The sequence below is a fragment of the Prinia subflava genome (genome assembly GCF_021018805.1).
Source record: "Prinia subflava isolate CZ2003 ecotype Zambia chromosome W unlocalized genomic scaffold, Cam_Psub_1.2 scaffold_33_NEW, whole genome shotgun sequence".
Classification (NCBI taxonomy): Eukaryota; Metazoa; Chordata; class Aves; order Passeriformes; family Cisticolidae; genus Prinia; species Prinia subflava.
Window position 1 is genome coordinate 2,166,073 of NW_026960610.1, and position 241,820 is coordinate 2,407,892.

At 45.5% G+C, this 241,820-nt stretch overlaps 5 protein-coding genes and 2 long non-coding RNA genes across 15 annotated transcripts; 3 read left to right on the top strand and 4 right to left on the bottom strand.

The window, feature by feature from the left end:
- Nucleotides 1-2,313: 2,313 nt before the first annotated feature.
- ALPK2 (alpha kinase 2) lies at nucleotides 2,314-7,568 on the top strand. The gene is made up of 4 exons (XM_063424457.1): nucleotides 2,314-2,375; nucleotides 2,632-2,849; nucleotides 3,693-3,741; nucleotides 7,326-7,568. Exons 1-4 carry the CDS (start codon nucleotides 2,314-2,316, stop codon nucleotides 7,417-7,419), a joined length of 423 nt encoding a protein of 140 aa, XP_063280527.1. The 3' UTR covers nucleotides 7,420-7,568.
- A 25,128-nt stretch (nucleotides 7,569-32,696) lies between these two features.
- On the bottom strand, nucleotides 32,697-136,328 carry NEDD4L (NEDD4 like E3 ubiquitin protein ligase). 5 transcript variants are annotated; one of them, XM_063424559.1, is made up of 32 exons: nucleotides 136,132-136,328; nucleotides 105,348-105,421; nucleotides 95,330-95,411; nucleotides 91,438-91,476; nucleotides 90,060-90,113; nucleotides 63,534-63,584; nucleotides 61,473-61,534; nucleotides 61,254-61,356; nucleotides 60,854-61,020; nucleotides 59,816-59,948; nucleotides 59,126-59,302; nucleotides 57,755-57,829; nucleotides 56,233-56,292; nucleotides 53,417-53,548; nucleotides 52,830-52,949; nucleotides 51,979-52,176; nucleotides 50,846-50,923; nucleotides 49,434-49,488; nucleotides 49,288-49,344; nucleotides 43,698-43,756; nucleotides 40,546-40,611; nucleotides 39,846-40,075; nucleotides 39,087-39,208; nucleotides 38,242-38,312; nucleotides 38,044-38,139; nucleotides 36,913-36,986; nucleotides 35,840-35,900; nucleotides 35,488-35,547; nucleotides 34,906-35,013; nucleotides 34,495-34,591; nucleotides 34,136-34,208; nucleotides 32,697-33,190 (listed from the first exon to the last, which is right to left on the bottom strand). In XM_063424559.1, the coding sequence occupies exons 1-32, from the start codon at nucleotides 136,177-136,179 to the stop codon at nucleotides 33,088-33,090; spliced, it is 2,985 nt and encodes a 994-aa protein (XP_063280629.1). In that variant the 5' UTR covers nucleotides 136,180-136,328; the 3' UTR covers nucleotides 32,697-33,087. The 5 variants fall into 5 exon arrangements, with proteins under 5 accessions (XP_063280629.1, XP_063280628.1, XP_063280631.1 ...); XM_063424558.1 differs by lacking the exon at nucleotides 136,132-136,328 and adding an exon at nucleotides 110,468-110,511; XM_063424561.1 differs by lacking the exons at nucleotides 56,233-56,292; nucleotides 136,132-136,328 and adding an exon at nucleotides 110,468-110,509.
- A 245-nt stretch (nucleotides 136,329-136,573) lies between these two features.
- On the bottom strand, nucleotides 136,574-180,887 carry LOC134565113 (uncharacterized). Its single transcript, XR_010083776.1, has 7 exons — nucleotides 179,216-180,887; nucleotides 173,980-174,144; nucleotides 152,277-152,348; nucleotides 142,671-147,337; nucleotides 142,020-142,111; nucleotides 141,739-141,859; nucleotides 136,574-141,045 (listed from the first exon to the last, which is right to left on the bottom strand). It is a non-coding gene; the product is annotated as an uncharacterized LOC134565113 (long non-coding RNA).
- LOC134565111 (syncytin-A-like) lies at nucleotides 154,719-169,777 on the bottom strand. The gene is made up of 2 exons (XM_063424515.1): nucleotides 165,936-169,777; nucleotides 154,719-159,909 (listed from the first exon to the last, which is right to left on the bottom strand). The coding sequence occupies exon 2, from the start codon at nucleotides 159,601-159,603 to the stop codon at nucleotides 158,593-158,595; it is 1,011 nt and encodes a 336-aa protein (XP_063280585.1). The 5' UTR covers nucleotides 159,604-159,909; nucleotides 165,936-169,777; the 3' UTR covers nucleotides 154,719-158,592.
- A 1,252-nt stretch (nucleotides 180,888-182,139) lies between the features above and the next one.
- Nucleotides 182,140-189,673, top strand: LOC134565112 (uncharacterized). 2 transcript variants are annotated; one of them, XR_010083775.1, is made up of 2 exons: nucleotides 182,140-182,825; nucleotides 183,100-189,673. It is a non-coding gene; the product is annotated as an uncharacterized LOC134565112 (long non-coding RNA). The 2 variants fall into 2 exon arrangements; XR_010083774.1 differs by having other exon boundaries at nucleotides 182,211-182,808.
- A 10,873-nt stretch (nucleotides 189,674-200,546) lies between these two features.
- On the bottom strand, nucleotides 200,547-222,477 carry LOC134565092 (uncharacterized). Of its 3 annotated transcripts, none has more exons than XM_063424476.1 (2): nucleotides 213,206-222,477; nucleotides 200,547-210,691 (listed from the first exon to the last, which is right to left on the bottom strand). In XM_063424476.1, exon 1 carries the CDS (start codon nucleotides 222,475-222,477, stop codon nucleotides 220,363-220,365), a length of 2,115 nt encoding a protein of 704 aa, XP_063280546.1. In that variant the 3' UTR covers nucleotides 200,547-210,691; nucleotides 213,206-220,362. The 3 variants fall into 3 exon arrangements, with proteins under 3 accessions (XP_063280546.1, XP_063280545.1, XP_063280544.1); XM_063424475.1 differs by having other exon boundaries at nucleotides 200,547-210,694; XM_063424474.1 differs by having other exon boundaries at nucleotides 200,547-210,208; nucleotides 210,589-222,477.
- A 3,928-nt stretch (nucleotides 222,478-226,405) lies between these two features.
- Nucleotides 226,406-232,827, top strand: NARS1 (asparaginyl-tRNA synthetase 1). Of its 2 annotated transcripts, none has more exons than XM_063424468.1 (15): nucleotides 226,406-226,462; nucleotides 227,153-227,235; nucleotides 227,420-227,485; nucleotides 227,590-227,682; nucleotides 227,856-227,945; nucleotides 228,073-228,151; nucleotides 228,493-228,563; nucleotides 228,821-228,907; nucleotides 229,781-230,002; nucleotides 230,105-230,304; nucleotides 230,478-230,613; nucleotides 231,183-231,296; nucleotides 231,739-231,870; nucleotides 232,053-232,184; nucleotides 232,330-232,827. In XM_063424468.1, the coding sequence occupies exons 1-15, from the start codon at nucleotides 226,444-226,446 to the stop codon at nucleotides 232,459-232,461; spliced, it is 1,656 nt and encodes a 551-aa protein (XP_063280538.1). In that variant the 5' UTR covers nucleotides 226,406-226,443; the 3' UTR covers nucleotides 232,462-232,827. The 2 variants fall into 2 exon arrangements, with proteins under 2 accessions (XP_063280538.1, XP_063280537.1); XM_063424467.1 differs by having other exon boundaries at nucleotides 226,411-226,486.
- Nucleotides 232,828-241,820: the final 8,993 nt, after the last annotated feature.

The following is a 241,820-nucleotide window of genomic DNA, read 5'->3' on the forward strand; positions in this document are numbered from 1 at the left end:
GCGTGAAGGAAAAAGTTCCTCCATGAAGTAGGAAAAACTCCCTGTAAAAGATACAAGGTTAGTAATGGAACCTCTGTATGGTGGATCCCAGAAGAACCTACCATGTACTGGACCCAGAAAAAAAAGAAAAAAACGGAAATTGTGAAAATAATAATAAAATCAGGCTTTTTCAATGTAATGATACAGAAAAAAATCCTTATGTTGGCATCCCAGAGATTTCTAAATTTTGGGAGAATATGGATGAGCAAAAATTGGACTATTGGAAAGCTCCAGACGGTTTGTTCTGGATATGTGGGAAGAGGGCATATCCAAAACTCCCTCCCAAGTGGAAAGGGAGCTGTACTCTGGGTGTCATACAACCAGGATTTTTTCTTTTGCCCGGACCTGAAGGGGATCACTTAGGGATACCAGTTTATGAGGATCTAAAAAGAAGCAAGAGAGATGTAATTGGAGGATTCAAAAAATGGGGAGATGATGAGTGGCCCCCTGAACGCATACTGGCAACATATGGGCCAGCCACCTGGGCACAAGATGGGAGTTGGGGATATCGAACTCCCATTTATATGTTAAATCATATCATAAGGCTTCAGGCAGTCGTAGAGATAATAACAAACAAAACTGGTAGGGCAATGGAATTAATATCCAGGCAACAAACTCAAATCAGAGCCGCTGTGTACCAAAATAGGTTGGCACTGGATTACCTGTTAGCTGAAGAAGGGGGGCGTTTGTGGAAAATTCAATACATCAGATTGTTGTTTAAAAATAGATGATAATGGAGAAGCTGTCCTGGATATAGTCAATGATATTAGAAAAATCGCCCATGTACCAGTTCAGAAGTGGGAATCCATGTTAAGTACCAGCTGGTGGGATAATGTACTAGGAATAGAATGGTGGAAGAAACTAGGTTTTTTCCTCTTATGTGCCACAGCTGGTTTAATATTCCTCCCTTGTTTGATCCCTTGTTTCATTCGACTCATCACTAGTGTAGTTCAAGGAATGCAATTAGTGACCATGGATCAAAGGATGGATACAACAAAAATGGTGCAAAGGATTATGGTATTAAAGAAACAAGATAGAGTAGAAGATCCCCTCCAGGAAGCTAGACTGATTTATGAAGAAAATGAATATAGAATGGATGCAGAAAAGCAGTAAATACTGCTCGAGCCAAAATTATTATAAAAAGTAAGAGGGGGGATTGTGAAAAAGGCTTGTTGTGTGTGTGGCTCTATGCAGATATTTACTATATACAATAATGCTAGGTAGAAAAGTTATGCTGTATTGACATTTGAATAATATAGTAAATGTAGTTTTTAGCATTAAGTTTTAGTAATAAAAGAATTGTGTGTAAGATATTTTCTTTAGCTCAAGAAGAAAAAAAAAAAAAAAAAAAAAAAAAAAAAAAAGGGAGAGGCCCAGAGGTGTTTCTCAACAGAGATAACAGTTACAACAAGAAGAAGAGAACCCCCCCTTAGGACTTTCAGAAGACAAGATGCATATCTCCCTGCATCCACAGAAGCCATCTGGTCAACCCAGACTGAATCCACACGAACCACCTGGTCAAGCCCAACTCCTGGACGCCCAGGATTAGAAGGGGGACTCTGGGCAAACGGGTCTGTCTTAAGATAAAGATTGCATAATTTTGAAATTTTGGTCTTCAAAAAGAGGACATTCCTCCCGAAGGAGGCCCTTCTCCTTCACAGCCTTTGTCTGAGAGGGAGGGGGGATGGTAGACCCGGGCTACCTTCTTTGCTCTTATTTGCCTCATTATTTGTCCTGTCTCTGAAAACTTTTTAAACTTTTATTATTGTATTAATTTTTTGTAACCAATTTTTATTCTTTATTAAATTTTCATAAATTTCAAGAAGTGAGTTATTGGCATTTATCACAGTGTGGAAGAAATCGAATTCATGCAGCTGATGTTCAGAGAAGATCCCCTCAGCTCCAGCTACTTTGGTGGGACACTGCATGGAGCATTAATGACAGAGGGGCTGCACTTTGGCAAGGGGATGCACCGCAGAGCCTTCCGCATCTGCGTGCTGCAGGGCCTGGCCCCCGCCTTCGCCCCCGGCCACGCCTGCGTGCTGAAGGTGCACAACGCCCTCACCTACGGCACCAAGAGCAGGGACGAGCTGCTGCAGAAGAACTAGAGTCTGGCACTGCAGGTGAGCTGCCCCTGGCCTTTGTAAGCCAGAGTTCTGGGCGAAAGCTGTTCTCATATTCAAACACATGATCTGTTGAATGTTTTGAGCAATATTCCCATAGGCATGTCTGTTGTAATACAGGAATGCCATGTCCAAAATACTGCAAGAGAGTATGCAAAGTTATATGCAGCTGAAGCTGAACCCTTGGAAGGCTTTGGAGAAGTACCAGAGTGAGTACAAATATATGTACAAATATATATTTTATATACATATATGCCCATATATACTGTCCTGTGCCATGGCAGCCCACTGGTTGCTAGGACTAAAGAGGAAAGAGGAAACCTGGGAACAGTGTTACAGCTCTTCAGCTTGGTTTAGAGTTGGTAGCTGTTCATTCACTCTCCAAGATCACTGGCCACTTTTGTCTGTTTCTTACTCCCTTACTGAAAGAATTCTCAGGCTTTTATTAGTTTCTATCCCTTGATTTCAGAATAATTCCAATTTTTCTTATTCATCGCCCTGCTAATAACATCCCCTATGCCACAGTGGAGGAGGAGCTGGTTGAGGAGTTTGTGAAATACTCTGTCAAGGATGGCAAGGAAGTGAATTTCCTGAAAAGAGACTTGGAGGCTGGCCAGAAGTGTTGCACCTTTCAGCACTGGGTGTATGAGAAGACCAATAGGAACTTGCTTGTCACTGACCTGCAAGGTGAGTTGTCTGAGTAGGGGCAATTTTTATCTAATTTATGTTCTTGTAAGAGGACAGTTTGGAAAAGAAAACCAAATCTTACACTCTTAATGGAAGAGTTGTTCTTTCACATGTACCTTAGTGAATCAGGACACTCAGTATGAGCCAAATCTGGCTTTTTGTCTCACCACCTAGAGGTTAATGTAATGGGTGCTCAGTGAAAGACTTCAGGTGTCAATGACACCCTGGTCCTCCCCTTTTTCTTGTATTTATATACTCACCAACAATCACTCAGCAGTGGAATTCTCCACATTTGGGTCCTGGCTAGTTTTGAAGAAATATATTCCTTCAAAAAGAAGAATAGTGAAGAAACACCCTCATGTTTGCTAAATGCTACCTCAGCTCCCCATGGGTGTGACTCCTCTTCAGTTCTGCAATATATTTGGAACAGGGGAAGACAGACCCTTCTTGAAGAAAAACAGAAAAAACTGGAATCTTAGGAAACATTCTATGTTCTTTTACAAGTGAAGGCAGGAAAAATAGCAACAAGGCATCTAAAAAAGATCTCTGAAATAATTTAAAGGGAGGAAAAAGAACATAATCCTAGCATAGGAAACAAGCTGTGCTGTTGATCACCCTGACAGCTGTAAAATAGTGGCATGAGCCTGACTTCTAGAAACTGTTGGTGACACAGAGAACATCCTCTTCCTAACTAGGGTGCTTTAAAATGCTTTGAAAAAAATGTGACAAATAATTAAATTTAAAAAGGTGACTCAATAAATAGCATTTAATGTCTCCATATGTGAAGATTGTCCTAGAAATTCCAGTGTAAGCTAAGCTCTGTGTTTCCTTGCTGCCTCGCAGGTGTGGGGATGAAGTTAACTGATGTTGGCATAGCAACCCTGGCCAAAGGGTGAGTGAACGTGATTTCTCAGCAGCATGGTTGTGCTTTACTCATCTGTCTCTTCACAGTTAAATGTGGATGGGGGAGGGTACACTGGAAATTCATTCTTGATTTAACTTTAGAAGAAAACATTCCTTATCTAAGTCTTTTAATGTCTTCATGTTCATATTTATGGAAACCCACCTGTAAAGGAAACATGTTTATTTTGTTCTGAAAGAATGGGGTTACCCTGTAGACTGAGCTTTGTTTTTCCTGCATGCCTCCCATGAAACGAGCTTGTCCAAAGGGCATTTCACAAGTGACATGAAGGGTTCTGGTGACAGCAGGTAAGGCTCCTGGTGGTCCATCAGCTGGAGGAAGGTAGAGCTGAACACATGGGGCCAGCACTGGCTGCAGCCGGGGGTAAAAGGCAAGCTAGAATCCCTCCTACAGCCAGCAGAAGTGCCAGAACTTTGGGATATGTATTTATGACACAAGTTTTTGTAAAGACTCTTCTCAGTGGGATGCTATGTATTGGCCACTTCCCTGATAAACAAGGACAATTGTGAAGGGATTTGATGGTATCTCTCCCATTTCTCTTTCAAAAACAGCAATTCTGAGCCTTAAAAGATTATTCAGGGCATTTCTAGAGCCTGTTTTCTAGTGGTGTTGCAAAGGCTTCACCTCTTTTGGGGAGACTTAAGCATATGTGTAAAGATGTAGGCCTGTAATATTCTAACTTTAGTCCACTTCTCTTAAGTTAATTAAGGCTTCTAGTTATACCACAGGCCAGCAGAGCTGTGGATAGGAGTAGGCAGTGGCTGCTGGACAGGGAAAGGGGATGGGGGTAAGTGCTTCATATTCTCCTTTGAGAATCTGGCAAGAGAAAGAAGATTTGATCATGCATTCAGCCTTTATTTTAAATTGGACCTTGTCTGTATATCTGGGATACAAGACGAAACCTCACAATATCATCTAAATTATTAAAAATGTGACTAGAATATTCTGAACATTTGCAGGCTGGCATCCATTCAGTTAGATTGATTTACTCTTGCAGCTGTGGATCCAAAGTAAAAGCAGTTGAAATGAATGTACATCATCCTGTTACAAACCAAAAAAGTAATAAATGTTTTATTTAGGCAACACTGTTCCCAGGAATCAGAAGATTTATAAAAGTGCTTTAGTGAATGTTGTCCAGCTCACTGTGGGAAATGATTCTTATAAAAACACACATTGTGTTGGGGAGGAGGAAGTGAGCACACAATGCAAGCTGTAGTAAGGATCACCTCAGGCATATAGAGAGGAAAATAATTTTCATTAAATGAACAACCTCCTGAAAATGTTGAGTATCATTTTGTTTGTTATTTAGCTAATGGTATTCCTGCAAGATGACAGATTTTTCCTGGTCCTATATTTTTTTTTCATGCTCTTTTCCTGGAAAGAAGATCTCTATATTAATGTCTGCGGTTGGATTTTTAATTCTATGAACATGGGTGGGGAAAATCAACTAAGTGCCCAGACCTCCTGTGTGTTGCTGGGTCTTGCTGCTTTGGGCTGTGTTCAGCTGAGCTGCTGAGAGCTAGGCTGGTCCCATGAAGGGAGAACACATGGTCCTACAGAAATGCAGAGTGGGACTGGTGTGGCTTGAACTGTTCTGGCAGAGAAGACACAGAACATATCTCATTTGTACTCCAAAACAGAGTCCGCAATGTGTGGAGGAAGGGATTTTGATCTTTTGTCCTTGCTCTGTGTGTTTTACCAGGGAACTGGAAAGCAGAGGAGCCCAAAGCAGTGGTGTAGTCAATGTGCTGCAGGAGCTGCAGCGCAGTTCTGTCAGGAGGGAGCGAAGTAGACCTAGGAACAGGAACACCTGGGAAGCATTTTTAATGTGGCCACAGGGCGGCACCTGAGCCTTAAAATCAGCTACTCTGTAGCTTCTGTGGTGAATGGAAACAAAAATACCACAGCACCGTGCGTGTCTCTGTGCACGCAGTGAGCAGAGTAGAACTGTGCATGAGAGCCCAGGGATTTATCCAGGAATGGTGCACACAAAGGAGGGAATCAGGAGCACAGTAACCCATGGTTATGGTCATTAACAGGAGTGCTGGTTGCCAAGTCTGGATCTGAAACTCTGCCTGGTTCCAGGGCACTGACAAGTTTAGCTTTACTCCACATGGCAACAAGAGGCATTGGGGAGTTTAAGCCTGAGGGCAAATCCAACATTTCCCCTTCACATTTAAGGAAGATTTGTTTTGGTTTGGTGCTGGATAGAAGAGATTCCCTTTCTGAGGGCAGGTGTGTTTGCCTGTGGAACTCCTGTTCTGTGGGTGTGTCTGGTGCATCCACCAACACAACACATACCTGTGAGCTCTTGAGAGCAGCTCAGTAAAGTCTGAAGTCTCTGATTTCTCCAAGGGAACAAGAGAACCGCTGATGATCCTGCTGGACTCCAGGATATAGTCTTGGAGTAACAATGACACACCTCTTCAACCTGCTTTGGTTAAACAAACACACAGCTTACTTGGAAAGATGGGGAAAATCCCTTCGAGGCTTACCTGCTGTTCAGAGCCAGCTGAGTGGGGTCTCCAGAGCAGGGCCTGTCTGTCAGCAGGAGTCTGACCTTCTTAGAGCAGCAGTATTCTCTTTAGCACTGTGCAGTCAGCCTGAGGAAGGAAGTTCTCTGGATGCTGGGAATGAGCATCCTCTGGTCATTTCAGTACCAAATCTTGTTTGGTTGGTTTTGTGTAGTCACAACTCACAGTTCACCTCTGAGGACACTGGATGTCCAGCAAGCCAAGAGAACAGGGTAGAATGGGCACTGATTAAGGTTAAAAAAGGAGAGGAACACCCTGGCCTTTCTTCTCTCTTCTCCATCCTGAGAACTTAACCAAAATTACTCCTTTGAAGAGCAGGTGCACCTTTTAAAATAAGCTGATGCAGCTTTAAAAGCAGGCCCTGGGAGGACTGTCAGCAACCAGAGGCACGGTGAAAAGAGAGATACACGTGCCCTGTACCTCTCATGATGGGAGGTACAGTGGTGGCTTGGAACTGTGGAGGCTGGATGAGACTGCCTTCTTCAGGAACATTCCTTCCATCCTTCCCTGAGGGGCTTGGCTCCTTAAGATCCTGGAGGCAGCCAGGGAAGGGGAGCAGCATAGCATGGAAATGATGTACCAGTTTAGATGGAAACAGCTCTTACTTCTGAAACACCTTGTGCAACAACCTTGTCTCTTCATGGTGGCCAACAGAACTGTTCATAGAGAATGCTGTAGCATGGATTTAATTTGTGTGTTACTGAGAACGGTAGCCAGAAGACAATTTTATTCCCAACTTAATGCCATGAAAGACAGTGCCAGGACCCAGCCCACAGAGCTTTGCCTCTAATGCTTTTCCCTCTTCTGTCACCACTTGTTACGTGGTTCCCCTCACCTCCCAATGACCCAGTCTGAGTTTCTGTGGCAGTCAATGCTTCTCAAGCCAGCATGGGTAGAAGAGACTTGCTTAATGTTTTCAAGTTGCTTATGAGTCAGCAGTCATACTCTGCCTCCCTGTGCTGAAAATGAATCTTGAACTACCATCTGTTTTTTTTTTTTTTTTTCCCTTTGTTACTACAGATACAAGGGGTTTAAAGGCAACTGCTCCTTTTCCTTCATTGAGAGTTCAGAGCCCTCCACCAGTGCAATGAGTACTGTGAGATGCTGGGGCTGAAATCTCTCCGAACCACTCATCAAAAACAGAGGAAAGCAACATCTACTAAAAGCAAAAATCTGCCAAACTCATCAATGGTAAAGAAAATGGTGCCTAAGAAGGCAAGAAAACCTAGAGACTTCATTTCTTCAGAGCACTGAGTCTCACTATCCCACCTTGTGAAACTACTCTTGAGGACATGGAGCAGTGACACAAACCAGTGACCTGAGGGGATAACTTTAATCTTTTGCCTTTTGACATTGTTTTGGAATCACCCTGATGCTGATGCCAGCAACAAAGGAAGGAGCTGAGCTCTTGGTGCCTGAGATTTAACACTGGGGCAAGGTTTTGAAAACAAACTAAGCCATCTCCTGGATTTTCTTACAGGCTTCTCTGGATTGGTATTGGAGAACATCTCTGTGTCTACATCCATGGCCCTGTGGTTCAGCAGCTATGGAAACATTAATATATTTAAGATGCTAAGTACAAGTTTTGCACAGTATTGCATATGCATATGCATGCTGGGTTAGAATTCAGGAAAGGTGAGGTTTGGAACACACTGATGAATATTAAAGTTACCACTTCCATTGCAAATCAGAGCATAACATCCTTTGAGCCTAAATCTTGGACTACTCAGTGGGATTTAGGCTCCTCAGTGCACTGCTGGTACCTGGCTTTCATTAGGCCTTTAGAAGTTCCTACAGATGATGCCTATTTTTTACAATAGTATTCAGAAGAATTTCTGTGAGGACATTTTGACCGTTCCCTAAACAGGAGGTTTAGAACACAAGGCAAGGGGCTTGAGCATGGTGGAATGGGAGCAAAGCTAAAAGCATTGGATAAATGGTGTTTCAAGTTAGAGGCAATAGATTTTTATCAGAATTTTGGGAAGTGTTCTGTTTGAAAAATGTCATGAGCATCTCAGCCAGTTAATATTCCAAATGTATGTTGTAGTTTGGTCCCAAATTCAGAGATGGAGTTTCACTCTATTGGCTAATTGCCTTCAGTTTTATTGTCCTGGTCAGTTCAATGACCAGCATGAAAATCACAAGCTGACCTCTCAGAGGTAAACACAGCCCTATTAATGCCAAGGAAATCCGCATTCCCAATGATGATGGTATAGTGATGATTCCTTAAGATGTCTGGTGTGCTTTACAATGGGGATCTGGAAGTGCATGTGTCAGAGTATGGATTTCTCACATATTCTGGTGCTTTTGCTTCTAAAAGAAGGAGCAGAGTCATCCTGCTGTGCACGTACCCCAGTTGTTTATTCCTCAGCACAGTGGGAAGATGTACTGCCAGAGGTCCCAAACCTTCCTGACCTGATGCCTTGTCTTCCAGGAACTATTTAGTGTGATAATGGCGTTTGATAGACTGGACACAAACACCATTGTCACACTCCACAGCTCTGGGAGCAGGTCCTTAGCCCATGGAAGGAGTGATGGAGGCACACTGCAGACTTCAGCAGAGGGGGTTTCAAAGACCTGCAAAACAGACACAAGACCAGATTTGTGCATATTTATGTGTGGCACATTGCGGTTCTCACAAGGAGGCGGAACACAAGATCCTGAATTGCTTTAAGGTGAACATTGTGTCTCAGCTAGCCTTGGGAATGTAAAAGCTAAGTGGCTTTGAGTGCCCTTACAGACAAGAGAGATGGACAGCACCTGAGAAAGTAATCTGTACTATTCTAGAGACAAATTCATGAGAGAGATGAGTCATTTCTGCACGGGCCTGTGTCTTCCTCTAATTGGTGGAGACAGCCTAGAATCAGCACCAGACTTTTATAGCTATGTCTGACCTGAGGAATCACAATGCTGGGGACTATATTTGACTTTCATATACTTGTTTTTAGCAGCATTTTTGAGTAGCCCACATACAAGACAGCTGAGTTAGTCTGTACTCGTGGTCCCACTGTGCCTGTGCTACTCCATGCATGTTCTTCTGGGACACATCAGCACTTGTGCATCAGGGAATTAAGCTTTAGGATCCATAGCTGTGGTGCTCATCTCTGCACAGTCTGAGTGTTTCAGTGTTTCTCTGTGTGTTTAGCCTGCTAGCCAAATAACATTTCTGCACACTCTCAGTCAGTAGAAAACATCCCATAAAACATTATGTGGACTAAGGAGTGGATTAAGAGCACACAAACATGCTGGACAGGGATTTGTAACCTGTGGAAATTCAGTTATATGCCATCATTACATCTGAATGCTGCAGAGAGGCAGAAAAAACAGAGAAGGAACACATGGAAGGGAGGAGGTTAGAAATTAGGGCTGGGATGAACAGCAGTAGCCTTTATTTTTTGTAAGTACTGAAAATTGAACTTTCTGGCTCAAAAGAGAACCCTCTGTGGACTGGTTAGAAGCCCCTTGGAAGGGGATGCAGTTGTCTTTTTGTGCCAAGAGGTGAGAATGGAATGTCTTGCTGTAGTGCTTTTCAACTCCCCTCTCATTTATTTTTAAGCTCAGAAATGCATTCCCATTTTACATACTGAGGAGAATTTGCTCCCCATGTGTAGTAAACCCAGACTCTCCAATAATCTTCTGGATCTGGTTCTGCTTTAGCAACAGAGTGTTAAGGAAGTTAAAGCCCTCAAAAAGCTCATCCTCTGAGAACTCCTCCCTGGGTTTAGCCTTCTCATCAATCCCTTTTTGTGTAGGGAGCACAGTGCTCACAGATCAGCTCACTCAATTCTACAGCATCTAATGTCGAAGTGCCCGCACAGAGATGACACCAAGGAACCCAGATGAGCTGCTGCCCACCTGTACTGACACACCTGAACTACCAGCCTGTTCTTCATGGTGTAATAGGGGTCTCCTCACCCTGTGATCTAACTTTATATAATATCTGTATCTTCTTCCCAATTGTAGTTTAGTTCAACCAGTGCTGATAGGTCAGGGCAGTCTTAGTAGGGCTCTGGATTGGTTTAATTCTTGATTTACATCTAATCAATCCTCAGGGAAGGGTTTGTGATAACTCAGTGCCACGAGCTGACAGTAGAAGCTGGGTTCTGAGTGCCCTTTGCTGGTGGACAGAACAGCAGAGAAATGGACCTTCAGTGTCTGGTTACCAGATCAGGCTGTTTCATTTCTCCAATGTGATTATTACAAAAGTAATAATCTGGTATTCCCATCCCTGCCATGAAAGCAAGCCTAGAAATGCTTGAGCATGTGTTGCTGTGAGCCTCGCCAGAAAGACACTGGAGTCTGGAGTTTGGGTATCTCAGAGCAGCAGGGGAGAAAATCCCCCTTTTGTTTATTACTTTTTATTTTATACTTCTTGCAAGGTGACCATGGATTGGAGAGTGGGCATTCCCACCTCTCACCACATTGGTCAAGGAGGCTGTCATTCAACCCCCCCTTCTCTTGGAGAAAGAATTCATAACAATGGCAATATTTACAAAGCACGATCTCCTGTTTACATTAATGAGAGTGAGAAGGTGCACCCTTCTACTTTAGTATGAACGCTCAGCAAACTAGGAAGATCTCATGGTGACAGGCATGGCTGACATCCAAGGGATTTTCATGTCCCACTGGTTCTGTCTGTGTTTTGTGTCTGTAGTGCTGCAGTGGGACACAGCTGAACATTTGAACACACACCCAAAACAGGCAGATGTGCAGATCTACTGGTGAGGCTCCTGTGCAATCCCAGCTATGAAGGAGGCATCTCTGAAAGGAGAGGAGTTGCAGCACACCCTGAGCATCACATGGCACTGAGTCTTTGGAATTAATGATGGCAAAAACTTAGTCATTGCAGAACATTCTGTCAGTAAGGATGCAGCTGTAGCCCTGAGGTCCATGGGGCTGGTTTTGGTAAATGTGCCTACGCTGCAGCTGGTGAGAGTGAGAAATGAATGGCAAAGGGCCAGAGTTGCTGTACCTGGCTTTCTAATTCACCCCAGTGTTGGTGTCTTCCCTTACCTTTCCTCATACACATTTTACTCAGCTTTCTCTCTGCAGCAGAGGGGAAGGATCAGGCAAGATCCTACTAATGAAGCTCCCTGAGGAAAAGCCTGGAAATCCTGTGCAGAGCAGGAAAGCCCAGAAATCCTGGCAGAAGGACTCGACTTCACTGCAGAACATGTAAGGAGAAAGCAAGGCAGCTGATGCCACTGCAAATAGGCAATTTATAGTCCCTCAGCTATGTGGAAGCTTCCAGCAAATCAACAGGAATATTTCCATGACAAAATATAATGAAAGAAAGAGAAATGGCTACTAGTTTTTAGTACTGCAAGGGAAAAAATCCCCAAAATAATGAGAAAGTTACAGGGAGAAAACAAAGAATAATCATCAGAGAAAAATCCCCTTTTTGCTTCTCTTCTGCTGGACATCTGTGTAAAGAACATTATTGGGATGTTCCAATGCAGAGGAGCATTGTGAAGAACAAGAGGGTTTTCAAGAGGATTTTTCGAGATGGGTCACAAAACCTGTCCTTCCCATACAGCCAGACCTGGAAGCATTCCTGGTCTCCCAGGAACTCTGTCAGCTTCCCCACCACCCCATGTTTTAAAAACAATAAACATTCAGGGTGGTTTGCACTGCCCTAATAAAAGCCTAATCTCTTTCCAAGTGCAGGTAGAGATCCCTAGGTGCAAGACATTAAATCCTGTTAAATTACACAGTTGAGCCCTGGCCACGTGTGGATATTTTGGTAGGCTGAAGTGCTTAGTGTTGGAAATCCACCTGCACTATTTTATTTTTGTTAATATATTTTAGCATTTCCTTTTCCTCACATGAATTTTGTGCAGGAAGGCACTTACCATTGGAGGCAACAGCCAAAGGATCCTCTGGTGTGTTGTTAGGGCTTGGCAGAACCGGGATTCTCTCGCAGGACATTTTGCTGACTGTACTCGAATCTTTGGAGTCCTGGTTTCTTTTCTGAGTTTCCAGCAGTGGACAGATGCTGCAAGCTTCTGCTTCCAGTGGACACCTTTCCCTCTCCCTTTATGGGATCCTGAGGTTTTAAAGTAAACAATTCATTCTTGTTCTGATAAGTCATATTAAAATATTGATCTGGGGGAGGGAGATGACCCTCACTGCACTGAGCTGGAATCACCTTTAGTCAGACTAAAGAATGGAAAAAAAGTTCTGAGACCTCAATTTTCTCTGTTCCTTCAGAGAGCACATGCGAGGAGGGGGTTTCAGCTCTTTGTTTTGCTGAACCCTATGATGAAGAGTGTTTACTCTGGCTGCATATTAATTGCTTACTTCTGCCAGTGAGACTGATTTCATCAGTTCCTCAGATCACAGTGCTCATCTCATGTTCACTGCTTAGGCTTGCCAATCTTTTTTCTTTCTTAAATTTTTATGTACTGTCTGCTTTGCTTGGGAATTTTCAGATTTTACTTTCCAGCACGCCTAGGAGGTAGGGGGAAAAGCCTGGCTTTGGTTGAGCCTGTCTGAACACCACTGGCAAACCCAGGAATGGTACACACCTCCCAGGACCTCATCCAACAATGAGACCATTGCATAAACCTCCACATTTAGGGACTGATGAATTCCACATTTTTTGTGAAGGCTTAAATAGGATTTGGACCTGAGATTTTCTCTGAACATGAAATAGTCACATTTGGCGTATGAGAACATTTGCTAGTTAACTAACAGGTGTTTCATCACTTACTTCCACTACCATACTTCTGTTCCATCAGAACATTTTGGAACAGTCTGAAGTAATAGTTTGGGGGGTTAGGAAGCAAAGTTTTCAATATAAATACTTCACAAAAGTGAGGAACCAGGTCACTTTAATGATTTTGGCTGGATGTGTCCATCCAGCAGCAGAAAACCACCATGAAATCAAATGTGGAAAACATGCTGTGTCTTGCCCTCTCCTCCTTACACTTTCTTTGTTACCAGTTGATGACACATCTTTTTTGCTTAACGCTGTCTTGGACTGCAAATCTGTCATGGCAAGAATAATCTACTGTTTCCTAAAATGCTGATTTCTAATTCCCAGTCCCGTTATGTAAATAGTAATCCCTCGTTTGGAACTGGTGCATGCACACAGTGTAAAGATGACAAAAATACTACTACTACTATTTCAGAGTCTGCCCTAGTAGTAGAACAAGTTTTGGGGAAAGTAGGTATCTAAAAATGACCTGTACAATTATATCAGCATCCTGTGTGCAAACTCCTTATACTTCTCTGAAAGTATGGATGTGCATTTGAAGTCTATAGAAAGTACTTGAAAATATGCTTAATCAGAAAAAGAGGACAAAAGACCTCATATTAAAAAGAAAACAACCAACTCAAAACCAAAATGCCACGTCCAAAACTAGCAGAGAAAACATAAAATGTACTACTTTTAATCACAGCAGAAACACCTCTTACTTGGTATTTGTGGGTTGTGTTTCTGGGAAAAAAAAAAAAAAAAAGAACACTTTTGCTCAAAATGGGGCTCTGCAACTGTAGGTGAAGCACTGGCCACTCCACAGGGAGCCTGGGGAAAGTCTGGAACTGCATTGCAACATCCAGTACTGCTGCAGACTGGTTGGGGTCCAGTTCTCTGAAATGAAATGCCAAAGTATTGGGAAATTCCTGGAAAAAGAAAAGGAACTGGTTTGTTTAAATGTTACTAAAGGTGACATAGGGACAGATAATGCAACATATGTTGCACATACACCTGAGGGCCAGATTCTTCCCTTGGAAATATGTAGCTATGACCCCAAGCAAAATCATCTAACTTTGAAGTGCAGTCTAACTGTGAGGCTGGCACTGCTTGGAGCAGAGGACTGAGTCCTGTGATCCCTAAAAGTCCCTTCCAGCCTAAATTATTCTGTGCTTCCGTTTTGTATGCAGAGCTCCTGCTATCACTAGACAAAGGACACAATTTGATCCCTACAAAAGTTCTTTCTTCTCATTTTTCTTATATACAATGTGGAGGATACGTTGAGGGAAATGGAAATCACAGGGATGGTGTCTTTTCTGTGCAGAAACAGTGGAAGAACAGCTTCAAAACTGAAGGAATAACCTCAGGGGCAAAAACCTGAGCTGTATCTTTGTGGCTTTACTCCAGCACATAATCAATACTCTTCAACTGATTTGGGGCTGGCTATTTCATCTGTGGAAAAATCCTGTCACGGTCCCACCAGCTGTGGGCATGGCTCCCTTGGCTTAAACTTCCAGACAAATCTGGGTCAAAGATTTAGGCCAGAATCTTTTATGGAGAAAAAGTTACACATATCTAACAGTGGAACTGAATTTATCCCTTTGCTTTCTTAATGTCAGTGACTGTGCTGACTCACATCACTTTTGGATATGGCCATATAATTTTTGAGAGGACATTGCTACAGGAATTCTTGGGCTCAGAGTAGACAAAGGTGGTGTTTATCAGCTTATTCCAGAGTACTGCAGCATTCAAGGGGCACATTTACCACAAACTCATGGACAGAGGTAAGGGCTACAAGCACTGGGACAGCTTAGACCCCACAGGAGAAATGCTGTGATCCTTGTCAGTCAATGACCACTGGTTAAATATTACTTGTGCTGGTCACTCCGATGGCTGGGTAGAGAAAGATTAACTCAGAGCAGCAGACAGATGAGCAAAGGTCTTTAACCTGGAAGCCATGATCTCTTCTGATTTCTGCTGGGGTTCAGTAAACGAAAATTATTTGTTTCCCAATCATCAAATTCATTACATCAGTTCTGGATTGTTCTGGCATTTCCTGTAACCATTCACCCTCTGACAGAGAGAATCTGGGTTGGGAATTATCTTCAGATTAGGAGAGTAAGGTTTGGCTGACAATGTACTCTCCATAACATTGCTGTTTCCCCAGCAAAATAGTTGTGGGCAGAATTTAAGCAATTTTGCTGTAAGCAGAAGGCTAACACAAAAAACTTGTATTTACCAGCCCCTCAGGGCAACTCCCTTTCCCCCAGGAGACCTGCTGGCTCTGCAGACAGGTGTGCTGGGCATGGGAGGGATGCCCTAGGGTGGGTTTGAGGGAGCACTTCCAGCTCTGTTAGTGTCCCCTGAGCCACACATGAGGATAAGCAACTTCATTTTTTTTTTTTTTGTCTCTGCAAGTAAAAATCCTATTAAATCCACTTCCCAGAACTTGAAGAGACTTTGCTGACCTGAACTCTGTCAGTCCCTAGCACAGTCTGTGCCCGGGGCTGAGGGTGGCTCTGCTGAGAGGCCTTGTGCCCCGCCCCTGTCCCTGCATGAGCCCAGCCCCAGTACCAAGGCCTGGGGGAGGTCTGAGGCAGAGTTTGGGGCAGGGTGGACAGGGCACTTGGTGCCCTTGGCTTGCTGCAGACAGCTGTAATGAACTGTTAGTTGTTTTAATTGCAGTGCTGCAGTACAGCCTAGAGCAGTCCCAGTGTTGCTCCCATGACTCAGCAGATCCCTGTCAGCATCTCACAGAGGTGCTAGTTTTGCTCTTTGAGAAAAGCAAAAAATCAGTTTGGCCCCTTGAAAAATTGCAAAGACGAAGTTTTTACAGTGGTTTTATAACTCCATGCTGATGTTCTACCCTGCCCTGGCCCAGTGGTGACTGAAAGAGCTCCCAACAGCTAGTCTGGCCACCAGTAGGGCTTAAAGTCAGGGCCCAGAAGCCAAGATAAGGCCAGTTAAACCCAGATTGGCATGGGCTGGACTTGGCTTTCTTTTCTATATTCATCTGCTCCTAATCCCCCAGTTACACAGAAAAACAGTGCAGCTGTGATGGCAATGTTTTGGAGACAGTGGTGACAAAGTAACAAAGAATGAGCCATCGAGTGTTTTGTGTGACATTGCAGGCACTTTCCTTCCTAAATGGAAACTTCACATAAATTCCATATTTAGTGTAACTTGATTTATCAACTCATTTACCACCCTATGTAGCGTGAAATTGCATTTCCCATAGCTATTCCAGTCTTGTTTGCCATGGCTCTGCTGAACTGAAGCATTTTTCACAAAATCCTGATTTCAAGACCGCAGAGAAAAAGAAGCTGCTATTTTTTTGCCAGTCTGTCCCTGTGGGTAATCCAAACCAACAGGTTTGAGGGGCAGGCTGTGGCTGCTCAGGTGCAGCTGGTCTGTAATTACTTAGGTTTGTGCAGTTGCTGAGCATCAGGCATCATTAGGTGTTCAAAATTTTGAGTGAAAAGAAGGACTAAAGTGGGGAGGAAAGTGAGGTAGCAGCTTTTGTGAGAGTTGAAGTGCTCTCTTTCCACATGGAAAGTTTTGTAGCATTGGTAACTGGAGAATGCTCCAGAAAGGATTTCCTTCCAGTGGGCAGAGGCTGGTTGTCAGTGGCAGCCTGAGCACTTGTTAACTGGGCAGGGATAACTGGGAAGTTTCTATGTCGAAACTAGGGAATCTCAGAATGGGAGGAGACTGTAAGTATCATCTCATTCCACCCTCATGGTCAGAAATGCCTTCCACTCTTCCAGGTTGCTCCAAGCTCTGTCCAGCCTGGCCTGGGACACTACCAGGGATGGAGCAGCCACAGTTTCTCTGGGCACCCTGTGCCAGGGACTCACCACCCTCACAGCTGAGAATTTCTTCCCAATATCCCATCTAACCCTGCCTTCTGGAAGTGGGAAGCCATTCCCTGTGTCCTGTGAGCCCAGGCCCTTGTCCCAAGTCCCTCCCCATCCCTCCTGTGAGCCCCTTAGGTGCTGCAAGGCTGCTGTGTTGCAGGGAACCTGCACACAGAAACAGCAGGGGGGTGAAATATGGATCTTGAGCTCAAAATAAAGTGAGCATTGGCAATTCCTGACCTAGCACTGGGAATTGCAGCATTATGTATCAAAAGAATGGAAAGAATTCTTAATCTACTGTACAGCTGTAGAAACAGGTGTGGGAGTCACACAGGTGTTCAGGGATGCTGGGAGTTAATTAGTCCTGATTAAGATCAGGTGTGAGGGTGGCTCAGTGACCTTGCAACGGTTTTTTAGTCTAAAGTGATTTTTAATGTGGTGAGGGTTTCAGAATGGGTTTTGCCAATTTGGAGAAGCTTACCTATTGCATTGGATATTAAATTTACTGGATAACAACAGCTCTGGAGTTCCTGAGACTGCTCTTCTAGACTGACTCACCTGGAGAAATTTAAAACTGACAAGTAAGTGGACTTCTAGTTTGTGGTTGGAATGGGTCAACTGAGATTCCTGTACTCGGCAATTAAAATAGGTGGTGTTGTGCCTTGGCATGTATTAGATTTGGTGAACTTTATAGCATGATTATCTGTGGGAAATGTGCTGGATCAGAGAGAAATCACCAGACAACTTTTCGCCTGCCTGCCAGCATCTTTATGCTCTCTGAGGATAGCTTAGAAATAGAAAAACAGAAATAAAAAAGGGTGTGGTTAGTAAATCAGAGGTGGCCTCATGTTTCAGCCTCTGGATGATCAAGGGAGATGGATCCTGTCTGGATCCTGGACACTTCTGCCTGTTTTGTGTTCCAGGACTTTTTCAAGATGAGCTCTTGGAAATCAGTGGGTTTGTACTGTCCTCACTGAGCACCATGGCACAGAATTCCCAAATGTATTTATCTAAAGTGTAATCTCAAATACTGTCTAATGGACTAGGGTAAGGTATTCACATGCCTGCACTTTAGAACCCCTATGTGATGTTTGTACCAACATCTGCAGCTTCAGTGTATGAGAAACAGGACTAGTGTGAACACTGGAGTCCCAGTAACTAGGACAAGAGGTTACCTTCTCCCTGTTTTGCGAGTCCTTGGCTGGAGCTGTCACTGCATGGTTGAAGGGTGGCTGCAGAGTGCCAGCTGTCACCAGACACCCACTCAGGGAGTGCTGTGAAGCTGAGGGAGGGCTTGGAGCCCTTGCAGGCCATGCTGTGTTTCCAGGCAATTTCAGGGTGCTCAGGGGGCTGAGGCAGAGCAGCGCCAGGGCAGGGCCCATAAAGAGCCTTGTGGTGTCACGGGGATTGTGGCACTTGCCTGGTTAATGGGGCCAGGGTGACCTTGCAGGCTGCTGGCTCTGTCCCCTGGGCAGTGAATGCTCCTGCGGGGAAAGGGCTGTCCACGAAGCTTCAGGGCATGCGTTCACTGGCATTAGAGAATAAAGAACAGCTTCTCCTCTCCCTCGCTGTAATAACAGACACAGTCACTAACCTGGTGTTCCGTGTCCGCCTTTGTCCCGCACACTGTGGAGATGTCACTGGGCAAACGGGGCTGGCCAGGTCTGAGCTGGGATTAAAAGGACACAGGTTCTTGTTGGGTGTGGAGAGGAGGAGTGCCCAGCTCTGTAAGGAGACATCTGGCTGTCTTTAACCACTAGGAACTGCATGCACGACCTGCCTGTGTAATCACATACCAGTTCAGCTCACCAGAGTTTGAAATCTATTGCCATAACCTCACAAGGTTTCCCAGTTACACAATGTTGTCCTCAGAACACAGTTAAAGAAAAAGTATTTTGAGAATTCCTTTTTTGTGTTTCATTTCTTACTGTTTCAGAGTGTTAGTAGTATTAGTGTTTGAAAGAGGAACTAGTTTGCTGGCTAAATGAATTTTTTTAAAATTTTTTTTTTAAATGGAGAAATGGATCCAACACTGAAAAGTAACCTTTTTTCTGAAAGAAACACAAACTAAGGGAGAAGGGAGGAAAATTCTGTTTGATTTCCAGCAAATGCCCACTTTAAATATCTATGTATTGATATTCTTATTTGGAGATACTGCTAAGGTGTTTCAGTAATTTTTTTTGGACCAAAGGTACCTGCTCTAGCAATCTGTATCAGTCTCATCAGGGGTTATAAGTCACAGCCACTGTAGAGCCCTCTAATGCTGTATGGGACCAACTCCCCCCCCTTTTGATGAATCATTGGTATCAGCTTTGCTGTGTTTGGGAGTGTTATTTTAAAAGCTAAAATTTTCTCTGGCTCTAAAACAGAACACTTTTTCTGGAATTTTTCTGTTGTATTGGAGAACAATTCAACGCATGCAATTCTTGTTTTAGTGATCTTGGAGAATTAATTTTTATTTTTATTTTTATTAAATAGGAGATAGAATGTGCCCATTTAAAGATCAAGAAACAATTACTTAATTTCATGTCCAAGTGAAGTGAAGACTCTTAAACTATGCAATTTGCAGTCATTTCAACATTATTTGCTTCCAAGACTTATTCAGGGATTCAGAGATTTTTCTCTCCGCTTACCAAGAAAAAACCCCAACTTTTAATTAATGCTTGCAGGATTAATTCTGTATGAACTGAAGTTTAGAACTCACCTGCTGTTCCTAGAATACTCCTGAAAACTTGGTTTTCTTCCTCAGAAGTTTATTATGACTGGAAAAAACAAAACACCACATATACAAACCTGACTCTTTATCCCCAGTGGAAAGTGAGTTATTTCCTCCAGATATCAGCTGATGCTTTTCCAACTTACATGAGCGCTTTCTCCCACTGCCCAGGCTGTGGAGCTGTCTTTGGCATGGAATGGGGTGGCCCTGGTCCCTGCCAGAGCTCCAGCTGCACGTGTGGCTGTGGGGCTGGATGGGCCATGCCTGGAACTGGGCTCTGCAAATGATCCCAGGAGATCACAGCTCTCCAGCACCGTGGGTGGTGTTCCCAGGGCTGGCACCTGGGCTGCTCTGTGCCCTGGGATGGGCAAGGCAATGCCCTGGGATGGACTGCCCGTGGTGGGTGCAGGGCCTGGAACAGGAGGGTCCCGGGGATGCATGGATGAAGATCCTTGGGGCCTGGCTGAGAGAGGCTGTGACTGTGGGGTCTGACCACAGGCCAAGCTGGGCTGTTATCGCTCCAGGGTGGCAGGGACACGGATGTGTGGGTGTGGTGACACATGCCTGCTGGTGGCACAGCTCGTGTGTTCCCAGTGTGCCTGGTGAATTAGGGTACCATCTGCCTGTGTCTAGCATGTTGGAGCTATTTCACATACGTGAGCTGGAGCATGTTAACATTAATCATTCCTCTCAAGCCTCTGTGGGTGTGGGCCAGGGCTGTTTTACCCAGGTCAATGAACAACGCTCTGGGGCCATGTTTGAAGCTAAGTGGTCGTGTGGCAAGATTCCATGTGGTTCACAATTCTTAAATGCTACTAGAACATTCCTGAGTGCTAGTGGAATGTAAAGTCCAGTTTTAATTTAGGATCAGTAACTTAACTAGACATGAGTACCATACTGCTGTGACAAGCAGTCTGGGAAATTCCTGAAGTTTGTTGAGGATAATTTCTCATCAGAAGTGCTCAGCGAGTCAGCTAGGAAAGGTGCTCTGCCATTTGAGGGGGTTGTGAATAGAGGACTCATGGCAGGAGTGATGGTCCTGGTCACAGTGACCACAAAATGGTTTGATTTAATTTTTTGGTGTAGTTGCAAAAAGCAGAGTTGTCACCCTGGATTTCAAGAGAACAAAGTTTAAGCTGCCAGGGAGCAGTTGGCCATGTCCCCTGAGGAGCTGCCTCAGGGGATCCTGAGTGCTGGTCAGGTTTGAATAAAAGATGTGCAGGAGAGGCAACACCATTCAGGCAGAAGCCAGGCAGGTGGGGTAGGTTGCCAGCGTGGCTGAACAGGGCACACTGCTCTTGGCTCTCTGGAAGCCAGGCCAGGTGTCACAGGAAGAGGAGAGCTGTGGTTTGCCAGTGGAGTGCTTGGGTCTCAATCCAAGGGCTCGTACTGTTCAAGGCTGTTGTCCAGGATCTGGGTGCAGGAGTGGAACCCACCAGGAGTGAGTTTGCTGAGGATGCTGAAGTGGGAGGTGCTGTGGGCTCAAGGGACGAGAGGCCTTGCAGAGGGATGTAGATAGGTGGAAAGTTGGGCAATCATCAGTGGCAGGAAATCTAACAGAAACAGCAGCACTGCTGGCAGAATTCCTGGTGGTTTCCACAGGGCCTGGATTTCACCCAGTATGTACTAGTGCATTGTGTGAATTAAAGGATTTTGCTGAAAAGCATAAAGATTAATGACTGTACCTACTGGGAGTATGGGATGGAGTTCTCTCGAAGTCAGGCAATGGCAGCCACAGGTTTGTGAGAACTGGCTGACTCACCCCAAACTGGGAATTTTTCATCAAATGAAGTTTTCCTGCAATGCATAATTTGACAAAATATTTCCACTTGGCTGAAAATTTCAAACTTAAAAAAACTTCTATTTAATTTGTAACCGCATTTTTATTTAACTCCTGAAAGCTGGCATGAGTATAGCAGTATGAATTAACGTCGCTTTTTAAGTGTTATTTAAAGTTATGCTTTTATTTGCATGAAGTCTTGGGGGTTTTGTGGTTGGGTTTTTTTAAAAGTCAGCTTTAGACAGGACAAGAGTTTTGTTTGAGGACAAGAACAGGAGGAAGCTGAGTGAGCGTTACTGTGTACAGCTTATGTATGTTTGCTGATCCAGCATCAAGTGAAGTAATGGGTGCTGGATTAAGTCCTTTTTTTTTTTTTCCCCCATTACTTTCTAAAGGCACCGTGTTATTTTCAGTAACAATCATGATTTTGGTGCTGTGATACATGTCTGAAACTGTACTGACAGAAAAGTTTCCACAGCTATGCTAGTAAACTGAGAACATGTCTTGGCTTCTCTGGGGTGGCCCCCTCTGTGTGCACAGGAGGTGTTGGAAGGTCTTGGGTTGCCTTGTGCCTCTCCCAGGCTGTTTCCCCAGCAGTCCCTTTCCCTGCTGATATGAGCAAACTCCTTCCTGTTTAGCTGAAAGGAGTTCAGAAGTGGATATGGCACTTTCTTGGGGCCTTTCTTCTCTCATGGTGCCAGGGGAAAGCTCAGAAAGGTGATGATGATAAGCAAACTTGGAAGGAATGTTCCATCAGTGTTGTCAGAACCAGGCCCGGCTGTGCACTGCTCCAAGTGGCTGCCTGGGGAGGAAATAGGGTTTTATCATCAGAAAGAAAAATCCCAAACTGGGTGCTTGTGCTGATGCTGATGGAAGACTGTTTACCACATGACAAATGATGACTTGGTAGTAAGAATAAGGTGAATTGAGATAATTTGTATGCTCCACAAACCTATGTTTGTTTACAATAAATGTGTATCACTATATAGTGGGTATGTGTTACCAAACCACACTTGAGGTGAATGCACCATAGGCCAGAGATTCAGGAACTGGCTCTGAGCTGTTTCCTGGCTCCTGCATTCAAGCCCTGAGAGACACTAGACAGAAAAGCACAAAATCCTTAGGAAATGTGGTCTCCTAGGGAAGCAGGGACAGTTTTGTTGTTGTTTTTTTCATCTAAGTGAGAGATTGCCGCGGTGCCTCTAAAAGCCTCTGACTCTCGCCCCGAGCTAGCCCAGGCACCGGGACAAGGCGCAGTCCAGAGTCAGCCCGCGAGCCGCGCAGGCAGAGCGGACTCCGACAGGTTCTACGACCCCGTAGGAGCTTATGAGGGGGTGTTGAAGCGGCGAGGCAGAGGAAGGAAAGAAGGATCCAGCAACAGTGCGGCAGAGAGTTTATTAACTTAACTCTAAGCCGTTTCTGGACCCCGATTTCGAACTTACACAGGGTTTTAAGGGGAGCAGAGAAGGGGGGAGAAGGGGGTGGGGTTGGCCGCCTCCAGCCAATGGTTTACAGTCTCTAGGGAGAACAGAGGGGGAAAAAGGTGCTTCGGACCAATTAAAGAGAACTGAGAGGGGAAAACTAAAGGCGGGAAAAATAACTGACAATTAACCGATGGGCACAGGTGCAGACTAAAAAATACACCTCGTGATGGAGAAGGAGAGGAACAAAGGAATATTAATTAGGGGGGGAAGGTAGGGGTACATAGAACTGAACTTTTACAGATAACCAAATCTTACATAAAACAGTAAATTCAAAAACATGCACTGCCACAAGAGATGAATAAAAACTTGCTTCTATGAATCCACATCGGTGGAGATTCAAATTCTGGTTCAAACTTGTGCTTAGAAGCAGTGATTCTGCCCCTCTCTAGTGTTTGTCTCTGCACTGAAGTCCTGATTAACTCCTCCAGGTTCTAAAAGCTGCCGAAGGAATGACAATGCTGCTGACGGCTCACCATGAGAGGTGTCCTTGCCAAACAGGACATCAGCAGCTCTGTTGCTCTGGTAATTTAGAGTACAAAGCAATCTCAAGGCAGCTGCATTTTCTTACTGGACTGCAGTTCTTGCCAGTGTTTTCCTGCGCCAGGAGGCTGCCAGGCTGGAGTTGTTACTAGGACCCTCGCACTGGACACAAACTGCTGCACTGTGGGTGTTCCTGGCACTGAGCTGCTGTCCACATGTAGGGCAGGAACATCTGTCACATCTGGCTTGTTCCTGAGGATCACTGATTTCTCTCGGGCTGCGTCCTTGGCATGTAACACCACCTGCCTTTGTCTTGGGGATTCATACTCCCAGAATATTGGCTGATATGCAAACTCTTGCGATAGGCTTGGCACTGTTGTTACAAACCAAAGGCAGAAAGGAGCAACAGAAATATGTTTCCTGCCTCAATATCAAATAGCAAAGTCTTTTATAAAAGAGGAAAAAATTTAGAATTGAATGCTCCTATTTTTTCTCTCTCTCTTTTTTTTTTTTTTTTTTTTAAACCTAGAGGAAAAATCAGGGAATGCTGAGTCCAAAATGTGTGTTGTACTGAGCCATTGATAAAACATAGAAGCACAATTTGTACTTAGATTATTATTACATAATTGGAGACAGTGAACCAGCTGCTTGCTTGCTGAGGAAGAGGAATTGTTTCAAACTTGACAATTTTCTTAAAAGCTGCTGTTTACAGAAGTAATGCACTGGGGCAAAGGAAATTACTGGTACGGTAGGGAAAATGTTGTCACTTGTGCAAACAGGTGGCCCTCAGTTCCCTGAGGTCTAGGTGGGCTGCAGAGGAAGGGAATTACTAGACTTTTACACTATGTTACCCCACTTTGAAGCAGCTAGAAGTTATTTAATGGTTGTGTTCTGTAAAGAACCCCTTAAAACTAAAGATCTGTACTGCACCAGCACACTAAAACATGTAGAGGTACAGCAGAGAGGTATCTGCCCATGGCATAGGACTAATATTTGCCAAGTATTGATCTAGTGTGCATCTCATCTTTTAGCTGTAGTCCAAGGTTCAAAGTTTACCTTTTGTTTAAAAACTGATTTCACAGGGAAGTCATGTCCTTTAGCTAATCCAGCAGCAATAGAGGTCTGTAAAATGGAAATTGAGTTTACCACTACTTTGAGGAAAGCCTTGAAGCCCAGATGGAAAGCCCCTATGGCATAGAGGTGTATCCACTAACATGGCAGTATGCAGAGAGCCTTTACAAGTGACAAAGTGAAGGAAACAATTAGTCTGCTTTGGAATGTTGTGGTGTTGCCAGACCCAGCCTCAAACCAGGAGAAAATAAGCCCTGACCATTTGCTCCTGACCCAGGCACACCCACAACCCTTCCCAGGGTACTGGTCACTCCTCCCCACTGTAAGGCTTCTCGGTGATGGCAGAGTCGGCGACAAAGTATCTCTATAAGCCAAGCAACTGTAGTAGCACGTGGTTTATTGTGAGGGCCTTGCTTGTAGCTGCTAAGCACAGCTAAAGCAGGCCAGGAGAGCAGGAAAAAGGGAGTGGGGAAAAGAGGAGGGAAAGAGAAAGAAAGGAAAAGAGAAAAGAGAGGAGGGCAAATGTCGCGGTGCCTTTAAGAGAACTCAGTCTCTCTGCCTGCCTCGGCTAGCTCAGACACCACAGCAGGCTAAAGGGTACAGCTAGGCAAGTCACACAAGCCGGCTGATCCCTGTGAATTCTTGTCCTGAGAGGCTGTGTGAGGTGGTGGAGAACGCTGACAATGACGGAGAGGAAGAAGGGAGGAGCCAGTCCAGTAAAACGACAGATTTATTTGGGGGTCCCACGGGACCTCCTTGCCACCTGCCGGATGCTCAGACTGCCCCCGAGGCTCTTCTGACCTGCCGTTTTATAGAGCAGTGAAATGGGGTGTGGTAAGGAGGTTACAACCAATGGGTTTCAACTAAAGAGGTGGTACGAACATGGGGTGACATAACCAAAACCAATCAGGGACAACAGGGAGGGGTTTACACAGACCATGAGAAAAGACTGACAAATAACTGAATAGCTACATGACTTTGGGGAATTGCAGGATAATACCAACAGGGGAAAAATGGGGTACAAGGAACATACCATTGTACAATCAACCTGCACAAACCTAACAAGCCATGAACTTAATTCCACACCACCACAGGCAAAAGAGAAGAGAGGGAAAAGACGAGGAGGTTCTGAATACCGTACAATAAATATCTTTCCAAGTTGAATAGTCTGTGTTGGACCAACCAATCTAATACAAGATAACATTTACATACAGCAAATAGAACTGTCCCATTACCTAAGGCAAGCAGAAGGGTAGTTTAATCAAGGGAGATGGCCCTCAGCTTGGCACATCGTTGTTCACTAGCTGATGGCCCTGTATCCCACACCCTAAATCTCAAAGCTTGCTTTCATTTCCATCTCACTTGTTGATCTCACACTCCCAGAATCTAAACCACCATATTTACAAGGTCTTTCTACTTCATCCTTCCCAACACCCCACCTTCATATTTTCACTGCAAAGAGTTGGCTGAAATTATTCCCAAATAGCTGAAACCCCAAAGCACACTGGAAAAGGCAGGTTTACCACAAAATAAATGGCCACAGGAAAATAATAATCTAATGTAGCAGAGGGTGTTGGGTTTTACTTCCTGATTTCCTTCATAAAGTTATGTGCATTTGTATGTAACGATCTGTAAACAGGGGTGAGGAAAATCTCTCTCTTTAGAGGCAGAATTAAGTGATTAGGCATCAAGAATTTACTCACAATTTTAAAACTGAAGCAAGCACAGAGCAGTTCCTGTCCACAGCAAGTTTGGTGCATTTCATTTCTATTTAAGTAACACTGGCCACTTTGGCCAGAGCTCTCTCTGTGTCTCAGTCGTTGGGGACTTGGGCTTGACCAGGGCTCAGACAGCCTGAAAACAGAGCAGATCCCTCTGGATCAGCAACACGCTGGGGACAGCTGGTGACAGGAATAAGCAGAAACCATCAGCCTCTGGGGCTGGGACTTAATTTTAATCACACATTTAAGCCATGTGTAGGGATGCAGCTTCTCAGACCCTCTTACCACAAAAGCCAGTTCTGATCTAGTTCTAATGTCCTCCAAAAACAACAGGAATTCGAATTTTGGGCTACTTTTACAAACTGCATTTCAGCTTTGCAAAAGCCAATCCCTGAAAATCCCTGCTTTCCAGAGCATGAGTCCTTCCTTACTGATCGCCAGTTCCCCGGAAAACCTGCCCCAGCCCAAATCTGGGCCAGCAACAGCCAAAGCCTGGCTGAGCACAAGTCTGAAGAGGTCAGAGCCCTCCCCTGGACTGGTGCACTTGGAGTGACATACAGCTACAAATGGAGCTCTGGAAACAGCCTCCAAAATGTTCCAGGATCAGACCTTTAAAATGGCTCCAAAGGGCAACAGTCCTTATCCCAGCCCTGGCTCACTGGCACACACACAGGAAGCCAAGAGTAACACAGGACCTGCTTGCAGAATTCCTGATCCAAACCCCCACTTTTCCTGCCTAGCGCTGAGGGAAATCTGACAGAGGAATAATAAAGAACCTTTTCTGAGAGTTCTCATCACCCCAGGCCTTCAGGCTTGGCAAGATTTTGTAGTGAATGGACCCAAATTCAGTTCCTAAATCTCTGACAAGTCTTGTTAGAAAGATACCAGGCAGTAAATCAGACCACTGAATTAAAATACTGCAGAAGGAATAACAGAAGCTTTTCCATGAATAATAGTTCTTTTCTTCCCTCATCAGTCTGGGACTATAGGACCCAATCTTTGCCACCAAGAGACGAGAGTTGCTATTACCACTTCAACCCCTCACACGTTGTTATTTCTCAGAGAACTGGGCCAGTGCTGAGCTACTCCCATGTGCCTGCAGTGCTTTGGGGAGGGGCAAGATGATGTCCCACTTCTGTCTGGGAAAATTTCAAGATCATAAAAAGTCATTTCCCTTCTCTCTCTGACCCATAGTGCTGCAGGAAATGGTGCTGAGAATGTAGGGTCTGGGTTGGAATCAGGGTCAGGGTCATAGATACCTTTCCACGCCATTTTCCGTCCCTACCCAAAACACATGCCGCCGTTGTAAGGACATGCTCATCTGTGTAGTGGGGCCACCATCTTTGGTGTGGAGTCAGGAACTTCCACCTTTCTCACCATTTTGGGTTCTGACAGAAGCCACTTCTGGCCAGGCCCCCATGTCAGTGTATTGCCAGCTCTCCCAGGGGTGGCAGCTGCTTAAGAGCTGAGTGACAGCCTCTGGTTGGGCTCGGGGCAGGCCCTGGCACAGACACAGGTGAGGTTTGGGAGGAAAATGAGGGATGGTGCTGGGTGGAGCAGTCGACCTGTGCTCGCATTAGTGCCGCCGTGCAGAGCACTGGGATCTGGATAAAACTCCAGCTCTCCTGGTGCTCAGGGATGCAAGGTCTGAGAGGCTGGATTTACCTGTGGCTTTCCAGGACAGCAGGAACAAGAGGTAATCTGGTGCCAGAGCTGTGTTTCCCTCTGAGAACAGAGTCCCTTCTTCTCTGGAGAAGAGAATGAAAAATGGGAAAAATGAGGCAATGAGTAGTAGACAAGTAGGGAAAATTGTGGGAGTAAATCTTGAGAAAAGCTCCATGGTATTAAATAAATATTTTGAAGTAAAAATGAGGGAATCAGTGGAAAATTTTAATTGGTGGGAAATGACAAGAATTTTGGGGGATAAAATTTGAAAAAAATCTAAGAATGAGGATTTTTTGGTCAAAAATAAGGAAAATTTGGGTTGTACAACTGGACATAATCCCTAGAGTAGATGATTAATATTTTCTTGTAAAAATGAGGAAATCAGAAGTGGACAGACAGGGAAAATTTTGGGGAAGAAGTGAAATAATCCCAAGAGATTCAGGAATTAACATCCTGAGGTAAACTGAGGTCATCAGTTGTGGACATGGAGTGAGAATTTTGGGTGTAGAAATGGATGTTTTCTCCAGGATGGAGAGTGAATATTTTGAGGGGAAAATGGGATCACTAGTAGTGGACAGGTAGGGAAATTTTGGGGGTAAAGAATTAATCTACATGGAATAATTAGGGGATGTTTTTGAGGGAAATTGGGGCCAGAGGTGAAGGTCAATCCAAAGACAACCCTGCTTTACCTCTAAATCCCAGGATAAAATCTACAAGCTGCCAGTTGAGGGACTAAAAATTCATAAAAATAGAGCTAAGAGCATTAAGAAGGTTTCTGGGAATCCCATCCCAGTGTTGCCATTGAATTTTTAACAGATCTTGAAGCTTTTGATGACAACAATGCATTTCTCTGTTGGGATTATTGTCATGGACCAAGTGAGCCCTCAGGACTTGTTTTGCTTATTTCTCCTTGGAAAAGGATGTTGCACCTTCCAAGCTATTGGGGAAATGCTGGAAAGGGCAGGAATTCAGGGTTATTGGAGGAGTTCTGTGCTGTCATGTCAGGTGCCAGCCAGTTCTGTCTTAGAGCTGTTCAAGGGGCTGGTGTGTAAAACAGCATTAGCAGAAAAGAAGGAGCAGCCATTCCCATCCCAGCCCTTTCTTGTGATCCCAAAATTTGCTCAGGTACTGAGAATGACAATATTCTGAGTTCAGTCCTGTCATGGGTTGGAGCTGGCCAAATGCCAATGCACCCATGAGTGTGTTTTTCCTAATGAACTACTGTGAGATGTGGTGAAGAACAGAGCAGAGCAGGCCTAAAACTTGAAATAGAAAAAAAACTTTATTAAACTACATAACAACAGAGAATAGAAAAGAAAACCTAAACACCCAGAAACAGAAATGAAAACCTCCCAGAACATTTCTTCTCCTCCTCCAATTTCCATCCCTTACATGCTCGAACGGTTAACACTTGCACATTACCCTCATCCTACTTGCTTAAACCAAAACCCCTGGGTTCCCAAAGTCACCATCACTAAAAAAAACAAACCAATCTTCAATCCATCCAGGGAGAGAGGAGTCTCTCTCGCACCACAGACCCCCCACAGGAAACACAGGTCCACCGTCCCGTGTTCCCATGTCACCCATGGCACCACCCGGAGAAATCTTCCAGGGTGACACCCTCCTTTCCATGTCTAGTGCTCTCACCACCATCCATGGTCCAAAACCGCATATAGGGCTCTTTTAGGATGTTTGGCCAAGTACCCAAAAACCAGCCATCTTCTCATATTGGGACTAGCAGTGCCCCCCACATTTACCCCTGGGGCCGAGGGTTCCAAGAACAGGCCACAAAGTCTTTGGTTTTGAGCCAAATGCATCCACCCAAATACAGTCTTATTTATGTTCAGGAGAGTTCAGGGTCCGTCTATGGCTAACATTACGCAAGAAAAGTCCAGCCCAAAAGCCACTCCTCTTCATCTCTGCCCATCTGGGGGTTCTTTTCATCGTCCTTTATCATCTCGGTCCCAGGCTGTCTCTCTCACTTCTGAAACCACCAGCCATGAGAATCAATGTCTGGGAATAGTTTTCTTCTGCCTCAGAAAGTTAAAAGCTTCTGGCTCCTGGCAGGGCCACAGGCTCAGGCACTCACAGGCTCCGGCAACTCCCACACGCAGTTCGACACCTTCTCCCTGGGGGGGAGGAGATGGGATGGGACGATGGAAGGCACCTCCAAAAGTTCTCCACCCCTCCATCCTGCATGAGGCTGACCCAGCTCCAGTTCTGTTTGCTCTCTTCCCTCTTCCCTGCCCCCCCCTTCCCCCGGGGCCTGGCCTACCTAAGACCGGCTGCATGGTTCCCCCCTCCCCCACCCAACCTTGAAAGCTGGGCAGGGGAGAAGAGGCTCCTCTGCTGAAAGCGGAACCAGAAAGAGGAAGTCCCTCTGGGAGTCCTTGCTTTTAACCCCTTGTGTCCTCAGAGGCGTGTCCAACCCCTCAGTGGCCACTGGAGGTGCCAGCATTTAAACCTGACCACTGATTGGTTTGACCACAACTTCCTGGAGAACTCACTTCCTCTCAAACCAGGACAAATCACTAGATGGGCCAATCACTTCTCATCATTTGACCTGATGATTCTCTGGGGTCTTTCCAACTCAGAATATCCTGTACTCTGGAAATAAAAAGGTAACAGTTTTCTCTGGCATTTTAAACCCAGAGGATTTTCCATTGGAGAGAGTGAGCCACAGAGAAAGTGGGGGAGAGGAAGGAGAGCATCAGGTCTCACCCAGCAGGTGTCGGATGAGTGGCCCAAGCAGGGCCCTGGTCCCAGCCCGGGCGCGGTTGAGAGCGGCAGGGGGGGAGCGGCTCCTTCCGTCTGCGGCGATCCAGCCGCGCTCGTAGCGCCCTCTGGACTTTATTGTCCGGCGCCCCAAGCCCCACGGCAGCGGGGAAAAGAAGGAGAGAGGAGAGAGGAGGATGGGGAGACAAAGAGACATGGCAGGGGATGAGGAGGGGGTCGGGGTGCTGAGGGTTTGGGGAGGGGAAAGGCCGGGTGGAGGCAGAGGGACAGTAGACAGAGGTGGAGGAGAGGGGGAATAGAAAAGAGTAGTGGGCAGGGACAGGAGAGGAAGGAGTGGGGGGGTCGTTGGGTTTGGGGGGGAGAGGGACAGGGTAGAAAGGGGCAGAGAGAAGAGGAAGACCGGGAGAAGGAAGAAGGAGGTTTTAGGGGCAGAGGGAAGGGGGAGAAGGGGGTAGAAAGAAGAGGAATATGGGGAGAAGGAAGGAGGGGTAGAAGGGGGGTAGAGGTGGGGAAGCTGAAGCCCCCACACCTCACCGTGGGAGCCTGGACAAGGAGCTCCTCCTCTCACTGTACTCAGAGTGAGCAAATGGCCGCCAGGCAATTTCCGGGGATTAAATCACCTCGGCCCCGCCCCGTGCAGCCACCCTGGGGCCCCGTGCACCTGAGCCGGGCCCAGGGCCCGCCCCTGCAGCCACGCCTTTGGTGCCACCCGGCCCCGCCCCCAGTACCTCCTGTCCCCGCCCAGGTGTACTGCGTAGACCCACCCCGCTTCTAGCCAGGACCCGCCTCCGGTACCGCCAGGGGCCCTGCCTCCTGGGACACTCTCAATGTACAGGTCAGTGAGATAACCTAGATTTATCTATTCTATCCCCAGAGCCAAGCAATCAGTCCAGCATTCTTGTCTACTTTGATGCCAGCCACTGTCTTGCATTCCAGCTCGCTCCTCGGATGGAAAAGGTCAGGCAGGAATGTCAGGAAGTATATTTAATAGAGAAGGAATCTTGAACTGCATTTAAGTACTACCCTAATCTTCCTCAAGTCTGGGACCATAACTGCTGAATGTTACTGGCAGTAAGGCTTCTTCCCAGCTGGGTGATCCTGTATCCTAGGCTCCGCAATGTGGCTGTACACAGACTGGACACACAGGTAAGGCTAGGGCTCAAAAACTGTTGGCAGTGAGGTGGAAGTTTGTTTTGGTAAATGGTGTCACCTTGCTTGGATGTTGGGGGACAGGCTGGGGCAGAGCTGCAGGTCAATGGAACCAGCCCTGCTCCAGCAGTGCTGTCACCATGTCACTGCACTGGGGTAAGCACAAATCTGTCACCTTTAATCTGCCACAAAACAGATGCAACTCAGACATAATAGATTAGGCATGCAACATGTCATAGGTAACAAAATGCATTATATAGCAGTGTATATTAAATAAATCTTTGTAAGTAAAAAAGAAATCACAGAAACAATTGCTGAGGAACATGTCTGCAGGCTCAGGTCTAGAGCTGGTTGGGTTTTCTCTCATACAGCAGCAGCCAAATTCACCATGGAAAGATCTTGCACCAGAAGGACATGTGCAGTGGGAAGGAGTAAAATCCCATTAATGTTTATGCTCAAGACAGGTCTACCTTCCTGGTGGTACAGAAAGTGCCTTTGGAGTTGGTGCCATTAGAAATGAACAACCCCAGTGTTAATTAAGTTCATTACCAAGTGCACAAAAACAGAAGCCAGAACAGAGCTGTGTTCCAGTGCCAGATTTCATTCGGAATGCCTCCATTGCAAACAGGAATGAGGAAAGGATGGAAAACAAATCACTGTACAGAGAGAATGAAAGGGTTCAGTATGTTCTCCTAAAAAGCTTAATGCCAACCCCAGCCCAGATGCTTTGTAGCACATGTACAGCTTAGCAGCAACGAGGCCTTTTCAGTAGAACAGAGATCTAGACATGCTGTGTCAGGGCTCTGCTGTTGCCTTGACACTCCTCTAGTACTTATACAAAAATGCAACATCCAGCCCATACTGCTGGATACACAACAACAGTGATGTGCTTAATGAAGAGAGCTGCTTTTGAGAGACAGCCTGTAGAGAGAAAGCTTCCAACAGAGCTTTCTCCTGCTCTCCTAATGATTTAGGAACACAAGGCTCAATGTACTTTGAAAAAAAAGTCTGGTATGAAATTAAGAAAAATGCCCATTTTTCAAAGTATATGATATTTAATTGTAATGAAATAAAATCTGAAAATGTCTAAATCAATTAGGAAGTAAACATAAGTTGTAATACTATACCTGTAAAATGATTAATTCCATTCATTCTCATTAGAAATTGTGTAAAATATTTATTAAGGGCTTTGCCTACAGAGGCACAACATAAATAGAGTAAGTCCTGCTGAAATGTGATCAGTTCACAACTGCTGCAGGAACATCAGCAAGGCCACCCCAGGTGACAGTCCCAGCCTTGGGGCTCGGCCCCCACGCTGCCAGGGTTTGCTCCAGAGCCCAGCGCCAGGCAGCTGCTATGTCACAGTCCCTCAGGCAGGTGCCAAAGCCAGCAGAATGTGCTTCGAGAGGGAACGGGTGCTGCAAAGTTAATCCACCCCTTCAAACCCTTGGGCATTCTCCACGGCCACGAGGAGCTTCTCCCGCAGGTCCTCAAAAGATTCATATAGAGGTAAGTCTAGGCGGTTAAAGCTGGAAAGGACATGGAAAGGGTCACAATAATCCATGGAAAAAAAAGTTTTAAAGAACTAGAAAAGATTAAATAATTAGGAGTCTTGATTAAGAATGCAGCTTGTGGTCCACAGAGTTCTCTGCACACCTCACACCTGCCCAAGGTGAGCTCTCCAGTAACTGTGTGCTGCCTTCCCTTGTAAAGCTGGAAGCAAGAATTTGGTAAGAATCACTCAGGAGAGAAAAAAAGCCAACAGAAAGCCCCTCACTCTATTTAGATGATGGAAAACAATCTTTGTCAAAAGACTGATTTCTTGAGGCTCAGCAAAGATATTCTGGATTTAGAGGACAGATCCTTTGCTCTCTGGGAAAAAAAAAGATTAAACATCCAAGAGAAAATCTTCCAAAGGTAAAAGCTAGCAGAGAATTGGAACCCAAAGAGGATGGGTTGATTTTGGAGTGTGTTCAGGGCAGTATTGTTGTTTGTGCTTTTGTTTTCATGTTTGTTTCTTTTATTAAAGCTCATTATTCTATAGAGTGATTAGTTTTATGGAAAGATCCCCAGTCTGTACTAACAGTCTATAAAATAGTTTTCCAATTCAACACAATTTTTCTTTAAAAAGCGACATTCCTGAAATGTAACAGCAAGACAAATTTGTACTTAATGCTTTCAATGTTTGCAAAATCTATAAACCAGGGTTAAATTATCTTATAACTTTATATTTGTTTTGAATTCTCCAATTACTTATGGGCTTTCTATGGCTGTTTGGTGATGTCTGACTTGCTGTAGTTCATTACATCCACTTACTAGGATGTGGGAAGTAAAATAATATCCTTCAGTTGCTCAGTTTGTGAAGGCACTGGGGACCCACAGGATCAAATGCTGTTTGATACAGAGCTGAGCATGGTCAGCAGTGTGGCCCTTATGGCAGAAGCAGCTCTGGAATTTATGCTTTGGTGACTTACCAGGTGTGAGCTCGGGGCAGCTTATCAGGACTTCCCCACTGCTCTATTGTAAACAGCTGAGGACCATTTGAACCTAAGTGAAAATGAAAACCGTATGAAACAGAAACTGCTGGACACTACAGAGACTGCCTAAACATCATTTTTAACATGAAATGTTGGCATCGATTGTGGGCTGGATTTTTCACCCGTAACAAGTACATTAAAGCAACACAAATGTAGTTCTTTCTTTCCAAGCCCAGTGAGTTGGTTTCAGAGCTTGCGTAATGCCAAGAAAGTGAGCCCAGACATCAGCATTTAAAACTTAGTGCTTCGTGGGCTCAGAGGTTGGCTGGATTCCCATCGTGCCACCAGCAGCTCACCATAAAGTTCAGCAAATCCATTCATAGGCACACGTGACGTCCCGGTCACAAACTGCAGGAGCCGGATCCGTTTCTCAGCATCCATCAGCAGAACAGCCTGTTGGCAAATGGACACCATCAGCCTCCTACCCTGGCCTGGATGGGCAGGGCTAAAGAGCAGCCCAAAGCCAGCATCAATCACCTCTTGTACAAGCCAACCCTCAGGACACAATGGATTGTCTCTGCTCCAGGTCCCATCTGTGGGCTGCTCTGGCAGGAGCTACATCTGCTCTCACCTGAGTGAAGTGGAAGCAGGTCCTACCCTCAGCACAATACCCCCCATTCTTAGCAGTTTTCATGAAGAAAAATGATTGCAAAAAAGGGCAGTAACTTCCACTTACAGGACCACTCAGAGGTGGTGCCCAGTCTTACCTTCCAGAACCACTGGATAACAGGATGATTTGGGCAGTAACCATTTTTGTAGATGGTGTGTTGTCTCCAGTCATTGACATCAACATCACCAAGGCCACACATCAGTAACTGCAGGGAAGCAGAAGGGTGAGATGTTAACGTGTGTGTTTCCCTGCACTCACAGGGTAACAAGGTGTCACTGCCCCTCAGGGATCTGACCTTCAGTCATTTATGCACACACAGGGGAGAGTCTGAGTTCTTCCCGGAGTATTCCAGTTACTGGAGAATGGCTGCACACTGCCATAACATGAAAGCAACTTTCATGTATTTGGCTCAAATGTGACTGGCAGAGGCATGATAGCACTGATCCACTAAGCTACTTCCAGGCTTTGAGGCACACCCCCAACCACCTCCCTGAGTAAGTGCAGTTCTTTGCACGTCATGAACAGATCTATTAATTAGGAAGAAACATCTAATTTCCAACTCTGAGGAAGGCAAGCTGTGTCTGCACATTCCCTTAGGGAGAAGGATGGATGACTGAAAAGCCCAGAACGTGGCACATCTGACAGAGAACTGTCAGCTTGGGGCACCAAATTGACTCACCTCCAGTTCATTTTCATCAAAAATTTTAATCAGATCAATAGGAAGCAGTTCTGTGAATCCCTAAAAAGAAGAGCAAAGTTAAAACTCTCATCCCACATAAATCCTAATTAAAAACATCAATGACCAAATTACTTCAAGCTCAAATAATTAAACTTGAAAGACAATGACCTTATTCTCATAAGGGAAAGATGATATATTTACACAAGATAAAACAGTAAAATGAAAACATAAGTATTCTATTTGCATTCTGTGCCAAGCTCCCTGCTCCCTTTACACAGACACCAGTGGGCAAGAAATCTGTGTTAGAAAAAAGTCCCTATTTTTGTGAAATAAAGGAGCTGAAGAGCCTCACCTCCAGAAAGGCATTCATTTGTTTCTGCACTCTGTTTACAAACCGCCACTGGATGACCAGGCTGCAGAAGGAAACAAAACCTCATCAGAAAAACAAACTCATTAGCAGGTCAGCCAAGTGTTCAGAGATTTCAGCAACCCCAAGTGCTTTCAGTTTGTCATTTACAACTTCAGCGAGTGCAGGTAACTAAGCAGCTTTCACCAGTTGTTCCAATTTATTGGCTGGTGACTGATGGAATTTTGAAGAAACAAACCAAAAACCCCAGTGGACTATGACCAAATCACACTGGGAATATTTTCACTCCTGTAGGTACCTATGTGAGCAGACATTTTATTCTTCCAGAGAACTGAGTAATTAAAATTTCCCAGCAAAGTCTGCAAGCTCTGAGGAGAGCTGTCAGGACACAGCACCTCGCCTATAAATAAAGAAACAAACTGCAGCATCAAAGGGATACCTTTCTTTCAGTACCAGCCACCCACAGCACAAACACCTCACAGGTGCAGGCATAAAAAATCAGTTCCAGGCATGGAATTGGGCCAGGTCCAGGTATTGGAAATGAATTCCCAATTTGCATGAATGTAGCAATTTTAATGCCTTTCACCTTGGAAAAGGCCCTGATTTTAAATGCCAGCAGGTATAAGTGAATTTAGCATTTTACATCCTGGTAGGCAGAAAAACGAAGAAAGCTGAAAATTAAACCTAATTTCAGATTTGGCCAATTTTTGGTAGGAATGCTGACACTGGAATCCTGGCTCTGGTCTGTGACTGGCAGAGGAGGACAATGGGATGAGGGCCAGGCTGGAGAGCACCTTCTGGCTCATCTGTACTTGAGCCAGATGTTGGAGAAGCACGTTTCAGTGGGGGGGGGGGGGAATTTCAGGAGAACAAAGCATGTAATTTAATTTACTTTGTTCTTATATCTGACTGGATATAACCAATGTTAACAGTAAGATTTTTTTTTCTAACGATCCCTGCTGCTCTTGTGCAGTACAAACTACAGGAGTGGCAGCAGGGTCAGTTGTAAGTACAACTGCTCTTTCTTATCCCCAGGTATATTCCATAATGATACTTACTCAATGTATTCCCTCTTGTTTTCATTTGTTACCATGATTTCGGACCCATTAGGCTTCAGGTCCACTTGATATGTCTGTATTTCAGAAGACCAAAAAACCTGTTATTTGAGGACATCTTTCTCCCACTGTCCCTGAGCAGCATTTTACAAGCAGTATCAGGAAATCATTTAGTAAATTGATTTACACTTTTGAAAAAACTTGCACTGACAGAAGGGAAAACTGGCAGAGAGAGGCTGGCTATTTACTACTAATTTTATTTACATTATTATTTATAATAATCAAATGATATATTTATGTAAAATATAACCATGAAATATGTACTTTATATATACAAAAATTATAATAGTTATTATTTATAATAAAAGAAGCTAAATCACATATTGAAACTGCCCAAAGCCAACCAGTGTATTATAGAACCTCTCTATTCTGTGGCTTCAATACTCTCCCTAGTTCTCCATGTAATCCATAACCTTATGTTGCTTCAGGAAAAAGGCAGTAAGCACTGGGAAGTGGATCAGAATGTTTTTGACAGGACATTGAGTGCATGGTTTGAAATGTTGAAGTCAGTTTTTATAAAAGGCCCTATAGTCCCCAGGTCTAGTTGTACCTGAAGCCAGGATCTAGGTCTCAGAAGTAAACAAAGGGAAGATGCTAAAAAAGGTCATAAAGGCCTCTAAGCAATAAATTTAATTTAATGTCTACACTATTTTCATTTGTAATGGAGAAAGTTACCCATAGACTGTGACCCTTTTAAACCTGGCAGCTTCCCCCCGTTCTACCAGCTGCCTCTGTGACAGGCACTACAGAGAGGACCTCCCTCCATTCTGCCACTTTCCTCTGAGAACACCTTCAACCTCAGAAACCCAAACAGTCCCTGGGCTCAGACCATGTCCCAGCTGGACTGTGGGACACCTTTATTCCTCCTCCTTGCAATATTTTACTCAGCTTCATATCTGGCTTGTCCCAGAGATGTCGCGGCTCCTTGACATGGATGTGGTGCCCCCAGTCCCAGCTGGGAACACAGCGAGGTGAAGGCTGATCAGTGCATTCACCACCATGAGACTCTGCTCAGTACTGAGTCCTAAAATGACTGATGAGACCAGTCCTAAGATGTAAATAACCTTTACATACCTGTCCAAAGTTTTCCTCATCTATGCAAAACATGAGATCCAGCTCTGTAGGGTCATTTTCCAGGATCCACTTCAGAGAGTTGTAGTATTCGCTATCCTAGGGCAGATCCCAATTAGGCAGTTTGAAAATGGGCAATTAGTGCAGAGTTGAAGAAACCCACGGGCCTCTGAGCTTTGGCATGGGTAAATGGGGTCTTACCACTGATTCCATGTCCTTCAGCGTGATGGGCTTCCCCAGCATCATCTTGTAGAAAGGTCTGATGAAGAAGCCTGCAAGAGAGAGGAGAGTGTTACCTGCCCTGCTCTGCACCTGCACATTCCATAAAGGCACGACTGCTTTAGGGCACCACCCCTGGCATTTCCTGTTACCTCCTGACTGTAACAGTCCTGCAACTGCAACAGCATCATAGCAGCTCACGTTTATTTAGGCACAGAAAGTCCAATTTTTCAGTTTCAACAATTATTCACTACCATACTCCACTGACCACCCTAACATTAATGGCAGAGAGAGCCAAAAGCTGGGAAATTGAGCTCAAGGCAGTCTATCCCATTTAAAATCACTTCTCCTCTCTCTCCAAGGAGTTGCTTGAAAGCCAGGCTGGTGAGCTTCCTCTGCTCAGGACTCCTCTGCTTCCTCTGCTGCACCAGGGCTCAGGAAAATCTGGTCAGTAATGTCTGCCTGGTGTGAGATTTCAAAACGCAGCAGAAATTGTTATTAAATAATTCAGCAATAATTTTACATATCAGAATTTGCATCAGTTAACTCCCCTAGTTTGGCTGCAGGTTTGCATAGAAATAACTGATACAAATTCCATGCTTTTCCTCTAGGGACAGTGCTCATGCTGGTTCTGGAGTTTTGAGTGGAGAAAGGAGCAAACCTTTGTATGAAACCCACTTGTTGAGTAAGACACTGTAATTTTATGAATCACCATTCAAGTCTCAACAGTGCCAGTCCCAGACTGTTCCCAGAACCTGGGGCTCTCAAGGAGGTGCATTTCCTTCCCCAAAGCCCAGGGGCAGCAGCAGAGCAGGAGCAGAACTCACCGTCCAGCAGCTTCCCGTGGTACACGGCCAGGCCAGCCACCCGGCCAATGAACGTGAAGTACGACAGATGGTCTTCGTTACAGAGACCTGAATTAGGATTAATCTGAAGTGTGTAGTTGTCCCTTTTTTGGGGAAAGAAAAAAAATAGCTAAAGGACCAAATCTTTAAATAAGCAGACACTCAGATATGTTAATAAATAACGTGTGCTTAGGGGCATCTCCCTTCAACAGCGTTGTGGGGCTGTGTCCAAGTCCTTTCCAGGCTGTCCCACCACAGAGCCACTGAGGGCTGACACAGCATCAAACCAAACCCAATGTGAGCAAGACATGCCCTCTCTCCTTTGCACTAAGGGATTGCTCCAAGATTTTAAAGGGCAGCCCCCAGTTTAAAGTTCTGGGAGGCCACTGCTGGGGAACTACTGCAGTGTGAACGAGCAGCTGTGTTCCGAGCTCGCTCTACAGCAGCGCCGCAACTCTGGGCAGCAGAGGAAAGAGGCTTTTCTGTGACACTGGTCCCTTCACCACTACTGGTCTCAGAAACAGCAGTTTTGCTGCCCTGGATATTGTCTGAGCAATGGAAATGTTTTCTGGGTTCTCAAGGACAAGTCCAGAGGCTCTCTGAAGGGCAGCAGGAACAGGGCAGTGGGGCTGCCCAGGGCACCCTGGGAAGGAGAAGCTACTTCTGCCCAGAGCAACTGTGCCTCTTATGCAAAATGTAATGTATATCCCTTGAGAATACAAAGATTTAATGGACACTTACGTTGCTGAGTATTCAAAGAGACCATAGTAAGGGTTAAACATCTCCTTGGACAAGAGAAAAAACCATTCTCTGGCCACACCTCCATAGTCAAGTCCTTTTTCTGACTCAAATTCAATCCAGAGCCTGGCTTTTAGTACATCAGGTCTCTTCACGGACATGATTCTTCTGTAGGACTCCTCAAAAATGTTATTTCTGTGTAATTTCATCTCAAATCTGTTGGGTATGTCAGCCTGTGTCAAAGAAGATTAGATTATCCTTGCTAGTCTCAAGAAATAAGTCTTAGGACAAATTACTCATGGGTAACAGCTCAGTGACAGATCAGACACCTGGTGTTCCAGTTCCCCATGTTTTTATTTCCCAGTGCTCTCTCAGTCCACAGGTTGAGAGCATGGGGGGAACTGGGCCAGTTCCAGAACAGTGGTGCAGACTACTATGGTAAATATTTGATGAAAAGGACAAGAAAAGTATCAAACAAACAAACCAAAAAAGGAGAAAGATTGTCTATGCTCTATTTTAAGGGCATTTGCATTTATCTAGAAAAATGTGAGTCTTAAAGACTTAGAAAAGCTTTTTGTTGAGAAACCATCAAATTCAAACTTTGCTTTGTGGTTTTGGTTCCTACTTGAGCCCTTCAGGAGCATCACAATGGAGTAACCTGGCAGCTGTGTCCTGCAGCCTGCCCCGTGCTGGTTGTACTCACAGGTTTCTTTAACTTCTTGCGGAAATAGTCGTATTTCTGCTTGAACTCCCTGGAGTACGGCACTGCCTGTTGGGAGCAGTGGGAGCACACGTCATTCCAGCTACTCAGCAGTTTGATACCCCACTGTACTTAAAAGGAATGTACAGACCTGCTACCCACATGTTGTGCTATGGGCTCCCCTAAACCCACCTATGAGGGACAGCAGCCAGGAGAGATTTAAAAATTCCACAAAATGACATCATTTTACTCTGAAGATATGACATTACTACAGCCATTAAATAATCTCTCTACATGTTTCCTTTATTTAAATACAACCTGAAAGGCAATTTAAGTAATTCTGTTTGTCATGGCACCAGAAATATTATTATTGAAAGCATTCAGATGCATCCTTAGTGCTTCAGTGAAATGGATTAGCTCCTGCTTTCCCTTAAAATCCACCAAACAAATCACTGTCAGTCACTCAAAGGGACCATGATAATTTCATTTCCTCAAACAAACTTTCTCAATAGTCTCTCTCATTTATGCTCAGCATTTCTGGGAAGAAGCCTATTAGCAATTTGCACAGTGCTGTGAGTGAGGCTCTCCAGTTTTAAATGCCTGATAAATTGGTAAATCCCTCCAAAAGCAACTATGGTCAAACAAGTGACTATTATTGATATTATTACTAAGCAATTAGAATTACACCATGCAACAGCCTCATCTGCTGTGTCCTGAAACTCTTAAAGGTCCCAAGGATGTATCCAGAATAAAAAGGTACTCTTGGCACCAGAAAACATCTTGGGATTGAAGTCTGATCACTCAGAATAGCATAAAATGGCATAAACTGGCATAAATCTGCATAAAATCAGCATAAAAAGTAAAAGAATCACTCTTTGATGTTTTTAAAATTTGATACTGAAATAAAATGTTGTGTTTATTTTTTTCTAAGGCTGTGTCCTAGGGTGACTGTATGATGGTTATGGTGGATCATCCCTCAACCACACCAAAACATCTGGGTGACCCTGGCACAGACACTCCAACAAGAAAATATATGCCTGTCTACTGCATCAGCAAAGGACCCTATGTCTACCTGCCTGGTAGGAATTCCCCTGCAAGCAGGAGAGTATTCAACCAGTTTTGACACACATATGCCTAACCTAAGTCCCAAATCACACAACACACAGCCAAACGAAATGCACTGTCGGTGGGCTGTAATGATTTAGAATCCCATAGAAGAGTGGCTACCAAAGTTGCCCAGAGCAGCTCAAGAATTCCAAGAATTAGAGCTGTTGGGTTCCTCTCCAGCACCGTACTGCATTCACTTCATCTTCACTCCACTGTCTAGCACTAAAGCCTTTCACAACACTGCAGTATTGAGAAGAGTTCACTGCCAAAAGGTAGTGGAATATTCTAAGCCATGTTACAGCAGACAACCCATACCATTCACATCCCAAAAGCCTCCCTAAGGGTCTGTTCCTAATTTACGGAGATTGGGCATGGGCAGGAATCCCATCCCAGCTTTTAGGAGGGCCATGTACCTGTTGGCACCCAACTAAACCTTGATTGGCGAATGGACTTGAAAAAACAATTCGGCCAACAAAATTCATAAAAGAAGCGGTGAAAATTTGGACCCAAATTGTGATTCAGAAATTTTTCATTGGGCCAAGTCAAAAAGAATTGCTGTGTCCCTCTTCCTTCCATGGGTCGCAGCAGCCAAAGCTCTAGGTGAATTGGGCCACCTAGAGTGCTGAGTGGTCAAACAGACAAACTTGACATCCACTGCCATCAGCTCCCTCCTAGAAGACAAGGAGGCCAGACAGGCCATGCTCCAGAATCGTGCAGCCATAGATTTCCTCCTGCTGCTGCATGGACACTAGTGCCATAGTGCCAAGAATTTTAAGGACTCTGTTGCCTGAATTTAACATCGAAAGCACCCAATGTCCACACCACCCTCAAAGAACTAAAAAGCTTAGTTGGACAAGTGAAGCAAGAATCCAAAGACTGGTTCACCTAAATGTTCAGAGGCTGGGGACTCTCGGGGTGGTGGACTTCAATAGTTAAAACAATTCTGTTGTTTTTTGTTGTTTTATTCTTAATTGTGTTAGTGTTTGGAGTTCTATGTTGTTTAATTTTAAAAGCCCTCAGCAGTTTAATCCCTACTACCTCAGAAGTCAATCATGCAGAATTTGCAGACCAAAAGCAGCCTGACTTGCCTGCAAACCACAAGTGGTGGACAGATTCCTATCCTGCATCAGAATAGGCCCAACACCTTTCTTTTAACTTTATTTTAACACAAAAAGGGTGATGTTGCAGTGCACTAAGTAGTTAGTTAATTTTTGTTATTATATTGCACTGGGTGGTTTGTTGTATTTGCACACAAAAGTAGTTTTGTTATACTTTGCACATGGTATATTCCATACTCCCCTCTGGGTTTTGATATCCTCTATTCAATTCCTCCCCATGCCCCCTCCCCCTCCCTGGGTCCTTTCCCATTGGTTGTAGTTCCTCTTCCTCTCCCCACCCCCTTTTCCCCGGGCTTAAAACCCCTCGAGCACGTGGCTCGGTCTTTTTTGCTTCTTGGGGAGGTGAGTTCTACAATAAAGCTGTGGGACCGTGGTCCCAAGGAGGAGAAAGAGCGTCTCTGTCTTTTGCCTTCAATCCATTATCGGGGTAACACACTGGGGTCTGGAGCTAGCCAGGATTTGACCCCAGGAGCCTGGGACCTCGATAGGCTGATATTCTGAAACCTCTGTTTACCTGCAGGAAGTTTTATCTCTTAAATTAACTGACCCCTTTTTTTGTCTTTTTTGTCACACTTTGAATCCACATAGTCTCACCTCCCTCCTCCCAAGTGTAAACAGCTTTTTATTGTCCAGAGATCTCAAAATAAATAGAACAATGTGTCAGCTCAGTAAAATCCTACTGTCAGTAATGACCCATTTAATGGGTAAATAGGAACACTTCTCCATAGGCACCCCCAAACCCTGAGCATCTGGGAGGCTGCCCAGAACTTGGTGTGACATTCCCAGCTTCTTCTGACTTAGGATGTGGATCAGCAGAGCTCCTGCTTCCCAGGCTGCCCATCCCTGATCTGGGGAGCAGGCAGGGCCTGTTGCTGTTCCAGCTGTACCCGAGTCAGGGCATTTAATGGAAGATCCCACAGCAGTACTTACTGGGCCTGTGATGGCTGGGTTCTGCAGCCTGGGGTCTTCCCACTGGGTAATTTTATTATCTGCAAATAACAAAAGAAATGATCCCATGGCTACTCTGGTACCACAATGAATTTCTGTTGGTTTTTTCTCCCTAGCACTGCTCAGTTCTGTCAGGGTTAGCAAAGGCTTGTCTGCTCCCACCCTCTCCAGTCCCAACACACTGTTTAGTTGAAAACATTTACTCGAAAACACAGAACTACCCCAGAACCCAGGGAATTTGCACTGCTTTGATGGCAATGTCTGCAGGAGTGAGTGAACATGTTTATTTCAACATGGGCTACGATTGGAGATACACAGCCTGACAAGTAAAGGAACCCAAAACTTTTGGCAGTGACACCACCTTAGGTTACTGTTTGGAAATCTTACATAGATAGCTGAAGTATCATACTTCTAAATTTGGAGGGAATAGCATTTTTCCTAGACTCTGATTTGATGAGAAGGTAAGGGGAGGCAGAACTGTCCTGTTTTGGTGCAAGAGAATCACCCAGTTATGACCAACGGAGATGCTGGCAGTGGCACAACACAGCCCAGTTCTTTCCATCTACAGCTTTGAAGAGCACCAGGAGGATGACAGGAAAAGTTCTACAGGACCATGGTGGGACTCTCCTTCCCTGCCTCCAGACAGCTGCTCCTCCCAAGATTCTGAACACAACAGAATCACAACAAAACAATGGTGTTGCAACAATAAGACAATGCTCCAAACCCTACCCCAGGTGCCACCTGCAATGGCTAGGTGTTGGTCACCCATGGCCTGCCATCCCTCTGTTACAGACACTGCTTTGGGTTAGGAACTGGGTATCAGGAATCAAGATTGCATTTTCCATGTTTCTAGAACTGGAAAAGCCCTGTAAGTTATGAGCATCCCAGGCTGGTTTAAGAGGGACTGGATCTGAAAGGCATCATTCAGCAAATGTTAACTGGAGAAAATTCTAAAGGATTGCAAGCACATTTCAAGATATTTGATATATCAGTTAATTTAATAGTAAAATACTATTTTATTTCCCTTCACACATTAAAGCTGTTTATTACTTATGGGAATGCTGGAGGGCTGCCAGCCTGAGCTCCAGAGACCCCAGAGATGCATGGAGCAGAGCTGCTGCTAAGACAGGACACCTGGCCCAGCTGTTTCCATTTTCAACCCCTACACTGGAATTCCCTTCTACAAAGTTCTCTGGCCACCTTCTTGACACCAACAGCCACAAATCACAGTGCCAGTTTTCTGTGAAATCAGAGGTAACACAACTGGAAATGACTGACAGTGTGTCAGCTCTTTGTTCTCTGGACTTCAGAGTATGCGATGACACCAACAAATCTCAGTCTAAGTTTCTTTTCAGAGTCTTACAGGGACTTCATATTAAAAATGGTGTTCCAGGGCTACAAGGGTCTGGCATGAATCATTCCACCTGGAACTGCAGGTCAGGATTCTTTGTCTTATCCCAAGTGGACATGGATAACAAACTCCTTCTTTTTGAAGAACATTTTCAAAAGTCTCAACATTTTCAAAAATTTCAAAAATTTGAGTCTTCCCACCAATACAATTCTCTGTCATAAACCAGGCTCTCAGGCCTTTGAGGATTCCCTCTTCTCCCTGCCTTTCCAAGGGGCCCACTATTTCCCTGAAGTTTGGGACCTCCTGCCAGATACAGAACTCTCACAGCCAGACATTCCCAGTACTGATGGCATCAGAAGGGTTACTCCAGGTTGGATTAAGGCACTCCTGTAAATTGTACATCGCAGGGTGAGATAATTCATGACCACGTGCTAGTATTTTTTATGCCTTTTTCAACCAAAATTCTACTAATTATTCCCATTCTGAGTAATACTGCCATTTTCCTTACACATTCTCTTCCTGCACACTGCAATGGCCATTTGCCAGAGTCACTCTGACTTCCCATCCCATTCCAGTGAGCCCCTCTCCCCTCTCCTGGACTGCTGCTTCCTGCTGAACTAAGGAGTGCTTCCCCCTAATTCCTTGTGTAAATCACTGATGCATATTGTGAATATCACCACATGATGGTGGACATGGACAGACTTTGTGGAGAATCCATTCAATGTATCCATCCCCCTTGTCCGTGAATCACTAGTAACTGTTCAGAAAATGGTTGCAGAATAGTTGTTTTCCCTTCTGCTCCCTTCCAATAGTATGTGCCTGGGAGGCTCCCAGGAATGGCAGCAGTGTGTGTGTGCTGCAAAAAACAGGGAACAGCAGTGTGTCCATGGAAGGTGAAGTGCCTGGGGCAGATGAGGCCCCAGGGAGCCAGGGTGTTAAAAACTAAAACACAGGGAAAGGGGTTCAGTGTCACACACAGCCTCTGGTACCACTGACACCTGTGTGCTGCATCAGTACTCAGTGTTTCTGGTCCCCGTGTAACAGCAGAGGGGCTGTGCTGGCTGCAGGGACTTTTGCAGTTTCTCCCAAGGATGAGAAAAACATTTCAAAAATTGGACAAACAGCATTGGAGAACTGTTGCCATGAATTTTCCTGGTTTGCTGAGCGTTTATATTAAAGGAGAAATGTGCAGTTCTCACGCTCGTGAATTGTAAACACAGGACCATGTTTTGTAAATATTGACAATGTTATGAATTCCTTCTCCAAGAGAAGGGGAGTTTGAATGACAGCCTCCTGGACCAATGTGGTAGGATAGGTAGAATTCCTTCCTCCAATCCACAGGCCTAATAGAAAAAGTATAAAAGTAGGTTTTTGTAAATAAACCGGGTCTTCTGCCCTGCTGCTCTGTTGCACCCAGATCTGTGTCCCCAGTCTGTTTTCTGGCTAAGCCTCCACGGTGTCATGGGTTGGCACTGGCCAGATGTTAATGCACCTATGAATATATGTTTTTTCCTTAACAGCTACTGTGGGATGTGATCAGGAACAGAGCAGAGCAGGCTTAAATCTTGAAAACAAAAAAAACCCACTAAAACTTTATTACATTACATAAGAACAGGGACAGAAATACTCTTAAACACACACAGAGACAGAAATAAAAACTTCTTAGAACATTTCTTCTCTTAGTTTCTACCTTTCTACACATCACTCTTCACAGACTAACCTTTGGGTTTTAGATCAAACAATCACTACTCAAAAACAAACTAATCTTTAATTCAGCAAGGGAGAGAGGAGTTTCTCTCGCACCACAGACTGTTCTCTAGAAAACACGGGTCCACCCCTTATGTGTTTTTATGTCACCCCTGGCACCGCCCGGAGAAGTCTGCCAGGGTGACACTCTCTTTTTCTTATGTTTAGCGCTCTCACTGCTGTCTATAGTCTAAGGCTGCATACAGGGCTCTTTTAAGGATACTTGCATGCCGAGCTCTCTCTTTTTTACTCAGGGGCCGGGGTTCCAGGAGCAGGTCTCCCCTGAGGGCAGAGGGCACTACTTCACCTTCTCCCTCTCTTCTCTGTTCGCTCTACTCTTCAAGTGCTAGTCACTGTAGCAAAAGTAGGGGTAGCTGTATCTACCTAAAAATGCAGTTTATGTTCAAAAGAGACTCAAGTTCAGTCTATGGCTGACATTATGCAAGAAAAGTCTAGCTCAGAAGGCTACTCCTCTCATTCTTTGCTCATCAGGTTCCTTCTAATCGTGTTTTATCACCTCGGTCTTAGGCCGCTTCTTTCTCTTTTTTTCCGAAATCACCAGTCATGAGAATCAATGTCTAAGAAAAGTTTCTCTCTGCTAAGCAAGAGTTAACAGCTTTTATCTCTCAGCAGGGTGCAGGATCAGGCATTCTCAGGCTCGGCAACCCCCACGTGGCTGGGCACTTTCTCCCGGAGTTTGGGGCTGGAGGGGGGTGAGCACACACAGAAAGCATTTCCACAGTTTTCTACTCTTCTATCTTGGACAGGGCAGCTCAGTTCTAGTCTTGTCTACTCTCTTCTCCCCCCCGGGGCTCCGGCTTACCTGAGCCCGACCACGTGTTTTCCCCTCCCCCACCCAGCCTCGTGGCTGGGCAGGGGAAGGAGGCCTGAGACATCTCTCTGCTGAAACCGGGATCTAAAAAGAGACCGAACCCCCTAGACTCTTGCTTTTAACTCTTTGTGTCCTCAGAGGCGTGTCTAAACCTCTGAGTGACCAATCTAGGTGCCAGCAGAAAAGCTGATTACTAATTGGCCTGCTTACCTCTCCCTGGAAAAATTCACCTCCCCCAGCAACCACGACACACGGTGATAGAGAACTATGCAGCAGAGTTAAAAAAATGTAGCAGGGAAGCAGAACATGGCCAGCAGCTGACTGTCAGACCTGTCCTGCTGGTTTTGTGTCCTGGCAGTGGCACAGCCCCTGGCACTCCAGGCCCCCCAGCCCAGCCACCACAGCAGTGCTTGGGCACCAGGCTGGGACCAAAGGGAAATTTGCTGGAAACAGGCAGCATTACCAAAAGCTTCCCTAAACTTTTGTGAAAAATGCTATATAAGAAGCTAAATCCACTCATATCAAAAGAGACTAGAGGGAGAATTCAGATGCGCATAAATTTTGTTTCTTAACAGTTACAAATTCTTTGAGGAAGTCCAGTTAATGTATGACTTTAACATTCCATTTTAGGGACTAACACATGCTCAAATAGCTTTAGGAGACTGAAAAATTAAAGAGTTTTAAGAGATTGGGAGGCTCAGCAGTTACACAGGTGTTTTAATGGGACAGTTTTATCCTGTGACTCCTTAGTGGCAGCAGTTTAGAATCACTGACCATAGTTACATTTTCAGATCTCTGTTGGGAAAAAAAATTAAAGAAGAGATAAAGGATAATAACTCTGTACTGAAATTTGGAAGAGGTTCATCGGGTGCTTGACAACTGTATTATTTCCAATCTTTAGTTAAAAGCATTCATACAATTTCAAAATCGGTATTACTTTAAAGGCAGTCTTTCAATAATCACTTAATATTGTCATCTCTATGGATGAGCGTGGGAGTCAGTGATACTGAGGGACAAACCTAATTCTGTCAAACTTGGGTAAGTTTAGGTTTTAACTCTCTGTGCACCCTCCTCTGATGGTTATGGGAGTTAGCTATGGCTGTGAAGAAATGTCTCATTATAAGTCTTAAAATCTTGGAAAAAAACAACCAAAAAAAAAAAAGACCCAGCCCAGACTTTGTGAGCTGCTTTGTTTCCAAACACCAACAAAACTCACACAGCAGTTCTGAGATGCTCTAGGAAGACAAATCTACAATGAAGCATCACTTACACTAAAACTCCACTAACAGAACTGGGGAATATTAATGGGCTGGTGCAGTTTCACATGCTCTAAATAGGAAATAAGATCAGAATCAGCACTGCCACAGACCTGAAAGCAGAGGAAAGTACTTCTCAGTGCTAATTGCTCCACTGTCTATATGTGGAGCTGTGGCTATAGGATCTTATTTTCTATTCCTAGTGTATATTTTAATTTATTAAGTGCAAATAAGCCATGGGATCATCAACAACAACAACAACAACAACCCCAAAATATCAACAAGAACAAGAGAAACCACAGAGAGGAAATGTTAATGCTTCACAAGTCAGAGAGGGACAAAGCTTGATGAGCCAATTAAAGCAAGCTTCCAGTGAATATACAGTACCGTAGGAGGGCACTAAGTCTCTGGTATCAATGTCTCCACATATCAACACCTGGCTTCCTAAATGAAGAGTAAAATCACAAAGCTTTCACTTCAATACTTAGTACCTCCCTTTGTCTATTTGCTCTAGTACCTGAGTGCTTACTTACTATGGTCTATATAAAACGTTCTTCCATCCAGATGTATTCTTTCCTCCCAGCCAGGCTGGAAATGGGAAATAAAAACAAAGAAAAGAGAGAGTAAATGAAATAGTACCAGTTTCACAGAGCCTGAAGCAGCGCACTGCCCACACCTACTGGACTTGTCTCAAAGATGCTTATGAGGTAGGAAACCCCAAGTGACCAGATGCATAATGGCAAGGCCAGAAATCCAGGCAGACTCAGACCTAGATCTTATATAGGTGACTGCATCCTGTGCAGGGAATATTTTTTAGAGCTTGGAAGTGGAAATCTCTTGCCTCAGGATTCCCACCCATTTTTTGCTGTGAGCAAACAATCACAGAGAACAGATGGTCCATTGTAGCTTGGTTTGAAAGTTTCTGCTCCTACTTCTGAAAGCCACGTGGGTTATTCACTGTAAATGTGTAACCCAGGCTCCCTGTACAGTGGGACAAGAATGTCCTAACCTAGTCCTCAGTACTTCCCTTTTCTCATGTCCCAAGTGCCTGCAGTGCAGAAAGGAGAGCGGATGGCAGGCTGTAGGGACAGGCAATGCTGGCCAGCCTGGACTGCCAGAAAATACAGAGGAGAAATTATTTCACTTCAATCTTGCTGGAGAAACTCGTGTTAAATTCTGTAGTCATCCCAACCTCACTCCAAACCAGGAGGTTTAACTGAGGTGAAATCTGTTGCTAACAATCTGTTGCTAGTGACAAGTCAGGCTACCCTGGTTTCATTGCATGTTTAACCCCTTGCAGTTAACAGAACAAATTGTAATTGGCCCTTCAGTGCCTCCAAGTTTAACACACACCCTGTGTAACTGGACAACTGCAAAAGCACAGCTGTTTCCTAAAGCCAAAAGAGCATTCCTGCTGCTGTGACCAGGAATGTGTCAGCTTTCACATATTACACTCTGACTTTAAGGTCTGGGAGTATTTTAAAAACAAAGTAAAGCTCTGCATTTAACGTCTGTAAATCCCCATTACAACTTTGATTACAAGTATGGCAAAACTTCTGATGTGAAACTGATGATTTGCTCTGCAAAATATAGAGGTTTAATTGAAAAATCAAAATTTATACTGATTTCTAAATGCTAGACTATGCTGGTGCACTGATAAAGCTTGCTTGGCACAATCTGCTCTGTTTTTTCTAAGCAGTAAATGATTACCTAAAAGCACAGTCAGAGACACAACCCAGGTAAGTGTGTGCAGAGCTCAGCCCTTCAGCAGCACAGAAAAAGGCCATCAGTTAGAGCCTCCTGGGCTGGCTCTGGAGGGCCTGAGCAAGCCCCAGCACACAGCAGGGCTCCAGAGCCTCTAAGGGCTGCAGCAGACTGTGCCCAGAACAGAGCAGAGCCCTGGCACAGCAGGTGTAGGTTAGAACACAGGAACAGCATCACTTACAGGAAGAGGGCCCAAGTCATTTGGGTTCAGAGATGCTTTCGATCTCAAATGCACTGGAAACTTCAGCCGTGGATCCTCCTGGAACACAGGTATGCAACTGTAAATCCAACAGATCAAGGCAGATCTACAAAGTCAAGCACAGACTTATCTAGAAATCCTCCTACGTTACAGTTTTTCTTTTCAGAGAATAAGACAAAACATGCCTTATTAAGATTCCTACAGTGCAATGAATTTTCCAGTGCTGATTGAGTTAGGGTGATATAAGACTGTCCTAGGGTGACTTTATGATGCTTGTATCCCCAATTGTCTGTTCTGTCTGTGCTGTATATTGAGTTCTGTGCCTTTAAGACTGGCTCTGAAAGCAAAGCAAGGAACGAAGAAGCACCGAGTTTGTTTTGAAAACAGCTCTCACTCCTGCACGTTCCTCTCTGCGGACTGGGTTCATCTGAAGCACAGACCGGCGCCTGTGACAGAGATCTTTTTTGCTTTTTAGTTAGTTTAGCTAGCTAGGGCAGAGAAGTTCCCTGGACTGTTTTGTTTTTCTTTTTCTTGGGACTGTTTAAATCTGCTCCGGACTGAAAACCCCAGAGAAGCACTGAGGGCTCGCACCTGTGGCCCACCGGGCCTGGACCTCTGGAGGGACTGGGACCGATAAAAACTGAGTGAGCTGAGCTACCCACAGCAAGGATTTTTTCAAGTTTGCCATCTCTCTTTGGAGCAGCGAGAGGTTTTATGGTTTCATATTATTCATTCTTTATACTTGTGGGTATTTTTTTTGTTAAATAAATAGTTTTTTCCACTTTTCTCTGAGGAAGTTCTTTTCCCGGACTGGCTGGGGGAAGGGGCCTTTTGGGTTTGCTTTCCAGAGGGACCCTATTCAGAGGTTTCCTCCCAAATTTGCCCTAAACCAGGACAAAGACCTGACTCCATTAAAGGTGTGCTATGTCCAGGGATATGCTTCAAAAACCACAGGACTGTCCTTAGGATGCCTGCACTACACAAGGGCTTTTACATTCACATGCACATTTTTGGCTCTTAAAAACACCGAAACAAGTGCCAGGCTGAAATGGGGGCATGCAGACAGGAAGACAGATGGGCCCATGGCCCCAGTGCCTTGGCTGGAGTGCCCTTACCCAGGTGGTGGTCTTGGTGTTGTGGTCGATGAAGAAGGGGCGGCCGTTCGGGGCGATGCGCATCTCCCATCCCGGGGGCAGGAAGCTCTGGGCCCCCTTGTGCTGGTGCTTGGGGGAGTTGTAGGGGGACGGCTGCGGGGATTGAGGGTTGGAGAGGGTGTCCTTCACCGCCCTGCGCACCGGAGAGTCCTTCATGCTCTGTGGAGCAGGAAACAGCACCATTGCTCACACAGCACTGGGGCTGCAAAAGCAATTCAAATTGGCTTCACAGCAAATAGCTTTTCATTCCAGATGCAATTAATACTAGAATTAAACACTGGGACTGATTTATTAGAACTTAATTAGCTCTATCTGTGCCTTCTAACATGCCCAGTCTTTTGCTGTGAAGGACATGGTGTTCTATGCCTTCCTCTGCAATTTACACCTGATTGTACCTTTTCCTGCACCTGCTCTGAATGTGTCCATATTTCATTTTACCAAGGAAAAGACAAAAGCAGTGTTTTGTGCTTCAGAGGCAACATATCTCATTTACAAGAAAGCCTTTCAGTACAAGGCTGTGTGAGCCACAGCTCTTCAAACTCTTAAATGTGAAGAGGAAATCTGAAGAACTGGGTCTCTTCAGCACAGCCATGAGTATCTGAGGCAAGAGTTTGAATCACACTGTCATAAGTCAAACACGCACAGGCTTTGATTGTGTGAGGAGCCACTTCAGCTGTTCTTTAGCCACATCACAGTGAACATCAGTCCACAGCATTTGGAATTACTTCAAAAGAGACTTAAAAGAAATGCAGCCCCTGTCTGAAGGCCAAGGAACGAGGGTGGCTGTGTGGGAGCAGGCGGGAGGGGCTCACCTCGAGCGGTGCTGACAGGGTGACCGTGGGGGAGCTGAGGCTGCGGGGCCGCCGGATCTGCGGCTCGCTCAGGTGGTTGCTGCTGCTTGTGCCCGGCACCACTATCCCGTCCTCAGCGAGCTGTGCCAGAGCAAAGCCAAGTCACAAATGTCACAAACACTGCCCATGTGTAGGACACGTTAAAACTGATGTCGTTATCATCACTACTGTTCTTCTTAATCGTATTTCCTTAAAGGCCAGGTATTTAATGTAATTCCACTGGAAGGGCCAAGAACATATGGTTCTATTAACGGCTTGAACCACCTTTCAAATTCAATCCAAAGAACACATTTGCTTCTTTTTAAGAGCTCTTCTGCACTTCTGGAAATTCCTTCCCTTGTAGCAATCACCTTAACCTGTGCCTTGACACAATTAAAAGAAGTAACCAAAACCATCCCAAATTGTTGCAGCTTTTTATGATTCATCTGTATTGTCATGACAAGGATGACTTAGGATTTTTCCTTTAAATTTCAGACTTCTGGATGCTGCTTCAACTGCAATAACCCTCAGCCAAGTCAAGTGTTTGCTCCCTGGATGCAGCCTGGTACCTGCATGATGGGCCGTGTCCACGTTGTGGTCCGGTTGTTGTGGTTGACGTAGTAGGTCCGACCCTTGGCATCCTTGCGCTCCTCCCAGCCCGAAGGTAAGCCGGGCGTGGTGTGCACGTAAGCCACGGAAGGCTGCTCAGGCAAGAAATCATTGAATTCTTATTTTATAATAGCTAAAAAACATTTCAAAGTCTGTTGTTTCTAAAAAAAGGCATTTTGTTAACTTATACTCCTCTTAATCACAACAACCATATGGAAAAATTCAGTTTCTCATTTAATTTAATTCAAGCTCTGTCATGTGCCTTTGAATCAAATAATTTTTTTCTCCCAAGAGACCTTTTGGGTCAGTTTGACACAGATTCAGCAAACAGACAAGTTTATATGCCCTCAAACATTCTATTTTGTTACACATAATGACAAAAAGGAACTCTATGTTTTAATGAGTTTTCCCTAAAAGGCTGGGGTTTCTTCCTTTTACAGGATGGATAAGTAAGAGTTAAATAACCATGCAGTCAAGATCTCCCAAGTCCTGTTCTCTTCTTTACCTCAGGGTGTCTTGAATCAGTTGCCAAAAACTACTGTGGGTTACGAAAGTTAATTTTAACCATTTTGCTCTGTCACAAATGCTGCAGTCAGGGCTCTGTGTCCTGACAACACGAGATAACCTCAAACTGGAGCCTCAACTTCAGCATGACAAAAACTTTAGTAAAAGCTCCACAAGTCAGACCCTGTTCTAAGAGAAGCATACAGGTAACAGAAGAGTCACGTCCTGTTGCCCACAGGAATTGTGTCCCTGTGTGCAGCTGACATTCTCTTGTGTCCTTCCTGTCCCCAAAATACCCAAGCACAAGTTCATACACATGAGCTAGGAACTGGAACCAAGTGGGATGAAGGAGCTACATAATTCAGAGGCCGACACACTACAAGCTCTGGGGTTTTGCCATGAAACAGTAAAGGCCTGCTAAATTCCAGGATACATTCTCTTCCTACCCTCTATATTCCTTGCTCCAGCAAGAGAATGAACTTAATTCTTGTTCTTGCTTCATCTCCATCAGACCTTTCCCAGAGCAACTGCCAAAGGCAATGCAGGTGCTGTTTAAGAGCAGAGCACAGTTGACACAAGGAACTGGAGAACTGCAGGGATAATCAAGAAAGGAAAGGAAAAAAGACACTGGATGGGTCAGGAAGCTGATATGCTCCAACAGAGAATAGAAAACAGAGGGAAACAGATGAAGAATCCAAGTACAGACTCTCAGACTCATTTCTTTCTCTCCTGAAGAGCCAAAGGCTATTTTCCCTATGTTGGTGCACAGAGCTGGCAGGCAATGAGAACACCTTGCCCAGGCTGTGCCAGTGGTTGCCAATCCATCAGTCAGAGGTCAGGAAAGCTACAGTAAGGGCTGCAAACACTCCACAGTGTCTCAGTTACAACTCAGATGTGGGGAGAAGGACACTGCTTCTGAGCCTGAGCCTATGGGTCCTGCTCCAAGGAGGGGGTTTGTAGGGATTCTGAAGGCAAAAGCCAGGTGACCAGAGACTTCTACTGCTGACAGGTTGTCTGTCTGCAAGCCTCAGGTGCCCAAAGACCCAAGAGAATGCAGCCTTTGAAGATAAAGGATTTAGACCATGAATCCTGTGTAAGTCCCAATTCCTCCACAGATCTGGGACTCTGGGTATAAATGCTGAACAAAGACAAGAAGGGATTAATGACTGCAGCATGGTGAGGTAAAACATCTTGGTGCAGCTACACTAATGATGAGTCACCAACATTTGAACTCAGTTATTTGCAGGAAAATATTAATATTTTGCTCTAAAATGTCTAACCAAGACAAGATGCTCTGCCAAGGGAGTACCACTGCAGGTTCATCTAGCACAATTAACTAACTACTAATGAGTCAGGCATTTTATTCAGACTTTGCTATTTGCAAGTGTGCTCCTCTGGTTCTAAAATTAAAAAACAGTGAATATAGACAGCATTACAGAATGATGCATCAACAGCCAAAGTAAGATTTATTTGTTTCCAAGATGTAAATAGCAATTTATATCAAGTATAAATTAAATTTCTTTCTCTAAAACAAATTCTCTAGGAGGGAATAAATTCATAAAAGCCATTTATGATAGTTACTGTAAATGATTTCCATTAAATAACTCACTTCAGACTGGCAGTTAATTAGGTTAAAGGTTCAATATATATAATTTGGTTAAAGTTCAATATAGATTAAATCCACTTTCCTTGCATTACACTTTCAGCAAGGCACATCAAGAATTTTATAGGATGATCAAACTACAGTCTTGGACTACTAAGGAACTGCTGGAAAATGAAATTGGCATTCAGTAAGACCATTGAGAGCTCTGTGCTATATCACTGTAGCCCCAAGGCTCTCAAATTAAGACCAACTTTAAGAATTAAAATTAGTCTAATGGAGAGTAAGGGAAGACAGATACAAGATGCAAACACAGCTACATGTACAATGATTTGATGTCTCTAATCACTGCTGCTTCCAGTATCCCTTTTTAAAGAATTAGCTGATGTAGCTTTCATTTTTCAGGAGCCCATGGCATTTCCTTAGTGCACAGCTTTGTCATAATTCAATGGCACATCTGTGTCCCTAAACCATGCCAGTATTTGCGTGCAATTGGAATGTTTGGAGAAATTTTGAGAAAAATTGAGACAAAAATATGTAAGTTTTCATTCAATAGCTGTATTTCACTCAACACATGGCTGCTTTGTGGAAAAAAAAAAGTTCCTCATTGTACAAGACCTAAATGTCCCCCCATTTTATTTAGAGATAGTGATTGATAAAGAGTTTTATTACCGTTGGCTCCTCTCCCCCTGTGACAGTTGAAGAATGAGCTCTCCTAGAGGGACCATTCTGCTGTTAAATTATAATTAATGTTACACATATTTACTGAAGAAGGTCACAAGTTACTGTCACATCTTTAGGAGCAAGGCATCAGACACATTTACCAAGAGAGAGCAGTTAGACAGATAATTGCAAATCTGAGAGTCATCAGTCGCTGGTAACCAAGGCAGAATCCCAGAGGAGCACTAGATTTAGGAACATGTACTTAGTTGCCAGAAGAGAAATGATCATTAGCTCAGGAAGGATGAAATGTGCTTAAGATCAGGTAAGATGATGTTTTGGAACAGTGCTCTCAGTGCTGCTGATTTGAACATGTGCTCAGGAAATGAGTGTCCCTCAAGAAGCAAGAGAAAGGCCTCTCCCCAGCCCCAGCTGCAGCTCCAGCAGTGCTAAATACAGCAATAAAGCAGCACAGCAGCCCCTGTTCCCCCTGCAGTCAGGCACAGGGAGCAACAGTGAGGCACGACTGCACTGGGAGCCACCCCACTGCTCACCCCTAGAGCCAGGGACATGCTTCAGCTACACTAAATAACTGCTACATCATGGGAAAAATCCAGCCAAGAGAAAACCTCTGTGGTTTCTGGAAATGTTCACCCAAGAGCAGCAGAGAGAACAAGCAACACAGAGACAGCAGCTTGGGCAACAAACTTCTTGGTATGCACAAGTTTTCTATTTGCAGATTCACATGGGGCATATTTATAACTTTTAAAAAATGAAGAAAAAACTCTTGGAAGAAAAGCATAATCTTTTGAAAGATTCTTTTGCAATCTGACCAGTTTTATTCAAAAGCACACCTTGCACACTCCTATTTTAAGTGGTCTCTGTACCTACTGCTGAGAGGTGGCAGAGAAAACAAACCTGCCACCTCTGCAACCCTTGCACATGGGCTGTAGGAGAGGCACCACTTTCTGTCAGCTGGAGCAGTGTGCATGGTTCTGATAGGAGAGAGAAGTTTTGTTTACAAAACATCTTTGTATCTTTTCCTGTTTGAACCATCTCCTTAAATAAACCTGCAGAAGTTGCTTCCTTTTCACTACAACCAGGCAAAACACCAATCCTTTGGGATTTTAGACAGATTTACATATTGCAAGTAAAATCAACTTATGGGCCACAGAAATATGTCTGCTGTGAGAGTCCTGTGGCTGCTCCAGTTCCAGGTAGAGCTGGTTCTCCTGCCCTCTCCTCCCGCAGCTTTGAACACCCCTTGGAGGAATTTCTCCACTGACTGCACATAGGAGTACAGTAACCTAAATTTCCACGGTAAACAACTGAGGAGAGGGTAACTTGCTCATTCTCAGGAATGTCCTCCTTTTTTAGCTCACATGAATTTGGTCTCCATTACTGTTTGGGACCATCAGATGCCCACCCTGGTCACTGATCCGTGCCTGACTAGAGCTGACCCAAGGCAAGATGTTATTCAGAATCAGAGAATGTCCACACAAAAAGAAAGGACTAGAAGGGAGCTCTGGCTTACCAGGGATAACAGGGACTGTTCAGCGACTGTGTCTGTCACACTGCAGGACCTCAGCCGTGAAGAAGGTTCTCTTTGCTGCAAGAAAAAAAGAAAAGGAAAGATGTCTCCCAGTTAGGGTGTCTTAAAACATGATGTTTATTCTAAAAATTCAGTAATTACAGGTAAAAACCTCTTTGTAGCAAATCTCCTGTAAACAATTACCCACCGCTGTTTTACCACAGAGTGGTATATCTCATTTCTCTACTTCATATATACTACAAAAAAAAGGGCCCATCAATTTTCCTAAAGGAGAAATGTCAACATGAACAAACTCATGAATTATTGAAAAAAAAAAGGCATTAAGAAATATATCCAATATCAAATACTATGGATGAGAGCTCAGTCTTAAAAATTCATTTTCTTAAAAAATTACAGTATTTCTTAAAAAAAAAATCAGTTTCAACTTTCCTCTTTGCTGCTAAATTCTGAATTAGTTGTGTCTTTTCCCAAGACACATCCTTCATGATTGTAAACTAGAAACAAACCCCTCCCCTAAAAAAGCAGACACACATCATGTCTGATTGACACTACAATGTAATTCCTCCCCACTAGTCCAGCTAGGCACTCCAGGGCTGAGCAATGTTTAGGAAAACATAGCACTGACACAGCCGCAGTAAAACCAATGGGCGCCTACTAAAATTGCACTTCTCAACACAAGCCCAAGTGCCTCTGCATGCAGATCCAGCAGAGCATCAGAGCTGTCACTTGCTGACCAACCTCCAGGTGGTATTCCCATCAGTCAGAGAACAACTGCACTGGCTCTTTGGGAAAAATGAACCTAATCAAGATTCTTTTTGATGAGAACAAGAGTATTTCTTATCTCTTGAACTGCAGAGGTACCTTGATAGCATCATATGAAGAATAAAAAATAAATAAGAGCATGATGTTCTGTTTAATATTTACAATTATTTTTGTCATCAGAGACATAAAATATTCCCCCACTTGTACATGTATTGTCCTGATTTTTAATGGTATCTGACTAATGGATAACACTAATACAGAGACCATTTTTTTGTTTTTTCCTTTCCTTTGGGAATTCCTAGCTTGATACCCTCTACTCTCATATATTTTGTTTCACTAAAGGTCTAACAGTAGCAGAGTCTGAAGTTAAACTCACACAGAAGAACTCTTGAAATCTGAACTGAGGAATTCTGTTGTCTGAGGCAGTTTGCTTGATGGTGAAGTTGTGATGCATTTTTTGGAAGGGAATTTTAACTGCATGCTCAGATTTTCCTGAGCCCAGCAATGGCTCCCCATGCATGAAGTGATTCAGGTTATGCCAAACAATTGCACATTTCTGCACTAGAGGTTTACAGATTACACATTACATACAATCAAAGAGCCGAGTTGTTCCCCATTGGAATCAGGAGTGACTTGGAGTCTTCTGCTCAGCTCCTCAGACAGCTCCTGAGGACTGGTCTGGGACACTGGAGATGCAGGAGGAGGTGGCAATGACAAGCTTAAGGAATCCCCACTGGCACTTGCCTCCTCTGAAATGGTTTCCCAAGGCTAATGAAAGAGAAGAAACGAAGTTCAGGTTTTATACAGACCGAGTCTTCTTTCCCTTTGCCTTCTGTGTGATCATCTCACTGTGCCCAACACAAAAACAACAGATTCTCTTCACCCTAAATCAAGGCACTACAGAAAACTGAAGCACAGGGCAGCTCCAGCCAGTCCACTTCCCTTCTTTTTATCATTTATTCCACTCTTGTTCAGAGCAGAATATGAAAGTGTTTCTATCAATGTATATAGGACAAGCAATTTGGAATGATAAATGTTTCTCCCAGCATTGACACAGGACTCAGTGCTGTCCATAGGCCAGCAGGCAGCTGCAGCTGCACAGGACCCTGGCAGTGTGGCTCTGGCTGCATTGTCATAGTGCTGCTGGCATTTTCCCAAGGCAATCTCCACAAGTGACGTGGAAAACCATGACTCTCTGTGCTGTGTGCTAATTAGCTCACACGTGAGAAATACGGCTGCTCAAAGTTTAGTCAGCTCCTAAAGCCCAAGGCTTGGGCATACCTCAGGAATGTCTCCACTCTCCATAGGCTCTGGCTCCAAATCTTCACTGATGTGGCGCCGCGAGCGGAACCGCCTGTGAGCTGCCTCTTGGTTTATCTGTCTGATATTGTTATCCGACTCAGATCCCACATCGCTGCAGAGGGGGAACCCAGCATGGGAAAGAGAAAAGAACAAGAAAATAACCCAGGTTAAACTAAGCCCCCATTTTGTCCATTGCCTTCAAAACCTCGGTAATGCTTTTAATTATAAAAATCATTATTCATGCATGTATCAAGCTTCATAATTAGGAGACTGTTTAATCCCTCAGTTGAAAGAAAATAAAACTGGAAGCACTTCACAAATATCACAGAACACCAGGCTGCGAAGGACCTCATGGGTCATCTGGTTCAACCTCTCCTGGCAGGGAAACCATAGCCTAGACAAAATGGCCCAGCACTTTGTGGAGCCCAACCTTGAATGTGTCCAGTGCTGGGGGATCCAGCACTTCCTTGGACATGGTTTAGTGGTGGCCTTGGCAGTGCTGGGTTAAATACGTGATCTCAGTATAACTCTTAACACTGTTAGTTATTCACATTCTGTAAAATGTAAGCTTGCCAGAGCTTTCTAAATCTAATCTTGAGAAGATATTGCCACAGCTTGCAGACCTCTCTGATAGCACATCCAGGGAATGAAGCCTATTCACAGAATAATAACCATGATCTCCTCAAAGCTAATCTGTTAAACTTCATTAAAACTTAATAGAGTTGACTTTTTTCCTTACCTCTTTAACACTCTATAAACAAAGTAATTTATTCCTGTTACATTACTTACTGAAAAATTCCTTATTATGTCTCCTAATATTCTAAGGTGGGTTGTTAATGCACTGCCTTCCCTGCCATCCCAGACTTCCTGGAATTTTCCAGAACACTGTGTGTCTCTGATCTGCTGGGGGCAAGCAAGTCCCTTTCAGGCATAAACAAAGCTCGTTTTCCTTTCTGACTTGAGCCTCAGCCTGGTTCTCCATCCCACCCACCCAGCTCCTAGCTCATGGCTGCTTACATGAGGCTGGGCCGGTGCCACTGGGTGGTCCTGTTGTTGTGATTCACGTAGTAAGTCCGCCCCAGGTTGTCCACCTTCTCTTCCCACCCAGGAGGCAGCGGAGGAGGTGGCAACTCCTCCTGACGTTGAGATGAGGCATCGCTGGAATCCACCACATCCCAGCCATGCTTAGGAATGAAAGAAAAAGACCTCTGTGGTTACAGTGTGCACCTCATTTCAATGAGAAAAGAGCTAAATCCCCTTGAGTCTATGAAAGAGGGATTTCCAAAGGTGGCTGGGTGTTCTCTTGGTAGCTTGGTGCCAAAGAGAACCAACTGCCAACTCTGTTTCCAGGGCTTTATCCTTCAAGTGCAGCCGACTACAATTTTTCTTGAATCCTTCCATGAGGATTCAGCCTTACCTCAGAGTCATCCCTCTGATCACTGTTTTCTTCCTCTTGGCCGCCATTTTTGGGCATATACGCCATCTTCAGTCTCAAGAAACCCTTTACACGAGATTTGTGGCTACAAGACAAGGAGGTACATTGCATTTAACAACTCCTAAATAATTGTAAATAAAAAAGCCATGAAGTAAGAAATGTTTTAAAGTCCTCAAATGTTTTAAAGGTCCTTCCTCTCACCTTCTTGGTCTGAGGAGGAAATCCTTAAATGTGTATGGCCTCTCCATGGTTGGGTCTTCAGTCTGTAAGCAGTGGAGAAAATGGGAAATTAAAGGGCTTGCCCACAAGTCCAGCCACATAAAGAACATTCATACAACAGGCTGACAGATTACATCTCTGATTTCCACTGAATCCTAAGTTATCTAAAGCCTGGAATCTTGGAAACTTCCTATTCCTTGAGAATTTCAGCTTTCTTACCAAGTACGTCACATCCTTCACATGTGTGAACACACAGCTGCTGTGGGTACAGAACTAGGAATTTCAGATGCCAAGGGAAAAGGATGATGACTCCATACACACACTTCCCCTGCTGATTGTCTGGGGAACTTTATTCTGAATTTCAAGCATGAACTGTGTTATACTTGGCAGCCAAATCCCACGCAGCCTCTCCCTTCAGTGCCTGACCTCTGCCCCTGCCAGTGGCCACTTTCTCTGGGAGAGACACGCTGCCTGTTTTGCTCAGATGCAGATTTTAACAAGCTCACCAGGACACCAAGGCACGCATGATTCAGCACTGCTGTTTAGTGCTCTTCTGGAAGGGAAGTGCTCCCAGAGAGGAGCTGTATGTTTTACCCAAATTCTGTCAATAGTAATTAGCTGGTATTGGAGAAACAAAAACTTACAAATCAGCAGGATGAGAAAGCTGATTATTAATTTGTTAACAAATACATCCCAACGTATCTATCTATCAAGGTAGTGGAAGGATGACTGCAGATGCACAGTGTGCTTCCCTGAGCCAGTGTGCTAACACACCTTCCCACCAGGTAACTCTTTACCTGGAACAGGGAAGTGCCCAAGGAGGTCCCTCAAGGTCACAGCCTCTGAGGGAAGGACTGCTCTGAGACACAGCAGCTTTGCCATGGAAAATGTCTGAGGGGAAAAGGACTCTTCCCACTGTTCCACCAGGGCTATTTAGATCTTGTCTGTGCATAAGGATACATAAATGGAGATATCCACACAAGCCCAGAGCAAGCAATCCTGCACAGCACAGCTGGGATGACAAGAGCTTCCATAAGAAGGGAATGATACATTTGTCACCACAAGGTGTGCCCAATCCTTCCCTTGTAGCTTTCCACTGTTACAGTTTATAACCTAACACACCACTTGCAGACTCCAGATCAACCATTACAGATACATCTAAACAAGCATCACTGTGCAAGTCATTACAAAGCCATTTTTCTCCTACAACATCCATCAATAGCAAGAAGTAAAAATCAGACACAAAAAGCCAGTTATGCTCAACTGACACCTTATTTTGACATAAACACTGCAATAACTTCACCTATTCACACATAAAAAGCCCTGCAAGGTCACAGATCTTAAGATTAACATGCACAACATTTAAAAAATATTAACTACATTCAGCCAATGTTAGTCATCCAAAACAGTATATGATATCAGAAATGTTTGTACCAAGGCTAAAGCAATCACTGTATATACATACACATATATATTTATTCCTAACTATAAATCAGTAAATAGAAATTGCACTTAATTTAGCATCTAATTTTGCAGCCCATGCAGAATCCTGGCTGCTGAGGGGAAACCAGACAGCTGGAACTTTACAGAATTACAGAACCAGCTTTACACTGAATTCCTCCATTAATTAAGAAATAGAAACAAGCATTACCACTCTCAAACCAAACACCTCAAATGTCTGTTGACAATAAAATGATTCAAACCCCGTGTCAATTACTTTTAATTGATTGCTATTGAACTCTTACTGCTGGCAAAGAATTCAATTTCAGCTAAAATAATGAACAGATGACATAGTTCTGGCAGCCTTTTGGTTTTTCATGCATTTGCTGAAGCAATTCTGCTCTCATGAAGCCTTTTTTGCACAGTAAGTGCATCCCTTCCATGTACAGCTGATGCATCTCCCTGTCCCAGTCCAGGTGAGGCCTGATTGTCTATAACAGTTTCCTTTAAGCTCTGCTGGGAGCACTTGCCTTAGGAGAATGTAAGTGGTGTGTGCAGTCAACTGTACATAGCCCCAAGAGTTTTCAGAGCTGTGGTGCTTACCGGAAGGTGACTGAGCGGCACATCCACCTGGCCCAGGAAGTCGTCTCTGGTCTGTCAGACAGAAAGTAAACTTACATCAGAAAGGCAAAAAATAATAAATATCAATCTAGTCACAATGAGGCAAAAATAAAGACGGTTGAGTACCATTATTTTAGGAATCACTGGTTTCTACCCTCTTATTGTTGCCCATTATTTGTTGTTCCAATTAAATTATCTCAGCGCAGTATTTCTCATGACACTGCAAACAGGTTCCTGAGCCCACGGCTCATGTGGTGGTGCTGACACAATTCTGCCTGGGAGGAAACCACCAAAGCCAACCCAGAGCCCCTCAAAGCACTGAGAAGCCCCAGCTGGTTTCCTGTTGACGGGGTGTGCTGGTTTGAAAGCAAAACCAGGGAGAGACTCCAAGTCAGAAATACAATTTATTAGGAGAGGAAAAAAAAAAGTAAAATAAAATAAAATAAAATAAAATAAAATAAAATAAAATAAAATAAAATAAAATAAAATAAAATAAAATAAAATAAATAAAAGCAATAGCACAAAATACCACTGACAGAGTCAGAATACAACCTGACACCCTGTTAGTTAGGGTGGTGGTAGCAGTCCAGATGAAGCTGTCTTGTTGAAGCAGTGATCCTGTAGAAAGGTCTGGTAGCTCTTGTCCTCTGGGAGTCCAGTGGGTAAGGCCTCCTGTGCTGTCCCAAATCCCAGATTATATCCAGGTGGGAATGCTTGGCTCCTCCCCCTGGGTGGAGCATCTCACAATGGGCTGATATCATTCCATGAGTCATGTAGGGGTCCTTGATTGCCCATTAAACAGAGATAGCTCCCAGAGGGAGTTACCTATGAGTCATGGGCAAGGCCTTGATGGCCCATTAACAGAAGATAGTCCAGAGGGAGGGGGCAAGGGAAACACTGCCCCACCTAGTTTCAACAGCTCCTGAAGGTGGTGATAGACTACATACTTTGGACACATCTTACATTATAACCTAGGACACAGGGGACAAATCCAAGCCTTCCTTCCTGGACTGACAGTCCCACACTTACCCATGGTGGGAGCAGCTCACTCAAACAGGGCGAGTTCCAGCATTTGGGTCTAGCCTGGGGATGTCACCCACAAAGGCAAAGCATGGAAACGCTGGCAGCAGGACACCAAAGGACACCAGTGGCAGATGGGTGTTTGCTGCGGGACCTGGACCCTGTGCCCGAGGGACATTTGGGATTCACTCAGACAGGAATTTTCAAGACCGAACCCAACCATCGACCAGGGAACGCAGTTTCTCCCAGATACTGTTTGCGACACCAGATATCAGCCCCAGTGATTCCCAAATAACCTGCTGCCTATTTATAACCACGCTAAGTACAGAATTCCAGGAAGTGCATGCTGCTGCTGCAGAGCCAAGTTTACATATTTCTCATAGCAGAGCATTAAGTTTAGTATTAAAATTCATATTTTATATGATAACATCATAACAACTCTGTTTCTACTACAAAGATAGGATGACGTTTCATGATCCCCACAGAATGGACACATCCTGCTGTGCTGGATGCTACGGAACAACAAAAAAAGCACCAAGGAGACCGTGGTTTTTCCAATTTTAAGTAAAAACAGTGAATAGATTTTTCATTACAGAATTTTGACTATTACTCTTCTTCCTAGCAAATAGTAGAACCTGGTAGCATGCCCTGTTTTAGGGAACTAACATGTTTTCCCCTTAATACTGGCAAATCCCAAGTACTCCCCACCTCCTGCTTCAGTACAGTCACTCCAATAACAACTACTCTGAAGAAAATATACACCTATTGCTACATCTCTTCTTGCAGCTTTTAGCTCAAGAAAAACACAAGTCATGGATACAGAAAATCTTCAGGTAGGTTAGAAGCAGCCTTAAAGAAGCTGAACCAACAAAATGTGTTTGTAGCTTACAGTGGAACTGGAAATCCCTCAGTCCCAGCCAGCTCTGTAAGCAGAATTACTTCCTCATCTAATTCTGCATAGATATGGACACCTTTGCTAGAACTAGCGCTCTTGGAAAATTCAGTCTTTATGTAACTTGACTGTACACATATATCTGTAAGAAAGGGCTGGGAGGCCAGTATATTAATATCAATATTGGTATTAATATTAATATTGGCATTAATATTGATATTGGTATTAATATTGGTATTAATATTAATATTAGTATCAATATTAATATTTAGGTTTTTTTGTTCTGTGAAAAGAATTTTCTCTTGCAAGTCTCCACAGCCCTAAAATTTAGGCTTTCTTACTTTGGGGCTCCCTGCTTCCAGCAAAGGCACCTCATGAGCCACAGGAACCTTTTCCATTGCCTTCTTTTCCCCATTTCTCATTATAATGACGTCATTTGGGTTGTGCTTTTTTTTTTCTTTTATATGTTCTCTGTATTCTTCACATATATATTTGTAACACTGTCAACTATTGTATTAGTAGCTAGTTTTCCCAGTACTTTTCCATGGCCTTTCCCTAGGCAGAAAGACAAAACAAATTCCAGAGCTCCAAGCCCCAGGAGGTACAAGGCTCTGTACTATCTTGGTTCTTCCAGGGAACCAAGGCTGAGAACAACTCTTTGCAATCCATTCTCATGGACAAAGTACAACTAGTGCTGAAGGGGGGCTCCAGACAAGGGGGGAATTGCATTACCACTTGTCCTCCTAATTGGTGCTTTTTATCAATTATGCTAATTTCCTAACACCTATAAAAATGTACTCACCCCTGGGGGGGGGGGGTGGGGGGGGGTGGGTGTGGGTGGGCTTTTGTGGACATCTTTCCATGACTGCCCCCGAAGGCCTTCAAAAAAAGATCCCCTTTTATATTACCTCCTTGCTAAAATTATCCCTAGTTTCATTTCCAGGCTGGGAAAAAGGCAACAGTGAAAATGTCTGTTTGGAGAAACTCTCTGTCACTAAAATCCACAGAGCCACCCAAGATAGCAGCCTGTTCAGCTGAGTATCACAGTATCGCACTGCTAACTCCTGCTCCAGTCTGACCCCCCCGGACAGTGAGTAATCCGTTCTCCACAACAAAGGCACAGGATGCAGATGCTCATCCAGCTGTAGCTTGAATGGGACTTTGCCAACCAGAACGAGTGACCCCTCAAATGTCATTGTTGCCTCAGTATTGCCCCTGTCCCACCTGGAACTCTGTGTGGGCAGCAGGACAAGCACAGGCAGGCAGGGGTGGGGCAGGGCTCAGATGTTTTGTTACAGTCTTACTGCAAAGCCCAAGTATAACAAGAGCTAGCCCAAAATTTCCTAATTACCCTTTAACACTCCCAAGCAATTTTACAAAGTTTCAGCATCCCCTGTTCCACCTGTGGGGTTGGTTTAGCACATTTATTGTGGAAAAGGTGAAAGTCAGACACTGTCCCATTTTCCAAGGAGCTCTCTTGAAATGAAAAGTAATCACTTCAGTGTTTTGGCAGAGACATAAATAACCCCTGTCTGTTCATGAAACCCAAATCTGTCCAACCACCTCACTCATTCATGCATTGATCCTGTGGGAAAGCAGCACCAGGCTCACACACACCAGGCACAGTGAGTGTTCTGTGCACTGAATTTTCCTGAGTGTGTGAGGGACCCCTCACACCTGCACAGACACTGCAATGAAACCTGGTAATCACTGAATCCCAAGAACAGCCAAGATCTCAGCTGTCCAGTGAAAGACAATGGAAAAAAACAAGGAAACACTTCATTAAGTGTAATCAGTGGTCAGTGACTGAAAAAGCTTTAAAAACCAACAGAACTACTTGGAAATTCTAACTTGTGCCAAACACCTCAGAATGTGAAATAACTAACAGTTCATCATAGGAGACTGAGGTGACAAGGTGACACTCCGAAATGCATGTAAAAGTCAGGCTGCAATCTGGTGCCTATCCAAGCTGCAAGCCAGGAGGAAAAGCCTGGGATAAAGTTGCAGCGCCCTAAATGCCCTTAGTCTCTAAAACAGCAGAGAAAGGAAAAGCATCCCTTGACACTTCAGCACAAACCAGAATGGTTAGCTGAGCCTCAGGACTGTACACACACACCTCAGCTTTATTTGGAACCACACAGAAGTATGAATAAACTGTTAGACTTATGTTCAGTTCAAACACCAAAGTTTGTTGTTTTCCAGAAGGGAAAGTGTCAATAGTTAACAGTTCAGCTGTTAAAAACTTGCTCATTTCAGCTCTAGAATAAAAGGCAAATACTACCTCAGATGTGCACCTGTGGAATTGCATTTTATTGAAATGGTATGCTCTGGCTCACCCCTGGAAAGTGTATGGTTTATCCCAAGTCTGTAACCTCCCCTGCAGTATCATGTGTGTCTAATCCGATTGGCCTCTAGATCTGTCCGCGCCCACTTTGAATCTCTCTGTTAAGGGTGCAAATGGAGTGGGCTCGCTCTCTTTGCCCTGGAGGCCTCTGGAGGTTCTGCTCCTCTCCCCTTCCCTCTCCCCTTCCCTCTCCCCTTCCCTTTCTCCCCCTCCTCTCCCCTCTCCCTCAGTGACTATGCTGCCTTCCTGGGGTCAAACTCCAAATAAATCCTCATCTCATCAGCACCTCACCAGCCGTCTAGTCTCCTTGCCTGCCTGCATGCAAATACCAATGAACCTAGAGCCCGGGGGGCTCTCGGGGAACCCTCCCCGGGGACCCCCCTAAATCTAAACTACAACATGCACCCTTTATTTAACCTGACCTCTAAGAGTGGTGAAATGTACTAGTCATCATAAGGTAAAACACATATTACAGTTGGGTAATGGCTGAGCACACGAGCAACACAACAGGCAACTCAACTCCGCTTAGCTTTATTCCAGCCTGAAAAGAAATCAGAAGTTAAGAGAACAGCAGAGGTACAACAGGTTAGTCGGGACTTTGACTAAAGGTCACACAAACAACGTGAAGGATCTGCAGGAGTGGGCAGGTCTCACAGGGATTAAGACATTCAGCTATGTGCAAAATCCTGTTAAGTCCCTCAAATGTGTACACACAAGCTGACACCCCCAGCACATGCAGTTAGTTCTCCCAAGGAAACTGTGCCATGCAGTACCAGGCCAAGCTGCAATCCTGTGCTTATCTGCTGGTTCCTAAGGCAAACATCACCAGGACACAGCTCTCCCAGCAGCCCTGATCCTGGACTTTTCCTGCCTGTTTCCTAACCTGGACCAATACACCACGCTGTTACAACAGATCACCCATAGTGCAGGACAAACTCCTGAAAGTGCCTGAAAATTTCATAAGGTTGGGAATGATCCCAAAGGGGTTCCCATGGAATGCCCCTGTGTGAAAACGTGATCACCTTGGCCTGGGAACCAGCAACACCCACAAACCATAGAGCCATGGCTCATCCAAACTGAGGCACTGGACAGAGACAGTGATAAGATGTAAAAAGAACAGGCTAAAAGGTCCCCCAGAACCTGGATTGCTGCCAGCTGCCAGCCGGGGATGTGGAGCTGAGTCCAGAGCACAGTGGGAACAGAGCTCTCAGAGGTGCTTTGGTTCCCTTGCCAGACACCAGGCTGGGTAATAGCATTCTAACTATCTACAGTTCCCTTGGCGTTTTGAGATGATCAGGAAGTTCCCAGCTTCCTGACTTGAACATTGTTGTGTACTATTTCTAGGCACTGTTTAAAGAGATGCCGCATTCCAACCCAGATATTGCTTAATTTCAGAGCAGGCAGACATGATCTTTATCCTTCCCAGGGCTTCTCAAGATCAGTCCGATCCTGGCTGCCTTAGGTATTCCTGGATAGAGGGTACCGCTAAGTACCTGTTGTCCAAGTACCTCAGGCGAAGCTCCCAGGCACAGGCAGTACTTAGCAGCTCAGCTATCAAGGATTTCAGATCTTTGCAGTGTCAGCTCTAGTGATTTTCAGCTCATGAGCTTGCTAAGTGCCTTGGCAGATGCAGGGAGAGAGAAGAGAAGCGCTGTATGAAGTTCCACAGATGAATCTTTATTGGCATCCTCCGAGAAGACCCATCTCGCCAGCACTGGACCCTTTTTTCTACCGGATCATCTCTACTTCATAGAACAACATCTGTTACTCCAGGAAGACTTATTTGGACTGCTTCCAACACCCTGACAAGAGGGTGTCAGGTCATATCTCTGACTCTGTCAGGGTTTTCTAGGTCTTTTGTTTGTTTGCTTGTTTGGGGTTTTTTGTACTACTGCATTTGTATTTTTTTTAATATTCCTAGTAAACAACTGTTACTCCTATTCCCATATTTTTGCCTGAAAGCTCCTAATTGCAAAATTATAATAATTTGGAGGGAGGGGGTTTTTACAGTCTCCATTCCAAGGGAAACTCCAGTTTTCCCTGATAGATACCTGTCTTTCAAGACCAAGATAGAGTTGATGCCTGAGATAAAACAGGCCTGAGCTGTGAGAGGATATGGAAAATAAGAACAGAATCAATGTACAAAAGTGAAAGAACAAGCAGAAAGTGTAGAACAACGTAAATGTATTGGGACAGCTTCTGCCCCGTGTTCTGTAAGAAATGAAGGAGTTATTGAAAAAAACTTCTCAGAATAAAAATTATAATCTTATTAAGTTTCATTGTAACTCCCCAGGAAAGAACAGTGAGGCACAATGGAAGGGCTCAAGTTCCCAGTGCAACAGGCAGTAAGCACCAATAAGTTCTAAACATTCTGCACAATAATCTGTTCTATGGAGTAACAGAAAAAATCTGCCCTCTGCAATCCACATAATTGCAGCCTGAGATACCCAAACAGCACTCCCACAGCAGTCCCAGAGCTGCGGCATGGGCAGGAGCACAGACCTCAGACCCCGCTGATGTGGCCAGAGCAGTTCACATCTCTAAACCCATCCGTGAACAGGTGGCACCTCAGCAGTTCATGCACAGAGCTCTGCCCAGCAGAAGCCACTGCTTCTTCCCCTGCCCACTCCACATGCATTGTGTCATGGCAGGAGAAGGGCACTGCACCAAGAACAGTTTTCCACAGAACTCTGGCTGAAACTCTTTGCTCAGAGCCTTCAAGCCACCTTCCTTGCCTGAGTTACAGAGCCAGGAAATAATGGAAGAAAGTCTCATACCAAGTTTGGGAAATGTTGCTCTTCAATAGAGCAAAGACACGTGTCTTATGAAGCAGCAGCAAAGTACATCGAGTACGTGCAGAGCTGTGGCACATGGTGTGTAGCACAAACACCTGCATATCTTTGATAGCTGAGGAGTCAAAAGGTACAGAATTTCAAAAACAATGGCATTTCAAGTTGAGAAACTGTAGATGTGAGGCCAGCTTGGTAGAGCCAGCAAGCAAAATGAAGGCAGGTTTACAGCAGGAGGATTGTTCCAAGGAAGGGGGACTGGTGGCTCTCCAAAGCACAAACAGCTGCATTTTATTACTTGGAACTTGCACAGAGGCCCCCCAAATTCTTTATTTCCTCAGCCTCGTCCTTGGCCCTGCTCCCACCTGGGGAAGGTGCCCAGAGCACATTGCAGCACTCCCTGCTCCTGCAGAGCCCCCCAGCGCCCCTGAAAGCCAGGGATCTCAGCACAAGCATTCCCAGAGGGAGGGGCACCTGAAGCTGGGACTGCTCCTGCAGATCCTGGCAAGCAGGTGAGGGAGGCTGGGGCAGCTCTGCTGTGCTGTACAGCACTGAGCAGAACAAAAAGAGAGTAATTAGCTGGTGAATTGTTCATTAATGTCTTGCTGCAGACACCAGGAACCATTCAAACAGACCTCATTGTCTCCACCACCATTTCTTCTCATCTCCTCTCCTCTGCAGTAATCTACTTATCCACTTATCCTACCTTTTCCTTCTAGTCAAAGAAATGCCCTACTTTATCTGTTTCTTTTTCTCATCGACAGCAGTTCAGATTTTTGGATATATTCAGACTTTTGGATTCCACTATATATCGGTCATGACCAATTTTTCTGTATAAGTGCTTTCTTGGCAGAAAGCAGTTAAGAAATACAGCCCTCAGAAAAGCCAAGTACTGTAAGAGTAGAAATACTCTCCTGTGCTAGGGGGATTTTTATTCCCCCAAAAGCTATTCCAGTGCTTCTAATATAGCCTGGAGAACCGCAGCAACTGAGATCTGAAGGACGTGAGATGCCAAATGTATGCAGCTCTTGCAAGCATGGTGGAAGATGAGCAGCAGGATAGTTGGTTCTAACAGGAAGGTTAAAAAGGTCATCACCTTTTAAAATACTTTCACCTCCTCCTGCAACTTGAAGAAGGCAGCTGAGAAAGAAGAAAAATGCTGACTGTGACTTCTGTGGGAATTGAACAGAGACAAAACAGAAGAAATCCATAGATTCTCTCAAAATTAGTCAAAAATGGAACTGCTATTTTAATAAATAGGTTGAAAAATAGAGGGATTAGGAGTGCATGACTTCCAGAGGCATAATGTGTATATATTCTGCACAGACATGCTGAGTAAGCAAAACTGTGCACTTAGGAATTTTTCTAACTAATGATTCTTCTCCCTGCATCTCTTCCATGATTCTGGTCAAATTTACTGGCATTCTTCATACAAATTAGAATAATTCTCAATTCAAGCACTCTGCAGCAAAGAACTGCTCTTTGAACAATGAAATTTTAGTCATCCATCGCACCCATCACACTGACCTAACAACCTTCATTACTGAACACTATTCCTGAATTTGCTCTCCTTGATATACACACTGCTCATTGCAAAGCAGCTCTAAAACAATAGAAAATGACTCATGGCGAAGTAAAAGTCCCCAGTTTTCCATTCAGCAGAGACACTCATTTCTGCTATTCCACCCTCTCCTTATCCACCCCATGCACTGGGGCATCAGCCACTCCCAACAGTTCAGAGCAGCTTCAAACACCCGCAGTAATCCCCACTGTATCTGAGCATGACAACCCAAGCTCACGGGACCAGGGACAGTTTGGAACCAAATGTTTATCTGACCCCTCACAAAGCCCCAATAAACCTTTGTGGGCACACACATTTATCCAAGCTGTGATTCCCATGCCAGTGTGGTGGTTGTGTCTAGCTCACAGTTACAGGTCCCTGTATGACAAGCTGAACTCCCTCTCTCTGGGGAAGCTGAGGGTGCACATCTTTATTAGCAACAGTCCATAAAAGTGCAGTTTAAGTTTGTAATAAGTCAGTAATAATGCAGGATCAGGCCTTTGTTTAAAAATGACATCCTAAGACCAGCAGTGCTGGGAAAACTCTGCTCTCCCCCACAGCGTGTGAGTGCCCTATAAATTACCAGGGATGACCGGGAGCAGCAGCCCCAGACAGCACCTTTGCCAAGAGTTCAGCTCTGTTACATCAGGAGCATCACCAGACTTTTCTGGATCATGATGCAGTCCTTTAGGTATATGGGCTGAGGTTAAACAACTGAGAAGTGGTGGCAGGGAAATCAAAGTCGTGAAAGGCTCTGCAGGCAGGGAAATGAGATTGCTGGAATGAAATCAGAGAAGGTATGCTGACATTTATTCAGCCTGAATTTTCCAAAGGTACTAAGTACATTCTTTCAACTGGCTGATCCCAGCAGCACTTACACTCAAGAAGGCATTAGGCTTGGCAACAGATGACATTGTTATGAACAAGTTTCCCGGTTGGGAGGGGTTGGGCTGCCCCTGCCCTGGCCCCATGGCGGGACGGTCGCCCTGTCCCCCCTCGGGGGAAAGCACAGAGCATGCATTGGCGTGTTAAAAGAGCTCTGGGAGTGCAGCCCCCCTCCTCCCAGTTTGTGCCATCGCCCAGCCTTTTGGAGGAATGGGGGGTTTTCCTGTTTAACCCCCACACCCCAGCCAGTTTGAGTAGGGAGGGAAGCTGCCCTGAAGAAAAGTTGCCTGGCAACACTTTCCTACCTCATTAAAAAGTGAAAAGGAGCTGCTCTGGCCTTGATTGCCCGGTTATTGTTCTCTGTAACTACCTCCTTCAGCAGGAATACCTCTGCTGCGACCAAGACCAATGCATATGCATTTGTATATGCAAATAAAACCGCCCCGGTGGATCTTGGGAGGGTTTTTTAGGGAAACTGCACCCCAAGACAAGAAGCTAGATTCGTCAGAGGAGAATTAGATAGTGCCCTAGCCGAGCAAGGAGTAGATGCACCCCCTAGCTTAGTTTGAAGACTCACCATGACCTATGAGGAGTCTGAATGGAATGGGAACCAGCCAGCTTAAGCGACACAGACAGACAACGGGAAACTCTCAAAGGTTTTCCCTGAGGGTAAAGAGCTGACTCTGCACTCCAGTGGCAGACCCCCCCACACTGCTCTGCCTTCTGATGGTTGACCAGAGAGAACTCCCAGCTGTTCCTATGGGAACAAGGACTTGGCATCTACTGTTTCCAGTGGAATGATAAACTGGGACAGCACCTGCTCCTTTGGATGGCTGCACCAGCGTGGAAAACTCCGATTGGACTCTGCAATCCTACTGATGACTTTAAAATGAGCTGATCACTTTAATAAAGAGCTGAATATTAATAAAGGCATATGCCCTGTTCTTTTCAACATCATATTTTTGCTTTAATGTTTTCCTAACATTATGGAAAAAAAGCAAGATCCACTATAAGAGTTCTAAAGGCCACTTTTCTTGTGACACGAGACTGTGTTCTAATAATCAGAATCCTGAGGGGAAACATGGCTGTGCACTGACCAGAGGGAACAGTGAGGTACTTCATGCTTAGGCCATTGACATGCTAATTAGTGGACATTAACTACTCCTAACTTCTGTAAATTAATCATCATTTACACCTACACATGTTCAAGCAGTTTTTCCTTGCTGGGACCAAGAACCTTCACACCTGCTCAATTTTCAAGGTTAGAAACAATACATTTGTTTGTAACAGAAAGGAGAGCCAAGATTATATTGACTAGTTCATGGGGATCAGTCACTAATATTTACTACCAGATTTTTTATTGTGGATAATTTTAATTGCAGTCAGTTGAAAATCCAGTGGGTAACTGGTAATATGAACTCTCAGGGTGAAAAATCAAGAACACAGGAAAAAGCTGGAAGTTTGTTACACGCATTTTTTTTTTTTAATTAATTTCGTTTGTATTCTGGAATTCTGCACAATGATTTGATTAGAGCAAAAACCAGAAAAGCCAGAACTCCAGCATTATTGGCTGCAAACGTCTGGTCAGAACTGCCAGTGCCCATTACATTTAGGAGCAGAACAAAAGGCAAGAAAGAGTTCTGGCCAGCTCCAAGCTCCGAGAAACCCTCTGCAGAAGCCTGACTATGGTGGGAAGGGGACACACGGCACCAACTCCCACATCGGCTCCATGGAGAATGGAGCTGGCGCTGCCAACAAGGGCTTCTCATTCTTTCCTCCCTCCTCTTCCCGCATCTGTTTTGGCTGCACCTTGCACAAGGAACCCAAGTGATGTCACCTGCCTGATCAGGCCCTCTGGAACTCACTGCTGGAGCCACAGACACTGCCCAGCACAGCCAGCTCAGCACCAGGGGGCACGAGGAACCGTCCCACCCACTCCGGCTGCCACCCCCTCCCAGCCTTCCGGAGCAGTGCCAGGCAACACGACTGAGACATTTCAGAGAGATCAGGTCCTACAGGGGGACAGAGATGCATCTATTCCATGGGAAAGTATTTCACATGCTTACTTACAGGCTGGTGAAAGTTGGGCAGTTGGTTAATTACACTGAATTCACAGGATTTACAAGCTTAGACAGCCAAGCAACCAAAGCCCTTACAGAAACTCTTCTCTCCCTCCTCTTTTTAATTGAACCTTAGTTAAGGAATAACAAAATACCGAAACCCCAGCAAAATGCAATGCTAATTCCCTAAGGAGAAAACACTGCGAGGCTTACTGGGGGGATGGCAAGAGCAAGAGTAAATTGATTTCAGTTCTCTCACTAAATATAAAGCAGGTAAGGTTTGCTTTCTTTTAAGACATTTGCATTGGGGCACTGCTGCAAGGCCAAAAAGATATTAAAAAATGGTGACATCAGACCAAAACAAATCTCTTAAGACCAGTTCCCACAGTGCAATGGTTCCTGGAAGGTTTTCCCTACTCAGCCAGCGTGCCATTCCCCACGTTTGCAAACAGCAACAAAAAAATTGTATTTCACTTGCTCAGTTAAGATCAGGTATTTTTACACAGTAAATTAAAAACATTTAATAGACTTCAAATAACGTCACCACAAATTAACTGATTACTGAATATCTGTTTTTCATACTTCATGTGTAACTAAACCCTTTCAGAAATTGCTTGTATCCAACGTCACATCAGAGCCAAGGCAACCGCTCGAAAATGGAAATGTAATTTATTTCATTATGCAATTTTTATGCACAGAGTTGGCTCACAAAAGCATATTTAGGCTCTGGATAACATCCAAGCTAATAATTAATTATATTTTCAACTACTTGCAGTGTAATTCCTAATATTTCCCATTTTACCTGCTCTTTTTTTAATGCTGTATGTGTGACTGCACATGACTGACTGGTGAAGCAAAAGGGGCAGAAACAACGAGAGACACTGACTATTCGACAGACACATGGTATGAGACAGGAATAATCACAGAGTTGGCATCAGATTTGTTTTCTAAAATTAATGATCAGAAGATTAGTTGTAAAATAAAACAACTTTGAGGTGCTTGCTGAATGATAATCCCACAGTACTGTTCATCCTGGAATCAAGAGAAAATCCTCAGCATACTTCCAAATGCAATTCAATAGAGTAAGCAGATATTCAGTACATAACCCTCTCACTGCCAGAGAACCAGCAAAGCCTGCCTGTGCTAAGGGGTACAAGCCCCAGGAACAGCAGGAAAACACAGATGGATCTGCAGGTTTTCCTTCCCCAATGGCTGCCACGCAAATAGAAGCAACCTTTTGGGAGCACAGACTGTCTTTCCAGATGCACAACCGTCCTGAGCACATCCCCTTCCCTTGGCAGCACTCCCGCACAACTCTCCCACACAGGCACGGTCAGACAGAGCTCAGTGTACAGCTCAGAGGGGTTTGGGTCTTCCCATTTCCACAGGGATGAATGACAGCACTTGAGACAAAGCTGACAATCATGTCAGGCCATGGACATTCAGAGCTGAATCTCTCTCTCACTGAAAATAAAACTCCCACCTTACAACAAAGTTGTAAACATTATTTTCTAGAATCCATAAAATACAGCCTAGAAGTTGTTATTTCCAACCCAGGCTGAAACGGAAGCTGCAGCTTTCCACCAAAGCACTGACAGCTCTGGACTCACACCACAACACACAGTGCAACTTTTATTTTATTTGAACAACTCATCTCATTCCTTTGCCTTTAGCTCTAGAAACTTCCCCCACACACTTTTTAAATTTTTTTCATTCCTTTTTTTTGGGGGTTAGATTTGCTTCTTTTTCACTTATATAATTTTTTCCCATAAGTTGCTAAAAAACCTTAATGACAGCGCTTAACCAAAACAAAGAAAGTGGCCAAAGGAGATGGCAACACAAGGCTACACCTATTGTTCTGGGTCTGCGGGAGTTTCCCTTGGGGGGGGGGGGGAGATAATGTGAGCTTTGGGAAAGGTAAAAGACAGAGCTGGGGGGCAGTTGCTCTCTCTTGCTCTCAGCATCGGGGAGGACAGTTAAGCTGCCACTCGCTGCAAGAAGAGTTCACGGCCATCACTTAGTCTGGGCCTGGGAAATCTTCCGTCATCTGCTCGTGTACCCAGGAATTCTGAGCTCACTTTCTCCGGCCCTCCCCCCACCGCCCCTGTTTCTTCGGAGCTTTGAGGCTTTCCTGCTACTCTGTAGCCCTGCACTGCCCAGCCCTGCCAGGACACCCCTGCTGCTCCAGCTACCAGCGCAGTGCATCTGATCTCATCCACCAGCCCGGGACTTTCCACCCTTCCAGCTTGGCCTCTCGGAGTCCTGCAGGGGCACCGAGATCAAACTGCCCCGGGCTTTTGTGAAGGAAAGCCCTCAAGGTTCCTGGTTCTGTTTATCATTAATGCTGTAGTTGTTGTTTGTTTGTTTTGTCATATATACTAGTAAAGAACTGTTATTCCTATCCCCATACCTCTGCCTGAAAGCCCCTTTAATTTTCTAAATTAGAATAATTTGGAGGGAGAGGATTTGAATTCTCCATCTCTAGGGAGGTCCTGCCCCCTTCCTAGCACCAACCTGTCTTTCAAACTAGGACACTTTTGGAGACAAAAATCCGGCTCGTCATCGTGCTGATTTATTTTTCTGTACATAACTGCTGAGTTTTGGAAGCTCCTAATGCCATCCTGGTAGATGAAAAGATGAAAAGATAAGAGCATGGGACTATGGGAATACACAAGACAGAGTCAAACAAACTTGATTAGCATAGCTAGTTTGATAACCAAGATACCATGGCAGGAACAAACAGAACTGTGAAAATTACAGGAGATGGGATTAAACCTGCTTACGGGAAGAGAGAAGATTCAATCAACTTCTGCAAGCAAAGAATTGTTGTAAAATGCATGAGTTTTCTGTGTGATTGTCTTGGTTTGAAAGACAGGTACTGCTAGGGAGGGGCAGGACCTCCCTAGAGATGGAGAATTCAAATCTCCTCCCTCCAAATTATTCTAATTTAAAAAATTAAAGGGGCTTTCAGGCAGAGGTATGGGGATAGGAATAACAGTTCTTTACTAGTATATATGACAAAACAACAAACAAACAACAACTACAGCATTAGTAATAAACAGAACCAAGAACCTTGAGGGCTTTCTTTCACAAAAAGCCTGGGGCAGTTTGATCTCAGTGGCCCTGCAGGACTCTGAGAGGCTGAGCTGGAATGGGGGAAAGTCCCGGGCTGGTGGATGAGATGAGGAGCTCTGCGCTGGTAGCTGGAATGGCAGGGGGTGTCCCGGCAGGGCTGGGCAGTGCAGGGCTACAGAGTAGCAGGAGAGCCTCAAAACTCCGAAGAAGCATCGGTGGTGGGGGGAGGGCTGGAAAAAATGAGGTCAGGATTCCCGGGTACACAAGCCGATGACAGTAGATTTCCCAGGACGAGGCAGAGGCAGAGTGATTGCCGTGAACTCTTCCTGCAGCAAGGGGCAGCTTGACTGTCTCCCTCGATGCTGAGAGCAAGAGTGCCCCTCCTCCCCCAGCTCTGTCTTTTTACTTTTCCCAAATCTGGTGTTATCTCTCCCCTCTGAGGGACACTCCCAGAGACTTAAAAACAATAGGTGTAGCCTTGTGCTGCCATATCCTTCAACTAGTCTCTTTGTTCTGGCTAAGTACGGTCATTAGGGTTTCTTAGAAACTTATGGGAAAAAATTCTGTAAGTGAAAAAAGAGGCAAATCTAACCCCCAACAGTGATTTTTAACCTGATTATTGTAGTAGAAATTATTAATCTGTTTGAAATAGTATATAAGCTTTTGGGAAACCTGAGTAAAATCGAATTCTGATCACTGAATCAGTCTTTCCATCTCTCAATCATTGCCAATATGGGACTTCAGATGAAGAGATGCAGTAATATATTTTACAATGAGATTTAATCTGGAAACTAACTAAACAAGGTAGATTTGGCTTTGGAATAGCTGCTGAACTAAAAACTTCAGTTCATGTGCCGAACTTCTGTTCTGTTTATGTGTACAAAACATGCACATTCTGAAACTCATCATTACTTGACAGCTTTTCTCAAATAGAAAAGCAGCAGAACAGCACAAAAAGTAATCAACACTCTGGTTTCTTATTTGTAATTTTCTATGGCTAGATCTGCACCAAGGCAGCTCTGGCTGGCACCTGCAGCATTAAACCTGTCACCATTTTCATTATAAATTCTCCACTTCAGAGATTGCTGTGTACCCAAACTCACAGATTTTCCATGCAGGAACTAAGAGTTTATTATGTCTATTTTAAAAAGTGATACTATTTCCATCTCTGCTGCTCCAAGTTTTATTCTGATTTCTTCACTGAGAAATACCAATAGATACAGTTTTCAGGGAGAAAAAGAAAAATGCCTGACACAAAATTCAGAATCCCAGGGAGCTCTGGGAATGTGGAGGGATGAGGTAAAAAGACAGCACTGCCAACTCTTGACTCTGAAAACTTGACTAAAAATTGCAGATGGGTTTCTTAATTCTGCAAGCTAATTTACACTACTGGCCATAAATTATTTGTCCTTCACCCACAGGGGGGAAGAAAAAAAGCAAAATTTATTCAGGTCCTGGGTACTTCCTGCCTTGAAAACTAGCTCCTGCTCTGCCCAGGTTTGAGCATGCCCACCTGCCCTTCCCCAACAGCCAGAGTGCTTCAGAACAGGCCTGCAAGCTGATGGGCACTGCAGTTAAGAAGGGGGGCAGGTGATTTCTTATTGAGAAGAACTGATTTTGTCCTTAACAGAAAAGCTAAAGAGACCCAAGGAATGGAATTCATCATCCTCTACCTGCAGCTGTCAAAAAAGTCCATATCTGCAGACAGCAGAGGCTTTCCAGATGGCCATCTGTACTCCTTGCAGAACAAGTGGAGAGCCAGGAAATTCACAGCACTATTCATTTGAACCATTTAAACCTCCAGCTAAGGCCACATGAATTATTTTCTAGAAATGCCTGTTAGAGTCCAGGTAGCAACCCCTGAAGTAGGATGGCAAACTCAGACATGTGTAATGCAGAAGGAAAAGCCCTTGAGCTGCATCAGCCCTGTGCAGCTCTGAGGAGAAAGCAGCCTCTGGAAGGTGCCCAGCACCTGCCACACACCTGCCTCCCAAGAATGCCAGAGTGCAGGGAGCTGTACCAATCCAGCTGGCCTGAAAGGGACACACTGACCTGTCCAGAAGGAAGACCTGGAATACTGCATCCAGGTTAGGGTTCTCAGCCAAAGAAAGATGTGCACCTGTTGGAGTGGGTCCAGAGGCCACGGAGCTGCTCCCAGGACTGGAGCCCTTCTGTTCTGCAGTCAGGCTGGGAGGGCTGGGGTTGTTCACCTGGAAAGGAGAAGGCTCCAGGGAGACCTCAGAGCCCCTTCCAGTGCCCAAAGAGGGCCTACAGAAAGCTGGCAAAGCAACTTTTTGCAGAGGCACACAGTGATAGGGGCAAGGGGAGATGGTTTTAAACTAAAAGGGGAGAGATCTAGATCAGATATTAGGAAGAAATTCTCTACTCAGAGCGTGGTGAGACTGGCACAGGGTGCCCAGAGAAGCTGTGGCTGCCCCACCCCTGGAAGCATCCAAGGCCAGGTTGGACAGGGCTTGGGCCTACCTGGATAGTGGAAGGTGTCCCTGCCCATGGCAGGATGAACTTTAAAGTCCCTTCCAACCCAAATTATCCCGATTCTCTGCAAGTCTCCAATGTCCAGATTGCTTTCATTCCGCATGTCAGATCCTAATGGAGTAACTGCTGCTTCCACTATTATCCACATGGAAACAGGCCAGGCACGTAAGCAGTTATATACAAGCTCCTTAGGAACAGGATTTTTCCCATTTTTGTCTATTTATTCCTTGGACTTAGCAGACATTTAGACTTGAGGTTCAGGAACTATATGGAAACCCATACCAACTCAACTCCTAAAAATGTACCAGTGTGGGGCCAGTGTCTTTGGACATCAGGAGATGAATGATTTAAATGAAGAGCTGAACACTGTTGGTGACTGAGCACGAGAGTGGCACAGGCAAGAAGGGCAATGCTAGAGGAGAAAACCAAGATCCCTCCCTGAACTGCATTAACTACCTAATAACAGTCATGTCTGGTCATGGTGATTTTAAGGGGCAAAAATCCCTTTTTGTTTTATTGAATCAATGAAGATTCCCATCAGTTTTCCTTGTGCTGATCAGCAACACACAAAGCATTTGGTGCCCTGCAAAAACTCAGGAAAGAGCCAGAGCTTACTCTGAAACATCAATGCTTATTTATCTTTAATCACACTGTTCACTTTATGGACTAAAGTAGAAAAACAGACTATTAACCTGGAACTGAATTTCATACCAACCAAAATGTATCTCCTATTTTGCAAACGACACTGGTGGAAAAACTTGAACAATGTTGTTCCTCCACTGCCCTTTCAATTGTCCTTAGAGGCAGCACTTAAAAAATTATGCTGAGCACAGGGCCAGCACAGCCATGTGCTGCCTCATCACTCCAGTTGGACGAGCCATGGGCTGGAACTGCTTGTTAAGGAATTCTTCTTTTCCAACCCACTGGATCTGAGACAGACAAGAAGTTGGAAACACATGGATAAGGACAGAGAATGCTATCCCCAAGGCTTCAATATCATAGACTATGAATATCTTGGAGCATAGCATGTCAGAAGCCTTTGATCCAAATCAGGCTAACAGTAAACACCAACATATGAATGAGTTATTAGGCATGTTTTCCCTTTTATTTGCTGATATTGTCATGATCACATCTGTTTCCTGACTACATAGCTGATGGGTCAGCTAGTTGCCTTTTCTGCCGGAAAAAAAAATCTGTAGGCATTCCTGAATAGAACTTCCTGTAGAGCTGATGTCAATCACAGTCCAACCAAGGCAGAAATCCTGCAGGAGGCTTTCCCTATGCAAGAAAGGTCTACAGAAGCGCTGAGTTCTTTAGACAGACATTTCTAATCCCGGATAGAACAGAAACACGCATCTTTTATGTAGATGACAACATTAGCTATATTGTGTGAGTAACATAGTATACTGGATACCATAAAACTGGCCCCAGCAGTTCCTCTAAAGTCCATCAGCAAACCCACTGACCTACTTTCTCTTAGGTCAAACTCACAAATAAACAAACCCCAATATTCTGATAATAAACTGATTCCACTCACAAGTCTCACAATGAGATAGAAAAGAGGATGGTTCCAGGTTTAAAACTTGCCTTGTAGCAGTGATTTTCTGCATGGATTGCTATCTATTCTTTCCAAAGTTTTGCCCTGGTAGAAATCTTTTCCAAACCACAGGATGTCACAAGGGAACAAAGGGGTTACCAGCAACCTTTTTGTGCTGAAGGGGTGTCACTGAAACCAAGAAAAATGGGGAATGGAATGAAAGGACTAAGGAACAATCCATCCCCTCTAGAAAAATAAACTGTCAAAATCCACTGTGCATTAGAATACATTATGATATGACTGAAAAAGAGTAAATGTTTTTCCTCTTCTCCATTGCAGTCCTGTAATTGTCAGTGGCTCATTACCAATTTTAGAGGACTCCAACAAACACAGCCTTTCCCCTGCACAGCTTTGTTAACAGCAGTTGGCTCTGCTATGGGTGATAAAAATGACCCATGACCATCACTGACACATCTCAAGTCAAGCAAGGCATGTCTGGCGATGCCACAGCCCTTGGGAGTGGAAGAGCCTGGGAGCAGCACTTACAGTACCTTAATTCCACTGAGTGCTACATTACTCAGGTGAATTTTTTAACCACTTCTATGGAGTCTGCATGAAAGCCATCATGTGCATTGCACATGTTCACCCAACTCTGCTCCCACTTGGATAGAAAGGAAGTGTTGCCAGAGCAGTGTTTTAGCCAGAGTTCAGTCACTCAGTCCCTGGTTTGCCATGTGGCAGCTAGGATGAGGCAGCCGCCTTTGGTGCCCCCATGCCGGTCTGCTAGGCACCCTGCAATGCAGCACTCTGGCCTTTGTGACTGATGAACTGCCTTTAGCATAGGATCCCAGGATGGAGTGTGTTGCAAGGGATTATCTTGTTTCAACCCTCTGCCATGGGCAGGGATACCTTCCACAAAAGGAAGATTCCCTTCCCCTTATCTGAGCTTGCTCTTTTTAGTTTATGCATCCCAATCCCAGCTGGTATCTCCGGAGCATAAATAGATTCTCTGTACTTTCGTAACAATATTTATTCTAAAATGACTTCTAAGAAAGGAGAGGAAGAGCTGAGCTGTGAGAAATGCAGGCTTGCAGAATCCAGAGGTGCCGCTTCTGTTTCTTTACTAAATATAATTAAGTCCTACTCCTGCAACACTTTGTTAGGGCACTTTGTATTTTGCTCACAAAGATGCCTTTATCAGCTCTCCCCAACAGTTGTCCAGTACATTTTTGAAGTGTTTCCTACAAATCCAGCTCTGCACTCACAGCCCCCAACGATAAACAACAGCAGTATGTGGGATATGCACAGTGCCCAGACATTCTATTGCATGGCATATAAAATATCAGAGCAGGCAAAAGAATTTGCAACAAGGCGTCCAAATAAAATTTTTCACAGTTTGACATGAGCTCAGCCTTTAATTAATATTTTACTCTGTCTGGTAATGAAAGACATCCTGCCTGCCCCAAAGCACTTGTCTAAAAGAGCAGATATTTGAAAGGTCACAATCACTCGGAGCAGCAGGACTGCAGACGCCTGCTCGGATGTTTGCTCTGAGATAAATCAGGCTGCAGCAGCTGCTGCTCCCAGCCCCAGCCCTATATCAATCACATACACATAAACTTCTTGCACTGGGACACACCACAATTATTTTTTTTTCACACTATCAACTATAGTCCATGGCAACTTCTCCCCTCAGCTTAAGAGATGAGATATTTCAGGCACTCCCTTTACTCACATCACAGATCTTTCAAACAAACTTCTGTGGGACAGATTAAAAATGGCACCTTAACAAGGAGCATTCTGTGGTCAAAAAATGCAACAAAACTTGCACCAAAATGCTTCCATTCCCCACACTTCCCATGGCATCCTACCCAGTCTGTCATCTCTACCCACAGTATTTCCAGATTTACTACAATGATGAGAAACACCACAGAAAAGGTTCAATTAGTTCTTTTCCTTTGAGAGTTTCTGCCCTGCAGGATGCAGTGCCATGTGGGCTGAGCACCTCTGTGCCTGCCATGCTGCACAGCTGCCTCAATCTGTTCCTCATGGTCACTCAAACCAAGAGCACAGAGGAACAAATTTCCTCATTCTCCTCTGGGAACACTGAAGCATGTCTTTGGGATGGAAATTGTTACTACAGGGGGGATGAAAGCAGGGACTTTGAGGGGGAGATCTGTTAGGAAAATGAGAACTGCTGCACAGACCCCAGGGCACATCTCTGCAAACCTCTGCTACCTCTGTGCTAGGTCTGACATCCCACAGCTACTTATAGAACTGGCTATGGTGGGTCTCCCTGAACAGCTGATCTTGGAAAGGACCAAGGGATAATAAAGAGGAAAGGGAAAATCAGACACTCTTTTCTGCTCCCTTACGTGTCCTGGAACCAAACCTGTACCAGCAAGAGATTTCCTTTTATTTTACTCTTTGAAGAGCTCCAAAGTAGGTTGCAAAAACAGAGCCCATAAACTTTTCCACGGGAAAGCTGCAGAGTCACCCCTGGCCTTGCTGTAGGGAGCAGCTGTCTCTGTGCTGCATTTCAGTGCCTGACAGCACAGGAGCCATGGAGCCTGAAATCTCAGCGACCATGCCACAGCTGGAGCCACAGCTCACTATGCTAAATACAGCATCCCTGAGCTGGAAACTCAAGTGGGCCATGTTGGATTGCATAGCAAAGCAATTTAAGCAAATGACTGATCTAAACTCTTCAGTTTCGTTCCTACTTTGGGCTTTGAAAAAGTGGCTGAAAAACATCAACCATCAGTCCTCATCCACTGTAACAAAGTAAACCCAGAAGATTCATTTTGCCATCAAGGCAAATCCAAACAACAAGACTTAACTGAGCTGTGCCGAGCCACTTGAACTTGGACTTGGATCAGGACTTGTGGCATACAAAAAGCATGACATGTTTTTCACTTCCATAAGGAGGAAAGAAAAATTACTATATCAAAGATTATTTTTTCCCCAGACTTCTTGGTACCTTAACTAAGTCAGTATTTTGATTGAAATGACCCTAAGATTCCCACAGTCTTAACAATTATTTCATTACAATACACATTTTTAATGTGTGTAGAAGTACACGTGTGTCCATTACACTTAGAAAGTGCCAAAGTATTTGTTTTTAAAACCAGAGTGCATGAAGAGTTCTTCATGCAGCAAGGTCTCAGCCAACTAAACTAACAGGAACATTTAATTTGCTATTTGAATGCTGTGATTTTAAAAAATCTTTCCAGCTGACGTAACAGTGAATTAAGAAACATGTGACAGTAAGATCTGAAAACATTACACTGGATGTAATCATAACTGAGAGCGAAGATACATTAGATCAGAAATAAAGATGATTTGTGGCTTGCTGCACAGAAAGGCAGAACATTTCAGCACTACCAATGGCAGTGCTGCAGTTGGCTCCAGTCTGGCAGCCTTTGTCAGGCAGTCTGTGTTTTACCAGCACACATACTTTACCAGCACAGCACACTCAGCATCATACTTACTGTAGTGCCGGCTGCCGTAGAACCAGGGGTACCAGGACCCTCCTTACCAACAGCCTGACTTTGTTCTTCAGGCTCACGCGTGACAAGAATCCTGAAGTGCTGCAGCCTCATGTTTTGATCTGGTCTGATTTTAAACAAGCATTCCTGCCCTTGAGGCATCTGCTCTACTGAATTGTTTCTAGGTATTTCTGCCCTGTTCCTGCTGTTTCCAGGCAGTTCCAAATTCAGCCCATCACCTGTGGGGCTAATTCCTTCTGCTGGTGGCTGGATAGGGTAGGAAGTACTCCTTTCCAGCCGTATCCGAGGGTACCTGACCAATCTGTCTCCTTTTGTTCCAGTAAAGCCAAAGTTACCTCCACCTCCTGCACCTGCACCGTTTGTCTGTGGCTGCTGTAACTGGAAAACAAAGAACTTTTTCCCTGAATTTGCTGACAGATCCGGCACATGCTGCAAGGACCAGCGCCGGGGTTCAGGGGTGGGAGCATTATTTGGAGCCTCGGGACCAAAGGGGAGTAGAGTAACTTGAGGCACATCTGCACTTGAGGCCCGATGCTGTATCCTCACACCACTTGTGTTTAAACCTGAAGCCGCTTCACTTGCTTCTTCTCGGTGGGCAGTCAGCAGAGCCTCCTCACTCTGGTTATTAGCAGGAATACTACAAAATATTCTACGGTTATAGCAAATAGTTCCATCTGTCTGCTGCCTTGACTCTTCTGTCAGCCTGGGTGAAGAACATTCAGGAGTCACCTGTGGAGTGCTCGCAGAAGAGTGGTTTTCAACAGGGGATGCATAATGCTCCCTGGAGTCTGAGAATTGACAGGGAAGTATCTCCTCTAGAGACTCCAGGGCCGTGCACTCATTGGCAGCTTTGTGCTGGAGAGAGATCTGCATGGAGGAGCTCCTGGTGGGGCGCGTGTCAATACCATTCAGCAGCTGCGGGATAAACATGGATGTGCTCCTTTTCAAGGAGCCCACTTCGTGCAAATCTCCATCGCCGCCATAATCTGCTCCGTGCCGCAAGAATGCATGAGGGCTGCTTCTCCTTGGCAAGGTGTGGAATGCCATGAAAAAGTCATCTTCTCTCTCCTGGGCAAGGATCTCTGTTTTGGGGGCCGTGTTGCTTCTCCCAGAGCCAAAATGAAACCACAGCCGATGGGCCATGGTTTTACAGAGAGGAGAAAAGGAGAGGGAGAACAGCAACAATTCGGGCACTGCCAGAAGTTAAAAACCAAAGACATAAACTCTGAGAAAAAGTGTCTCATCTGCCAAACGGTTAACACTGCAGCCTGGGAGCAACAGATAGCAGAAATAGCCCAAGCAGCAAGCAGCATTCCAGGCATGATTGGGCAGCAGTCAGCACTCCTACACACATGGTGACAGGGTAGGATGGTGGGAGTCACGTGGCCTGGTTCCCCCTCTCCAATGTAAGCATGTGAGGAGTTTTTCGTTTTTTTTTTTTTATGCCAGCAAGAGCCTGAAACAGGACCTTCCCAGCTGCTCCTTTTCCATCAGGGAGGAGTGGCCCCAGTGGGACAGCTTTCGCAGCTGAGGCAGCGAATACACTCAGCACTGATATAAATCTAAACCACATCAGATTCACAGGGTACACTTGGAGAAAGCACTTGCAGAAAAATGTAACTACAACAAAAACACTTACATTTTGTGTTAAAAGTTGAAGTCAACACCACATGCAAATGAGGAAAATTCTTTCAAGCATAACATTTTGGTGTGTTATAGCTCTGGGCTGCCATGGCAGAACAGGAATAAATACAACGCGGTTATGCTTTCAATTTTAACCATGCTCATAACACAATTAAGCAACAAACTTTTGCCTTTAAAAAGGCAACATATATATATGTTGCAGCAATATAACAACAATATAACCTGCACTCCCCTCTGAGTAACTACAAATTAAAAACAAAGCAATTGTACATATGGCAAAGATCTCTCACACAGTCAAACCAGCAGAAATGTGCAGGACAGCAAGACACAAAGCTCCTTTTGCAGATTTACCAGGCAGTACAGGAGAGGGAAGAGCAGAGCTGGGTGTTGCATGTCCATTTGTACTGGTTTCTCTCAGACCCTGCACAGAACTGCCTGCTCCTGGCTGGCCTCCAGCGAGGGAGTCAGCAGTGCCAGCACGTGTGGCACTGCCAGTACGGAGTACAGTTATACCCTCTGAGAGCAAAAAGAGCTCAGGAGAAGGACAGGCAGACAGGATACACCCGAATGTGAACCAACCACCCTAAATCAGCTCTGCTATAACAAAGATACTCAGTGCCCTGAGGGCACTCACACGTGAGGGATGTGCACACTTCTCAGCACATACCAGAAAAGAAACTCTGGTTAACCAGAAGCGCAGCTCCATCTCAGGGCCTGGACAGCTGTTCCTTGGGAGAACTGGAAAGCCTAACTCTTGTCAACAGCTCTGAAAACCTGTATGTGGCGAGTCAGTCCTCTGCCTAGACATCTGAACTCTGCTTGCAAGCAGCTTGCTTTCAAAAGCCAGAAAATTACCAATCCCAAGAGCAATGGCAGCTCCAACTGATCAAACTGCCAGCAGCTAGCACAATCTCACATTGTTTTACATGGATTATGAGACACAACAGAAAAGTGAATAGCTTCCACACAGCAATGGTCCTGGAGATTGCCTTGTAGAAGCACAGGTGTTGGTATTATTTTATCTTATTTTTCAGCTAAAACATAGTACTCAAGAACTCTGCACCCAAAATGAAGCAGCATCACATTCACTCTGTTGAGATTGGGGAACAGAAAGGCAAGGACACCTGCAGAGACAGAGTGTGCTTTGGTAATTTGGGAACAAGAAGAAGGAACAAAGTCCTCCCAAGGAAAGCCATTTAAGTATTGACAATAAGTATGTGAGAGTAAAGCTAAAATAATCAGTTCAGTGTCTCATTCTATAAACACAATCTGATGAAAACCTGCTACTCCAAACCCCTCAAAGTAGTCACCTTGCCACAGACCTCCTGCAAGGAAAGCCATGGCTCCTAACCCCAGGTGCTGCCATGGCCAGGAGGTTCCAAGCCCAAGGACAGACTGACTTTGGAGGTAGGACCACAAGGAGAATACACACAAATCAGGTCAACAATAAAAAGTGCTGAAATTGCCAGGGTAAGGCCAGTACTGCACACACAAACGTGAAAATCCAAAGTAATATGTCTGAAATGAGTATCCCAAACCTGTCATTTCCCAGCTGTCACTGCATATGAGTTTTTTCTCTAACCCACCTCCCTGTTCCTGCAGTACCTTTGCATTCCAAAGACACACGGCAGTTTGAATAGTGAAAGTGGTCATTATGATCATTATATACAAATAAATATGCTCCTGGTCAGCCCACTGCAGAGGCACAGTGCCATTGGTTCACCAATTTACTTCCTCCTGAGGAAAGATCCAGTCATTCGGCTGCCAAGTCCTTTCTCCCCAGACTACAGTTTGTGCGGTTTCCTTTGCTCTTTATTTATTAGGAAGAAAGAAAGAACCTATTTGTTGAAGACAGATGCTTCTACACCATCTTTTTAAAATGAAAATATCTTTGCAACTCTGATCCTAGTTTTCAGAACGTAAACAAGTTCAGTGAAGGTTAAATTGCCCCCAGCCCAGAAAAGGTTAATTCCTGATCTCATGAACAGAGGGATAGTGTTATGATGTTCAAAAGGCAAACCCCCAAGAGCCATCCACCAGGGTGCCAGCACACTGGCACGTTTAACCCTGGATGTACAGAGGGACACTGTCACTTTTCCCATGGATCGTAACTATAACAGAAGCTAGCAGCAATCAGATGGTGAAAGCCTCCTCCAGAAGAGCTACTGCATCAGCCAAATGCAGGCAAAGACTAAATACACTAACAACATGTGAGCAGTGTGAGGCAGAGAACTGAAAGCCAACATCATTCTGAGCATCATTCTGCTACGACCTCAAACCTTCACACATGCATTGTGCGCACAAGGTGCAGCTCTGGTAAGCACCTCTCAACGCAAGATGCAGAAGCACTAAAGGACTGGAAAGGGACGCTAAAACGATCAGACTGAAGCAGCTGCTTTATCAGCAACTAAAAAGGTCAGGACTTTATTGGTTTGAAGTGGAGAGGCCTACAGAAGGACAGAGTGAGGGTTTCGCTGCTCTGTAACAGGGCTGGGTCCGACCCAGAAGGGCACTACTTTAGTGCCCTTTTAGTCCTAAACTCAAATGGTTTTTACACATCTATTTGTGTTTCTTGGCACACTCACTGAAACAACAGACCAAAGATACCTTTAAGCTGTGTTGTATTTCCATATTTCCATCAGCTGTGGCACACAGAGCTTTGTGATTAGTTTAACACAACCAAGACAAGCACTCACCAGTCTGTTTTCATCAAACACCTCGAACAGGAGCCGATGGTTGGTTGGGTTTACCTGTGAGAAAATCCAAATATCACTGGAAATTCAGTAGCTGGACAATAACCATATCTGGGTACTAGCTCAGGCAGCAATCAAACCAGGTAAAGAGGACAGGACTAATAGGTCTGATGTAAATCTACTTGAACTGGAGCACCAGAACCTTACTGCAACTGGGAAGAGCGTGGCAGCTGACATGAAAGCTTTTATTTGCTGTGCTCAGTTACTGCATTTCCCTGGCAGAGGACCCCAGTCTCAGGCTGGACAGCCTATCAGGACTCCCTGACTGACTGACTGATTGATTGATTTACGAGGAGCAAGTGCTTTGCTGCGTTTCCTTCAGAATTTCACATTCAGGTGTTTCTGACTGTCCATTGTTCACCATCTCTAGCCCATTTAGCATGCATACCCTTGGAACACCCAACAGAAGTCTCCCCCAACACCTGAAAACAGCAAATATACCTCCAGAAAATTATTTACTTAAATTGAAGCAGAAAGACTGACAACATTTAAAAGGACAAAAAGAAATATAAAAAGAAGTCTGTCAGGAAGACAAAACAGCTGCTATTAAATGACAACAAGTTTTATAGTGTTTGATCCAGTTGATATATTTTTTTCAGAAAAGCTTTGCAAGCCAGGTTACTATGATCAGCACATTTATTAAGAAAATTTAGAAATAATTTACCACAATGCACTGATAATTCTGTGGGCTGGAGATGGACTTCCCAGTTTTGAGAAAATCACAGAACTGGGACACACAAAATAGGGTCTAAATTACTTTACAGGTCCCATTATTGCTGAGGTCTTTCAAGATGTTTAAACAGAGCATCTATGAAGTGTACCAGAGGTTTTACAGCAGTGTCGTGCATTTCCTTTTCCTGAGATTTTAGATCTGTATTACTCAGCTGCAAACCCCAGAAAAGCTGTTTGATGCACTGAACATTCCATTGGTGGCTCTCCCAGAGCTCCCATCCCAGAGGAACAATCTGCCATATCTGCCCTCAGGCACTGCTTGAAATTAATGTTTGAAATCCCCTGAAATTCTGCCTGACCTGCTTTTGTGAAAGCTTTGGCTACACTAAAAGTCAACAGTTGTTCTTTGGAAAAATATTGTCTGCAACTGAACAGCAAAGTTACTGCCCTTCACATTTCTATAATGGCAGGTTGGAAAACAGTTTCTAAGCAACCCGGAGCCAATTCCTGCTGAAACACATCCCTGCAGAAACACAACAGCAAATGTATCAGGGCAAGCAGGTCCTCAAAGTAAACATATAAACAACAAATAAAAAATAAGATTAGCTGTGCATGTTCTAATAATGATCACAAATAAAGAGAAACTTACTCTAAAGTAAAACTCTTCATTCCATTTAGGGTTCAGTGTCTGTAAAAGGAATAACAATATTTACATACTAATGTTTCTTTAAGTTTTCTGGTGTGCAATTATAAAAACATATATGCAAGTGAGTTTTCTAGGGAAATAAAAAGAAAAGTATGTAATAAAAGAAATTGAATAACACATTGCCATCTAGAAATTCTCTATTGAGTACACCAAATATGGGAGAATATTTGAGTCAGATGATCCTAAAATAGACGTTAAATATAAATAGAATTTGATGATTAAAAGACAAATCATTGAGAACCTATAGAAATAAAACCCAAAGATATTTCATTCTCAAGATACATTTAAACCCAGATGAAAAAAGAGCATTTTTTAAACACAAAGGTAATTTTAGGGATACAAAAATATGCTCAGATTTATACTGTGAAATAAACAGAGAAATAAAAAATAAATTAAATTTAAAAAATAATTTAAAAAACAAACAAAACCAAAAGAAAAGGTTATTCATTGGAATAGGTAAGATATTCTTCCAATCTCCTCCCAGCCCAAGGATTTTAATTTTAACAACCTGACTAAAACGCACAGAATAAACATGCATATAGATTGCAAGCTGAAGTGAGCTCAAGCATGACATAACAAATTGATAAGAAAGAGATGAGAACTACAAACAGTAATCTGGAGAATTCAAGCTTGGGTAAGTACAAAAACAATTGGACAATAAGTCCAATGTTTTTGTGCTCACGCCAAATCATTCCCTCATGCTCTCACACAGCAGAGATTTATGGGCAGAGATGACAGGAAAAATTGGCTTTACACCCACGACAATTCTGTTCTAGTGGAGAAGGGGAATCTTGTCTGCTTATATTCCTCCTTGCTATAGATCCAATAGATTGCTCACATGCAGGACATGGGGGCTGACTATACTGCATCTCTCTACAAATTGGGAATACAGGACCTCATGGTAGAGCAGGAAATACTTCCTCAAAGAAAAGAGCACTGTGTAAAGGCCAGGTGAATCAATGAGGGGAAGGGTAGGGATGGGCTTGTGGGCACAGAGAAACTTTCAGCTTCTTTCCCTGAAGGAGCACAATGTATTCAGTAAAAAATAAATTAAAATGAAGCAGTAAGGAAAATAATGTTACATTTTAAACACTTGTATTCATCAAATGCTACTGCTGTTGGCAAGAGAGGGTACATACAATTTACCAAAGCACTGGCTTAACATTGGTTTTGAGGGCACTACTGCCCATTGATAATCCATTAATTCCAAATGCTGTTTAACCACAGAGTTCAGAGAAATCTGATGGAGGAGGCATCAGAGTCTTCGGCAAATGCCTGGTAACTCACAGAAATTTCTTCCACCTTTACAGGCCCCACCCTTAGTGGGCCGAGTCAGAAAGGGCAAACATCTGAGTGGCAGCAAAGGAGAAGGAAGTGCAGCAATAGCTCCATACATGAGCAGGGCAACAATAACAAAAACTCAACCTCACGAAGAGCTACATCCTAAAAAGGGCAAGTACTGCACACATAAAGGACTGCCAGGAGTCAAGCTGAGCTAGACTTTCCTCGGATATTCAACCCTACACAGAAAAGGAGGACATGGAGAGAAATGATGCTCCTGAATGCTGGAGCTCAGTGGGGAGACTGGGCCTTCTCAGAGACTGAAAACTATTTTTAATATTCCATATGGGAAAGGTAGAAGTCTTTGGGGCTCAGTGCAGTCAAGGTGAAGAAATTGAAGAAACTGGATAATTTTCATCTGAACTTTGAAATTCCAGCAGGAATTTAAAGAACACACTGACCACATTACAGGATCGGAAGCCAGCAAACAGCAAATCCAGCTTTCCCTACTTCAGAGAGAGCCTTTTCAGCAGGGCGTTCCAAACACAGCTCCAGAACAAAGTACAAAGCATTAGTCAAACCTTACAGATGGATTAACTATGGAGGGAGATAAATTGAAACAAAAAGCGTCAGAAACTCAACCCAGGTAGGTCATGTCACATGAAGCTGACATTCTTCTGGTAACTTTATTTTTTCAGAGTAAGAAAACAATGTGCATTTAACCCCTTTGGCTGTAATGAAGCACTTCCAGAGGCACAGTCCAGCCATGCAGTAGGCTACAGATCAGACAACGGCACAGGTCATGGAAAAGGAGAACAAAAAGGGGACACTGCAGCTCTTTCTGCTTTCCCAAAAGCACTCCTGCAAGGCAGTGCTGCACAGAGTTACCCATTCAACTGAGGAACACAAAAATGAGGAGAAAAATGGGAAACTTGTGAAGGGTTAGACACAGTTACAGAGCTGAAGGAGGAAACTGCCAGTCAGTCATTCCTCAGATTGACTGTACTTGGTATTTTTTTATTAATGATTTTAACTCAAAATTGATATATGCTAATGATGTTTACTATTTACAAAATAGGGAAAGGACTGCAACTTGCACAGGGAGAACTCTGCCTTGAGATAAAATTTAACAATTCAAAGCAGAAATTACCAACTAGAACTTTCCAACATATGAGTTAATACCACTATTACAGAAATTACTGAGAATGTCTGGGCTTTAATTGACAGTGAGAAGGAACAGTGAAAAAAGGCAGATGCAGTCCTGGGAATGAAACAAGCACCAACGGTTAACCAGGAAGTCTTTGAAAAATTCCTTTTCCACATCAAACATGCCCTGGTTCTGGGACAAGTTCTGCTTGGATCTTCCATGTTGCTGGAGATCAGCCAGAGTCAAGACAGCACTCAATATGAGTTAGAAATCTTGCTCATTTATTCAGCTATTTGGCTTACATTTATACTGTGCTAAGCATATCATGCACCTAACTCTGAACATCATTGGTTAAACCATAGTGTTCACGCATCCTTGCAGTATACATAATTGGCTTAGAAGCTCTGTCCACGCGTCTGGATGCTGTGAGCCTTCTCCAACTTATGGTCAACGCATCCTGTCTAGCATCCTGTTACAGCTATTGCTCCAAACTTTACTTCCTCCTTATCCCATCTAAAGAGCAGTTCAAGGATGTTTCAGCTTCTGCTCATCCTTTAGGCTAAAAGCAGGATTGTGCACGTCTCTGCTTTTCCAGCCATGCATCTACACCTCCACACCTCCAGGATTCCACATTGGCTTTCTCATGACACTCAATGTCCTGATTTTAGAACTGCATCATTCCAGTTTGTGTTTTCAATAACAAAATGATTTTAACTGAACCCCTGTTGATTCTAAATACCTCCATAAAAAATGACAACTCATTATTTTCCCTTACTTTTCATATAGCTGATGACTACTTTCCTCTGTGCCACCAATTCCAGCAAAATAAAAAAAAAAAATCCTTACAAAAATCTTAGGGTCCTGATAATGACAAATATCCCCTGGTGGAATTTTGTTTGTGTGAACTAAAATTGAGAAATGAAATAAAACCCAATTTTGGTTCTAATTAAAAATCTAAGAAATCCCAGGCTTTTCTTACAGCATATCTTCTGTCATCTGATTGTTTTAAATTCCCACATTAGGAAAATATTTTGAAAATGGAAATTTTGAACAGAATGATCATTTTTGCTAAAAGTCAGATAAATTATAATTAAAGCAGAATTTCTTAATCCTTTATTTCAGCCATGTCTTTCAACGAAATATGAATTTGAAAAAAGAACCTGTGAATGGTGCAGTGGCATTTGATAAGCCAAGCTTTAGGGAACAATATGCAACATGTTAGGTGCTGTCTCCAGGCCAGACACACTGAGGTGCAAGCACTTGTTCTCTGATTTTGGTTTGGAGAAAACCACATTATCCAGCTGCTATACATGTATATTTTAATTAGTTCTGCATTATGTTATACAATTATGCTCCAGTGTTCTTAATCCTTCCAAAGCCATGGAATTCAAAAGAGTATATACGTACCTTTTTGATAGTTTTTGTCTGTACAAGAGCAAGTTCTCTGTTCTCATCTGCTACATACAAGGAAAGTTTCACATACGGGTCACTGCAAAAGAAGACATCAGATTTAATGGCCTACAATTGTACAGCCAAAGAGCATTGCAGAAGGAATTTGTCATTTAACTGGGTAACAACAGCACCTCCAAACACTTCTAGTGGAATTGCCTTCAGTGAAAGCTCAGAACTCTAGTAAGCTACTGACACATTGAAAATGAGTGTTTGAATGTGCTCAGTTAAACCCTGCCCATAACAGCAGAGATCATTCCCTGCAGCTCTGTCCCTGTTAGGGGCAAGAATCGCCTGCTCCCACACAGCTCCTGCCCACAAGCATGCCCGTGGAACTCCATTAAAACCAGTCAGGGAAAAATGGGAGCTGTGGGGTTTGGAAGAGATTGCCTACAACTAACCCCTGGAGGCTGACAGGAAGTGCAACAGGAAGCATTTTGAAGCAGTGGTTATAATTGTTTCGAACCATAAAACTGAGCTGCACAGTATCAGCAGTGATTCAGACAGACAGGGCAGAGAGCAACCTGCTCTAGTGGAAGCTGTTCCTGCTCACAGCAGAGGGTGGAACTGGATGGTCTTTAAGGCCCCTTCCAATGCAAACCATTCCATGGTTCCATGCTCTCAACTGGGAGAAAGAGCATCCTGCAGGAACAGATGGACTTCATGCAGGTACAATGCCAGAAAGTGGAACTGGAGCAGAGCCTCTGCCTGAAGGGAGGAAATGGGTGCCTGAGTCAAATCAGGACCCTGACCTGCTCTGGTGCTTCCTTCTCAAGGCTGCAGCACACTCAGCTGGATGATGATCCAAGGTTTTTTGAAAGCATCAACAAGAGACACTCAATACCACCAGACACTCAGATTTTCCAACCAAGTCATTCAAATGCTGATACCTTCTGAATTTAAGGAACTATTTTGTGACATTATCACAACAGAACAATCAGCGTTTGCATGTTCATTATACTGGATGCTCCATGTATCAAATATAAAATGCCACAAAGGTGGAAACAAGAATAAACAAGACATCTTGTTGGATTGATTATTCCTATCAGTAGATGCACATAAACGCATCTACTTAAACTGCAATTGAGTTCAGCATTAAGCACCAAGGTTTAGAAGAAAGCAAAGCATCATTATGATTATAAAGAAATGCTGATGCTGCTTTGAATTGCTTGATGTACCGTGCTAATATTTACAGGTATCCTCCCAGATTTAGGTTATCAATCCATACTTGGGCAATGTTGTTTTGAGGAACCCTTAAAAATACTACAATTTTTTAGTGCTAAAATACCCTGGATGAATCTTCTGCCTACAGAAAATGAAAACTGTGAAAGTGGCACAGATTATTTTTAAAATCTATTTCTATTTGAAAAAACTAGAGAATAATTAAGTTTATTACAAATTTCAGTAAGGAAATTCTGCCTTTACTGAATGGACTACTGACATCTCTGCCTTCTCTAAAAGCAGGGACAGTGAGTCAGACTGAGCTGTGCGGCCGAGCTCTTGGTCCTGAAGGTGAAGCTGGAGTTTACCCAAATGACTGGATATTTGAGACTGTTTACTTACATGCATTTGTTTACTTAAAACAAACGGAGACTGGAGACCAAGGAAAGCTGACACTGCCCGGAGTAGAGCTGTCTCACACAGCCCTGCACTGTAGCCACTTGCTCTGCCCCATGGGTTGCCCACCCCCAGGGGCAGAACAGCTGTTCTGGCAGAACAGAAGGGGTTCCAGCTGAAGGCAATGAGCCATGAGGAATACAGAGGTCCCTTCCCAGCCCCAACAGGCCATGGGGAACACAGAGGTCATCCATGTAGTCAAACAGTTCTTCATACTGCAGTTATAGGAGCTCTTAGTGACTAGAATGCACTTGATTAATATTAAAATTCTTATGTTTGGAAGTCAATAAATAAAAAGCATTTTAAAGCTTTTAAAAAATTTATTACTTAGAATCAGGCTTAGATTCCAACAACCAAATAAGCAGTCTGTCACCATGAGATTTTACTAGTTGCTGAGCGTTCATATTAAAGTAGAAGGTTTGCATCTTCTCACGCTCCTTTCATGTAAACACCAGCTATGTTCTATAAACATAGCCATTGTTTTCACATTCCATGCTGGGACAAACAAGACTGTGTGACAGTCCCCTTGACCAATGTGGTGAGAGGTGGGAATGCCCACTCTCCAATCCACGGTCACCTTGCTAGAAGTATATAATAGGAAGTAATAAACAAAGCAGGGGGATTCTCCCTGCTGCTGTCTGATCTCCCCAAACTCCAGGCTCCGTGTGTCTTTCTGGCGAGGCTCACAGCGACAGCAGTCTAATTTGCAAGTGCCACAAACTGAGCAGCTCCAAGTGAAATCCAGGGGTCTGCACAGCTCCAGCCGCTTGGATCCTGCTCTGCTGTCTACCCCACAGGTAACACAACCGGTGCTCCTGGGATCCATACAGATATCGGGAAAATGAAACAAGCTACAGGGGAAAATAACACACACCAGAGAGAGACTTCCTGGGGAACAAACTGGTGAAGGAATCAGAGAATGGGCAAAGAATGGAAGAAGGCAGAACCCCAATTAAGAACATAACTACAGCAGTAAAACAAAATAACTGGGATCCCAGAGAACAGACACTACATGTCAAAGCAGCAGTAGAAACACTGAGGGAACTTTATAGTGGTTAATTGCACTCTGAAAACCCAGCTAACAGCAAGTGTTCCAGATAAAAGTGGCATCTTTGCAAGGGAAAATCAGTACCAACATGGAAGATCTATTAAACAACAACATGAAAATCAGTAAAATTGAGGAAAACTTGCAAAATAATGAAATATCGCACCTGGTCTGTTAAAAGTCACTGGAAAACACTGGAAATACACAAAATGGAATGAAATAGATGTGAAGACAAGCAGTAAAATATCAGATTCCTGTCTCACTGCAGGTCTTATTTGAGGTCTTAAGAAATCCTTTTCCTGACCTCTGGAATCCCTCAGACATCCAGAGTTAGCTATTTGCCATGGTTTTGCCAGCTTGCAGTATTTGTCATTTTTTTAAAGCTCAAGCAACTGTAGATATATAATTATCATCTTTCATTTGAAACTCAGCATAAGAAGGCAAGCTTCCAGCTCTTCTTCTGGAGGACAACAAAAGCACTGATGACTTAAAAACTCCAGTGAAAAATCTCAAGGAAGATCAGCCTCCTTTAAAAACCACATTACTTTGGAGCAGTGTGAAACTGGGGCCCATGAACAGCATTCCATTTGTTTACTTGAGTCTGGAATCCCATTTGCTCTATACTTTGAAACAGTTTTGAAAGCATGTGTCAAACTAGCCAGTGACATGATGTATTATTTACTTATTTTAAGCTCCAAAAGAAGGGGGTGGAGAGCACAGGCACATGTGAAAGAACAATGGAACTACTAAGGCCTTCATGGCTCTATTTTTATTTTAAAAGCTGAAACCGCCTCCCCACATATAAAATTTAGTAACACTTGTTATGCAAGTGCATGAATGCCAGGCTGGTCACATGCAGGCAAACTTTGCATTTCAAAATAGCCCGACTGGTTTCCTTTGGAACAGTCTTGCACAAGACAATTTTGCTTCTGTAAGAAACACAGAACCATTCCCTTTGTGCTGCCCCTTTTCTGCCTCACATATGTGAAAGAACTGATCAACAGCTCCTGTAATTTTGGCTACAGAAATACTGGCACACTCCAACATGAAGGCAGAGAAGCCTCTTGCTCAAAGCCACATCCCAATCTGATTCTTTCCCTGGTCTTGAGGGGACCACTATTTGGCTGTTGGTTAATCTTCATCCATCCTCTTTTCCCACCCCCTCACTCCATCCAACCTACCTGCACTCTCCTCAGTGCAGGTATACATAGAACCACCTCCTTATTGAGCCCTTAAGGCATGTGCCTCCCTCTACTCCTGAGTTAGAGAAGTTGAATGTTTCAACAACCCCCAAAATGACCACCTTCAGATTTTTGTCAAGAGCAGCAGAAGACCTCAGGCCACCTCTGGGGATCTGAGGATCCCTCCACCTGTGGGCAGGTACAGAGGCAGACGTGCCCAGGTACTCAGTGCTGCAGGAACCGACCTGCTCCGCAAAGACACTCTGGTAAATCTGCAGACTGTACTAGTGGAAACATGCTTTTACAGACAACATGCCTTCAAGACCACCACTTACAAATTCAGATCAGTAACATACACCATCTTCAAAAACATTCATCTCAAGGAGTCTCCATAAAATTATGGGAGCCCCTTGGAGAGCAGTTAACATCAGGACTCAAAAACAGGTTGTGCTTAGCAAGAGGAAATTCCGTGAACCTCAAAATTTTTTTCAGAATCATTTAAACACACTTAGAGAAACTCTGTCTGTGCATGCACTTAGTGGAACTTAAAAAGTTCCAAGAATTTTTAAAAATTCCAATGTTTTGCTTAGTCACTTTTAGATTCAAAGAGATGAGGGAAACAAACCCCCAGAATATGCATCATTAAAGAAGATTAGAATTATAATAAGATACTTCTAGCCAAGTTTTATGGAGAGCAGTAAAAACAATGTTCTAAGGCAGAACCTCTTGCAGTCACTATCATTTTATCCCAATAACCATTCCCTTGGTGACTTTCCCCATCCCTGCACAGTAAGAAGGGAGAAGTACAATAAGAATACACAGCAACTAACTACAAGGAATGCTCCAGAACACACTGGTTGTGTTTGCTCCCTGGTTTTATTTTAGCACAAGCTCCCGGGTTTCATCTTTCTGCCTATACTGAGTAACATCCATTAAGAGTTTTCCTCAAAGAGAAGGAAGATTTTGACCTCACTGTCATGCAAGTCTCGTGTCCTGTGACTAAAGCAAAGCACAAAATGTCCAATCACACAAAGATAAAGGAATATGAGCTTCCAAAAAGAAAAAAAAATCTTACCTTGCTCTTCACCACAAAGCCAAACTTGCAATCCATTGTGCCTAAGCATTCCAAAATTTTACTCCTCCATACCAAATCCCAGAGTCATTTTACAGACCTCCCATTTCCCTTCTAGTGCTTTATTTTGCAAAGAAAGGCTCACACTTCTGACTCTACAAGAAATGTAGCAAGGCTTTACCAAAGAGCTGCTAGAGATAATGACTCACATCATAGACAGCTGAGAAGACGTGCCTGTGGGTGAAAAAATTAGTTAAAAATTATACCTCAAACCCCACCTCCAGTGTCTCCACCTTCCTTTACCATGTTATGTTCTAATAAAGGGTAATGAGATGGATTCCTTTTGTATTCTTGCTCTCCTGGAAGTCTCCCAGAGATTAAAGACTATTTTAATCTTCCAAAACAGAGGGAAGTGTAAATATGGGCTTTTTTTCGTCCCTGAGGCCATTTCTTTTGCAAAGGTTAAATGAATGCTCTAACAGAATATGTGTACATCAGCCCCTGGAGCTGAGGGCCTGATGTATGCATAGATCTTCCTATGCCATTTCACACTCCCAAAATATCTTAACAAGTTCCAAAATCCAGTGGGGGTGGGGAAGGAGAGAGAACTCCATGACACCTGGCTTTTGGAAAAGCTCAGCACAGTAGTTCTGCCTTAAATATTTAAGACCAAAAGGTTTTCCTTAGATGATTTTATTGACATGCCCCCTTTTTCTTTTAAAGATACCAGATTCAGGTAAACTCACAGATCACAGTAGATAGTAGGCAGGTGGGAAAGCTGAGGAGCTCAACACAGAAACTTCCTTTCTTCAAGTAACAAGAAACATTTTACGTTTCTGTATTTGTACAAAGAAATTTTTCCACTGAGCAATTATCTGATGAGAATTATTTTTTACTATGACATTATAACCATCAGCAATTATTACCAAGTCCTCTTGTTAAGTAGCAAGACCACATCCTCGAAAAAGTAACATTTCTTCATTTATAGCTCCTGAAATATATGTCCAGTGCATCCTAAAGAACATAACATGTAGAAATGGGTAAAAACCTGCTAATTTTGGTGAAAAACCTGAAAGCCTAATGTGCTTGGAAGCCATCAGGTACCAGTTCGCAGTGGAAGCTGTGGAAACTCTCTGGTGCCCTCTGCTGCCAAGCACAGCCCCGGGCGAGATCAAACACGTGCACCAACATAACGGACACATTGATACCCTTATACCCACACCTGGCAGCCCAATTTCTATTTCACACACCTGTATGAACATCAACACTGAGGTTTCACAAATAAAACTATCGATTATCCAAGCATATTTCTGCTGAGCAGTGTGGGCCTGACATTGGTCTGAACTTAGGCTTCAGGCTATGCCAGTGTCTGTGTGAAAGGCAGACGAGCAACTTTCTCATGTTAGCCTGAGAAATCTAAAGGAGGAATTCAAACAAACCTTGGGAAGTGAGAAACCATCTGCAGGTGGTGTTTTCCCAACATGTTTACTGGAAAGAAATGTTTACTAAAGGGTGTAGACACTGAATAACCAATCATGTTCTTTGTACCGAAATACTCTATAAAAGTAGAATTTAGAAGAATAAAGTTTGCTCTCATCTTTACCATCATGGAGAGTCATGTTGTTATTTCTGTGCCGTCCGAAAACCTTAACAACAGAGCAGCCTTTCATGTCTTCCTATCCCAGAACCCTCTCCTATACTGGCCACACACTTCACACAAGTCCTTGTCTCGCTGTCCCATCAACAGCTTCTTTCAAGTGAGCCCAGAGCATTTTCCACGGGGGAAGCTGACAGCTCTGCCTCATGCCATTCCTGGGGTTGCACTGCCACCGCAAACAGCCGCTTTTGGAAAAGCACCAGCTCTGCCTGTGTGGGGGCCATTGCCCTCCTTCCCAGGTAGGCACACACACCTGGCTCTGCAGCCAGCAGTGACTGCGCTCATCTCAACATCTGCCCACGGCTGTGCCCTGCACCCCACAGCTTTTATGGGAGCACACTTCATTCCACAGGGAAAGCACGAGCCATGTGTGCTTGCTGAGCAGTGCACATGCTGCTTTTGCAATCCTAAGTCCAGCTAGGGGTGGATCAGAGGAAGCTCTCAGCTGGTTTTTTTCCCTTCCCACACTGTTAATAACATTTCATTTCCACTACACTGGAAAAACTTCCATTGCAAATCAGTCAGAAAAAGGAAAAAGCAAGAACCAAGTATGAACTCTCTCCTACTTGAGCAACTGCCCTCCAGTCAGGTGGCTCTGGGAATTTGGTCGAAGCTCTGTCCCACCTCCGGGGCCTCCCTCAGCCAGGATGCACACAGCACTCTCCCTCTGGCACACATGCAAGTGCTGAAGAGGTCACTTGAAGAGGCATTCAGAAGCCAGATTCTTTTTTTGAAATGGTTTGATTAATTCATGAAAGCAACTCCCTTCAATGGATTTGTCTCTGCTCATCAGGGGAGCCAATCCAGTTCCAAGGCAGTACACGTGCTGGAGGAGGTAGCTCCAGGGGTACAGCTAGCACCACAGTTTTTCCAGTAGTTAAAACCAGATAGATCGTAACTCAAAGTGGACTACAAACAGTGATAGCAGACTTAAAAGAATAGGCACAAGGTAAACATCTGCCATCTTTGTCACTTGCAAAGCCACAGCCACATGTGCTCTCCTCCCATCACAAACTACAGTGACAGGACACACATGAATTAAAGAATTCAGCCACATTTCAAGCAGCCTTGCTCACAACAGGAGTATACAGCATGACTCACAATCCTACCAGCAGCCTGGAGCCTGCCTTCCCCAGCTCCATTATGGATCCTGGACACATGAAATCAAACCAGAAAGAGGGCTTTTCAGAAAAAAGCAGGTAAAAGCAATAAACCCAGAGGCAACCCATAATAAACTCTTATGCCATTAGAAGCACAGCTCCCTGACAATGAAAAACATCTGCAATTTTAACTGAAAAGCACTTCACATTTTCAACTTCCAGACAGCCACAATTTTCACTTACTTCATGATTTAGAAGGCAAAATACAGTAGCTAAGGCACCCCGTCAGCTGTACCTTTATGGGATACACACAGTCTGAGTCCAGCCAGTACTTGGATTCGTGTACGAAATTTATCAAGACACTTCAATTAAGAAGTTGGAAGGAAATTAAAAGAAAATAAACATCAAACATTCCCACACGCAAGCTGATACTAAATTCACAAAATCCCAGTCTGCAGTATCTGTTCACCATCAGTATGTATCACAGACTTGTAACTTTACGGGGTAAAATATAAAGCAGGTTACAGACCCCCACTTACATCTACACTAACCAGCCTCTTATGCCCACCTCCACTGTACCTCTGTGGATGAAATGTCCCACCTCAAGGTGCTCACAGTTACTAATCCACTCCACATTCTAGTTACTTTGTGTCATTGCAACCCTAATTCCATACATTTCTGAACTATTAGGAGAATCATAGGAAGCTATGGGGTTGGAAAAATCCTCTAAGATCACTGAGTCCAGCACAAATCCATGTCCCCAAGTGCTACATCTAAATGGCTTTTAAATCCCTCCAGAGATGGGGACTCCACTGCTGCCCTGGGCAGCTGTGCCAGGGCTGGGCAGCCCTTTTGGGAGAGACATTTTCCCTAATACCCAACTGAAACCTCCCCTGGCCCAACCTAAGGCCCATTCCTCTTGTCCTGCCCCTTGTTCCCTGGAAGCAGAGCCTGACCCCCACCTGGCAGCACTTTTCTGTCAGGGTGTTCTGGAGAGCAAGGTGGTTTCCCCTGAGTGTCCTAAGATATCCTTACTTGCTATTAAAATTATTTCCTAAGTCAAAAAGAACTCCAAAAAAGCAAACTCAAAAGCATTGAGATTTCTTTACTGTTAAAATCTTCAGAAGAAAAGTACAAGTTTCTCCAGTGCTCTACAAGGGTAAGAGACTTTCCTCAGATTTAATCAAGACGGAAATGGCTTTCAGACTCTGCAAGCCCACAGGCAGTGTTTTATAATGGCAAAGTTGAATAAAAATGGTCAGGACAACTCACTGAGATGCAAAACACAATGTATGCCTTGTAGCTAATCTTTCACAGTTAGGCAGGAACACGGTAACTGTTTCAAGCCCTGCACAGCTCCACCACACAGAGGCACAGGAGCTGCTGGGGCCGCAGCTCTGCAATACCAAAGTATTTTCAAATGACTGTACATTAACTCATATTAAAGATTAAAACAAATTTAAAAACACATGTAGGGAATATGTTTTTAACCCTCCACTTTTAAAGAAATCCTACTGACTTGAGACCAATTTCCTTAAAATATTTTAAGGGCCACATCAATAGGATTCAGTACAAATTACACCTACATTAAGCTTCATGCATTTTGAAAGATAAGTTACGTTGCTTATTATGGTCAGCATCAAAAACTGTTCTTCAAAACAACACATTTGGAGAAAGAAAATAAAAAAGCTTTGGCACACCATATTCTGCACACAGCTACCAAAGGAATGCTTGCTGCAATTTTCACCCAAAAATACTAAAGTTGATTAAACTTTTAATTGCTGCTTTCATGTAGTTTTAAGCTAGATACACAAGTTAACAAACAATTTGCAAGCATCATTAAAGAAATACAGGAAAACCCACAGGGAGGCTCATTTATACATTAAGAAATTAGTCATTTCAATAAAAGCTAAAATTGGATACCACTAATTTCAAACTGATAAAACCCTTCTAAGTAGATTGGAACACTTGTAGTAGAGCATTTTGTCATGCTTAGGCTTAAGAGAGCAGGAATGTCAAGCCTGAATTAACCTTCAGAAAAAGAAAATTACTGGGTTTGGGTTCATTTTAGCTTCAGAACCAGCTTCTCCCACAGCTATTACCTGGTTGGGCTCTGCAAGCCTGGGCTTTGAGCTGCTTCCTGTGCTGGCAGAGCAGAGGGAAGGAGAGGGCAGGAGCAGCCAGAGCTGCATTAACAGCTGTACCAACACACACCCAGCACCTGCAGGGACTGCAGCCCTCGCACAGCCCTTGCCCTGCAAGCTGATGGTGTTCCAAGGATCACAGGCACTGCACAACACCCACCTGGCTCCAAAGATGTCTTTCTTTGCCAGATCAGTGCCGGAAACCACCTTCACCCTGAGGATGCGAGACTCCTCCTGCACCAAAAAAGAAAGTGGGTTTAATGTTTATTCTGTAGGTCATTTTGAAGATCAGCAAGAGGTTAGAAGATAGCAAGAATCTCTCCTAGGGAGGATTTGGAAAAGAACCGCCTCTTGGAACGCTTATCTGAATCCAACCAGGAGGAGTATTCGACTCCAGTCAGAGCTGTTAAGAGTTCAATAAAGGCAGAGTAAGAGTAGATAACAGTAATAACATCATAGCAATAATACTGTAACAATAATAGCAATAAAAGTAGAAGAGTATTTGCTGAACAGGGCCATTTCACATCCTAAGTGATCCATATGCCACAAATTCATTCTGCATTGACACTAAAGCTCTTCAAACACAAGGGAAATTATTCATAACATTTTAGTAATGAGAGATGTCTGTGATGTAAAAATTGAGGATGCACAGTTAAAATAAATCCTTAAAATGAAAATTTTTAAGCCTGTCTCACCACCTTGGTGAACATGGAGAGCTCAAAATCAGCATTCACTGACAGATGGCAAGTCCTGCAGATGCACATTACTGGAGCATCAGCCTAATGTTCAGTTTGTCACTTCATTACGTGAAGCGCCTGAGGAACATCAGTAAAAATGTCCTTTCTTTACCTTTTTTTTTTTTTTTTTTTTTCACTCTGAGGAACACAAAGAGGCCACCAAAATGAAACCTGGAAAGTCTTCTACAGAAACAGGTTCTGCAGTTCCCCATATCAGTGATACCTTCTCTCCTCTGATAAGCCTCCCAGAGCTGCAAGATAGTGGATTCAATTACAGTAACTTGAGACTCTGTTCCTTGAAACCTGTTCAGAAAACAATTACACTTTCCCACATGTTTCTCCTGGTCTGTTTGCTTTAGGCAGCTGAAAGCCAGACACAGCTTTGTCAGCTGTCTTGACACAGTTTTACAACTGTGAGGAAGGTCAGGACGAGCCTCAAAGTAAAGCCATACCTGGGCAGCCCAACTCACCCATCTGACTGGAAGGAGGCACGGACAGGGGATCGCAAAACAACAGTCCCATTGAACCTGTCTGCAGGGCAAGTTCCACCCTGGCACATCCTGCCCAAGGAACTGGGCTGCACTAAAACAACACTGAGACACAAATCCTTCCTGTAAACCTGGCGTTTGGTGTTCTCCCTAGCAGCACTTAACACTGCAAGGTAGTTTCTAATTAGGACACAGGATTTTTTTTCCCCAAAAGAGCCCAAAGCATACCTGAGAGGTGAACAAAAACAGCATGTGAAAAAGAACAATTCAATGGACTCACATTAGTGGATACTGAAGTTTTTCCTACATACCATGTGCCTGGTTTTCTAGAGCAGTTTTAATATACAAAAGGCAATGAACTTTCAAATCACGATCAAGAGAATTCCTTCAATAAGAGAAGACAGCATAGAAAAACCCAATCAGAAACTCAGACTGTTCAGCCCTCACTGAAGTAGAACTAGACGAGAACTTGCAAAGCTGTTTCTATATTAACAGTGGTACACAGATACCCTCTAGCAAAGTCTAACATCAACTTTGGTAGAGCAGCATCTTCTTCCTGCACTGAGGGCACCTCTGCATATTAACTGATTCAAAAGAAATCAAATAAAAACAAACAAAAAATCCCCCTATCATCTTTAAAAGAGGAAAAAAGGCAAGAGGAGGTCCCACTACTGGAGCATCCCTAATTCCATTTTGCAAGATACAAAAGATGATGCTCCAGATGATCTAAATAGATTCTCAAAAACATACCTGAAGGGTCATATCCACTTTAAGTATCCCAGAAGCTATGACCATCTTCCCTCCTGCGAGGAGGCTCTCAACCTCTCCTCAATATTCCAATTTAACAAGCAGAACAAGTGCTTTTGCAAATGTTTGTTCCAATTTTCATATGCATTAAATATGTATACATACATATGTAATGTTTTAAAAAATAATTAAGCACCTCCTCAATTAGTCATGAGGTCTACTACATGCACCATATGTATTAACTTTTGCTGACTCCTTTTATTGCAATTTCTTCCTTTATCTCCAAGTGTGCTGTGTCTAGGTAAAAAGGGAGTTAAATTATTACAGCAACAGCAAGGTGATCTCACCTCATTGTCTACCAAAAAATCAGATAAAGGACTGCTTGGCTGGGCACAGTCTGAAACTCACAGAGTACAAATTACCTGATGCAGGTTTCCACCCAGCCCTCTCTGAAAAGACTGTACAAGAAAATTAGGATTTTGGTTGGTTTTTGTTGTAAACCCAGGGCACAGTGACAAAGATCACTAACCACAGAAAAATTCTGTGTGAGAAGACCCAGGATCCGAAGCCCAAATTATTAAGTGATCCCAAGCACAAGCAGAGAATGGGATAAGGAGACAGACTGTGAGGATTAAGGAGAAACAGGGATCCCACATGGCAGACTTCAGTGAAGCTGAAGGATAACAAACATACAGCTGGAGTCCTAATTTGCAAGTAAACAAACAAGAGCAAGCAAGGCAGGGTAACAAGGCTGATCAGAGACACAGCACAGCTCTGCAGGCCTCAGTCAGGGAACCAGGTACGCACACTGCAGGAGCAAGGCTCCCTGGGGAGCAGCCACACCAAGGGAAACCAGGGCTCCTCCAGCACTGTGGCTGAACCACCATGGACACCCTTCCCCAAGCATCAGATGCAAAGTAGAAGTGGATGAGGGATAGGTCCCTGGCTGGAATAAGATGGTTCTTCTGCTGGACTCTAAAAAAGCACTTGCTTAATTAGCCTGGCCGTATCTTAAAATGGAAAGAGATGCCAGAAGCAATGGTGTAACCCTGAGTTCTCTCAGCTGAACAGCTTTAGGTCTCACATGAACCGAAACTGTTGAGCACACACTCAGACTCAAACTGTCCAGACCACGACCTGATCCACACAAAAGCTTCAGAGCACAATTTACTGGCAGTTAAGTATCCTGACTGAAAGACTTCCATCAGTGATCAATCATCTAACATATTCTTAAAGAGCAATTTCCCAACACAAACTCCCATTTTCTGGCAAGAGTATCCAATATCCCTGAGTCAGCAAGCAGTGGAGGCAACTGCACACTACAGGACACAATCTTGGGATACTCCTTCACTCCTGCACCCAAGAGTCCAGCACCCACCCTCATCTGTTTATCATCCCACCCCATCCGTCCATGAGCAGCCAAATTTTCCTCCTTGCAACACCACAGAGATCAGGAGGCAGGAAATGGCAAGCTGAGAACAGTTAAGGGGAGACAAGGCTTCAGAGGTGACTTGCCACTTGAGTTGCTATTTGCCAAGGAAGAATCTTTGGTTCTGCTCAGAGCTGAAATTGCATAGCAGAAAAAAACGCTTGGCTGGTAATGAGATTAAACTGTATTTACCTTCTGTGCAGGGAGTGAACACCTGACTGCAATTTTTGTATTCCACTGAATTCCGTGGTTTGTAAAGCACATATCCTAAGCTGCTTTTTGAAGCAGAGTTTGAAAGCTCATTCCACAGACATTTTTCTATCCTATTTCAACCTTGCCTGGAGCATACTGAGCCTGGAAAGGGCTCCAGATGCTGCCACTCCCTACCCCAGGTGGCTCCTGCTTCCAGAGGCCAGGCTGTGCTCTGCGCAGCCCCAGAGCTGATGCTGCAGTTCCATTCCTGCCCTGCTTGGGTTTGGCACCTACAGTGCAGAACACAACCAGGAATTCCAAGCAGTGCTGTCCTGAGCACTGTGATTCAGTCCACTGTCGAGGCTGCTGGGAATGCAAGGTTGTGGGTGCAGGCGGGGATGGCTGTGGGGCTGTGGACATTCCGCAGCTGTCCCTGCCCATGCTCCAGTCCTGGCCCCAAACACAGCCTCCCCAGCTGCTGCAGCAGCCTGCCCTGAGGGGCCTGGTTACCTATTAGTGCTGAGCTCCACTGCATCTCACATCAACACCGACTTCTGCTCCGTCCAATCATTAACATGAAGTTTACATATTCCTGCCTTCCCAAAACATGTCAAAGGTTACAGAGTTCTCCTCTTTGCTGAGGGGTAACTTTTACACAGGTTGTGTTCTCTTAGCTGCAGTTCACAGTGCCATTTCAGAGGACTTGGATTATTTAGGTGGAACCAAGCTGTGGAACTGGAAGCCTATTATAGATCAAAACCCAGACTTCATCAACAGTGAACAAACAGTTCACCTCAGAAAAGATGAAGGAAAGCAGATGTATTTCCAGATTTAGGAGACTTTTGTATGTATATTTATCTGTATGATTCACATTTTGTTAATTTTTTGTTAAACACACACCACATTCACTTTCTCCGGTTGCTCTGGAAAGCCAAGTAATTTCTAAGACCCATTAAAGCACTCACATAAAGAAAACTTATTAAGTCCTGCCCTTGGATTAGTAAAATACCCTGGAGCTGGGGAGTTTAGAGAAGAATTGTTACAGCAGAAGAGAAGGAACGCAGGTCATTCTTCACAGTGTCCCAAGCTGCCTTCTCCCCCACAGGCAGGGCGAAATGCTGCCCATTCAAAGGGTGATCCAGGAGATGCAGCTTAGCCAGCACCAGCTACACCCATATACAAGTGCCATAAAATCAACCTGAACAAGTTTTGGAATACACATCTGTATGTTCTGAATGCACACTGAAAGAAAGCCACAGCAATCTAGTCTGGTGTAAGAAGGAAAGCTGCAGATGTCAACTTCCAACAGGACAGACAATCCCATGACACATGTAATGTACACATTAAGAGAACAGTCTGAAATAACAATCGATGGGGGTATAAAATTAGAAGGTTGACTCATTTAAATGAACAGACAAGTGTGAAAGGCACAACAGCTGGATCAATGCAAACCAATATTTGAACAGCTGCCACGCAGACCAAGATTAAACATTTAACATGTTTTTCCAAAGGTACATAAAACCATTTCCGAGTCAAACACCCCAAGATGGGCAGGTTTACTGTCCTGTTTTCTGAGTCGCACGCAGTTGCAGCCATCCCATGCGGGATACCAGGTTGTCACCTGGCAGCCAGAGCACACCCCGCTGTCACACCACGGCCTTCGCACCAGCACGAGAGCTGCACTTACCGCAGGACCCCCACGCCAAGAGCTCCACCAGGCACTGCTGCTTGCCCGCCACCTCCACCCACACATGCGGAAATTCAGACACGGAGGCAATAAATGACCATCACCAAGGCAACCAGGGGAAAGGCCAGCGAGCTTGGGTTTCACCTGGAGAGAGCTTCACCTGAGCCACGGTGGGGGAGTGTTGGTTGGGTTCGTTTTGGCTCTTTTTTTCCCTTCACTTTGTATAGAGACATTATTGATTCCAACCCATGATAGGTGCCAGCGAGGTAAATTTCCACTAACTGCCTGGAGAGAAACCAAATCCCACTGGAATGTTACCTGCATGCAGAGACTGTGAATCCGGTTTCATCCACTGAGCACCTCATCTCTAGATTTATTAAATACGAAAGTCTGCAAAACATAACATACTAAAAAAGATAACAGCTCTTTCACTCAGTGTTTTGGTGGCAAAACAAATCCAAATGGAAAAGACAACAAACCTTTAATTCAATGTTTTAACTGTGGCACTTCTGGTTTCCTGAATGAAAACTCACACACAGAGCCCAGTGTGCTACACACAGTCACCCAAACACACACTGCTCTTAATTCTCCCCATTTGCAGGTAGAAAATTAACCAGGATCTGCAGTTCCAAAGCAAAATCAAGTATGTTTCATCTACTTAAGGGCCAGTGTTTGCCATAGCAAGCCTATTAACCATGTTAGGCTTCTCCTAAATCTCCCAGCAACTGACACCAAGTTCAATGGCAGAAGAGTTGAGCCAATTCTTACTTTCATTTGGTGGATTAAACCAATCCACATATGCCTGAGTGAAAAAAAAAGTGCTTTAGGAAGCTATTCCACATCACCCTCCTGCAGAGAGTATTCCCAAATTGGCTTATCCTGTTCTGACTGGCACCTCCCTAACATCAAACAATGCTGGACAGCCCAAGAGGGAGAATTCAAGTGAGGTACCCTGTTGGCGGGCTGTCACCATCACCCCCAGGGAAGGCAGCTGAGCGCACCCCATGGAAACAGCATCTCTGAGGACATCACAGTGACTTTCTGAAGGCCATAGCAACAGAATGTGGTAAGTCTCACTATAATTCTTGCAATATCTTACTAATCTTGAAATTGTCAGTGGAAATTTTGCCAAGTGTTTGATAAAATCTCAGTTGTGCAATGCAAACAAAACCATGCACCAGGGCTATGACCCAAATCTTCACTCTCCTCTGCAAGTTCAGCACAGAAAACAAACTTAAAAGGTCACTTGGTTAACAACTCATGTGGCTCAAGCAAGAACATTAAAATCTCCTTTCAGCTTCACCACAAGCAGCCTAGGAACCCAGCTCAGAACTTTATCCTTCCATGTGTTCATCACACTCCTCCTCACCAAATTCAAGAGTAAATTAAACTGTGCCTTTTCTTACCCACAGAGTTCTCAACCCTCGCTGCAGGATGCAATGTATTTGTAAAAACTCCATTATTTTCTCCACAGATCGCAAAATTACAGCAACTAAACCTAAAAGCTTTTGGAGAAAAGAAAGCTATGCAGTTTGGATCATAAAGACCATCCTGGCTACAATGCATTGGTCAGTCCATGGTGCATATCTGGTCCTCTAGAGCACTCCTGGCCGAGCAAGGATTCTCACACAGCAGGAATCATAAGATGAAGAATAACATCAGTAAGCATTAAAAGAACTGCAGAGTTTGGACAACTATGGTATTCATAATCTCATACAACGGAGAAATATTACATGTTTTAAAATAGTGATTTAGGTCCTGTTTCAGACCTCTGAAGAAGAGGGACTATATTCATGTTTTCCTTGGCTGGAATGACACACTCAGCAGAAAAAAACACCAGGCAGAATTTCATCAAGGCACAAGTTTGTCTTAGAAGGACCCTATAATGATGCCGCTCCTCCATGGGGTCAAACCAGCAGAAAAGAGCACACAAAACTGGAATGAGCAAGTGAGAACAGCCATCAGGAGTAGTGCAGGGGGATCAAAGGTACCCACACATCAGTGACAGTGCATGGGACCAGGAGTCCAAACACCCAACCCAATGCTGAAAGCACACCATTAACAAACAGGCTCAAACCACAGTGCTGCCCTCCTGAAAATCTGCTTACAAGGTATTTTTACTATGTTTTATAAAACGAAGTGTTCCAAGTGAATTGTGATCTATTTTTATAGAAACTCACTGAACTCCATGCAGTTAGATATACTTGAGCAATTTTAGCAAGTGTGTTGAACTACGCCACCTGTGAGCTTTGGAAATACCTAAGAGGACGCAAATGAACTTCCATTTAATGGATCTGTTGTACTGCACAAGAATTTTTTCTCATTATTTAACTTTCAGACCTATTTATATCTTATAAAATAATTCTTATTAAATAATTCATGTAAGCAAAACATTGTTTTCTGCACAACCGCATTGACTGAGCTCTCCAGTGTCTCATGCAGCAATCACAGAATCATTACAGCTATGTGAGACCTCCAAGATCACCAAGTCCAACCTTCAACCCGATACCACAATGCCCACTAACATCCTAAGGGCAGGAGGGTATATTTGCTGAATCATCTGTACATGCCATGCATTTACAGTCTAGGAAATTCTCTTTCTAAAGGAAACCTTGATCTACTTTTCTCTGGACAAGAGAAGTGTTTTATCTTTGGTGGGAGCAGAGAAAAAGAACAGCATCTGGTACACATTGCTATTAAAAACCTGAACAAAGCTTTGACTGGGAGTAACTGGTGCATTTGCAGGAATCTGTGACCTGACAGTGACTCTCCTTTGGGACTTAGCTTTAAAAATGAAAAAAAAAAAATCACCCCAAAAACCACACCCAATCTTGATATTGCATGACAGACCAGCACCAAGATCACCTGCATCCAAACTGAACATTTACTGCAAATTTCAACAGAAAGTTCCTAAAGAAAAGTCTGACAGAACTTCTTTTCCTTCCCTCTGGGGACACAGAAAGCAAATGGATTAATTAAAACATCAAGGTTTTATTTAAACAAGTACCCCACTTTCTGACATGCACAAATTACCATAAAACAAAGGAATGATGATTCTCTGTGTAGGATTTTGCCAGCATCAGGGCACTGGCCCTGACGCTGGCAAAAGAACAAGGCAGGTTGGTTTCATTTCAAATCCTCATTATCCTCAGGTCAGAGCCCACACGGATCCATTACTTTCCAGCAGTACTTCAAAACTTACTAGGCAAAAAAGAAACACTAAAAATCCATGTCCCCAGTGGATGTCTGACAACCCTGGCCAGTAACAAGAAAGGGTCTGAATTCCCAATTAGCAGTCCGCAGTAAGGACTCACAGAAGGACCTGACAGGAGGACTTGCTTTCAAAGCAGCCACTCTAGCACAACATAAAGGTTTTTATCTTTCACTAAATCAACCTCTGATACACTTATATTTTAATTATTAAAAAAAACCCCATTAAACATCTTGAACTGCTGTCTTTTGATCTCATGAAATGCACTAGGCCCTTAACATTCAAACTTTTTAAAAGTGAAAAATTATGCCTTATGCCTAATACAATCACCTTCATTTTTCCTATGTGAAAAATGTGAAATGGCACACAAATCTAGTGCAATGCTGTATTTTAGACTGTCAGTTCCCACAAAAATCCACCGATTTATCCAAAAGCCTCCATCAGTACGCAGTATACACACCCACTCCCTGCCCAAATTCAGCAGCGATATTAATCTGGTTAATGATATTCCCAACTCAGGGCCAGGCTGGGCCTTGGAGCAATTTGGTCTAGTGGAAGGTGTTGCAGAGCAAGCAAAGATCCTGTATCAAACAGGGGAGGTTGAGCTGCATTCACTCCAGAAGCCCAGCTAGTTGCCAACAGATCACACAAACATGTTTATGTAACCACAATCTATATTCTTGTTAGATATTTAATGATTCCAGACCATAAACCATCAGTGGCTGCACTGTTTAACGACAAAACACACATTCAATAAAACCGCAATCCAACAATAAACTGTGATTGGAGGCTCATTTCTAACCCAGATAACTCCAGGGATCAATTCCATGGCACACACCCACAGCCCAGAGCTGCACCACTGGCTGTTTCACCTGGAGGAAGATGGGACAGGGAGCTGCTTAAACAGGCTTTGCTAGAAAAACCTTGAGAGCAGGAAAACTACACCAACTGACAAGAAAATGCCAGTGCGACTCTTAAAACCTGAAATACCTCTGAACTTTTTCAGTCTCAGAAAGACACAAGGCTCAGGTACCCTGCATGATGGACACTGACGTGCCAGGCTGGGAGAAGTGTTCACCAGAGGGAAGAGCTGGAGGCTGACTAGATTTGGGCAACTGAGCAGGAGCGAACACAGCCCCTCCTGGCTGGAAGGACAAATCCCACAGTGGAAGTCTTCTTCACTTCTCCAGTGCATCCACTGACATACAGGGATATGTTATGAACAGCCGAAGATGAGAACAGAATTTAAGGTGGTGTGAAAAATAACTGGAATAAAAAAAATATTAACAAGAATATGCCCAATGCAGGAGACTGAGTAATTCAGCTGCAGAAGTTCTCTCCTATGCATACATGCACTGAAGGTGCTTTTGAAGAGGAAGAAAAGTAGGTATTACCTTAATTTAAAGGTATTTTTTTTCTTTTAATGGAATATGCTTGTCTTTTACACACTGCAAAAGAACAGACTCAAAAGAAAAACAAATACAGTGATAGTGCTACTGAGCACTTTTTTGGTTTGCATCAGTAATTTCTGCATATATATTGATGGTGGAAGAGTTGGAAGGGTTTTAGGGGGGGTGGAGTTTTGCTTGCATTGGTTGTTAGATTTGGGGTGGCTGTTTGTTTTGGGTTTTAGTTGTATTGTTTATGGGGAATTCATTCAAAATTTGTGACATTCTATCAATAAACAGATTGTTGCCAGACCAAGCCCAGAGGTTAGCAATCCTGCCACAGTTAGCTCAGTCACTTGTTCCCAAAATGGTACTTGACATTGACTAGAATAAGAAACACTCATTAAAATATTCACCACTCATTATCTAAAACAAAGGCAGCACTTTGTGTCCTGCCAGGCATTCTGGATGCAAAATGGGGCTCAATGCCCCAAACCAAAGGCACATTCAGAATCCATGTTTTGCAGAAGTGCTGCAATAGGGTCAGTCATTCAGCATCCCAGAGCAGGAGCTTGTCCTGGGGAAGCACAGATGCATGTTCCTCAAAGAGGCAGAAAGGGAAGCGAGCAGAGGGCACAGCAATGCTAAATTCCCCAGGCAAGTTACAGGTAGAGGATCAGCTTCCACAGCAACCAGTTGTGTAAAGAAATTATTGCTTCTACCTGCTTATTCTTGACCCTGTATCCCATTGCTACCTGCAGAGATGATGAGGTACACAAAGGGCTGGTTGCTCCTGACACCACAAGGACTTTTAAAGAGCTCAGTCAACAACCTCTGGAGTAAAGAACAGGATTTTTCTTCCAAGAACACAAATGCATATTACAGTGACTGAAGTACAGCAGTGAAAACCTCTTGGGATCACACAAATTACCACAATTCTGAAGAACAAACTCGGTTTCCTCCAGGCAAGTTTAAATGAAGTCACATCCCCTTCTAGAAATAACAAGATGATCTACACAAAGTCCAATTTTGCTGCTAAATGGTTGTCTTGGGTCGAAAAATGTAACCAAAAATGTGTATTCTATTTACATCTGATGAAACCAGTTGGGAGATATTGTTCTTTATCTCTTGTAACTCTAGGGGGGTGTAAAAAACATGGAATGTTAATTCATGTTCTTATGGGTTATGGTATGTTAAAAATCATAAGTAACCACTGTAAATATGTTATATGAAAAGGTAACCTTAGTTCCAGCCCACCTTGGAATTTACTGATCCCAAGGCAGGCACCACCCTAGAATTACCATTTAGGAAAAGATAAAGAATTGTCGGGAAATGTCGTTGGCATCAGAAAGGAGGACACATTAAGATAAGCAATCAGTCCTTCCTCCTGTGGACAGCAGAGCCATCAGAGCACCATCATCGCCTGGATCTCTGGAGAAGAACGCCTTTCCATTCACAAACCTCAGTTTCCATTCACCCACAGGAAGCCTGAAATTGGCACCTCTCTCTATCAGAGTGTCTTGGTTTGAAAGACAGATATCTGCTAGGAAGGGGCAGGACCTCCCTAGAGATGGAGAATTCAAATCCCCTCCCTCCAAATTATTCCGATTAAAAAAAATTAAAGGAGCTTTCAGACAGAGGTATGGGGGTAGGAATAACAGTTCTTTACTAGTATATATGACAAAACGACAAACAAACAACAACTACAGCATCAATAATAAACAGAACCAAGAACCTTGAGGGCTTTCTTTTACAAAAGCCCAGAGCAGTTTGATCTCGGCGCCCCTGCAGGACTCTGAGAGGCCAAACTGGAAGGGAGGAAAGTCCTGGGCCGGTGGATGAGATCAGGAGCTCTGTGCTGGTAGCTGGAGCAGCAGGGGTGTCCCGGCAGGGCTGGGCAGTGCAGGACTACAGAGTAGCAGGGGAACCTCAAAGCTCCGAAGAAGCAGTGGCGGTGGGGGGAGGCTGGAGAAAGCGAGCTCAGGATTCCTGGGTACACAGATGACGATAGATTTCCCAGGACGAGACAGAGGCAGAGGGCAGCCTGACCGTCCTCCTCGTCGCTGAGAGCAAGAGTGCCCTCCCCTCCCCCAGATCTGTCTTTTTACCTTTCCCAAAGCTCATCATCTCTCCCCTCTGAGGGACACTCCCAGGGACTCAAAAACAATAGGTGTAGCCTCGTGCTGCCATATCCCTCAAGTACTCCTTTTGTTCTGACTAAGTAGTCATCAAGGCTTCTTGGAAACTTACGGGAAAAAATTCTGTGAGAAGAAAAAAAAAAACCAAATCTAACCCCCAACACAGAGGAAAATCTTTTCAACAGACCAACCACGACTATGAATTCGAATAACCAGTTCCGGGGAAAAAAAGAGACTGTGGGGAAATCTTGTGCCGGGGCAAAATAAAGTCTATAAAACCTGAGCCCCAAATGAGGCAAATTCACAAACTTTTGGGGGTGCTGCAGTGTGCTAGATACTGCGTCCCAGTTCACCCTTTGACGATCTCCCGGGTCATCGTCAACGTAACTCCTCTGGGGTTTTTTACCGAAATTCTGTAATTTGATCTTTTCAATAAACCAAATGATATTTTCAATTGGACTTTTGGATTGGCATTTATAACAGGGGGGAAGAGGGCGGATGCCTTCTGTTAATGGGACAACTGATAACACCAGATAAGGCAGTGCCTTCTTATCTCTTCCTCCACCCATCCTCCTCCGAGGGATATTACCTGTGAATGGGCCATTTAAGGCCTCTCACATGACTGACAACATTACTTCATTCCATTGTGAGATGCTCCACTCAGTGGGAGGAGCCAAAGCCTTTCCACAGGCATAAAACCAGCCATCCCAAACACTAAGGCAGCTGGTTTTCCACCGAATCCTTGGAGGAAGACTGGACCCATCTCGCCAGCACTGGACCCTTATTTTCTACAGGATCATCTCTATTTCACAGAACAACATATGTTACTCCAGGAAGACTCATTTGGACTGCTTCCAACACCCTGACAAGAGGGTGTCAGGTCATATCTCCGACTCTGTCAGGGTTTTCTAGGTCTTTTGTTTGTTTGCTTGTTTGGGGTTTTTTGTACTACTGCATTTGTAATTTTTTTAATATTCCTAGTAAACAACTGTTATTCCTATTCCCATATTTTTGCCTGAAAGCTCCTAATTGCAAAATTGTAATAATTTGGAGGAAGGGGGTTTTTACATTCTCCATTCCAAGGGAAACTCCAGTTTTCACTGATAGACACCTGTCTTTCCAAACCAAGACAATGGTAACCCTGCTGTACCAAAGCAAAGGGAGAAAACCAGGTTGGAGCTGCAGAGCCCAAACTGCAATGGCACAGAATTGCCTCCTTTAACAGGCTTGTGGTATCCCCTGAAAAATGGTTTATTCCCCCAAACCCCATCCATGGTTCAGCCCCCATGTCTGTCAAACCCAACTGTTATCTCATCCCACACCCACCCCATGTCCATCATCCCAGACCTACTTCCCAGTTCTGGAATGTTCTCACCAACTCTGTTCCCCATTTGGCAATATGTTCAAACCACACCTTTGTGTTTTCCCTGATTGGTTCTCCCTCTATGGGGTGATCCCATACCCCACCCCTGAAAGTTACTGATTGGTTCCTGATTTTTGTACCACCCCTCTTTAAAAGGGCTCGCATTTCTTTGTTCTCGGTCTTCTGTCGCCGGCCCCCTTCGGACAATAAAGGTGCTCCGGAACTGCCAACGCTTAAAACCCCGCGTGGTCCTTTATCAGCCCTCTGTTGCCACCCCACTTCTTTTGGACCTTATCACAATCCACTCCACCGAGCTTGCCGGGGTTTAGGAGTCCGGGATTGTGATAAGGCTCCCATTGAGAATGGGCTGGGGCTCCACAACAACATACAACCTAACACATTCCATGTGTTGGTATTTGTCCTGTATGCAAGCCCATACTGCAGCTGCTTATACTGAACACAGTAAAATCTGCTCCAAAGACCAGGTAACAGCTCCAGAAAACACAAATGCTGGTAAGCAACTTGGGACACTAAGGAAAGGGCTAAAGTGGTCAGCAAAAAAAAAACCCAAGTTGCCAAGTACAGGAATGCCCTGAGGGCAACTAAATCAAACCAAACCACCACACCGGGGGTCAGCAGTTTGGTTTGTGAAGACTTAGTCTGTGTTAAAGCACAAGACTCAAAATATGAATAAGGGTGGCTGTGTTGAGATTTATTCAGCAAGCAGAAAGTTTGGTGCAAAAAAGGAAAAAAACCCCAAACCTCCTGGAATTGCTGTGGCATCCAGGTAACTTCACACAATTGCTATAGCATGCAGGTAACTTCCCATTTCCTGCTGAATGTCACCCAGACAACAAAAAGCAGCGTTCTCCCAGTTCAGAGGGTGTGTCGAGAGGGAGAACCAGCCCCGCACACACAGACAGCACCACTGAGGCAAAGTCTGTTTGCCAAGTGTGCTAAGCTCCCCTCTCATCCCAAGCTCTGCAAGGAACATGAGTGAGCACTGAGTACGCCCTTGCAGAGCCTTGGCAGTGCCTCCTAACCCAGGGAATCAGCCTGGCACACAGGACTAGCTAATACCTGCTGAATCCCACCTGGCTTTCCAGCACAGGCCACAGAGACAACAGGAGCAGCTCTAGCCCTGGGCAAGGAAAAGGCAACAACTTGTGTGGCACAAATCACAGCCTGCTTTGTCAGAAGGAAGCCTGAAAGTCACTGGCCTTGAGAAACAGCCTGCCAAGGAACAATTCTATGGAGCAGGTGTCCTGCAGAGGGATTTATTCTCTCTTCTCAAGCATTTTCATAACAAGGGAAAAAAAAATCAGTACAAAACTCCAATATCCAAACAAAGGAACTCAGAGGGATGCTAGAGGAAAAGTACCAGTTCCTCCCATGTAACCAATTGTTACATCCCCCTGGGGAAATGGTTTCTTCTCCCTCAGGGACCCCTGGAACTCCTGTCATGTAGTCTGACCCTTCCTTCCCCTTCTGACCCCATTGGCTGTGTGCCAGCTTGCCCCTCCCTCAGAAACCCTGAGAAAAGACCCCTGTCCCCCGGGATCACCCTCTCTCCTGGGACACCAACCTGGAATAAAGATCTGCAGCAGAAAAGGGTGAGAGCCTCTTTTGAATCCTTTTCCTGTCTCTCTTGATATAATCCTCCTAGGCCTGAGAAGGACTGAGCTAGCTTAGACCCTTGAGGGGAATAAGGAGGGTTATTTATCAACCAATAACCACTGAGAGATGGGAACACATCTAAACCAGAAAGAGGTCCCAGCACATGTAAGCTGCCAAAGATGCAGGGCAGCAGTGAGAAAGAAATTAATATTGTTTACTTGTTGTAATTTTGATTTTAGGGGGGACCCCAGGGAGGGTTCCTCGGGAGCCCCCCGGGCTCTGGGGTCGTGGGTGTTCGCATGCAGGCAGGCAATGAGACTCTAGACGGCTGGTGAGGTGCTGATGAGATGAGGGTTTATTTGGAGTTCAACCCCGGGAAGGCAGCATGGTCACTGAGGGAGAGGGGGAAGGGAAGGGGAGAGAGGGAAGGGGAGAGAGGGAAGGGGAGAGAGGGAAGGGGAGAGAGGGAAGGGGAGAGAGGGAAGGGGAGAGAGGGAAGGGGAGAGAGGGAAGGGGAGAGAGGGAAGGGGAGAGAGGGAAGGGGAGAGAGGGAAGGGGAGAGAGGGAAGGGGAGAGAGGGAAGGGGAGAGAGGGAAGGGGAGAGAGGGAAGGGGAGAGAGGGAAGGGGAGAGAGGGAAGGGGAGAGAGGGAAGGGGAGAGAGGGAAGGGGAGAGAGGGAAGGGGAGAGAGGGAAGGGGAGAGAGGGAAGGGGAGAGAGGGAAGGGGAGAGAGGGAAGGGGAGAGAGGGAAGGGGAGAGAGGGAAGGGGAGAGAGGGAAGGGGAGAGAGGGAAGGGGAGAGAGGGAAGGGGAGAGAGGGAAGGGGAGAGAGGGAAGGGGAGAGAGGGAAGGGGAGAGAGGGAAGGGGAGAGAGGGAAGGGGAGAGAGGGAAGGGGAGAGAGGGAAGGGGAGAGAGGGAAGGGGAGAGAGGGAAGGGGAGAGAGGGAAGGGGAGAGAGGGAAGGGGAGAGAGGGAAGGGGAGAGAGGGAAGGGGAGAGAGGGAAGGGGAGAGAGGGAAGGGGAGAGAGGGAAGGGGAGAGAGGGAAGGGGAGAGAGGGAAGGGGAGAGAGGGAAGGGGAGAGAGGGAAGGGGAGAGAGGGAAGGGGAGAGAGGGAAGGGGAGAGAGGGAAGGGGAGAGGAGCGAAGCCTCCGGAGACCTCCTGGGCAAAGAGGGCGAGCCTACTTCCCCCTGCATTCTTAACAGGGAGTTTCAAAGTAGGCGCGGTAAGATTCTTCAGCCAATAGAGTTACAGATACACGATACTGCAGGGAGGTTACAAACTTGGGATAAACCATACACTTTCCAGGGGTGAGCCAGAGCATACCATTTCCATAAAATGCAATTCTACATTTACTGTCCCTTCAACTCTTTGCAACAACTTTATCCTGTTTAGCTTTGACCATCTCAGAGGCAGCATTTCAGCTTAGTCACTTTCCACAGTAGCCAGGCCAGAGCTACCACTAAACTGGAGTTAGCTGGAATAATGAAAGATTCTCCCAATTATTCTTTCCCAAGTCATTGCTTGAATGCAAAAGGGTAATTTTTATTTAATAATGAGAGTGCTGTCCAGCCCAGCAGACACCCTTCACTGGCACACAAAGCTTACTATGTAATTTGGTACTATCTTCTGACAGGAATATCCAATATTTCTGCATCCAGAGCAGCAAAGTGCTCTCTCCCAACACTCCCAGCTCTCAAACAGTGATCTTGACATCTTTCCTTGTCCAGCCTTCCCTAAAAACCGCAAGTGAGGTCAGAAAACTGTAAAAAACACTAAATCAATGTACTCCCTGTCCTATACTGTCAGGTACCTCCTGCCTCTAAGGCACCTTCCAAACACTGAAAGCATTGATGGAATATTAGGAAGGAGAAGGGGGAGTTTCTCCATGAAAAAGCTTTTCAGAGGTGATCACAGTGCAGCTTGTCCTCTGTCTCAATTACCCACAGTCCTGTCTTTCCATCTGACTGGAAGACTCAAGATTTCTCAGAAAGAAAAATCTCCTTAGTGTCATTGAAACAGCAAGGATGTTCCAGTCTGAGCAGCATCACTCCAAGGACTGACACAACATTAATGGCCACTTTGACAGTGGAGAAGGGCTTAAACCTCTCCCGAAAAGTGCAGGGAGTACCACCTCTACCCAAGAAGACAGAAAGAGCACAGACTGCAACCAGAGATCAGAGATGAAGTCCAAAGGTCAAGAATTGTCCCTCATTGCTGGACACAAGCCCCTCACAGCAAAGACCACCACGCTGGCCCTTCAGCCTCTGCTCGCTCTTGAGTTTAACACTGAGCCCCAGGGACACAAGTGAGAAGACAATGGGCAGCAGAACCAAGACCACCAATGTGAAAAAGGCATATTGTATGTGTGGCTCTACGCAGATATTTACTATATGTAATCTGATAGAAAAGTTATACTATATTAACATTAGAATAATGTAAGTGAATGTAGTTTTGTAATTAACAATGTCATAGTACTATAGAAGCTGTGTATGTGTGTTATATTTTTTTGCTCAAGAAGAGAAATTCCTCAGCACAGAGATAACATTCACAGAGGCCCCTAAACCTTACAGAGGCCCCTAAACCTTCTAGTGAAGAAGAATTTATGGCCTCTTATCCACAGAACCTAACTTTCTCAAGGACGTATGCTCTCATGCGTTCTTTTAATTAACAGAAAACTTTTGTGACAAGAAACAGCTGAAAATTACTCGTTTTACGTAAGATATGAATAGTCATAAACTGAAGGCTTAAAAAAGAAGACTTCTCTTTGTTCGGGGCCCTTCTCCTTCACAGCCTTTGTCTGAGAGGGAGGGGGGACGGTAGACCCGGGCTACCTTCTTTGCTCTTATTGTCTCATTATTTGTCCTGTCTCTGAAAACTTTTTTTAAACTGTTATTATTGTATTAATATTTTTGTAACCAATTTTTATTCTTTATTAAATATTCATAAATTTCAAAAAAAACGAGTGATTGGCGTTTATCACAACCAACCATATCCACAGGAAACATGAGACCCAGGTGAATGCCAGAGCAAGAGGAATTCAGGAAGCCCTGATAAGAGCTGTGAACAGCTTTTATCACACAGCGGTCATGGATTTTTGGACATAGCACACTCACAGGGAGCACAAACACACACAACGTGTTCCTTCTGACCAGCTGTCTTCCTCATACAACCTGTCCGGACTAAAGGCTAGCTGTGGGAGGCAGGGAGTTCCTGCCAACTCTGGCCTCCAAGACAGGGACAGCGTCCCAGCCCTTGGGGTCAGCCTATCCCCATGGCAGCCCCAAGCACCCAACACCCCAGAGACAAGCAAGCAGGAGATGCCTTGGGGAGCCATGCCAACTCCAGGACACAGGTAGAGTCTGTTTGACCTCCTGGTGGCAGCTACCCCAGGTCACACATCCAGCAACACCTGCGTAACAATCCTGGTGTCCACCAGTCCTGGCATGCGATTCCAGGCTGGGGGATCAGCTACAGCACTGCCTCACCTTCCCAATAAATATCAGGAGATGCCAAGTGCTAAACCACCAAAACCAGCCAGTTTCCACAGCAACAGTTAGCAATGATACTCAGAGCTTCTGTAGCACATTCCAGCCTTATCAAAGGCTATCTATCAGCATGTGTGCTCCAGTGATGCCTTAGGTTTGGGTTTTTCTGTTTTTACTTTGGTGGGTAGCTTTCACTTTCATATTAAGTGGTGCTGGGATCTTTTCACAGGATGATGGGGGCAGGGCAGTTTTTGTCCCAGCAGGGGACTCAAGGACACTCTCTTCAAACTCCAGGCCCAGAGCATAAACAACATGGAAAGGAGGCAAGCCAGGAGGATGAAGCTTTGTGATTTAGAATTATTGATTGGACAGTTGACTGCTATATGCAAATGGACTGGAACTTATAAAAGTAGGAGACCTCGTGACGAGGCCCTCCTTTTGCTTCCATCTTGGAGCCATCTGGGCAAAGTCACTACTGTGGCTCTGGTGTTGCCAGGGTATGGCCTTGAAGGCACTTAAATACTCACTTTATTCCTTTAACTCTGCCTAGCCTCTGTTTCAGCTTCTTAAGGCATCACCAGCCTGCAGTGACAGTGGGCTGGGGACCCCAACTTCACTTCCCAAATGCCACAGTTCTGGTGTCTGACACACAGAGGTGACCAAAAGTGCTGAGTGCTTAGTGATTTCCCTCACCAGGTACAGGCTGCAGCAGCCATTTTGTCACTCACCTCTGACCTCTCACACAGGATCTACTTCCTGTCCAAGTTTTGGGAATTTGAGACAACAACCTCACCCTCTGTAGGGCACAGACACTCAAGAGCTGCTGGGAACTGTGCGGCATGCATTGGCCCAGGGTACAAGTACCTGCACCGAATTACAGCTGATCATCTCTCACTGGAGTGAAATGAAGAAACACAAATGCAGGTACAAGTAGCTCAGAACTGAACTGACCAGACCCAAAATAAAATGACAGCAGCACAAGGGATTAAAGATGAACTCCCATGATGTCAGCAGGCTGAAGAAACCACTCAGGGTTTTGCTAAATCAATTCAAGCAGTGTTAAGAGGCATTTCTTTAATAACAATGTCAATCAAAACTGAGTAAAGCTGTGACTAAAATGTTTTAAAATATGCACTAGTTCCAAGCCAAATTTTGGACACATTCTAAGGAAAAAAGTGACACAGGTAGGCACATGATACGAGAAGGTCACCATAAGACTTGAAAACACATTAACTACAAACTCCAGCATCTTAACTGTGCAGACTTTGAGGCCAGTCAGTAACAGTTGTGAAGGGCCCATGGTTTCAACAGCTTCCAAAGGGGCTCTGTCAGGATCTTGCATTAGGACCATGCAGGAACATGGTGACAAATGACCTGGCAAGCAATCCACACCCAGCCTGTAACCACTTAGCACAGTCTGGTTTACAATGTTTGACTTTCAAACTACAACAGAAACTAGTTAAGACAAAACCAAAACCTGACTGTGAGACTTGATTTGGCACAACCTCTAGTACAGCTGCAGGATATCCCTGGAAAAAAACAACTCTGACCTTGCTCCCAGCCTAGCCAGACCTGCCCAGCACAGCACCTGCAGGACAGGGGAGTCTGCTGGCCTTTGCTGCACCCACCTCCCCCATTCTGGGGTTCCAGAGTGGCACAGCCACCACTTTTGGGATGCAGCTGGCCCCCAAACAGGGATAAGTGAAACCTCAGCTTCAACACGGGGGAGGAAAATCCAGCATGTTCTTTATCATGTTAATTAAACAAAGAACAAGAAGGTAGCTTCTGGATAAGAGAGGCAACAGAAGCATCAGGATAATCCACTTTGTACAAAAAAGAGAATTTGGGAAAAAATATCTACAGTGCTACCTTAAAAAGAGAACAATCCATTCAGGTTCACTGCCCGTTATCTCTCCTAAAGTCCCACATCCAGCTCTGGTTTCCAGACCTTCATCCCACATCCCTGGTGGCCAGGGGAAGCCTGTCCCTCTTCCTGCCCAGCTCTCGGGTTGTTGTGCCTCCAGTGAGCATCCAGCAGTACTGGTGGAGTCCTGATGTCATGGCCACAGCCAGAGAGCTGCTTATGAGGGAGGAAAACACCCCTCCAGTACTCTCAGGCTACCAATAACCTGGGAATAGCTCGTTTTTAATGAGAATGCTCTCACTTGTCTCCTACAAGCCTCTTAACAAGCATGACTGGTAGGAGAGGATCAGCCCCAGAACTGTGGGTGAGAAGCAGCACCGGAGCCAGCTGAGGCGAGAATGGCACAGGAGAAGCCAGCCCTCCTGCTGGGGTGTAGAGGCCAGGAGGCAGTGCCGACAGAGAAGGCATGAAGCAAGATTCATCCACTCACTGCACTCCCAACACACCCCTGCTCTGACAGCGGGGACAGAGAGTCATCAGCATGGACACTGTCATGACCCAGGTGTGTCACAGTGTTGTTGGGACCAGCCTACCCTGCCAGGGAAAACCACACAGCAAGGCTCCCTCCCACAGGGAACAGAAAGAAGTGCCTCCTAGGGCCATGGTAGCAGGAGTGGTTATTCACACACAGTCCAGGCCAGACATGCACAGAAATTTACCTGACCCTGAGGACTGAATATTTTTCTATGGACACTGGACATAAAAAATAAAATAGTAAATGACCAGACTTGAGCAGATGGGACTGAAACAAACCAAACAGCCAGCAAGGATAACTCTAGAGGTCTTTCTGGCACCCACCCAAACATGTGCCTCCACCACTTATCTGAAACAAGCGCAAGCTGTGCAAGGAACATGCCCCTCACTGTGACACACAGCACCTAAGCTGCCCAACTCACCACTCCCTGGATCAGGCAGTTCTCCACCTAAAGTGTCCACCCGTTCACTTGGATGGGGGTAAACTTCAGCACTAAGACTGCATTTTAACAAAGAGGGGGAGAAAAAGCACATATGAAGTGAGGCAGGGAGGTGATCCTGCAACCTTGACCTCAAAACAGTGACACCATTCCCACAGCTATAAAATTGAGTTGCATATACACCACTGCCATATGCTCTCACTCAGTTCACTAAAGCAACACCTGTCCAAGACAGCATTTTCAAGTTCTTTCAGCTCAACTGTTACAAACAATGGCCAAGCCAATATTTTATGATAGATTGAACATCACTGTACCAAGAGCAGAGGTTAAAGAAGCAAGTCCATTGCTCATCACTGAACAGCAAAGCTATTGCTTTGTTAATGAGGCTGAATCAGCACAAGCACAAAGCCTAGACTCAGTTTTGTCCACACACCACTTCTCCCTATCACCACTCCCTTCACCACAAACAGCAGGAACAGTCAACTCAAGAAATCTTTAAAGAAAGGTTAAAAACTCCACTTGTTTGTAAGAGAATTCATCCATTTCACATTCCCATATGACTACAGATGAGGTGCTTTTAGACAAACCTGCCACAGATTTCATCAGAGTCAGGATTCTAGCTAAAGCTCTGGATTCAGGAAACCCACACAGCCAACTTCACAGCTCATGGCCACCAAAGAGCAGGTGCCCTACCCTCCCTTCACACACACTCCCCACCACCACCCCAGCAGCTCTTGCCACATACCTCTGACTTCCATCACCTTTCGAGAAGTTACTGCAATTCAACAGCCCCACAAAGACATGGTGTTAGAAATAAGATGTTTGACACGGCCAATATATCAAGCAGCAATTCAATTTAATAATTGATTAATTAGCATGGTAAAGTATGGGCAAAGGCAGCGCTGGGTACAGTGGAAGGATTTTCCCTTCCATCTGCACACCGATTGCTGGACTTGTTGGTATTTTATTGGCTATATTCATACATATTCATAAGCTTTTCTCAGCAGTTTCTATTTCAAATTTTTAACATCACTATTCAATACCTAGAAATCGTAAATCTATGATGGTGATGTTTAGTTCCTATTCAATTTCTATAGTCTACTGTGATCTATTTTAGATTTCAATATTCCAGGATGTACATCCAGGATATGTATCCCAGGTGGTGGGGTCCAGCTTCTATTTTCCAGGTCTATCAGTCTTTGATAGTGATGTTCAGTTTCCCTTTTTCAGGAACCATAAATGAGCAAGCTGAAATCTTTCTTCCATATCCAGGATGGTTTTTTACCAGTCTGTGAGAAAGCCTTTTTACATTCTAAAACTACAGTTAAAAATACTTTAATACAAAGCAAGCTTCTAAAGTTATAATTAAAAGACACTTATTACAGAATAGCTTGAGATTTATAATAGGTAATTGAAAGCAAAGTTTGTTCAAAAACCTCCTTCCATGCTTTCCCCGGTTGTTTATTAGAACTCATCTTCATAACTGTCCCATGGCTGTGTTCTACAATTACAATTACACAGATCCTTTTTATTTCCCTGACACGAAACACAACTTTGTATTTCACAATGGGACGCTGTCTGCAGATTTGTACTGGGCCACAGGTAGTCCCAGGGCGTACAAGAGAAAGCGGCATTTCTCTTTCAGCAGCGCAAGTCCACTGGATTTGTGTGGGCTGCTCCAGAAGCCATCAGCCTCAACTCACTCTGCTCAAGTAGAGGGTAGAGGTGCAAGTAAACTGTCCTGGGATCAATCACTAAGACCAGCACCAGCCAAAGGTCCTCAGCACATCACACACACCCAGCTCCGCCACAAGGGCCCAGTGCTAAGGAGACAGTCACAACAGGCAGCCCTGTAGTACACCAAACCCAAAAATCCACATTTGGTTCAGTTGAATAAATCAGGCTAAAGCAGCTCTGATGGGAGCAGCCAGTAAAAGCCTCATTTCCAGGCACCTGGGCCGTCTCCCATCACCCATGGTCTCAGCTTGGCCTCCTCTTTCCCACCCCAAAACCTAACACTTCTGTGGTGACTTCATTTTTGTCCACATGGCTTCCAGAGCAGCACACTACAAACCTTACATCCAGTGCCATCAGGAAGAGGCCAAAAGCAGATTTTCCCCACCACAATAATTTCCAAACAGACCATCCATGAGGGAGTCATCCCAGGACACCTTTTCCTGCACACTACTCATCACTCCCATCTCTACAAAATCTCACCATGAATTTGGTGTGATCATCTACATAACATAAAGATGCTTAAAGAGAGTCAGACTTTGAACTGCTTTCAATTAAAATCAACACAGATTACAAGAACATACTTCCACCCTCAAGCCAGGATTATTCAGCACTAAGATCTGCCAAAGGAGAGCGGACAGCATGGTTGTGCTCCCCGTTCCAAATTGTTTTGCTCCTCACCAGCAGATAAACTACACGGAAACAGGAAAACCTGACCTGAGCTGGCAGGACACTAATACAGCCACACTGATCCATGCAGTGAGGCACAAAAATAAGGTGCTATGGCTTAATGGCAAAGCCCAACTCATCCATGGAGTGATTCCTCAGAATAGTCAGTGTTCTCACAACTGGAGATATTTATTTTGATTACAGGCAAGGTTCCTAAATCCTAGAAATCAGGATTCTGACAAATACCTACAGCCTGCCAGTGCACAGGAATTATGGCAAAATGGAGGGAGGAAAAAAATGAGCAATTACAAATATACACACCAGGTCTGTTGCCCAGTCAAGACATCACCTGGCAGACATAATACATCTTAATACCTTCCATAACCCATCTCAGAAATCAAGTTTCTAGACTTGTTTTGTTGGGGCTTTGAGTTGTTTTTATAGGTTGGTTTATTTTTAACTATTTTAACTGCAATTAGCTCCCAGGCCTGTGCAATTTAGCCACATCTCTTACTTTAAAATTAATTACTAGTTCTCTATAGAAAACAATCCCTTTCCCAAGGATTTCGTTTTCTTCCTTCTTTCTGGCAGGGGAGAGGAAAAGACAGTGGGAGCAGGGGAAGGAAACACTCCAGTACTAGAAACTGGGCAGCTTAAGAACCCCATGCTGGAAAAAGTTGGCATGACAGTGTGTAAATACTTCTGAAAGCCACAGTTCCAGTCCCAGGTAAACCCTGTCAGGTGTTAGCACTGACCTGGCAACAGCTCCAGTCCTGAGCTGAGCACGCCAGCAGTAAAACCACATTCCTTCCTCCCAGTGCTTGAGGTAGGAGTCACCCAACCCACGCCACATTCCTACCCAACTTACCCAAAATAACAGTGTATACACAAGATTACACTGCACTTCTTCCCACAAGGGGACAGAGGTGCCCAGCAGCACTTCTACTGCTACAGTAAAACCCTCCTCTTCAACACAATGAAACATTTAAGAAGTGGCAGAGAAAGCAAAAGATGGAGAAATTTATGGAAGTTAATGAGATTTCTCTGTTCACCAACACCAAAATTTAATTGTAATTGTAATTAAATCAAGCTTCTTCTGCACATTGTTATCACATCTGTGACTTTATGTTGACTGAAGCTGTTGGATAATCCAGCCCTCACTGCTATTACAAGGCCTGGAAGTTTCCAGCTTGCCCAGAAAGCCCCAGTTTATAGTGCACAGAGTTTAATTAAGCAAAGGTCTTGGCCCCATCCCATCATGTGGGACTGAGAGGTTGTCAATTTGGCCCAATCCAGCAGAAATCACTGAGCTGCCAACAGGCTGCACCCATAGCACCAGATCCAATGTGGCCTCTGGATCCTACAGTACCTCTGCAGGCAGCCCACCTCACACCAGGGGCTGTGTTTGGTCCAGAAAGGATAAGTATTATATCTCACAGAACCTTTCACTGGCTGGAAACACAACTCCAGCCTAGAAGCTGCAGGGGTGAATTCCTCCCACAACATCCTAAGATGTAACACGGATTCCCTTCTGACAGATAAGCTCCTTTGACTCATACCATGCCTGGTGATATTTTCAAAACAAAACACAAAAATCCCGTCACAGATCTGTTAACCGTAACTCCCAGCACAAGCTGTGCCCCGAGGGTGAGGTGCCTGCTCAGGAACAGGTGTGGGGCTCACAGTCCATGTTTGCTTCCCAGGAAAATGGCTTCTGTGCAGAAGAGGAAAACCTCGAGTTCCCATTTCCCATTACACAGTGCCCTCCAAAGGCCAGCCCTTCACACAGAACCCAAGGACTGCTTTATCCCCCCTTCCCAAAGGCAGCAACGGAACAACCATGGGTTGCACTACCTGCATACCTCAGAGGACAGGACAACAGCCAGGGGAGACAGCCATCTCTGAATAGGGATATAGCTAAAACTAACATTCCTTGTGTCCCTCAGACCCTCATGTTAATACAAGCCTCCTTAAATGTCTTTACATTCATTTTAAAATAAAACTAGAATTTACCTAGTTTCAGCACTAGTGACCAAAACATGCCAATAACTCATCAAAAGCTCGTTTAAAATGCAGGTCGTTATAAAAATCTATTGACCTCCTGAGAACCACAGCCTATTTTGATATTCTGCCATACAAGTAGATACGCAAGCCCTGTCATTTATCATATGCTTCCTTACCTGCACTTTTTAATCATCATTTAAGGTTTACATGCTATGCCTGAAGCCAGTGCACTTAAGAGTCTATAAAAACAATTCAGGGTCAGTAAAAAAGTCACTATTCTGACTTGTTTATTGCTAAGACACTCTCAGTGCTGTGACCAAGGGAGGCCCCTCTCAGACTCGGCAGAGAGAGGCTTTTATGTAACTGGAATATTCAGAAACAACAGAGCTCTCATTTAAAGGGTCTGCATTCAGTGGTGGTGACAAAGGGTGCATCTTCTCAAGGAACTCAAGGGTTTTTGCACATAAAGCCTCCAGGTTTAGGTAGCAGTGGGCTGGGCTAGAGCTCATGGGGCCAGGGGTGCATCCCTGGGCAGACTAGCCCCCCCACACTGCCCCTTTCCACCTCACAGCTGAGGAGCCACAGCTGCCCACAAGCTGCTTCTCCAGCACACCAGTGCCCTTCATCCAGCCCTCTTCCAATGCCACAGTGCCCAGTGCTCCAGTGCTGCTCCAGGAGCTGAGCTGGGAATGCGCGATGAAGGGGCACGGCTCTGGAACCCCTCCCCAGCACCAGTCCTGGCAGGGGCTCCATGGGGACAGCCTGGGCTAGGGAAACATCTCTGGCTGTGCCAGCACAGCACAGAAGCCAGGTGAGCAGCAAGGTACAGCCTCACCACTGAGGCCACACAACAGGAAACGTCACCTGAAATCTAATTGCAACCATCTACAACACTGACACTGCCCCAACAACTCAGCATTGCCATTACTTCCTAAGTTTATGGTTTGCTTCAAATGCAAAGTAGAGAAATCCAGCCCTGAACTCCCACATGTCACTACTGTCATCAAGTCCAGGGAGGGAGGGAAAGTTGCAGCCCTTTTCTTCCCCAATAAATCCTGCTGATCATGAGCATCTTCTTCTTGAGGCCTTTGCAGCCCCATCTCATGGCTCCGTTAACATGCCACTTGAGTACCGGGAAGGAGACACCCTCAAGGGAGATCATTGCAGAGCAACAAATCCATCAGGAACATGTAAATACTAAGCACGAAAGTCAACCTCCCATATGCCTCAGTCTGAAACAGTTTGCACAGACAGACACTTTAGCCATCACAGCATGAGCTGCACTTCACCATAGCACCACTGTGGCAAATCTTGGCTTATTCCTTACCCTGATATCAGATCCCATACAGGTGAGCCTGGGCTTTACAGGAATTCATCCTGTCCATAGGAACCATTTCCATCATACTCAGAACTGGGTTTGTTTCCCTTTCCCCAAAGTGTCGCAGTCAAGCGAAGCGCCACACAGGCTCCTGAGGTACTGAAATCCTTCAGGTTTCATTCCTCAGGCACAAGGCTTTGCCCAGCACAGCACACAAGAACTAAGATGAAAGGTTAGGCTGCAGTGACTACATGCAGAATTATTTATCTTGAGGCATATGGGATTGTATCTCACACATCGAGATATTTTCAGGAACATAAGATCCTTTTGACAATTTCTAAGGCACGACAAAATGTCATCTCAGTAGGAAGCTTCTAATTCCAATTGACTCAATCACAAGTCACAGAAGTTGAATAGAACTTGAAAAGAATGCTGTAACTGCAGAGAGCAGTTTCACACGTGAACCTCTTTTTCCCCTAATATTTTAAAGTATAAAAAGACATTCTTCAAGGATCTTTTTTCTGAAGTTCCATTTTTTATTCAAGCAAACAAGATCCAAGGAGCTACAAGTTTTGCTTCCATCCAAGGACATTGAGAAAGCAAAATATTTGTGGATTTGTGTGGGCAATGTTTGACTCTCAAGAAACCCAAACTGAAGCAAACAACAGGTGCACTTCATTCACAAATATTTTCCATTACAAAAGGCTCTAAAATTTCATATACACTGATATTTAGAGTCTGCATGAAAGCATCTAACCTTCCAAGAGCCTGTATAAATATTATTTCACAGAATCGCAAAGGGGCTGAGGCTGGCACAAGCCTCTGGAGGTCACCTGGCCCACCCCCTGCTTAAGCCAGAGCTGGCTGCCCAGGCCTGTGTCCCGATGGTCCTGAACAACCCCCAGGATGGAGCTCCAACACCTTCTGGGCAGCCTGACCCAGTGCTGAGGTCACCCCGACAGTGAAAATTGGCAGGATATGAATCTGATTTACAACTAATTTTAACTAATTAATATAAAACACTTTACACTTCAGGTTTACAAGGAGGCTGATCTATGAACACAACATGGTCTGCCATAACAGACTGCAATGGTTGGCTCATCCTCTGACTCAGTGATCCCCAAATCCCCAAACTGCCTAGTGTTCCAACACCTATCAGAGTCCTTGGGCAAAACTGAACAATGTCTCCATGGAAGGCAGCCCTGTGAAGCACAGCTACCCACAGGGATGAGTGCAGGCCCATACCCTGCAGACACGCCGCCATACACACAGCCCAGGCTGCTCCACGCCTACCACACACATCAGCTGTGCAAGCAGGAGGGAAGCCTGTGCCTCTGGTCTGGAGGAGAGATTGCTGGTTCTCTCTCTGGAAAGCCACTCAGCAAGTCCAGCCTGCATGTAAATCACTGCATTTTCCAATCAGCAAATGTGCCAGGAGTGGAAGCACTGCATAAGGCCAACTCAAAGCCCTCCAAAACGCATCTACAACAGATCTGCAAACTGCATTTCAAACCCAGGCAGGAACAAAGGAAATGAATAGGCTGAATATGTCCACAAAGCAACTCAGCCTCTCACAGCTCTCTCACAGCCAATAGAGCTCTGCTTTCCAAAAAATTATGAGCCAAGTCCAAGCCAATGCTAGCAGGAAGTCATAACCCACACAAGCCAGCACGCATAGAACTGTCAGCACACCTTCCTCAGCCCTCTTGAGATTTACCTTTACTAGAGCTTTCTTATAGCCTCTTTCCTGAGAGAGACCATCCCTCCTCCATGCTCTCCTCTGCCCATTACTAGAGACTCAACAGCAGGTCAGGCTCTCAGGGTCATGAAACTACAGCCCAACAGGCTGTATCACCCACACCCTTCTCCATGCCACCCCCCCTCAGTCCCTTCTCCCTCTTTCTTCCATCCTATTTCCATTTGTGGACTCCCACTGTAGTTTAAGATGGTCACTGCTCTTCCTGATAAGTGTCCAGCAGCAGCAGATGCATAGCAAAGCAGGAAACAAACCCCAGTCTCCTGTCCCTCAGGCAGTGTAGCTATGGTCATCACTGCAGCTGTGGCTGCTGAGAGACCAGAGCCTTTCTTTTCCCAGCAGCTCCTTTTCCAATAGCTTGGTTTTACCTCAGGAGATGATTGACAAACACATCTCCTTGCCCACTGCTCCATAGGCCAGGTCCCCAGCACCAGCTGGGGCTGAGCATCATGGCAGGAACAGCCCCTGCTCTCCCAAGATCCCTCCACCTCCAAGCCAAGGTGAGAGCAGCCAGCAGATTTCTCCCTGTATCTGTTTCTCTTTAGCATTCAGTGCAAGTACCAGCATATGTCAAGGCAGGAGGCAAGGACAAGGCACAGCAAGCGCATGCACAACAGAAAAGGCAGCAGCCAAGCTCTAGCGTGCTGTTCTCAGGCACCTCCCCGGGACCTGGCAGGGTGGCTCCAGGTTTCCCTTTTCCTCACAGATCACACTTGCTAATATAAGCACAAAAGCATCTCCAATCAAATGCTTTGGGATGCCCAAGATTGGGACAGCAAACCCCACTGCCTTTAGCTGTTCCCTAAGCTTGTGCAAACACCCCAGCAGCCCAGGAGCAGCCAAGATCACCACAGCCCCTCTGGCAGTCCAGGACCGCGCAGGACTACCGCAGGCCCTCCAGCAGCCCCGGAGCAAGCAGGGCCCTGCAGATGGCTCGGCAGTGGGCCCAGCTACCTGCAGGGTCAGGCAAGGCACCGGAGCTGGCCCAAAGCTGCTTGGGGACTGGTGCCAGCCACCACTGTGCTCACACAAAGGCTTATGGAAACAGCCCAGAGAGGAGAAGGTTCTCCTCTGCTGTTGTGCTTGCTATCTACATCACCCAAAGCTCCTGCAACGCCCTCTTCTCCCCTACCTTCACATACATGCAGAGCATTCACAATCACTCTGCTCTCAGCTTTATAATTTAACAACAGAATGACACACCCCCCCCCCCCTTACCAAAACACCCACTCCTGTCCAGGAACCTCCTTCCCAATGAGAATTAAATGTTACAGTCATCCAGACTCGGTGCCGCTGAAATACACCAGGTAAGAAACATTGTCAGCTTCTCAAGGCAGAAGATGTTCTTAATGTTGGTTTCTTCTACACCACAGACTGACACATCACCCGTTGTGTTCAGCCCCACAAAACCGGAAGCAATGTTGTAATTACTATTCACTCCTGTAAAAATAAAAGCAACGCGTGCGCTCCTAACAGTCGATACCCTGAAACCACAGCCCAGTAATGCAGCCTTGCCCATTGCTGATGCTCTATGACACTGGCTCCTAAGAAAAGGAGCATCTGACCAAGGCAGTGAAACAAAAAGGGCATTAAATAAGATTTTTAACATTCACCTAAAGTAAACTGGACTGTTCTCCTCATGCCTGTATGATTTGTATGATTCTGCAGAAGACATCGGCTCACAGTGATTAGTTATCGCGGGTCCTACCCCGCTTATCAGCTCCATCTGCATTGGGGTCAGGCTGTGTCTGACACAGTACCCAGCGCACCGGCCCAGCGGCTGCTCCGCTCCGGTCCCGCGGCCGCTCCCTGAGGACACCGGCAGCGCTGCGGGGAGGCGGAGAGGGGCGGCCGCCCCCGCCCGCAGCACCGCCGGCCGTGGCTTTTCGTTCGCCGCCGGCCCGGCCGAGGCACCCGCGGCCTCTGGGCGGCCGCACCTGCCTGGGGTGCGGGCAGCGTTCCCCGGGCCGGGCCACCCCCGGGCAAGGGGCCGCTGCGGGAGGGGCACGGAGCCCTGCGGGGCGGGCAACGCTTGCCCTCCCGGACCGACCGTCGACCTTCGCCCAGCTCCCGAACCTCAGCCACGGCTCCCGCTGACGCGGCCCCGGCACAGCCCGAACCCAGCCCGTCCGCGCACACCCACCTCGTCCTCCGAGAGGCCGTACACCGGTTCCGCCGCCGCGGTCGCCATGGAGCCGCTCCCGGGCCCACCGAGCCGCCCGCCGCCGCCGCCTCCTCCTCTGGCTGCCGCTGCTGCCGATGGCCCGCGGGCGGCGGAAAGCGCCGGGAGCCGAGCTCGGTGGAAAGGGGCGGGGGGCGGGGCCGCTCGCGCTGCCGACGCGGGCCGGGGCTGAGCGCGGCCGCAGAGACGGGGAGCGCCGGCGGGGCGGGGAGAGCGCCGGGCCGGCCCAACGGCGACGGGCGGGGCGCGGCACAAAGAACGGGAGGGGCCTCGCTCCGCGTCCGCACCGCCCTGAGGACGGGCGTGAGGAGGCGTGAGGAGCGATCGCACGGGGGGCGTGAGGGACGCACGCGTTCAGGGCGGGCGGGTGGGGGCGCGAAGAGCGGGCGCGCGGTGGCAGCGGGCGCGTGGGGCAGGCGCCCTCCAGTGGGCGGGAGCGGCGCCGCCGGGACTGGACTGCGAGAGCGCTCCGCGCTCGGGACCGGGCCGTGTCCTGGTGCGGGCCCGGGGTGGGCAGGAGCGAAGCCCCCTCTGCCTGCGACTCTCCGGAGCAGTTGAGGGTGGTCGCTCACCGTGGCATTTCTTCCCCCGCCATCACAAGTTTTAGGGAAACAGAACACTGTGGGCACTCTGAGCGAGGGCACTTCTGGGCAAAATCAAGTCCCGCTTTAGCTCTAAATGAGCTTTTGATTTGTTTTCTGCCCCTGAGCTGGCTCTGCCCCCAGCCGTGCCCGTCCCTGTGCTAATCTCCTGTTTATGATCTCTCGGTATCTCCTGGCAGCACGGTGGTGCTTAAGTAGAGGCTGTTGAGGGAGTTGGACTGTTATAAATGCCAATCAGATATTCCAATTTAAATAATAATTTGGTTTATTAATAACAAACCAAATCACAGAATTTCGATAACCCACCACCAGCGGAAAAAACTTGACAGAGTTTTCCCGGGAAATGCCAAGGGTGAACCGTGAGATACAGGGCCTGGCAGCCTGCTATCTCCCCCAACGGTTCACGAATTAGCCCGGTTCGGGGCTTGGTTTTTATACACTTTATTCCGCCCTCGGCAATATTTCCCCATATTCCCCATTGTTTCCCCACCAACTATACAAATTCGGGAGTCTCCCCGACCAAGCAGAAAAGAGTTCTTTTCTCAGTTCAAATGTTAATGTCCAATTTCAATAGGTCCTTATAGTTGATGAGTGGTCGGGATATCGAAGATGTGGCTTGATGGTCCGTGAAGCTGGCACCCAAGGTGTGAGTTGCTGGTGCCAGCTTATCTCCGGGGTCCCCTCCCTGGTGCTTGGGCAGCTGCGGGCTTTCCCGGAAAATCCCTTTGTTCTTTTCTGAATGGGGCGCCGGCTGTCTCAGGGTGGTCAGTTTCGCCGTCTGCTGCAGAATCTCTTAAAACATAAACTTTTACCTGATATCACTTTATACAATTTTATAAATTTCTAATTTATCATAAGAACATGAATTAACCATTCTACGTTTATAACAGGACCAATTGGCCCTTTTCAGGGTCCCCTTTTTATACAGTTTATTTTGCCGGCGGCAGAGTATTTCCCCAAAGATCTTTGTCTTTGGGTCGGTTTCTTCATATTCATTTCTGCTGTCCGGTCTGCTGAATGGGGTTCCCCGAAGAAAGATGAATGTTAAGTCTGTTCCTCCGTGTATGAATGGGAGGTGAAATCCTGAATGGAAGGCATTCTCCCGATGGTATCTCCCATGATGGCTGGGAACTTCACAGTTCCACGGCCCCGGAGGACTGATTCCAATCTTGATTTACCCTTTATTCTGGTGTTAATAGTGTGCTTCCCAATTTACCGGCAGGGGTATTGTCTTTCCCGGATTCGTAGCCTCTGGGTATTGCCCTGTGGATGCATGGCTGGAAAAGCAGGGACATGTGCACAATCCTGCTTTTAGCCTAAAGGATGAGTAGAAGCTGAAACGTCCTTGAACTGTTCTTTAGATGGGATAAGGAGGAAGTAAAGTTTGGAGCAATAGCTGTAACAGGATGCTAGACAGGGTGTGTTGACCATAAGTTGGAGAAGGCTCACAGCATCCAGCCGCAGAGCTTCTAAACCAATTATGTATACTGCAAGGATGCGTGAACACTATGGTTTAACCAATGATGTTCAGAGTTAGGTGCATGATATGCTTAGCACAGTATAAATGTATGTCAAGTAGCTGAATAAACGAGCAAGATTTCTAACTCATATTGAGTGCTGTCTTGACTCTGGCTGATCTCCGGCAACATTGCCCATCCTAAAATTAGTCGGTTTCATGCCCGACCTGCTTGTGCATTTCATTTTACAAAACATATTTACATTTTATATACACCAAAACATGAATTATTCAACAGTATTTATTACATGGGCACTTCAGACAGATGCCACTGGATCCAGCTTCAGCAGCCCACCTCTGTGTGTTCAGGTGCTTTGTACCTATTTCTGTTCCACAGAGCTGAGCAGAAAGGGAAAAAGGAGATACCTTTTTCTGGAGAGATTCCACAGCAGTCTGTAGGCCAGAGAGTGTTTTTCCAGCCTTTCCAAAGCCCTTTCTGGGGCAGGAAGGATGTGACCTCTGCCCAGACAGCAGTGCCTCAGAGCTGAGCACGAACTGTTAAAGTCCAGCCTGCGGAGACATAAGCCTTTGTACTGCCACGGGTCCCTGCTGGCCATAAACTACACGTGGTGCAGGCAGTGCTGGGCAGGGCCAGGCACAGCCAAACTGCTGGCCTGGCCAAGGCCAAGCCTCAGATGGTCAAGTCCACAGGAGCACCTGGCACCAGGCTCATTCCACAGGCCTCTTGCCAAGATAGATTCCATTTTATTCGTCTTTGTTCTGAGCTCAGCAGATCGTTCCCAACTCTGGATGTAGCTTTGCCCCCCTGCTTTTCACTCACCTACTTGGTTGCCTTAACAGAAACATCTCTACCATTTCCCATCTAACAGATACCACAGAAAAGCAGGATTTCAGGAGTCCTTTCATTCAGTACATAAACACATCTCAGTTTTTTGCCTCTCATATCTTTCTGTGCTGACACCAAGAATTGGAAACCATCAGGAACCTGGCATGTTTCCATTCAACAATGTTTCTATTTCTGAAGTGCAGAATGAAAAAGAAAGAGTTGGTGTAATTCAACAGCTGTAAGTGGACTGTACTCCCAGCACAGTTAAGATGGTGATACATGGAAATCTCAGAATCCAGATCTTTTCTGCAGCACATGCTCTTGTCCCTCTGGAATCACATCCATGGCTTTTTCCTTGCACCTCACAGGACCTGGGCTGCTGGTGGTGTACAGTCAGCCAGCATTCCCACCAACAGGTGCTCCCCAGGGAAAAATCCACCTGTACAGGAGCAGAGTAAAAGCATCTCTAAAGCCAAAGCAGAAAATTAGTGCCACTAACAACTCAGTTGGATTGCAAAGCTTTCGTATCAAATCCAGGCTGAAAATTACTTGTTTGCCTGTGCATGTTACATGAATAATTCCTCTTTGGAATTGTGTTTACAGTAATAGATGGCCCTGGAGAGATGTAATTCATGTCATAATGCTGACATCAGAAATCTCCAGGTGCAGCTTGGATGATTTATAACTGGCCTCTTTATAGAACCAAGCCCCATGAATTATTTACAATTTTCTGAGAAAAATAGATTTAATATGTCTTATGGCTGGCAATTCTCCACAAGAGCTGATGCTCCATCCACTTGTGCAGGATGGGAAGCAGTGGGGAGTGGGAGGATGCAGCGCCCCCTGCGAGTGGGGCATGGAGGAGCAGCAGCTGCCCCACACACAGCATGGGGCTGGATGGCACCCGGGCATGGGGCATGAGGACAACATGAAGTAATGGCTTACTAGGCCAGATCTCCAGTTACCTCTTCACTGCCTCCCTAGAAATTCCAGGCACCCTGATACAAAAATGTTACCTGTGTGTTTCACAAGGAATCTTCAGAAACTGCCAGTAAAACACCAGGTGAAACACTGAAAGTTCAGCTATCCCCACTCTTTGCAGCCATTCTACACTGCCAAAGTTCAGCCATTTCCAGGTTTTGTGGCTGTTCTTTGTTTCCCTGCTGGACTCACCTGTACCAGCTGTTACCCAAATATTGAAAGAGATACTGCTTAGAAGTTCACTGTAACATGTCGGTTGAGAGACTTTACACTGTAAATCCCTCATACTTTTAATCATCTACTGACAGCAGACACAAAGAGAATCCAAATAAACCATGATCTTCCCAAATACAGATGGTTTGGATTTTAGAGAATTGGCTTGAACAGATTAATAGAGCCCAAACCTAAGCAGAAAATGCTCTTTAGGAAATGAACTAGGTGCTTCCAGCTCACCAAACAGCATTATAAGAGCAAACAGCTGCCAGAGGTTGCCCAGAATGACTTGTTTTTTGCTGTTCAATTTATTATTTATTTATTCTTAACAGCTCTGGTGAAATACAAAATTAGAGTGCAGAGGTGAAAATCACCCAGGCAAGGCTCCCTTTGGTTTGAGGTGGCACCAGCTGCACATGCAGTTTGGTAATTCCCGTGTCTTTTAAATGATTATTGTACTTCAGTGACTGCCAAGGGGTATTTAAAATATTCTGTTCATGCTGTATTATTCATTCCAGTGAACTTAACAAATCATAAAAGTAGTAGTGGCAAGGTACAGATTTTATCCGATTGTCTCTTCCATCGTGGTTTAAAACAGGACTTCATGATTTCTGCAGAGGAGGAAATAAAATCTGCATCACACTGGGCTGAAATGAGGCTGTGCACAGACACACCTCAGCATCGTTCAATATTTAATGGTGTTACTTAATCCTTTGCCGAAAAAAGGCTTTTCCCACTGCAAAGCTTCTTGCTGGTGATGATTTTTCTCCTTCCTTCTGGAAAAATTTCATAAGAAATATTAATATTTTATCAGGTTGCTGTTGGACTAACATAATTGTCTCTGTGTTCTCAGTATATACCTTCCTTGAACCATTATTGAAATGGCTGGGGGATGAGCATGGTTCAGAACACAGAAAACTAGTAAAAGATTAACTATTTAAAAACATGTCAGTATTTTATAATGTATTATTGAGACCGTCATAGAAAACTCATCAAAGCTATAAGCCAAGTTGAATCAAGCTCCCACAAAACATAAATTGTTAATTGTTGCTCAGTTCCCAGTGACAATATGACAGAGCAGGCATGAGCAAGAAAAGAAAGATTAACCCTGGAGAAGTCAAGAGAAGCCCTGTGTTTCTGTCAGTTATCAGTAATTTACAGGAAAGGAAAAACCCATCATTTTGGGGCTATTTAAAGAGTATTAATAGAATTGAACGAGGTGTAGTGCCACAGTGCTTTGGACAGAGGCTGCTAATTGTTCTGGAAGGCTTTTGATATAGTCAGTGGCCTGTTTTCCAGACAATTCCTTCCAGCTCACTGTCTCACAGCAGGAAAGTGTTCTGGGTAGTGTGGGAGTGGAGGGGCCAGGTCTCCAGGGAGCAGTGCCACTGGCAGAGGCCAGCTGGGCAGTGCTGTCACAGGGCAGGGGCTTTTCTTCCAGTTCAGTACTTAACCTGAGGATGTTTTACCTTGCATAGCCCATGAGCAAGCCAAATACCATGAGATTTGTTCTGCAGACTGTTTCCTTCACTTGGATTTCACATTCTGTCTGTGTTAATACACCTTGGGTTTGTTGGGATGCGTGTGGTACTGAAAATCACAGGCAGACATCCCCGGGGAGGACAGCAAAAGAGAGAAAGAGAACAAATAAAATGAAATCTGCAGCATTTATGGAAGTAAAGTTGCTCAGATTTACACTGTGTCAGGCTCACTGAGCAGTGTGTGACTCCCAGCTGCATGTGACACTCACCTGTCTGGGCGGGTGGCAGGGAGGGAGAGCATCCAACAGACCCGGGGTTGAGAGCTGGGGATAGAGTCAGCCACAGGAGCTTTCCACAGCTTCTATGGGAAAACGAGTGTTCAGGTGAGTCACATGGGCCTGAGTCAGGCCCAGAGCCTCTAATCTCTGGGGCATCTCCCAAGCAATGCTGTCCCTCCTGTTCCACCACACCACAGGCCACTGCAGTGACAGGAGCTCTCCCTAGTGCTCCCTGGGCTTCTCACCCCTTGGGGGAGGAAAAAATCCCCAGACCCAAAAGACTGGTGTAATTAACATTCAGGCTCATCTTGCTTGGTCTCTTGTCTCTGGAACTGGCCATAGTGGAAGATTACCTCCTTCTGTTGGCCTCTCTATAATTCTATGTAATTTGATTTCTCCTGGTTTTTTTTTTTTATTATGGTGCATAGGTGTCCTAGTTTGAAAGACAGGTTGGTGCTAGGAAGGAGGCAGGATCTCCCTAGAGATGGAGAATTCAAATCCCCTCCCTCCAAATTATTCTAATTTAGAAAATTAAAGGGGCTTTCAGGCAGAGGTATGGGGATAGGAATAACAGTTCTTTACTAGTATATATGACAAAACAAACAAACAACTACAGCATTAATAATAAACAGAACCAGGAACCTTGAGGGCTTTCTTTCACAAAAGCCTGGGGCAGTTTGATCTCAGTGCCCCTGCAGGACTCCGAGAGGCCAAGCTGGAAGGGTGGAAAGTCCCAGGCTGGTGGATGAGACGAGGAGCTCTGCGCTGGTAGCTGGAATGGCAGGGGGTGTCCCGGCAGAGCTGGGCAGTGCAGGGCTACAGAGTAGCAGGAAAGCCTCAAAGCTCCGAAGAAACAGCAAACTCAGGATTCCTGGGTACACGAGCAGATGACGGTAGATTTCCCAGGACAAGACGGAGTGATGGCCGTGGACTCTTCTTGCAGCGAGGGGCAGCTTGACTGTCCTCCTCGATGCTGAGAGCAAGAGTGAGCAACTGCCCCCCCAGTTCTGTCTCTTACCTTTACCAAAGTTCGCATTATCTCTCCCCTCTGAGGGGAGCTCCTGGAGACTGAAAAACAATAGGTGTAGCCTTGTGCTGCCATGTCCTTCAATTACTCCCTTTGTTCTGGTTAAGTACTGTCGTTAAGGTTTCTTAGCAACTTATGGGAAAAAATTCTCTAAGTGAAAAAGAGGCAAATCTAACCCCCAACAATAGGGAATAATTATCAGCTGTCCATCTTCTCCAGGCCCATAACCCTCTTCTTCAGTCACTTTCCTGCTGTGAATCTGTAGCACACCCAGCCCCTCCAAGATCCCCAGCTTTTCTTAACCCGTGAGACCTTTCAAACAACTCATTTCAGTTCTAAGCAGTGCCTTTGCAATCCTCACCCTCTTTTTTTCCCCTCCCAGCCCATTACAGAGTGGCTCTTAGGGAGTAAGAGCCATGACAAACACCACCCTGAGACAACAGACCTGCACCTTCCTGTAAAGCACTTTTTGGCTACACATTTGGTACCTGCAGCATTGGACTACCCCACCAAACATGGCTTTTCTTAGCTCACGTCCTGCTAAAGCTGGTGTGCCACCTGAGGAGCTGTCACCACACTGCCCCAACACACGGCCATGGTGGCATACTCTGTATGACTTTGAAATGTGTTTGCTGAGGGCACAATTCCTCCTGCAAGCCTACTTTGGCTGGCATAGCCCCAGTGAAAATCCTGCACCAACGCTTTCTGGAAGGAAAGGGGAAGTAAAGGAGAGGTCAGCTCAAGCTCTGGAGCCCTGCCCCTGGGAAGAGGGACACAGGAATTTGGGTCTCATGGACGTTTCCAGATTGTTGCCTGTATTGCTCATTCTGTGAAGGATTATCAATAGGGAATTTGCACTAAAATCCCTCTCTGCAGACCTTTAAGGAGACATTGCCGTGTTCAAGCTGGAGAGCTCTGGGAAGGAGCCCAGCTCTTGTAAATCCTCCATCATTCCTGCTCCAAACTGTAATCAGCACACCCACCTCACCCATCCCATTGGAATTCCAAATCAAGCATACATATCTCCTTTCAGGGTGGAGATTTCTCCTGCACTTTGGGTTTCATAACCTCAGTGTGTGGGTTGCAGCTGACAATCATTTCTCCTGTGTCTGCAGGGCATGGAATGGCTTCTCCCATTCCAAATGCCAAGTGCAGCACAGGAGCTTTGTGGAGGTTTATCCAAGTTAGGACAAGTCCTCCTCCTCCAGGGAGATTTTGGAAGCACGAAAACAGATTTCACACAATGAGCTATCCCTACGTTTAACATCATCTTTCTAAAGGTGAATTCATTCACTTACCTCAAATCCAGACAGCCTCAGGATTTTGCTTCTTGTAGAATTGAAAGGAGGTCAAAGTCACAGTCCCACCTGACCGTGTCTGAAGGAGAAACAGGAGTGATCCCTAAGACATGTGTCGCTGTGAGCCTCGCCAGAAAATGCCGTGGTGTGCGTTTCCCAGGACGCGCATGGCAGCATTGGGTTGCGGCACATTCCCCCCGGGGAGACTCTTCCTCCCTGCTCAGGAACTCCGATGGTCTCAGCGAGTGCTTTTGGGGCGCAGAGATGAAGCAGAGGCGAGACAGGTCTTGGGGTAAACTAGGGAGATTTATTAAAGGTACAACTGAAGAATAAAACCTAAAACTGAACACCAAGAACGGGGAACACACTTCTCGCCGTGGGTTTTATAGACAAGGCAATACAAAGCAAACAACCAATGAGAATGCACTCAGGGAGGAGTCTAAGGTGGGAATACAGAACTAAATCCAATGGGAATAGCAAAAGCAGTGTAATGATACAAAATAGCAAATGATATATTGAGCTAAGGAAGACTGGCAAAGAAGATTCTAGCAACAGAGGCAGGGATACAGAAAACTGACATAGCGGTATGCATAATTTTAGCCATAACACACAAATGAAATAGAAATCTGGCCTGAAAACTCAAAGCAGAAAACCCACACCACAACAAGAAAAGACACAGGGAGTCTGGAGTTTTGGGGAGATCAGAGCAGCAGGGAGGATCTCCTGCTTTGTTTATTACTTCCTATTATATACTTTTAACAAGGTGCCCATGGATTGGAGAGTGGCATTCCCACCTTCCAGCCACATTGGTCAAAGGGGCTGTCACACAATCATTCCTTCTCTTGGAGAAGGAATTCAAAACAATTACAATATTTACAAAACACGATCTCCTTGTTTACATGAATGAGCGTGAGAAGGTGCACACTTCTACTTTAGTATGAACGCTCAGCAAACTAGGAAAATCTCATGGTGACAGACATGACCTTTAGACCTCTTAAAGTGTGACAAGCATACAATTGATAACAGACAAACTACTTCAGTGGGGTTTGGCAAGATATCTCAGCCCCTCATCTTTGTTCCTGTACAAAAGAGAGATGTTTGGTATCCCTTTCTGTCTTGAGTTGCAAAATGTAACCAAAAATGTGTATTCTATTTTCATCTCATGAAACCTGTTGGGAGATATTGTTCTTTATCTCTTGTAACTCTAGGAGGGGAAGAGGGTGGATGCCTTCTGTTAATGGACACCTGATAACACCAGATAAGGCAGTGCCTTCTTATCTCTTCCTCCACCCATCCTCCTCCGAGGGATATTACCTGTGAATGGGCCATTTAAGGCCTCTCACATGACTGACAACATTACTTCATTCCATTGTGAGATGCTCCACTCAGTGGGAGGAGCCAAAGCCTTTCCACAGGCATAAAACCTGCAATCCCAAACACTAAGGCAGCTGGTTTTCCACTGAATCCTTGAAGGAAGACTGGATCCTTTCTTGAGGATCATCTCTACTCCAACGGAGCCACAACTGTCACTCCAGGAGGACTTACTTCAGACTGCTTCAAACACCCTGACCAACAGGGTGTCAGGTTTGCATTCTGACTCTGTCAGTGGTCTTTTGTACTATTACATTTATCTTATTTTATTTTATTTTTACCTTTTTTGTTGTTTGTTTGTTCTCTCTATATTAAATTGTATTTCTGACTTGGGGTCTCACTGGTTTTGCTTTCAAACCAGTATACCAGCATCCCCTGGCTGGACAGGCTGAGCACCACAGAGGAGGGAAGAAGAGGGAACAAACAAAACAGAGCATATGGAAACAAGAGGAATTAGAGGAGAACTGGGAGAAGAGTAGTGAGCAAAAGGGTGAGTAGGAGGAAAATCAATCTGAGCTGTAGGCAGCTAAGAGGTACATAAAGCCATGAAGATGGTACCAGATTAGAGTCGTGAGTCAAATGCTGAAGCATGAAACAAGTCTACAAAGGGTATCCCAGATTCTTCTAATTCACACAAAAACTTGGGGAAATAACCCCTCTGCCAGAGATCTGTTACACAAACCAAATATTCATCATGTGCAATAAGTAATGCTCAAAGGTGAGTCATGGAGCTGATGCATATATGTGGGCTCAAGTGTTCAGGTTCCAAATGTGCCCAAAATACAAGGGAATAATAGAATGGGATTAAGAATTGTGCAAAAATGTAAAAACTGAGATTACTTTGAAAAGTCTTACCCTGAAAAAGGAGGAATTTGTATGGTTTATACTTACAGAGCCAGCTTAGGCTCTGAAGAGGAATCAGTTCAATCCACCCAGCCTCTGAATTACACTCATGGACATTTTTCCTCAATCAACCACACAGAGAGTAGAGACATCCTGGCAAATGAAAAATGGCCAGTGCCAGATTATACGAAACCTGTGATGTCTTCTCTTGCTGTAAAACCTTATAGTACCCTCTAAACTTCTAGTGGCCATGGGTGAAATTCAGTCTTGAACTGGCTGAACATCATGTGGAAATTGTTCTCCTGGTGCTTCCATGTTCATCTCCATCTGGTATGCTGGGAAGAAGAGCTAGAAGGATGCAGTGAGTGACACCTCCTCTGACCAGAAGAGCTTCCATGTAGCAGCTCATGCCAATGGCAGAACATGCTCTCCAGGGATGGGATCACATATCTCATGTACTCAAACCACCCTCAAAAGAGCAAACTCCTTCTCTGACACAGAAAGATCCAGAGATAAATCTTCATCAGCAAGGAAGATGTACAGATCTGTCAAAAACACCATCTGAGGCTACCTGAGGTTCAGAAGGTTGGCATTTCTGTACCAGACAAATATATTTTGCATTTCTGTTCATAAATTCTGAGCACAGTAATTTCTGCTGACACTCACGGGGATGGCAACATATGGCAGAGGAAGCTGGGGACAGCACAGCTCCATCCACTCAAGTGAGGCTCCTCGGAGCTTCTCTGGCAAGATGACAATTTGCAGGAATTCTGAGTGCAAGAATAGGAAATAGTAATCAACAAGAACCTAAATGTGCTGTTTATCTGAGGGTACAGGCTGAACACTGCAAGGAACCCAATTCCCAGCCTCCCTCCCAGCACGTGTAACTCTGTGGTTGGCGGCACATCCTCATGGAGTCCCCACAGATTGTGGCGGAACTCTGCCTCTTCTTATCAGCCAGAGCTGGATGCATCCTCCTATGGGCACACACCTATTACAGGAATATATTAGGGATTTGTTTTGGTCCGAATAGCAGCATTTTTGAAGAAGCTGCACAAATTTAATGCAGATGTGCCTACATCAAGATTGCTGACATTTTTATAGACCAACACACACAAAGCATAAGTCACATTTACCAACAATCCAGTGCTTAGGCATTTCCACTCTGCTTACTTTGGGAGTTTAATCAAATGAATGGTATCACCATCTAACATCATTGATCAGCCATTTTAAGTAGTAATGGGGGCTTAAAGCAGGATGAGTGAGTGAATTTCTAGTTAGCTCATGCTTCTCTGCATATTCATTTTAAGTCTTGAATAGAATCATAAAATATCCTGAGTTGGAAAGGACCCACAGGGATCAGCAAAGTCCAACTCCCAGCTGGCCAGTACAACCTCTCCTTGTTCTCATTCTGTTTCAAATCAATCTTTGCCACAGCTCCACATGAGCTCTGCTCAGTGATTCCTTTTCTGGAATACTTTCCCCTAAATTTCAGGCTTCAAGCCACGTCTAGAGGGAACAGCATTTCAACTTCCATAATGCACCTTCCTCGGTGCAAAGACCAAAAGAATTTCCTGTGTGTATGAAGCCTGCAAAAGAACTATGGGAGCTATAAGCCAGGAAAAGAAGAAAAGGATGCTGTGACAAGTTATATATATATATGTATATATGGCCACTTTATTGTAATGCCTCTATTTTATATATATATACATCCATGGCTCTTGGTACAGGCCCACTCATGAACATGTTACGTAAAATGACATTGTGAGGTGGCTAAAAGCAGCAACTTCCCTCAAAAACAAACAAACAGTCACTTTCACATGTCTCTGGTAAAACAGAGGAATGCTGCTGCATGATGGATAAATGTGGAGTCCCTTGTGCCCTTAAAAGTATTCCCAACTGCCTTGCCCTGGAAAAGTGAAGAATAAAGATACCCCTTCCACATGTAACAAAAGCTTTTCCCCCATGGTTCTTTGCAAACAATGTGCAATCTGCTCCCTGGGTGTTCCAATGTCCATCACTCTCCCATAGTGTCCCCTTTCCCTGGTCCCCCATTGGCTCTGGGGCCTGGTGTCCAGTTTCTGTCTTCCCTATGGCCACTTGCCCCCTGCCCTGCACTTTGTACCACCCACGAACCTGAGACACTATATAACCGAGAAAACCACATGGTTCGCCCCTTTTTGGCTCCTGATTTCTTCGGCACATGGAATAAACCTTGCTGGAACTAATCTGTGGCTGAGGGCCTTCTACCTCTCTTTGCTTGAGCTAGCTGGTAACATGTGTGGATGTGTGGCTTCATTGCTTTGCCTGAATTCTTCTCAAGCTGTTTCTCCACTGGAGAGTCTGACTGAGATTTAATTAGGCTGTAGCTACACTCTGAAAAAGACACACTGTTACAAATGGCGTCCAACATGGGGTTCAAACTCACGACCCTGGGATTAAGAGTCCCATGCTCTACAGACTGAGCTAGATGAATTAGTCTTGATTCTGACCTTCACCCCTGCCCCAACCCCATCTACCCTGTACTATCATACAGATAGAGATCACTGTGACTGTGATGTGTATAGACCCCCCCTGGCATTTGACTGAGAGCACACCTATTGCCCAAGCCTTTCTCGTACCCTCCTGGACTGATGCCTTGCTAGAAAATCCCACATTTTTTGGGCAGAGATGCTAGGCGAGGACAGACCTATAATAGAGTGTAGCTTGTCTAACCAAGGTATCAAAGTTTCTCTTCCAGGGGTGGCAGACACAGGCTTGGACATGACAATTGTAGCTCAATCCAAGTGGCCACAAGGCTGGGAGATAGTGTCAGTCAATGGAGTCATCTCTGGGATTGGAGGAGCAGCCACCTCTATGCAGAGCAAAAGGTCAATTGTTATTGAAGGTCCGGACGGTCAAATTGCTACAGTAAGACCCTTCGTGATAAAAGCACCTGTCATTTTGTGGGGCAGAGACGTGTTGTCGCAGTGGGGAGCTAGGTTAGAAATACCTTCGCAACCATGGGATTTTTATCTGGGGCCACTGTTGAAAGCCTGACCCCATCTCTCCTATGGAAATAGGACAAGCCCATTTATGTAGCACAGTGGCCCATAACAGAAGTCAAATTAAAGGCACTTGAATCCCTAGTAGAGGAGCAATTAGCTAAAGGCCACATAGTCCCATCCACTAGCCCTTGGAACACCCCTGTCTTTGTCATTCTCAAACCAGGCAAAGACAAATGGAGACTCCTACAAGACCTCAGGAAAGTAAACATAGGCTCCCTTCAGCCTGGTCTGCCCTCACCTTCAATGCTCCCGCGAGATTGGAAATTGGCAGTCATTGATATTAAAGATTGTTTTTTTAACATCCCACTCCATCCTAGAGATGCTCCAAGACTTGCATTTACAGTGCCCTCAATTAATCGACAAGCCCCTGTAAAAAGATATCAATGGCGAGTCCTTCCCCAAGGTCTAAAATGCTCTCCCACCATTTGCCAAATGTATGTTGCTCGCGTTCTCTCACCTATTCAAGAAAAGTTCCCAGATTCTATAATTTTTCACTATATGGACGATATACTAATTTGCACTGAGACTGACTGTTATCTAGAGACTGTTCTCAAAAAGACTATCCAAGCCATCAAGGAAGCAGGATTGGAAATTGCTACAGAGAAGATCCAGCATACCTGTCCGTGGACCTACCTTGAACTCCAAATCGGCAGACGATCGCACCCCAGCAGATTACCATCAAAGACAACTCAAGGACCCTGAAAGATCTCCAGCAACTCTGTGGCAGCATAAACTGGGTGCATACCCTGATAGGAATCATGACTGAGGACCTCGCACCCCTTTTCAACCTCCTGAGAGGCCCTGCTGACCTCAACTGCCCACAGACCATCACACCGGAGGCCCAGGAAGTGATCCGAAAGGTATCAGAGGCACCGTCCACAAGACAAGCTCACCGTGTTGATCCTGCTCTGCCTTTCCAACTCATCATTTTGGGTAAGACACCCAGGTTTCACAGGCTCATTTTTCAGTGGGACCCTACTCTGAAAGATCAGATCTTAATAATAGAGTGGGGTTTCAGATCACACAAACCAAACAAGACCATCACAACACCTCAAGAGCTCATGGCTCAGCTTATCATATAAGGGCCAGAGCTCGCCTCAAGACCTTAGCAGGGTGTGAATTCACATGGATATATCTCCCAACTACATTAATCAATCTAGAACATGTGCTCCAAACCAATGAACACCTCCAGTTCACCCTTGACAGCTACCCAGGTCAAATCTCCATCCACCCACCAAAACATGAACTATTCAAAACCTGCTTTAATTTAGTCCCAAACTCATTGAAAAGCAGGACTCCTCTTAAGGCACTGACTGTGTTTACAGATGGTTCAGGGAAATCTCACAAGTCGGTTATGACTTGGAAAAATCCTGACACTCAGGAGTGGGAATCTGATGTCCAGATATTCCAAGGATCCCCGCAAATTGCAGAATTGGCAGCTGTTGTCAGAGCCTTTGAGAAGTTCAAGCAACCTCTAAATTTAGTCACTGATTTGGACTATGTGGCTGGCATAGTTGAAAGGGCAGAACACTCCTTATTAAAAGAGGTGCCAAACCCAGAATTATACAGACTGCTCTCCAAGTTAGTATTCCTCCTCTCCCACCAAGAGCATCCATATCACATCATGCACATAAGATCACACACTGACCTCCCCAGACCCCTCACAGAAGGCAACAGGAGAGCTGACATTTTAGCCATGGCAGTGCAAACTACCTTACCAGACATCTTTAATCAGGCTAAACTGAGCCATCAGTTTTTTCATCAAAATGTACCAGCCCTAATCGGTATATTTAAAATCACGAGAAAACAGGCAAGGGCAATTGTGAGTTCCTGTCCCAATTGCCAGGATTTTGCCTTACCCTCTATGGGGGCTGGAGTTAACCCCCAAGGGCTCAAAAGCTTACAATTATGGCAAATAGATGTCGCACATTATGCACCTTTTGGGAAGCAAAAATACATTCATGTCTCTATAGATACATTTTCTTGTGCTGTCTTTGCATCAGCCCATTCAGGAGAAAAAGGAAAGTATGCCATCAGGCACCTCCTCCTTGCGTTTTCCACCCTAGGTGTCCCCCAAGCCATCAAAACAGACAATGGTCCTGCTTATGGCTCCAAAAATCTCAGACAGTTTCTAGATCAGTAGGGGGTGAAACGCAACACTGGCATACCCCACTCCCCAACAGGGCAAGCCATTGTAGAAAGAGCTCACTGCACCCTCATGAGAGTCCTTGATCAACAGCATGGGAGTATTGAAACACTATCAAACGTAGAAAGATTATGCATGGCTCTTTATGTGATCAATTTTGTTAATAATTCATTGGAACAGCCTAACCCCCCCATTGTCAGGCACTTCTCTAACACGAGCAGAGCTCAGCTCTCAGAAAAACCCCCTGTGCTGATCAAGGACCCTGAATCCAAGCAAATAATGGGCCCATTCAAATTAATAACATGGGGGAGAGGCTATGCTTGCGTGTCCACAGATTCTGGCCCTAGATGGGTTCCAGGCAGGAACGTGAAGCCTTACATCAAATGTAGCTACACTCCGGAAAAGACACACTGTTACAGATAAACCCTGTGGATCCTGGGGACTGCTGCCTCTCCAGTCCCAGCAGAACTGTGTGGTCCCAAGGCAGGACCTGGCTGTTCACAAGTGGCTCCTTACCTGTTCCTGTGTGCAGGGAGCCATTGCTGGAAATCTGTGCACAGAGCTGAGTGTCCTCTGTGCAAACTGCTTCTGCAATAGACAAAAAATAACAATCCACATAACCTATTGTTCCTTTTATGTCTCAAACCTCTGTTTCCCTGCCCAGACAGGCTGCCTGTGTGGCAAGAGAGCAATTATAGGGCAGAATAATCCATTAAGAGCATGTGGATGCATACCCTGCAGCCACAATTTTTGTCCTTGGTGTTCTTACTTTCCTCTCCTTTATTGTATTCCCTGCCTGCCGGTGTGTGAGCAGCATTTCAGTCTCTGGAATCACTTCACTAGGACATATCTCTTGGAGTTGCTTCAGAGATCATTTAATCTTTGTACAATGCTTTGAATTTGTAAGTAATATTATTGCTATGTACCTTGCTCTCACCTGGAGGATTCCCCTACTGTTGCAAATTTTCATGGAATTATGGCTAGAATTGCCTGGCAGACTGGTTTCTCCCATCTTTTTTTGCATGCCAGCCAGTCAGGAGAACAGCAATGTGTACTATCTGGGATAACATCCCAAAGTAAACACCTGCACAAAGGGCTCTGTGTAATGTTGTAGTAATTCCTGATCACAGAAGTGCCTCTAGGGAAACAGGAGATGGATTCCCTTTTTAAACCACATAAAATAATAGCAGGGTTTTGTTGCTGCTTTAGTCAAGCCAACATAATTCCCTTCCTTCAGAAAGTATGAAAGCAGCAAATTACCCCAAATGGGCCTGGTTTTGTGCAGAAAACAATGCAAGTCATAAAATCAATAATATCCCAAAACAATTGCCCAGAGCTGAACAATGGGATACACTGGGTGAAAGCTAAGCAGGAATAATGCTCCCTTAAGGAAAGACTCATCACAAATCACAGAAGACAGGATGCAGCAAGGAAGAGTGACAGCCAGAAAAGTCTGAATTTTGATTTGTGGCAACACGGACTCATAGGAAGAAAAAAAAAAGAAAAAAAAACCAAAAACTTTCTACTGAAAAAAACTCAAACAAAACCCTTAACAACAAACAACAACAACAAAAACCAACCCTAAACCCAAACAAAAAAATCCCAAACAAACAGAAAAACAACCAAACAAGAACAAACAAGAAAAAGAAGCCTTCCCAAGTGCACTCTGATGGGAACATTTCCATGTTCAAAAGGGTCCAGAGACCAATCTGTGAGGAAAACTCACCCTCCCACTGAAATTCCAAGTGGCAACCTGAGAAGAAATGAAGTGATTGAAAACTGCACAGCTCCAGGACTAAATCAGTTCAGCTCCTCTGGGGAAAGGAAATTCAGAAAGGAAATAGAGTGGAAACAGGCACAGAATCCAGGGCAGTGATTTTTAGTTCCCCAGTCTTATCCTTCATTTTCAAATACCCCTGCAAGACCGTGTGTATATTCTACTACTGTGAATGTATCACTGTACTGGCAGCATTTGTCATTTCCCAGATCCCAGGAACTCCATTCCCTCCTGCTTCCTAAACTAATCCTGAGTGACGGCATGTAGATCTAATGCTTTCAAAGCATTATTTTAAAGCCAAATATGCTCCATCAGGAAGCTCAGCAGAGCTGGAAGCAGCAGGTCAGTCCATGTTGTTCCACAGAGCTCACGCCGGGAATTCAGCAGTGTGGTTCCCCATCTGTTGGCAGAAGCAAGGAGTAACACCAGAACTCCTCAGGAAAACAGATTTGTATTCTGATGGACTCAAGGGCCCCATTCTGTGTTCCACAGGAACGTCAGCCCCTGATTTCACAACTTGGGGAAAACAGCTGTTCTCCACATGGGAAACGTCCCTGCCATGCTTGGTGGAGAGGTTTTACAGAAACATAGTGTCTTGGGTTATGTAACCAAAACAGAAAAAGTGTATTCTACATCATCTGTTGCAACCAGTTGAGGAGATGTTTTTTTTCCTTTATCTCTTGTAACTCCAGGGGGGAGGGGGGGGTGGATGCCTTCTGTTAATGGGCCAGCTGTTAAAACCAGGAGGATCAATGTTCCTTATCTCTTCCACGACCCATCCTCCTTCCAGGGGGATATCTGCTGTTAATGAGCAATTAAGGCTCACCACATGACTGATAAAATTAAATCATTCCATTGTGTAGCAATGCATCTGTATAACAGGCCATTTTGATGCACCAGCCAAACTGTTCCTGAGAAATCTTATCAAGCCACCTGCAGTCTTGTTTTCAGGGTTCTCAGGGATTCATCAAGGTTACTGGGAAAATAATAGGATTAAAATAAGAACAGAGAGCCTGAGAAACTGTCCACAAGGAATGTAAACCCTAGATACAGAAGATGCAACATGATGATGGACATTTGACCAAGTGGATGTCCTAAAGGAGATTAATGAAACCAGGGGTCTCTATTAACTATATGGAAGCTGGAACAGAGCAAAGCACGATACAACCAATATGGTCAGATCATACGTTCTCCTCTTTATTCTCGAAATGGCTGGTTTTATACAGTGTGAAATAATTTACAATTGCAGGTGCACTCTAATTGGCATTCAGTGTGAACAAAAATGTAAACAATCTCAGTTTAAGGCAGCTACCGTGATTCTACTCTAACTGTCCCATCTAGTCCATACACACACATTAACCTAATTTCTAACTGCGCCACAAGCTTATCTACTTCTACACGGGCCCAAATCTGAGGCCTAGCAGGCCCAAATCTGAGGCCCAGTTTGGGATAGCTCAAATCTCATTCCACAACACATCATGCCCATGATCTCTAAGAAATCCAGTTACAGTTCCCTCTTTTTCTTTTTGAGCTATCCAAATTGACTCTAAGGCACGGCTGACTAATTTTTGCATACATAGTAACAAGCAAGGCACAATAATTAAGATGACTATGATAACAATGAGAATCACTATACCAAAACGGATCAAATCCTTGATCCACCCAGTAAAACCCCATGATCTGAACCATTTGTCAAATGGAGTGTCTACAACTACAAGTTTTCTCATATTATCTTTCAGCTGTGACAGCTGCTTGTAAATTGATTGCGAATGGCCTGATAGATTCATGCAGCACATGCCCTCAAATTCTTCACATCCATGTCCTTGTGCTAAAAAGAGGAAGTCAATTGCTGCTCTGTTTTGGAGAACTGCATGACGAATGTCATTAACATCTTTGGCAAGCTCACTTAGTAGATGTTATATTAATTTGTTTTCCTGTCTCACAGGCTAAGTTTTGAACTGCATGAAGGCTTGTGCTGAAGCAACTCCTGGGGCAAAGAATGATGCTAAGATTACAGCTGCAGGTTGCCATAACTCAACTCGATCTTTACAGTTGGGGCTTAGTTGAGACATACTGCGTTTGACTCATCGGGTCTTTCGAGACAACCCTAAAACCTGATGAATGCTAGGAGCAAACAATGTTAATTTACCAAAATAACATGGAGCTCCGATAGCTTCTTGAGGCACTGCAGACCAGGCTCTATCTCCACAAATGAGAAAGATCCCTGGCGGTAATTTTCTTGCAACACCTTTCAATGGCGTCACAGACTCAGTCCAATCATTGCAGTACTTGATATAATTATAATACAATGGGGACTGGGGAGACAACCAAGTGTTGCCATTTTTCAGTTGTTGTTTGTCTACAATTAGCAAGCTTGAATTTATGATAAAATTCCCAAAGATCAAACAGTGATTCCCAGGCACAGAACCCAAGAGATTGAGTTCTTGGGGCTCAGTACTAACAACTTTAAGATTCTGCGCAATGGCAACAGCTTGCGTTCCTAAAACACTCTTTGGATTAATTTTGATTTGAGACCAGGTTCTGAAATCTGTCATGGAGTGAAGGAGTATCTCCGTGACGGTAGAACCGGCGACAAAGTATCTCTATAAGCAATGAGCAGGGGTAACACGTGGTTTATTGTGAAGGCCTTGCTTGCAGCTGCTAGGCACAGCTAAAGCAGGCCAGGAGAGCAGGAACAGCGAACCGAGCCGAGAGAGAGCGAGCCACGAATCCCGTACATTAAATATCTTTCTAAGTTGAAGAGTATGAGTTGGACCAACCAATCTAATACAAGATGACAACATATACAGCCAATAGAAATGTCCCACCACCCAAGGCAAGCAGAAGGGGATTGTTTAATCAAACGATCTGGCCCTCAGCTTAGCAGAAGTATATTGTTTAATCAAGGGGGCTGGCCCTCAGCTTAGCAGGTCATTGTTCACAAGCTGATGGCCCTGCACCCCACACCCTAAATCTCAAAGCATGCTTTCATTTCTATCTCGCTTGTTGAACTCAGACTCCCAGAATCTAAACCACCATATTTGCAAGGTCTTTCTACTTCATCCTTCCCAACAATGGAGTCTACTGGGACTCCAATCAAGCAAGTCCCAAAAGGATTTGATGGTGTAGCTAAAGACAAGCAAAATGAATCTTGTTTACTCCGATTGGCCCAAGTGACCCACATATTTTGTCTTGGGTCAATTACAAGCATTCCTGATCCTCTTTCTATTAAGGCACTATTACCTAATCTTAAATCCTAAAAATGACTTATCGCTAAACTTAGTCTTATAACTGTAACTGTATAATATCACCGTGGAGGCCTAACCAGAAAACAGACTGGAGACACAGATCTGGGTGCATCAGAGCATGCAGGGCAGGAGGCCTGCCCCTCAGTTTATTTGCCATTATATACCTCTGGCAAGGTGACCATGGATTGGAGAAGGGTATCGCCACCTCTCCATCACATTGGCCCAGGAGGCTGTCATTCAACCTCCCCTTCTCTTGGAGAAAGAATTCATAACATTGCCAATATTTACAAAACATGGTCCTGTGTTTACAATTCACCAGCGTGAGAAACTGCACATTTCTCCTTTAATATGAACGCTCAGCAAACCAGGAAAATTCATGGCAACAGTATAACTGTTTTGTTGGGTTTTTTTCTAATTCAAAAGTCAATTTTCAGCAGTCTCAGGGTCTTCACAAGGTGCTCCAGGTAAGTCACTGCTGTCACTGTGGTTATCACTGTTAGCTGGTATCTCTGACTGTGGACATGCACGGGTAAATCGGCTCGGCACCCAAACAGGTCCTGCTTCTCCTGTGGAAACACACATATAACCACGACCATTGAACAACACAGGACTCGGTCCCTGCCATTTGCCCGTTTGCATGTTTTTGTGATACATATAAAGTCCTGGAATCGCTTGTGGTCTTCCTTCTTTCACTGCATGGTGATGAATGACAACTGCAGGCTCTTCCTTCTGCTAGGCACAAATAGTTTAAAGTGAACAGTACCTTGGATCATCGACTAGTTACGTCAGTTTCATCACTCTGTTTTTGCTTTGCTAGATATTCTTTCAGCATCTGATTAGCCCTTTCTACGATGGCTTGACCAGTGGGGGAGTGAGGGATTCCGGTGGTATGCTTGACTCCACACTTCTGCATAAATTTAGCGATTCACTGACTGACATAGGCTGGACCACTGTCGGTCTTAATTTCTACAGACACTCCCATCACTGCAAAACAGTCAGGTGTCTTTCAACATGCAAAGCTCTCTCACCTGACTGCACTGTGGCCCAGATAAATTTAGAATAAGTATCAACAGTGACATGGACATATTTCAATCTCCCAAATTCTGGAACATGAGTTACATCCATCTGCCACAATTCTAAAGCTTTCATCCCCCTTGGGTTCATGCCCAGGCCAAGGCCTGGCCCATGATGACTACATTGAGGCCAGGCACGCACAGTCCCCTGTGCATCATTCAGGGAAATCTGGAATTGTCGGAGCAGAGCCCTAGCATTGTGATGGAAATTCTCATGGCTGTCGCGAGCCCTCACAAATTTGTTTTCTGGAGGTTTAGTTTTTCTCCCGGTAACTTTGGTCGGTCTCGGCTGCCTTGGTTGTTCTTGGCTAGGGGTGCACCTACGTACCCCCCTGCCCAAGCAACTCCCGCAAAGCTCCCAGGCACAGGCAACACTTAGCAAGCTTAGTTATAGTGATATTCAGCTCTTAGCAGTGATCAGCTCTTTTGCAGTGATTCTCAGCTCATAAGCTTGCTAAGGTGCCTTGGCAGACACAGGGAGAGAGAGGAGAAGCGCCGTATGGAGTTCCACAGATGAATCTATTAGCTTCTTCCGTGAAGGGTTCCAGGGACAGCACTTCTACTGAGCTGGGGGGAAAGTGGGGTTTTTATAGGGTACCGAGGTTTTGAAAAGGTGTCCAGTGGTATGAGTCGGGGTAGAAAGTGACCTATTGCCTTACAGGGAGATAACAGAGGGTCCAAGCGCGGGAGAAGGGTTATTTTGGCCTAGTCACCATGACTAGGCATTTCTGCCCTTAGGCAACTGACCGCCAGAGAGGCCTACCAGGCCTCACGGCTGCAACAATTACACTTTCTGTATTTAATAAAAAAGCGTTCCCTATAGTTCTTTTAAAGCAATAGACAAGGCATGAGAACATAACTAATACAATGACAATTACAATGAAAATCCACAGAATTCCCTTAACAAGAGATGCAACCCATCCTGTTAATCCCCATTGACCAAAAAGGTCATTGACCCAGTCTGGGTTCTTTTCTATTTTTAAGTCCTTCACAAGTTCTCTCAGTTTTTGGATGTTTGCATGGATGGATTCTGAGCGTGACGAGAGATTGAAGCAGCACATCCCTTCGAAGTCTTGGCATCCGTGTCCGTGGGCGAGCAGCAAGAAGTCAATCGCAGCGCGGTTCTGGAGAGATGCATGTCTTGTGGTTTCCTCATCTTTTAAAAGATCACTCAGGGCAGCAGATGTAGCGTTGGCTTGCTTACTAAGCCAGCAGCCTAGGTGATTTATTTCACTAAGGGCCTTAGCTGCAGCTACCCATGGTAAGAATAGGGAGACAGCAATTCTTTTTGGTTCATTCCAATTGTATAATTTGGGATCACAGCTTTCGTCAAATTCCGTATAGGATCTTTTGTGGCGATTTGCTTCTCTTTCTTTTTTCCAATTATGTAACAAGGTAATATTTGGTGTGAAGGTAGAAAGTCTCCCAAGGCTATAGGGACCTCCCTGGAGGTGTGAGGGGATCCCAGCCCATACTCGGTCACCACAGATGAGAAACATCCCTTTGGGTAGTACTTTGGGATGGAGACAGGATACAGATATCACGCGAGTGGTGTAATTGCACCAATCCGGATAGTTATAGGCTTTGTTAATGGGTGATATGTCTTTTCTGTATGTGTTTTTTAACTGGTTAATTTCTGGCCCATTATTCCTTGGGCGTCTATAGTAAAATCTGACACAGTATGTTGCTTTGGTGGACCCCAGCAAGTCCAATTCTTGGGGATCCTCTAGGGCATTAGGTAACATTTTTGTCCAATCATCCCAAGTATCTACTGCATTGGGTCTCTTACCTGTGGTGCGGAGGAGCTCAGAGTTATAGACGGGTCAGTCATCTGCTACGAAAGGAATCCCTACTAGACATGTGGAAAGTGGGTTATCAACGCTGCCCATGGATAACCACATGCTATCCTGTTTCAATGTTTTTGCCAAGGTTACCCAAACATTATGGCTAGGCTGTGGGCTAATCCAGCCGCAGGCATAAGGTACGGTGAAGAGCATCCAAACAGAAGTGAGGAGAGCACCAGTTTTCATCTCTGGACAGGGATAAGGCTTCTGATAGGGAATATAAACAAAAGTTGTTATCTTTCATGATGGGAGGAGAGGGTTAGGGTTTTTTCCCTCATTCCATTTCTCTGTTCCTTCCCCCCTCCCCCTCTCCCCCCCTTTTTTTTTTTTTTTTTTTTTTTTAATATAAGCAAGGGATGGGTAAGTGGGTGTGAGGTTAGGGGTTTTTGGTAAGAGTTGGGAAAGGGAATAATAGGGGTTTTTAGGGTAAAAATGTTTCTAAAAAAAGATAATAACGTAATTCAGAGGACAAGTTTGTGTTCAAGCTATGTCTGGCTTATAGCTTGACTGATGCAGCAGAATGTTGTTTATCTTTTCTGTTTCTTCTGCTGTCGTGTGATGGGTCGGTTTTTTCTTTGGTACATGGATATTTGGTGACGCCTTCGTCTCCAGGCAGAACTTGTCTGGTTTTGAGGCGGTCTTGTATTCAACTCAAAGGAACTCTTGTCAGTGTCTGACTGAGTAGTGTTTGTGGTGCCTAGGTATGGTTTTATGTGTTTTCCTGGGTACCATCTTGGGCCAGATGGTAGTGAAACACACGCATATCCTCTACCCCAAGTAATTCACTGGAAAGGCCCAGAAATTTGATGAGTCTCTGGGTCCTTCACTAGCACAGGTGGTTTCTCAGCAAGCTTTGCGTGGGTGGTATTTGCGAAGTGGCGAAGTACTGGAGGGTCGGGCTCTGATGTGCCATTTAGGAAGTTGATGACATAGAGAGCCTTGCAGAGTCTTTCAACTGGAGATATGATTTTTGTTTCACTTCGCTGCTGATTGAGGACTCTTTTGAGGGTTTGATGTGTTCTCTCTATGATGGATTGTCCTGTGGGGTTTGCAGGTATGCCTTTCTTGTGTTCTATTCCCCAGTCACTGAAGAATTCTTTTAATTTACGAGAGGCATAGGCAGGTCCACTATCTGTTTTGATCTGTTTTGGTACTCCCAGGGTAGCAAAGGCAAGGAGGAAGTGCTTTATGGCGTGCTGCGTAGTTTCTCCTGGATGAGATGATGCAAACACTGCTCCAGAAAACGTGTCAACAGATACGTGCACATACTTTGACCTTCCAAACAGTGGGAAGTGAGTGACATCTGTCTGCCACAGCTGGCAGCTGTTAAGTCCTCGGGGATTGACTCCTGTCCCCACAGATGGTATCTGGTAGCTTTGGCAATTCGGGCACGTGGCAACAATAGCTTTTGCTTGATCTTTTGAGAGCTTGAACATTCTAATAAGGGCAGCTGCATTTTGGTGATAAAATGCATGTGACAACTTTGGGCAAAGATATCAGGGATGTTAGCAGTCTCTAGTGCCATGGCCAAAGCATCTGCTCTCCTGTTCCCTTCTGCAATGATACCTGGGAGGTCAGTGTGTGACCTCACATGCATTACATGGTAAGGTTGTTTTCTGTGGGAGATTAAGCGTATTAATGCAGAAATCAATTGGTGTAACCTTGGATTGGAAAAGTCTTTTAGAAGGGCTTGTTCTGCCCTCATAGCTATACCTGCAACATATGAAGAGTCTGTAACGAGATTAAAAGGTTCATCTTTGAATTTCTCAAAGGCTCTGACAACAGCTGCTAACTCTGCAATCTGTGGAGATCCCTCCACAATTTGGACATCAGATTCCCATTTTTGGGTCTTAGGGTCTTTCCATGTCATTACAGACTTGTGGGATGACCCCGAGCCGTCTGTAAAGACTGTTAGAGCTTTGAGAGGTGTTCTACTCTGTACTAATTTTGGGGTCAGATTAAAGGTTATATTAAAAAGTTTATGTTTTGGGATATGGATGGAAATTTGGCCTGTATAGCTATCTAGGGCGTACTGGAGATTTTCATTGTTCTGAAGCAAATGCTCCAGGTCTCTGCTGGTTACTGGCAAGTATATGCATGTGAATTCACACCCTGCAAGAGAACGGAGGCGAGTTCTGGCCTTTTTTATTAGATGTGCCATGATTTCTTGGAAGGTGGTAATTGTCTTTGTAGGTTGGTTGTTTGTAAAGATCCATTCAATTATCAATAAAGGGTCTCGAAGCTGAGTATCCCATTGGAAAATCAGTCCATGGAACCGGGGTGCTTTTCCCAGGATGACAAACTGGAAAGGCAGGCTAGGCTCGAAGCGATGGGCTTGGTGTGAAGATAGGGCTTCTTGGACTTTGGTGATGGCATCTCGGGCTTCTGTTGTGAGAGTGCGTGGAGAGTCCAGGTCTCCGTTGCCACGGAGAAGGTTGAACAGGGGAGCGAGGTCCTCCGTTGTAATTCCTAGCAGAGGACGTACCCAATTGATGGATCCACACAGACTATGTAAGTCTCTCAGAGTTTTTGGGTCATCTCGGATGACGAGCTGCTGGGGTACGATGGTCCTTTCCCGGATCTGGAATCCAAGATAAGTCCATGGGTTGGTGTATTGTATTTTGTCTTCACGGATCTCGAACCCTGCTTTTTCTATGGTTTCAATAGTCTTTGTAACCGCTTTGTCTAGGTAGGCTTTGTCTGATGCACAGATCAGGATGTCATCCATATAGTGGTAGATGATTGCATCTGGAAATAGGCTCCGAATGGGAGACAAAACACGAGCAACATACCATTGGCATATGGTAGGTGAGACCTTGAGACCTTGGGGGAGAAAAAGCCAATGATATCTTTTGAGTGGAGCCTCTCTGTTAAGAGAGGGGACAGAAAAAGCAAACCTTGGAGCGTTCTGGGGGTGCAGCGGGATGCTGAAGAAGCAGTCTTTAATATCTATGATGGCAAGTGTCCAGTCTCGAGGCAGCATCGATGGTGAAGGGAGTCCAGGCTGAAGGGGGCCCATGTCCTCAATTACCTCATTGATTTTACGCAGGTCCTGGAGGAGCCTCCACCTGTCCATTCCAGGCTTTTGCAGTACAAAGACCAGAGAGTTCCAAGGGCTGGTGGTCTCGACGATGTGACCTTTGGCAAGCTGTTCTTCTACAAGGGCTTGTAGTGTGCGCAGTTTTACTTTAGGGAGGGGCCACTGTTTGATCCAGATTGGGGTTTGGCATTTCCAGGTGAGCTGAGAGGTATCTGGTAGTGCGTGCTCCTCAGTGGCCCCAATTAGAAATCCCGACTGGGAATTTGTAAGGAAGCTCCCCATTGGGATAGAACATCCCTTCCCCAAAGGGTGATGGGGGCCCTTACCACAAATGGGCGGATAGTTGCCAACTTGCCTTCAGGCCCTTTGACGAGCACGTTGTGCTTGCTTCGCATGGACATTGTGGCTCCACCGATCCCTGAGATCATACCTGGTACCGGTTCTAGTTCCCAGTTTGCAGGCCATTCTGAGCATGCAACAAGGCTTGCGTCCACGCCGGAGTCCAGAAGTCCCAGTCGGTGGATCTTCTCACCTTTGCAGGATAGGCCACACTCGATGGTAGGCCTATTAGATCCCAAAACTTGTGCCCACATTGCTATAGGGTTGAGAGGAAGCTGTTCCTTGTGATTTTTTGGGAGTAGAAAGGCTTGTGCAATTGGAGTTCCCTTTAAAAGAAAAAATGGTAAGTCTGTGCAGCACAGCTGGACCAAGATTTCTTGACCTGGGTGCACTGTTTGTACTGCTGGAAAAACAAAAATTTCATCCTGCCCATTAACGGTATCACCTATAATTAAAATGTCAAAAGGACCTCCTTTTGGCCCATACTTGCCAGTAGGGACACGATAAACATCCCTCTTTTTTAAGTCAACGGATAAAGCAATTACCAGCTGACGCCGGGTTCCCGTCTGTATTGCTCTGTATGTTGGATCCCCTTCATGTGACGTGGCATCTCCTGGAATGATGCATGGTTGGGTCTGCATGGCTTTTGATTTGTTGTCTTGGCGTGGAGCCTGACCACGCTCTGCTGGTAGTTTCCCGAACGCTGCTGGAAGCGCTGCCGATTTTGGGGTCTGTGGTAGGTGTTACAGGGAATTTGGATAGGTGACCTATCTGGACAGTCCTTTATAAAATGTCCAAAGTTTCCACAGTGAAAGCAGCGGGTCTGGTCTTTGGAAGTCACTACTGCAAATGCACCAGAAACTCCTTCTGCAATACCCTTAGCAACTGCTTGGGCTACTGTGTTTTCAGTGGAGAGGCGACGTGTACAGCTTTCCACCATTTGTTCTATGGTAGGTTCTGTATCCAAGGGTAAGGCTCTCAGAATAGTTTTACATTGTTCATTAGCATTGCTCATGGCAAGTTTGCATAACAGTTCTTTTCTTGCCTCTATGCTCTCTATCTGTTTATCCAGAGCATCTTTAATTCTGTCCACAAATTTGATAAAGCTTTCATCTACTCCTTGTTTAATATTAGAGAAGTGTAGGGTAGGGATAGAGTCATCTGGGGTAAGAAGTAAGGAAGTCTTAGCTGCAATAGCCAAGTCCTGTATTGCTGCCTCAGACAAAGTTTTAGCTTGATCTGAGGGTTTCTGCAAATTGCCTTCTCCAGCCAGCTGTTCAACTGAAAAATGTTGCCTATTAGGATCTTTAGCATATGTGTCTGATAATGTTTTTAATTGTTTTTTCCAATGCCTTTCCCATAGCATATATTCTGCCGGGGATAGGAGGCAGTGAGCAATATTCTTAACATCATGGGGTATTAAAACATGTGCCGAGAAGATAGCTTCTAGGAAATTTTTAAAAATATGTCAACTTCTACTGTGTTCTTTGGCTACTTTTCGAAGTTCTATGAGCTCTTTGTTTGTATTAGGTTCCCACATAATTTTAGTGGAGGCACCACCTCTTTTTCCCTTTATATGTTACAGGGAAGGCAGAAATTTTCTGAGCCAACTCCCAGTCACCTGCGTGAGTGGCTTCCATTTTAATTAAAGCCCATGGATCAATGTCATCTGCATCAGAGCTGAGCTCACTATCACTACTGTCCTCAGATGAGGAGTGCTTTTTCTGGCGTTTTGGAGTGGGATTTTGCAGGGGTGCGGGGTGCTGTAGACAGGGTTGCAAGACCTGGCTACGGGAGGCGCAGCTGGGACAGTGTTGCGAGGCCTGTAAAAGCGTTATGCTACCATGGGGTGTCTCAGAAGTACCATGAGGGTTTTTTGGCTGCAGGGTTTGGGGATAAGATAGCGGCGGGAGGGTGGGATTGCATGGGGCCACATTCGCTGCAGAGGGAGTGGGGGGGTTGGGGTGGGGTGGGCAGAGTCTATAGGAGCAGGCACAGTTGCATTCGAAGATACCGCGGGGGAAGGGTGATGGCCACACATGAGATAAGCAGGTCCTGCAGGCTTTGCAGGCACACAGGAAGGGTTTGGGATCAGCGCGAGGGAGGGGGAAGGTGGGTGCGGCGTGGAGAGGGGAGGTGGGGACAGCACGGAGTTCGTGTCCTCCGTCCCCGGGGGGGTGGCTGAAGGTGGAGGAGGGGGGGCCGAGGGGTCGGGTGGGGGCCTTGGGGAGAGGGCGTGGGGGTGCCGGGGGCCGCGGTGGTCCCGGGGGCGCAGGGCAGGAGCGGGGCAGGAGCGGCGCATCCGGGCCCTACCCCCCTGTGGCCGGCATCTGGAGAGAGGGTGGGGAGATTAGCATCTGAAAGGACACAGTCTGGCGGGAGAGATAAGGATGGAATGCTCTCTCCGGGGGGACTTGGAGACTTCTTAACATTGGCTTGTTCTACTACTTTGGTAATATTATGAAAAATGGGCAGAAATCGTGTAACAGAGAAATCTCCATTAATTTGGGAAGTGTATATTTTTATCCCCACCGAGTCCCAAAAAGAATCTAAAGTGATAGAGTATGTATTAGTATCAGGAAACTGGGAAATGATCCATTTTATAAACTTTTTCAAGTTAGTTTTTAAGATTTTACTTTTAGAGAAAGAAGGGTTGTTAAGGGATAGAATTTCTAAGATTTCTAAATATAAGTCTCTCTCGTTCTGGGATCGTTTAAATTTACTATTTTTTGATCCCATAATAATGTGGTCCCGTTCCCCTCCCAGCAGAAAAAAGAGAAAAAAAAAATAAAAAGAAAAAGAAAAAGACCCAAGTAAAGAATTTTGCACGCAAAAAAGGCTGGAATCTACTTACTCCTCAGCCGAATGTTGGTCAAAAGCTGCTGGTAGGGTGGTCTGCCCACATCTGACTCCTCAGGGCTGGACTGGGAGGGTCGTCAGACGCCTTCTGCAGAGAAATTCTTCTGTAACGGAGAAGTTATCTTCAGAAGGACTCTTAGCGAACCAAGGCAGTAAGTCTTCGTGGTGAAGGCTGCTCTCCAGGGGTTTTTCACCCACGTTGGTTCGCCAGGTTTTGTTTTTCCCCGGTAGCTTCAGTCGGTGTCTCGGCTGCCTTGGTTGGTCCTGGTTAGGGGTGCACCTACATAGCCCCCTGTCCAAGCAACTCCGGCAAAGCTCCCAGGCACAGGCAACACTTAGCAAGCTTAGTTATAGTGATATTCAGCTCTTAGCAGTGATCAGCTCTTTTGCAGTGATTCTCAGCTCATAAGCTTGCTAAGGTGTCTTGGCAGACACAAGGGAGAGAGAGGAGAAGCGCTGTATGGAGTTCCACAGATGAATCTTTATTAGCTTCTTCCGTGAAGGGTTCCAGGGACAGCAGTTCCTACTGAGCTGGGGGAAAGTGGGGTTTTTATAGGGTACCGAGGTTTTGAAAAGGTGTCCAGTGGTATGAGTCGGGGTAGAAAGTGACCTATTGTCTTACAGGGAGATAACAGAGGGTCCAAGCGCGGGAGAAGGGTTATTTTGGCCTAGTCACCATGACTAGGCATTTCTGCCCTTAGGCGACTGACCGCCAGAGAGGCCTACCAAGCCTCACGGCTGCAACATGGAGGGACATGGGCAACGCAACTGACTGCAGCATCTGCTTGTGCATTGCCTTCTCCTAAACCACTGTTGCAAAGATGGCTGCAAATGTGCATGACACAAAAGGCATTCTGATGCTGTTTCAGTGCACTTCTTAATTGCAAAAGCAGTTCTTGAAGGCGCTGATTTTGGGTGGTCTTGATGAGTGTGTCCTCAATTCTTTGCACGACTCCAACCACATATAAAGAGTCCAAAACAACATTGAGTGGTTCGTTGTTCCAGGTTTGCAAAGCTCAACACACTTCCCTCAGTTCAAGGGTTTGCAGACTGTCTCCTGCTTCACTCTTAAGTAAACGTTGCATCCATTCTCCTTGCTGTTGCCACACACACACAGCCCATCTTGTTTTTCGACCGGCATCAGTAAACACTGTTCTTCCTTTAACTGGTGTCAAGGAGCACAAAGGTCTCTCTAGCCACTGGTAGCGCGTGACCAGAGTCCACATTGGGCCTTTTGGCTGCTGGTTGTGAACCACACCTGTAAAACCCAACAATGCTTCTTGCATTGCAACAGAATGTCTCAGCTTCCACTCTAAATCTTCACTTCTCACAGGAACACTGATATCTGCTGGTTCCTTTCCATCTATCTCCACAATCCTATCTCTGCCCTTTTTTATCAATGCAGCAAGGGCATCTGTTCCGGTCATGACACAGCTCTTTGGTTGCACAGGTAAAAACACCCATTCCAACACATTTGCTGTTGAACCAAACCTAGACTGGCCTTCCCCCTTTTTCTTTTGCCATTGAAAAACAATGACAAATGGACAGGCATCAGCGTTGGAAAGGAAAAGTGACAGTGGAAGATGCTCTACGCGGCGAGCACTCCAACCACATTGTAACTTTTCTGATACCTGAACCAAAGCTCTTTGCCCTTCGGGGGTGCACTTTCGGGGGCTGCTGGCATCACCACCATGAAGCCAAGATAAAAATGGTTGTAAATCATCATTGGTGATTCCTACAATGGTACGAACCCACTGTAGGTCTCCAAAAAGTCTCTGGGCATCATGCGAGGTGGAAATGCTGGTGTGTAAAGTGATCTTCTGTGGGTGAATTTGTGCATTTGTGATCAGCTAGCCTAAATATTTCCAAGGAGCAGACCACTGTATTTTTTCTGGGGCTACAGTCAGTCCACGATGTTTCAATTGTACAATCAACCAGTTTAAATCCATTTCTGCCAATGGTTGTTTGGTGGCAATAGGAATGTCATCAACATAATGATAAATCATTGCACTGGAAAAATGCTGGCGAATTGGTTACAAGGCCCAATCAACAAACAACTGCCACATGGTCGGTGAGTTTCTCCCCCCCTGGGACAATACAGTCCATCCATGTCACTGTGCTGGGGCTGCTCTGTTGACAGATGGCACGGTGAAGGCAAAGCGTTGAGTGTCCTGTGGATGAAGTGGGATGGTGAAGAAGCAGTCTTTTAAATCGATGATTACGATGTTCCACCCTTGAGGTATCATAGATGGTGCTGGCAAGCCTGGCTGTAAAGAACCCATTGCCTGCATTTGCTCATTGACTTTGTGGAGATCATGTAATAACCTCCATTTTCCTGATTTTTTAGGGATAACAAAAATTGGTGTGTTCCATGGACTCACTGAGGGCTGAATGTGTCCAGCTTCAAGTTGCTGTTGTACCACTTGTTTAGTAATTTGCAGCCTTTCTTCTATCATTGGCCACTGCTCGACCCATACAGGAGTTTCAGTCAACCAGGTGATTTTCAGAATGGGTGGCTTCTCTGCAGTGGCCATCAAAGAAAATGCTGGTCAGTGGTTAGAACCTTGCCCAGCTGAGATAGCACATCTCTGCCTAGCAATACTGGAAGTTCTTCGGGCAAAAGCATAATGTAGGGTTGAGTCATGATGACTTGATTGTCCTTAAAGATGATACTGATAGGGTCTGCCCTCATTGAGGGAACACTCATTCTGCCCACTCCTACAACATGGGTGTAGGGAGACTGCAAAGGCCAATCAGATGGCCCGGATATTTGATTGATGATGGAAATGTCTTCGCCCGTGTTGAGAAGTGGTGATAGAGTGATGATCTGGTTACCACATTGTAATTTCACTGTGATGCGCAGGTGATCTTTCAGGCTTATAGTAAAAAGGACATAGTGGGCAGTTGATCCGAAGCTTCCATCTCCTCTCTCTTTTTCAGCTGGTTCTCTTGGCTGCTGACGATGTGGCAAAATGTTTTCAAATGGGATAATTTGAGCAATTTTGCTCCCTTTTGGAATGGTCACAGGTGGTTGCAAAGCATAAGCCATTATTTTCACTTGTCCGGTATAATCTGCATCGGAATCACAATCACACCTTGTTTGCCTGTGGAGGATCTTCCAAGCAATAAACCTCCAACTAAAGAGATTGTGCTGTACATTGGTCCATATACATTGGTGGAAATCAGGGTTACCTCTTTGTCTTGTAAGGTGACTTCTTCTGCTGTTGTTACATCCACGCCAAGGCTTCCCCATGTGGCAGGCCTGTTCTTAACTAGGAAACCACTTTCAGGGTCTTGTGGGTCAAGGCGTTGATTTGTGTCCTGGCGCACTGCGTTAGCGCCCTGGTTTTGAAGTTTCCCTGCTTCCTACAAGCTTCAGTGGCATGGGTGTCTGCATTACATTTGTGACACCACACAGTCTTTTGACAGGCTCGTTTGAAATGGCCTGTATCACCACAGCGGAAGCAAACAATGCCAGATTCTGGTCTTCTGTTGCTGCTGGAATGGCTGACATTTCTTCTTGTCAATGCAGCTGCAATGATATGTCCCTGTTGCTGCATTGCATTCTGCACAGCAGCTGTGAACGCTGCTGTTTGGTTGTTCTGTTGCACTCTGGTTGCCCTTACTAACATCTCATCAACTGCACAGCCTTGAGGAAGGGAAGCTAATACAGTCCTGGTGTGCGTGTTGGCATTTTCAAAATCAAGGGAATGAAATAGATGTTCCTGCACTTCTGCGGGTAAATCCTGGGCATCTTTTAAAGCTGCAGACAAGCGATCGATGAACTGGCCGTATGGATCAATGGCCCCTTGCTTAATATTTGCATATGATGCAGGCTTTTTCTTGTCTGGCACCAGTAGCAAAGCCTTGTGGGCCAATGCCTGAGACAGCTGGTGGATTTCAATTGGAAATGTCAGTTGCATGTTGGTGGTCACGTAAGGACCTTGCCCTATCAACATATCTGGCTGGATTCCATAAAATGGGTCTCCTACTATCTGATGTTTATTAGCCTCTTCGGTGGCTAAGCATCTCCATTCTCTCTCAAAAATAAGAAACTGCAAGGGTGTCAGTAGTAAAGATGCTATGCTGGAACAGTCTGCTGGACAAAGGAGGTCAGCAGTAAAAATGTTATGTATTATATTCTTGGCTGCTTTGGACCTAATACCATGTGTCGAAACTGTTTGCTTGGCTGAATTTAACACTTTCCACTCATGGGGCTCCCACCGAGCCTGGTTTTGTTCGATGATTGATAATAAATCCTCCTTTTAACCCCTCCGAGGGTCCAAGCTAGCTCAAGCCTTCTCAGGCTCTGGAGGAATATATCATAGACAGGAAAAAGGACCCAAAAGAGGCTCTAACCCTTAGCTGCAGTAAGATGTTTATTCCAGGTGGTCTCCAGAGGGAAAGAGGGTGTGCACAGAGGAACAGGGTCTTTTCTCAGCTCTTGTCAGGGAGGAGCAAATTGGGACACAGCCAATGGGGTCAAAAAGGGAGGGAAGGGTCAAACTACATGGCACAAGCTCTAGGGGTCCCTGAGGGGGGAGAAACCATTCCCACAGGGGAATGTAACAGATGATGACTGGGCAAACAATGGAATTGGCACGTTTAAAATCACCATCTAAAATAGCATCTTTTAAAACACCAGCCCAGTGCTTTTGAATTGGGTCTGTTTGGGTGGCAGGCAGAGCCACCTGCTGTGCAGCAGGCGGCGATGCCTGGTTTGGTTGTAGGGAAGACAAAGGTGATAGATTTTGCATTTTTTGCTGAGAAATTCTGGATGTGGCAACTGCTTTCTGCTCAAGCTGGCTCTGGCGATTAGAAAGCTCCACAAATTTAGTTATTATTTGTTGTAATTCATCTGAACGCTGTATTTTTTCTTGCGGCTGGGTTCGCGATGAATGTCGGGCTCAGAACCCTCTCCGTCTGAGTCAGATTCTAGTAGGGAGCAATGGGTTGCCTGTTGGTGGGTGGCAGGCTGCATGGTTGCTGGCTGTGGCGGCGTGGAAACGTCAGACTGGACTGGGTCCGAGTTTCCGGAAGTGGCAGTGGAAGTCGCCATGTTTGTTTTGGTCATATGTGCCGGCATCATCAGCTTGCCTTCCAGTGAAGGCGGGGCTAGCGCCGCCCTGCTCTCGTCACTGCCCCGAACTCTGCCTCTCTGCTGCGTCACTTGTGCTGGCCCTGTTCCACCTTTGGCCCCTCCTGCCTCCTCATCTTTCACCACGCCCCCTGAGCCTGGCGACTGGGGCGCTTCCTGTCTGCTCTCAGTCTCTCCGAGTGCTGACGGGAGCACTTTTGGCTCGCATGGCTTGTGATTGTATTCACTACATCGCATAAGGAGGAGCACACCGGGGCCGCGTTTCCTTTCACGGGATGTGTGGAATTAATATCGAAAAACCTCGCAACTCTAGATGGTTTTTGCAGCTCTTTTGGCTTGGCAGCAGGCATCTCTTGGTCAGATGCCAGTGGCACCACCCCTTCCAAAGCCTGAATCGCTGCCTGAGCTGCCCTCCCCTCAGCCGCCAAAACTTGCAAGGTATTTATCACCTTTTTCCAAATCACACCCATATCTGTTGTTACCTTACTTTCTTTTCCTCACGAAATAGTACAATCCCATAATATTTTGCCTATTTCTTTCCATTCTGCTTCACTAAAAAGAAGTGATGGTTGGTTTAACTTTCCTTTTTTCCTCACCCATAAGGCTAATTGCTCTATATCAGTTTCTTTTATTTTCTCGCCTCTTTTAGAGACAATGCTCATGAGAAGTTGCATCGCCACCATAAACTCCTTTTCCATTTTTACTTTCGATTCCTTTGTTTCACAGACAGCCGCTTACCTCTCCTCTTCATTGCGTGCCACTGTTCCCCTCCAGGTGAAGCAGACGGGTCACACTTCCAGCTTCCAGCTCTGTGAGGTCTCCACAGCCCTGTGAGCAGTTCGGATACTCGGTCCGAACTTTGTTCCTGGTGCAGACACAAGAGCAGAGACTTCACCGCATTCAAGCAAAATCCATATTTAAACGCAAAAATAAAATTCAAAACTCTGCATCTAAGCAAAAAAACCCAATCTGCATTCAAGCGTAATAAAATTCTGCATTTAAGCAAACAAAAGAGTCCCTGGATCTGGGTGCCACATGAAACCAGGGGTCTCTATTAACTATATGGAAGCTGGACAGAGCAACACAGAACACAACCAATATGGTCAGATCATACATTCTCCTCTTTATTCTCGAAATGGCTGGTTTTATACAGTGTGAAATAATTTACAATTGCAGGTGCATTTTTATTGGCATTCAGTGTGAACAAAAATGTAAACAATCTCAGTTTAAGGCAGCTACCGTGATTCTACTCTAACTGTCCCATCTAGTCCATACACACACATTAACCTAATTTCTAACTGCGCCACAAGCTTATCTACTTCTACACGGGCCCAAATCTGAGGCCTAGCAGGCCCAAATCTGAGGCCCAGTTTGGGATAGCTCAAATCTCATTCCTCAACACATCATGCCCGCAATCTCTAAGAAATCCAGCTACAGATGAAACTGCCTCATGAACCAGCGACTTGGCCAACCAGGAGTGTGTGCCCAGGTGGGCTGTAGATTTTAGAATCTATAACTGGGATTGTAATGTAAACAATAAATGGCTTCTGGTGAAATCATATTGATTCGGTATTCAGTGGCACATATCCCCCTGCATAATGGTGACCCACGACATCAGAAGGACACGTGAGACTGCTGCAGACAGAATCTCTTTGAACTCTGTTCGGTTGCGAAGGGGGTCTGCGGGGCAGAAAGCAGGGGGCCTGGCCTACAGCCTCTGCGGTGGGAGTCAAGAGACTCTGCACAGAGTACGGGAGCACGAACCTCCCAAGAAACACTCCAGAAGAAAGAAGAAAAAACTTCTGAAGCTGCAGCGAGATTCACCGATACAGGTGAGGGGCCAGGGCTAGGGGATGGGAAAGGCACTGTCCAATGAGACACAGGCCACATTAAATGTCCCCTAACTTATTCTCTTTGAGACATAAGTGAAACATGACCCCAAATGGGGTCAGGGGAATGCAGGATGAACAGCCTGCAGCGAAACAAAATTCAGGCAGTGAATATACAAGTGGCGAAACGCTGCGGTTACAACCGGCCATGGGACAACACAAAATATGCAAAAGGCAAGAATCACCTGGCAGAGTGGGACCCGAGTGGGAGTGCATGGGGCTATGGACAGTGCCGGACATGCAGAAACAAACACAGGAACAAACACAGCTCCCTGGGAAACCCCGGACACTGGGGGACGGGAGATTGAGTCAAAAACTCTTGAAATAACAACGGAATATTCATTGGAATTTAAAGACTTTGATAGGATTGCATTACAGCTTCTTCGCGCCCTGCGTGCTGCATATTTAATGAAGTTATGAGCAAGTTATAGGTCTCAGCGGGCAGTCACATCACTGCCCCCCCCCCCCCCCCCGCAGAAACACAGAAACGGGGCAGTCTCGCCAAAATTGGAACCACGCTCAGCTCCGCTGAGCAGTGACCGACCCGGCGCCCTGCCCCACCGAAATTTTGCTGGCTCCCTCGACCCCATGCGTGGCTTGCACAGTCTTACAGATGTCTCCCTCGGCCATACAGGCAAATCAGGCAGTGTCCTTCAGCAGCACTGCGCATGTGCACCACAGCCGTCCATACAACAAAATGGCTGCGCCCTTCAAAGACCTTCCTTACAACAGAAGGGCTGCTTCTACTTCTTTTCCATACAACAAAATGCTATCTGGAGCATGCGCTTTACCTTCCACGCCATTTTGTGACCACCAAGGCTCGCACCTCCAAGTACAGTGCCACCTCTGGCCGCTTCTAGTATTGCAAGGAGCGGGAGGGGGAAAGGAACGGTTATACACAGATAGAAAAATTTTAAATCACAAGATTTTTCAGGAAAGAGTCACTTAATTGGACTGGGGTGAGGCTAAAAATGATTAAAGAGAGATATTGATGTAGTAAATGAACAGCTTTTGATTATGCCTTTTCGAGAAACTCAAAAAAGAGCACTCACCTCCTTTTCCACCAGAGACACAGAGACCCGAAGCAGGGGCAGAGTGGCTCCCGCACTCGCGGGCTGTGCCGCCCTGCCTGACATTCCTCCCGAGCCCAGCCAGGCCGACCATAAGGAACGCAGCCACTGCCAAGAACACCATGATCAGTCCCGGATAACCTGCAACTTGGAAAGATCCAAGGGCAGTCAGTTTTGCAGAGATACGAAAATACCTTGTCAGAAATCTCAAAGAAGACAGTAACAGGAATCCAACAACCCAGAAACTTGCTAAAATATTGTCCTAGGTTACAATGTAAGATGTGCCCAAAGTATGTATTCTATCACCACCTTCAGGAGCTGTTGAAACTAGGTGGGGCAGTGTTTCCCTTGCCCCCTCCCTCTGGACTATCTTCTGTTAAAGGGCCATCAAGACCTTGCTCATGACTCATAGGTAACTCCCTCCAGGAGCTATCTCTGTTTAATGGGCAATCAAGGACCCACTGCATGACTCATAGAATTACATCATCCCATTGAGAGATGCTCTGATCAGGGGGAGAAGCCAAACATTCCCACCTGGATATAATCTGGGATTTGGGACAGCACAGGAGGCCTTACCCACTGGATTCCCAGAGGACAAGAGCTACCAGACCTTTCTACAGGATCACTGCCTCAACAAGACCGCTTCATCTGGACTGCTACTGATAGTGGAGAATTAAAAATAATAATTTCTGTATAAGCTAACTGCAGGTGGTGGGGGGAAGGTAGAAGACGCAAGGCCTGAAACCTGACGCAGCCTGGCCTTGGAACAAACGTCAGCTTTCTGCAACCAGCCTCATACTATTGTTTTAATTGAATCAAGTTTGACTCCAGCCCAGGAGATAATTGAGAAGCATTGTTTTAACCAAATCAAGTATAACTCAGGGTAAAGCATAGGTATGACTTGAGATAGTATCTAAGAAATAGGATAACCAGTATCTAGGGGCGGATGTTAGTTAACATATGTATAAGTTTAAGCTATAAAATCACAAAGCAACTCTGTATTCTTGGGCACAAGATTTGGGCATTCCATGCCCCTGTGTCCCGAGCGCTCAAATAAAGAACCGCATATGATCACCTTTGTGTGGTTATGTTTTCTTACGCTAACACTACCACCACCCTAACTAACAAGGTGTCAGGTTGTATTCTGACTCTGTCAGTGGTTTTTCTGCTATTGCTTTTATTTTATTTTATTTTACTTTTTTTTCCTTCCCTCTCTCCTATTAAATTGTATTTCTGACTTGGAGTGTCTCACTGGTTTTGCTTTCAAACCAGAACAAATATACAGAAGGAAATAGAAGCTTGGATATTTGTACAGACATCTCCAATAAGCTGCAAAATTGAATGGCAGTTTTAAGAAACTATAGGTGTTGTCTTTTTTTCATTGGTAAAGCTGCAGTTATTGCATTATACTCGAGGTTACATTTAATATTAATTAAGTGTTGATAGAGTTAAGCATAAATGAGCTACTATTTTTAGGTCAGAGTTAAGTTATATGCTATTGCTTTAATATCCAGATGCTAGAGCCTTTTTAAATCAACTTTTCTCGAGTTTAAATGTTGATTAATTTGAAATTATTCTAAGTTCTGTTAAAAAATGCTTGTCTAAAGTTCAAAGTATAGGGTTTTTTTTCTTTTAGAAAAAAGGCAGCTCCGAGCAGCTGAGTTTTATTCTCCAGAAACCCCCGAGCCGTGGGCATGTGTCACTGTGTGTGTTTCCCAGGACGCGCACGGCAGCATTAGGGTGCGACACATCCCCCTAGGGAGCTCTTCCTCCCCGCCCAGGGACTCCGATGCTCTCAGCGATCCCTTCTAGGGCGCAGAGATGAAGCAGAGGCGAGACAGGTTTTGGAGTAAACTAGGGAGATTTATTAAAGGTACAACTGAAGAATAAAGCCTAAAGCTGAACCCCAAGAACCAGGAGCACGCCTCCCGCCGTGGGTTTTATAGAAAGGGCTACACAAAGCAAACAACCAATGAGGGTACACTCAGGGAGGAGTCTAAGGCGGGAATACAGAACTAAATCCAATAGAAATTGCAAAAGCAGTGTAATGATACAAAATAGCAAATGATATATCGAGCTAAGGAAGATTGGCAAAGAAGATTCTAGCAACAGAGGCAGGGATACAGAGAATTGACACATAACGATATGCATAATTTAAATCATAACACACAAATGAAATAGAAAGCTGGCCTGAAAACTCAAAGCAAAACCCCACACCACAACAGGCACGGGTCAGTTCGCAGCTCCATATGGAACATGCGAGCTCTGCAGACGGCAGGGACCGGAGCACATTCCCTGCTCCCAGCTCCTTCCCGGAGCTCAAGGCTCCAACGCCATTCCTTCCTGGTCTCTACATGGGCCTTTCAACAGCTCGGCTGCTCTGCCAGGGCGGCCCCGGGATCGGTGGCCCCTCTCCACAGAGCTCCATGGGCTCCAGGGGCAGGAGGTGGGAGACACAAACGCTTTGTGTCTTTTTAACCTTTTCCGTATTTGGTTTTTGTGAAAAACGTGAAATGATTAATTCATGTTCTTATGGTAAATTGGAAAACTATAAAATTGTATAAAATTGTATTGGGTAAAAGTCTATATTTTAGGAGACCTTGCAGCAGATGGTGAAACTAACAGCCCTGAAAAAGCAGGCGCCTCCATTCAGAAAAGAGACAATAGGCTTACGGGAAACGGAGAGCACCGGCAGGAGACCCATCGAGATAAGGTGGCAGAAACATCAACGGTTCCTGACTACACCGGTCATCACCCATATCTCGATCATTCATCAACCATAAGGATCTATAGAAATTGGCCATTAACATATGAACTGAGAAAAGAACTCTTTTCAGCCTGGTCGGGGAAACTCCTGAATTTGTATAGCTAATCAGGAAACAATGGGAAATATGGGGAAATATTGCTGAGGGCAGAATAAAGTGTATAAAAACCAAGACCCAAACCGGGCAAATTTGTGAACCATTGGAGGAGATAGCAGACTGCCAGGCTCTGTATTTCACGGTTCACCCTTGGCATTTTCCCGGGAAAACTCTGTCAAGTATCTCCGCTGTTGGCGGGTTATGGAAATTCTGTGATTCGATCTTTATTAATAAACCAAATTATTATTTTAATTGGAATATCGTATTGGCATTTATAACAGTTTTGGTGGTTTTTTCTTTCTTTTTTTTTTTTTTTTTTTTTCCTCCTACATGCGGTCTTTAAAGGTTTTCTTTGTGTTTTTTCTTTGTGTTGTTTTTGCCCTTCGCCTTTCTATCGCGGGTGTTTGGGGAGGGGGCTGGGATGCAGCAGCCCCGGGGACTGTCGCGGGCTGAGCAGAGCGAGTCGCGCTGATTCTGCATGGCTCCCACCGCCACCACTGCTCGGGCATTCCAGAGCTAAGGATCTAATCCTTACTGATGTGAGCACAACACGGCAGTGTTTGTTTTTCCTTTACCCACAGCGGCTGCAAGATCGAGCGGCCGGAGTTATTTTTTTTTTCTCTCTCTTCCCCTCCCCCCGCACCTCTTTTTTCCCTGCGGGCAGCACAGCCCTCCCCGTGCTGCAGCACAGAGTGGGTTCTGACTACCTCTGTTTAATGAGGCTTTACGTATTGTGTTTGTGTGCCTTGAAAAGGTATTGATATAAGGGGTTATGTTTGTTTGTTTAAGTTAATTTTTTTTGACTTATTTCTGATTTTCTATGGTTTTATGGTTGCTGGAGAGATGGAAAGCAGTAAATGCAGTGCCTTATTACCTACCAAAGATTTTAACATAGGTCTGATTTCTTTAACAAGAACGCTAATGAATTTGCCAGATGAAATTACACGAAATACAATCGCGAGAAGCTACTCAGCTGTTCAGCAGTCTGCCAAATTACTCGTTGTTATATTTAAATTTTCAGTAACCCTGCACTCTGTTATAAATGCCAGGACAATTTATTACCAAATTCCATAATTTCGTTTATTAAAAATTCAAATCACAAAATTTGGAATCAAATTACAGAATTTTAAGCAATAAACCCCCCCCCCCCACAAACAGCGACACTTACTTGACAGTTTCTCCCGGGAAAAAGAGAGCCAAGGGTGACCCATAGACATAGACCCTGGCCGTCTGTGTCTCTAGCTGGGTACACGAATTTGCCATGTTCGAGGCTTGGTTTTTATACTCTTTATTCTGCCTCTGGCAATATTTCCCTTTGTTTCTTGGTTGCTATTCAAACCCAAATCCTTCTCCAGTCGGATTGAAAAGAGCTCCCCTCCCAAGTCCATGTGTTAATGTTCAGTTTCTATGGATCCTTATAGTTGATGAATGTTCGAGATATGGGTGATATTGCTTGATGGTCTGTGAAGGTGGCTCCCGAGGTGTGAGTTGCTGATACCGGCTCATCTCAACAGGTCCCCTCCCAATACTTGAGAAAGCTGCAAAGTCTTTTGTTCCCTTCTGAATGGAGAAACCTCCTAAAACATAGACTTTTACCTGATATAAATTTATACAGCTTTATAATTTTCCAATTTACCATAAGAACATGAATTAATCATCTCACGTTTTTCACAATTCCCCCATTTCTTTTCTTTTGTTAACCATTTAATTCATGTTCGCATCATCTTTATCATTCTCTGATTGCATATTTACTTAACTTTCAATTTTAGACTAAATTTCAATACTTTTGTTTTCCCTGGTACTATTTCTTACAAATTTCTATAGCTTTTACTGCATGAGGTTAAACCCCCTCAGAGGTCCCTTTCAATGGGATTTCTGAGGATGAAGAGAAGAACATTTGTGACCAATGATCTTTAGGTAAGGTCTATCGGTTGAAATCCTTTTTTTTTTATTTTTTTTTTTTTTTTTATTTCATCCCCTGGTCCAAATTTCCCTTTTGAGGGTGCTCCAAGGTGGACTGAATTTTAGCTTCAGGGCCGTCTAGGTTGGGAAACCTCGGGCTAAGTTCAGTTTCATTATGCCAGCTCTCTGTTGGGCTCAGTTAGGCTTATGACCATTAGAGTGATCCACAAACCGATTCCTCTGTTTATGCCAGTGCCCATTTGGTTGCATCCAAATGGCGAGGTGTTTGTTTCTTCTCAAACAGCAGGTAAAGGTTGCTCTGATCTTCTTTCTGGTTTTTGCCACATATCTATCAGGTGGTTTCCCTTAGATGGCTTTAGCTGTTCTGTCACGGTCAGGAGCCTTTTGGACCAAAATCTTGGTTTCTATGTTTTTGCTTTTCCACCCCCGCTTACCGAATTTTAGGTGTTATCCAATTGATTCCAGTTTTCCCCACCGATCACACGGTCAAAAATGTCTCTCTTAATATTTCTCCTAATGTTTCTTCGCACCAGCACCTGTTAAAGACATAACAGGGGAACCCTCCAAAACTGAGGGGTTAGCACAGACTACACCTTTGTCATATGAAAAAAAACTTTTTCCAGAATCTATCTGATTTTATAAATCAACATCTTGAAGCTCTCTCACAGCTGGCTTTAAATTAAATTTATCAATTCAGATCTAGGTATAATGCAAGTTTAATTTTGAACAGTACTTTTTGAAAAATCTTCAGAAATACCTTACAGGAAGGAAACATGCTACGACTATTATTCAGACAATCTGAATATTTGAATGAGTTTTCTAGTTCATAATTCACTCATCCTCTTTATACAAAATAATTTACAATTCTCCATACAACTCAAAATCTTCTTTTCACACAAGAATGATTCAATTTCTTATCTAGAATTTAAAGAACTCAATACAAAAAAAATCTTCTTTTTTTGTACTGTTACAGGGAAAAATTAAAATTAACAGAAAGAGAATTTTACTTCTTATTAAACGAGGTTTATACTGAGACATACAAACAGTTCTTTTTATATTCTACCAATACTTCTGACAATGTCCACTGGGTATATAGCGAGTAAACAATAAACACTAAGACTACTCCAAATCCCATAGCATTAACACAGGTTTTAGCTCTTTAAAGAAAAATTCAGTTTAAAAAAAATCATAGACAAGCACAAACAATTTGGGCTTATTTCAAGAATCAAACTCAGCATATTCAGAGTGATTTGGTATACAGACAAACATTCATAAAACCCAGTATCCTACAATGTTTTGTGACAACAGCAGTTTCTAAGACAATCAGTTGTTAAGGTTACACACATCTCTCAGTTTCTGCAGTCTCAGTGCAATGAGTCCGCACTACTGCTAATTAACTGAACTAAAAATTTATATTTCAGACCCCTACCCAGCGCGGCAAGATACCATCCGCAGTAATAGCTGAAGTGACCACTTTGACAGGGAGCCAATTCAAACAATCAGTGAGCAGGACAACTTAATGAAGGATAACCTTTAAGCAACATTTGTACCTAATACAAATTAAAAGAAAAACTTAAGACCTCACCCATAATCCTGGGGGAGTATTTTAACAAGACATAGAAAAAAACAAGGCACACTAAATAGAAGAAAATGATATTACAAATAGCAGAACTTATTCCTTTACCACTTATAGAATATAACTTTGTTGAGGGTCTGATCTCTTTTAGCTTTTATCATAGGAAGTGGATAAAACAACAGGGTTAATTCATCTGTAACAGGCATCAAAATACTTGAAAACTTTTCAGGGCTACGAGTCACCCTGAAACTCAGGCCCTATTAGCTTACTCAACCTTTTCCGATACAGATACAGGCACCATTATCTATCACAAAGAGCTTCTAGAAAATTAACCTATTTTCCATTTATTTTAGATCCAAACTGGTCAGTTTTAATTTACTTTTTCCTTCAAAAAAATAATCAAATTAATATATGTAATTTAATTATGCCTTCAGTGTACCATTTAAATATTTACCTACCAAAATATAGTATTTAACTATTCAAATAGCTGAAACCCAAACAACCAGTTTTCTTTCTATTGTATCTACCAAACACAAATGTCTTCTCACACATCAGTTGTTTTTAAAGAGCATATTTTTCTCTTTTTTTTTTTTTTTTTTTTTTTTTTCCCTGCATGTAATGCTAACAACATTCAGAAAAACACAAAACTTCCTGAGGGATTCCAAAGAAATAAGTCTACACAATTATTCACCCCTAAGAAATACAAGCACTAGAACAATTCTAAGACTTGTACCCTCCCAAACCCAGGGATAGACAAAAAGACACCATACTAAAGGAATCAACTATCCCTTCTAAGAAATCAGCTATATATAAAAAATCCTTCCCTGTTTCTTTCAAGCAAACACACAAAAAAATAAAGATTACAGAGAATCAGAAAAAATCATAGCCAGTTCAATTAAGAAGCAATTTTAACTCGGACTCTACTGGTCACACGCTTCAAAAAACTCAATCAACAGAAAAAAAAACCTCCTTGCAACACGTTGCTTGCCTCTACAAACACTGTATTATTATTTCATATTTAAACCAACAATCCAACCCAAAAGTGTAGCAATCATTTCAAACATTAATGAGCTACATCGGTCACAATCTTAGCATGCACACAAAAACCCTCACATGCAATAAACAAGCAACTGCAATGCCTACTGTTCTAGGCATTTAAAAACAGCCACCCCTATATCCTTTTATACGTGAAATACAAATAGCTTTTTACACTGTCCACAACTACAAAGCAAACTTTCATACGTCTCCCTAAGGCAATCTCGCTGAGCCTCGGCAGCCTAGCTCCAACTAGCAGAAAACACACCAGTTTCTAAAGCTCTCCTAAGAAAACTCCATGGGAACAGGGAGTCTACACCTACATTCTCCCTCACAAGCATATGGGCGTGACTTTTTGGTGTCTTACTTCTGACAACGGTTAATAGAGAGGAGGGAGGGTAAACTGCCTAAAAAGCAATCTGCACCCTTTCACCATATTGGACAAAAACTACACAAATTCAGGTGATTAAAGGGAGAGAGAAAAAAAAAAAGCATCCTGGCCTTTTCTAAAGTGTTATTCATCAACTCCAAGTGTTTAGCTTCTACCACTATTTACACAATTCTAAACAAGAAAAAGACTCCTTAAAACCTTTCTCTTCACTTTATCAACTCTATTCTATTGCTAAGCCCACCTTTGTTACAGTTTTTAAAACTTTTGTCAATTTCGGCTCCAGGCTGCCGTCCTGTCCTGTCGTCGCAAAAAACCTGCCGGTTTTTTTTCTGCTTGTCTCCCGGCAACCGGGAACTGCACTCGCCTCATTGCCTGCTGGGGTTTTTAGTTTTTAGTGAAAGAAAAAACCAAGAACTCTGCCGATTTCAGCAAAACAAACAACTCTAGGGAGACTCCAAAATGTATTCAGCCTGAAGTAAAAGATCCACCACCACCAAAGAGTAAACGAAATTCCTTTTTAATTCCTTTTCCTATCTTTTTCTTCGTAATTTAGCATCGGTGGCCGGGGGTTTGAAGTCAGGACTAGGAGCGGGGACTGAGTTCCCTCTCGGGAATCCCTTTTGAGTGAGAGGCAGGCAGCCGCCGGTCACTTGTTCCCGCATGGGTCTCGGATGACGCAGCTGATGCTATCACCGAGAAGGCTGCAGAGGGGGCGGGGGTTGGGACAGACTTCACCCTGACCACCAAGCTGCGAGAGAGGCTTTTCCCATAGCATTTTTCTCCTGTTAGAACACGGTCACACATCCCCTCCTGACTGAATGCCTCCGCTTCTCCACCCCCCCCCCTCCTTTCCTCCCCCTCGCACCGGGGATGTGAGCACCGGCTTTGGTTCGGAGCGCATGCGCTGGCTCGAACCAGGGAAGAGCGGGGTTTCGGGGTGGCAAAAAAACAACGGGGCAGGGGTCTCGGTTAGTGAGACCCCGTTCTCCACCGGCGGTGCCGCGGCTGTAGCAGGATGAACTCGGGTACGCTGCGGACCAGGGTAGGGAGCGGGCTCCAGGATTGGGGCAGGGGCCGGCGCTGGCGGGGGTTTGCAGGGAGGAGGAAGGCAGTCCGGGGGCTCCCATTCATTCCTTTTTCCCAACTCCCCTACCGGATACACCCTAAACTGGGATCCATCCCACAACGGCGCACATTCTAACTTGTCTATCTCCCTTTTCCTCTTGTTCCTGACATATTTACACAAAGCCTGACATATCCAGGACTCAAACGTGCCGAACTTCGGCCAGACCACATATTTCTCTATCTCCTTCCAGGACATTCGTTCCAATATTCCAGTATCCATCCCAAGGGGCTTCCCCTTGGGACTCAGGGACCACCTCTGCCGAGTCTTCCCACAAATCATCCTCCTGATCTCTACTGAGATACGATCCCATACTCCCCTTGGCACAGAAGTTATGAGATACTAAAAATTAAATCCCGAGTTTCCAAACTCAGTGCCGTTAACTTAATGATCCAACGGATGACCGTTCCGTGGATGTTCGGTTAACCACGGGCTCTGCAACTGCCACCGAAAAAAGTAACGGACCCCACTCGGTCGCGGTCAAGAAGGCTTACTAGTCCCCGAACTCGAAAGGGACGTCCTCTTTCCTTCAGGACCCCTGGTGACTCCCACACCCCGTCGGGTAACACTCTGTAAGAGTCGGTCCGAAAATCCCTCATTTCTGCCTCACGACTGTCAGAGGCTGAGACCCCCCCTGGACCCTGGGCCACAGCACAGGAGAGATCCAAGCTTCTCCCTGCAGCTGCACCCACTGGACCAAGACGCCCTCCTCAGGGACCCGTGCAGGAACAATGGACACTGTCACGGTTCCTGGGCCGTGTTTGCAGAGGCCGTGTTTGCTTTGACTGACTGTGCTGTACCTGCTGCAGAGCCCAGACCTGCTTGCCCCAAACCTGCCTGATCTGAATGGTTGCACCTGATTCCCAGAGCAACGGGGCTCCTCACAATGACTCTTGGGTGCTCCCCCCACGCTGGCCAGGTGCCCCCCCACTTCTGCCTGCATTGGCCGGGTGCCCCCTGCTTCTGCAATGACTATAAAAGCTTCCCCCTGCGACTCACATTTTGAGGCCTCCCCTTCGGACGACGGCTCCATTGACCTACGTGCCACGGAGACTGCGAAGGTGGTCTGTTGGCAACGACGTCACGAGGACCCCCGTCTGTCAGTTGGTAGCTATACCCTTTCTTTACCCCCCTTTCTCTCCCTCTCTCTCTCCCTCTCTTCTTTCCCCTTCTTTTCTATCGCATAACTGTGTGTATCAATAAAGATACAATTGATTTCACTTGAATTAAGTTATCACTGCCTCTTTTTGCACTCTGAAATCAAAACAAACCATCACGACCATCCTTTGGCTCGTGACATTAAATTGGCGTCACGGACAGGATCCTGATTGACAGAGGGGTTGCAGGTTGTCTATAGTCTGTACTAGGAAGAGGAAGATTTGCCTCAGCCGCACCTAGCACGTCACTTCGGTGAACGAAGCTAGAAAGCAAGGGGGGCTTTTCTGATTCTTCGCACACTGTAGACACCTAGGTGAAAGCATCCCTATACTCTATTGAGGTGTATCTGTCTTCAGGATTTCACAAAAGATCTCCTAGTGCAAAAAGAGAAACTGTTTTTTGTGTGTGAACTGTCTTGTTGAGAGAAGGGACACCTTGACGTAACTAAACAGTGCCTCAGCAGACAGATTTTGTCCCTTCACCCACCCCAGGGAAAGAGGGGAGACGCAGCGTAGCTGTGTGTGTGTACAACCAAGCATTACCTCCCTGTAGTGGTTTTCTGATCCCCCTTTACAAAATGACTAATGATTTTATACATAAAACTGAATTTTATGCTCTACTAGCTAAACACAATGCCAGACCCTCTCCAGAGGTGGAATTTTGGGCTAATAATAACTGGTCTAATTTGGAAAGTGTGGTTGATAAAGTATGTTCTTTACAACATGAAACAAAATTTAAACTGGGCAAAAATAAAACCATACTGTGCTCAGTTCTGGGAGCCTGCCTTACCGCAGCTGTAGAAACTCGCTTTAAGCGAAGAAGTGAAGAAAATGCAATAATAGACTCCCTTCAAAATTTAGTTGAAATTTTGCAAAATGAAAATCATTTGCTGCGAGATGAAAATAATTTGCTACGGACTGCCTTGGGAGATGAATATTCTAAAAATTTAGAGAATGCTGACTTCCCAAAAAAGGCAGAAGAAAAAGAAACTCCTCACATTTATCAGATTTACCCCCAGAAAGAATTAGTGTTAGTAAAAAATTGTGAGGAACACTGCTGCCCTAACACAACACCTCTAGTTAAAACAGAATGCAACTATATTGATGAAAATTCAGACCCACAAATAATCACTAAAGAAATCCCAGACACCACCACTGAATTATCTAAGCTAAAAGGAGAGTACTCGCGGTTCCCTCATGAATCAGAGACAGGACATGTTTCCCGAGTTTCTCTCGGTGGTGGAGATCAAATTAAATTGACAGAACAAGAAGTTAGTGGGTATTGGGGACATGGAGTTTCCTTAAAACATAATTCATGGTCCCTGATTCAATGCTCAGCTCACTGGGCAGAGGGGTATAACCCCTTGGAAAAGGGAAACCATTTAACTTTAATTGGTACTCCCGAACAGCCCATGGAAAACATTCACAAAGCTGCCTGCCTGCAAATGATACATGATGACTCTCCAATGCAATTGCCTGTAAAGCCTGAAATTATGATTCCTTTAATTCAAAAGCCTTTGGAATTACTTAAACCTATAGCAATTGTTTTAAGTTCTGTAGAAAAGCTAGACAGATCCCTCGGAAACCCAAGTGAACCAACCGGATCTACAGATCGTGGTTTCAGTCCTTATCCTACCCCCTCCCAGCCCCCAGCCCCTCAATCTAATTCACCTGCTGGTGATCGTAATGTCTATGTATTAAGTGAAATTGCAGTAGAAGTGACCAACTATGTTAAAACTCCTAGTAGTGAAAAACCAGAGAAAAGTAAACAAATCACTAGCCGCCAACACTTGTTGCTATTAGATATTAAAAAAGGGGTCCCCAAACAAAACCCAAATTTGCCAGGGCAACCCCTCCCTAAAAAGTCACAGCAAATTACACACCTTTCTTCTGAGAATCTGGGCAGTGAGCCCAGAAACAGTCTAACAATCCAACCCCCCCCACCCTCCCCCTCTCAGCACCCAGGCAAGGAGCCAAAGCAAAGCCTTCCTTCTCAAGGGAACCTAGATTCACCCAACCATGCCCACCCTGCTTTGGCCCAAGAGTTAGAAAAAATACGCATAGCTGACAATGTAGCTGTTTACCAATGCAGCGATGATATTTTTGTGGGTAGGGATGAAATAGAAGTGGAAGATCCTCAACAGAAAATAATCTCCAACTTTGAAAGCTTTGATCTACAAATTTCCCCTGAAAGTAAAATTTCTGGGAATTTGATGGAAAAGAAGCATGATACGCATTTGATAACCTCCTTCAATCAAATTAAAATGCCAGAATCTACGAAGGAACTGCAACAAGTTTCAGAATTACTAGTGCTTTGCAGAAAACACATCCCTGATTTTTCTATAATTGCCAGAACCCTTTACAGCCTGCTGAGAAAAGGAAAAATTTGGGAATGGGGTGATTCTCATCATGAGGCTTTAAAATTGTTAATTTTTGAGGCAACCGCCCACCAAACACTTGGTCCTACTTATCCTACAGATCCTTTCCACATGGAATGGTGTTTTGCTTTTTCAGGATTGTCAGTACAACAACCTGTTGTCCTGAGAGGCCCTTCTCCATATGCAACCCCCCCACCTGACGGGGTGGCCGAAGGAGCCTCATTTGGAGCTGTAAAAAATCTGACAATGAACTTGGATGGTAACCCAGACAAACCTGCCTCAGTCACTGGAACAGCCCCTCCCTTTTGCCCCAAGCAGTCTCACTTTTCTGCAGAAATTGTCCCAGATTGGGCAAAACGTGAAAAGATCAAATGGGCTTCTCATACCTGTTATGGATGGGAGGCTAACAAATGTTCCAAAATCACTGCTTTTTGCCCGGCAGTTCCAAGCATAAACACACCCTGGATAATTCCTTCATACTAACTTTTCTGCCTTTGAAGGCAGATTCTGTTGTGTTTACTTTTCACAGGAGAACTCCGATGGACATAAAGACCACATAAAACCATGATAAAACTGGTGATATTTTAAACATTATTTGTGTTATAGGAACAAAATTAAGAATTTTAAACAGTATTGATTTAGAAATATTCGTTAATAAATTGGTTGTTACAATTAAGAATTTGACACCTTTTACGGTCGTCCTTATTGGCTTTGGGAACGACTCAGTGGCTATTATCAAACATATTATCAAACTGAGAACTGGTAAATGTGAATGATTATAAATTGATAATTGATCGCAAAACTAAATCTTTTAGCTCTTAGCTGCCTCCAGTCTCAGTAGTGGATGCAGTTAGTGGCTGCCTCAATTATAAAAGATGGCAGCTTTTTCTACTGAAATTTGGAAAGTAATTTGGAACAATGCCAATGATTTCAAAAGAGATTTTCAATTCTAGTTGAACTTAGTGAATTTTATTTATGACTCTTTTATAAACACAGCCACAGCTTTTGTATTGACCATATGTGTTGCCATGAATTTTCCTGGTTTGCTGAGCGTTCATATTAAAGGAGAAACGTGCAGTTTCTCACGCTGGTGAATTGTAAACACAGGACCATGTTTTGTAAATATTGGCAATGTTATGAATACTTTCTCCAAGACAAGGGGAGGTTGAATGACAGCCTCCTGGACCAATGTGACAGGAGAGGTGGCGATACCCTTCTCCAATCCATGGTCACCTTGCCACAGATATATAATGGAAAAATAAACTAAGGGCAGGGTCTTCTGCCCTGCTGCTCTGATGCACCCAGATCTGTGTCCCCAGTCTGTGTTCCTGGTTGGGCCTCCACGGTGATACATATGTAATGCTTTGATACATTTGATATTCCCTATTATTGTGTTAAGATTAAAACATGATGGAGCTATTCTCTATCTTTTCCAGTATAGGGAGTGGGCCCGTCAAGTCGATAAAAAATGGCAAACTGTTAACTTAGAATCCTGCATAGTCCGAGAACAACAAGGCTTTATTTGTGAAAGTAATAAAATTACATTTGTTTAGACATAGAACAAAATATTTGTCATTTTAAAGTTTATCCTAACGAGACTCCTGAAACAGTGCTTTTATATGTAGGCAATGGATGTGTATGCTTTAGGACTGCTTGTGATGTTGTAACTGTAGAAAATGTTATACTAGAAACCAAAAATCACTCGAACTTTTGTGCTTGTAACTTTACTAAAATTACAGCTTTTGATTTTTCTTTTTCAGCTCCAGTTACTTCTTACCAGCTTTTACAATCTAATTACACACTGATCCACAAGCTACGGCCTACTCTGATTGGGATGAACCTCACTTTGGTAAAGTAATTGTTGCTCCATCAGGATCTAAGTGAAATTTTAGATAAAACCAAGACCTTGATAACAAATTATGTCATCCCATCGTTGTTCTTTTAACTTTATTTTGATTGGCTTTTGTTTTGCAGCAATCTCATTCTTTACTTAGAAACAATAGATATACTTAGAGATGTTGACACAAGACAAACTTTACAAGTAGGCCATAGCCGCGGACTGTGAAATGGATTTTGCCTAAGTAATACATATATTTTAAGAAAATTATGTATTTTGATTTTTGTGATTTGTGTTAATCATTTTTAAATTTGTTCATGCTACTTGAAAATTGTTTTACAATAATTTTTTGCCTTGATTGAAAATTGTTTTAACTAATATTTTACTTAATATTGTTAAGATTTTGTCTTGATTATTTGATTTTATGAATCATTTATCATCATGATTTGTTTAAGAGTTTTATTAATCAACAACAATTATTTGTTTTGAAATTTTAATGTCATTGGATTTGTTTTGTCATAATGATTTGTTTTGAGATATTAACAATCAATATTAATCATTATGATGTCTCTTGTTTTTCCTTTTTCCTTCTATATTTCCTTTTTCCCCTCTCTCTTTCTCTCGACTCTATTTTCCGGGGTATACCACTGACACTGACAATGAGTCCTGAAGACTTCAGAACAACGCAACGAACTCAACTGATGGAGCTCTCCTGCCGACCAGTCGTGAGTCACGGGGTGGTGTAAGAGTCGGTCCGAAAATCCCTCATTTCTGCCTCACGACTGTCAGAGGCTGAGACCCCCCCTGGACCCTGGGCCACAGCACAGGAGAGATCCAAGCTTCTCCCTGCAGCTGCACCCACTGGACCAAGACGCTCTCCTCAGGGACCCGTGCAGGAACAATGGACACTGTCACGGTTCCTGGGCCGTGTTTGCAGAGGCCGTGTTTGCTTTGACTGACTGTGCTGTACCTGCTGCAGAGCCCAGACCTGCTTGCCCCAAACCTGCCTGATCTGAATGGTTGCACCTGATTCCCAGAGCAACGGGGCTCCTCACAATGACTCTTGGGTGCTCCCCCCACGCTGGCCAGGTGCCCCCCACTTCTGCCTGCATTGGCCAGGTGCCCCCTGCTTCTGCAATGACTATAAAAGCTTCCCCCTGCGACTCACATTTTGAGGCCTCCCCTTCGGACGACGGCTCCATTGACCTACGTGCCACGGAGACTGCGAAGGTGGTCTGTTGGCAACGACGTCACGAGGACTCCCGTCTGTCAGTTGGTAGCTATACCCTTTCTTTACCCCCCTTTCTCTCCCTCTCTCTCTCCCTCTCTTCTTTCCCCTTCTTTTCTATCGCATAACTGTGTGTATCAATAAAGATACAATTGATTTCACTTGAATTAAGTTATCACTGCCTCTTTTTGCACTCTGAAATCAAAACGAACCATCACGACCATCCTTTGGCTCGTGACACACTCACACACAAAATATCACTCGTTTCACACACACTCACACGCACATATACGTTCTCAAGCACTTGGTCACCCCACTCAACCACGCTATACTTACGGTCCTTTTCCTGCGTGGATTCTTCGTGCACGTCGACTTTTACGAGTGAAAAAATACCGCGGTTCCAGGGGAAAACCCCTGCTGAGTTCCCGAGCCCTCCCCCAGCTAGCTTGTCCTAACACCTAATACTTTTGCTGTTGTGGGTTCTGGGTTCGTAAAGCCAGTTCGTTCTTCCGGACTTACCCGCTCTGCCAGGCCGCTTTTTACAGCGGGGCGCCCCCCGGTCAGAAGCAGGGGTCCATAGAATATTCAAAACTGGCCCCTCTGTTGGGCGTCAAAATTGTTATAAATGCCAGGACAATTTATTACCAAATTCCATAATTTCGTTTATTAAAAATTCAAATCACAAAATTTGGAATCAAATTACAGAATTTTAAGCAATAAACCCCCCCCCCCCCACAAACAGCGACACTTACTTGACAGTTTCTCCCGGGAAAAAGAGAGCCAAGGGTGACCCATAGACATAGACCCTGGCCGTCTGTGTCTCTAGCTGGGTACACGAATTTGCCATGTTCGAGGCTTGGTTTTTATACTCTTTATTCTGCCTCTGGCAATATTTCCCTTTGTTTCTTGGTTGCTATTCAAACCCAAATCCTTCTCCAGTCGGATTGAAAAGAGCTCCCCTCCCAAGTCCATGTGTTAATGTTCAGTTTCTATGGATCCTTATAGTTGATGAATGTTCGAGATATGGGTGATATTGCTTGATGGTCTGTGAAGGTGGCTCCCGAGGTGTGAGTTGCTGATACCGGCTCATCTCAACAGGTCCCCTCCCAATACTTGAGAAAGCTGCAAAGTCTTTTGTTCCCTTCTGTGTGTGAGCAGATAAGATAAGGCCTGGCGCCGGGGAAGATCTCAGGATTGTAATGGAAAGACAGGGACCTCCCCCTCACCCTCGGAGATGTGTAACTAACTTTGAGAACAATGTAGCCGCTCCAAACCCAGTAGTTTTCCACTAACCTTTAACCTTCCCTCCCCCCTGACTAGTGAAGACCCCTTAGACTATATAACCCCATGTAAGAACCTAATAAATTGCCATTTGCCGTCCACCACATTGGTGTCAGCGTGTCTGTGGCCCGAGTGGCTCGGGAGAAGGTCGAGCCGCCGTGCTGGCTTTCTGAAACCAGGTCGCCTGCCTTTCCATCGAAAGGCAACATTAGTGGTGCCGAAACCCGGGAGAAAAACGCTCGGGAATCGGGGTTTTCGCCTGGACAGGAGCAGCGGCCGGGGCGGGACAAAAGGACCGACCCACGGCGGGGGAGACGTCCCCGGACCAGCGAGGATCATGGAGGCCATCGCAAAGGTCGTGAGTTTGATTCATAAACAGTGGGGAATTAAGTGTAAGCTCAGAGATCTTCAACTTGCTATGGCAAGATTATTAGAGCTTGGGGTGATAGACCGCCCAATAGATATACTCCATTCGGAGGTATGGGATAAGTGCACGGTTGCCCTGGCTAAGGATACGAAAGCCTCGGGCAGTGCGAAAAGTCTCAAAGCGTGGGGAAGAGTCGAGCGGGCTTTGAGCAAGGCGCTGGAGGAACAGGAGACCTGGAGCGCCACACGCGTGTGTTTGCTAACTGCACCCAAATCGGGAGTGGGTGCCACCACGCAAACGGCATTCGAACCCGATTTGTCCGAAGGCGGGGAGCCGCGGGAGCCAGGCGCGCTTCCCCGCTCCCGGAGCCCTTAGAGAATCCCCCGACCACCCCGCCGAAACCGCCGGGTCCCCCCCCGCCCGCAGAACCTTCCCAAAAAACCGCGAGTCCCTCGCCCGGCTCTTCGCCACCGGCTGGCATTTCAGAGCCCGAGGCGCGGCAACGCGCGCGGTTCTTCTGGGAGAGATTGGCGGGTGAAGCCAGAGACGCTGAAAGCGCGGCACGGGCGGCGCCGCCGCCATACGCTTTTGAAAATGGCGCCGGCGGCCGTGAGGAGGGGCGGGGTCCGGATGTCTGTGGCGGGGAGCCGCGAGTATCCGCTAATGCGCATGCGCAGGAGAGAGACGGGGAAGAGGGAGAGGAGCGCACGCTCAGACAGGAGCTGTGGGCTTTGGCTGATGCGTACGCGCGGCAGGAAGGGAGAAGGTGCACGCTCAAAGCGGCGCCGCGGCTCTCCACGGGCGCGTATGCGCGGGAGAGTGGCAGAGAGCACCCGCTCAGCCCAGAACAGCGGGCTTTTGCAAACACGCATGCGTGGAAGAACAGCAGAGAGCGCACGCCCGATCGGGAGCGGCGCTCGGCGCTGCTTCCATCAGAGGGAGAGACCTCCCCCCGCGGGAGGCAGAGCAAGCCCAGGGGGTGGGAGCGGCACCACCCAGCCTCCTCCCGCTGTGAACGCAAGGCGGCCCATCTATGCCAACCCCCAGTGGGGCGGGGAACCCTCATACCCCATGCCCCCACAGGGGACAGACGGTTTTGCACCCCCCACAGCGACACAATGGCAAGGTTTCACAACACCGCCAGCGACACTCTCGTGTCCACCACCACCGCAAGCCGCACCTGTGGCACAGGGCCAGCAGGGGTCACCCCAGAGCGGGAGCCCTGGGTGGCCTTGGCCATGAAAATCGGGAAGGAGCCCCTGGTGATTTGGGGAACATGCCGCCTTTATGGCAGCCGGGATCCCCACATCATAGGGCTTCCGTTTTGGGGGGACACGGGGTCTGACTGTTCGATAATCCCACAAGCACACTGGCCTCGACATTGGCAATTTAAAGAAGTACCCCCATTGAGAGGAGTGGGAGGGCAGACCCGGGCGTGGAGAAGCACCCAGTTGGTAGCTATAACACTCCACACAGAAAAAGGACCAGAACAAACTGTGGCAATCTACCCCTACATTTTGCAAAATTCATCACCCTTGATAGGAAGGGATGTCTTTGCCATGTTAGGAGTGAGAATTACAAATTTATCCTGAGGGCCACTGCCGTGCACCCACCGCTGCCAATCAAACTGACATGGAAATCGTCAGACCCTGTATGGGTTGAGCAGTGGCCCTTGTCAAAGCCTCGAATGGCAGCCTTACTGGAACTGGTCGACCGTGAGCTGCAAAAGGGTCACATAGAACCCTCCACTAGCCCCTGGAATACACCTGTGTTTGTGATCCCCAAAAGGTCTGGAGAAGGCTATCGCCTCGTCCACGACCTCAGGGAAGTGAACAAGACAACCAAATCTATGGGTCCCGTCCAGACACTGCTGCCCATGAACTCAGACATCCCTCAAGGGCAGCCATGCGCAGTGCTGGACATCAAAGACTGCTTCTTTTCGATACCTCTGCACCCCGAGGACAAGGAACAGTTTGCTTTTTCTGTCGTGTTCCCGAACGGCGAGTGACCCAGCCTCCGTTTCCAATGGTGTATGTTACCCCAAGGTTTTGTGGACAGCCCTATGGTATGCCAGATCACTGTGGACAAAGCACTGATGCCAGTCCAACACTCCTACCCTGCTGCAACCATCATTCAGTACATGGACGACGTCCTCATCGCTGCACCATCAGCAAGCCAAGTGGATCATCTAGTGTCCACAATCACGGAAACTCTACAGGCCAACGGCTTTGAGACCGCGAGCGCAAAGATCAAAAGAGGGCCCTGCGTGACCTTCCTGGGAGTGGGAATCACAAATTCCTACATGACCCCTCCCAAGGTGAAGGTCTGCCGAGACATCAAGACGCTCCATGACATGCAGCGACTTGTAGGATCTCTGCAGTGGCTTCGCAACATCATCCTAATCCCTCCCGAGGTCATGGACCCCTTATATGACCTCCTGAAAGGAAAGCACCCCTGGGAACCCAAGGAGCTGACGCCACAAGCAGCGAGCTCCCTCGACTTCATCGAACGTCAGATGTCTACTGGCACACTGGCCAGGTGGAACCCAGGTGTGTCCCTTGATCTGTACGTCCACTTCACACAGAAGGGAGGAGTTGGAGCACTAGCCCAAGGACCTTCTGAGAAGGCCCAGCCGATCCAGTGGGTGGTCCTCGGAAGACCAGCTCGTGCATTTTCCCCAGGAGTCGAATGCGTCGCCAACATCATCATGAAAGGCAGGAAACTTGCCCTGAAACACCTGGGAATCGAGCCAACAAAAATCCACCTTCCCTTCCGCAAGCAGCTGACCACAGAGTCGACCGCAGCGTCGGAGCACCTGGCCCTTGCCCTCACTGGCTTCAGAGGAGAGATTTGCTACGCCTCCAGACCACCTTGGACTCAGCTACTGACCATTGTAGACATAGACCTGCCACCAAAGGTCATGGACCGTCCGCTGCCAGGACCGACGGTCTTCACAGACGCCTCCTCCACGACTTCCACTGCAGCAGCAGTGTGGCAGACAGGAGAACAGTGGCATTGTGTCAAAGCATGCGACCCCACACTGTCAGTGCAACAACTGGAAGCAACAGCTGTGGTCTTGGCGTGCGGACTCTTCCAAGATGAGCACCTCAACATCATAACAGACTCCATATTCGTGGCAAGGCTCTGCCTGGCCATGTCAGGACCAGGTGTGTCAACATCTGCAGCAGCTACAATGCTGGAAGAAGCGCTCTCCTCGCGACAAGGCACCGTGTCTGTCATTCACGTCAACAGCCACAACCCAGTCAAGGGCTTCTTCCAGACCGGCAACGACAAAGCGGACGCCGCGGCAAAGGGAGTGTGGACGTTGCAGGAAGCTCGTCAACTGCATGAGTCGCTCCACATCGGAGCCAAAGCACTGGCAAAAAGATGCAGGATCTCGACAGCAGACGTGAAACATGTAGTGGCCACCTGCCCTCATTGCCAGAAGTCACCCCTGTGGACCAGTGGGGTCAACCCAAGAGGTCTCAAGGCCTCAGAAATTTGGCAATCAGACTTTACCTTATGTCAACTGCTGAAGCCTCGAGCATGGCTGGCAGTGACAGTGGACACTTACAGCGGAGTGATTGTGGCCACACAGCACCCCAAAACCAACTCTAAGGCCACGATTCAGCACTGGCTGACAGCTATGGCATGGCTTGGTATCCCCAAGCAAATTAAAACTGACAATGGCTCAAATTTCACCTCCAAACCGGTGCAAGATTTCGCCTCAAAGTGGGGCATCACTTTAGTGCAGGGCATTCCATACAATTCTACAGGTCAGGCCATAGTGGAGTGAGCCAACCAAACCCTCAAAGCCAGAATAGAGGTGCTGGCGAAGTCAGAGGGTTTCGCCAATGTCATTCCCCCAGGGGACCAGGCACGGCTGCTGGCAACTGCCTTGCTAGCACTGAATCAGTTCCCCAGGGGAGATGAAATAAACAGTCCTGCACAAAAGCATTGGGCCACTCGAGCACTAGAGGAGGGCCCACAGGTTGTAATTAAAAATGAGCTGGGTGAATGGGAGCAGGGCTGGAGGTTGGTACTCACGGGAAGAGGGTACACAGCTGTCAAAAGAGAGGGCAGAATCAAGTGGTGTCCACTTAAGTCAATCAAGCCTGATCTTCAGAATGAAACTAATGAAAACTGTGAGTTTCTATTTGCAGGACATGCTCGTGGGACGCCCCCGTAACGCGTACACCCCTGTTCCAGAGGGAAGTGACGAACCACCAAACACGCCTAGAACGGGCCAACATTCTATTCGTAGAACAGCAACTATTGCTATGAATGAAACTGTGAACACTGCCAGTCGCGAGATTTGTCTGATCTACCTCGCAAATATTTACTCAAGTTTTTCAAACCCCTTTTTCTTTTATTAAGTTACTACTTTGTACCTCATTTTAATGCCTATATTTTAACTACCTCATTTATTTGTGAGAGGAGGGGGGAAGATGTGTGTGAGCAGATAAGGCCTGGCACCGCGGAAGATCTCGGGATTGTAACGGAAAGACAGGGACCTCCCCCTCACCCTCGGAGATGTGTAACTAACTTTGAGAACAATGTAGCCCCTCCAAACCCAGTAGTTTTCCACTAACCTTTAACCTTCCCTCCCCCCTGACTAGTGAAGACCCCTTAGACTATATAACCCCATGTAAGAACCTAATAAATCGCCATTTGCCGTCCACCACATTGGTGTCAGTGTGTCTGTGGCCCGAGTGGCTCGGGAGAAGGTCGAGCCGCCATGCTGGCTTTCTGAAACCAGGTCGCCTGCCTTTCCATCGAAAGGCAACACCCTTCTGAATGGAGAAACCTCCTAAAACATAGACTTTTACCTGATATAAATTTATACAGCTTTATAATTTTCCAATTTACCATAAGAACATGAATTAATCATCTCACGTTTTTCACAACTCTAAGAAGTCTTACAAAATTTCTGTTTCCAAGAAATTTGCAGTTGCCAGGGATTTTTCTCATAACCAAATTACTTATGAGTTTAATATGCTTGTTGTGACATTTATCCCTCCAGTACATCATCATGCTGTTATTTCTTTTATGGGTTGTTCACTTTTCCATTTTTTTTGGTGTTACAACAGTACAATAAGCTACATCTTGTTGTATCTATAACTTTTGGAGATATTTGCAGTTGTGTTTACATAAGGTCAAAGGTATAATGCTTCTGTTAAATTGAGCAAGGCTAATGTGAAAAATATGGGATGTTAATTCATGTTCTTATGGGTTATGACATATTAAAATTATGAAAACCGCTGTATATATGTTATGAGAATACAAGTTTCAGTCTGCCTTGAAAATTTGCAAGACAAAAAGCAGGCACCACCCTGGAATTTAACATTTAGAAAGGAGACAAAGGATTTACGGAAAACCGGCCATCTCCTCAGCACCAGGAGAAGACACATTAAGATACGCTATCAGTCTTCTCCCTGGATGACAGAGTCGTCAGATCATTATCTTCAGCCAACACCCTCATCCGAGCATCGAGCATCTGGAACACCACCATCAGAGGACCATCATCATCCACATCTCCAGAGATGAACTTTTACCATTCATAAACTTTGGTGTCTATTCACTCACGGGAAACTAGAAATTGACACCTCGCAAGAGAGGAGGAACTCTTTTCAGCTAAGCCGGAGATGACTATGAATTCGAATAACTAGCTTGGAAACAAAAGGACTATGAGGAAATTTTTGCCAGAGGCAGAATAAAGTATAAAAACTAAGCCCCAAACAAGGCCAGTTTGTGAACTCAGGGGGGACGGCAGTTGGCCAGATACTGCATCCCAGTTCACCCTTTGATGATTCCCGGGTAGATCGTCAAGTATCTCCGCTGTGGGTGGTTTTGCTGAAATTCTGTAATTCGATCCTGTTTAATAAATTAAAAATTATATTTTACTTGGATTATTGTATTGGCATTTATAACAGCTAAGTTTTAATGGGTTGGTTTAGTGGATTTCATGTCTGATAAGTTTCAATATTAGTAAGTCTAGACAAGGTTTTATTTCACTTTTATATGGATCACAGTTGTATTCAGTATAATGGTTGACTTTGAGTTTTCTTAAAGGTACCTTCCATTTTACTCAGGTAAAATTGAGCTCTTAATTTGGAATCCTTTTAGGGCAGAGTTTTATTGAGTTCATTTTGTTCAGCTTTATTGCTGTCATACTTTGTTTACACCAAGTTTGGGTGTTGTTCAGTCTGAGTTATTATAGATTTTACTGGTGAGTTGTTTAGTGTTTTCTTTTTCATGTTTCCTGATACCCACAGATTATGGCCATGGAGGCTGTGCAGGAGGCAAAGCTGTTTGAGCTTTTCTGCATTATCTGGGGGTTCTGCGAGTCTGTTGATGCTATTGAACTTGAGCAGAGGGTGGAAGCTCTTGAAGACCTTGTTCTGAGTGGTAGATAAACTCCACAGTCTTTTTTCTTCGTGGGATACTATTGTCCATCCTTGCTGTGGGATGCTGTGTGTCTTCTCAGCTTTAGATTGAGTTGTCAGTGCAGTCTCGTTTTGATCCTATCCTGTTTTTCAAATTCCATCTCATTTGGTGAAAGAGCTCATAGTTTTATCTCCCTTTTTGTTTCATTGTACTGTCATAAATACATGAAGGTTTTGAATATATTATCTGAACTTTTTCAGAGGCCACATGGCACCATGCCCTGCCTGGTCACCCCCTTCCCATGATTATTCTCAGCATTCCAAAAACCCTTTCTTGCCCCTTCTCCCTCTCAACCCTCATGACACATTCCCTCCCCCACCCTGACTGTCACTCCCTCAGCGCCGACCCTCTACCCCTCCCCGGGGGTGTCTATCGATGTGATGTCACCAGATGTCCCCGCACCCTGTTCACACGTTGTCCCCGCCCTCCATTCCCAAGGTCCCCCCACCCCCTCCCCCGGTTCCCACAATGGGAACATGCCCACTGCTGGTTCTTATACCCCTGCAATAGATTCCAATGCTTCTAATTCAGAAGATGAAGAGCAAGAAACCACAGATCCAATACAGGATCCCATATTCTCACTCACCCCTGTGACATATCGGCGAGCAAGGCGAGGAGGAGGAGCCACACATGCTAATTGGAGACCCTTTCCACAACAAATTATAAAAGATTTATGCAAGGCACACAAGGAGTATGGACGAGATAGTCCATATTTTCGTGGCCTTTTAAATGCAGATTTAGCTGGAGTTGTGACAATTTCATATGATTTAAAACAGCTTTTTTCATGCCTAATGACCACTACAGAATTCAAACTATGGGAACTAGTATGGAAAAACCTGCTAAAAGAGGCCCTCCCAGACTTGTTCGCCAATCCAAGGACAGCAGTTGATGTAAATGGTTTGCCAATTACCACTGACCATCTCTCTGGTGAAGGCAAATGGGCCTTAGCCCCCACCCAAGCTGCACAGATCCCTGTAGAAGTCCTTGAGAAAGTCAAAGCAGCTAAAAAAGCTTTCTTTGCCCTACAACCTGAAGGTCCTCTTGAGCCATATAGTAAAATTAGACAGCTACCATCAGAGCCTTTCCTGACATTTGTAGAAAGGTTAACTAAAGCTATTGAAATTCAAATTAAAAAAGAAAATGCAAGGGAAGACATTTTAGAAGAAATGGCATTTGCTAACACTAATGAGCAGTGTAAAACTGCAGTTTTAAGCTTACCTCTAGAACCTCACCTTACCCTAAAGGAGATGCTTCTGGTGTGTAACAAGAAAGTACCTCTGATGAATGTAGCTCAAGATGCCAGACCAAAGCTGCTACCAAGACCACCACAGAGAGTCGCCACTGCCAGCCCAGCGCCTGTTCCATCAGCACAGCAGCACACTGGGCTGCAGCGAAGACCAACAACAGTTTCCCCACTTTGGGGACTGGGTTAACCGGTGTCCACTGAAGAAGCAGCTTGATGATCTTAAAAATATCAGGGAAAAAGAACTGCAACAGCTCCCAGGGGATCAACAAAAAAAACCTGAATGGGGAGCACCGGCCTGCAAGGCGTGCAGACACAAAAAGAGCAGGCCAAGGGAATGAGGGAAGCAAAAAAGACCAAGCGTGCAATAATATCCCAATTCTTCTAAGTGAAGCAGATGTTTCAAGGACCACTTCTGCTGGTCCACCACCAGATGTGACACCTAATAACGTGTAATGATTTAAGCAAACCTACTCTACCCATTGTTTCTGCTAACGAGCCTTTCAGATTGCTGCTGTCAGAACCATTGCATTTGAAAGATGCTGAGTGGCATTCTGTCTCTGTTGATTGGCAACAACACGGTATTAAGCACCGAACTAAGTACATCATCATTGGGGACACCAAACATGCAGGACAAGGGATTGAGATTGCTCCAGGGATGGTAACATCAGACCCTGAGCAACTTGTTCTCTGGCTACACTGCTTCCACCCACCCATGTTTCTTCCCAAAGGACAAATCATAGCACAAGCTATCTCAGCGCCAACTCCACCTGAAGATACTGAAAAACAGGGACCTGCAGTCTCCCGGGTCCAAGCTATTGGAAAAGACAAACCTGAAATCTGGTGTAATGTCAGAGGGAATGGGGAGTCAAAATGCATTAAAATGCTTTTAGACACCGGGGCAGACTGCATGATATTCCCAGCACACACTTGGCCATCACAATGGGCTTTGCAAAATGTGGCTGGTCACGTTCGAGGTATAGGGGGCATGCAATTAGTGAAACAATCTAAGAGCGTCATCCAAACTGAGGGGCCAAACGGACAATTGGCAAATATATGCCCGTTTGTTATAGATGATCCAGAGCCCTTGTTGGGGAGAGACCTGATGGCCCAGTGGGGAGTCACAATTGACATTCCAGACTCTCCACAGGATTTTCAGGCAGTGGTCACTGAGAAGCGCCCTACCCAAAAACTGAATTGGAAAACAGGTACACCAGTCTGGGGAGAACAGTGGCCGCTCAACAAACAAAAACTGAAAGCGCTTGAGGAGCTAGTGGAAGAGCAGTTAAAGAAGGGTAACATTGTGGAGACCACGTCTCCGTGGAACTCCCCAGTGTTTGTCATCCAGAAAACTGACAAAAAGAGATGGTGGCTCCTCCATGACCTCCGACAAATTAATAATGTCATTGAAGATATGGGCTCTCTCCAACCTGGAATGGCATCCCCAGCGATGCTCCCCCAAAATTGGACTTTGGCTGTAATTGACGTAAAGGATTGTTTCTTCCAAATTCCCCTACACCCTGAAGATGCCCCACGTTTTGCATTCTCAGTTCCCACTATCAACAGAGAAGCCCTGAGAAAGAGGTACCATTGGAGGGTTCTGCCGCAAGGGTTAAAAGCCTCGCCATCTGTCACGATCCGATAGACAGTCATGATGGTTCATTTTGATTTCAAAGTGCAAAAAGAGGCAAAGAGAACTTAGTTTAAGTAAAATCAATGTATCTTTTATTGATACCCACAATTTGGGATAGAGGAAAAAAGAAAGAAAGAAAGAGAGAGAGAGAGAAAAAATAAAAGAGGGGGTTATAGCTACCGACAGCAGACATGAGTCCTTGTGATGCCAGGCCAATAGACCACCTTTGCAGTCCTTGTGGCATGCCAATAGATCTGTCTTGTCCACCACGGAGATCTCAGAGGCTCTTTTTTGGGGTGTTTATTATAGTCCTTTTTCAAGGCGAGAGGCAACAGGCCAGGAAGGCAGGGAGATCTCGTGAGTGTTGCAGATTTTCTCTCACAATGAAGGAGCAGGGCAGGCTGGACTCGGTGGGTCAGCAGAGTCAGTCCAGAGCAAACACAGCTCCACAAACATTGCCCAGATACTGTGACAGTCCCATTGTTTCTACATGGGTCTCTGAGGGGATGTCTTGGTCCAGTGAATTCACCTGCAGGGAGAAACATGGGTCCCACCTCAGTCAGGCCAGAACTCCTGTGTTGTGGTTTAGGGTTCTTGGGGTCTCAGCCTCTGTTCGACAGTCATGAGACAGATGAGGGATCTTCGGACTGACTCTTACACCATCCATCTGCCAGTGGTATGTCTCTTCCTTGCTGTTCCTGGTGCGTGCAGCCACACAAAAGGCCATCATCTATCATTATATAGATGATATCCTTGTACGTGCTCCCTCTGATGATCTACTCACCCACACACTTGACCTAACGATCAATGCATTGATTGTTGCAGGGTTCGAGCTCCAGGAACAGAAAATTCAAAAGATGCCACCTTGGAAGTATTTGGGCTTGGAAATTGGGAAGAGGACCATTGTTCCTCAAAAATTAGAGATCAAAACAAAGATCAAGACCCTTGCTGATGTCCATCAGTTGTGTGGGTCCTTGAACTGGGTTAGGCCCTGGCTGGGTCTGACCACCAAAGACCTTGCCCCCCTTTTCGATTTATTGAAAGGGGGAGAGGAGCTGAGTTCTCCCAGGGTTATTACCCCAGAGGCACAGAAAGCTCTAGAAAAGGTTCAGATAGCAATGTCCACAAGACAGGCCAACCGATGTTGGCCTGATCTGCCATTCAAATTTATCATCTCAGGTAAGTTACCACACCTCCATGGAATCATTTTCTAGTGGGAGCAAAAACAAACACCCAAAGGAAAAGAAACACCCAAAAAGGGCCAGGACCAGAGGGACCCTCTCTTGATCATAGAGTGGGTTTTCCTCAGTCACCAAAGGCCCAAGAGAATGACAAAGCCCCAAGAGCTGGTAGCAGAACTGATCCAGAAAGCTAGGACCCGGATCAGGGAGCTGGCAGGATGTGACTTTGAGTGCATTCACATTCCAATCGGGTTAAAATCGGGCCAAATTACTAAGGCAATATTAGAACATTTGCTTCAAGAAAATGCAGCCTTGCAGTTTGCTCTGGATTCCTACTCAGGACAAATTTCTATCCATCGGCCTGCCCACAAAATTTTCGAACAAGAAGTTCAATTTACTCTAAAATTAGAAAGTGTTCAAAGCAGAAGACTGTTGCCTGGAACGCAAAATCAACAACACGGAGGCAGAGGTCTTCAGTGAAAAGCTGCTCCCCACCAAAAAAAGGGGCCAGCCTGTTTATTTCTTTTCCTTTTATAATTTTGTGGGTCTGGTAGCAGATTGGCTTCTGGGGTTATTACCCCTTCACCCCACTGGCCAGACCAGCTGTCAACCAACATTGTTTTCAGGCTGGAAATATGTAAGCAAAGGTCAGTGAACAAAAACAAGAAAGATTGTTTATGTTCCAGAGTGTGAGAAAGTGAAAAACTGACGGTTAATATTGTACAGTAACTAAAGAACTGACTCCATCTTATAAGCAAGTAGAAGGCTTTAAAAAAATCTCAGAAAAACCAGGGCAACAGGAGACCTTTAAAAGCTCTAACCATCTTTAGAGATGCATCAGGAAGATCCCACAAGTCCGTTGTGACTTGGAAAGATCCTCAAACTCAGCAGTGGAAGACAGACATTGCTGAGGTAGAAGGTTCACCTCAGGTTGCTGAATTGGCTGCAGTTGTTAGAGCCTTCAAAAGGTTCTCTGAACTATTCAGTTTGGTTACAGACTCTGCCTATATGGCAGGAGTAGTGTCCAGGGCAGATCAAGCAATACTGCAAGAAGTATCTAACATTGCACTTTTTCAAATTGCTCTCAAAACTTGTAAAGCTGGTCTCCCACAGAGAGCGACCATTTTATGTGATGCATGTCACACACCGATTTGCCTGGGTTCATCGCTGAAGGCAACAGGAGAGCAGATGCTCTCGCTGTGCCTGCAGAGGTAGCTCCTCTCCCACACATTTTTGAACAGGCCAAAATCAGCCACCAGCTTTTCCACCAAAATGCACCTGGCCTAGTCCGCCAGTTTCACATCACTCGAGAACAGGCCAGAGCGACTGTAGCCACATGCCCCAGTTGCCAACAATACCCACTCCCAACATTGAGCGCAGGAGCAAACCCGAGAGGGCTGAACAGTTGTGAGCTATGGCAAACCAATGTAACACACCTACCATCATTCTGACAGCAAAGATGTGTTCATGTTAGCATAGATACCTTTTCTGGAGCAGTGTATACCTCTGCCCACACAGGGGAATCATCGCTTGATGCCTTAAAACACCTCCTACAAGCTTTCTCTTTCATCGGCATCTCCAAGGGTTTGAAAACTGATAACGGGCCCACTTACAAATCCAAGGAATCCAGGAGTTTCCTGCAACAATAGGGAGTAGAGCACAAAAAAGGCAACCCCTACTCCCCTACAGGTCAAGCTGTGGTGGAAAGGACTCACCATGATATCAAGAGTCCTGGACCAGCAACATCAGGTCCTGAAAGTAGAACAGCCCCACATTCGGTTGTCCAGAGCACTTTTCACAATTAATTTTCTGAACTGTTCTTTTGACAACCTGAATCCGCCAATCATATGCCACTTTGGGGAGAACAGTTAGATGTCTCTGAAAGAAAAGCCTCCAGTCCTAGTAAAAGACCCTGAGACTTGGAAGACGGTGGGGCCTTACAAATAAGTCACATGGGGATGTGGATATGCCTGTGTGTCTACCCCCTCTGGTTTAAAGTGGGTTCTGTCTAAATGGGTAAATCTCTATGTCCCCAAGGTCCCAGGGGAGTCTACAGAAGTGCCCCAAGTCACTAATGCTGCTTGGAGGAGGAAACGCCGTGCGAGTTCCCTGGAAGAAATTCCACTGATCCCTCACATCTGGAATTGTTTGTAATATTCTCTCTGTTTTAAGTTTTCTTTTACCGGTTTAGATCCCACTGTCCGTGTGCAGTCTCAAGACATCATGAGACCGAGTCTGTTCCTCATCCTGCTCGTGACCATTCCATCAGCGAGCCTGCGGATAGTCCCTCAGCCCAAAGCAAATGTATGGACCACCTTGACCAAGGCCCTTGGACAAGACCACATCTGTCTCTCCACAGCATTGGCCTCTGTCAATGTGCCTAGTAAGAATTCCTTTTAAATCCGCAGAGTTCCCAGACGAAATGTGGCATGCCTTGAATAAAGTTAACTCACTCGCACCTCCTCCTGGTTGCTACCCTGCTGACAATCCTCTACTGTTCTGGCAGAAGTGGACAAGACAGTTACTGGTGCCAAAAAGAGAGCCACAAGAATTCCATCTCTTGGGCTCTGTGAATGCAACCTTTTCATTCACTTTAAATTTAATCCCCGCATGCCACCATATGAAGCTGAACTGAACACCTATCCTCACCCTAGCAACCCACACTACACGGACAAAAACTGGTGTGAGAATTCGATCCTAGTCATGCACTCGTCAGGTGAAGATTATAAGCCCCGTGAGCTCCCAAAAGGTTTGTTTTTCGTATGTGGAGACAGAGCATGGGCCAGTCTCCCCCCTCGTCTGCTTGGAGGTCCATGCACTTTTGGCAAATTGAGCCTGTTTACCCCAAAGTGAACAAATTTAATGCATTGGCAGAAGAAAAAAATACAAATAAATTTGCCATCCAAAAAAGAGACTTAATACAATTAGACCCAGACTGTAATTCAGAAACTGTTCACTGGTCCAGATTTAAGGCCACTGCAATTACAGTCCTCCTGCCGTGGATCTCGGCAGCAAAAAACATGGGAGCATTAGGCCGATTGGAAACAGAAGACTGGCTGAGCGGACTGTTCAAAGGCTGGGGACTATCGGGCTGAGTGGGATCTATGCTGAAAACTGTGTTTTTAGTATTGTTTGATTTAGTTATTGTTATTGTAGTTGTTAGCATTGTTTTTGGGCTAATCAAGCAAATGGTTTTTAAATTAATCTCAAGCTCATCTCCCCCTCCTGAGGTTTACCATCTAGAAACCCTCAGTGTTCCAACAGATGACCTAGAAGCCCCAGTGGAAATCACCGGACTTCCCGATGAAGAAGGACCAACTTACCAACCTTGGTTTGGTGAGCATTAAGCAACCCAAACCCAGTCCTCTTCTTTTTAAACAAAACAAAACAAAACAAAACAAAACAAAACAAAACAAAACAAAACAAAACAAAACAAAACAAAACAAAACAAAACAAAACAAAACAAAACAAAACAAAACAAAAAAAAAAAAAAGGGAGATGTTGCGGTGGGTTTTATGATGTGAGATTTCATTCCTGTTAATGGTTTTTCCCTGGGCTCCACACCCCCCCCCTTGCAGTTTGGGTCAGTCCTCCCTTTTCCCAGACCCCCAGAACCTTCTACACCCCTCCCCAGAGACATGCCCATCAACGAAAGGAGTTTTACCCCCTGGGGGGAATTCCAGAGAGGGGCGTTGAGTGATAGGAGAAAGACAAAAAAGGTTCCCCCCCAGAAGAACACTGGCTCACCTGAATGTCCTTCTACCTGAATTGTCTCCTCCCCTGCCCTCTCGTTGGTGAGTTCCTTGCCCCTTGCTCCCACTCCTCCTCTGAATAAAAGGAACTGCAGGCCCCATTGTCTGGGTCGGCTGGGGTCTGTTGGACTGGTCCAGAGCCCATGCTGGGGCTCAAATAAACTTTGGACTAAGGAAATCCCCCTGCCGTCCGGCTCCTGTTCTTTTTGTCTCATCCAGTTTCTCGGCAAGTAAACACCAAGGAAAGCGGTCTCCTTTTCCTGGGTTCCTGGGAGTCTGCATCTACTGCATCTGTTCTCAGTTTGGAACAAGTCAAGACTTGGACCAACACGTGGCTCAGGTGTAACAGATCTCAGCTACTGAGCCAAGAGAGGGATCTCTGCAAGTAATTGCAGCAGCTGTCTCTCTGGGCATCAGCTGGACTCAACAGCTTGTAGAGGTCCCGTTCCATGGAGCAAGCTAGCAACCTCGCAGTAACCGAAGACATTATCCACCCCTTATTCTATTACCATCTGTAGCATACTTAAATCAATAAACTCTACTATACACAATGAACCTTTACACCAAATTCTCACTTAAGATTAGGCTTCCCTGTGGAATGCAACAGGTTTCTCCATCTTTCTACATTACCCACCAAGTGCAACCAGGTCCTCGAGCAAAAGCAATCCCACAGATGGGTTTGCCTTTGTCTGAGGTTGGGATTAATCCAAACAGTCTTTCCTAAAATACCTTTCATGTGTACCACCGGGACTTTATCTCCATCCACCTTGTGCAAGGACTCAGACTGGGCAGGACCAGCTCGATTGATGGAGCCTCGGGTGTTGACCATCCAGGTGGCCTTTGCTAAATTCACTTCCCAAGTTTTGAAGCTTCTCCTGCCAAGTGCCTTCACAGTACTCTTAAGTAGTCCATTGCACTGTTCAACTTTCCCAGCAGCTGGTGCATGATAAGAGATGTGATATGTCCATTCAATGCCATGTTCTCTGGACTAGGAATTTATAAGGCTGTTCTTGAAATGGGTCTCATTGTCTGACTCGATTCTCTCAGGGGTTCCATGTCTCCATAGGACTTGCTTTTCCAGGCCCAGGATGGTGTTCTGGGCAGTAGCATGAGGCACAGGGTAGGTTTCCAGCCATCCAGTGCTGGCTTCCACCATGGTCAGTATGTAGCGCTTGCCTTGGCGGGTTTGGGGAAGGGTGATGTAGTCAATTTGCCAGGCCTCCCCATACCTGTACTTCAGCTCTCATCCACTGTACTACAGAGGCTTCACCTGCTTGGCCTGTTTGATTGCAGAGCATGTTTCACAGTTGTGGATGACCTGGGAGATGTTGTCCATAGTAAGGTCCACCCCTCAGTCACGGGCCCATCGGTATGTTTCATCTCTTCCCTGATTACCAGAAGCATCATGGGCCCAACGAGCTAGGAATAATTCTCCCTTGTGCTGCCAGTCTAGATCCACCTGTGATATTTTCACCTTGGCTGCTTTGTCCACCTGCTCATTGTTGTGATGCTCTTCATTAGCCCGACTCTTGGGTATGTGTGCATCCATGTGTCGAACCTTCACTGTCAGTTTCTCTACCCAGGCGGCGATGTCCTGCCAAATCTCAGCAGCCCATAGGGGTTTCCCTCTGCGCTGCCAGTTGACCTTTTTCCAGCCATTCAGCCATCCCCACAGGGCATTAGCTACCATCCAGGAGTTGGTGTAGAGATAGAGCCTCGGCCACTTTTCTCATTCGGCAATATCCAAAGCCAGCTGGACAGCTTTAATCTCTGCAACCTGACTTGATCCACCTTGTCCCTTGATAGCTTGTGCAACTCATCGTGTGGGGCTCCATACTGCAGCTTTCCATTCCCGGTTAGTGCCTACAATTCGATAGGAACCATCAGTGAAGAGGGCATATCGTCTTTCAGTCTCCGGTAGCTCATTATATGGTGGGGCTTCCTCAACACGTGTCACTTGCTCCTCTTCTTCAGAAGATAATCCAAAAGTCTCATCTTCAGGCCAGTTTGTTAAAATTTCCAGAAACCCAGGGTGATTCGGGTTTCCAATATGGGTGCACTGTGTAATGAGGGCAATCAATTTGCTCCATGTTGTGTCGGTGGCATGATGCTTGGAAGGAACCTTTCCTTTGAACATCCACCCCAGCACTGGTAGTTGGGGTGTCAGAAGTAGCTGCGTTTCAGTGCCAATTACTTCTGAGGCTGCTTGAACTCCTTCATAGGCAGCCAAGATTTCCTTCTCTGTGGGAGTGTAGTTGGCTTCGGACCCTCTGTAACTTCAGCTCCAGAATCCCAGTGGTCGACCCTGAGTCTCCCCAGGCACCTTCTGCCAAAGGCTCCAGGACAGGCCATGGTTCCCAGCTGCAGAGTAGAGCACGTTCTTCACCTCTGGTCCTGTCCTGACTGGGCCAAGGGCTACTGCATGAGCAATCTCCTGCTTGATCTGGACAAAGGCTTGTTGCTGTTCAGGGCCCCAGTGGAAATCGTTCTTCTTGCGGGTAACCAGGTAGAGAGGGCTCACAATCTGGCTGTAACTCAGGAATGTGCATTCTCCAAAAGCCTATGGCACCTAGGAAAGCTTGTGTTTCCTTCTTGTTGGTAGGGGGGGACATAGTGATCTTATTGATTCTGTGGGGATCTGGCGACGTCCATCTTGCCACTTGACTCCCAGAAACTGAATTTCTTGAGCCGGTCTCTTAACCTTACTTCGCTTAATGGCAAAACCAGCTCTCAGCAGAATCTGGATAATTTTCTCTCCTCTCTCGAAAGCTTCGCTTGCTGTCTTCACCCATACAATGATGTCATCGATGTACTGTAGACGTTCGGGAACTTCACTTTTTTCCAGTGCAGCCTGGATCAGTCCATGGCAGATGGTGGGACTGTGCTTCCACCCCTGGGGCAGTTGGTTCCAGGTGTACTGCACGCCTCTCCAGGTGAAGGCAAACTGGGGCCTGCATTCTGCTGCCAAAGGAATGGAGAAGAAGGCATTGGCAATATCCATGGTCGCATACCACTTTGCTGCCTTGGATTCCAGCTCGTACTGAAACTCCAGCATGTCCGGCACGGCAGCGCTCAGTGGTGGTGTGACTTCATTCAGACCATGGTAATCTACTGACAGCCTCCATTCTCCATTGGACTTACGCACTGGCCATATAGGGCTCTTGAAAGGAGAACGAGACTTGCTGACCACCCCTTGGCTCTCCAGTTTACGAATCATCTCATGGACAGGGATCACAGAGTCTCTGTCGGTGCAGTATTGCCGACCATGTACAGTTGCTGTGGCGATTGGTACCTGTTGTTCTTCAACTCTCAGCAGTCCCACAGCAGAGGGGTCGTCTGAAAGACCAGGCAAGGTATTCAGTTGTCTGATGTCTTCTCTCTCTACAGCAGCTATTCCAAAAGCCCAAGGATATCCCTTTGGGTCTTTGAAATATCCATTTTTAAGATAGTCTATGCCGAGGATGCATGGGGCCTTTGGGCCAGTCGCAGTGGGGTGGTTTTGCCACCCATTCCCAGTTAAACTCACTTCTGCCTCCAATACATTCAGCTCCTGGGATCCTCCTGTCACCCCAGAAATAGAAATGGATTCTGTTCCTACATACCTTGATGACATCAGAGTACATTGTGCGCCAGTGTCAACCAAAGCCATATATTTTTGTGGGTCAGATGTGCCAGGCCATCAGATCCACACAGTCCAATAGATCCGATTGTCCCTTTCCTCTACCTGGCTAGAGGCAGGGCTCCCCTGTTCCTGGTCATGGTGCACGTTGCTCTCTTCTTGTGAATATGTTCCTGAGGTCCCTTCAAGAGGATCAGTCACATCATCATTCCTATACTGTCTGGAGTTCTGTGCATGAGAGACTGGAGCAGCATTGACTCTAGACGAGCTTCTCGTGGTAGGTGTCCTGTTGTTATGGTTTTTGGACGGCACAGAAATAACAACAGGACTCTCCATGATGGTAAAGATGAGAGCAAACTTTATTCTTCTAAATTCTACTTTTATAGAGTAGTTCGGTACAAAGAACATGATTGGTTATTCAGCGTCTACACCCTTTAGCAAACATTTCTTTCCAGTAAACATGTTGGGAAAACACCACCTGTGGATGGTTTCTCACTTCCCAAGGTTTGTTTGAATTCCTCCTTTAGATTTCTCAGGCTAACATGAGAAAGTTGCTCATCTGCCTTTCACACAGACACTAGCAGAGCCTGAAGCCTAAGTTCAGACCAATGTCAGGCCCACATCTCCCCCTCTTAGTTTTTGCTGAGGGAGGCGTCTGTGTCTGTGTCCTCTCCTGCAGGGCTCTTGCAAGAGAAAAAAAGACAAACATGACACCAGAAGTCCCTTTAGTAATCAAACAATCACTAAATAGAACTTCCATTGGGCACCGACTTAAATAGTCAGGGAAGTTCTGTGGCATTTGGTGTTGACCCTTCACAACCATGTCCATGCACCAGTGTCAAGCTTAGCTATTTACTAATGATAATACAGAAAAAACCCAAAACATCATTAGCCTGCTCAAAAATGGCAGTCTAATTTGTCAAGATCCATCACTCTAGGAATCATCCTTTCAGATAAAAAGGGCTTTTCCTGCCTTTTAGCAAAGGACGGTGGTCCTTGCATCACACCTGCATGAGCAAACTGGTTTATTTTCCCAATTATTTGGACAACTTGGTTGACCCTTTTTCTTTTTAAATGCAAAAATGCATGCCATGTTTGAAAGGACAAAGACCCATTGCAGGATGTGCAGGATTGGACCATCGTTCACTCAATTGGCCCATGATACCTGTAGGATGTCACCTAGAAAGAAAAAAAAAAGAATAATAAAATTAATAAAAATATCAATAAAAAGATATCTGACTCCAAAAATATCTGTGTGATCCCAATGACCAGAAAGGCAAAAACCACAAAGTGAAATAACAGCCCTTAATAATTATAAAACATACACCGAAGGCATGTGAAATATTACCTAAAATACAACTACATCTGTGTAGGAAAACTTAAATAAAACAACATCTACTATAAAATTATAACACATGAAAAGGAAAAGTCCATTGAGACAAGATGTTGATCCTTGGCATCACTGGATGTCTTCCTGAAGTCTGAAGCAGGGAGTGACTCGAGGAAGATCGATGGAAACAGAACCATGCTGCTGACACAGGACTTTGTTGTCTCCCTACCTTCCAACCACATGGTCATCTTTGCAGTCTATGTGACAGCCAGAAAGGCTATGCAGTGTCCCTTTTCACTCCTCAAAGGTGATGGGTAACACGACTGCTGAACCTGCTAATGATAAAACACAGGAACATCTTCTCCTTAAGTTAACAAACTTGTCAGGCTCCACTGCCCTAAACTGAGAACTTGTCAGACTCCATTGTCTAAATTCAACATCCAGGTTTCATAATTACTTTTTCTTCAGGTTCATAACAAGAATGTTACATTGTTGCAAGTTATCTTTGTGATGATAATTTTGATCAGCCCAGGAACTGCAAAAGCTGAAGTGCTTCCTTTCCAGTGACAACCTGTTCATCCTTCCCAGGCAGGAATTCCAGGTTCACCTCAAAGATCAATTCAGCTATTATATTTAAAGCTCAAATTGTCGAGTCAAATAACTCATATGTAATTTTTTGCTAAAACATCTGGGCAAACAGGCAATTCCCATCCAGAGAGAGCCAAGGCATGGCCAGTGACCAGCTCTAACTGCAGAGGAATCCCTTACACCAATTTTAAAAACAAGCTTCTAAAAAATCTTATGATAAAGACTAGTATAATAATTGACACCTCCTAAATTTGTCAGGGTAGAGATGCTCTGAGCTCAGCAGGCTCCTGAGACGGTCTGTGACCAGGATTGGAACTGCATCCCAAACTGTCAGGACAGAGGAGGCATTCTTACAAACTCAGATAACCTTATCTGGAAATCTGAAAAAATTTAGAAAATCATGAATGCAAAACTAGCATGGACAGCTAGAAAACAAGGAAAAATTCTTGGGTGACACGTGTCTTACAGGCAATTATAGACAAATAGCAAAGTACATGAGAAGAAGAAGCAGCAGCAGCAGCAGCCAGCTGTAGAACTGTGATAACTTTATCATATCAGTGAATTCACATTATATAGTCAATATATCATCAACAAATATCTTTTGAACTGAGATAACACTTAAAACTCATAACTGATGGTTATACTATAGAATTATTAATAATACTTGTATTATCTACAAAAGGCAACAGAAGTTGCTTATTTATTTTTTGTATTTCTTGTCATTTTTCTTCTATTATGAACAGGCATTTAAAGCTCCAATTCTGTTCACAGAGACGCCTTGAGAAGAAATGTTTTGAGGGAGGGGGGGAGGGAAAAAACCCAAACAAAAATCAACTGTCCCTCTAAAAGGAAAAGCTTCTGCTCACCTCAGAGGCGGCGAAGCTATTTGGCCCTCCCTGAGTGGGGCTTTGGGGGCTCAAAGGCCCCAGGGCCGCTCCGCAGAGCTGGGGGAAATCCAAACAAACGTGGCCCCCATTTCTCTGCAAAAAATACCCCTATACCTTAAATTTCAAGCGAAGCAACTCCTACAGCATTATGAGCTGTCTAGAGGAACGGCAAGTGCCGTCTCACGCCCTATTCGCAGTCGCCACTCGGCGCGCAGGGATGGAGTGGGGAAGCGAACTCTGCCGCTCATGGTGAGGGGGAAAAGGAGGAAGGAGACCGCTCCTCCGTTCCTATGACGACTTGCTGCGCAAATTCACGCGGGAAGGAAATGAAAACAGCGGTGAAGTGCGTGCCGGCGGGGCCACTGCCCCTGCTCTCATCGCCACTGCACACGGCGGGAGAAAGCCTCCGCCGGGGGGGGGGAACGGGGAGGGGACAACAGAGCGAGGCTCGGCGGGGCTCAGCCCGCCGCCACCCTGCCGCCGCCTGTCTCAAGGGGAGAGCTGGTGGCCCCCCCTCACCGCCCTGGGGGGAAGGGGGGAACAAAGCCGCAAAGCCACTCCAAGCTGCCCGTCTTAGCGGCACCGGGGGGGGGAAGGGACCTGCGTGCCCCCCCCGACCCGCACGCCTGCGGGGAGGGGGGGAAACCGAGTACGGAAAAGCGAGAGAGGGAGAGAAGGAGTGTTACATTCCCCTGTGGGAATGGTTTCTCCCCCCTCAGGGACCCCTAGAGCTTGTACCATGTAGTTTGACTCTTCCCTCCCTTTCTGACCCCATTGGCTGTGTTCCAATTTGCCCCTCCCTGACAAGAGCTGAGAAAAGACCCTCTTCCTCTGTGTACGCTCTCTTTCCCTCTGGAGACCACCTGGAATAAACATCTTACTGCAGCTAAGGGTTAGAGTCTCTTTTGAGTCCTTTTTCCTGTCTATGATATATTCCTCCAGAGCCTGAGAAGGCCTGAGCTAGCTTAGACCCTCGGAGGAGTTAAAAAGGAGGATTTATTATCAAAGGAGAGAGAGAGAAGGCAGGGAGATCGCATCTGTGCTGCCATGCCTCTCTCTCACTGCACCCCCCACCCCCTCAGAGGGGGAAGAACAAAGTTAAAACATAGAGAAACAGAGAAAGACAAGCCCAAAACTCACCCAGGCAATCATAAAAACAAGCACAGGTAGCATAAAACACTCATCAAGTGAACCTTTTGCCCTAAACACACAGAAGGATACAGAGGGATCAAAGGTTTTTGATCCCAGTCCTGTCCACAGTGGCTGATAAAGCAGGAACCGCTGCGTAGCCATCCGTGGTATGAAAAAAGGAGAAGGAAAAGCCAAGGAAGCGCCGTCTCTGTCGGCCGGGAGAGGCTTACAGATACTCACTTTGATCTCGGCCAGATAGACGCGAAAGAGGTCGGGGGAGTGAGAGAAGCTGTTGGCAGCTAAGAATTCCAGCTGCTCTTGTCAGGAAAGGCACAAGCTGTCCTCTCTCAGAAGAGGGGTTCCCCAGGTTTTTCTGGAACCTCTGCCTGACTGTCTGTTCTAGAAATTGAAGTCCAGCTGTGCTGGGTGCCGTCCGACCTGCTGTCTTTTGGCAGGAATGATCTTTTTCCATGGTTAGTAAGACCAGCCTTCTTTAGAAAAAGCGTGGAGATATTTTGCTTACCTCTCTGAGGAGGCAGGTAGCAATTTTCAAGCTTTGCTGCATGAATCAGTCCCAGCTGCGCTGAACTTCCTCGAAACGTCGGGGTCCCACCAGATGTTGTTATGGTTTTCGGATGGCACAGAAATAACAACATGACTCTCCATGATGGTAAAGATGAGAGCAAACTTTATTCTTCTAAATTCTACTTTTATAGAGTAGTTCGGTACAAAGAACATGATTGGTTATTCAGCGTCTACACCCTTTTGTAAACATTTCTTTCCAGTAAACATGCTGGAAAAACACTACCTGCGGATGGTTTCTCACTTCCCAAGGTTTGTTTGAATTCCTCCTTTAGATTTCCAGGCTAACATGAGAAAGTTGCTCATCTGCCTTTCACACAGACACTGGCAGAGCCTGAAGCCTAAGTTCAGACCAATGTCAGGCTCACAGTGTCCCTCTTTTCAGTTCACGTACCCGGGATGCTAAGGAGGAGGTGGGCTTTCCATCCCATTTACTCATGTCTTCTCCATGCTCCCGAAGAAACAACCAGAGGTTACCTCGTGGAGTGTAGCCTCTCTCCCTGGCTGGGGAACGCCTGCTTCTAATGGCAGAGAGTCTTGTTTGTCCAGGCGAGATGTGGTAAATTTCTTCTTTGAGTTCTTTCCTCAGTTTCTGATGGCCTTCTTCAATCAAGCTCTGGAATTGCTCAGCCAGCCTTATTTCTATGGATGAGACATGAGTACGAAAAGGGGCGGTGACAATGTCCTCGTAAATTCTTAGTTTATTGACCAAGACGCCCACCCTGTCCTCGCCTTCCCTCCATTGCAGTGTTACCAGGTAATGGGAATACTTCTCTGGTCCAAGCTGTGCTAATGTCAACCACATCTGCGATGTGCACTGGACATCATCTGGGCTTTTAGGAAATCTCTCGTCTTCTGAGAAAATGATCTCCAGTACAGCCAATTCCCTCAGGCACTGGATGCCTGGTTCCATTGTGCTCCATTTTCCTTGGTGCACCTGGAGGTCTTCTTTACAAAGGTATCTGTCCTTCACACTTGTTAGCAGCTGCCGCCAGAGGCTGAAAGTTCCTTGGGTTCTCCCAATGCCCTGGTCAATGACCACATCCCGGGACAGCAATCCCAGTTGCCTGGCCTCACTTCCATCCAGAATGGTGTCATTGGCTGCAGCGTCCCAGATGCGGAGCAGCCAGGTCAGGATGGACTCGTTTGTCTGGCGGGTGAATTCCCTCTGCAGGTCACGCAGCTCACCCAGGGACAGAGAGCGAGTGATGATCTCTGGCTCTGTCTCTTCTGCTGGGTGTGAAGGTTCTGCCGCATCCTCGTCAGTCACTATGTGGACTGATTTGCTCTTTGATTTCTTCTTCTGAACAGGGGCAACTGTTACCAGTTTAGGCTGTTCCAGTTCGGTGACAATTTGTGTAGAGATGCTGATTGCGCCTTTGGTTCCTTCCTCCTCTGTGACAGCCTGTGCAGACGTGGATGCTGAAGTTTTGCTTTTGGCTCCTTTCTCTTCTGTGACAGACTGCATAGACACAGACACTGTTGCTTTACTTTTAGTTCCTTCCTCCTCTGTGACAGCCTGTGTAGATGCAGATGCTGTTGCTTTGCTTTTGGTTTCTTTCTCCTCTGTGACAGTCTGTGTGAACATGGACGCTGTCGCTTTGCTTCTTTTTCCCTCTTCCTCAAGAAGACGCTGCATCACACCATGTAGTGTTTTGCTTCTAAGCATGGTGCAGGCCGTGCAGAGAAGACAAAGCAGAACTAACAACAACATTATGTTGACCTTGGCATCCAGAGAGAAATCAATATTTTTGAAAACTGCTGTGTCAGGCCTGAAAGGCTGGAAAAAAATATTCTTTACCCCTTCCCACAGGGGCTTACTGAAGCTCCAGACATAGCATCCTAGACTAGGAAGAGAAAACAAAATCGAGTCTATATTCTGAATGATGTTCATTGCCTCGGAGGTTAGCATATAATAGACCAATAAAGCAATCCTAATGCCATACTGTAGTCGTGCATTTCTGTACCCGAGCAGGTGTTTGTATATAAGGAAGTTAAACTAGAATTTTCTATAGCCTGCTCGTTGCAATTGGCTCAGTACCAGCACAGACACAGTGATAGGGCTTTGGAAGTGCACCTCAAAGCCTAGTGTCCATCTCATTGGGCAAAGAGCCAAATAAGCCCACCTAGACCATCGAGTATTAAAGGGTCTGCACAAGGGGTGCACGAGGCTTTTTGGGAATGCCTTAGCCAGTGTAACTGTGCTTGGTACACTGTGCTCAGCTTATCTCTTTTCATTTTGTAATGTTTATTATTTTTGCTGTTATTAAAACCTTTATTTTACAAAGCATATCCTGAGAAGCTGTCTCGCTATTTTATTAAGCCATTTCTCCACTGGCTGGACCCTTGGAGGTATTGAGAGAAATCTCAATACATGGTGCCCGAACTGGGACCTTATATTAAGATACCTAGTCGGAGTTTTGATGACAGAGCCCTCACATCAGCTAGGCCGTTTTGCTCTTGGTTTTCATTTTTTTAGAAGCGAGCACGTGGTGGTTTTTTTGGTCGTGAAAATAAAACCACATTTTTGGGTCAAAAAGGCTGAGAGGGAGCCTTTTGACTGAACCCCTATACCGGTGAGAAGGGGTCTTTGCCGGGACACCGATTCTGGTACGAGGTGGATTACTCTTCAGAAGAGAGAAGCTGCAGTCTAGCAGAGCTGGAGACAGAACAGCTAATCACCGAGTGACCTCAGAGAGTCAGAGACAAACCAAGAGCGCTGGGTGATCACAAGAGCCATTCTGGTGAGTGAAATGGGGACCCAGCAATCCGTAGAACAGCGAGACACCTTTTGTTATTTTAATTATAAACTGACTATTCCATACTATAAGTTTGAGAGGAAAGAGCTTAAAAAACTTGTGAAATGGGTCTATAAAAATTTTCCGGACACTAATACAGCTGAAACAATAGCAGTAGAATTTTGGGACAAAATAGGATTGAAGTTGTATAATTCAAAGAAAAAAATCTGCTTTAAAATTAAGACCCATCTTTAAAACTGTGTTAGACTTTGTAACAGAAGACGGTGAAAGGCTCAGCAGTGCAAAAGCACCTGAAACTGCAGAGAGAGAAACCTGGCAAAACGCTTCTAAAAGCGACCATAAAAAAGGACCCCAGAAAGTAAAATGCAAAAAGGCTCCTGCTCACCTTAGACGTGAAGATAAAAATCCAAGTTCTGACCCCCCAAGTCCCAGAAAAAAGCGGTTTGATTTACTCCCGAGAAGCAGGCACGGGAGGGCTCAGAGCCCCCCCCCCCCCCGCACCCTCCTCAGTCCCCCGGAGTGGGACCCCTGCCAGCACTGGCCACGCAGGCTAGAGTTCCATTCTGAATGGCTCCCCCACCCCCTCAGTCTCCTGGTACTAGATACGGGCGATCCCTGTCAGTTAATTTTGAGTGCGCGAGTTTTGAACAAAGCCCTGAAAACGCGGGCTCAGAGAACAAAGAGACACGTGGCACTCTCCATATTTCTGAGGCAGAGGCTGAAGCTCCACGTGGGCGGGCTCGGTACAGCCCGACCCTGCGGCATGCCCAGTCTGATGTGTCACTCAACTCCTCCCACTCCAGCACGGGAAGCTCCCCCTCCATGGGCAGTCCCAAGCCTCAGGCACCGCCCCGGGTTGCCACCCACAGCCTGGGCAGACACGCCCTGGCTGTGAGGAGCGTGAAAACCGGATGTGACATCCCGGAACTCGCCCCCCCCAAGATGGCGGCGCCCATGCTGGAGGAATGTAAACAAACTCTGATGAAAAATCAGAAGGTTTCCCACACGTCCTGCAGCTTCTCTGATGATTCGGAGGATTCATCAGTCAGCATAGATCCTTGGCACAAGATAAGGAAGGAAGCAGCACGAGACGGGGAGTGGGAAATCCTTTCAAAACTCAAAGTCTTCCCAGTCCGATATAATAGACCAGGGTTAAATCCCCAGTGGGAACAAATAAGTTTCTCTGAAATAAAAGAACTTTGCAAAACTGCAAAGTTATATGGAAGAGACTACCTTTTTTAGAGGTCTATTGCAAGCCACCTTTGCTGCCAATGTACTAACACCTCATGATCTAAAACAAATAATGACATCTCTCCTGTCTCCTACTGAATATTCTTTATGGGAATTGGCATGGAAGCGTGCTTTAAATCAGCTTTTAAGAGACTATGCCACAAATCCAGCCACTGCAGCCTTAACACTTGAGCAGCTTGTATGGGAAGGAGTGAATGTAGATCCACAAAGACAAGTGCAAACCCTCATAAGGCCAGTTCTAAATGATATCAAAGAAATGGCCAAGACAGCATTGTTACAGGTACCTGATGGCAATAAGCCTGACTTAGATTTTTCTGAAGTAAAGCAAGGTCCTGATGAACCCTATATCAAGTTCCTAGATCGTTTGAAATTAGCTCTGGAAAAACAAGTAGCTTTAGAGCGGGCAACAGAAGAACTATTAAAATGCTTAGCAATTTCTAATGCAAATGCAAGCTGCAAAAAAATACTACGTGCTCTTCCCCAAGACCCGGAGCCAACAATAGCCCAGCTAGTTGAAGCATGTAACCGCTTAAATACCCCTCAACATGCAGCAGCACTGCAAGCTGAAGTTCTAGCCAATTCTATCACCACAGCACAAGAAAAAAACCTAAAACAACAAGAAAAGGTTGCAGAGCTTCAAGCACAGACTCTAGCAGAAGCCCTTGCTGCATTTAAAGGAGTTGTAGATAATCAGCAGAGTCAAAAAGGGGTTTGCCACTTTTGTGGGAGAAAAGGACACTTCAGAAACAGTTGCCCACAGCTTCAGAGGAAGCCACCCTTAAAACACTGTAATTGTAAGAATCATTTGCAAAATGCTAACAGTTCTCTTCCAGCACAGGATTTCAAATGGCAGAGTTCGGGAAACGGGCAGAGGAGCGCAAGACAGTGGAGCGCTCAGACACAAGAAACCCTGTACAGCATGCCAGAAAACACCTCAGACCCCCCAGATCCACAGCTGCAGCAACTCATATCCAAGTTACCAGCCACAATGCCCCCAGAATCCCTCAACAACACATCCCTCATCGCTTGGACAAGAGAGATCAGCTGCGGGCGGCCATATCTCAGCTGCACCCTCAAGCACCTCGGGAAGACCATCACCCTCACAGGTCTGATCGACACGGGTGCAGATGTTTCGCTGATTTCAAGAGACCTCTGGCCGCAAGACTGGGCCATTGTACCTACGCTGGATCAGCTGGCAGGTATTGGAGGTCACTGTGACAGCTTTCGCAGCTTGCACCCAGTGACATTTGAGGGCCCCGAGGGTCGCATTGCAACCACCAAACCATTCATTGTAAGAGCAGATATAGTGCTGTGCGGAAGAGACATCCTGTCACAATGGGGTCTGAGGATAGAGACAAATTTCTAAAATGGGCTGTAGATGAAAAAGACACTTTAAAACTAACATGGACTTCTGACACACCTATCTGGGAAAACCAATGGCCTTTGCCAGCAAACAAACTTGCAGTTCTAGAACAGTTAGTACAAGAACAATTAGAAAAAGGACACCTAGTCCCAACTACTAGCCCATGGAACACCCCCGTTTTTGTAATCAGAAAGCCAAACAGTGAAAAATGGAGGTTGTTACACGATCTTCGAAAGATTAACGAAATTATTGTTGAAATGGGGTTGTTGCAACCAGGTTTACCATCACCTGTTATGATCCCTAAGGACTGGACTTTAACTGTTATTGATTTAAAAGACTGTTTTTTTAGTATTCGTTTGCATCCTGATGACGCACAACCGTTTGCTTTCTCCGTTCCATCTATCAATCAACAAGCTCCATTAAAGAGATATCATTGGGAGGTCTTGCCGCAAGGAATGCGCAACTCTCCCAGCATATGTCAACGGTTTGTTGCAAAAATACTCTCTCCAGCTTGTGCACAACATCCACATTCCCTCATACTGCACTACATGGATGACATTTTGATAGCAGCTGAAGAAGAAGCATCTATGAAAGAAACATCAGATCATGTAATTTCGGCAGTGCAGAAAGCAGGATTTACTATAGTCCAAGAAAAAATACAACTCCCTCCATGGAAGTATTTAGGTTACAGAATTACAGAACAGACCATTACACCACAAAGACTCCAGCTACTTTGCAATCCAAAAACTCTTAATGAGATGCAGCAACTCATAGGAACTATCAACTGGATCAGACCTCTGTTAGGTATCACAAATCGAGACTTAATCCCTTTATTTGATTTATTAAAAGGAGACACAGCATTAAACTCCCCATGGGAACTCACTTTTCTGTGCCTCCTTTTCCTGTTCTCCACTGGCCTGAATATTTGCCTGTGTCTTATGTTCATTATTCAGCCCCTTATCAGCCGGCTGTGGAGCAGCCGTTGGGCTAGACTCCATAGAATCACAGGTGTTCAGAACCGCACAGGTCTGGACCATTTCCAGGACATTAGAAGTCTCAGGAATGTTTTCCAGGAGCCTCTGGCAAGCAGAATTAGAGTGGCTCCTTGCTAATTGCTCTAGCAGTATCACTCTCAAAGTGCTATCCTTGACTCTCATCTCTAAAAAATGCATCAGACGCACTATAAATTTACGAAAAGCTTCGCCTGGCTTCTGTGCTATATCTGAGAAGTCTTGCTTTGGGGAGAAGGATAACATGGTTTTTATCAATGCAGATATCCCTATGTATCTGCACAGATCCAGGACAGTGCGAGGAAGGCCAATCTGCACATCAGGATAAGCATATTCGCTCCTCCCGGTAAGTAGATCGGCTCCGACCCCAAAAAAGGGATCGTATCGAGGCAAGTGGCTATTTTTGACAGCCATTTCTGCAGCTAGAAGTGTTCAACTTGCCTCAAAGGTAGAAACCTGTTTAGGTTCAAACATCACTACTGCCAAGCCTCTTATTTCATAAGGAAATATAAGATTCTCAAATTCTGCACTGATCCATTGAATTGCCTCAGTGAAGCTTGTATTATTTTTTGCCACGTCCCTTCGGAAGGGAAACGGGACTGCCCATGATGGGGCACCGTGGCTATGAGGCTGTGGAACCACGTCCACAGCTCTCTGGACCAGCTCGGGCACTGCTGCATCTTCAGGCAGCAGCTCTGTTAGCTCAGCAGCCTGATTTGGCTGCGATGCAGGACCAGAGCCTACATTGCAATCCATGGCAGGGCGAGTGTGCATATCTGACAACGCTTCAGCCTCTTTTTCATCCCCCACAGCCGGCTTAACCCTGTTGGGAGGGTGGGCGGGGGACAGCGACTCACTCCGCCTCCGCTCTGAGCGGGGGGGTGTTGGGCAGGGGGGCGTGGCTGATCGGCCACAGCTCTTGGCTCCTGCTAGTTTGGCGGACGGGTCGGTGGGCGGGGCCACGCAAGCCGGCGGCAGCTCTGCGGCCCCAGCACTCAGCCGCCCCCCCTCTGAACGGGGGGGACGTGCGGCGGCGCCGGGCAGCGGCGCGGCCGCGGCGGAGACCGCCCGGGCCGGCGGCGGCAGCGGCAGCCCCGCACCCTCCACTCGGAGCCTCCGGTGTGGCGTGGGGACAGGGCAGGCAGGAGAGGGTCGGGCCGGCAGCCCGCCCTTCGCGGGTTCAGTGGTCAGCCCCGCCCCCTCCGTCCGTGGGGAGCGCATGGCCGTGCCGGGCTGCGGCGCCGGGGGGCTGCACGGCGCAGGGGGCGGCGCCGCAGCACATGCGGCTCCGTGCAGGGCGGGCTGGGCCGGGGCGGCGGCCGGCGGTGGGGCAGAACCCGCGCGCGACAGCCGGTGGGGGGCAGGGACGGGGCGGTGAGGACCCGCCCCCGCTGGGCTGCTCCGACTGAGCCCGCGCAGAGCTGGGCGGGGGGGGATTGCCCTTACAGGGTCGCTCCCTGCGGGCACAGCCACCAACGGCACAGGCGCAGGGGGCCCCTCAGTCTCCACTTCAGTGCCGAGGGGGAGGGGTGCCTCTGCACCCAGCGCCCACGCGGAGGGCGGCACAGATCCAGGCCCCGAACAAATCGGCGGCGGGGACTGCGGGGGGGCGACGGCAGCCGACAGCCCGCTTTCCACGGACCGCGCGGGGAGGGGCCGGGCCGCGGCGGTAGGGGGCGGCGCTGTGGCAGCGACGGGCGGTGGCGCGGCGGACCCCGCGGAGGCGGCGGGTGGCATTGTGCCCAGCCCCCTCCCCGCGGCGCCGGACTGGCACCGGACGCGCGGGGCGGGGCGCAGGGAGGCAGGACGCACTGCGGTGGCGGGCGGCGGCGCTGCGCCTGCGGCGGCAGCGGCACACAACCCGCCCCCGCGGCGGCAGCGGGGGGGGGCCGAGGCGGCGCGGGGGCCGCCTCTGCAGGGCTCCTCCACTGGAGCCCGTGTGGCACGGGAGGGGGCGGGGCGGGGCGGGGCCGGGCGGAGCGGCGGCACGGCGGCCGCGGGCAGCAGTCCCCCGTGCTCGGTGTGGGGCCCGATGCCGAGCGCTCCGCCCCTCCGTCCCTGGCTCCCCCCGCGCTCAATGGCGCGGGAAGGGGACCGGAAAAAAACCTGGCAGCCCTTCCAAAAACCCCTCTGGGCGTGCCCAACCCCCAACATGGGAGTTGGGGTCTCCTGCATTGGCTCCAACCCTGCGTCAGAGCATTCATCGTCAGAAGCGACGGAGCTCGCAGGGGAACCAGTCCTGGTTTCTTCCGAAAGCCCAGAATCTGCTTCAAAGTCTTCTCCAGCCTCTTTTAGAAGCAAGAAAACTTTCGCCCATGCTTTTAAGAGGGTGCCTGCTTTTAAGTCTCCGTCAAGGATGGATGAAAAAAGGCTTTTCCCCAGGGTTCTCCACGGGCCAATATAAAGTGCATTTCCAGCAGTATAAAAAATTCCATGTGTCTCTCCCCAGGCATACAGTTCTCTTACGTGAATCCTTGTCAGGTCAGCGTCACGGGACATCAGAAGGGACTGGAACAGTTCCAACAGAAGTTTCTTCTCTGAGAACATTGTGGGTTTCTTCTTTTTGCAGCTCGTGGAAGACAGATTTTTTTTTCTTCTTTTTTCCTTGTCTCACAAGCTTGCTACTTGACCACGTTGGGCTCCAGATATCACCGCGGGGCCTGACCAGTAAGAGGGACTCAAGAGACATTTCTGGGTTCCGAGCAGACCAGGGCAGGAAGCAGGAAGCCCCGAGGTTTATTTACAAAGGCACTTTTATACATTTCCTATAATGTCCATCGATTGGGGGATGGAATCCCCACCTCCCAATCCACACTGGTCAAGCTAACTGTCAATCACCTTTCTCCTCCCAACTAGAAATATGTAAACAATGAAAGACAGTTAGCAAAACATGGCCAATGTTTACATTAACCAGCGGGAGAAACGGCACGTCTCTCCTTCAACACTAACGCTCAGCAAACTAGGAAAAACCTCATGGCAACAGCGGGGTCCAGCTTCCAGATGTGGAGTCCAACATCTATTTTCTAGGTCTGTGTGGGTGATAGCTAGGGACAGGCGCTCGGAAGATCACGTGATGTCACGGGAAGATAAGGACCCTCCCCCCGTCCCTTCGGTGGTGGCCCCTCCTAGCCCCATTAGCTTCCCACCAACCACTGACCTTTAGATCCTTTGCCCTCCCACTGACATAGTAGAAGACCCTTTAGACTATTTAACCCCATGTGTAATACAATAAACCGCCATTTGCCGTCCACCACATTGGTGTAAGCGTGTGAATGGACCGAGTAGCTCGAGGACGTCGAGCTGCCGTGCTGACTCGTTGAAACCAGGTCGCCATTGCCTCATATCGAAGGCAACATAGGTCTATCAATCTCTGATAGTCATGTTCAGTTTTCCTTTTTCAGGAACTATAAATCAGCGAGCTGAAGTCTTTCTTTCGTGTCCAGGATGTTTTCCCACCTTCTGTGAAAGGCCTGGGCCCCCTTCTTATTTCCTTCTTTTGTCTAAAAGCCTTTTTACATTCTAAAACTACAGTTAAAATTCTTTAATACAAAGCAAGCTTCTAAAGTTTTAATTAAAAGACACTTATTACAGAATAGCTTGAGACTTAGAATAGGTAATTGCAAGCAAAAGATTTATTCAAAAACTTCCTTGTCAGAGTCTAGAACATCCCTCTGGCCACCCTGGAGGGTTTGGAGACCGGACAGGGGGGTCTGGGATCTGTACAAGGGGGTCAACCAGCCTCACATAGAGCCCAGGAGGACACTGCCTCTGATCCCTGGCCATGGGAGTGAATGTCCACATTGTATGAAGAATCACAAGCTGAGAGAATTCAAAATAAGTAGTATTTCATTTATCATAGAATGTAAATGTAGAATCTAGGATTTTTAGTATATGGGGTTGAAGAGACAAGATGGAGGAATTGGGGAGTGGCCCCTGTGCTCCTTGTTCTTGCTCTCGTCCCCCATCTTTTGCTGAGTTGGATTTTAGAGATTGGTTTAGAGTAGAAACGACATGTTAGCATAGGTAGTAGGCATTGGTAAAGTTTTGTAAATAAAAAGTACGTTTTGGACGGTGGTTGGGTCAGGGGTACCGTACATAAGGTGCGGGCCTCTCTGATCCGCCGAGTCTGCCGCGTGTCCTGCTCTGCTGGGGACGCCTTGCAGAGCTGAGAAAGAACTAAGATAATGCACCCTGCCAGGGAGGCCTGGCAGAGCTGAGAAAGAACTGAGATAATGAAGAATAAACAACCTTGGAAACATGCACTGGCGGACTCAGCTTGTTGTCTCTGCCTCCGGTGTGAAACACTTAGGGCAAAGAGAAGACGAAAAACCTTATTACCTCGGGGAACAGCAACCCCGAGGAGAATCTCAGGGAACAGCAACCCTGAGACTTCCTTCCATGCTTTCCTCAGTTGTTTATTAGAACTCATCTTTATAACTGTCCCATAGCCATGTTCCACAATTACAATTACACAGATTTTCTTCATCTCCCTGACACGAAACACAACTTTGTATTTCACAAAAATGTTTTTGCTTGTGTGCTCCATTTCATTAGCTGCTCAGACATGATAGCACAGGGGTGCTCAGCCCTGGAGAGCGCCCTGTATGCTCCCATCGGAGCTGTCACAGCTGGGCTGAGATGTCTTTGGTGATAAACTCCAGCCAGTGTCAGATTGGATTAGGAATCACGACAGATCTCAGCTCTGGAAGCTGTCCCTGGAGCTGGCACAAGCTATTCATTTCAGTTCTGGACACAGTCAGTGATGGATAACTAGAAATCAGTCACTTTCATTGGAATGTATTTCATTTGCTGATGCCTTACAGTGTAAAAAGTGTTTTTATGAGTCTTTACATTTGCACATTCTTGTCTAAGTTGAGGTGTTTGAATGTTTCACTTTTATCTATGTGAAAAATGCATATTATATGGCTCTACGCAGATATTTATTATATGTATTATGCTAGGTTGGAAAGTTATGCTGTATTAACATTTCAGTAATATAGTAAATGTAGTAGTGTAATTAAAATCAAGCTTTAGTGGTTGAAATAGAAACTATGTGTGTGAGATATTCTTTTTTTTTAGCTCAAGAAAAGAAGATAATCAAGAAATTCTTTGCACAGAGATAACAATTACAGAGACCCCTAAATTTTCCAGTGGAGAAGAATTTATGGCTCTCCTTATCAACAGAAACGAACTTTTTCAAGCCTGACTTAGACTCAAAGGCGCCTGGGGATTAACAGAAAGTTTTTGACAAGTACCAGGCAATTTTTTTTGTTTTAAATAAAATATGCATAATCATAAGGTGACTCCTCTTAAGGAGTAAATTCTCTTTTAACGGGGTCCTTCTCCTGGCTGACTTTTGTCTAGGAAGGGGGACCCAGCCCGGGCTGTAACTCTTTGCTGTTATTGTCTTATGTAATAAACGCCAATCACTTGCTTTTGGAATTTTTGGAAATTTAATAAAAATAAAAATGGTTATATAAAAAATAGTAATACAAATACAATAATAAAGGTTAAACAATTTAGAGTTAGGACAATTACTGAGACAATAATAACAAAGAGTACAGCCCGGGCTGGGTTTCCTCTCCCTAGACCAAAGTCAGCAGGAGAAGGACACCGTTACAGTAGAATTCTTCTCTTAAGAGGAGTCACTTCATGATTATGCATATTTTATTTAAAACAAAACAAGTTATCTGGTCCTTGTCAAAAACCCTCTGCTAATCTCCCCAGGCGCCTTTGAGTCTGGGTCTGGCTTGAAGTGATGGTCTGTTGATCAGGAAGGCATACATCTCTCTCTCTCTGGAAAATTTAGGGGTTTCTGTAATTGTTATCTCTGTGCGAAGAATTTCCTGGTTATCTTCTCTTTCTCTTGAGCTAAAAAGAATATCTCACACACATAGTTTTTATTTTTGATTACTACAGCTTAATGTTAATTACAAAACTACATTCACTATATTATTCAAATGTTAATACAGCATAACTTTTCAACCTAGCATAATACATATAGTAAATATCTGCGTAGAGCCATATAATATGCATTTTCACATCTTATTAATTGTCCTAACTCTAAATTGTTTAACCTTTATTATTATATTTTTATTACTATTTTTATAACCATTTTATTTTTATTAAACTCTCATAAATTCCCAAAACAAGCGATTGGCGTTTATTACAATCTACTGCCCTCTCCCGAACTAAAGCTAATTATTGAAATGGTTTTATAGTAAAATTTTGACCTACAGCTCTCATTCAATGGAATGTAAATTTCAAAAGTATAATGCAAATAATTATACGAAAGTCTACTTCCTTGCAATGAGTCCGGGGGTTAGGCTCGGCCGCGCCGGGGTGTCAGCACGTCCCGGGGAGGGCCGGCCCTACTTGTCCTGCCCTGCCCGTGTGCGCTGCAGGGCCGTGCAGGGAGGGCTGGGCAGCGCAGCGCACGGAGGGCTGGCTGGCTGACGCAAGGCGGCGGCGCGTTAGCTCAGCCGCCAGTGATGCACTTCCTGCGCCGCGGTCATGGCGGGGGATGTGCTGGGTAGGACGGCGGCGCTGGCCCTCGGTGAGAGCCCGAGGGGCCCGACCCCCGCACCCCGGCCCCTCCGCGTTCCCCGCACCCCTCGCCTGTGCCGGTGCCCCGGGGGGGACGGGGGGGGACGGGGGGACGGGGGCGGGCGGGGCTGGGTTCGGCAGCGCTGCGGCTAACGGGGCAGACCGGGAGCAGCCGCTGCACCGGGCCCGCCGGGCCGGGCCCTCCCTCCCCGGGCACGGGAGGGGTCGCTGCGCTTCTCGTTTCGGTTCCGGCCGTGGCCGAGCCGAGCGCTGCCCTGGCTGGTCCCCAGGCCCCGTCTCCCTGCTTGTCTGCACCAAGCTGTTCCCGGGAAGGGCTGCTCCTCCTGGTTCCCGATGTGCAGCCAGTGGCTCCCGAGGGTTCGCTACCTCGGGAGCCCTTGAGATTTTAGCGAACACACTGCATGGATTGATTTTTTAAAATGAAATATATGAAATAATTCTTATCCTGACTGACCAGCTGGTGCCTTTGAAGGTTTATCACTGCTGATAAACATCAAGATTTGTTATAATAGAAAGGATTGGGTTGGGTTGGAAGAGGCTTTTAAAGGCCACTTCATCCAGCCCCCTGCAGTGAGCAGACACATCTGTGTGTGTCCAGTTTCTTTCTCTTTTTTTTTTTTTTTGAGTAATTGCCCGTATTTATCATGTATCTCAGAAGAGCTGTATGTGTCTGAACAAGAGGGCAATGACTCCACTGGTGATGGGACGCAAAAGAAACCATTCAAGACTGTGTTGAAGGTGAGTGTGGAAAACACCTGCTTTGTTTGGCAGTGTGGAATGTGTTCTGGGGCAAGTGATGGCCCTTGTATTTTTAAATGTGGGTTTCATACCTGTTTTTGCCATCTGAGCAGGAGCAAGGTGCCTGCTCAGGCTCTGTAAGGATGATTTTGGTTCATTTTGGTTATTTTCCTCCCCTTTATAGGCATTGAGGACAGCAGGAAAAGAGCCGTTTCCTACAATTTATGTGGATTCCCAAAAACAAAACGAGGTGCTGTGGCATTGAAGGGTTTCCTAGTGGGATTATTTTACTGCTTCTTGGTGTGAAGGGACAATGTAATCTGCTGTCTTTTGCTCTCTCCTTGAATTCTTTAGAGATGGGCCATCATTTCCAAATCACAGATGAAGAATGTCAAAAAGCTATGGCACAGGGAGCAGATGAAAAATGAAGCTAAAGAGAAGAAGGAGGTAGGCTGCAGAAGGAACAGAGCACCATTGTTTTCCAAAAACATTACGGTGTCATCATCATTCCTTCCCCTCCATAAAAGCTGCAGGTTGTTCCTCACTGGTGTCATTATTTCACATGTTATTTACAACTGGCCTGGTTACAGCTATTTAATAAGTTATTTTTCTCAAACCAGGCAGAAGATCTCTTGAGAAGAGAGAAGAACCTGGAGGAAGCTAAGAAGGTTGTTATCAAGAATGATCCCAGTCTTCCAGAGCCCAAGTGTGTGAGTATGATCCCGTGCCTTGGTGCTAGGGCATCTGGTCAGCACAGAGATTGTGCTGCTCTGGGGTGAACTCTAAGAGATGGTGAACCAGTCCCCTGTTTAATGGCTTTTATTCCCTGCCTCACAGGTGAAGATCAATGCTCTGGAGGCTTACAGAGGGCAGAGAGTGAAGATTTTTGGCTGGATCCACAGGTTACGGAGGCAAGGTAAAGCATGAGCATTGTTGAGCCCATGCAGGGAGATAGAACAAGTACAGTGCCCTTCAAAATCTGGACACAGAATGAGTCTGACAGCACCTGGTCTCAAATTTTTAAACCAGTTAGGGGCCTTCTTTGGTTGATCTCAATGATCACTGCAACACTGACAGTTCTCCCTGATGTGTGGGCATACAGACATTTCTTAGTTCAAATCCTGCATGATTTTCAGTTTGGAGGCTAGTCCTGCAGAATTTCCTCGACTTGTTCTGTGTTTTAAGCTAATCCTGACAAATGAGGAGCTAACCAGCAGCTGCTCATTGTGAAACCAAATTCTTTCTCTTCTTAACTAGGGAAAAATCTGATGTTTATTGTCTTGAGAGATGGCACAGGGTTTCTTCAGTGTGTCCTTTCTGATGAGCTGGTAAGTTGTGATGATTCTGTTCTGTCATTAATTGAAGAGTTCATACCTCATCTGATGTTCTTTTTTGTAGATGATGTTAAGTTCTCCTGAACCTACTGACTCAGTTGTGTTACTGTTAAATTGTATGTCCTCCCTCTGCAGTGTCAGTGTGAGAGCTATTCAGAAGTGACTGTGTGCTAATGTGTGACTCCAATAGATGCCGTAGGAAAGTTAGGAATAAAACTTGCTCACCTGTGCCTTTGTTTGTCTTGCTGTAGTGCCAGTGCTACAATGGGCTGATGCTGTCCACGGAGAGCAGCGTGGTGGTGTATGGCATGCTGAACCTCCTGCCCCAGGGCAAGCAGGTACAGGAGCTCCTCCGGCTTCTCCTCCTCCCTCATGGGTCACTGGTGTCCTGAGGGAAGCACAAGCAGAGGTGGAAGGAATCATTGGATTATTTCAGAGGGAATTAGGGCTAGAGAAAGAACAAAGCTCCCAAAGCTGTGCTGTCACTCACTGTTCAGTGTGAGATAGGTGAACTGTGTGACTGTTCTGCTTCTGCCTGAAATGATTTTCCACTGATAGACAATTCCTAGTGCATAACGTGGAGAATTATGTTAAATAAATGACATGGCTTAATTTTCCTTGGTTTATTCAGTTTTTGTGAAGCTAAGAATTTTTTCACATCTCTTTTACTGAGATGTGTTTGTAGGATTGACCCAAGGTGAAGGTAATATGAGCCCCCACTATTACATTTTGGTAAAAATCTGTGGGTTAGCCTTTGAAACTCTGCATTTCTACCCTGAAAATGCTGTGATTGAAAAAAAAATGCCATTTGTCAGGGCCAGAAGGCAGCTGTGACCCACATGGGGGAGCTGGTGAGAGCAGAACTCCGTCACAGACTATTTGAGTTGGAAGGATCTTATAGCTATAGCTATATATCCAGTGCCACCCCCTGCCATGGGCAGGGACACCTCCCACCATCTCAGGTTGCTCCAAGCCCCATCCAATCTATCCTTGGACACTTCCAGGGGTGAGGCAGCCACAGCTTCTTGGGGCAACCTGTGCCAGGGCCTCACCACTCTCACAGGGAAGAATTTCTTCCTGATATCCCATCTACCCTGCCCTGTGTCCATGGGAAGCCATTCCCCCTTGTCCCATCACTCCAAGCCCTTGTGAAAAGAAATCCAAGGCACAAGCAGTGGACTTTTTCCCCAGTGTTTCTCTCCCACTGGCAGGCTCCGGGAGGCCACGAGCTGAACTGTGATTACTGGGAGCTCATCGGCCTGGCCCCGGCAGGAGGGGCTGACAATCTGCTCAATGAGGACTCGGAGGTGGATGTGCAGCTCAACAACAGGCACATGATGATTCGAGGCGAGAACATGTCCAAAATCTTCAAGGTGCGCTCCATGGTCGTGCAGGCCTTCAGGGATCACTTCTTTGCCAACGGATACTATGAAGTAAGTGCGTGTTCCCTGGTCAGCAAGTGACTGCTCTAGTGCCCTGACTCATCCGTGTCCTCAGTTCTTCACTCAAGCAGTGACAGTCCTGTTCTCCAACAGGTCACACCACCAACCTTAGTGCAGACGCAGGTGGAGGGAGGCTCCACCCTGTTCAAGCTGGATTACTTTGGTGAAGAGGCATACCTGACCCAGTCATCCCAGCTCTACCTGGAGACCTGCCTGCCAGCTCTGGGAAATGTTTTCTGTGTTGCTCAGTCCTACAGAGCTGAGCAATCCAGGACCCGCAGGCACTTGGCAGAGTATGGACAGTTGTTCTTGTTTCTTTTTAAACAGCTTGATTTACTTTACAGTGTGGGAGTAAAAGGGGGTCAAAAATGTGTGTTTGGGTTGTGGGTTTTTTTTAATGAGTTTGTTTCATAGCTAAAGATGTGTTGTTTGTGTGCGACTTTGCAATGGTGTGGCTCTGTTTCAGGTACACTCACATTGAAGCTGAATGTCCTTTTATAAGTTTTGAGGATTTGTTGGACCATCTGGAGAGCTTGGTGTGTGATGTCGTAGACAGAGTCTTGAAATCACCTGCAGCAAACTTACTGTATGACCTCAACTCGGTAGGCAGCAATGGGAATACCCAAGAAATTAGGATTCTAAGCCTTTTCTATTCAGCACATTCCTTTGGGAGATGCAGGGCATGGCAGTGAGCTTACTTACTATTTGTAATGATAAGAATATTAAACATAATAAGAATGAAAAATCTGCAAGGCTGATAATGACCAAAGCATGGAACTGTGGGGGAAGATGTTCCCTGCTAGCATGCTCCAGAAACCAACAGTGTGCCAGGATTTATGGAAGTGTGTTCTGTGCCAGTGGAATAAAAACCTCCATCCCAGAGATGGGATACCGACTGGTTGGTGCTTGCTGATGGACCATGAGGGAGCGATTAAACGAGTGGTGTTTCAGTTCCTCCCCTGGAACATGGAGCCCTAAAGCTCTGGAAATACTTCCTTATCTTTCCTCACAGGTGATCTATGAGATTTACTGGGCTTGAAATGGTTGTGTTTGGTTCTAGCTTTGTAGTACTGAGCTTGTGAGCTGGGAAGGGTCATGGACGTGCTGATCAGCTAGAAAAGTATCCCTTTTAAAATGGTGCTCCTCCACCTGTCTTTGCTCTTATCCACAGGGTTTCCAGCCCCCCAAACGCCCCTTCCGACGCATGAACTATGCTGAAGCCATCGAGTGGCTGAAGGAACATGATGTGAAGAAGGAAGATGGCACTTACTATGAGTTTGGGGAGGTACGTCCTGCTGGGAGGTGGAGTAATGTCATGTAGGAATGCAGCTGTGGGTTGGGTTTTGACCTGATGTCCTCCAACATTGGGATAAAAACCTGTGTTGTCACCTGTCATCAGTTCCCTGGCCACACTTCTCCAGCATGTGAGCATTGTTTGAAGGAGCTCAGGAGAACTTGACAACATAGCCAGGATTTTTTTTCCCCTCAGTTTTCTGTCTCATATATTGGGGAGACTTAGATTTTAACTGAACAGATATTTTTTCCCCCAGACCTATGGGTTTTTATTTCTTCTAAAATAAATTTATTTTAAGAATTTAGGTCCATTAGTATGAAAGTGTGGACATGTGTGGTCTGAAACTGTCTTCGTTTCATGCCCGCTTCATGTGGGACTTGTGTATGGGAGTAGTTTTGGTGCTGAACATTACTAAAGCCTTCTCTAATGGTAGGATATTCCTGAAGCTCCCGAGAGACTGATGACAGACACCATTAACGAGCCCATCCTGCTGTGCTGCTTTCCTGCAGAGATCAAGTCTTTCTACATGCAGCGCTGCAGCGACAACTTGTGCCTCACCGAGTCTGTGAGTTGTTCTACCTGCTGGGGTAGCTTGGAGCAGTGGGGACATTGGAGTGCTCCAGGAAGCTCCTTGGAGAATCCTTGCCAGCTTTTGTTCTGGGTGCCTTGGCATGGTTGGCTGGGGCTGTGTGCGCTCCGCTGCTGTGGTGCGTTGCTGTAAGTGGGGCGTGCTGTGGTGCATTGCAGGTGGATGTTCTGATGCCCAACGTGGGTGAGATCATCGGCGGTTCCATGCGCACTTGGGACAGCGAGGAGCTGCTCAAAGGCTACAAGAGAGAGGGCATCGATCCCACGCCCTACTACTGGTACACGGATCAGGTCAGTATGGCACACATGCTGCTTGGCTGAGACTAGAGCTGGGGCTTCTCCCCTCCTAGAGGGGTTGGTTGGTTTGTTTCTGGTGGTATTAATGCAACTATAAATTACAAAAAAATGTGTAATATCCCCTCCCTGAATTTCACAGAGGAAATATGGTACGTGCCCTCATGGAGGATACGGTTTGGGATTGGAGCGGTTCCTGACCTGGATTCTGAACAGACACCATATCCGAGATGTCTGTCTCTATCCACGCTTTGTCCAGCGCTGCAAACCTTAGCCATCCTTAAGAAAAACTCATGGAAAACTGAGCAGCTGATGCTTGGAAAAGAATGATAACACGCTGCTGTACTACAGCCTGTCTGACAACAAGACTTCCTGCGACCTTTTGCTAATTCAAATACCAATTTAGGATGTGAAAAGGACAAAACCCAAAACCTCTTTTTTAAAACAAAAATGCTAGTAATTAACTGGAAAAAGCCTTAGAAAAATTGTTTAGGTGCATTTATACTCTTGAGTCATCACTATACAAAGATCTCGATAAGTTGTCATTTAGAAAACAAGATACACTTCTGCTTTTAACTTCTATGACTTAAAATATGCTGAGCATTTGATAATTTTGTTTTTAAATTTGCTTTAATTTTAATCTTTTTTCTCTTGGTGTTTCTTGTTGGGGAAGTCAGGAGTTCAAGCTCTTGAAATTCCTTAAGAGTGCCGTGTGAGAATGGTATGGAGAGACAGGAACAAAGGATAAAAATGGGAAGAAGTATCTTCAGCACTGCACGTTTTTAGTTCTTGCTGATTTTAATGGGAGTTCTCTGAGTTGATTCAGTAGCAAGGTGTGTGGTACAGTGCACAGAATTCCACTGTGAGGTGGGTTGGGTCTGGGGCTTAGGGGTTTTTCTCAGATTATTTATTGCTCAGTGGTGCTGAGGCTGCTGGCGAGACAGGTTTTGCTCCCTTCCCCAAGAGCTGTGGATGGAGTGCTCCCATGGGTCCATGCACACTCAGCTGGATGTGTCTGGTGGCTCCTGGGCACGGGGGGTTGTGGCACCTTCTGCTCCCCGTTTGCAACCAGAAATGACTGACTGAGACCCAGAGGAATGGTAACTAAAACACAATGGATTTTCAGACTGTAGTCCCAGCAGTGCTTTCCTGTGTCACGCTGAGGTGCGTTCATAGAGCAGCTCCCTGTTCCCTTGTGCTACTGCAGCTGAGCAGCTTCCCTGGCTGTAATCAATTTATCAAATAGGGATAATGAAATACTTCATGGGTTGAGTCATCTGTACTGTTTTTAGTCAAAGCAATTCCTTTACCAGAGAGAAAAAAGGTAGGTGGATGATTTGCCACCTGCACTGAGACTTCAGCTGGATTTGCCATTCACTCCTGGAATTGTTGAGCTGTGGATACCCATATTTTTGTAATAAGTGATTGGTTTTCTTCATCTTGCATGTTATATAAACTGGTCTAAATCAGCAACCAATAAATTATGGCAAGAGAAGCTGGTGTGCAAGACAGTACTTGACATTAATGCCTGTTCCTTTTACTGAGTCTTTGGAGCTTGTTGCGCGATACAGTGTCTTGGGTTGAAAAATGTAACCAAAAATGTGTATTCTATTTTCATCTGTTGAAGCCAGTTGGGAGATATTGTTCTTTATCTCTTGTAACTCTAGGGGGGGAAGAGGGCGGATGCCTTCTGTTAATGGGTGTCCTTGGGTGACAGGACATTTTCATGCTTTGTATCCCAAATCGTGTGTTTCTGTTCCCATGTTCTCAGTTTGTTTTGTCTATAGCTGAGCCCCTCCCCTGGCTGCTTGCTTTTGGCTTGCTGCTAGCTTTAGGCTGCTTTGCTGGCTTTGCTCTCTTGCTTTCTGCTTTTTTGCTTGTTTTTTGCCATTTTTCTGCTTTTGTGTTTCCCCTTCTTTCCTTCCTCCCTTCCCTGAAGACATCGGACCTGCTTCGGGCCCTGATTCGGGAACATCAAGGGAAAACCCCCCGGAGTCTGCACCTGAAAGAAGCTTTGGCACCCTCCCCAGCAGAGACTGCTCACCCTCTCTTGGACTGGTGAAAACATTTGTTGTCATCTCGGACTGTTTTTCTTGTGTTGGGGAGTGTTTTTTCGTTGTTTCTCAATAAACAAGTTTTTTCCACTTTTCCTCTGAGGAAATTCCTCTCGAACCCGGTGGTGGGGGAGGGAGTTGTGGGGATTTCCCCCTAAATTTGTCCTAAACTAGGACAAACATTTTTTGGTGGCCCGTACGGGGAGGACGATCATACAAAGTGGAAAAAACTTTAATAATATTTTGGTTTCTGTTGTTTTGTGTGCATATTGGTATGTCTCTTTTTGAAGGTATAATGTCATTTGGAGTGAAAGCCTGCCTCTATTTCTGGTCATTAGGGTTCTTTGAAGTTTTAATACCTTTGTGGTCCCTAGGTTTATTCTCTTATCCAGCAATAGCCCGATATTGTCCCTGATGCATAGCTTTTGTAACCGTGGCGCGCTAACCAGAATATTTATCGGGCTGGGCTTGGTTGTGATGATTTGCAAGAGGTTTATAAAAATGTTGCTATCGGTTCCAGGAATGTATGGTTCATGGTTGTGGTTGTGTACTCAGTTTTTTAGGGGAGAAGCAGGGGAGGAGGCTTTTCAGCCTTTGCTTTCCTTCTTCTCCTCTGAATTGTTTACATCTCTATTGGAAAATGTTTGGTCCTCCCTGACTGCCAAGGACACCATCTTTCTGGCATTTAATTTAGTAAGCTTTCTTTATACTGTCTGCAGTTTATATAAGATGAAGGCTGAGATTTCTAGAGGGGCTGGTGAGACTCCTGATTTAGGAGTAGAACCAAGGGTGAAGAATTCTGAGTGGCGTGGGAAATGGGAGGATATGGGCCAAATTTTAAAGGAGTTTTCTGATCCTGTAGTCTGGGACTTTCCATCTGAACAAATTCAGAACCCAGCTGAGGTGGTAAAGTATCTGAAAGAGAGGTGCCATGGTAACACTAAGGAGGAAAGGATCATTGCAGTGAGCTGGGCCCTGGCACATGCTTATCGCACCCTGCTAGATACTGTAGGGCAGCAGATAGAGGAAAGGGAACAGGGAGATAAATTAGTCACTGTCCCAGTCACTCAGGCTGCAGCAAACATCCCAGGCTCCAGGCCAGTAGTTAAACCAGAGAGTAAGCCCCAACCAATGGCTGTTGCTGCAAATACAAAAGGTAGAAAGTGTAAAAGCAAGACTGACTGAAGGGTGGAGGATGATGATGATCCAAGAGAAGGACCATCACCAACATCAGAGACCACAGCAAGTGGCATAGATTCCGGAGCCAATATCGATTCCTTCTCCCTGAAGGACCTTCGAGGCCTAAGGAAGGATTATAGGCGACAGCCCGATGAGTCTATAATTAGTTGGCTAGTCCGCCTTTGGATGCGGCAGGGGAGGCTACCATTCTGGATGGCACTGAAGCGAGGCATTTGGGATCCCTGTCACATGATCCTGTCATCGACCAAGGCATGATGAGGAGGGCTAGCCCTCACAGCCTCTGGGAACGGGTCCTGGACAGCATAGCACAAAGATACCTGTGTGCAGATGACCTTTATATTCAGCAGACACGGTGGAAGACCATAGAACAGGGGATCCAACGCCTGAGGGAGATGGCAGTGGTAGAGATCATTTTTTCAGATGATATAACAACTAGGAATCCGGACTTCGTACCGTGCACACCTGTAATGTGGAGGAAACTTGTGCGTATTGGGCCACCTGAATATGCTTCTGCTCTAGCAATAATGAAGCGGGATGAGGTATATGAGACTGTGCTCGATATGGCAAAGAAGCTTCGGGCATATGCAGATGCTGTACATGGCCCGACTCATGCCAGAATTGCAGCTGTGGAAACATGACTGCAGAAATTAGAAGATAAAATAGAGGAAAGTCGTAAGAAACTCAGGGAAGAGATTGAGGACCTCCTCCAAATCTCAGCTGTACAAATTAGAGGCCCTAGTATCCAACACAGACGTTCCTCTGTTGGGGAGAGAAGGTACGCCCCACAAGGTGAGTTGTGGTTCTTCCTACGTGAGTCTGGAGAAAACATGAGGAGATGGGATGGGAAGCCTACTGCTGCTCTGGCACAACGGGTGCGTGAATTGAAGGAAGGTAGGAAAAGGGAAGCAGCTCCAGTTGCCCGTAGTCCAACTGTCAGGCATAATGATGATGACTTGTCCAATCCCCTTGAAGGAACCTCCAAGACATATGTCTCAGGAAAGAAGGATAACCAGGCTTAGAGGGGCCCTGCCTCTAGCCAGGTAGAGGTTAGGGAAAACCGAGTTTTTTGGACAGTATGGGTTCTATGGCCTGGCACATCAGAGCCACAGAAATATAAAGCTTTGGTTGATACCGGTTCTCAGTGTACCCTAATGCCATCGGAACATGAGGGAACAGAACCTATTTCCATTGCCGGTGTGACGGTTGGATCACAAGAATTGACCCTGTTGGAAGCCGAGGTGAGCTTGACTGGGAAGGAGTGTCAGGAACATCCGATTGTGACTGGCCCAGAGGCTCCGAGTATTCTGGGCATAGACTTTCTCAGGAATGGCTATTACAAAGACCCTAAGGGATTCAGATGGGCTTTTGGAATAGCTGCTGTGGAGGCAGAGGGCATTAAGAAATTGAACACCTTGCCTGGACTGTCAGAGAACCCATCTGCAGTAGGACTCCTGAAGGTAGAAGAGCAACGAGTACCTGTTGCCACCTCGACGGTGCATCGCCGGCAGTATCGAACGAATCGAGATGCTGTGATCCCCATCCACAAGATGATCCGAGAGCTGGAGAGCCAAGGGGTGGTTAGTAAAACCCACTCACCCTTCAACAGTCCCATCTGGCCTGTGCGTAAATCTGACAGAGAATGGAGATTGACCGTGGATTACCGTGCTTTGAATGAAGTGACTCCACTGCTGAGCGCCGCTGTGCCGGACATGCTGGAACTCCAGTACGAGCTGGAGTCCAAGGCAGCGAAGTGGTATGCCACAATCGACATCGCTAATGAGTTTTTCTCCATTCCTCTGGCTGCAGAATGCAGGCCTCAGTTTGCTTTCACCTGGAGGGGCGTGCAGTACACCTGGAACCGACTGCCCCAGGGGTGGAAGCACAGTCCTACCATCTGTCATGGACTGATCCAGACTACGCTAGAAAAGGGTGAGGCTCCAGAACATTTACAATACATTGATGATATCATTGTGTGGGGAAACACAGCAGCAGAAGTGTTTGAGAAAGGAGAGAAAATCATCCAAATTCTCCTGGAAGCTGGCTTTGCCATTAGGAAAAGTAAAGTTAAGGGACCTGCTCGGGAGATCCAGTTCCTGGGAGTGAAGTGGCAAGATGGATGGCGCCAGATTCCTACTGATGTCATCAACAAAATCACAGCTATGTCCCCACCAACCAACAAGAAGGAAACACAAGCTTTCTCAGATGCCATAGGTTTCTGGAGGATGCACATTCCTGAATATAGTCAGATTGTGAGCCCTCTTTACTTGGTTACCCGTAAGAAGAATGATTTCTATTGGGGCCCTGAACAGCAGCAAGCCTTTGCCCAGATCAAGCAGGAGATTGCTCATGCGGTAGCCCTTGGCCCAGTCAGGACAGGACCAGAGGTGAAGAACGTGCTCTACTCTTCAGCCGGGAACCATGGCCTGTCCTGGAGCCTTTGGCAGAAGGTGCCTGGTGAGACCCAAGGCCGACCACTGGGATTCTGGAGTCGGAGCTACAGAGGGTCTGAAGCCAACTACACCCCAACAGAGAAAGAAATCTTGGCCGCGTATGAAGGAGTCCAAGCCGCTTCAGAAGTGATTGGTACCGAGGTACAACTCTTCCTGGCACCCTGACTACCCGTGCTGGGGTGGATGTTTAGAGGAAAGGTTCCCTCCACCCACCATGCCACCAATGCTACATGGAGCAAGTGGATTGCCCTCATTACACAGTGCGCCCAAATTGGGAAACTAAATCGTCCTGGGATTTTGGAGGTAATTACAAATTGGCCTGAGGGTGAAAGTTTCAGTCTCACTGGTGAAGAGGGAGAAGAGCAAGTGACCCGTGCTGAAGAAGCTCCACCATATAACCAACTGCCGGCAGAAGACACACGCTACGCTCTTTTTACTGATGGTTCCTGTCGCCTTGTGGGGATGAACCGGAAGTGGAAAGCAGCCGTGTGGAGCCCCACACGACAAGTCGCACAAGCTATCGAAGGAGAAGGTGGATCGAGTCAACTCGCGGAGCTCAAAGCCGTTCAGTTGGCCCTGGACATTGCTGAAGCAGAGAAGTGGCCAAAACTTTACCTTTATACTGATTCCTGGATGGTAGCCAATGCTCTGTGGGGATGGCTGAAGAGATGGAAGGAGGCGAACTGGCAGCGCAGAGGAAAACCAATTTGGGCTGCTGAAGAATGGAAAGACATCGCTACCCGGTTAGAGAAACTACCTGTGAAGGTTCGCCATGTAGATGCCCATGTCCCTAGAAGCAGAGCTAATGAGGAGCAGCAGAACAATCAGCAGGTAGATCAGGCTGCAAAGATAGGGGAGTTGAAGATAGATCTTGACTGGGAGCACAAAGGAGAGCTGTTCCTAGCAGGATGGGCCCATGATGCCTCAGGCCACCAGGGTAGAGATGCCACCTATAAGTGGGCACGAGACCGAGGGGTGGATCTAACCATGGATAGCATTTCTCAGGTTATTCATGACTGTGAGACATGTGCTGTCATTAAACCGGCTGAGCGGGTGAAGCCCCTCTGGTATGGGGGGCGATGGTCCAAGTACCAGTATGGGGAGGCCTGGCAGATTGATTACATCACGCTGCCTCAAACCCGCCAAGGCAAGCGCCATGTACTAACCATGGTAGAAGCCACTATGGGATGGTTGGAAACCTACCCCGTGTCTCATGCTACAGCCCGCAACACCATCCTGGGCCTTGAAAAGCAGGTCCTTTGGAGGCATGGTACTCCTGAGAGGATTGAGTCAGACAATGGGACTCATTTTAAAAATAATCTTATTAACAACTGGGCTAGGGAACATGGCATCGAGTGGGTGTACCACATCCCCTACCATGCACCAACTGCAGGTAAAGTGGAAAGGTACAATGGATTGTTAAAAACCACTTTGAAAGCACTGGGTGGGGGGGTCTTTCAAGAACTGGGAGCAGCATTTAGCAAGAGCCACCTGGTTAGTTAACACTCGAGGTTCCACCAACCGAGCAGGTCCTGCCCAGTCTGAGCCCCTTAATATAGTAGATGGAGATAAAGTCCCAGTGGCCCATGTCAGAGGTTTGTTGGGGAAGACAGTATGGATTAATCCTGCCTTGAGTACAGGCAAACCCATTCGTGGGATTGTCTTTGCTCAAGGACCAGGTTATACCTGGTGGATAATGCAGAAAGATGGGACAACCCGTTGTGTACCTCAGGGAGATCTGATTGTGGGATGATATTGTTTGCTGAGCATTACCACCATTTTCTGTACGTTAGATCATACAGATATGAGACAGAAGGAAACGTGAAAGTGTCAAAGGTCTGAGCAAGTAAGATGGAAGGAAATGTGTTAAGTGTGGAAGGTTTGAGCAAGTGAGAAGAAAGTTTTTTTTTCATTGTGTTCAGTAACATGTTCACGATATGGGATAAGGGGTGGAATGTCCTGGGGTGACAGGACATTTTCATGCTTTGTATCCCAAATCGTGTGTTTCTGTTCCTGTGTTCCCAGTTTGTTTTGTCTATAGCTGAGCCCCTCCCCTGGCTGCTTGCTTTTGGCTTGCTGCTAGCTTTAGGCTGCTTTGCTGGCTTTGCTCTCTTGCTTTCTGCTTTTTTGCTTGTTTTTTGCCATTTTTCTGCTTTTGTGTTTCCCCTTCTTTCCTTCCTCCCTTCCCTGAAGACATCGGACCTGCTTCGGGCCCTGATTCGGGAACATCAAGGGAAAACCCCCTGGAGTCTGCACCTGAAAGAAGCTTTGGCACCCTCCCCAGCAGAGACTGCTCACCCTCTCTTGGACTGGTGAAAACATTTGTTGTCATCTCGGACTGTTTTTCTTGTGTTGGGGAGTGTTTTTTCGTTGTTTCTCAATAAACAAGTTTTTTCCGCTTTTCCTCTGAGGAAATTCCTCTCGAACCCGGTGGTGGGGGAGGGAGTTGTGGGGATTTCCCCCTAAATTTGTCCTAAACTAGGACAATGGGACAACTGATAACACCAGATAAGGCAGTGCCTTCTTATCTCTTCCTCCACCCATCCTCCTCTGAGGATATCACCTGTGAATGGGCCATTTAAGGCCTCTCACATGACTGACAACATTACTTCATTCCATTGTGAGATGCTCCACCCAGTGGGAAGGAGCCAACCATTCCCTACCCAGATAAAATGGGGACACAGGGACCCCAGATCAGCCTGTTTTTCCACTGAATTCTTGGAGGAAGACCGAACCCGTCTCGCCAGCACTGGACCCCTTTTTCCTACTGGATCATCTCTACTTCACAGAACAACATCTGTTACTCCAGGAAGACTCATTTGGACTGCTTCCAACACCGTGACAACAGGGTGTCAGGTCATATCTCTGTCAGGGTTTTCTAGGACTTTTGTTTGTTTGCTTGTTTGTTTTTTTTTGTACTACTGCATTTGTATTTTTTTAATATTCCTAGTAAACAACTGTTATTCCTATTCCCATATTTCTGCCTGAAAGCTCCTAATTGCAAAATTGTAATAATTTGGAGGGAGGGGGTTTTTACATTCTCCATTCCAAAGGAAACTCCAGTTTTCCCTGACAAGTATCTGTCTTTCCAAACCAAGACACAGTGTGGACAAAAACCCAGGAAAAGGGAATTTTCAAGTGCAATGAACATATCCCAAGAACTGGCATGAGCTTTTTTCCCTTTTTAAACAAAATTCCCATTAACTAACTTAAAAGCATGAATTTTTCTAATTTGGAGGGACCGCCTCAGCTGCCCAGTGAAATGTCCTGGAGAGAATCAATGTGGTGCTGACTAAGGTTGACAAGGCAGCAGTCCTGGGGGTAGCAGTCTGGACTTCTGGCACCAGGTAAAGACTTTCTAATTTACTTGCCTTTTAGTGCCTGAAGTGATGGGAAGGGAGAAGTGTCAGGAAAAGATGCCTCTAGAAAAACATCCCTTGTTTGAGATGAGTTTTCAGTCCTTAGACTGACAGGGCTGAGCTGCTTTGTAAAGGTTAAAGGCCTCCTTATCAGGAGAGCTGCTAGAGGAAGGACTGAGGACTTAAGAAGTGCTCATGGAAAAGGCAGATCAGATAAGGAGCTTAAAAGGTGACCTGATGAAAGATGCTGTGGATCTCACCAGAGACTGCTGTGCAATTCCCTTGGCAGCTGGTGGAGAGAGGTGGGGTGGGATCTGGGAAAGATGCTGTAGTTGCTTGGAACACAAGAGAACCTGCATTTATTTTTATTAGAAAGGGAAAACACGCCTGCAGAAGAGAGGAAAATGTGCAATCAGAGCTTGGATCTCTCCTCATCTTCAACTTTCATTTTCCTTCACAGTGTCTCCAGACAATCAGATTGGTAATTGGATTAGGAACTGGTAAACTATGCTGCCAGCACTGGTTTCAGGACCTTTCAGCCTTGTCCCTGGCAGCTTTGGGATGACTGTC

Coding starts and splice junctions, on each gene's coding strand:
- NEDD4L (XM_063424559.1), bottom strand. CDS start 136,179: ATGGCGACCGCGGCGGCGGAACCGGTGTACGGCCTCTCGGAGGACGAG. Junction 53,549..56,232: donor CAGGGGGAGAGGAGCCAACG/GTAATAAAACTC, acceptor TTGCCTGAGCAG/CCTTCCGTGGCTTACGTGCA. Junction 38,140..38,241: donor TGAAGGACATGGAATCAGTG/GTAAGACCCCAT, acceptor GATCTGCCCTAG/GATAGCGAATACTACAACTC.
- LOC134565111 (XM_063424515.1), bottom strand. CDS start 159,603: ATGTTACCTAATGCCCTAGAGGATCCCCAAGAATTGGACTTGCTGGGG.
- LOC134565092 (XM_063424476.1), bottom strand. CDS start 222,477: ATGTTCTCAGAGAAGAAACTTCTGTTGGAACTGTTCCAGTCCCTTCTG.
- ALPK2 (XM_063424457.1), top strand. CDS start 2,314: ATGCAAAGTTATATGCAGCTGAAGCTGAACCCTTGGAAGGCTTTGGAG. Junction 2,850..3,692: donor GCTTGTCACTGACCTGCAAG/GTGAGTTGTCTG, acceptor GCTGCCTCGCAG/GTGTGGGGATGAAGTTAACT. Junction 3,742..7,325: donor ATAGCAACCCTGGCCAAAGG/GTGAGTGAACGT, acceptor TTGTTACTACAG/ATACAAGGGGTTTAAAGGCA.
- NARS1 (XM_063424467.1), top strand. CDS start 226,444: ATGGCGGGGGATGTGCTGGGTAGGACGGCGGCGCTGGCCCTCG. Junction 226,487..227,152: donor GACGGCGGCGCTGGCCCTCG/GTGAGAGCCCGA, acceptor CATGTATCTCAG/AAGAGCTGTATGTGTCTGAA. Junction 232,185..232,329: donor ACTACTGGTACACGGATCAG/GTCAGTATGGCA, acceptor TGAATTTCACAG/AGGAAATATGGTACGTGCCC.